The sequence below is a fragment of the Hoplias malabaricus genome, chromosome 9 (genome assembly GCF_029633855.1).
Source record: "Hoplias malabaricus isolate fHopMal1 chromosome 9, fHopMal1.hap1, whole genome shotgun sequence".
Classification (NCBI taxonomy): Eukaryota; Metazoa; Chordata; class Actinopteri; order Characiformes; family Erythrinidae; genus Hoplias; species Hoplias malabaricus.
Window position 1 is genome coordinate 19,350,728 of NC_089808.1, and position 272,115 is coordinate 19,622,842.

Sequence of the window (272,115 nt, forward strand, 5' to 3'; positions counted from 1 at the left end):
ATCATGACTAACACTTAATTTATAGCTGTTATGGTCTAGATTAAAGAGGATAAATATCAAATGGTGATTGTCTGTGAGGAGATTTTTGTGTTTTCTGGGTGTCCACATGGGTTTCCTTTGGGTGCTCCAGTTTCCTCCCACGGTCTAAAAACACATCAGTGGGTGGATTGGCTGTTCAAATGTGTCCCTAGGTGTGAGCTTGTCACAATGCAAAGGACTGGCACCCACCGCCCTCCAAGTTGAGTTCCCACCCAATGATCCCAGGTAGGCTCCGGGCCCAACATGTCCCTGCATTGGATAAGCGGTTTCAGACGATGAATGAATATGAAATGAATTTGAGAACCACATTCCAATGATGCCAGCTGAAGGTTAAGTATCACAGACTCAGAATGACCTGAGGGAAATGCATTTGTGTTGAATGTGCAGGGAGTCTTATTTTATAATGTAGTTTCTTAAAGTTTATTATAAGGCTTATAGTAATTGCCAAACGGATCACCATTTTTTTTCTCCATAAAGATTAGGCCTAGAGCACTACTACATCTCATCCCCATCATTTGGGCCCTGCTGCTGGTTCCATTATTATTAATATTTTAACACCTGCTGTTTGCTTTTCTGGAATGCGAGTTCTCACATATGCACGACGTATTTGACCACCACAATAAACAAACAAAAGTAGTAAAGCAACGAGAACACACCAATAGGACATGGTTTACTTTATTAAAGGCAAAGCAGATTTTCAGCGTTTCTGAATGTCCACAGACAGACAAGAACACAAAATCTAGCCGATTAAAGAAGGAGACATCTTCACCTGACCTAACTTGCAAAATCCTCTAAAAAACTTAACTGGATATCTCCTTCACCCTAAAATATACAAGGCAAGAAGCAGTATTTTCATGCAGGATTTCCAAAGGGATTTCACATACAATGATTATGGGCACGATTGCTCAATGGTGGCTTCCTCTGTGCTGTGGCTGTAAAAAGCTGGCCGCATCTTAAACTGTATTCTGGAATGTTATTACTGCCCAATAGTTCCAAAGGACCAACTTATACACATTATTGGAGAGAAGGACATCCACGGACAAGAAGGGAAAAAGGATATAATTGTCCACATCTGTAATGTAGTGATTTGCAAGGTGTCCACAGAACATTCGGTCAAATGTGCATAGCCACACTTGTCCAACAAAAATGATAGGTTTCCACAGCAAGCAAACCAGAGTCGATTAAAAAGGCGGAGGGGGTAAATAATATAAGAATAATAATAAAAAAAAAAAATAAAAAAAAAAACAATCTAGCACACAGCTTCCCCTACAGCCTTACAGTGCCCATAGTGATTTAGATAATGTGAAGTTATTTTTGATAAAGTTTACCTTGTTTCATTACGCCTTTTTTAATGAGTTTAAATACATGTTTAAATGCAACAAGAAGCACAATCACACTGCAAATAGAGACATTTAAAGTTGTCAATAAAACGTCATCTACATGAAAATAAAAATGTGCCTTTCCTCTTCATACAAGCTGTCACTCCCATAGCCTTTTCCATCCAAAAATACCTTTACAGTAAAACCATGAAACAATAATCACTGAAACTTATCCAATGTTGACCTCCAGCCTGAAACTGAGGCACAAATCAAGGTCCAGCTCTACACTTTCTCAGTGCTTCATATATATCAAGCTTTTTTATAATCTCATCAGATTAATTCAGACCAAAATTGATCTTAAAAAAAAAAAAAAAAAAAAAAAAGGGGGGGGGGGGATAATCAGCTGTCTAGTTTAACCATACGGGAGAAACTGAGTTTCAGTAGAACTGCTGTAGTCTTGATCCCAACAGAGCTATTCTGTCCAGAGCAGCTCTAACATAACAGACCCAAAAAGTGACACCTAGAATTGATCGGTGTGCAGAAGTGGTAAAGTAGGGGTTCTTCCAACTTCTACTAAGATAAATAAGCTATATCTATGAACAGCATAATCAGCTTTCATACTTTTTTAGACTGCCTACGTTTTTAGGCTGGGGGGAAAGAAAAGAGGAAAAAAAAGACACTTTATTATTAAACAAGAGTACAGTAAGCACAAAGCTACAGTGTCTTCTGTAATACAGCTATAGCAGTGTTCTTATCTTTAGATTTGCTGGACATTTCAGTGATTAAGTTCTGCCGCCCCTGGAGCAGCATTCCTCTGCTTGTGCCCCTGTATTGCTGAACCAGCAGCGATGATGCTGGACCCGTTTTACTAGATTTTATCTCAACAATAGTGCGAACCATGATGGTGATAAATACTTTAAAAATAAAAGACACAGAAGAGAGATTTTTTGGGGGGGAGGGTGGGGGGGGGACATCAAACATTGACAGGCATAGAGAAGCACAACATGAACAAAATGAACTGTTATGCAGGTAAGTTAAACTGTTGCTCAGCTGATAGAAATAAGAAAGAACTAGAAGGGTTGGGAAATTTTATTTTATATATATATATATATATATATATATATATATATATATATATATATATATATATATATATATATATATATATATATATTTTTTTTTTTTTTTTATTCCCTATAGCAGTAAACTATTGATCATATTAATCCAATAATATTTCAATGCTAAAACTGCTACATAACAAGTCACAAAACACAAAATACAGTATTGTTAATAAATGCAATCTCTATTGCAGCTAGTGAAACTAATCTATAGCTACAGTCTAAGCCCTACCTCCTTTTATTTATTTATTTTTTTAAGCTATAAAATGTCAGGGTACAATTCACTGCAGTTCCACCTTCCAGCAGAATGCCTCACCTGCTCATCTCCCCCAAACAGAAAAAGAAAATCCTTCCAAAAATAAAAGGTGAGCAGACAGGACATCACAGCTATGTTATTATTACACACCTGCATTAAACTGCCTTACTATCTGTGTGTAGTCTATATAGAGGCACGCCTTTTACACCAACTGCAGTAAATACAGCCAACAAACATTTCTTAGCAATTTTATCCCCACTGCCTTAACTATATGTAGCCCTCCTCCAGGGAAAAAAAAGAAAAGCATCCAAACTTTGAAAAAAGTCCTGTCTTTTGGCTAACTGCCACTTCTACCTGTCCAAAATTAACCTCCTTCAAACATCTGCTCACAAACACAAGTTCATAGTGACACCCCCATTGTTGTCTCCTGTGTGCTGTGCATTGGTCACGCAGAGGAGGTAAAGGTGCAGGTGGATAGTTTTTGTTTTATCTGAGTGTGGAGGGCAGGGGATGGAGGTCCCAGTCCAGATTCCAGAGTCATAGACTGGGTGAGTCAGGAGAAGTACCTTTGATCCCCAGAGGAAGCAGGGTAACGATCAGAAAGGAAGTCTCCTCAGAGCCGGCCTCTAAGTCAGTATTTCTGCAGCGGCTATGTGCTGAGCAGCGCAGCGGTGTCAGGTGCTCTTATGCCCTCTGTGCCACAGAAGCAGAGAGAGAGAGAGACAGAGAGAAAGAGAGAGAGAGTGAGACAGATTGAGAGGAGAGGGCTGCACCTCCCTTGTCGGTTTCAGGCGAGCGGTTGGTTTTGAAGCCTGTCGTCCGCTTTGGCCGCCGTCTCCAGCCTCCACATGCAGGCAACACCGGAAAAAACATTTCCGATTGGAGCTTGTGGTTCTGCACCTCTTCTTCTTCTTCAGTATGGTTTTCACACAAGTGCTTATGCACTGAGGGCCCCCCTTCAATGTGGTGGGTTCATGGTGCCATGGCCACGCTGCTGCTTTTGCTTCTGCTGCATCAGGAGCTGTTCGAGCGCTGAAGGACCTGGCTGCATCATGGAGCTTGACCAGATTGACTGAGGGCACACATAGGAACATAGAAAATAGACATAGACCTAATGAGACAACTGATTTTAAAATAAATAAAACCCAGATAAACACCCAGATCAACAATAACATTATGACCACCTCTCATCTCCATTTCTAGTTCTACAATTCCAGACTAGAGTCTGTCTGTTGCTCTGTATACATGGGTTTACCCTGTTCTTTAAAATGGTCAGGTCCCTCAAAGAGCAGGTATGATTTGGGTGGTGGACCATTCTCAGCGCTACAGTGATGTGGTTGTGTTGGTGGTATGTTAGTGTGTGTTTTGCAGTTAGTGTGTGTTGTGAGTGGATCAGACACAGCAGGACTGCTGGAGTTTGTTTGGTGGACTATTCCCAGTTCAGCAGTGACACTGAGGGTTTTAAAAACATCCAGGCAAAAGCATCATGTGTCCACTGATAAAGGACTAGAGGACGACCAACACAAACCGTGCAGTGAGAGATGAGCTCCTGACTTTATATCTACAAGGTGGACCAACAAGATAGGAGCACCTAACAGAGTGGACAGTGTGTTTAAAAACTCCAGCAGCACTGCTGCGTCTGATCCATTCATACCAGCGCAACAAACATCAACACCACCAAAATGTCAGTGTCTCTGCAGCGCTGAGAATGATCCACTACACAAATCATACCTGGTTCTGTGGGGGTCCTGAATTGAAGATCAGGGTGAAAAGGGGGGTGGGGGACTATACAGAGCAACAAACAGACTACAGCCTGTAATTATCAATATACAAACTGGAACTTGGAGAATGAACAGTGAGTGTAGAAACAACGAGGTACTGAGCAAAGTACCTGATTACTACCAATTCTCTTAGCTCCACTGACCATAAAACATCACTTTGCAGTTGTACAATCACAGACTGTAGTCCATCTCTTTTGCTCCCAAATCTTACACACACACGCTGCAAATGGTACCTTAAAACTGTCAAGGAGAACAGTGGATGAGTCCTCCGTGGGCATGTCTTGAGCTGTCCAGCTGCTGGTTGGGGCACCCTGATGCCAGCTGTTTGGCTCTGAGCCAGACGAAGCAGGGGGTGCTGTCAGGTAGTCTAGCCCAAAGCCACCCACACCTACAGAGAAAGAGGATCCACTGTAATAAAGTTCCACCAACAAAAATCATGAACATATTGGCAGTTGAAGAGCAATATTATACCAGTCTTGTCAGCTTTCCAGCGGTCAGCTGCTCTGCGATCACGGCCGTCTGGTGTCCCAATAGGGCCGAAGTTGGAGAAGGGCAGAGCTCCATGGCTGTGGGTTGGTGGCGAGGATGGTAGACTGCTTGGGTTGGAGGAGTGGGGGGACTGGCTGGCTGGAGTTGAGTGGTCTGTCGTGACATAACAAAAAACTCCCATCTTATACAGAACACCAGACGACTGATATAACTAGTGTGTTTTTGTTGTTCTTTATTTACAATTGATGCTGTACACAATGTGAATAAATACAGAAAGCAATAATGCACAAATCATTTCAACCCTATATAAGAAAAAAATATAAAATATGGGAAATTTCATTAAAAAAAAAAAATTAAAACTTCTACTGTGGAGCTATGCTGTTTTAATATGCAGAATGCGATTTGGCATAAAAAAAAAAAGAAAAAGATTTACAGCATCTTATGCTGCTCTAAAACCTGTAAATATCATTAAGCATTAAAGGTGACTTTGCAGACTTGCAAGTCATCCATGCCATCTTTACAAATGCCCAAACCATGACAAGGCTGTTTTTATTTTGGGGTGGGGGGAAGACGACAAAAATAAGCCTTGCTCCTTGTTAAGAGGTTTGGCCAATTGAAGTCAGCTGCATTTCTGAACCTTGTTTATATAGGTTTTCATCATTTCATAATTTAAAAATTTTATTTTATTGTTTTTGCAGAAGCAACAACGTAAATGGAGCACAGACAAGTTTTCTGAAGTGTTTCTGAGCCCAAGAAATATCCACCACACACACACTGGTGTTTATTTTTAATTCAGGGCCACCTGAGGGCATCACAGCCACCCAGTGTTGCTACCAGCCTTGTCCCTTACAGACAGATTTCTCTGAAATTTTTAATCATATGGTTGTACCACTAATGATACAATTGGCAAGTTCTTTACTATATTACTTGCTGCATTATTTGTCCATAGTCTCTCGGATTCACGTACCCCTCCCCATCATTACTTCTGAATGTGTCCCAGTGAAAAAATATATATATTTTTAAATAAGCAATAATTTTCATGACCTTTTGTCAGTTAACTTGCCTGTTAGATGTATTATTTTTAAATATTAGAATAGCTAATATCTGAAAGGATAAGCCTTAACTTGCACTTACATTAAACTCCCAGACTTATGAAGATCATTCAAGTTAAGTCAATCCCACTGAAAAACATGTTGTACCTGAGCTGGCAGGGAGAGAGGGAGACCATGGAGTTCCTTCAAACAAGGAGTACAGTGAGGGCTCCTGGTGTATCATTGGCACATCAGGTTTTGGTGTTGGTGCCATGTTTTTCCCATAGGCCTCACTGAAGATGCTGTTTTGGTAGTTTTCCTAGAAAGCAACACAACAAAAATGGAGTCAAATGAGAATCATTCTACATGCAGGTAAATAGGCTTAAAAGATAGCAACATTTGGATTGAGAAATGAGAAATATTAAATATTATTGTGCTGCATAAAACATGTATACCTCACTGCCAGGGTAAATCATGTGTCAATACATATCTGCTCTCAAGAAAAAAAAATTTAATCCAACAACCCCTGTAATTGCCTATTAAATTAAAAGTCATGCATATGAACAGGATGAAACAAATATAAATATATGAAGGAATCTAGCCAAAGACAATATGGAAATTTAGGTATCAAAAACAATATCAAGGTATAATAAGTAAATATCCATTATGATGACTTTCTATGAATAATGCTCCCACCTGGTGGCAAAAAGCTGCAATTACATGTTTAATTGTGGAAGATGTAGGGCACATATTTACCTGAACGGGAAACACTGAGCGATGTAGCAGAGAGGACTGGTTCAGTACCTCAGGCCCACTATCTAGCCTAGACTGGTTTGATAACTGCAGAAAAAGAAGAAAAACGGGGGCTATGTTTAACTGCTGGCACTAGAGTATTCTAAAACCAAGTATGCATTTTACAAGAGCCTGATCAAAATGGAATACATGAGACTAAACCAAAAGGCATCTTAACAACTGCAAAATGTGTTTTGGATTAAAATGAGACATTTATTTTTCCAAGAAAATAGTAATCTTTAACACCTCAATATCAAAGCAAACTTATGTTTTCTGTTCTGACATCTGGACAATGATTTTTGTAGAAGCAAGTGAGAGCATGGAAAAAAATCTAAGAACAGTGGAAAACAAAAAGCTTTGGAAAGCCCTGCCTGATGTGATAGGAGGGAAAACTACATACAAACATGTTCCTTCCAGGAGCAGAGTTAAGAGGGCCGGCCAAGGCCTGGTAGAAATCATGAGGCTTAGTAAAGACCAGCTCCTCCTCCTCCTCAAAGTCTGCCAGAGATTTTAACAGGTCTGGAGGAAGAAGAGGAGAGTTCTTGTCCTATTGGGAGATGAAGCACAAAAGGGAAGAAAAGAAGAGAGAGAGACAGAAAAAGAGAGAAAGAAAAAAAAACAGCCCTGTAAGAACAGAGAGTTTGAGGGAAAGCTGTTTGAGAGAAAAGCAGCACCCGTTGAAAATCAGCTCCACTGAACTTAAGTCAACAGCCCAACAGTGAGGCTGCTTGCTTTGCCAAGGTATATAAGGCATAAAGGCATCAAAGAAGATCATGTCCCATAGCCATGAAAGAGATTGAATTAAGAGTAAATGTGATATAGACACAGAACAGCTTGGAAAGAAAAGAGAAGGAAAGGTATGCATGTATGTATTTATTCGGACTGCTAACACACCTACAGCAAGAACAGTGATCTACACCGAACGATTACTGGATTACAAACGCCTACCTTTTATCTACACTCAATGTCCATTTCATCAAATCCACTGACCATACAGGAGAAATTTGTAGTTCTACAATTACATATCGTAGTGCATCTGTTTCTCTGAATACTGTCTTATTCCCATTTTTATGAACACAGGACAGCCACATAAGTATGGTTTTGTGGTGGATCATTCTCAGTGCTGCAGTGACACTGACGTGGTGGTGATGTGTGTATCCGACACAGCAGGGCTACTCAAGTTTTTTTTAAATACTCTGTCCAGTCACCGTTCACTCTGTTAGGCACACCTATCTAGTTGGTCCTGAGACAGTGGCTAATCTGTTGCTGCATACTGTGTGCTTGTCATCCTCTAGTCCTTCATCAGTGGGCACGGGACAACACCCACAGGACTCTGTTGGCTGTATCTTTTTGGTTTGTTGATATTCAGTCCAGCAGTGAAAACGAGGAGAAGAAAAAAAAAATTATAGCTGACTGCAGTCTGATCCACTCCAGCACAAACAAACAAACACCACCACCACCACAACATCATTGTCACTGCAACGTTGAAAATGATCCACCACCCAAATTGTACCTGCTCTGTGGTGGTCCTGTGAGAGTCCTGAACACTGAAGAGCAAGTTGAAATGGGTATAAATTACGCAGAGATACAGGTGGACTAGGGATCATTCAGTGTAAAATATCCATTTAGTACAACCAACAAATTCTGTTGTGAATGTCTATGTAGCTAGCGTAAGCAAGCATGTCTAAATTGTCCTGGACCTTTTTCAATAGTCCAATGTGCCAATGGGTGGGTCTAATCACAACATCAAAGAGCTGACTCAAAGCATTCAATTAAAAGAAAGCATCTACGATTGCGTGGAACTGCAGTTCTGTCCAGTTTGTTTACGTTCAGAGGCTCTGTATCTTATGTGGCAGTATAATTGGTTTCCTGTCTATAGGTTTTTAATTCTCTGTTTGAATTACCATAGAGGTTCTTTTGTAATTCTAATTGTAGCATTTTCACTGTGTTTACGTTCATGCAGTTAGCAGCCTCCTGAATGAATTGTGGGTGCCTGCCTAAATCTGAAACCAAAAAAGTCAACATTACCCACCTATGGAGCAGGAATAAAGCAATTTTCATTATATCTTTTCATGATTTTTAATGTTTGTAAAGCAATGAGCAGAGGGAGAGTAAGCCTAGCACGTCTGACCGAGCCACTTTGTTTTTGTGTTTTTTGTTTTATCCATTCACTGACGCTGGGGTTTCGTAAACATATTAGACTGGTTTCCAGAGCGCAGACAGACTAGAGAGCTAGCAAATCATGAGGAAACATCTTCAGAATTGTATATTTTAAATAAATGAATAAATATTATAATCATAGATTTTTCCCTTTTATCCCTTCTCACAATCTAACTCCAGGTACATAACGCTATGCTTCTACTCATTGTAATCAGTTTAATCAATCATTTTTACATATATTACTAATCAAGACGAAAGCAGAATACAAATTAACGCTCGGACAGAGCTCTAGAAACAGACTAGCTATAGCAATAGTACCATTAACACTGCAGTCAGTGAGTTCAGATAAAAATTGTTTTTAAAAAAACATGCACTTGAGGTAAAATATAGTTATTTCATTATTAATGCTGAGCATTGGGAAATGTTGAATCCTATGTACACATACGCTTGGCCATACAGAAATGTTCAAGAGAGCCTTATACCATGTTAGGATAGCATTAGGAGACTGCTAGTGTAAATGGCAGGTGGCTGTTATCAGCCAGAACTGATACCATCACAGAAAACTAACCTCGGACAATAGATTTATTCATCAGGACATAGTTCTTAAAAAGTGTTAAGGACAGTGTTGGATAACAACTATGCAACAGAACTAGAAAGCAAACCTCGTAAGGTGGGCCTCTTGGTGTAGTCTCTTGGTCCTGGCAGAAGACTCCAGGCTGGTGTTTGCCCATCCTGTCCCCCATGCTGCCCCTTCCCTCATTCATCCTATATGGTGGCTCCCAGTAAAAGTCCTGCATTTTGACCTCTGGAAACTTCATTTTCTTGTCCATGCTGGGCTGAGGCTGCATGGGTATAGCTGGGGACATTGAGTGCTCAAACAGCTTGATGGGGTCTTGGGAAGGCATGAAGAAAGGCTGCTTGACAGGCATGGGCATTTTGGGCATAGCAGGCTGAGTTTGGTGCTGGCTCCACATCTGCCCAGCCTGCTCTGACACTGGCATGTAAGGCTGAAACAGAGGTGGCATCGTTGTGTATAAATGACAATAAGCCTGTTTTTATGTCTGAATTACCAAGTCTATACGGCATAGACCAAGCACATCAGACCAGATATATAGTATCCTCAAGCATCAATAGCATATTTAATGCATAAAAGTAGATCCCTGCATCTTTAATTTAAGCCTGAAAATGTTGGACCAACTACTTATAAAAACATCTGAGTGAAACTAGTCATGTTTCTAACAAAGGCAGATGTTAACCTGCTTAGTGTATATAGGCTATAAAATATTCCTGATGTTTTCTCAATCCTTATCAAACACCTCCAGAACACAGCTTTTGTCGTGATTCTAGAAAGTGAAACTTGTGGCATTCAGAAAATAAAACAAAAGGTTAAGACACCAAAAAAGTACCTGCTGCAGACCAGTGTGGTGCGGAGGGCTCTTGCCCAGCTGAGAGCTCTGCTTGGTGGGCGACTGCTGCGGTTGCTGCTGCACCTGAAGCTGCACAGCCGGCTGCAAGGCTTGTTTGGAAGGTTGTGGAGGGGGTGGTTGTGCCTGCTGGGGCTGAGGTTGCGGTTGAGCCTGGGCTTGAGGTGGCCCCTGGGTCAAGGCCCCGGGGCCAGAGGGTCTCTGCTGGCTGTAGGGAATGTGTGAGGGCTTGCCTGATGGCACCTGGTTAGCAGTCTGAGGGTGGGTGGCAGGCTGCAGGAAGGGGGCAGGAACAGACACACCTGTAGGGAAAGTGAACCCTGGGTTCATGGAGAACGCCACAGGGGGTGGGATGACGTATGCTGGTGGGGGGAAACCTGGTGTAAATGAGGAAAATGTATGATTAAAGGCTCTGCAAGATCCCAGCATCTCAAGAATGAAAACAAATTCTCTTTGTTGAGAGGTTTGATGCTCTGAGGGACCACAAGTCTCTGACATCTTAATTCACTGAACAAATGGCCACACACATTAATGCACTACTTAATTACACATTTAATTTAACATAAATGTGAACTGCAGAGAGGTTAACATTTAATGTGCTACAACAGCAAATGTGCATGGTGTATATACACCATCATACCTGGCCTGCTGGGGAGAGGGGGAAAGGCTCCTGGGTGATGTATGGGGATGAACTGTGAGGAACACGTAGTCTGAGTCTGTGTAACTGGAGTCTTCCTTGCTTCTGACACTGGAGTCTTCCTGATTTCAGGCTGAGATTTTACCTTTACAGAAGAAAAGAAAAAGCAGAGCACATTATCCAACCAGGCAACAGATAACATTCCAAAACATGATTCATGAAACAATGGAGTCCAGTACAGGATTCAAAACCACAAGGACAGAAATTAAGCATCCCTCAAATGTTAGAGTAATATCCAGACTAATCTGATATTGTAAGGCATTATTCCCTTCTTTGAACTAGTTAAAACATCTCTGACCTAAATATAAAGGCACAGAATAGTCAATGCCATGGTGCATTCAGGGAATACAAAGCAAATTGACTGTTCATCTTAAGCATGTTACATTTTATAATTTGTTTATATGCCTCCATACAAAAGAAATCCTGCTAATATTTGTAGTAAAACAGCTTACTAATTTCAGTAATCCATGTTATTGGAGAGTGATGATAGCACTTCAGTGCATATATTAACAGTTATGTACAGTGTTATCCTGTTGCAATTCTCAAACTGTTATTAAATTGTCATTAGTCACAAGTGTAAGCTACACACCCCTCTCCTTGCGCCCAATGATTCCAGGTAGGCTCCAGACCCACCGTGAGCCTGAACTGGATAAGTGGTTACAGACAATGTAGGAATGAATGAAAAGGGTTCCCCAGCCCTATGATAAAGGTTAAGTGACAAAGCTGAACTGAATGGAATAAGACAGAACTATAGGAAAAGAAGTTCCTACCAGAATTTCAAATGTACTATGCATTTTTTAAAAATGCAATGTTGCATTTCAAACTCTAACCTGTTTCACTGCATCAGAAGGCTTCTCATGACTGTTCTTCTTTGCTTCACTCTTGCGTTTGCCCTCTTTCTTCTGTTCAGTCTTTCCTGGTGCTCCACTAGCTTTGTTAAAGTTGGTTCGCTCCTTCCCTGCATCTCTCTGGTGCTGGTTACGGCTCTGTTCTCGGCTCTGCTCACGTGGTTTGATGTTCTCCTTGAACGTGACCACGGGTCTTTCTCCAGGATCCAAGCTGCTGTTTTGGCTCTTCCCGACTGACAGCACTGATTTGAGTCCCTGTGAGCTATCGTGAGCAATCTGCTCACCATTGGATGACTCCTGCAGGACGGGAGGGTCCTTTTCCTGTGGTTCTTCCACCACCAGCTCAGGGATGTCCGTGAGGAAGTGGATCAGGCCGTCATTGATGCAGTACTGAATTAGGCTGGGGACACAAAGCATAATAATTGAAATTTGCCAGACAGCAGCAATACTGACTAAATTCTTGTAAACCTTTCTTGTAATAATAATAAAAATGTAAGTACCCTGGTGAAATAACTTAACATAACTTACCTAACAAACATTGTCTATTAAACAATGCCCAAGTGTCTTATGTAGAGAACTGTGGAAGGGACCCCAGAATCACAAGGACAAGCAGGCATTTGACTCAGCACTTTTAGAACTACTTGAGGCAACACTTCACTACTTTTTGGAAACGAATGTCTCCCTTGAACCACTGCAGAGCCACTCCTAGCACTGATCTAGAGGCACGAACTGACCCAAAATCTAGTCAATCTGACGCATAACCAATTAAAATCTTGATTTCAGTTTGGGGGCAGGACCTTGGAGGCGCATTATTAAAATTGCGCAGCTGCAGCTTCAGTTGGAGACTGTCACTCTTCACACCATTCCACATGTTTTAAATGTAAATCACTAACTTATGGTCACGATTTATGTTAGGTCAGGTTACATTTACTAAATGTCTGGTCTGGAGCATTTCTCACTGCTGCTAGGAAACAGGCTGAAATCTGAATGGCTTAACATTTTTTGAAAAATGCCACTGATTTTCCTAATGTTCTGCAGAATTCTATCACTCAGGGGAGTTGGTTAAAATGGTTAACTTTAGAGACTCTTTACTGTCGTGCTGATAGGAAACAAGCATCATCATGCCCTTAACATAAATACAGCTAGTGCTGGGCGATATGAGCGCGAATCAATATCACGACTAACAGTACATTTTACCACAATTACAATTAATGAGCGATTGTTTTGTTTTTGTATTTTTGACTCATAGTTCAGTGACGAGGTTTGCACTGTCAATATGCTCAAGTATTAAAGCTAGGATATTTTTCACTGTTTATATTTGGTATGAGATTGTCACTGCAACTATTTTTTCCTCAAAATTTACGTTTGACTTTCTTGTTCACTGTCGTCTTAATTATAGTCAAAACACAGCACATCCAAACCACAGATGCTGTGTTTTTCTTTGGTACAAGCTACTCAAGTTATTTGGTCACCCTCAGCATTTAGGTTGCTCCCATGTGGCAAACGGGCAGAATCATGTGACTACAGCTTGGTAGCATGGTTTTAAAGAGAGAGTAAATTAACACACAGAAGGGACATAACTGAATAAAAACTAAATCGATAAAACTGATATAAACAAGAGTATGTCGATTAGAGGTTCTGAATGTTGACTTCGATTATTTGCCCAGCCCCAAATACAGCCATTTTATTTACAGTCCAAAACCATCTGTGTTTCAAACTACTCAAAGGCACATGATTCCTGATTTCAGTAGCATACATTTCACCCCACCAGTTTGGAGGCATGGTGCCACCTCTGAACTGTGGTGAACTTATTTTCACCCAGTTTAATCAAGCATGAAATCTGCCAAGGGTGTGTATGGTTTTTTTAAAATTGCAAAATAATAAAGATATTACACAAGGAGGAAAACAAGACAAATGAACATCAGAAAGCACACTCACCTAGGCTGGTTGTCTGCAACCCACTTGCCCAAGCTGATAAGCCTCTGCTGTCGGGCATGGGCTATGAGACTGTCTTTGCCAACCGAAATGCCCTGGTGCCCTTTGGAAAAGTCCAACAACCTGGAACATCATTAAATAGGATGCGTGAGAGAACAGGTCTCAAGAACAACACTAACATCCTGGAAGGCTTAAAAGGGTCATTGACTCAATTCCAGTAATGCATTTGCCTTAGCTATAGTGCAGTTATAGTTTTCTGTTATGGAAAGCTACCTTAAGGCAGGCCGGAGAGCTAAAAATCCTTGCAGCTCAAACTCTTCTGGGAGTGGAGCTGCTGCAACAGAACCAGACAGAGCTTTTAAGAAATGGCATTACCATCAAACAATAAATTAAAGATATGCTTTTACAAAAGGCTATTGCCGTACATTACCTGGAGGATTTGATACATCATCTTCCTTGGGGTTGAAACTGTTGAGAACTGACACCAGCCATGGCCAAATACTGGGGAGGAATCAAGACACCAGTTTAACAGGACATGCTAAAGTCATATTTACCAGCACAGCAAGACTTCAGATGTAATTATCAAGAAGAATTATCCCAGCAGAGGTTGTTCACATGAAATGCATAACTCATACTATTCAGACCAACAAAGGAAAAATCTTATCATACTATCGTCTCTGGTCAACAGCTCTCTCAGTAAAAACACCGGGCCGCAGCTTCAGCCAATCCAGAGATACTTTGATGGCTGGAAGTGGACACTCCCCCATGATGTCCTCTTGATTCTTATTCAGCAAGGCTCGGCTGCACATCACACCTAGAAAAGACACTAGAGGGACAACATCACACATTAAAATGTGGTACCAAACCAATGTTTAATACAGAAGCCTGTTCATTAATTTAACAATATATTCTAATTTCATATGAATTAAATATGAACAATAAGAATAATCAATATATTATTTAAGGCATTACAACAAATTTATGTTTTGTTTTTTTTTATTAATAACAAATGCTCTCAAAGCTGACAGAGCTTGATTTGTTTGTCTGTCTTGTTCCATTTTCTAAACCTAAAATTAAAATATAAAAGCACAATGTCACCACATCATAGGCTACATATCTGTAAATAATATATCAGTTGCCAATATACTGGGCATGATTATGTTCTATATTGCAATATTTTTTTTTTTAAAGCAAGATGCATTTAATACAGGAAAAAAAACAACTTTCATCTGCTGTGTGAACACTGCCACAGTGTTTTTCTGTATTAAATGCATCTTGCTAAAAAAAAAAAACAAAAAAAAAAAACACATAACACACCCCGGTGCTGCACCAAATAGAAGCCCTCTAGAAACCATTCATACGGAACCAGAAGTAAATAGTTGATAATATAAATGAACTATAACTAATAAACTTAAGAAGATATAATTAAAAAGTACAGAAATGTACTAATACTGAAGAAAAGGCTTGTCTTATGATAAAAAGAATTTTGTTTTGCTTTAATCCAATGTGAATTTACTTTAAATTACAAAAAGCTCAAATAATCAGTAATTATTAATATTGGTATCGAATACTCCATGGTGCTAATTATCGGTAATCGCATCTGCCCAGAAAATTTGAAATCGGTGCATTACTAAAGGAACATATTACCTAGAATAAGTTGCATTAAATCAATTAGGTGTTATTGAATAGGTACTAGGAACAATACCAGATACAGATACAACATTACAACATTAAAAGGGTAACATTAATGAGATGCTGACATTTTTTTTTAAAATCCCAATCAAAAAACCTTGATAAACATTTATTAAATTCACATATGACTTTTAATGTGCTAATGTTACGGAAGCATTTATATTTATCTAAACATATCTATATAGAAAGAATTATTTTACACTATTTGGCTCCTTGTTTATCCATAGTTTTAAATCATACACACAGCCTAGTGGGCAGATACTTGTATAACTTGCATAAAAAGTGATGTTGCTGCCTCGTGACTATTCCTAGGTCCAACTTCTCTGCCAGAGCAATCTGCTGCTCGAACAACACCTGAGTCAGCGTTTAAATCCATACATACACCAAATACAGCAATGAATGTACATCTACATACTGAAAAGACCAAGGAGCTGTATCCAGCTGATCTGTTCATCTGAACTGAAGCTCTGGTCGTCAGCCTCGTTGCTGAAGTCTCGGAGGTGGTGTAGCTCAAACAGGTTAATAACAGTGATGTGGACCAGTTGCTGAGAGCTGAAGGCCTTCTGGAGAATCAGCCTCTGAAGGACAAAAGACAACAAAGAATTATAGACGTGCATTTCCTGAAAGATCTACAATAGGTTGTTGAAACTCAAATTTAAAAAATGTGCATGTGCCTGGGTCTTGCTATGGTTTTGAAGGTGGTTGCTAATGTGTTGCTAGGCAGCTGCTATCATAACAGGTGGTTGCTAAGGTACTGCTGAACTATTGCTATGGTAGTTCAGGTGGCAGCTATGATGTTGCTAGAGGGCTTTGATGGTAGTGAAGGTCACTGCTAGTGTTTTGCTCTACTGTGTTTTTTTTTTTAAGTTAAGGCAGCTACCTCAAATAACCACTACACAATTTCTTCCATTCCACCTTAAACAGTGTAACAATTTCTCTGCCTATAGGTGCTTTTCCACTGCACCGAACCTACTCAACTCAAGTTTTATGCTTTTTCCACTAGGTAAACCTGGTACCTGATCACAACACTAGCACGTAACATTACTCTGATGTTTTGGAGAGGATCAAAAACTCTTTGGATTGGTGGCTGACGAAAAACTCCAGCAACAGAAAATGGATCTGTGAGAATTAGGGCATGGAGCAGTGTTCAGTCAAATAAAAAAATATATATAATTAACTAATTAATTAAAAACACATGAATACACAAATAAATGGGCACCTAACATTACAGCTGCCACCGTGAACATAAAAGTACAGCGCCATGCAATGTGGCTTCTGAGTCATTTTGTAGTATGTAGTTTCTGCTTCGCTATCACCATGTTACCATAGCTTATCTATAGTGTTAAAAGTGTAATCTGAATAAGTTTAAGTGCGGCGCAGTTAGCTAACTAGCTAGTTGTCCAGTGAATACTACCATGAAGGATATACACTAAAAGTGTAGTGATGCTCATCAATGCTCACTTGCTGTTAGGATAAGGTGCCAAGCAAACTGCAGATGCTGGTTAGTTGGCTTTACCTGAAACTGTTCTTCAAGCTTCTCCCTTAGTGCACTGAGTTTCTCCAAACCTTTGCTGAGATAAACATGGCCATGGAACTTGATGAAGGCCTTAATAAAATCAGACACGGACCATTTTGTTTTGATCTCTTCACGGCTGCAGATGAAAGAGTCATAATATAGTCAGAAAGCATTTTCCAAAATCAAACATCAAAGTATTAATCCCAGATGCTGTAAACTAATCAATCATTTCTGCTGAATATACTTTGACCTTTTCATTTTTACTGACCACTTACATCCATCTACTGCATTTTGCTATGCATTAAAGTCAAAACCAAAGGAAAATTTGAAATAAATTTAATACCTCTCAAGAGCCTTGGAGAGAGCTTTCTGTAGGTTGGTGGAAGCTGCTGGAAAGGGGAACTTAACAGCGATGCTTCTGCAGTAGTAGAAAATTGTTGAGAGATGGTCTCCCTTGGAGGAGGCCAGAATGGCCAGTTGATTGTAGGGTTGACCTGACAGCAGAGACAGACAAATATGGATCCTAATTAATATTCCAGACTTGAAACATGCAGTGCTACTGACTTCCATAAATAGAACTGCAGCTGAAAGTAAAGGGTGCTGACACAACCGTTTTGTGCCCTAGAGCACTATGAAAGAGTTGAAAGCTCAAGGTGAGGAGAATGTACAATAACTAAAAGTGGACCAACCATTTGAGGGAACAAGCTGAGCTGCGTGTCTGTAATAAGACTCTGCTTGGCTGGTCTGGTTGCGATAACGTGCTATGGAAGGAAAAAAACACAAAACAAACAAACAATTTTAAAAAAGCCTGTCAGTGCAGAACAAAAAAAATAAATACAAGGCACAAACTCTGAACTCCCAGTCAAGCATATCAAGTGTATTTGAAGATATTATGAAGACCTAATGAAATATAAATAATTTTATGAATATATATATATATAGTTTTATAAAATACAAAATGGCCCTTAGTGTGAACAAGCAGTTATACAATTTTGTACTATTATGCTAACATTATTTAATAAGTTCTGTTTAAAAGACCAAAAATAAATAAAACATCTTATATTTACAAAAATTTAAGAAAATATGGAGGTAGAACTGTAATATGCTAATGAAACATGAACACTCCCACCCATTTCACCTAGCCGCACCCACCCCTTTCTCTTTCTACAGGCATTTTCATTTCAGAACAAAAATGTTAACATGTCAACATGCTCTCAGTTTGAAAGCAATATAGACTGCTCTAAATTGGCAGCACTTAGATGTGCCACGGGTAAATATTCAGGCCCAGCTAGTCATGTCCCCATAGAGAAAAATAAAAGCAAAAAATAATAAAATAAAAAAATTAAAAAATATATATACATTTTTTTTTATATTTATAATTGATTTTGATCCATGGTTTCAGCCCTAGTAGAGTCCACCTCTTTAGATTTCTTTCCCTTTTGTCTCCAACATAAGACATTCTTTAAAGCTTATTTGAAAAGCAAAAAGCGTGGACTGACCAATGTCCCCCAGGTGGACGAGACAATGTTGGCAGATGTAGGAGCAGGAGCTGGGCTGTGGTTTCACTATGGCGCTGGTGCTGCTCTGTTTATTGCTGATGATGCCAAGCTGAGACGATGTCACACGACAAGGAAGATCCACATTGAACACCGAGCACAGCTCTTGTAATAACTGAGACGACAGAAACATTGTATTATGGCAAAAACGTCTACAATTTTGAAATGTGTTGTTTGAGCAGAAACAAATTGTGACACCATTATATGCCTACTGCTCAACAGTCAACTCACCTGTGTGTAGAATCCACTAGCTGCCTCGAGAAAAAGGGATAGATTGGCTTGTACTTCACTTCGATTAGGATTGGCTCTGTTCTTGGCCTGACTCTGCAGCGATGTTATCTGATTCTTAAAAGCATGGTTCCAGCTGAAGAAAGTTTTTGGCAAAGATATTGAAGTTTCACCAATGACATCTTAAAAGGATTGTAGAAACAAAACCTACACAATTGACCACTTCTACGATTATAAGCTATCAATCTAAACAATATACACCATAAAATCATTAGAAATATGCAGTAAACAAGTAGCTTACAGGTCTTGTTCCACTTTCTTGTCCAGGGCGTACTCCAGGTCCGTCAACAGCATTTTCTGGTACAGGTCCTGAAGAGCCTGCCGTGATGTCCACACCTCCGCAGCACCAAGCTTAGAATCTGAAAATCAGAGGATGAACCAACTTCAATGGCCTCATGTCTATTACATATCAGAATATTTCTTCACATTTAATCTAAAATTATTCTCCACTAAGCACTATGGTACACCACACCTGAAGATGCATAGTGTAGTTTCTGCAGTTCTGAACCTGGAGTAGCAATGATAGAGGCTCTATTCTTCTTATTGGCACATCACAATGAGTTTGTAGCTGTAAGTGTATGGTAAATATAATAAGGTAATACTAGCTAATGTTCCTTTAAATCATTCAAAGAAGCATTAAAACTATATCATAATCCGACCCTACCTTATCTCTTACATTCAATTGGCAATAGGAACAACAATATGCAAGATAAAATATTCATAATGGTACTCTTTCATCTCCTCCTTGGATCACCACCTTAACGTGTTGGAGGGGTTTGCGTGCCTGCGTGACCTAGGAGCCATGTTGTCGGGGGCAATAGCCCCTGGTAGGGTCTCCCAAGGCAAATTGGTCCTAGGTGATGGGCCAGACAAAGAGTGATCCATAAAGACACAGATGAAAAAGACAAGAACACGGATACAGCCTCCCTTGCCCGGAGCAGGGTTACCGGGGCCTCACCCTGGAGCCAGGCCTGGGGGAGGGGCTCCTTGGCGAGCGCCTGGTGGCCGGACTTTCACCTATGGGGTCCGGCCGGGCTTAGCCCGAAGGAGATACATGGGTCCACTCTCCCATGGGCCCACCACCTGTGGGAGAGTTAGTAATCCGGGTCTGGTGCATTGTGGATCGGGTGGCGGTCGGGGTCGGGGGCCCTGGCGTTCTGATCCTCGGTTACTGAAACTGGCTTTTGGAACATGGAACGTAAACTCTCTGGTGGGAAAAGAGCCTGAGCCGGTGCGCGAGGTTGAGAGGTACCGGCTAGATATAGTTGGGCTCACCTCGACACACAGTATGGGCTCTGGAACCAATCTCCTTGAGAGGGGCTGGATGCTCTTTCACTCTGGAGTTGCCCAGGGTGAGAGGCGTAAGGCAGGTGTGGGCTTACTCATAGCCCCCCGGCTTAGCGCCTGTATGTTGGGGTTTACCCCAGTGGACGAGAGGGTAATTTCCCTGCGCCTTCGGGTTGGGGAAAGGGCTCTGACTGTTGTTTGTGCTTATGCACCGAACAGCAGTTCAGAGTACCATGCCTTCTTGGGGACCCTAGAGGGAGTGCTGAAGAACACTCATTCTGGGGACTCCATTGTTCTGCTAAGGGACTTCAACGCTCACGTGGGTAATGACAGTGAGACCTGGAGGGGCGTGATTGGGATGAACGGCCCCGCTAATCTGAACCCGAGTGGTGTTCAGTTATTGGATTTCTGTGCTCATCAGTTTATCCATTACAAACACCATGTTCGAACATAAGGGTGTCCACAAGTACACCTGGCATCAGGACACCCTAGGCCGCATTTCGATGATCGACTTTATAGTCGTATCATCTGACCTGCGGCCATATGTTCTGGACACTCGGGTGAAGAGAGGCGCTGAGCTGTCAACTGATCACCACCTTGTGGTGAGTTGGATCAGATGGCGGGGGAGGATGCCGGACAGACCTGGCAGGCACAAACGTGTGCTGAGGGTTTGCTGGGAACGTTTGGCAGAGGAACCTGTCAGAAAGATCTTCAACTCCCACATCCGGCAGAGCTTCGACTGCATCCCGGGGGAGGCTGGTGACATTGAGTCCGAGTGGGCCATGTTCCGGACCTCCATTGTTGAGGCGGCTGAACGGAGCTGTGGCTGCAAGGTTGTCGGTGCCTGTCGGGGTGGCAATCCCCACACTCGGTGGTGGACACCCCGGGTGAGGGGGGCTGTCAAGATGAAGAAAGAGTCCTATCAAGCCTGGTTGGCTCAGGGGACTCCGGAGGCAGCCGACAGGTACCGAGGAGCCAAGCGGCTTGCGGCCTCCGCAGTCGCTGAGGCAAAAACTCGGGTGTGGGAGGAGCTCGGTGAGAGGTGAGGTTCACCCCGGGTTCCTCAAGGCTCTGGATGTTGTGGGGCTGTCCTGGTTGACACGTCTTTGCAACATCGCGTGGACATCGGGGACAGTGCCTCTGGACTGGCAGACTGGGGTGGTGGTTCCCCTTTTTAAAAAGGGGGATCGGAGGGTGTGTTCCAACTATAGGGGATCACACTCCTCAGCCTCCCCGGTAAGGTCTATGCGGGGGTACTGGAGAAGAGAGTCCGACTGATAGTTGAACCTCGGATCCAGGAGGAACAATGCGGATTCCGCCCCGGTCGTGGAACACAGGACCAGCTCTTTACCCTCACTAGGATCCTGGAGGGTGCATGGGAGTTTGCTCAACCAGTCTACATGTGTTTTGTGGATCTGGAGAAGGCATTCGACCGTGTCCCTCGGGGTATTCTGTGGGGGGTGCTCAGGGAGTATGGGGTACTGGGCTCTTTGTTACGAGCTATCCAGTCCCTGTACAAACAGAGCAGGAGTCTGGTTCGTATGGCTGGCAGTAAGTCCGACTCCGTCAGGGCTGCCCATTGTCACCGGTTCTGTTCACAATTTTTATGGACAGAATTTCTCGGCGTAGCCAAGTGGCGGTTTGGTGGTCTCAGGATTCCATGTCTGCTTTTTGCAGATGATGTGGTCTTGTTGGCTTCATCAAGCCGGGACCTCCAGCTCTTGCTGGACCAGTTTGCAGCCGAGTGTAAAGCGGTAGGGATGAGGATCAGCACCTCCAAGTCCGAGTCCATGGTACTCAGCCGGAAAAGGGTGGAGTGCTCTCTCCAGGTTGGAAGTGAGATCCTGCCTCAAGTGGAGGAGTTTAAATACCTCGGGGTCTTGTTCACGAGTGAGGGAAAGATGGAGCGTGAGATTGACAGGCGGATCGGTGCAGCGTCAGCAGTAATGCGGGCTCTGTACCGGTCCGTTGTGGTGAAGAGAGAGCTGAGCAAAAAAGCAAAGCTCTCAATTTACCGTTCAATCTACGTCCCAACCCTCACCTATGGTCACGAGCTTTGGGTAGTGACCGAAAGAATGAGATTGCGGGTACAAGCGGCTGAAATGAGTTATCTCCGCAGGATGTCTGGACTCTCCCTTAGAGACAGGGTTAGGAGCTCGGACATCCGGGAGAGACTCGGAGTGGAGCCGCTGCCCCTCCACGTCGAGAGGAGCCAGCTGAGGTGGTTCGGGCATCTGGTTCGGATGCCTCCTGGACGCCTTCCTGGAGAGGTGTTCCGGGCATGTCCAACGGGGAGGAGGCCCCGGGGCAGACCAAGAACACGCTGGAGAGACTATATATCTCGACTGGCCTGGGAACGCCTCGGTACACCCCCGGAGGAGCTAGAGTCGGTGGCTGGGGAGAGGGAGGTCTGGGTTTCTTTGCTCCGACTGCTTCCCCCGCGACCCGGACCCGGATAAGCGGTGGATAATGGATGGATGGATGGTACTCTTTCATACTGCATGTCTGGTGGAAAAACAACTTTTACCCAACAGACCTTACATCACTTAGCAACCACATTCAGTGCCATGAGAATGTGACAAAGATGACAAAAATACAGACCTCCAATATACAAAGCAAATGCAGACGCTCATGTATATCTTTATATCCCTAGTATTTTCCATACACTGATGTTTAACACATCTAACAGTAGGACAAGTCCAAAATGTTGGCTTCTCATTTTACAAAAAACAGTAACGCAATTGCTGCACCATTTAAAGAGTTGATGAAAACCTAGCACATATGAAGCTAGAGAATAAAATGCCTCATCGGCTTCATTATTTTATTAATTTGAAGATACTCAAATCTTACAAGTCACATATAGGTAATATTCACATTTAAACATACCTGTCATGTCAGCCTTCAAGGCCTCTGCCTGCCTGCTCAGAAAGAGAAGAGAAAGTGTTAACAAGACCAAAATTATATTAAGTGCCAGAGGTTCAACAAGCCAAACATTAACACTTGAGAAACATCAACATGTGGAGCATTTCATAAAATTGTGAAGTAGGAACTGCCTTTCCACAGTTGTTAATATGTAGCCGACAGCTGGCTTACCATATAGAGACGCTTAAAGCAAAAACAAAATAGCTTGCTGACAGTGACTAGTTTACATTATCTAAATGTACATGCAATCCAGAGCCACCCTTCATATTTAATTACCAGCAGGGCACACCGGAGAGGGCTAAGACTTTACTATTGCTGTTTCTGCTTAAGATTTGAGTATATGTAATTAAATTAATGGAATATAAAACAAATAAATATAATCTAATTTTAAGTGTTGAAATTTAAAATTGTATTAGACAAAAATTAACATATTACAGAGTCTCTGGTTTTTGTTTTTTTTTTAGGTTTCCTAAAGAACGGTAGTTTGAGTTTTTTTTATTTAAAACACAGTGTAGAGGCCATCTACCTGTAACCCCAGTGTAATTTTAGAAATATGTCCTTAGCGTTATTGCATAAAGCTATGCTGTGGATGTTGTGCTTGTAGAGCACAGTGTTTATGCATTAATCAGTTTATTTTAAAGTGATTTCAGTGTGATTATGAAAAGATTAGTTGTGAAAGACCACCTAGAGACAAAGCATCACTTTACAGAACATAACATTGAACAACTGGTCTGAAAGTGCTATCCTAGGACTGGGATTGTCACATTAGTTCTGCAGATGGATCATGCCGGAAACTACCACAGCTCTGCACTGCACTCAGTTTAAAAATAGTGTTTTTTTTCTCTATAAAATCATGTCATGGGGGTGCATGTTTTAGGATGCCTGTTCACACTGCATCAGTTGAAAATCTTTACATAAAAGACATCATTTTGCATTACACATCAAATATATTGCATTCCACAGATTTTGAGCAATTTCTTTTTCATAATTTTGTTGTCATATAAACAAGGTTATTCAGAGCAATTTAATACAAAATGTGCAATTCTAGAGAAATAACTTGCAGAATTTTTCATAGCATCTTTGAAAGCAACTAATGACAAAAGTGTTTTAATGCCTCTAAAAGTTACATGACAATTTGAAAACACTTGATAATTTAGACAATTTTTATCTATAAGACTAAGAAAACATCAATTTAAGCCCAAGCGTTTTGAAACATACACCAATCTGTTTCTAGCTAATTCTTATTTGACCAATAGGTTCTAGTTGGAAATGACAAACGGAGGACAAAAGATTTTAGTTTTGATACATTTGAAAATTTAGATTTTTTAGTAAAATTCCATATACAAATTTATTCATACAATTACCAAATTGTTGAAAATTTTAAAGAGCATGCTTCTATACCATTACAAATGGTCCTGGTTATTTAGTACATGTTCTAGAGCAGGGAGTTAATTGGCTGCATTAATCACATGTCATTAGCATATCTTTGCTGAATTGTACTGCTTGAGGAACAGTAGCTGACTGACTGACAAATGACAACTTATAAAAGTGACATCACACCACAGGAACTAAAGTATAAGGACACCTGCTCAGTCACTCTTTCTACAGAAATCAAAGTTCTCCAATCAAAATCTTGCTTTTGTTGAAGTAGAGTAAATCTCTGCTGGCCAGAGAAGATTTTCTACTACATTTTGGAGAGCTGTTGTGGGAATTTGATTGCATTCAGTGATCAGAGCATTAGAGTCACAAGGATGTTGGATGATAACCACCCAACCTCATCCCCAACTCATCCCAAAAGTATTAGATGAAACACTATCATTCCAGAGGACACATTTCCAATGCCCCAGAGCTCAATCCCAGGGGCATGGTGCTAGTATGTTCATGTTTATTTGTCTTACCAGCAAGTCTTACTGTATAGGCAGTATTTCTCTACAGGGAATAGACAAGTTGTGTGTATGTGCACACCTGCGGTGCTCTGATTGTGCCTTTGAGTTTGAAATCGTTTTCCTGCTCCCAGCTGAAATACAGATCTCTCTCTCTCTCTCAAGAATTTGCTCACACGCATTTTAACCGATAAACCATGAGGACTTTGTATCAAACACCAAAAGTTGTTGTTCAAAAAATTGCAAGAAAGGATATGACTGAAAATTGTATGGCGTTGTATAATATCCAATTGTCTCTTGGATATTACAGTCATTTTTATTTGCACACTGTCTAGTGAAGGCCCATGCCCAAAAAGTACAATCCATCACTGCATCTCAGACAATCCAGCAAACACTGCACAAGGCTGGTCTCCATGGACGCCAAACAGTGAGGACTCCACTTCTCCAAGACATGCATGCAAAAACTCATCCAATCTTTAATCAAAACTAATCTGGCAAAGGAAAAAGATATTGGTCCTTGATTTCTATGGTCAGACAAAATAAAATTGTTGTTGTTTAGACACAGGGCACATGGAGAAGCATTAATTCCCAAGAACAGCATCTCTATGTCAAGCATGCTGTTGGAAAGGTAATGTTTCTGTGGTTGATATTCACAGCCAACAGGCCAGACAACCATGTCAAAGGATACACATCAGGAAACTACAATAAGATTCTGAACAGATCAGGCATAGCCCTTTCCACCAACATGAAATCAGCTTGGTTCCCGTTCACACACCTAGCACAATTCAACAAACGTCCAAAAACATAGGTTCCAGAAGTGCAATAATTTGTTCCCAGCTGGGACCAAAGATTAGCAGGTGCTGTCAAGCTAAAGCAAAGTATTATCACACAGTTGAGCCATTATACAATTTCTGATTTGAAACCAACACTGCAAAAAAATAAAAACAGGAAAATGTTCTGTCTGTTTTCTACAGTTGCGGCCAGCATAACTTGGTGTGTTTGCTATTAGACTACTCTTCTCTGGTACTTTAATAGACTGAAGTCAGGATCATTTACACATGTATCACTCTAATGTGAACTGCTCTAAAAAGTGGATAAACCAGGAATCTGGTATTGGCACCGAGTTCATCCTCAGCAGCGCTGAAACCAAGCAAATCTGAAACACCCTCCTTCATTTATGAGAACTAACAAACAGTGACGGCAAGAACTCGTCCAACCAAAATAAACACTATGAATCAATGAATGAATTTGCCATGGGCATGAATGATTTAACTGTACATTCAAGGCTAAAAAGCAAAATACTACCTGAAGATAATTTGGGTATTTTTCTTCCTCCCTCCTTCAGATTTTCCACTATTTTAGATAAAAAAAAATTACATCTACATTTTAACGGGTCATTACACCTAGTAAATAAAATGGCTATATTTGTATTCCATGTTACATACCCCTTACATACTAGGTCAAAGCACAAACCAACCCTAGTTACCTGCACCAACAGCAAAGAAAATTCACATCTGTACACTTTTCTACAAAGCACTGCCACAATTCAAGCCACCTTGAATGACTTTGCTTATATCAAGTTATTTAGGCTGCAGTGTCAAAAAAACTGAAGAATTCCCCTTGAATTCATTCTTCGTTAAATTATCAGATAAAGAATTTCCATGCACTTCTTGAGAAATTCTGTGATGGGCATATTAATACCGTTAAATAAAAAAAAATGCACAATGAATGGTTATTCACTTTCACAAATTTCATCAGTCCCTTTGGCACAAATTCAGCTAGAGTGTAGGCAGATGTACAAGCAATGTTCCTTTTGTAATTTTGGTTGAACTACAAACACTTTATTAATTTTTATTTATTTATTTTAAAAAATTTAATAGCATAATAAGTCATCCGCTGAAAAACATTTCAGCGACCAAAGCACAATCACACATTAAATATAGTGCTCAAAAATCATTAGAGGAACAAGCTCCCAGCGACATAGAAAAATTATCCCAGCTTTTATACTGAAGCATACTGGAGTCACTGAACTATGAGGTTCAAAAATACACAAAACAAAATAATCATTGAAAATCGTAATCATGGTAAACTATACAATTAATCATGATACTGATTTGCACTCATAACGCCCAGCATTATAAAAGTTTAGAGTTTGGTGTTCACTGATAACGCAATATTTTAACGCAATGTAGCATGCTAACAAATTTACTGTTGAATTAATAGGTTTTTACATGTTTCCTATGCTTTTTGTACATTAAGCCAGTGAGTAAATTGCCATGTAATGTCCATCTTTGTCATTTGTACAGCCTGAACTTCCTATAATTTGCCCAAAAATCCAAACCATCCAAATAATAAAAAAGTGTTTTAACACTGCACACAAACCGAACCTGGGTTCAGTTTGATCCGGACCAAGACCATCTCTTTTGCCAGACCTTGGTCAGAGGCACTTATCACACATGCTATTTGGGTTCAGAACAAACACAGATTTGAAGGAAAGGGAGGGAAAGAGGGGGGGGGGTGTGAAAGACAGTAAAATGAACTAAAACCCACTTATTGCAATACTAGTCGAGTACTCTACTACTTAATACATGAAAATACGGATAATATATTAATTGACCTGAATACAAATTAATCCATTCTCTGTATTATCATCCTTTGGGTAATTCCAAGAGATCTGTGACCATTTTGGACTGCCATTCTATAAAATAAATACTTCTCTATTGTGTCTAGGGGAAATGTCCAGGCTTGGTCTACCTGGCGCAGCAGAGCTCCTTGACCCAAAACTTTATTGTTCTATAATTTCTAAAACATCATCCATCTCCGAGTCTGTGAAACACATGATATCACCATGCCTGGCTAATATGATGCAGCATCAAATTATATAAAAATCACTGTATTGACAATTCATGAATCTCAATTTCTGATCATGAAATCCACCCTCACAACATCAAATGCCTCCAGACTATCACGAAGAGAGGATAGCCCGCTACTAATTAACATATTTAGCGATAAATATCACACAGCCTGAAAATGAAAAAGTGTGAAAATTCCCATGTGTGAAATTAAAATTAATTTAGCATTTTGTGGCGATTTTTAATTTCAGCACTCAAAGCATATCCTAGGCTTAAAGAGGTGCCTAAAACTGACCGTTTTTAATCCTTCCGTTTTTCATTTAGCACAATTGCAGCTGAAAAGGCAAAGCTAAAGTAAAATCTGAGTTTTCTTTTCCCAATTAGCTTTTAATTTTAAGCCATTTCCCCATGAAATACCAATATGGTAATGAAAATTAAATGACAAAATATGCGTTTATCGTTTTATTTTTGTCACGGATGACAAGTGTTTGAGGGAAATTAACAAATTAACAAATTTCATTTCATTTTAATTTGGCTATACTTGCAACCGTGTGGGAGCAAAAGAAATAGAAAAAAACCTACTTGCATAGTCACTTTACTGTTTTCAATTCAGTTTCAATATTTGGTTGGAATTTTCCCTCCATTTCCCGTCCACTATTAACGTGGAGTGACTAGACAGATAGAAACGAAAGTCAATGTCAAAGACACTGAATATACCGGGCTCAAAGGACCTACTACTAACACACACACCAGGGAAAACGTAAAAGACTCAAACGTTCAGAAAACTAAAATTTCTTTATTAAAACAGAAATAAACCCAAAGGTGTGTTTAAATGAAGTGGGTGAATTTAACACATTTCAAACTACGGATAAAATGCGCTTTATTTTAAATAAAACGGCGAAAACGGAGGGCAATTTACGCTAGCTCGACTGCTAGTGTTGCTTAAGTGAGCAAAGCGTAAGTTGTCCTAGCCAGCAATAATATTAAACAGCAATACATAACGTTACTAAAGTGTCAAAATAATTCACGGCCTTTATATATTTCTAGCTTAATATATCTCTAATAGACACAAGCTAACAAAACGCCAAGTCTTAAGCGTCTGGTAAAATAAGCAACCTTGTGTGTTGTGTTGTTTTTGTTTGTTTGCTAACGCTAGCCGACTAAGCTAAGTCATGGAAAGTTATCGCTAGCTTCTTCTTTCGAACTCTAAGTTCCACCTTAAACACCAAAACCCCTGTTACAAGTCACACAAACAACGAGCGCCTGCTCGTGAGAGCGCAACTGCTGCACCATTTAAGGTGGAACTATATGTTCGACTAATAAGCGAGCAAATAAGAAGCTAACTCCAGCCTCGTGCCTTTGAAATCAAAGCTCGTGAACGCAAACATTGAGAAATAATGAATCCGTCTTCATGTAGCCGTATATTGACCCACACTTAGCCCAGATATTGTTAACTCATATTAGTCACTGCCCGTTTATGGTCACTGGCTCGTAGTATATTTATCCAGCGCGTCAGTCAGCCGCTCGGTCGATGATGCTAGCTGGTTGAAATAATGACCGAAAATTGAAATAATATACACGATCTGTTAACTTCAATATCCGATCAGAGCGCAAATTGTTGAGGAAGATTGCTTACCGTAAATATTGGGCACAGACGTTCATCCTGCCGGATACGCCGGGCTTTTATACCACGACAGACCCACAAGCTAAATCTATACCCGGCGCCATGTTGTCCATCATTTTTACCGCTTGCTGGCAGAAATGGTCCAAACGTACACAAGAAGGAGCTCATGAGCTTTCGTCACTACTCCCACCTCCGGACTTCTCCGCGCAATGTACAACGATATGTTGAGATTTTTCAGATAAATTATGAGTATGTAATCTCCATAGAGAATCATAAGAATTCAAGTAATTCACAGGAGTAGCTGAACATGAGCCTAAGGTCACCATGCCTAATGCCACCCCATATACAGACACTTTTGGGCCAAATCTGTTTTGCCACTGGCAATTGTTCTGTGGGCCAGAGTTGAGACAGGTAGCCAAATTTAGTCCAATGCTGTTGTTCAAGACCAAACATGGGGCATAAGGGAATTATTTGCCACATTTGGGCCAGACATTCATTATTATTTGGGAGATGTTGCCCCAAGTGTTTTGAAGTGAAGGAGCCTTTTTCAAAAAACCTTGGGACCAGTTGGCATGGAGTTTGTGATCCAGAATGAATCAAAATGCATCAGTATTACTTCGGTATTGTTCTCATACTTATAATCAGACAAATACTTCAGCCAGCATACCTTAATAGGATTGAAAATGGGCTAGCATTCATACATATTCAACACGTATGAATGCAATCCATTTGGATTGCCTATGTCAAATAAATGTGAGTGCTTCCGCCTTGCTCCCGTCCAGTGATTCCAGTTATTTATGGTATGATCTGGGTGAGGTGGCACAGTGGCGCAGCAGGTAGTGTCGCAGTCACTTATGTGTTCAAGTCCTGCTCCAGGTGACTGCGTGAAGTTTGGTGTGTTTTCCCCATGTCTGCGTGGGTTTCCTCCGGGTGCTCCGTTTTCCTCCCACAGTCCAAAAACATGGTGGATTGATGACTCGAAAGCAACTATAGGTTTGAGAGTATGTGTGAGCGTGTGTTGCCCTGTGAGGGACAGGCACCCTCTCCTGGGTGTGTTCCTGCCTTGCGCCCAGTGATACTGGGTGGGATCGGGACCCACTGTGAACCTGAACTAGATACGTGGTTACAGAAAATGAATGAATGATCTGGGTGGTAGATCATTCTCAGAGCCTCTCCGCATTCAAGAAATCCTTGAAGACCCATGCAGTTTTTGAGTTTTTGAAGCCTTCAGTGTCACTGCTGGACTGAGAATAGTCCACCAACCAGAAATACCATCGTCCAGTGGGCAGCATAGTGTGAAGGAAGACAACCAACAGAAACTTTACAGTAAGAGATGAGCTACTGTCTCTGACTTTATATCTACAAGGTGGACCAACGTGTTAGGTGTGTCTAACAGAGTGGACAGGTAATGGACACCGTGGTTAAAAACTCTAGCACCACTGCTGGGTCTGATCCATGTGTACCAGCAGCACCACCATCAGCACCACTGCAGCCCTAAGAATTATCCACCACCGAATCACACCTGCTCTGTGATGATGTTCTGCGGGTCCTGACTCTCTGTAATGTTAGAACTACAAAATGCTCTTGCATTGATAAAATGGATGATGAATGTAGATACAAATTAGGTGTTTCTAATCCAATTCATTGTATAAATGTAAGAATTTGGTTAGATGCCCTAAGCTGAAATTACAGGCTCAGTTGTCTCTTTCAGTGTACACACACTCACACCTAGATTCTGAAATGTATAAGGCTTTCCCTGCCTGTTTGCCAGACTTCATATTTGCAAACGAAGCTGTTAACAGAGTGAGAGTTTTCTCAATTTTGGCCTGTTATGGACTCTATTTGATCCATGATGGCTCACCATGAGATGGAATTGCCTGACCAATTTAGAAACGTCTCAGACATGGAAATGTATTCAAGACCATTAATAAGCTGCTAAGCATAAGCCAAACACAGCTGTTGTAGGCATTTAGAATTATCACAACTACACACTACCTTTAACCAAATTAGTAGCCATTCTCTAAAGATGACAAAGTGCACTGCTTGCCATTTTGGCAGACTTCCCCTGAAAAACAGATGTTCCTGTGCTTCCAATTTATCACAAGATTTATAATCAGTAATGGCAACTCAGTGATCATCCACACAGTGTGGTGAACTTTGCATGAAGTCAGCCTCTGTGGATGGTATCCATGAAGAAAACCGTTACTTACTAACAGGCACAAAACTGCAAGGCTGAGGCTTGCCAAAAAATGAATAGAAGCTTGATGAATATTGGCAGTATATTCTCTGGTCAGATGAAATTAAAATAAATGTAACTCATTCATTTATTCATTGTCTATAACTGCCTATACAGATCAGGGTTTAATATGATAATGATACAGTTTTGTTTAAACAGGGCTTAAACATTTGGCTTTGGAAATTCTCCAATGTTCCTTGAGTGTATTCAGATAATTCTTATAGTATTAGCATAGTATAGCATAATAATTAGTATTATGGTAATTAACATCTTATCCTTACCATGTAACCAGGCACAAGGCAAGAATGGCCACATATTTTTCTGTGATTTAGCTTTTAGCTTTATTGCACACTTCAGATTAGTAGATCATGTTACCTAGCTGTGAACAATTCTGACAACCTTAAATCTGTGACCCAAGTTTTGTATCGCAGCTCCAGCTTTCATTTGATCTAAAGCCTGGCAGTTTTGAGCTTCTCAAATGCGATTACAATATGATCACTGCTGAACCATAGTCAAGTCAGGTATTATTTTCTACTCCTGGCCAAATGTTTATGATTAAGCTCTTTCACTCTTTATACTGGATACGCAAAAAAATATCAAAGTGGTAAATTGACTTTCATGAAGTGATGAAGTGTCAGGAAGCAAAACCATGTCTTTTGCATAAGACTAAGCGTGGGGAAAATGGCTACATTGATGGCCCAGATTTAAATCTACCACATTCTTTCTTATAATGGTTCATAAATATACAGGCTTTAAATAAGCAATAAATCCAATTTTGGTTATGATTTATGTTTTAGGTTAAATATTCATTGTGCTTTAAATAAAGCAACTCTTAGCTAAAAGCACAATGACAAGTGTCTAGCTATTGGCCCTCAGGATATTTATGGGCATTTTAAGTAGGGGCTCCATTAGACTGCATTTGGCCTTGTTCTCTGTATATGGGTAGGATGGCCCTCCCTCTTTCCCCTATGCACTAATGTAGGTGTCTGTTAGATGGCATAACAGAAATGGCCGGTTAGTGTACATCTCAAAGTTCAGTGACAAAACCACTGCATTTGCAGCATCTAGAAAAGAAATAGTGGCTGGCTTCCTGTGCTAGCCTTTGTTTAGTTGTTCAGTTCCAGGTTAGCGTAATCCAATGGTTACCAGTGTGGGTTGCGCAGCCCCTAGTGGGCACTGAGTTATAGTACTCAAGGCAAATGAATGAGAAATGCACCTCGCTTGAAGTAGTTAAACTGTAAATGTTATTTGTCACTTTATGTTTTTGTTCGCTTAATAAAAAGTTGCAGTGTTGCAAAAATTTCCATGTTTAAAATTAATTATTTTATGGGAGCAATTTATTTTTAGATTTTCATTTTCAATATGGACTAAAACATTTAGAATGATTTAATATTAAATGTCCCTTTTATAAATTCTTGCAGAAGATTTATGCCTTAAGTTTAATTTTTAAAAGCCATTTATGATTAAGAGGTACATGCATACAGGGTATTTTAAATTTTATTTTACAGTGAATGCAAACATGTATGTAGATCCTTTCATTATTTAAAGTGCTTACAGTTGAAACATATACATTTCATTCATTCATTCATTATCTGTAACCACTTATCCAATTCAGGGTCGTGGTGGGTCCAGAGCCTACCTGGAATCATTGGGCGCAAGGCAGGAATACACCCTGGAAGGGGTGCCAGTCCTTCACAGGGCAACGCAGACACACACACACACACACACATTCACTCACACACTCACACCTACGAACACTTTGGAGTCACCAATCCACCTACCAAGGTGTGTTTTTGGACTGTGGGAGGAAACCGGAGCACCCGGAGGAAACCCACGCGGACAACACACCAACAGACAGTCACCCGGAGCGGGAATCGAACCCACAACCTCCAGGTCCCTGGAGCTGTGTGACTGCAACACTACCTGCTGTGCCACCCACATATACATTTGAATACATATATTCAATTCAGGGAAAACTTGAAAAATCTTCAAAATGACTTCAGATAAAATGCCAAAAATGAATGACATTAATTCCCCAATTGAAGGCTTTGACTTTTTTCAAACCTAGGTGGCACGGTGGCGCAGCAGGTAGTGTTGCAGTCACACAGCTCCAGGGTCCTGGAGGTTGTGGGTTCGAGTTCTGTGAGGAGTTTGATGTGTTCTCCCTGTGTCTGCGTGGGTTTCCTCCGGGTGACTGTCTGTGTGGTGTGTTCTCCCTGTGTCTGCGTGGGTTTCCTCCGGGTGACTGTCTGTGAGGAGTGTGGTGTGTTCTCCATGTGTCTGCGTGGGTTTCATCCGGGTGACTGTCTGTGAGGAGTGTGGTGTGTTCTCCCTGTGTCTGCGTGGGTTTTCTCCAGGTGACTGTCTGTGAGGAGTGAGGTGTGTTCTCTCTGTGTCCGTGAGGGTTTCCTCTGGGTGACTGTCTGTGAGGAGTGTGGTGTGTTCTCCCTGTGTCCATGTGGGTTTCCTCTGGGTGACTGTCTGTGAGGAGTGTGGTGTGTTCTCCTTGTGTCTGCGTGGGTTTCCTCCGGGTGACTGTCTGTGAGGAGTGTGGTGTGTTCTCCCTGTGTCTGCGTGGGTTTCCTCCGGGTGACTGTCTGTGAGGAGTGTGGTGTGTTCTCCATGTGTCTGCGTGGGTTTTCTCCAGGTGACTGTCTGTGAGGAGTGAGGTGTGTTCTCTCTGTGTCCGTGAGGGTTTCCTCTGGGTGACTGTCTGTGAGGAGTGTGGTGTGTTCTCCCTGTGTCCATGTGGGTTTCCTCTGGGTGACTGTCTGTGAGGAGTGTGGTGTGTTCTCCTTGTGTCTGCGTGGGTTTCCTCCGGGTGACTGTCTGTGAGGAGTGTGGTGTGTTCTCCCTGTGTCTGCGTGGGTTTCCTCCGGGTGACTGTCTGTGAGGAGTGTGGTGTGTTCTCCCTGTGTCTGCGTGGGTTTTCTCCAGGTGACTGTCTGTGAGGAGTGAGGTGTGTTCTCTCTGTGTCCGTGAGGGTTTCCTCTGGGTGACTGTCTGTGAGGAGTGTGGTGTGTTCTCCCTGTGTCCATGTGGGTTTCCTCTGGGTGACTGTCTGTGAGGAGTGTGGTGTGTTCTCCTTGTGTCTGCGTGGGTTTCCTCCGGGTGACTGTCTGTGAGGAGTGTGGTGTGTTCTCCCTGTGTCTGCGTGGGTTTCCTCCGGGTGACTGTCTGTGAGGAGTGTGGTGTGTTCTCCCTGTGTCTGCGTGGGTTTTCTCCAGGTGACTGTCTGTGAGGAGTGAGGTGTGTTCTCTCTGTGTCCGTGAGGGTTTCCTCTGGGTGACTGTCTGTGAGGAGTGTGGTGTGTTCTCCCTGTGTCCATGTGGGTTTCCTCTGGGTGACTGTCTGTGAGGAGTGTGGTGTGTTCTCCTTGTGTCTGCGTGGGTTTCCTCCGGGTGACTTTCTGTGAGGAGTGTGGTGTGTTCTCCCTGTGTCTGCGTGGGTTTCCTCCGAGTGCTCCGGTTTCCTCCAATGGTCCAAAAACACACGTTGGTAGGTGGATTGGTGATTCAAAAGTGTCCATAGGTGTAAGTGTGTGAGTGAATGTGTGTGCCCTTGTGAAACACTGGCGCCCCCTACCGGGTGAGCTCCTGCCTAACCCTAACACTTGCGCCCAGCGATTCCGGGTAGGCTCCGGACCCTGAATTGGTTACAGATAATGAAGGAATGAGCAATGAGTAGGTCTTAAATCATTCTGACTTGTCCAAATGTCTGTTTGCAGCCCTGCCAAGTAATGTTTGAATGATGTTAGCTCTACATTTTCCAAGTGAATACTTCTGTTTGGGGGCGGCACAGACAGTCACACAGCTCCAGGGACCTGGAGGTTGTGGGTTCAAGTCCCACTCCAGGTCTGTGAGGAGTTTGGTGTGTTCTCCCCGTGTCTGCGTAGGTTTCCTCTGGGTGCTCCGGTTTCCTCCCACGGTCCAAAAACACACGTTGGTAGGTGGATTGGAGACTCAAAGGTGTTTTCAAAGGTGTGTCTGTGTGAGTGGATGTGTGTGTGTGTGTGTTTCCCTGTGAATGACTGGCACCCCCTCCAGGGTGTATTCCTGCCTTGTACCCAATAATTCCAGGTAGGCTCTGGACCCAACTGGATAAACGGGTACAGATAATGAATGAATGAATGAATGAATGAATTAATACTTCTGTACTTCATAAAAACTTAGAATTTCCCTTGATTGAAGGTTCCACTTTCCTGTTATCAGACCCATAGTACTTTCAGACATATTAGAATACACAGGTTCATACCATTTGTGTTCTAGATATTGACCCTCACTGTCACTATTGTGATTTTTTTTTCTGAAATAAACAGGCTCAGATCAATTCAGTGTGAATGACAGAACATTTGCAAAACATCTGAAAAGTATTTCATTTATTTATTTATTTTATGTCCAAGACATTTAGGAACCTACTTAGAACTCTGAAATAGGCTAGCACCTCATCTTGTTTTCAATAAAATGAAGGATGTATATGGGCCTAAACCGCAAACCATCAAAGGAACACAAGTGCACCCCATTCTTTGAAGTTTGAAATAAAATGATTTTGCACTGCTATGTTGTGAAACTATGATTGTACTGATGAATTCAATTCTCTCCTCCAACTCCTTTCCCTCGGTTCCTTTTAAAGTCACTCTGCGCCTTTAAAAGTGATGCTGTCCCTGGCTCAGAGACGGAGGGTTGGTGCCGCAGCAGCTGAGTGAACCTCGCCTTTTCCTTTCCTTTCCTGACAGGAGCCAAACAAAAGGCCTGGGGATCAGCAGCTGAAGAGAATCCCTGAGGGCACCGCTAAAATGACAGAAACAACCAAAACGCACGTCATTTTGCTCTCGTGTGGAAGTTTTAACCCCATCACAAAGGGACACATTCATATGTTTGGTAAGCGTTTTTTTCTGTTTCAGCCTCGAGCCCCGAGGAGCCGACGGGTTTCTTTGCCTGTATATGATTACTAACTAATTTATAGCGTTTGTAGACGTTTTGTGTGCGTTTTTATATTTCACATCATTATCGTCTCAGTAAATAAACCAACTGTCGCTAGCGTGTTTGTAAACAATCTAACGAGTAATAACGGTCCGGAGCGAGATGCTAAAATGGGCGACGGTCGGTAACTGATGCTACATCATGTCAGAGAGCAGAGTTAGTCAGGTGCAGGTGGGGCAGACGTAGGCTCATAAAGCGAATTTAAATAGTAGCAACGTCTAAATAACGTTTAGCCCTTCGGCATATTCTCAGTAACTGACTTTGTACAGGCTTCATTTGTTTACACATTTTCGTAAACAACGAAACGTCAGTTGCCAGGGTGTACCATTCCGTACATTATGTACGTAGTTGATTTTTGCTAAGGTTTTTCCTAAAGAAATACGTATAAATACGTATATCACTAGCCCTTTCTCTAAATCATATCATGTTTGTTATTGGAAGTGTTTACAGAGGTACTCTTGCGTCAGTCAGGGCGGTGTGACGTCCACTCATGACAGAGATTCATTCCGCAAACATTAAGATGCTCATTTCTGGCAGAAGTGTGGTAACACACCATAGTACCCAGTGGTCTATATATGTTTGTATGTGTGTGTGTGTGTTTGTACTAGCAACATCTAGCCCTTATTCATACATGTAATTATGTATAATGGATCCTTATATGAGCAAATTCCACATCAGACATCAGTAAGGTGTTTGATGTGTTCTCCCCGTGTCCGTGTGGGTTTCTTTTGGATGATCCAGTTTCCTCCCACGGTCCAAAAATACATGCCGGTAGGTTTATTGGTGACTCAAAAGTGTCTATAGGTGTGTGTGTGTGTGTGTGTGTGTGTGTGTGTGTGTGTGTGTGCGTCCCCAATGATTCCAGGTTAGCTTTGGACCCACTGTGACCCTGAATACTGGATTAGCGCTTACAACATGTTGTAGCACCTGAAGGTCTAGACCAAGGTCTGAAGCAAAGTTTGTGTTTTGTTCATTGTATACCCTTGGTCCTGTAAGTTTAGGTTTAGGTTATCATGCCAATCCAGTAGGGGGGCATTGTACCTCTTTAAGAGAGACATCAAAACACCACAGAGCATGAGAGAAACACAGGTTTAATCACAAATCACTCCATACTACCTATGTAGTACGCTAGGTAAGTCATGAAAGTACTGAATCTAGATCTTAATAATGTATAATATATTTCTAATGCACCCTGAACTGGAAAAGCGATTACAGATAATGAATGAATGAACATAATTTATGTTTATTCATGTGTGGAAATTTAAGATCTAGTGCTATCTAAATTCCCGTAATTCCCTATATAGGGTGTGAGGAGCTTTTTGGATTTCAGCCAGAGAAAGGCATGCTCTGTGAGGTCAGCGTTTTTGAAAACATTCATTTTCATAACATCATTTTCAAGATTGTTTTTGAAAAAAACTCAATTTTCAGTGATTTGGCTGTGGGTGGGGGGTTGCATGATATATCTATGTACAGTCATCACCTATATGTGCTGCATCTCTTCATACTTGATATTGATTGGTTGGTATAGGGGCATGCGCCTGACGTTGGTCATAGCCAGAAAGAAAATTAAATGAACATTTATTTTATTGCCACTGTATTGCTAATATTAAGGCACTGCTACAAAACAGCACCAACTTTCACTTCAAGCACCAGCTGCAAACAATGCATACATTGTTTACCATTTTTACAATTCAATTGTTTATTACCATCTCCTTATTCACATTTTCAGTTCTTACTTAAATGCTTGAACCTGCACTGGCTGATTAATGCTGTTTTCCAAACCACATCTGAGTGCACTGTACTTTCTATACTACTGAGTACTCTTTTAATAATGATGCAGTATTTATTATTTATCTTTTCCGATTTCATGTAAAGGAACACTAGGTAAGATTTGGGATTTTTGCTCCTGGGGCTCCCCCTAGTATAAATCTTATTTATAGAACTGTACTGAAATAGGAAGTGGGAGGGAGGGATTGCAGAGTGATGTTTCTGCAGTTCTGAGCCCACAGTAGCAAAGACAGAGGCTCTGTTCGCCATATTGCAGGTCCGCGGAGCATCACAATGATTTTAAAGGTGTAATTTTAAGGTAAACATATTACGTAGTGTTCCTTTAAGGCAGCATCATATTGGTTATGGTAATGAATTTACAGTTAAATGAAAGGTTTTAAGGTGTTTTCTCTTTTTTGGAGGGAAGACATTGAGTAAATCATCTGGTCACATCCATCTCTTTCATTTATACTGAGATTTCTTATCCTGTAAGCTCTAAAAAATGCAGGTTATTCAGTTAATGTGATAGTTGTAGTTAGAACCTTGTGTTCTGTACAGAGCTAGTGGTTCTAAGTAGAACCATCTCCTTTACTAAAAACCATGAAAAATCTTCTTTTTTTTTTTAGATTGTGTGAATCAGTCAGAACCATTAGACATCCTGTAATAAAATAACATTACCCCCCTTACACAGGTAAAACTATTCCTTTATCTAGAAGAGCAAAGTGCTGAAGAAAATAACCTGATAATATTGTTTACTGGTATTGATAGCTTGTCTCAACTTCCTGTAATTGGTCTAAAAGTCCAAAACATCAAAAAAAGAAGTATTCTCACACTGGAAACTGGTGATGGACCGATATGGGTTTTTTGATGGCCGATATTCCCATTCCTCAGGCAGTGAATAAACTAGAGACATTATCATGATTTTTTTTTTTTTTTTACAGAAAACCCTTCAAATTTGTAAAAGAAACCATTTAGAGGTCCTGAAATATATATGAAGTAGTCAAAAGCTTATGAAAACCATACAAAAATGTAGGCACTTCTTTTATTTTTGAAAAAAAAAATGTAGTGACTATAAACTGAAGAGCTCACGAGTCCCATTCCTTTTTTTCTTTTTAAAATTGTCTCTCCAGGGGTCTACTTTCATCAGGTAAATTTTGGAGTTGATACCTCCAACTGATTTGAAGTTATTCATGCTGGAGTAGGCAGTGGACAGATGGCCTCTCCAAGTGTCTCTTTAGACCCCAAGCTCTCCATAAGGAAAATTATTACTTTTACTGCAAAAATACAGTGTATACATCTTGTCTAGACCTAATGTCAACATATAACAGTGTTTTTCTTTACTTTCTATGAGAAACTAGTCTACTGTCCCTCACCAAGTGGCCATTTACACCTCACCAAACAGTAAAAATCATTAGGTATGGTGTGTTTTATTCTGATGTACTGAGTTTATTTCTGATTTTCACACTTGTTTCTGACTGAGTACAGTGTTCCTTTAAATTACTGACGTGTGAAAAGGCAAGAGCTGCACTCTGATTGGCTGTAGAGCAAGGCAACCTCCCCCACACCCCCGCTGCATTTAAATGTCCTCAGTGGGGGAAATGTAACTAATAAAAGACATCTAAGCTTTGAAACATGTTTATTGACTTGATTATTGTTTGTGGCACTTGTGGCTGCCAAATAAAACCATTTGAGTCTCTCTCGCTGTGTCTGGGTCTGTTAGGTGCTGAAAACATATGCGCTCTGCTGCGTGTTTGTCCCTCCTCCTTTGGTGCACATTGCCATAACTCTGCCCCTGATTGGTTTACAGAGAGAGCCTAAGCTACACAGCAGTAGGTGTGACATGGCGGTGCTCCACAGGGATCATATTTTAATTATTTTTTTTAAAATGTGTACTATTTTCTGTATTATTTTTTTTTTCGGCTATTACTCTTGACACAAACATGAGGATTACTCACGAACGGTTTGACGGAGAGACTCAGATTTAGTGTCGCTTTGAAGGGGACAGCCTAAGGTAAGCGATGCTAACTTTGTGTGTGAGCCGCTTGTAGGCTTTGAGAAGCAGCGGTTTTGTCATTGATGAGGAAGAAACCTGAAGTTTGGAATATCTTAATTTTTTGGCATTCATTTCTTAGTCCTACATTTTACATTTATAATGGCTTATGTCCTTGTGATCCTGAGATTCTGACCGTTCGATTGGTGTATGATATGTACACATTGAGTCAAATATGGTGCCGTGAAAAATCTGAAAATCTGTACTGTCACTAATATTTTTTCATAACAATTTCCAATGACAGCAAAAAAACGTATTTATCGAGTGAGATTATATATAAAATAATTTTAATCAATGAAAATCAGTGACTTTAAGCTTTAATTTGGTATACTGACTGTCGACTTTGGACCTGTAGTACTTGAGATATACTGACGGATATAACAATGAGTGATTTTTTTTTATAGGTGCTGCCGACCAATGAGCGAAATAAAAGTCTAAATAATGCTGGGTTTCTAGTGTTACAACTATCAACTCAGTCGTTTATGATGCAGATTATTGAGTGTATGTTACAAGGAGCAGCCAGTAACAAATAGTGAGAGCTGAAGAAGAGAAAATAATTCATACCATTTTCTCTGATGAGACGGCATGCAGCTACAGGTTGGAGGCTTGTACTCGTGTATGTCTGCCTGTAAGATGGCAAAATGGGCGGGGCGCTCTAACAGCCAGAATGACGGAGCTGCCCACAGCATTGCCTGTGTGCATTGTGTAAATATCGGCCTCTTGCGCTAATATATTGGCCGATTCCTATTATATAAAAAATGGCAAAAATTGGCCGGTTAATCGGCCAGCCGATATATCGGTCAGTCACTACTGCAAACTAACTTGACTTGTTAACCTTTTCAGTTTAAACAGGACAGAGACCACCTTTTAGTCTGACAAAATTTCGGTCCTTTTTTCTGGACCGTGGTCCAAGGCATCTTTCACATCTACTACTTTTGGTTTGGACCAAACTGAAAAATGAGAAGGTCTGGACCAAACAATATAAATGTGAATGCATCTTTAGAGACTTGTCTGGTGAGAAAGTGTAATTGTACCAAGCGTGTAGCATGAGGAAGACTGCTGGAAGGTGTACATTGTGTTGCGATCTCCTTGATCTCCTGATGAGTAGTCAGATGAGTGGAATATTCATGAAGAGGTCAGTCAAAACTTGGTAAAAATGGAAATGTCTTCAGTTGATGTAAGAGAGTTAAATGATTTTGCAATGTTTAACAGCATTGAATTTAGATCTTAGATCATTAGAATTTAAATCTTTATATATTCATATTTCATTCATTATGTATAGAGAGTGCCCCACTCCGGGTGACTGTCTGTGAGGAGTTTGGTGTGTTCTCCCTGTGTCTGCGTGGGTTTCCTCTTGGTGACTGTGAGGAGTGTGGTGTGTTCTCCCTGTGTCTGTGTGGTTTTCCTCCGGGTGACTGTCTGTGAGGAGTGTGGTGTGTTCTCCCTGTGTCTGTGTGGGTTTCATCCGGGTAACTCTCTGTGAGGAGTTTGGTGTGTTCTCTCTCTGTCTCCGTGGGTTTCTTCCAGGTGCTCCGGTTTCCTCCCATGGTCCAAAAACACACATTGGTAGGTGGATTGTCCACTTACAATTGTCCATAGGTGTAAGTTTGTTGCCCTGTTAAATTGCTCAGATAACAGAAAAAACAGAGGCCATGCATGTGAAAGAAGTGAGTGAAGATGTGACATGGCTAGAAAAACTGTTGCTAGAATAAATATTTAAGACGTTGCAGTGATTGTCTCACCAGCACATTGCTAAATTTTCTATATACAGTGCTCACTGGTATTGAAGCATTTCAGTATGCATCAGTGTATGAAATGTTTATGCATCATAGCATCCATGTATGAAATTTCAACCTCTATAAGTGATCAAGTAAGGACAGGGCACATTCCTGCCTTGTGTCCAGTGACTCTGGTTAAGCTCAGCACGCACTGTGACACTGAACAGGATGAAGCAGTTACAGAAGATGAATGAATGTCTGTTGTGGTTGGGTCTTTTATTTCAAAACTTTGTAGACACCTACCCGTCCACTGTTTTGTCTGAAATGATAGTGACTGTCTACAGTTCTGGTAATTCTTAGCATTAGATGCTTGAATATCTTAGTATTAAATGCTGAAATATTTCATGGCATTTATCCCCAAGAGATTGAGTGATGTCAGGTGCTGATGTTGGATGGATAGTTTACAAAAAGCCACTCCATCCTGATATTAAATGCTCTATTGCTCCCCATCTACCGTAAGGGGCTTCATACTCCTCTGGTTAAAAACTTGGCATTGAACGTGGCTCAGAGTGTCCCTTTCCATTTTGTACTTTTCTATAGAGATTAAACAAGCTATGTGTGCATGAGTCCACAATGGTCACTGGAAGATGTTCTGTGACTATTGGATTCCTTTCAGCCCCAAGAGCATTAGTAAAGCTGGGTGTTGATGTTGGATGAATAGTTTTGAAAAAAGCCACACCTGCTCATCCCAAAGTTATTAAATGGTATACCCCAGGCTGTAGTGCAGCTGCTCTTTTCATTTTGTGGTTTTCTGTGGAGATCACACAAGCTGTGTGTGTATGTATACATTAAAGTGTCAGAATTCACTAATTATAAATGGTCTCTACAAACTCCAGGACATACAGTGTACGTGAAAATTGTTGCCAATGTTTGACAGCAAATGTTAGCATTAATGAGGGCCTGCACATGTTTTCCTATTTCAAGCTAGGTTATGACAAATTACTCTACATTTAAATGTCTCTGGTGATCCAAATATGATGCTGCAAGTATTGATTTAACTTCAGTCAAGAGAGAATCATGAGCTAAGCCTTGATTATTATGATTGTATTTGCTGGGACAATTGTCAGGTTTTTTTTTTAAAAATTACCAAAAAATCTAATCAAATCAAATACTGGAAATAGAAGGCTGCATTTTTAAAGGTTTGCTGGAGCATATAGAAACAAAAAAAAGTAACAAATACCTCAGCTGTGGCTAATGTATTTATAGACAAAACACTGTCAGGAAAATCAATATTAGCCGTAATCTATGTTTAAGCTCCTCTCAGTCTGAGCTGACTCTGGGAACAACTTCCCAGCAGTAGGAAATGATACTTTACCAATACATATAAACTCATGGCTTCAGTCATTGCAACTTTAAAGGTTGCGTACAGGGAGGGCTGTTCGAATTGGTCTTTTTTTCATGGGTTTCATGGGGAGGCTGGAAACCTTTTTTTCCCCCCATCTCCTTTAGAGCCATGTTTCAAACATGAGAAACTTAGTTGCAGTGGGAATGTCAGTACACCAGATCAGTGGGACTACACCACACTTCTCAGCTTGCTTTTCACTGTGATTTTTCTAAAGAGGGGGGGGGGACACATCCACATCTCTCTGACCTATTTTCCTTCTCTATTGCTCTGTGATTTGAATAGAGGTAGGATAGATATGTAGCTGATTATAAGAATTCAACACTGAGCTATGTGTATAAGGAATCTTAAGCAAGCCAAAAAATCTAAGGGATTCACTACAGACTGTTCAGATTTTAAAGACACCCTCTATAATTAGTAATTATATAAATAATTATTTAGATGCTTGGGAATACCTGCAGAGGAGCCCAAGATCCCCTTTATACCATTATAGCAACATGTGTGCCCAAGTGTGGCCCACATCTGAGGTTCTCTTATGGCCCATGTTTGGTAACTGCTGGAAATGCAAATTTCTGTGAGGAGTTGGTGTGTTCTCCCCGTGTCTGTGTGGGTTTCCTCCGGGTGCTCCGGTTTCCTCCCACAGTCCAAAAACACATGTTGGTAGGTGGATTGGCGACTCAAAGTGGCCGTAGGTGTGAGTGTGTGAGTGAATGTGTGTGTGTGTGTCTGTGCTGCCTGTGAAGGACTGGCGCCCCTTCCAGAGTGTATTCCCGCCTTGCGCCCAATAATTCCAGGTAGGCTCTGGACCCACCGCGACCCTGAATTGGATAAGCGGTTACAGATAATGAATGAATTAATGTTCTATTCAATTTATTTATTCATTTTTAGGTGGAGTTGGAGTAGGTTTTGACGTCCAAAGATACTCGCCCAGTATTAGGACATCACTAATTTTCTAATGCCTATATGCAAATCCTCAATGAAATTTTCCATTTAGTCTAAAGCCATCTAATGTCCTTATTTTCTGAAGAAATGTTAAATTACTTTTGAGGGAAAAATATCAGTAAATATTTAAAAAATAAGTTATAAGTTTTATAAAATACATTTTTTTTTACAAACTGAACTTCTGTTAAAACTAGTCATTAAGAATAAGCTGTTGTTTCATTCATGATATTTTTCCAATCTCTCTGTGCATCACTTCTCTGTATTTCCTTATGGTCCCACTGCTGAAGTTCTTTTCCAGAGTAAGTGCCATTTCCACAAGATGCCTTGTAAATAATCTGATCTTTTTAAAATCACTTCAAACAAGCTCTTCATTTTCTCAGGAGAAGATCCCGTTTCTGTTGCCTGCTCACCTTCCTGTCCTCTCTTTCTTTCTTCCTTTCTCAGCTTGCTCAGAATGACACCATAGAAACTTTACAAGGGCAGCGCACAAAATCAAATGCTCCTCTTTTGTGAAAAACATACTCATTTAGCTCTGTCAAATAGTTGTTGAGAGAGAGAGAGAGAGAGAGAGAGAGAGAGAGAGAGAGAGAGAGAGAGAGAGAGAGAGAGAGAGAGAGAGAGAGAGAGAGAGAGAGAGAGAGAGAGAGAGAGAGAGAGAGAGAGAGAGAGAGAGAGAGAGAGAGAGAGAGAGAGAGAGAGAGAGAGAGAGAGAGAGAGAGAGAGAGAGAGAGAGCCCAGGGAGCCCACAGGAAGAGAGTACATATCTTCAAAATGTTTATATATATATATAAAATGTCACTGTCCAATTAAAAACATGTATCTCATGTGTTTTGTCCTTCAAACTGTTTGAAAATTAGAAAATAAATAAATAAATAAAATAATATAAATATATATATATATATATTAGTATATGTGTGTATATATAGTGTAAAACACTTTAAAATTTATGAAGTAGTTTGAAAATGACAAGCGTGGAGTATTTATTCATATTCACTGCATTTATTATGAGTTCCATCCCATCAAGACCCATGACCCTGAAATTACAGACAATGAATGAATGAATTGTTATTTTTAAGTACTATAAAATGACAACAGAGCAAGAGAAAGTTGAATTACAACCATATGTTACACAAAAACACTATAAAATGTATTTGTACACCTATATATTACAGACAAAATATGGTTCATCCAAAACAGGTGTGACTAATTTTCCACTGTGGGATAGTTCCACCATTCGTTCTGCATTCGTCCACCATTCGTTCCATTCATTCTGTAGCCAAATTGGTCCACTGTAATAAGTTTTTAACATTAATTAACATTAAATTCCATTTGTTGACGAGTTGCTGATGTTTTAGATTAAGATTTAAGATCATGAATGTTAAATGGTTAAAAATGGCATTGTCAGTATTACCAGTCAAGCTTTCCTCAGAGGAATTTTGTTATTGCCACTGGGTTAGCAATATGAAACACACAAGCCTTAGTTATTAGAATAAAAAAAGAAACATTGTTATCACAGGCAAGTAAATTCAGAATGTGATTAATCCAGGTGCCTTTCGCCAAAACATGGTTAAACACCTTTAAAGCTATCAAAAGATCATGAAAACATTTTTTCCGCAACAATTCCACATGGTTATGAGTTCAAAGTTTGGTTCAGGCATGGAATGCACCAAATTTATGTTTCTTTTAGTGTAAACAACTCAAAAAGCAATAAAACTTAATAAATAAATCTACACTGTAGATAATATTAATGTTTCAGACCAACACTGTAATATCACGGCCAATTACAAAATGTCAAAATGACTTGCCAGTTTTGTAGCATAAAATAATCTTTAGACCTAATCACAGACAATGCACATGATTTGATTATGTGTCTCCTACAGTCATTGTACAGAGAGAATTAAGTTATTACTACCTCAGTCTAGTTCTGCCCAGTCATTCAAGTGTTTCTGAAAACACCTTATAAGTTGCTTTGGATAAAAGCATCAACTACATGCCATAAATGTAAATATAACATAGAAAATAAATTTTTAAGTATTTTATATTGTTTTAATATAAAAGCAAATAAGAAAAAATAAAGTTAGAAAAGTTAGTTTTTTTTAACTTGGAAAGCTAAGCATCCTGATTTACAAAATGTATACTAACAAAAGAACATTTTATGTTTTACGTTTATCAGCTTATTATTTGCAATTTAGTTCAGCTAAAAACTTTAATATGTAAAAAAAGATAAACATGCATTGAAATTTAAGCAATTGTATATCAAACTGTCCAGTTAAAAAACATGTATCTCCCAAAATAGTAATTTTACCAGAGAAGGAAATACCTCCTTAACTTTCAATGGAAGTCTATGTAAAAAAAAGTGTGTGTGTGTGTGTGTGTGTGTGTGTGTGTGTGTGTGTGTGTGTGTGTGTATGTGTATGTGTATGTGTATGTGTATGTGTATGTGTATGTGTATGTGTATGTGTATGTGTATGTGTATGTGTATGTGTATGTGTATGTGTGTATGTGTGTATGTGTGTATGTGTGTATGTGTGTATGTGTGTATGTGTATGTGTATGTGTATGTGTATGTGTGTGGTAAGCAACCTATGAATTATTGCCGGCCCCTTTGGGGCATATCCTCAAAAGGAGGCTGCCTAGTGTTTTTGCTCCACTAGCTAATGTGATTGAGATTATTTCTTCAGTGGTACATCTTTTCTTTATTATTGTTGGTGGAGATTGTAATGTTACAAGACAACTGGATGTATTGAATGAAATATTATTAGCATGCCATATGGAAGTTTTGTATGGTGATTAGCTTTAACATGAGTTTGGCGCTAATGTATTCGCTTCAGATTATGAAAGAGTGTTGTTTAACGTAGCGCGTTATCTGATCTGGAGGAATGTTGTTTCATTTCACTGTGTGCTGTACACTGTATATTGTTGAACTATCAATAACATTTACTTGAACCTGAACTTATACCTGAAAATATTAGACTGGAACAATTGTTTGGAATCTTGGAACACCAGACATGTTCAGGATGAACAACAGTGGAAATATTTTTAATCAGATTTTTGTTGCTCAACCTTTGCTTTACACATTTTCCAAGTAAATTATGTCAGTAGAGCTGCACAATGAACCAAACAATGTGCTTTTTGTTAGCCATAACAATCATTTTGCTGTATCTGATTTGCAGAAAAAGCCAGAGAATATCTGCAAAAAACAGGACGATTCATTGTTATTGGTGGGATCATCTCTCCTGTACATGACTCCTATGGAAAACCAGTGAGTCTTTTTTTTCCCCTCTCTTCTGCTTTATGTTTGAGGACTAAAACTGAAATTTGGAATACAGCTTAAAACATTATTGTATTTTAGCTAAGCTTAACTATAGCTGTTTGATCTGGCGTGTGTGTAAACTAGTCCTGGTAATAAGCCAGCTCTCTTGGGTCCCATTTGGAATTAATTTTGGAATTAATGAAATGCTTGGCCTAGTTTCTCTTAGTAACATGAATAATATATATTTCAAAAATGCAGTTTCTATTAAATCATAAAGGCACTGAGCTTCTCTAGATCTTTTTATGTAGGGTAATATGCAAATTATGCAAAGAGTTAAATGCAAATGAAATGGAAATAGCACCTTAGTAGTGGTAATGAACTAGAAATGTACTGCTGAAAATGATGGTGGCTATACCGATGGAATATAATTAAGATTATACTGAATGTTGTACCAAAAGATGTTAAAACCGTTCAACACAATGACATTTTGAACAAAAGTGTTTGTTGGAATACTGAAGAATCATATGTTCTATCCCTGTGTTTTGTCAGGGTCTTGTCCCTAGCAGACATCGCCTGACCATGTGTCAGTTGGCAGTGCAGTCTTCTGACTGGATCAGGTAACAGACAGACAGTACACGACATATGATTACTTTAAAATAAGCCTACACATATTGTAATACTGGTGTATATAAAGCAACAGTAAACATTGTTGAAGAAAACAGCATATTTTGTAAGCAAAGAGTTTTCATATGGTATTTGCTTTTGCAGAGTGGACCCATGGGAGTGTTATCAGGACACTTGGCAGACCACCTGCAGTGTGCTGGAACATCACCGAGATCTCATGAAGGTCTGAGGCAATTCATTCTCCACTCATATCTAATTTTAAAAGTAATATATAAACATTGTATAAACAATTTGATCTTACTTAATGTGCAGTCAAACCACCATGTGCTAGCTTCTTTAGAATGCTAACGTGGCTAACGAATTAAGCTTTTCCCTCCATCACTTAGCACTGTGCAGATCATATGATCACTTTAAGAATGCCCTTGTTCTCAATCTCATCTGATAATAATAACGTCAGACCTCTTAATGATTCCTTTCTATGTAATTAATTATTATTTAATATTTCACTATTATGAAATCCTATCCTTTCTCATTATTGTGAAATAATTAACCATTATTATGAGGTGGTAAAATATGTTAAAGTTTTTAAATATGCTAAGTCATTATTGTGAAATGCTAAGTTGTTATTATAATATGCTTAGTTATCATTGTGAAATACTATATCAATATTTTATGCAGAGTAATTATAATGATATGCTAAGTCATTCTCATTATATGCAAAGTCATTTTAAGAAAGAAATAATCATTTCATCATTATTATTTATCCTATGACTAATTTTCAATATTGTAAAACAATTGCAGTATTTCACAGCATCAGAAAATTGTGTGATTATTTTTCTCCAGTCTAACAACTAACCACTTGCTCCAATTTGAAACTGAATTTAGTAGTGTGCTGTTTTTCCTCAGAGAGTTACAGGGTGCATTCTGTCCAATGTGAACACTCCCTCCACAACTCCTGTGATTGGTCAGCCTCAGAACACCACTCCTCCAATCTATCAGAACAACAACACAACTAACAAACCCACAGCCAGTAAGCAACTTCCTAAACACTTCACTCCATGGTCAATTTGATTATAGCTGTGTGATAAATGTGACACACTTAATTAATTTGTGTTTCTCCTTCTGTGTCTTCTTATATAGTTAAGCTCTGGGGCAAGGTGAGTGAAGGTCTGGGCAAAATCTGCTGCGTTCGCCCACATGTGGAGCGCTTCACTTTTGTTGGTATGTATCAATAGCAAACTGGTTAGCAGAGTCATAAAAAACCTCTTAAACCCTTGTTTTAAATAAATTTGAAAATGCTAGTTTGTTGTTTGTTATTTTGGGACCATGGAGATGGTCCAAGATATTTTGAAGTACACAGAATTGAAATTTAAGTTGCATTGCTTATCCCAGTTTGATATTTTTAGTCATGTTATGTGGTATTCTATAGTGCAGCACTGTATCTTTTAACACAGTCCTCAGGTTTATATAGATAATGCCAACTGGCAACAGAGTTAAGCAATAAAACACAAGATGGGGTGCTGTAATGTGAAATATTGGCACAGGTGTGCTGCAGTCGTAGGTCACTACACCAACATTATAGTACAAACCTTGAGTGTAGTATTGAAATTATACAACAGTTCCAATAAATTCCATTTATTGTCAAGTTTTCAGATGAAGAGGAGAAAAAAAAAATATGATTATATTATAGTTCCATTCTTTTACACATTCCTTATAACCCTTTCCGACCAAACCTTGGTCCGTTCCATTCAGGACCTTGATGAACCGTTCAAGTGAACCTGTCTGCCTTTGTATCAGTTGGGCACTAAAGTGGAGTCATCGTTTTTTCTGTTTTAAACTGAACACCGCCAGAGACATAGATAAATGGATATAGTCAGGATATAGTCATGGTTAATCCACTGTTTACAGGGTTTAGATCAGAGTGATACACGTGTAAATGATGCAGATTTTTGTCTAAGTTCAAAGTGAGTATTTTGGAGTATGGCTCTAGAGCAGTTCTGCTGAGCTTGTGAACAAGAGCTGTGGAGAAAATTATACAAACAAACAATAATACAAAATAAACAGAAAAATGGCACTGACCACACACAGAAAACAAATGGAGTTTTTTTATTATTATTTCCTTGAGATCTTCTTTTGTTTTCAAATCAGAAAGTGGAAAACAGGTCCACTGCACTGTAACTGTTTAGTCTCTGTGTTCTTTCTTGAGCTTCTTTAGCCCGACATACTGATAGACTTCGTCACGATTCATGCTGAAATGCATATTATTCTCCAAATGGGAACAAATTCTTTGGGTTCCAGAACCTTTTAATGTTCATGGAAATGTACTGAACCTTTTAAAACTAGGTGTGTGAACAGGAACCAGTTCTGAACCACACGAACCAGTTCCAGTTCCACGTTGTTGGAAAAGGCATACCACTCTTGCCTTGTAAGTATTTTTGCTAGGTTGTGTGTATATTGCAGAGTAATACCTAAGAACATCGTTCAGAGTGCCATTATCATGCAATATTGGCACTCCTGGTATGTCTCTCAGCTAAACAGATTGCAAAGTTGGAGCTAACTGTGGTAAATTCAAAACAATATTCGCCCAAGCATCCACACATTTTTTCAAATAGTTCCTTTAAGACACCTTTAGCACTTTATGCTGTTTCATTAAAATTGTAATTCTAGAGATGTGAGGTCCTGTTGGAGCTACAAACCTACACACATTTTTCTCTACACAGATTCTGTATTATTCAGAAGGATAATGGAGCAGCACATACATTTTACATGGGGTGATTTCCAAAAAATCAGTCATCTCTGTGACTAAGTCCTTTTTTGTTTGAACAGATGAAAATGCCAACCTCGGGACAGCAATGCGCTACGAGGAAATCGGTGAGTGGATTGGATTTACTGGAACCTGTCTTGAGTTTCTACATGGTTGGTTTCTACATGAATGCATGGTATTATGTTGAGTCATTAGTAGACATAGTGTCATAGTGCTCATCCAAAACACTTCAGATCAGAGGAAAACAAATTGAAGTGTCTCCAGTCTTTCTATTTGGCATATAATTATATTACTTTGTTTGCATAAATGTCCAATTCTTCAATGTTAGTTTTTCTATTGTTGATTTTTCATGCTTTGAGTAAGTCCTTAGTTTAGAGCCCTATGTTAAGTGATATTTTGGTTCATTCATTTATTATCTGTAACCGCTTATCCAGTTCAGGGTCGCTGTCGGTCCGGAGCCTACCCAGAATCACTGGGCGCAAGGTGTGAAAACAGTCTTTCACAGGGCGACACACACTCACACATACATTCCCACACTCACACTTATGGACAGTTTCGAAACGCCAATCCACCTACCAACACAGTTCCAGGATCCTGGGGTTGTGGGTTCAAGTCTCGCTCCAGGTGACTGTCTGTGAAGAGTTTGGTGTGTTCTCCCAGTGTCCGCGTGGGTTTCCCTTGGGTGCTCTGGTTTCCTCCCACTGTTCAACAACACACGTTGGTGGATTGGCGACTCAAAAGTGTCTGTAGCTGTGAGTGAATATGTGGGTGTGTGTCACCCTGTGAAGGACTGGTGTCCCTTCCAGTGTATGTTCCTGCCTTGCGCCCAGTGATTCAGTGTAGGCTCTGGACCCACCGCGACCCTGAACTGTATAAAGGTCACAGACAATGCGTGAATGAATGAAATTTCAGTATGAAAAAGAATTGGTGGGGCACATTTATGTATGTATAATTATTTTACATTATTTAAAGGCCGTTTCATGGACAAACATGTTTTCATTGCTTTTTAAATGAAGTTTGAGTAGACATAAAAAAAAAATTAAAATAAAAAAGATAAGGTTAATTCCATATATCCTTCGTATATAAGGCAGTAAAATATTTTAATATTTTATAAATAATTAAATAGCTCAAAAGCAAATATAGTTAATAATAGAAATGCAGATGTGGTGTGTATGATGCTGAATTATTTTGTTGTACTCTGTAGAGTTGCGTATCCTTCTACTCTGTGGCAGTGATCTTCTGGAGTCTTTCTGCATCCCTGGCCTTTGGAACGAGAGTGATGTAAGTCACTTAGACAAGAACACTTTATTTAAAGTTTATTTAAAAACATTAAATTTTAAATGTAAAATTTATTTAAAGCACCAGATAATTTCACTTGTGGAACTATTTGTTAAATATAAGTGTGCAAGTGAGTGAATTATAAGCCAGTTTCACGAATTGCTTTACATCAATAAAAAAAATCCCATTTACAAAAATGTAGGGACATTCTGTAAATTGCAATAAAAACAGGAATCTGTGTATGTGTAATATGTGTAAATTCTCTTTAAGACTTACTGTATTTAACAGACAGAAGATTTCTTGTTTTCAGTGAACTTGATTGTACTTGGTAAATATGTGTATGTGAAACATATATATGGAATTTATGTTGGCACGGTAGCACAGCAGGTAGTGTCGCAATCGCACAACTCCAGGGACCTGGAGTTTGTGGGTTCAAGTCCTGCTCTGGATGACTGTCTGTTAGGAGTTTGGTGTCTCCCTCTGTCTGCACGGGTTTCCTCCGGGTGCTTCGGTTTCCTCACATGGTCCAAAAAAACACACATTGATTGACGACTCAAAAGTGACTGAATGTGTGAGTGTGTGTTACCCTGCAAAGGACTGGTGCGCCCTCCAGGGTGTGTTCCTGACTAGCGCCCAGTGATTCTGGGTAGGCTCCAGAGTTGTTTCAGACAATGAATGAATGTTCTGATGGTGAATAATTGGTGCTTCATTTCAAATACCACTCCAGCTCATTCCTATTGGATGGAGTTTCTAATACAGTGCCATCTGAGTGTTCAAAGGTTATGAATTTTTCTGGAAATGCCATTTGTACAAACTTACAGAGATACTGGGAAAGTCCCATACGTTTGCACAAACCATCATGTATGGAGCTTCTTGGATTTAATACCTATTAATTATTTCGTCAGCATTCTGCAGCAGAAGAATAATGGCTCTACACAGATTCATTGTTTGGCATCAGCAATTTTTTTTAACATAGACTTTGTATCAGGTGTTAAGCTTCATTTTTCCTTGTGGGTAGCTCAGTTTGAAGTATTACTGGCTGTATGATAACAGAGATGAATGTCTAGAATGTAAAATGATTTGTATACTGTGTATTTGCAGATGGAGGTGATTGTGGGAGATTTTGGGATAGTGGTGGTGCCTCGGGATGGTGCTGACACGGAAAGAATAATGAATCACTCCTCTGTGCTTCGCAAGCACAAGGTAACAGCCGCCGTCAAACCAAAAGCTTGGTTATATGCCTACACTTTCGCTATTTGGAGTTGTTAATTGCCCTTGTGTGTATTTGGCTAAATGTTTGTGGACACATGCTAATTCATACACTCATCGTCAAAAAAATAGCTGCACCCAGAAGGATGTGTCGGATTGTAATGGTATTCGGAAAGAAGGTAAATGTTACAGGAACAATAACTGATTAAAAATGTAAATTGCTATGATCAATATTTATCATCAGCTACACATACAGAAGTCGTGTCTCTCAGTATGGTGTCGGGCAGCTGTGTTTTCTAACGTAACATGCCAGACTTCTCTGCATTTATTTCTATAGGTTCGTAATGGTGTCTTTTGATAACCCTTCCCTTGCAGCTTCATAATTCTCACGTTCCTGCAGATTTTGCATTAGGGGTGGAGCATCACCAATAGCATTCCACAATAAACTGACTACAGTGACAATTCGTTGGTCGTCTCCACAAAAGACAAAAGTAGGACTCATCACTGAATACGACCCAGTGCCATACTGAGTGGCACCATGAGTCTGGCATAACATCTGCGTGTGCCAAGGGTGCTGGTACTAACAGGACGACTCATGGGGAGCATCACTGTTCGCTGAATATCTGCAATCATGGCTGTCGAGTCACTCTGCGTATATCGGGAATCTGTCAGTTCTCCCTTATTATGGTTTATTGTAGGTTCCTCTGATTTTTCATGTAGCTGGTGCATGCCTTCTTCTATCCACTGCAACCAACAGCATGCTGTGGTAATACCTTCATGACCGGTTTGGCACACAATGCATTAATAAGACTTTCCCACTTCCCAGAGCTCTACGGTGTGACACCGCTTGAACTCTTCCAACTGCTAGAATCGCTTTCAAACTCTCCTCTGAGGCACACTTCGCTTGCAGAAGATGTTAGTAACACAACAGCATGAGTCAGAATGGAAACTGTGCAACCTTATATAGTCAGTCAGGTACAGCAGTAGGGCCCGTCCTTACTCATGTCACATGAGCAGCCGAGTGTGAATCTTGAATCATTCATATGTCTCACAATGTCAAACCTACCCACCAAGTTTCATTCCTGTTGGTTGATTCCTTCTGGGCGCAACTATTTAGATGCTTTAAAGGGCACGAATAGGCAGTTTTTCTTATTTTGCTGCTGTAATAGCTCCTACTCCTCTGGGAAAGCTTTCACCTGATGTTGAAACACTTCCATGAGGATTGAATAGAGTTACAGAGGTCATGTTCTGATGGTTGTGAGGAGTTCTGTGTGTTCTCCCTGTGTCTGCGTGGGTTTCCTCCGGGTGACTGTCTGTGAGGAGTGTGGTGTGTTCTCCCTGTGTCTGCGTGGGTTTCCTCCGGGTGACTGTCTGTGAGGAGTGTTCTCCCTGTGTCTGCATGGGTTTCCTCCGGGTGACTGTCTGTGAGGAGTGTTCTCCCTGTGTCTGCGTGGGTTTCCTCCGGGTGACTGTCTGTGTGACTGTCCCTTTAGGGTGGGTTCCCGCCTTGCGCCCATTGATTCCATGTAGACTCTGAATTATTCATCATCACAGTGAATGTTTAAAGTAGCCAGTGCTATGAGGCCTCTATACCCTCTTGGCAAATATAATTATCCCTGTTCCTCCATAGACTTGAATTCTGCTTAAAATTACATATGTTTAATTTTTAGATATTACAAAATATGTTTAACAAGTATTGTAATTAACATAAACAAAAAGAAATTCTAATAAAATATGCAGAAAATGATACAAGTGCCACATGACTTTTAGCAACAAAATATACTACTGACACATTTTAGCACATAAACATAATAGGGATCAAAATAAATAATATAGAATTTGAAGGACATAAATTTATACTTCCTGCTAAATGCTGCATAATCTGAAAATATGAGGATGTAAACATAAAAGGCATTTTTATTATTGAAGAAATAACTTGCCTAGCTGACTACCAAATGTTGAGAATATTTTCCTTATATTTTAGTTATGTAAAGCATATCCCCATATCGGGATGGCACACTGGCACCACAGGTTCCTTTCTGGGTTTGTGGGTGTGAACCCTGCTCCGGGTGACTGTCTATGAGGAGTTTTATGTGTTCTCCCCGTGTCTACATGGGTTTCCTCCAGGTGCTCTGGTTTCCTCCTGCAGTCCCACAAAACACATCTCAGTAGGTGGATTGGATGCTCAAGAGTGTCCATAGGTGTGAGTGTGTGTCACCCTGCGATGGGCTAGCACCCACTCCAGAGTGTGTTCCCACCCTGTGCCCAGTGATTCCGGGTAGGATCCGGACCCACTGCGAACCTGAATTCGATAAGCAGTTACAGAAAATGAATGAATAAATGAATACCCCCATATCCATCTTCCATATCCAAAGTTATCTTTAATAATCTTTTATATGACTTATTCTATGAATAATTATATGATTTCTCTTATGTGTCCCAGAGTTCTCACACATCTGATGTATGTACAGCAGCAGCATTAGGAAATAGTAACATCATGGCATGACAAATAAGAAGAAAAATACCTCAAATTCATTCATTCATTCATTCATTATCTGTAACCGCTTATCCAGTTCAGGGTCGCGGTGGGTCCAGAGCCTACCTGGAATCATTGGGTGCAAGGCAGGAATACACCCTGGAGGGGGCGCCAGTCCTTCACAGGGCAACACAGACACACACACACACACTTACTCACACCTACGGACACTTTTTGAGTCACCAATCCACCTACCAACGTGTGTTTTTGGACTGTCGGAGGAAACCCATGCGGACACGGGGAGAACACACCAACTCCTCACAGACAGTCACCCGGAGTGGGAAACGAACCCACAACCTCCAGGTCCCTGGAGCTGTGTGACTGCGACACTACCTGCTGTGCCACCGTGCCACCCATACCTCAAATTGTTAACATTTAAAATAATAACCTCTTTTTATTAACTCTAACTTTATTCTTTGTTTCATCACATGTCTTTGGTCATCATGAGTTAGTCTAATGTGGGACTGGTGCAAATTGTCCCATCCTATTGGTCATTTATTTTTTTTGAAGATAATAAAAACAGGATGTTCGATGTTGAACATGCAAGTCAGCAGTTTGTGCTTCTTAAACCTGGAGTACATAATTTTATAGGAACCAGTAGCTTTTGAAAATACCCCACCAAAGAAATACAATCACCTACTCTCTCCTTCCCTGTAAAGCCACTCCTCTAACCATATGAAAGGTATGACTTGTTTGCAACACTGTTCAAACAGCCAAAACACTAGGGCTGCAACTCAAATATCTTCTTCCACTTTATGTAGTGCGTTTGTCCCTTTGTCCACCCCTTCATACACTCTGTATATTTCAATAGATATAACACAAAGTGTTTTTGAGCTATAAAGTTACTGAATTCACTAACTGTAAAGAGTGTTTACAAATGTTGGCATATCCAAACCTGCCTTTTGTTGAGTGTTAGTTTGGAAAAGAATGATGAGACATGCCTTTATTAACCCACCTGCTCCTTTTTTTTCAGGACAACATCATTGTGGTAAAAGATGATCTCAACCACCCAATGTCAGTTGTCAGCTCGACTAAAAGCAGGTGAGGCATATTGTACACAGTAAAATCACTTTAATCTTGCATTGGATGAATATTGCTGTGGTACCTGAAGAAACACATCAAAAGGAGACTGACTTTAATAAACTAAGCTTTATTGTTGAAGTATATGTATTAGTAATCACTACAGATGGCTCTACCGAGTACGCTATTTGTAAGTTGTGTACACTCACTGAATAATGTTACATACACCTACTCATTTCCTGTTACTCATTACATTCAGAAAAACTGTCACTGTGGTTTTATTATCAAGTGCATATTCAGTATTTTTTAGTTAGGAAACATAATTGTACCATATACTAAATGAATTATGCCTCATTTTATTTCCAGTATATACACTACCAGTCAAACATTTGGATATGCCCACTCAGGGAGGTTTTTTTTGTTTGTTTGTTTTGGGCCATTTTCCACATATTGTGAATGTACAGTACAAGTCAAAAAAAAAGTTTGGACATCCCATTCAATGGTTTATTCTTAGTTTTTTGTTATTTTGTACATTGTAAATGAATGTGGAAGACATTACAACTATGAAGGAACACATATGGAATTATGTATTAAGCAAAAAAACTGTTAAACAAACCAGAATATGCTTTATACTTTAGATTCTTCAAGGTAGCGACCTTTTGCTTCGATGGGAGTTTTGCACACTATCTCCGTTCTCTCAATCAGCTTCATGAGGTCATCACCTGGAACGGTTTTCAGTGAACAGCTGTGGCCTCAGCAAGTGTTCATTTGTAGAACCCCTTGCCTTTGTAATGTTTCTAAGAGCACGAGAATGTGTTTCCAAACTTTTGACTGACACTGTATATATGTTTTATACACGTGTGTAATGTAAGATTACGAATATTTACTTTGAGGGACCACAACTGGACTTTAAAACCACTGCTATGGTTTATGTGTATATATATATATATATATATATATATATATATATATATATATATATATATATATATATATATACTTTATATTATATTTATGCATTAGATTTATAGAATTTATTGTATTTATTTGTGGTGTTTTCAGAGTTGGTTTGTAATATAATGTATTTTATTTTTATATTTATACTATATTAACTACATTTATACAATTTGTTCAGTTTTTTTGCAAGGTTTTGGCACTAAATTAGCTCTATACCGTTCACTCTGTTAGTCACACCTATGTAGATTTGTGGAAAAAGTTTGGTAAAGTTGTGTTTAAATCAGTTTTAGTGTAGCCCTTAATCCGTGCAGTTTCTAGCTTGTCTATTGTCAATCCAGCAGTGACACTTGTAGGGCTGGACGATATGGCAAAAATTCATATCACGATGTATTTCTAAATTTCAGTCGCTACAATATAATTTCAATATTGGTATAAACAACATAAAAGCTACAGACCAACTGCCCAGAACTAACAAGAAACATAAACGTCTTTTGGTTTGTCAATGTTAATATTTTTAAACTTACTTTAAAATTGAGGGCAGGGAATCATTTCTAGCTGTGGGAGTCCTCACCATTGATGTATACAATATAAAAGCCCTGCAGTACGATTGGCAGATATGGTTCAGTCTTGTGCTGTTACAGTTTTTGTAACTCCCACCAATCCATTCAATCCATAATTCTCTGTTCCCTCTTCCCTGCAGACTGGCTCTCCAGCATGGAGATGGCCATGTGGTGGACTACCTAAGTCAACCGGTTATCGACTACATCCTGCAGAGTCAACTCTACATCAATGCATCTGGATAGGGCAGGGGAGGAAAAAAAAACAAACACTGCTTTTTCACCCACTGCCTCATCTGTCTCCTTGTGTGTGATTAACAGTAATATCCTTCCACACTACCACTGCTTTTTCCATATAGAGGTGCGTTTACCTATCTGTCGTCCCTTCCTTACCGTACAGTAGTGTCCTATCAGGCCTGTAGGTGTGCAGCATCATGCCAAAGAGAGCTGTCCTCTGCCAGTGGAATACGAGGGAATGGGTGTGGAGAGCTCAAAAGTCCAACCAGGCAAGGGGAAGTTGGGGAGTGGTCTAGTTTAGCAACAGAAAGTGAAAGCGAGAGGGAGCGAGGGCAAATAGATGAAACATTACCTGCCGTAATGTAGGCATTGCCGTCAGTTTGATACTGCCTGTTCCTCTAAATGCATGCCTAGAGGTTTTTTATTTCTTTACCGCATGAGTGCTCGAAACGGCCTCGTAGACTGTAGTCCGCTGTGACAGTGTTTGAAAAAAAAAAAAAAAAAAAAAAATCAAAGGGAAAGAATACATTTAATCTCTACCTTCATTTTCTATTTACAGTGACTCTGTGTACAAACAAATCTTGGATTGCTTATATTTTTCTGCTGTTGCAGATTACTATGCTGCAGTTGTTCTGTCTTCAGTGTGCATTCATTCATATGGAATTTAAATATTTGTTTGCACATTAAAGAATGATCTTCTTTTGCTTACGTGCACATTATTCTCACCTCACTCGAAATAGGCTGATGATGCAATTAACGTATTTCTCCGTAAATCAATCACTGCCGTTACATTGTATACTTTGTGTGGCTTCCAGAGTTATTGAAGGTTACAGAACAAGTTTAACACACACACACACACACACACACACACACACACACAAATGCATACACACTCTCTCTCTCTCTCTCTCTGCCTATCTCTCTCTCTCTCTCTCTCTCTCTCTGCCTATCTCTCATTATCTTGGTTCAGAGCTCTCAACTTAGGCAAGCAGGTAATGACTTTGAAAAACTGCATTTCATATTTTGAAGCACGATAGCTTGGAAGTTAGTGACCAAATAAATACAAAGATTCTGCTATTGGCAGAATGCCTGAATACTGAATGCCTAATGGGGGGAAAAAAGCATCTGCCTTTTTATGAATAGTGCATATTCTTCAAGGGTTCTCAAAAACGTATTCCACGAGGCTATATTAGGTCTATAATGTACAAAAGTGCAGCGAGGATAAAACCATGCCCTTTCATTCAAGGTCTCAGAAGTGAATGTTACTCTCATCTTCTTTTGTGATATTTATATATAAATAAGCTGTAGTTTTGGTTGTGATTAATTTGGCTGTCATCTGTAATTATCCATCCACATGTAATTCTGTCAGAAAAATGGGAATATTAATAATCTGATTACTGAGGATAAACAAAATCTGAAGTCTGATCTGGGTACCTGGAATTAGATATTTCCAGTAGATAATTGTAACGGCTGAGTTCTGTCGACTGCTGGCCGAGTTGGTCTGTAGTTAGGATGGTATTTGGTCATTCTTTTGTAGGAGGTATATTTTTTAGGGTTTGGTACATTTTGAAATGAACTTTAAGGAATATATGTACTTGCTACTACTTGAACTTCAAAAGACTGTGACCGTTAATGGACCATTTAATGGTTTTTTCTTAAGTATAACTTGGTCAAATTAATATTTAAATACCCCTGCAACTTCTACAGCATGTTTAATTTACTTGTTCTTCAATAGTCAGTGTTTCCCACAAGTCTGAAACAAAGCCGGTAGTGTCATTTTTGGATATACTGTTGCTATGTGAATTAAAAACTCATCTAAAAATTGTAACTTTACAGAAAAAAGGGAACATACATCCTTAACTTGTAATGGAAGTTAATGTATTGAGGTTTTTTTTTCTTTTCTTTCTCTAGTGTCCATTAGTCAAGGTTTACAGTGATGATACTAAACATTGAGTTCAATATGGAGTATTAAATGCACATGAAACTTGGAGAATGCCACCAGGATGCTATGCATAAATGACATTACATGCCCATTCTATTATTCTGGTGGAATTTGGCCAAAATAAAACATTTAAAAAGTACAAATAAAGGACCTTCAGTATAATTGTGGAGTTCACGTGTGGGAAAGGCTGATGTATTTTAACAAGTAGGACCTGAAACTATTCTTCAGTTTTAATTGAATGTAATTCCTTGTGGTATAAGCTGTGGTTTATTGCATTGTGTTGATTATTTTCCCTTAGAGGCATCACCAACCTTTTCCAGTAGTCAAATTTTATTTTCATTGTTACAACTCAGAGTTACAGTAGCAAAAGATGTGTCAGGAAGCACATGGGGGATCTTTCTTTACCCAATTTAAACAATCCATAAATCACTGTGTATGAAATAATACAGTTTAAGCTGAGCTACAACTAAGACTATCGAATGTGTGATAAACACCTCAGTTTGCATGGCTTGAGTGTCCTGACATTCCTCTATACCTCTATAATCCACAAAGCTTCCTATACATCTCTATGCCTTTATTGCAAATCATACAAACAGGTAAATCAAGGGGAGATATGTTATATTTGTTCCACCTGAAAATCTTATTTTTGTTGCTCTTTTTGCCTTTTCAATAATGTTTTATCGTTCAAGTCCAGAAGTTCCTTTTTAATTCTACCGATCTTTAAGTGATTCACCACATACAGACACAGAAATGCAGTGGGGAAGTATAGTATTTTGTTCTCAGAGATGTAATTTGTGTTAAGGATTTGTTTATATTGATGTATGTAAAATGAGATAGGCTACTTTGTTCATGCATAAATAAGAACTCTAACAGTGAAGGATGATGTTTACCATGTAGGCAAATTTTTGATTTTTTTTTTCTGTTTTTTTTTTTTTTTTTTTTTTTTTCCAGCAGTGATAATGTTTAGTTTAATAAAAACCATCAACCAATTTGTTGTACATTTTTATTCCCTAACACTGTTGAGCATATAAGAATGAATTAAATTGTACATTTATTTTTAAGGTACAATTTTCAGTCGCAGATGCAGCATATTAAGATTTAATTACTGACATTATAAATATCTGGTTATCAAACAAACAAATGGTCTCATTTATTTTGTGCACATCACATTGATATTAATACAAACAAAGACATAAATATAGTTAGTTACAACCACTCACTCATATGGAAGCCCTTGAGTACAAGGGGAAACCAATTTTAATATATGTTCTTGAGATTAAGTTCCACATTTTTTTTTCTGCCTATATCACACACACAAAAAAAGTTGAAAACTTATTTCTAGCATCACGTGTACAATTGTAGCCATCATATTTTTCCTTCTAGTGAAGTGCGCCTGAGGGTTCCATTCCATTATCTGTAACCGCTTATCCAATTTCGCCTGAGGGTTAGAGGGGGGAAAAAGACTAACAACATTACCCCCCTCCCCCTCATGCGTCGCCAGAACATGGGGAAAAGGTTTGTGAGGTGCTAGTTTTGCAGTTGGACTGCTCCCTTGTGGTCAAAGCTGGTACAGTGTGCTGATTCTTAGCTCCTAGCTCCTCAAAAAAATTCCCCCATGTTCTGGCGACGCATGATGGGAAAAAATAATTCCACCTCCACCTGCTGGTCAAAACAGCCGCACCTCATTAGAAAAAAAATTGGAAGGAAAAAAAAACTATGCTTTTGATGGCTAAAATTGTACAGGTGATGCTAGAAATATTTTTCCAACTGTTTTTGGTGTGTCTCAGAACCATACATTCAAATTTATTTTCCCCTTGTACTTCAGGGCTTCAGTGCACACACACCAGCAGTTAAAGTTACAGAAAAAACACTATTCAAAATTAAAATATCAATGCTTTCGTGGCCTAGGGTTGTCTGTAACAAACCTGTGAAAGTGCTGCTCAAGGCTCAGTTAGAGCAGCACTCTAATTCTGAGATTTTTTATTTATTATTTTTGCAGTGATTTGGATCTGTAATCCATTGCTAAGGCAAGTTCATTAAGGCCTCTCGTTAGGCGCTGTGTTATAGCAGCCTCTTGGAATGTTCTGGCGAATCTGCTCCAGGTTTTGGATGTCGAGAAGGATGGTGTCTATGTCACTGATCATACGATTTATGGCGACCCGCTGCTGAACTTCTTTGTCTTCCAGCTCCTTGAGTCTGGGCCTGAGGTTTTTCTCCAAACTGCTGCGGCTGTCTGCGATAGCGTTCTCCAGATCCACGACCCTATTCTCATCAACAGCACCTGGTTTTCCTGTGAGAAATGCACATCGACTTTAGAGCCTGTTCACACCATGGCTGGACTTCAAAATTACATTTACATTACGCCAATGATTCACAAGGCATTCATATCGCTTTGGCGTTTGGTGTGTGCTGCTGTAAAATTTCAGTTTCAAGGGCAATGAATCCCTAATCTTTCACCCTACCCCTCTTACCACACAAACAATTGAGATAGACCTAACACTAGGCAAAATGGAGGGGTTTTAATGCTGGGATCAGATTACACAATAGTTTTGTCTTTCATGACATTCATTTGGCGGAACTAGGTGTAGCAGGTAGTGTCACAGTCACGCAGCTCCTGGGTTCGAGTCCTGCTCCAGGTGACTGTGAGGAGTGTGGTGTGTTCTCCCTGTGTCTGTGTGGGTTTCCTCCGGGTGACTGTCTGTGAGGAGTGTGGTGTGTTCTCCTTGTGTCTGTGTGGGTTTCCTCCAGGTGACTGTCTGTGAGGAGTGTGGTGTGTTCTCCCTGTGTCTGTGTGGGTTTCCTCCAGGTGACTGTCTGTGAGGAGTGTGGTGTGTTCTCCCTGTGTCTGTGTGGGTTTCCTCCAGGTGACTGTCTGTGAGGAGTGTGGTGTGTTCTCCCTGTGTCTGTGTGGGTTTCCTCCAGGTGACTGTCTGTGAGGAGTGTGGTGTGTTCTCCCTGTGTCTGTGTGGGTTTCCTCCGGGTGACTGTCTGTGAGGAGTGTGGTGTGTTCTCCTTGTGTCTGTGTGGGTTTCCTCCGGGTGACTGTCTGTGAGGAGTGTGGTGTGTTCTCCCTGTGTCTGTGTGGGTTTCCTCCGGGTGACTGTCTGTGAGGAGTATGGTGTGTTCTCCCTGTGTCTGCGTGGGCTTCCTCCGGGTGACTGTCTGTGAGGTGTGTGGTGTGTTCTCCCTGTGTCTGTGTGGGTTTCCTCCGGGTGACTGTCTGTGAGGAGTGTGGTGTGTTCTCCCTGTGTCTGTGTGCTCCGAATATCCTCCCACGGTCCAAAACCACACATAGGTAGGTGGATTGGCAACTGTGTCTTGATCCGCCTCCCGACAACTAATCTGACACAGCGAAAGGCATTTATTGTCTGTAACCGCTTATCCTGTTCAGGGTTGCGGTGTGTCCGGCAGCAAGGCGGGAACATGCCCTAGAGGGGGTGCCAGTCCTTCGCAGGGACATGTAACAATCAGCCATTACGTTATGATCATGTCTTGTTTCTACACTCTAGACTGTAGTTTATCTTTTGCTCTGCATACATTGTCTGCACACTTTCACTCCAGTCAAGACCACCACAGATCATGTACGATTTGGGTGGTGCATCATTCTCAGAGATGTAGTGCCACTGACATAGTTGACATAGTTGTTTTAGTTTGTGGATCAGACACAGCAGTGCTGCTGGAGTTTTTAAACCCTGTGTCGACTCTCTGTCCACTCTGTGAGACACTCCTCCTTCGTTGGTCCACCTTGTAGATGTAAAGTCAGAGACAGTAGCTCATCTGTCGCTGCGCAGTGTGTGTTGGTCGTTCTCTAGTCCTTCATCAGTGACACAGGACGCTGTCGGCTGGATGTTTTTGGTCGGTGGACTGTTCTCAGTTCAGACACTGAGGGGTTTAAAAACTCCAGCAGCACTGCTGTGTCTGATCCACTCGCACCAGCACAACACACACTAACACAGCACCACCACGTCAGTGTTTGAGTTCAGTGCTGAAAATGATCCTACCTGTCCTGCTGGGGTCTTAATCAGAGCAATAATAGGATTACAGTCTGAAACTGTAGAACTACGAAATACTGCAGTGGACAGTGGAACTGAGAGAATGGACAGTGAGTGCAGAAACAAGGAGGTAGTCATAATGTCATGGCTGATTTGTGTGTATATAAGTGATACTGAGTGTATTGTGTATTTTGTAATGTGTAGGTTAGTTTTCTTACTCATGTTCATTGGTTCCTAAAGACCATGCAGTGCATTTCAATACATCAGACTCACCAAGTAAGTCTAGAAGGTCTTTGACTTTGTTGAAAGCATCTCCAACAGCTTGTCTGGTGTTGATCGCACCTTCGTACACTCCTTTGGCATTTTGATTAATCTGAAATGAGAACAAAAAAATGGATCAACATGCACACTGATAAACCGGCAGTTTCATTTGAGTGCACATGGTGTGGCGTCTTACCTCTTCAGCGAGTTTTAGATCTTTGTCTGCGTTCTTGTTCTCTTTGGTGATTTGGTTGATGCTGGCATCTGCCTGAGCCTTCAGGCCCTCCATCCCTCCCTTCAGCTGTGTGGCTGTGCTCAACACATCCGAGAAGGGTGGGAGGGAAGCAGACATTTTCTGCGAAGAGACACAGAGAGCAGCCACTTGAGCTAATTTATCAATTCATTATTTGCATGCCCTGTTTTTTTTTAGAGTGGCCTTGCGGCTCCATTCAGTCAGTGCATCTTTGTTCCAAAGACGCTCCATTCATTGAAGCCACTGAAGCGTGAGGGCAATAGACTGAAAAAGAAGCCCTCAGTCTTTTCAAGAAAGCACTCATTCTTCCATACGCATGCTAAATTTAGGCTGTGTTTTGCCTGCTGCTAAAACTTTGCATGTTGTATTGGGGAACTCTGCTTAAAGACACAGTGGCAATATCCCAAAGAAGATATTGAATCTACACCAATTAGCCAAAACAGTAAAATGGCCTCCCATTTCTACATTCATTGTCCATTTTATCAACTCTACTTACCATATGTGCACTTTGTAGTTTTACAATAACAGACCGTAGTTCATCTCTTGCTTTGCGTACTTTGTTGGCCACCTTTCACCCTGGTCTTCAATGGTCAGGACCAGCAGAGGACCACCACAGAGCTATGATCTGGGTGGTGGATCATTCTCAGTGTTGCAGAGACACTGAAGCGGTGGTGGTGGTGTGTAAGTGTCTGTAGCACTGTTCATACAGACACAGCAGTGCTGATGGTGGTTTTAAACATGTGTAGACTCACTGGCCACTCTTGACTCTATTAGGAAGTCAGAGACATTTTTGTTTTTGTTTGTATTAGTCACTGTGTTAGGACACTTGCTCAGGTGATAGGTGCTGTGTCTGATCCACTCCCCACTCCCATACAGGGAGAACAACAGGTGATTGTCACTGCAGTGCTAAGAATGATCCACCACTCTAGTAATTCTATCCCAGCAGTGGTCTGTTGGGAGTCCTGATCATTGAAAAACAGGGTGAAATGGGGCTAAAAAGACATGCAAAGCAACAAATGGTCCACAGTCTGTAATTGTAGGACTGCCAAGTGCACATATATGGTAAGTGGAGCTGATAAAATGGAGAGAGGGCATAGAAAAAAAGAGTTTATGGTAATGTTATGGCTTAAGATGATGTGTGCATGGAAAGTTATTAAAAGTGCTACCTAAAACACAATATTCAGTTTTTCATACCTCCACTTTGCTCAGAGTGCTGTTTAGCTTGTCCAGGGTGTCCAGGGCATCCTTGAAGTTGCTCTGGTCGCTGAGAATGTCTTGAGTCTTTTCATTGTTGGCCAAAGCCTGCTGAATGGTGGCACTGATGATAGGCAGTTTACTTAAGGCCTCATCAGCCAAAGTTTTACTACTATCGATCTGGCCTTCAAATCCTAAACAAACAAAAATAAGATCAGCTGTTCATGAAAACAACTCCTACAAAAAAAAAAAAAAGTAAAACAGTAAAAACAGAATATTTTATGATGGTTGTATTGAGACTGTGACTTCAGTGTATTTAGAGGAGTTTATTTGTACTGGAAATTATCCTCTCACAGTAGAAATTTTATTGCGTTAAGGAAGATTTTGGGAGTGCTGGGCTAGGTTTTGATTGTATTGGGAAGAGTTTTAATGTGCCTTAAGCAGTGGCTGCCTTTACAATTGGTGTAGGTGGCTACTTCCGTAACCTCAAAACGTAGGACATTGCAGCCCAAAAAAGGAGGACATTATCCAGGAAAAATGGGTAATTTTTAATCTCGGTTTGTTGACGGTAAGGGGATAAATGTCTGTGGTCCATATTTGCACACCCTTCTGTAAGGTTTATGTAGATTTGCAGCTTTGCCTTCACACTTATTTGTTAATAATTATTCTTATTTCTCCATGCTGTGCTCCTCACTGAAAACACAAGGACCAGGGCGAAGCTTCTGCAATAGTCGGTAGGCAAGCTACTATGTCACATATCGCTGTTAAACCAATAAAATATAACAATATCAGAAACATCTGACCACCACCTCCTGAAATGTCTGAGCAATGAGATTAAATCATTTTTAAGTGTTTTTAGGTGTAACAATATAATCCTGACAGTCAAGACATATAAAGTGACTAGATGTAAATTGTGACCCAAACCCTGTCCTCACCTTTGAGTTTTTCCAGAGCCTCGTTCACACCGTCCAGTTTGCCAAAAAGCTTTGCAGCTTTGTCCGCTTCGGCTTTGGCTGCATTAGCCCTAGCAAGCAACCTGTCCTGCACCTTAGAAACAAAGCAGAATGGGTTACATTGTGCACAGTATTACTTATGGTTTAATACAGGCTATTCAATTGTGGTACTGAGCAATCTGTAATATATTTGCTGTACTAAAATCATACAATGTCATGAAAGTATCATCAGAGATTAAGGAATCATGTTAACTTGAAACACTAGCATGTGTGACAGCAGTGCTACAGCCGGTATCTATTGTTGTTATGGCCTGTGCTCCCACCCTCGGTCCAATCGCAGTAAAGGTCACACAACACAGGTTGCTAGGTATGACAAAACCATGTGTTTTACTGAAATGATGCACGATTTTCTGTGTAAATAGCTTGATAACAGCATATATTTTTTAGCTTTAACAGTCCAAAATTCTTGAACTCATCTTTGTGCAAGTTTGTGTGCAGTTGTGCAGTTTTTCTCATACTGGCAACCTGCATCAGCTTTGCTGCTGGGGAGGAATAACTCTCCACTGTTTTGAATGTAGAGTGCAAAGCTCATTTCAACCAGTTGCTGCCAGTATTACCGACTGCTCCTTTAAAACTCATGTGGCCAATATGTTTGTGTAGGTGAGTTTGATCAATACCTGTTGAGCACTTGTAATCTTATTCAGCAGGTCTCCTGCCTCTTTCCGGTCAGCTGTAACATCCTTCTGCAGCGCCTCATATCCTGACACATTACCGTTTAATGAATCCTTCAGAGTGTCCAATCTGGTAACCAGTCCGGTAATATCCGTCTGTAGAGTCAGAAAGCATGATAACTCATAATCAGCTCATTAATGGTTCAAATGCACATAAACACACACACCAGAATCTGAGCGCACACACACACACAGCTCCACATCTACTGGGACCTGCTCCAGATTTCTGACTCTCTCATTATTATGATTCAGCTGATTCTCACATTTCTTTTAATATTTCTCTTCTTAATTGCACTTCATTTCAGAGTTGTGTTATAATACACTATATTTCCAAAAGCGTGTGGATTTCTGTTCATCTGACTACACTTGTCAAGTTATTAATCAAATTAATCATATTCAAAGGCGCCTTTGCAGCAATAATACCCTGAACTTCTATAGGAAAAATATAGATACTGAAATATTTGAGGATTTGTCTGAACTCGATTTGGAGAATCTAAGTAAGGTCAGGTACAGATATTTGATGATAAGCTTTGAAACACAAACACTACAGACAAAGCTCCATCACTCCAGAAATCACAGTTCTACTTTTCCACATTCTAGTGTTGAGGGAGCTTTATACATCTAAGCCAGGGGGGCTGAGGGGGAGGGTGAAGTTACTTTTTTAGACTTTTTAGAGTCAGGACAGAGTCATCGATTAATCACAGTTTACAGCAGGGCTAGAACAGTTTATTTGAGGTTCTGTGCTCTTTCTGGAGCTTCTTTAGCCTAACACATACACAAAGAACCTACTATTCTTTTGTTCTAGCTACTGGAAACTAATTTATGCTGGTGACAACATACCAAATAATTCCTAATTAGGTTTGCAAAAATGAAAACAGAGGTAGTGTCTCAGTCACATCTCCAGGGATCTGCAGATTATGGGCTCAAATGAGTCACTTGCGTCACTTGGTGGCTGCAAGTAGTTTGGTGTGTTCTCCCTGTGTACACGTGGGTTTCCTCCGGGTGCTCCGGTTTCCTCCCACAGTCCAAAAACACACGCTGGTAGGTGGACTGGCGACACAAAAGTGTCCATAGGTGTGAGTGTGTGAATGAATGTGTGTGTGTATGTGTCGCCATGTGAAGTACTGGCTCCCCCTCCATGGTGTGTTCCTGCCTTGCGTCCAGTGATTCTGGGTAGGCTCCAGACACACCGTGACCCTGAACTAGATAAGTGGTTACAGATAATGAATGAATAAACATGAAAACGTGTGTGGAACAGGGCCATCTTTGCTGTGGGTTATGTGCAGCAGTAGCAATTACTTGCTGCCTGAGCTCATCTGGGCTCACAGGCTTCAATACCCAACAGAATAGAAAATCACCTGCTTTAGGTCATAACTGACATTGACCTTGCAACACTTAGGCTGATGTCCATTTTTTGAACGGTTTTGTCCTCAGTGTGTGCACCTTAATGTTGCTGAATTAGTGGTTAAAAAAGCGTCAGCACATTTTATAAATACAGTGTAAATGATTTTTGATTTTATCAAATCATTAATGTCATAATCAATATTATTTAAATCTCACTGTATATGCTGCATTACAGGTTATTGAATGTTTACACCCCACACAGTCAATATAGGACCTTTGTATCACTTCATAATACCTTCACACTCACTGTCATCATTATCACTCATAACTCAGTACCTGAGGAGCGGGAAGGTTCTTCTCCAGGTCAGATATTTTTTTCAGAGTGTCCAGTGCCACTTTGCTTTCTGCCTGAGCATTATTCTTTACAAGAGCAGCCTGCTTCTCCATGCTATCCACTAGAGATATGTCTTCCTGATACCTGCCACAAAAACAGCAAGGTATTACACCATCTATTATTCATGTTTGTTCATGTAAATAACAATGTAAACAAATGTAGAAATTGGAAATAAATGCTATTTAGGTTAGCATTTAATGGAGCACTATGTAATATTTCGTAGATTTGCTCTTGGTTTCCCCCTACAGTTGCAGAGTGTAATACATTTTTCATCACTGTCAGAGGGAGCAGGGTGGGGGCTGGTTTCCTACCCTCCTTCAGAAGTTACATACTGCAGTTTCTGCAGTGCTGAGCCTGGAGATTCTCCATATCCAATATCAGTGGAGTATTACAATGATTTTGAAGCTGTAATATTATAGTAGATATACTGTTTCTATAACATTGACTAATAATTCTCATTGCCTAAATTTTCCAATATTGCCTTTAAAAAAAATATATATATATATATATATATATATATATTTCTGTCAATACGAATATGATTCAGAGTTTTCAATTGAAAACTGAAATTGAAAAGTCCATTACTTTAAGTGTCCTGACACTGAACAATTTTGACTCTGGTGCAGACTGCTGAGGGTATGATTAGAGGGCCTGGTGTTGCCTGAGTCACTCACTGGTTTTTGAGGCCCTTTATCTGCTGTTTGACTTTGTTTTCACCATTGACGATCTTGCCCACAAGAGCCAATGCTTTCTCGGCCTCTGAGAGAGAGCTATGGGCTGTCTTTTCCACAGTTGCTGCCTCAGTCTGGTGCCTAGAAAGAAAAACACAGTGATGTCAGCCATGTACATAAGGTCAAATTAAGCTGTGGGTCTTTCTGTCAGAAAAAAAAGAAACGCTAATCCTGTTTGATCCTTTTTATTTAAAAGAAATTGCAAAAACCAAGGTGTTAGCCAAATACAAAGCAGCACACATAAAAAACAATATACAAACAGAAACAAACATATATATGAAGGACTAAAATGGAACTGAGTGAAAAAACATTTGTTTTTATTCTCTAAAATATTTGAGAAGTAAAATTATACATATTTGAAAATAATTGGCAAAGTACACATTCATTAATGTAATTCTCCAATAAACCTGAATGTGCTTGAGTAAACTGTCATTGTCCAATCAAAAACATGTATCTTCAAAACAGAAACTTTATAGGAAAAGGAAAAATCCTTCCTAAAACTTTAAAAACTTTTAATGGAAGTTTCAAAGGAAGTTTCAATGTATTAAAATAATGTATTACAACTATTTGACACACATTTGACCCAAGCATAAAAAAACTGGTGCTTCACTTACTGGTCAGCGAGATCCATGGCTTTTTGAACCAAAATATTCATGTAAATATCACCGGCATCACTTAAGGGGAACTCCTGAAATACAATTGCATCATCTTCAATTTCTTAGATCTCTACATCAATAAGGGCATAAAAGAAGCTGGTAGCTTAACCAGAGAACTATATATTCAAAAAACTTACAACTTGGTCTATATCCTGCGAGGCCTTTAGCAAAGTCTGTCTGATGTCACGGATGAGTTTCTGTATATCAGTCACTTCTTTGGTGTACTGCTGATCCTGCTGCACAATGTTGTCTATGGTCTTAGAGACATCCTGTATTCTGCCCTTCTGCCTCGCCTGGGTATCGCTGAGGGCTGACAGTTTACTGTAAAGAAGCCTCTCTGCGTCTAAATAACAGAAGAGTGATAATTAAATGAGTATATTGCTAGTATTTTTTATTTGTATCTATTTCTTAGTTTTGTTACTGGATGTAATTTAAAGATTAGTTTTTGGTGGTGAAATCTGATCTGATTTGTGTCTGTAGGTCTGTTTTTTAAATGTCATGAATCTCATGCTTTCAGAGCCCACATTAGCAAGTGTGTCAGAGAACACATATTAACGTGGTTTGTGTGTGAGTATTAAGATTGGGGCGTGCAGTTTGCACAGTGCTAATTGGTGGGTATAAGCTACCATTACTTTGAAACTCCAGTATAAATCTAAATAAGCAACACATGTGTTAAAGGACTACATCTGGTGTAAGGACAAAAAAAGATTGATTTTAAACTAGGTGCCTTGTATTGAACTGAGCACTGTTTCTGAATTTGAGAACTGGAGCTCCCCCTTCTCTTCTCAGCTTTCAAGTGATTCAGCTCATAAATGACTTGATAATTAGATACAAATATGACTCAGCTGAGAAAGCATGTCTCTGTAGCTGGACTTGGGTACAATAATTAGCAAAATGTGATTAGTGTTTACTTACATTTATTCAAGCACAGGAAATTGGCTTTCCTGAGAATTCTTAAATCCTAATACTTCTATGACTACTCACGTTTATTAGTGAATTCCATGTTAGCTGTTCACATTCAGTTACCAAATCCTTTTAGCATACTCTTCCCACTTTTGATGATTGCTTTGCATGTAAGACAATGAGGAACTAGCTTACCACTGAGAGTGGCTGCTCTCTCCTGCATGGACTGCACCATTTCTTCAGAAGCTTTGAGTGTTTTCTCCACTGCACCTCCAGTCCCCAGTCTGTTAAAAAGACCCTCCAGCTCCAGGAGTTTCTGTGCATACTTCTCCATCTGTCCATCACAACAACACCAATAAACAGCCATTAGTCCTTCTGCTCAATTCTCTTCTGTGAAACAAATTAATACTAGTTTGCCAATGTTCTTTTGTGTGTGTGTGTGTGTGTGTGTGTGTGTGTGTGTGTTTTAAAAGTTAAGGTTAAATAAGGAGATTCCATTTTAGGGGAATCTGGTTTGACGTCTACTCCTGGGGAGATTCTTTTGCAGATTAGTGTCAATGCTGTTCGCTGATTTCTGGCCTAATGCCACATTTAATTCCGCCCACACATCACATCCAGAGCACAAAATCATCTCCTCAGCAACCTAGAGTTACATCACCCTCAACAGGAAAAAATAAAACACTTCTACTACAGACTGAAAACTCCTCACTGGGAAAGACACAGCTTAGTTTCTTATCTATGGTAGCAAAGCATGGAAATTTTCTGCTATGCTATGTTATGTTTAGGGTTTTTTTTACATTCAAATATGCAAGTTTTAATTTGCATGTTAATCTCATTAACTACATTTATATGTATATTTAGTGTCATAAAAATAGGGTATTCTACCAGACACTGATAATTAATTAAATTATAATATTTATTTCAGCAAAAGAAAATGACATGAAGTAACATGTCAGTTATATATTACTATATCCACATTTTAGACAAGCAATAGTTAAACTACTCACTGCAAAGTCTGTAACTGCAGTATTCAGTTATAAAATGTCCAGAAATGCATCACTAAAATGCTCCCATTTAATTCAAGATTAGTATATTGTCACACGCTGATTAAACACTCAGACCATGTTTATCAAGCAGTGTTAAAGAAAATGACTAAGTGTTAAAGTCAAAGCGGCGCTAAGCAAAATGACAACTATTCCATTTGTCTTAAATGACTGGTGGCACTGCCCAGAAAGCTAATTCTTTAGACAGGTGAGTGGATGAGCTGCTGTTAACATCACGGCGAGACATGTCACAAATTAGTGAGCTGCAGGTAGAGGCAGACTCTCACTAATCCCCCTTGTCACACTGCATCTCGCCTGCCTAAATATCACAGCCTCTGGTGCTGGCTAAACCTCATTTCCTACTAGGCCTGTCTGTGAATGGGTCATTACTCTTGCAGGACACAGAGGATGTGGGATACTGTAACATACAAATACAAATTGGGGCAAATTGCCAGAAGTGTAAGAGTGCATTAGTGTAGTCTAAAAGGATGTGAATCTGCAAAGAAGCTGTTAATAATAAAAGGAAATAGACAAAACATTGCAAAAGAATAGTGCCTCTTAGTCCATATATTAATATTGTTAAATATTTTTGGGTTTTTATTTGATCTGAAATATGGAGCTTGACCTAAGATGCCTTTAGAGGTTGTAATAAAATCATGAATTTCCCGCACCTTGTTTTTAACAGGGTTGAAGCAGGATGGACATGCGGATCTCTCACATTTGCGGCCCTCAAAACCTTCTTTACATTTGCACTGTCCCTGATCACTGCAGGACCTCGACTCTGACCCCTGCAGGTTACAGTTACAAGCTGCAGATAGAGACAAACAATAAGCCATTTTTTAACACCTACACATTGCAATGCCTTGAATCAAGCTCTAACGTATGCTGCAGTATCTGGGTAGTCACTGACTGATGAGATTCATTCATATGTTATTTGGATTTGGCCACATTACCCTGGCAGGTGTCTGTGGGTTTGCTGTGGTAGAATCTTTCCACACAGTTCTCACAGAAGAAGCCTATCGTGTTGTTCAGACATTTTAAACACTCTCCTGTGAAGCGGTCACAGTTGCCCACGGCATTGGGGTCTATGTGTCCATTACACTGACAGCGTTGGCATGGTTGCCTAGGGCCATTTTCTCCTTGGGGGTCGCCATAGAAACCGTCGTCACACTTTTGGCAGCGAGAGCCTGTTATAAGCGCAAGAAAATAAACATTGCAGCATATTCACACTGACTCAGCCTTCATTTAAATAATCTTTATTAATACATGTATTAAACAAAGCAATAGAGTTGTTTCTTTACTTATAAATCTGGAATGACATTTTTATCTACACGTTACTCACCTGTGGTCCCTTCAGGGCATTTGCAAATCACATCCAAGGTCCCTGGTGTAATCAAGCAGGAATAGCCTTGGGGGCAGGGACACCTCAAGCATGTGCCAGGTTGCCGAGGATTGTCATAGTAGCCAGTGGGACAGGGCTGTCCTTTAGGTGTCTCATCAGCTGGGTAACAATCTCCTGTAAAGCGCATGCACAGAAGAAAATCTTAACAAAAATTGTTTCTTCATGTAGGGTTATGTAGGGTTTTTGGTATTTAATGTGAAGCAATAAAAGGAATACATATGTAATATAGTAATATAACGAATGAAAATGAATGCACTATTATTCAAACATTTGGAATCGTTTAATAATCTTTCTTGTACCTAATAGTAAAATATAATATAAACTGGAATATTAAATGTTACTGAAGTAGTGAAGGTGTACATACAAATAATGTTGAAAGTATTTTTTGTGTGATTTTAATTCATAATACAAACATAATCCCACTCTTTTGTCATTTGATATTCAACAAAGAATAACCTAGAATTGTGAACAATGTGATTTCTATCAAGAAACAAAGTGCTGCAAAAGCATTGTTCTGTTCCTGGGGATAATATTGTATCCAAAAGTAGGTGTGAGTTTTGGTTTAGATGATTTACAGATTGGAATTTTGATGTTAATAAAATTAATAACATTTTATTCAACAGAAGCCATGTGTTTGTGTGTGTGTTTTCTCAGCTGAATTGCTGAGCAGTTTACCAGTTTCCGGATCACAGCTTCCTCCCCGACAGGTACATGGCTCACAGGGGCTCTGTTGACCTTGACCAGGGAAACGTCTCTTATACCCTACAGCACACAACTCACAAAACTCGCCCTCATAACCTGCTGGGCAGCGGCATTTCTTCACCCAATCTGCAGGAATGCCAGGACCCAGCCGAGCCGAAACCAATGTCACATTGTCCAGATAACCACGTCCTGAGATTAAGATATTGGAACACAAAATGTAGATTTAGATCACTTAGATTCATGAAGCAAATCATGTCAGGAACGTTACAAGTGGGCTATCGGCAGCAGTTAGTCACAAATATTTTTAAGTTGCTGTACTTGTGACTTGTGTCAGAGACATTGTGTACAGCTGTAACATCTACATAATAGCAAATATATTATCAATATCATTTATTGGTAGTGAAGGTTTTACCAATAGTCATTCATTCAGTGACTGTAACCGCTTATTCAATTCAGGGTCGCAGTGGGTCCAGAGCAGGAACACACCCTGGAGAGGGCGCCAGTCCTTCGCAGGGCGACACACACTCACACATTCACTCACAACCACGGACACTTTTGAGTCGCCAATCCACCTACCAACGTGTTTCTGGACCGTGGGAAGAAACTGGAGCAACCGGAGGAAACCCACACATACACGGGCTCGAATCTACAACCCCAGGACCCTGGAGCTGTGTGACAGAGACACCACCTGCAGCGCCTTCGTACCCCTTTTTTAAAAAATATTATTTACCCAAACTCTGATACTGCTATAAGTAATATGTCACATACATTGTGAAAACACTCATCTCTGAACCATACCTCTGAAATTAAATTTGAGCGTAGCTTGTTAAGCATACTTACCATCTTCCCCAAATGTGGCCCGAATCTTGATGGCTGTAAGGTTGCTCAGCAGTGTCTGAAACTCTATAGTTGAGAGCTGAGGCTTCCATTTGCTGCCAGGCTGTTCATCCAACCTATGGAATAAATAACAGTATATACATTTATTAATAAAACTGTAGATCAGAAAGTCTTAAATCGGGGTGGGCAATATGGGCCTAAATTTATATCACGATATTTCAGGGTATTTTGGTGATAACGATATTCTTGGCAATACGAACAAAATACTGAAAAATACTTGTATTAATTTTAAAAACAGACTATTGCAACTAATCATATCATGTTATAATAATATGAATTAAATAATTAAAAATATTTAATATATATTAATAATATTAAAGGCTTCTTTCATTTATAATATAATACCATGGTTTAGAGTACATCTGATATTTTATTAAAAAAAAAAAAAAAAACACCTCCACAAGCCACTCAACTTTTCTGGAGCAAATTCCTCCACCTCAGAGCCACTTTCCACTTCACTGTGGCTAAACGACTCATGTAAAGAATGTATGCCCTATTAGGGGTAACTGCATGACGTCATTACATAAATAGTCTGAATATCACTAATATCAAGATTATTTTTTTTTGCGTTTTTAATAATTATGACAATACTATTGACAACAATACTATATGGCACTGCCCTAGTCTTAAACATCATGTACAATCATTGGTCACATTTTGAGGTCCAAAACACTTAAGTGTCCACTACTATATCTACTCCTTTTTAGAACAAAATTAATAATCTTACTTTTACTGTATTTATGTTTTTGTATTAATTGTAATTATGTATAATTTTATACAAGTAACACACATAATTTTAATAATAATAATAATCTTAGTTGCCCAAGACTTTGCACAGTACTGCACATTCATTCGTTCATTGTTTGTAAGCGCGTATCGAGTTCAGGGTCGCGGTAGGTCCAGAAACTACCTGGAATCATTGGGCACAAGGGGGGAATACACCCTGGAGGGGGCGCCAGGCCTTCACAGGGCAACACACATGCACACACACATCCACTGACACTTTTGAGTTCCCAATCCACCTACCAACTTGGACGTGGGAGGAAACCGGAGCACCCGGAGGAAATACATGCAGTCACTGGGAGAACACACCAAACTCCTCACAGACAGTCACTCGGAACGGGACATGAACCCACAACCTCCAGGTCCCTGGAGCTGTGTGACTGCGACACTACCTGCTGCGCCACTGTGCTGCCCACTACTGCATATTTAGATGTTTATTTTAAGTGCTAAAAATAAAAATAGCTCATTTCAAGCTCATATATTACATGCCCTTTGGCAGGGGTTAGAAAATAAATTCCTTTTGTGTATTGCACCGTATTATCAACACCTTGTGTAACACTTTGGATTTCAGCCCAGACACTTTCATATTTCCACAGTGCCATCAGTGCCATGTCAGTACTTGTTTTTATTTATATATATTTTTTATATTTCTTTAAAGTTCTTTAAAAGCTTCACTCATGTGACAGACCAGGTTCTGCAAGAACTACACGAGCCAAGACCTTGGATCTTACAGACACACCGCACCCTCTGAACTTCACATAAATATATATTTCTAAGAAGCTCCCTGCAGTTAAACACAAAGCAAGAGGTAGGTAGGTGTGGTGCTGCTGATTTTCCCTGTATGGTAGGATCTTCTATAATTTATATGCAGTGAGGCCCAGAGAGCATGCAATAGAGTTTGCAAAGTTAGAAAAGACATAAAATGGAATCCTAGTTGAATGATTGATATTAACACTTTGATTTTCATGACTCATAAATTTAGTATGTGAAAAACTGGTATTTTAGCTTAGTTTCCATATATGGTCAGTGTACACTAAGGAGTGCAATATAAGTTTTAAAAATTAACCAATAATTACATTTATTTTCAATGAAATGCCTTCCTAAAACTTAGATTACTTGAATAATTCTGAAAATATTATTATTATTATGCCACTGTTAATAACTACCTGAATGTGTAGGTGATTTTCTTTCCACATGGTATGATGGTCCTGAGATCTCCCAGGGAGGCAGACACCTTCAGTCCTGCTCCCTCTAACACAACATCTGAGGTTGAGGGATAGCGGACACCTCTGTCCAGGCGCAGAGAGAAGGAGAAGGGCTGGCCGTAGCTAAGAATCTGGTTTCTTAGGAATCGGGCTGAGCACAACACAACACAGAGAATGTCAGATAGGCAACAACGAACTATTTTTTTTATTCACATACCTGACGTGGGGACAGCAAATATGTGTGATCTGCAGAATTATGGACCAGGTGTGTACAAAGGTATCCATTTGGTAGTAAATCACGTAGGGCTGGACGATACTGCCAAAATTTATATCTTGATATATTTCTTAATTTTGGCCGATACCAATATGAACAATATAAAGCCACAGAAAACTGCCCAGAGCAAACAAGAAACATGGCATCACCATCAAATATTATTCTCTTGGCTTTGTCAATATTAATATATATAAAAAAAAAACTTTATAATGATGTCTGAAACTTGCCGTGTAATGTATATTGAAACTATACTGTATATTGAAATATTGAAAATTAGTTTAAAAATCATATAATTGTTATTTAAACATTTGACATTGTGATATATATGGTTCCTGAATTATTGTCCAGCCATATTTTCAACTGCATCAACTGAACTTTCTGATGTATTTTTATCTGTTTTAATAGCATTCAATAAAACATTCATAAGCAAAGTGTATGAGTCATTGCCTTAATAACTATGAATCTAAATGAGAGGTCAGGAATGTACACCCTATTCTCACCTGGAGCTGTGAGGTAAACAGGTAGCACATCTTTAGAGATGACCTCAATGTCTTGGTGCAGAGGGGACCAACGGAAATGCACCTGAGAAGGATTCACATTCTGAGCAGTGACCACTCGCCATCCATCTGTCCCTGTGACAAAGTTTTCACTCAATCACTGCAATGTTTTCCAAATGTTTTGTAACTTTTTATCCATATAAAACAACGTCAGACTCACCCTGATCAAACACTGAAGTGATGTTGTAAACTGAGTAACCTCTTGCAGGTGTGCATTCACTTGAATGGCCGTTACAGAAGCAAGTGTTTTGTCTATAGACAAAATGGAGTACTCAATTAAGCGTTTTTTTTTTGTTTTGTTTTGTTCAATATATCTGCACTTATCCACAGTGCAGAAGTCAATATTCATAACATTCCTTGCTCACCTTTGTGGCTCACATCTTTGGGCCGTGATTGGAGCTCCGTTAGAACACTGGTCACACCTGGACCCCTGCACACCCAGCTTACACACACACTGGCCCCGGCTGTTACATCCTGGACCAACAGAGCCTAAATAAAGCAAAATAATACATTATAAGGGAAAGGGGGTGTGGGGGGTGGGTAAATCAAACATCCTCAAGGTGTACAAATTTTGCTTATATTCCCCAACTACTGAGATATTGTAACTGTAACATAAATGATTTATAGGTTCCTTGTAAAAATGTTTTTATTATGTGGTCAGAGTAATGAATGGTGATTAAACACTTTTTGGTTAAATTTCTCTTTAAGAACTGTAAAATACTTTACTTAATACAAGCTGTCCGATGGCTGATTCATCTCATTAGGGTATAACATATTTGCCATTTTTCCTTCTCCTGTAAAGTTACCTTTTGCAGATACAAGGTTTTTAATCCAACAGTGACCACATATTCTATCCATTCCAGTGGGGTATTGATGGATATTCAAGTTGTGATCCTTCACCAACAGACCCCTCACCTGCAGTGTTGCAGTAGCAGGGCATACAGCGTTCTCCTGCTCTCTGATGGTAGTAGCCCTCCTTGCAGTTCTCGCAGTGTCTACCTTCAGTGTTGTCCTGGCAGTTCTCGCAACGCAGCCCCTGGGAGTCTCTTACACAGTAAAGAGCTTTACCATGACACACACAGCTTGCAGAAGCTACAAAGATAAACAGCAGTGATAACATTTCATTTAAAACAACAGCAAGAATTATATAAAGCTCCAGTGTAGTACGTGGAACAGTGAAATCTCTAAAATGAATTACACCCCTGAAACTAGAAATGAATATATGAATATATTAATATGTAATTTTCATGTCATGTAGTATTCTGTAGAGCATCACTGCATAGTCTCTATGTGCAATATACAGTATGCACGAAAGACACACCCTTTCTTATTCATGCACTCAGCTACTTTAGAGTGCATTCAGTGTAGACAAAGTCTACATATATGCCTAAGGCCACAGTGCTCAATGCCAGGCATTGGTTAGGGAAGTATTAAGCTCCTCATCATTTCATTTCTGACTTTTTAATTTATAAAAGTATACTTTAAGTACATTTTATGTGTAAGAGTTTTAAAACATAGCTACTTTACACCTACGTTTATTTTTGTACTGCAACTATACTAAAAAGTGTATAGGTATACTTTACTAGTTCTTCTATCTTACGTATAATTGAAAAGGATTATAATATGAATTAAGCCTGTTATAATACTCTCAAACCCAACCTGGTACCATGGTTAAAATGTACACAGTTTAGTAAAACACCAGTTCCTGGATTTGTTAATTGTATATGATAGACATAAAAATATCTGGCAACCCAGAATGAATAAGCAGGCTTAAAACTTTGCCTAAACCTAACCCTAACTCTAAACTTACCCTTAATATTTAACTGCAGAGTCCAGAACACTAGAACAGCAGTGTGAGTGTAATACTATCGCTGACAGAAAACACTGTTTTCATAGTTACTAAATAAGTTGGCTAAATAAGATAGAATTCATGTGTATGTTGTGAAACAGCACCACCAGTGGATGCGGGCTCACTTAGTAAACATACAATTACTACAAATTATGATGAAGCAAAGAGTCCTAAGCGAAAATAAGTGTTGTTTTAAGTGCATAACCAGGCGCTGCTGTCAGTTCACTGGAGTCAATCTTAAAGTTTAAAAATATTAATACTGTCGAAGCTAAGAGGTTTATGTTTGTTGGTGGCATCAAGTTTCTAATCTGTTCTAGGTAGTTTATATCAACCCTAATTTAAGAAATATACTGTGATATCAATTTTGCCCACATTGTACAGCCCCATCTAACATCAACATGTAATCTGAAAGCATTCACTTGAATTTCTGGATCAATAATTAATGAATTAATTAATGTATGTATGTATGTATGTATGTATGTATGTGTGTGTGTGTGTGTGTTTGTGTGTGTGTGTGTGTGTGTATGTATGTATGTATGTATGTATCTATCTATCTATCTATCTATCTATCTATCTATCTATCTATCTATCTATCTATCTATCTATCTATCTATCTATTTATTCCCGGAACAGCAGAAGCTGTTACTGCAGCAGAGGGGGCCATCTTTGGATAAATATTTTGGTTTCGGAAGAAATTTTGGATAAGAAAATGCACATAAACTCTTGGCTATAAAGTGTGTATGAGACAGGAAATTGTCGTAATATTTGAATTGAAAATAATACAACAATAAAAACTGTCCAAACAAATGTGAGTGAAAATAAGTGCTATCACAGCACTACACCACACCCTGAGGTGGGCTCCTACATTCTTCCAGGTACAAGTAATGCCCAATGTACTATTAGTCAAAGCCACAGACTATTTAGTGAGGGAGCTGAAAATGACAGAGGATCATGGGGAATCTGTAAAACATCCCGGCCCATCAAGGGTCGCCATGTTTAAAGGAAGTTAACCACAGCTGTGTCCACACAAGATCACCTCGGATTAAGAGAAACAAATTTACTTTTGTTGTTACACTGACTACATGAGACTTTAAGGTTAGGTTCGGCAATAAGTACTGGCTTTGTGGGATGAGGCAGGTTTTCTCTTGTAGTCTGTTTACCGCAGGTCTGAGCCAATCAGTGTGATCAGGTGTAATCAGCATGATGAAGTGCACACCTCATCCTCTCGAGGCAGACATGCTGTACTTACTAACACCTTCATAACACAGTGAGTCATTATTGCCCAGGTCGGGGATCAAACAGCTGTTTTCTTCAATCACCATGGCAACTCCACCACAGAAACCGTTGTAGAGAACAAATATAACAAAAACAGTTCGCTCTCTAATTCTGTCCCTGTTTAGTACCATTGTCATATTATACTAGTAGTACACATATTATCTTAGTGACTGCTCCTTTAAATGAGAAAGAGCTACATCTCACATTAAGTGCGACTGCCCAGGAGCAAGGAGCAGAAGCTCTGGTTTTTAGATATATTTGATTGGTTTTCTTTCTTATTCTATCCATTCTTTCTTTCTTAATCATTACTATTTTCACTGTTACTTCACTCTTCATGTCTGTTTAACTCAGTTTAACTTTGTGCTCTCAAATAAATGCATGTGTTGTGTTTGATGTGTTGTGATTGATGAGGACAGTTCTAAAGTCTCTGCACACTACATAAAATGCAGCACAAACTCTGAATATTTAATTTTATTCTATTTTATTAGAATAATTAGGCAACCAAAAAATGGTCTTTAATGTGCACATAAAGTTATTTATTTTGTTATTATTATTATTAGTACTAGTAGTAGTTTTAATAATTGAAGTTATACTATAACAGAATTTTGGGAGTTGGGCCACGCCCACGCTCCTCCCCCCAGGCCTATTTATACCCTTCAACCTCACGTAATCTCCATGACAATCAAGTCGCTAGTCTTGCGCTTCCTGCTTGCGTCACTGAATTGCCAACTGCTACCATGGATCTCGACCTGCTCGCCTCTGACCACGAGCTCTTGCACCTGCGACGCGGCGCCGAGGACGCCCCGCGAGGGCCTCCCTCCCCGGCTCAGTGCCCCCTGCTGGTGCCACAAATCTGGCTCCTGTCTGCACTACTGGGCCCGACCCTGCCCCGACTTCCGTTTTTTCTCGTTTGTCTCCCCTTTTACGTGCTTCTGATCTTCCTGCTCTCTCTCTCCCTGCTACTACTTCTTCCACCTACCCTGTTTTTTCCTTTTCATCCCAACCCCTTCCCTCTTCATCCCAACCCCTACCTCTCACGGGCTTGCAGTATCCCGTTCTTTATTATACCGATTCTATCTCCGCAGGTTTTGCAAGTCAACCTCTTGCTCCGGCGCCCCGAGCTCCCGACGCCACATTCTCTCTCTTCACCACTGCTCCAGCTCCTCCTCCTCCCAATGCTCGTGTCTTCAATCCACCCCTGGTGCAGCCCACCCTTCGTCAGCGGATTCTCCAAGGTGCGGACGTTGACCTGTCCTCTCTATTGCTTCCCTCAGCTTCCTGTACAGCACCCCGCTCCATTGACATGGGGGACGTGACCCTTTCATTGAAGACTTCAGAGCACAGAGCTTCTAAGCTTCTCACAACTTCCGAATTTGCACTCGCATTTTCCCTCTATCGCGACGTGGTGTGCTCCTCCTTCCCTGCCCGCAGGCAGGAATTGGACGATTGCCTCGCCATCGTCCTCCACCTCGCAGTCCGTTTTGGAGGCTCTGGTTTTTATGACTACCATCGGCTCTTCTCTGCACGGGCCGCCGCCCGCTTGCAACAGTGGAATATTCCATCCTACTGGGGTGCACTCGACTTGGAACTCTACTGCCGCATTTTTGCTGGCCGAACTGCACTTTCCTGTGGGTTGTGCGGCAACCCTTCTCATCCCACTTCTGCATGCTCCCAGGTCACCCCGGCGCCCACTCTGGGCCCTAACTTTTCTTTCATCCCTGACCAGGCCCCCAGTTCTAGTCACCAGTTCTAGCTCCCGTGATGCCCGCGGTAGACGCTTGTTCTTTCTAAATGGCTCCATGATCTGCAATAATTTCAATTTCGCTGGCTGCTTTGCATCTTCCTGCAGGTTCCTTCATGTATGCACCTACTGCGCTCAAGCCCACGCTCGGCCAAGCTGCCCCAAGTGGCCGCCTAAGTTCGGTAACAGCTGACTGATCCGTTTTCTCTCCACCCCTGTCAACGTTCCTGAGCTCGCAAGCTGCCTCTCGTACCACCCTGACCCTGCATTCGTATGTTATCTCCTTGATGGTCTATTGTTTGGTTTCTCCCCAGGTTTGGTGGTTCTGCCCGTCTCCTCGTTCCATGCCTCCAACCTTCTCTCCGCCGAATCGGAGCCTGATGTGGTTACTCCTCTTCTGGCCAAAGAAGTCTCGGAGGGTTTTATGATGGGCCCCTATTCTTCCCCCCCATTTTCTACTTTCCGAATTAACCCCATCGGCGTTGCCACTCGAAAATATTCTGGTAAGAAGCGGCTCGTCATTGACTTATCAGCCCCGCGCGGTTCTTCTGTGCCCCCAATAAACAGTCTCGTGCCCAGCTTGGAATTTTTCCTCTGCTATGCTCGGGTCGACGATGCCATATCACTGATTAAGCTCCTTGGCCGCGGCACTTGGCTGGCTAAAGCGGACGTGGTCTCCGCCTTCAAAATCATTCCCCTCCATCCTGACTTCTGGCACCTGTTTGGGGTGAAATGGCGGGGACAATTCTACTTCGCAGTTCGACTGACCTTCGGCTGTAAGAGCAGCCCCAAGATTTTTGACACACTCGCCGAGGCTCTTTCATGGATCCTTCTTAACGTCTATGATGTCCCGTATGTGGTACACCTCCTGGATGATTTCTTGGTCCTTGACTCGCCGTCCTCCCCTCCGGCCCGCTGCATCACTTCTCTCACTGCTGCTTTCCATCGCCTGGGCATTCCTTTGTCTTCCGAGAAAACCATCGGCCCCGGCTGTCATTGCTGCAGTTCTTTGGGGACATGAATGGACCGGTCGAGTTATCCTTCTCCATTCAGATAATGAATCAGTCGTTCATATTATTAATAAAGGACGCTCCAGTTCGCTCAGTCTCATGCCATTCGTCCGCCGCCTCACTTGGCACTCTGTCGTCCATCAATTTCTATTAAAAGCTGTTTACATTCCTGGTCACATTAACCCTATTGCTGACTCTCTTTCTCGTTTCCAATTTCAGTTCAAGCTATTGGCTCCACAGTCCGACCTGCATCCTACTCCCGTTCCACCATTTTCGGAACTCATCTTCCATCTTCCCACACACTCAGCAATCTGACGCTAAGATCCCAGGATTTAATCCTGAAATCTCTGGCACCAAACACCTTGTCTACTTACTGGACTGGATGGCAGTTCTTTTGACGCTTCCATCATATACACTCTATACCGTTCCCTTCTTCTGATCTACACTCTTTCACAGCATTCCTCTCATTCACTAGCTCTCAATTTTCTATTCGTTCATCCACTTTAAAAAGCTATACAGCCGCTATTAATTTATTTTTCAAACTGATTTACGGCTCTCCCCATCCGTTTACTAATCATCACCAAGTCACTCTGTTTCTTAAAGGATTAAGAAGAACTGAACCTCATCATCTACCTCAACGCATGCCAATCTCTTCTCACATTCTTTACAGCTGCCTAACTACCCTGCGATCCGGTTACGTATCACCAACTACCGATGCCACCCTCGAAGCCGTGTTCCTTTTAGCGTTTTTTGGCTTCCTCTGTTGCTCTGAATTCACAACCCCGTCTTCCATCCACCATAATTCTCTTCACCCTTGTTTATCTGACCTACTCATACTTGATACAAACACACTCGTCTTTACTATTAAACACAGTAAAACAGACCAATTTCACAATTCTTCTCAAATATTTCTCTTTAAACTCCCTTCCCCTATAAGCCCCTATGAACCTCTTACACGCTACCTCCAGCTTAGATTATCCCAAGGTGCCTCCCATTCCGATCCATTGTTTACAACCGAATTGGGTTCGGTCGCCACTCGCCACTGGTTTCAGTCCCACTTACGACAAATCCTTTCACGTAGTAATCTTAACCCATCACATTTTTACGCTCACTCTTTCAGGATCGGTGCTGCCTCTACAGCTTACCATCAAGGCCTTTCAGATCATACCATTCAGACACTAGGCCGATGGACCTCCCAAGCACATCATTTATACATCCGCACCCATATCCGTGATGTTTTCGAAGCTCACCAACGTATCGCTTCCCTGTAACTTTTGGGGGCCTGGTTCTACACACGCTCAAAACCGCGCCCCACATGAGTCCCCCCACCCCGTTCCAAACTATAGGGTGTGGACCATACTAGCAAATAATAAAAATAACCTAAGAATGTTTAAAAAGTAATCATCATTACACACTTCTCTTTCTGTTTTTGCTGCAATAACAGCTTCTACCATTTTGTGAATGAGGTACACAAGCCTTACTCATCTACTCAAGAATTAGTTAAGTCAGGGATGGATCTTGCATGATAAGTTCTGGATCACAAAAATCATAAAACACACTCCAGATCATCCCAGAAGTATTGATAGAAGTTCCATCACTCCAGAGAATGCAATTATAGCACAACACTGCTCCAAAGCCCAACGAAAACCCCACTGGCTGCACTTAGTTTTGAGCATGGTGACCGTCCAGAGTCAGTAGTTCTAGGGTGTCCATTTATTATCAGCAATGTTTATCCTTGGGAATTGCATAGGCTGTATGTGTGCAACTGAACCACTGCATCAACACAAGTTTTATTTACATTTACATTTAAGCTGTATTTTATAATTGCTATATTATAAAACAGTGAGGAAAATGGTGCAATATCACATCTCTGTGAGTGGCATATGAAACTCTAGAATTTGCATTTAATACAAGTGTGACGTTAGCGTCAGATAGGTGTAGTTAATGGCTACATTAAAGTCCTGATCTTAAGTCTGTATTAAAGGGGACATATTATACCTCTTTTTTAAAAAGTTAGTATAGGTCTATGGGCTATGCAAAACATGTTCATGAAGTTCCTTGCACAAATCACTATCACATAAAGAGATCCCCAGATCTATTCTTGCCAGTTTCAGTCCCTTTCAGAATTTGTCACTCTGTCACTTATTATGCAAATAAGCTGTTGCTGGCCACACCCCACCTAGCCCATGCATTTGTCTGATTTGTAGTAAACATAACTGTTTATTTTCCAACTTGCAGATTTTGAGTCACCTTAAATGATGCAGTAATTTTGTTCAGGAAAATTTGCTGAAAACGCAAATAACGGAAATCTAATATTAGATAATTTTCCTTAATAAATATATGACAATGTATATTATTTTTGTCTTATTGTTTATTTTTAAAACTTGTGTTTGAAAATCTAATTATGATTAAGTTCCTACTCATGAAACATAGAAAAATCTGAAGGGTTCACAAACTTTCAAGCTCCACTGTGAAATGTGGTTAATCTGTCAGACATAACATCAGTCTAAGGTTTTAGTCATAAGAGATAATGCTGAAATATAAGACAAATGCCATGAGCTCATTAGCTTACACACGAAGAGGAGCCAAGTTAAATGTCGCCTTGTTTTATTAAACTGTAATTATATTTGTCAGACTATAATAGTGGAGAGTATAATCAACTACTCTACACACATGTAACATTTGAACACGATAAAAACTAGGCCTAAAATCAGAACTCAGTTTAACATTTCAGGTACAACATTCTGGGTTTCCTCTGGGTGCTCCAGTTTCCTCCCACGGTCCAAAAACACATGTTGGTAGGTGGATTGGAGACTCAAAAGTGACCCTAGGTGTGAGTGAATGTGTGTGTGTGTGTGTGTGTGTGTGTCGCCCTGTGAAGAACTGGCGCCCCCTCCAGGGTGTGGTCCTGCTAGTGTTGTGACAATACCAAAATAACAGGAAGAAATAACAGGAAAAGTCTGTCTCTGGAGCAGACGAGCCGCGTCGAGGGAGCTGTGTCTCCTGAAGCTCTGTCTCCGGGAGCAGAGAAGCCACGGAGAGAGAGCTGTCTCTCCCGCTCATGGTGAGTTCTAACAAGCTGTGCTACCCGGTGAATCTCTTCTATATAAAGTAGCTAAGGTTTGTACAGAAAGTCGCCGATGCTAGTTGGGTTTTTAATTTTTTAAATAACTCGCTATGAGGTCTGAAATGTCACTAAATCTAGCAGCAAAATCATTAAGTGAGGGAGAGTAGTCAAAGCTCTGCTGCGCTTATTTTAAAACACTCCTTCTTAAAGTACCGGTACTCAGTATATGGGTATTGTACCGTTTTTAATGACAAAGTATTGAGATACTTTTCTAGTACCGGTATACTAGTTCCTGCCTTGTGTCCAGTGATTCAGGATAAACTCCAGACCCACCACGACCCTGAACTGGATAAGAGGTTACAGACAATGAATGAACAATTGGCTGTGTGAAAATGCCCACTGATGAGTGTGTGTGTTGCCCCAATGATTACAGTTACACTCCAGACCCACCTCAGCCCTGATCAGGATGAAGCCGTCCTAATGAACATATGAATGTACAAAATGAAGTGGGATGATTTCCTGTACACAAGCCCTGTTTGTGATTCAAAACTAAGTTGACATTACTAATGTTCTAATGGCTGAGTATTGTCAGACCATCACAATATTGTTTCAACACTGAGTGGGGACAAACTCCATAGAAATATCCTTAAATTAAAAAAAAAAAAAACATTAGATGAGCTGCTGTTCTCACACAAGCATATCCATCTTTAAACATTACATTCAACTGAGCTAAAAAAAATTGCAAAATCCAATTCCAAAAATATATATATATAAATAAGGGACTATAGTCTATCTGTTGCTCTGCATACTTTGTAATCCCACTTTTACCCTATTCTTCGATGGGCAGGACCAACCACAGTGACTTTTTTTTGACCAGCCACTGTATAAGATATATACAAACATTTTTCATTGTTTTGAAGCTAAATCACATACACGTTTCCTCTCAGACGTGAAGAAATATTACACTGGTTATCTACATTTACCTTTACAGTACAACATTAAGTAATCTTTGTTAATGTAAACGATGTAATATTAGGGTAAATCGAATACACCACAGATACCTGACAAAATAGCTCCTTTAAGATATCCATAACTTGACAAAAGAAAATAAATTTCACTCACGTCGAAATGTTCCTTCAACCGAAGACCAAAAACAAAACGCCAACAACAAGATCCAACCGTTCTTCATTTTCCACAGACACAAGTAAGGCCGTCTCTCTCTCTTCCTCTCACTCACTCAATTTGTGTGTGTGTGTGTGTGTGTGTGTGTGTGTGTGTCTCTCTCTCTCTCACGTTTGTGCTCGCCTCGCACCTCGCGCCCGCCTTTAAATACTCTCACCGTGAGCGCGCGCGCCCTCTGACCGCTCGAGGCACTTTTCTGACGGGAAATGTAGCTAGCATTTTGCATCTTTTATGCTATGTACTGATAAATCCTGGAGTTTGATATTCGTTGTGGTTTACTTCCACAAACATGCTGGGGACGATTTATTTCGAACTTTTTTAACGTATACAGTTAACTTGCTAATATTGGAGCAAATGAACTCAAATGGGCAACTAAATGTGCAGTGACAACAAGCTTTTTAATTCAGTATATTAGGGTCTTATTTCTATGTCAAATGAATAGAGAATATCTGTTTAATGAAGTGGAAATACTGTAATAACTTTTAATCTTTTAAATGTAACTATATTAAAAGTGCATAATGTAATAGCTTGCCCAGTAATGTAAGGGTGAACCTGAATATGTTATATATTACAAATAGTAGGTAAAATATATTACTACATGGGCAACAAACTAAGATTTGATTCACTGCTTGAGCAGGAAAACCACACTGCCCCAAATAATATCCTTGGGCAAAATGTCTAGAAGTCGTCAATCACTGTACTTTGATTAAAAATTGTATTCTGCTTTGTAAATGACTATATGTCAATTGCCGTGAATATAAATGTCCATGACCACTAACACATTTACATAACATTTTGCTTCCTATAAAATAATATATCTTGCAATCATTTGAATCCGGATAAATTGTCTAAGATAAGCCAACTGGACCACAAAGTCAAACTAAAGCCATAATTATTTATAGATAATTCCTTGATGAGTAGAAAGATACAAATGTTCCTCATAACACAGCCTGATCCATATGGTTTTATTGTCTGCTTCATGTTAGCACATGTGGATGGAACATTTGTAGGAACACCCAGGAGAAACATCCAAACACACAGCCAGTGCAGCAAATGTAAAGTAAATGAAAGGGCAATGTACTACACTGCTATGGCTGAAAAGTGATGTGAGCTAACTTCTGCCTGTTTTCTGAATATTCTGCTGCTGTAGATTTTGCCAATAACAGGTTGGAAAATGCACAAGTACAAATTGTTTGTGCATTGAATCATTTCCTGTGTATCACGAATGAGAAAAGTGATGCCTGTCTGTCAATACACTGTATAAGTATTGAAAATAGGAACACAATTTGCAGGTCAAATCAGCTTTTCTGAAATCTAGACTGTAATAAGGGCCTTCAGCTTTGTTTTTATGGTTATTATCGCAGGGGAGAGACACACCTAGATTTGCAAGGGGGATGCAGGCTAACAGCCAGCCAGTCTGGATAAAGACATGCCCCGCAGCAATGTGATGAATTCCGTTTGAAAAAAAAAAAAAAATCCAGAAAAATCCAGCTCCTCCAGGCAGTGATTCCTTTAATGTGTACAAGTCACACCTTGAGCGTCACACACATGGGCAAAGGACTCGAGCTGTAGGGCTGAGTCAGAGCTTTAGAACCGCACCCAAACACACATATGCTTCACTGCCACTCCTTGCTCCACTCATACACCAAGCCACACCTGAAGGAGAACTCATACACACAGTGATACACTCATGGAGTGTCCTAAGTCACGCCTGTCTACTTTTAGGGATCCTGTACATTCCACACCCTTCACTGCCAAAACAGAGAAACAGAGTAACAAAAGTGTGACTTATAAATTGAAATATCTTACTTGCTTGTGACTGGAGCCAAGTAGTTAGCCTGGTAATAAAGAAACATTTATACAGGACAAGCAAGGATATAGAAACAGCAAGGATTTCCCACAAATGTCTCAGCCAGATTGTAGTATGTCCTTGGCTTGCCAGGTTTCCAGTTGTGTTGCCAATTGAGCATAAATAGGACCAGTAAGGATGCCAGTTTGTGCACCTATGAGTGTGCAGGATCTACAGGCCCAGCTACAACATCTGTGGGCAAACGTGCCCAACTGTTTCTCATCTTGTATTCAAGCTGGGGCAGACCAACAAGACACTAGAGCCTCCTTTCACTTGTAATTGTAATCACTTACATATATTATTGTTACATTCACACATATAAAGTTTAATTCAAACCTAACAACTACTTCTTGTAGTTTTGAGTATTTTGTTTGTTTGTTTGTAAATATAATACAAAACATACCTAAAATTATATGGGACAATCTTAGAATTTCTATGCAACAATCTTGTAATGCGGTGGCACAGTAATGCAATGGGTTCAGGGTCTCTGGTCCCTGACTTGATCCTCACCTAATGTCACAGTGAGGAGTTTGTTTGTGGCCTGTGATGCATTGGCAGCTCATGCCAAATCTCTGCAATGGTTGCAATAATGAGTTGTTCATTGGATAAATTAAGAGTTAGTTATCAAGACAAACTCATTCTGGGGACTCCATTGTTCTGCTGGAGGACTTCAACGCTCACGTGGGTAATGACAGTGAGACCTGGAGGGGCGTGATTGGGAGGAATGGCCCCGCTGATCTGAATCCAATTGGTGTTTTTAATTATTAGATTTCTTTTTTAGTTTGCAGCCGAGTGTGAAGCGGTAGGGATGAGGATCAGCACCTCCAAGTCCGAGTCCATGGTACTCAGCCGGAAAAGGGTGGAGTGCTCTCTCCAGGATGGAAGTGAGATCCTGCCTCAAGTGGAGGAGTTTAAATACCTCGAGGTTTTCACGAGTGAGGGAAAGATGTGTCAGCAGTAATGCGGGCTCTGTACCGGTCCGTTGTGGTGAAGAGAGAGCTGAGCAGAAAAGCAAAGCTCTCGATGTACCGTTCGATCTACGTCCCAACCCTCACCTATGGTCACGAGCTTTGGGTAGTGACCGAAAGAACGAGATCGCGGGTACAAGCGGCTGAAATGAGTTTTCTCCGCAGGATGTCTGGACTCTCCCTTAGAGACAGGGTTAGGAGCTCGGACATCCGGGAGAGACTCGGAGTGGAGCCGCTGCTCCTCCATGTAGAGAGGAGCCAGTTGAGGTGGTCCGGATGCCTCCTGGACGCCTTCATGGTGAGGTGTTCCGGGCATGTCCAAGGGGGAGGAGGCCCCGGGGCAGACCAAGAACATGCTTGGGTTTCTTTGCTCCGACTGCTTGCCCCGCGACCCGGACCCGGATAAGCGGTGGATAATGGATGGATGGAATTATCAAGACAACTAGCATTGTACAAATTCATTAGAAAACTAACTGGACACTGTCATCTAACATTGAATGGACAATGTCATTTAACATTGTTTTATTTCTGTGGTCACTTCATGTACAAAAACCACTAGTAACCACTAAATTCATAAAGCTTAAATCATAAAGCTTCCTCTTTATCTACACACTGTACTGTATTTGTAGATAGCTATGTCCAGTAGGTCATTATAAAGGTCTTCTTTAATAAAGTTTCATTGCTCTTCAGTGACTGAACAATCTGCTGTGGTCATAGTCAAATAAATGGTAATTTAGTATTTGGAAAAGAGACCAGCTTTATCATTAGCCATATAAAATTATAGATATTTTCACTCATCAGATATCATTTTATTTTAGGTGCAGGAGACCCAGAATAAACAGTACTGTGAAGTTTATGAGGAGGTAGCTAGCTTGCTAGGTGCTCTCTATACACAGAACAAAACTCAACACTGATTGGACTGTGTAAAACCTAGGCTGGTATTGCCGATGCCAAGACAGATATTGTTAATATTTAAAAATCTCCCCAATGAAAGATGCCAGGTCCAGCATGTGTTCCTGCCATTCGCCCAACGATTCCAGGTAGGCTCTGGACCTACTACAACCCTGAACGCGATGGAGTTGCTACAGAAAATGAAGGAATCAATGTCATGAGAAATATTAGATTTACTACATTTTAAATGTTTTTACAAGATTTTTGTAAGACTAAAAAGGAAGTAACTTAACACAAATATGTACAATCTCATGTCTACACTGAAGTGTTGCTTACAAGAAGGAATAATTTCTTTTAAGAAACTTAAAAGAAACAAATTATACAAAATACATGAGACATCCCCAAATCCACAAGATCATCAGACATTCCTCAAATCACATGTGGGATTCTCATGACTCCTTAGTTATAGTAATGCAAAAATATTATAAATGGTAATTTGAACAAAGAAACCTTTATGGGTGCTTTTGTAGACCAAATGACCAAATAACATTTTAAAGAAAGACCCTTATTTTCATCTATGTAAATTACTTGAAGTAGTACAGTGGTACTCAGTCTCCTAAGGCCAAAAATGTCACAATGGATCCCAGTGTGGTGTTGCCGTACTGGCTTCAAAACAGAGACAAACTCAGTCCAGTGGCACTGAGTTGAATTCAGTCATCAGTATGAGCACCTAACCAGGCCTGCTGAATCATTGATTACTAAAAGCAGTCCATTAGGAACAACGCTGATTCTATCAAATAACACTAATGCAAGTCTCGATTTGTTTCTCTTGCTCTCTCACTCACACTGCTGTAACATAACAGGCCAAATCCTGCTACTGCTGAACCCATCTTCCTTTAGGTCGTCCTCTAAACCAGGCTCACACAATCAGACCAGTTACATAGGTTTGTTTATAACTTTTAAAATTGTATTTAACAGAATTAAATCATAACTTAACATAGATGGACAAGTGTCCTCTCTCCTAAAGTTATAGATACTGGTTAGCATGTGTAATGAGAAAAAGACTGATATATATTTTCTGTTAGACATATTAGCATTTTCGTCATAGGGTCTAATGGGAAAACTGTTCGCACATTAAATTCAAATGCATTTCTCTGCTCATCTGACACAATCTGAGTGAGTTTTCATAAACAAATGAACAATTGTATTAGTTATGTTTTGTTTCAGTGTGTAAGAAAGTACAGACACAAGCCAAATATTCTTGTCTCATTCTTTTCCCCATTTACAGGCTAAATAATCTGGCCCCACTGTCCCTGAGCTTTGAGAGAACAGGATTCTTGGAGGATAATGTTTATTGTGACTGTCTGCCTAAATTAAAGTTAAATAAAGTATTTCTTGTCAAATGTGAGTGATCAGTATAGACAGATATATCCACACTGCAGTGAAGCTGAGGCCAAATCCCAAAAGCATCTGTAGAACACAATGTCATAAAATAAAGGTTACTGCAATTGCGTGTAGCACGTCGAAAATAATTTAAGTCAGGTAAAAGGTTACCCTTTTGAATTAGTGTCTAATGACTGTCTGGGTGCAGTATTATTACTTTCATCATCTATGATGTGTCTTATGTAGGGAGTATTTGGGACGTGGCCTGAGTTCCCCTCTAGTGACTGACACAGAAGAACAGAGCTCAGTTTAAAAAGATGATGTGGATAAATGGGTCAGGGATCCATACTGATATTTCTTTCATTTTAAAGTCTAAAGGGGGATTAACAATTTTGAAAGAAACAATAAAAATGCAAACATCAGGTTTTAAATTATATTAGTTGAGGTGACATCATCATAGATAGGGACAGGGGATATCCATTTTTTTTAATACTGTCATAACATATTTACATGGCATTGAGTATTACTGGGCAGTGTTGGTAAGCAAGATGTACAGGTGATGATAAACTTTAAACAGTTCTCAGCACAGCCACTATCCAGCTAGGCTTAGACAAACAAGCTCTAAGTCGAAACACCACAGCACAGACTGTGTTCCAGATAACTGAGGCTCAAATAGTTCTAGAGCAGGGGTGTCAAACCAAATCCACGGAGGGCCATGTGGGTGCAGGTGTTCTTTTCAACCACGCAAAAGCCCCACACTACTGAAAGTCAAGATATATTGATTAGATCCAATGATTAAAAACAGGTGGAATGAGGTGTGGCTTCTGTGTGGTTGGAAAGAAAACCTGCACCCACGCGGCCCTCTGTGGATCTGGTTTGACACCCCTGTTCTAGAGGCTCTAGGGAGTGTTTTTGTCTGTTCAGAGCATGCCATACAAACGACACCAAAACACACTGAAAATCAGAGAATAAAGAATGACTCAAACTGTGTAACGTAAGGATGTGATATTGAATAGAAAAAATACCATTGCCTTATCAAACCAAGTAACTGAGAATTCTCATATCAACTTCTTTTCTGCTTAATCCATTTCAGAGTTGCAGTGGCAACAGGGCGAGCAAAATAGGCATCTCTGTCCCCCCAGCTCCTTCCACCAGGTCCATCAGGGAGATCCCCAGGCCAGCTCGGAGATATAATCCTTCCAGCATCTCCTGGGTCTACCCTGGGGCCTCCTTCCAGTTGGACATGCCTGGTAAACCTCCAGTGGGTGGTGTCCAGGAGGCATCCTAATCAGATGCCCTAAGCACCTCAACTGGTTCATTCCAATGCAAAGCAGCAGCGACCCTACTCCGAGCTCCTCCCAAATCACTGAGCTCCTCACTTGATCACCACATTTCTGGCACTTGTTTCAGCAATCTTTCAGCTATTACCCAGAGCTCATGACCATAGGTGAGAGTTGGTAGGTACAGGGGTTGGACAACGGAATTGAAACAGCTGTCATTTTAGTATGGGTTTCATGGCTAAATTGGACCAGCCTGGTGGCCAATCTTCATTAATTTCACATTGTAACAGTAAGAGCAGAGTGTGAAGGTTCAATTAGCAGAGGGTAAGAGCACAGTTTTGCTCAAAATATTGCAATGCACACAACAATACGGGTGACATACCAGAGTTCAAAAGAGGACAAATTGTTGGTGCACGTCTTGCTGGCGCATCTGTGACCAAAACAGCAATTCTTTGTGATGTATCAAGAGCCACGGTATCCAGGGTAATGTCAGCATACCACCAAGAAGGACAAAACACATCCAACAGGATTAACTGTGGACGCAAGAGGAAGCTGTCTGAAAGGGATATTCGGGTGCTAACCCGGATTGTATCCAAAAAACATAAACCCACGGCTGCCCAAATCATGGCAGAATTAAATGTGCACCTCAACTCTCCTGTTTCCACCAGAACTGTCCGTCGGGAGCTCCACAGGGTCAATATAAATGGCTGGGCTGCTATAGCCAAACCTTTGGTCACTCATGCCAATGCCAAACGAAGCCAGAAGAACATCGTCCGCAAATCGCAATGATACCACCTCCTGAGGTGACAGCAGTGGCGGATGCTTGTCTTTCAAGGAGGGGGAAGCTCAATTTCGGCCTACATCATAAAATGTGTTGGTTTATTTATACATAAATTCTACCCTCCATTCCTTTTCAAGAAAATGATCTGTGACCCTGTTGTCCTAGTGACTAGTGTCCTCTCAATGGCCAGCAGAGCTAGGCTGCTTTAACGGCCTTGGCCCATGTGAAGTGTGTCGCCTGTGAATGCTTTGTGACGGTGAAGGGGCTCAGCAGCACCCGCTGGTCAGAAACTGCAATAGAAGTCAGAAAGAGTGATAGAAGTCAGTCTCCAAACACAAGCAGCTACAAAAAACCCCACCAGAAATAGAAGCTCGATTTGTCGCTAGTCGTTTTTAACAAAGAAAATGCTGCTAAGAGGTTTAAGAAATTCTCGGGTTCAACTCAGAACAGAATGAAAATGTAATGCTCCCACGGATCTTTACACCAAAGGATCGCTGATTCGCTCATTTTGCTGTCAATCAAAAAGGGACTCAGACAGATCATCCAATCATCACGCAGAAGCTGAGCGTCCGGGCCAGCCGAGCCCAGCCCACTGCCCCATAGAACCCCAGAGACGCTGAGCATCCGATGGGCGGGACAAAGCCCAGCATTTACCCAACGACTTGTCTCGTTTCGCTGCACTTCGCTGCTTCGCTATTGAACTCTGTGGACGTGAAGCTGCGGGAATGATTGAGAGGAAAGCCGCATCGTTACCAGTGATAAGAAGCTGATTCCAGTGGCAGATGCTGGTCTTTCAAGGAGGGGAAGCTCAATTTCTGCCTACATCATAAAATGTGTCGGTTTATTTATATATAAATTCTACCCTCCGTTCCTTTTTAAGAAAATGATCTGTGACCCTCTCGTACCAACAAGGCGTCTTTTCCAGGGTCTTGACTAGTGTCCTCTCAATGGCCAGCAGAGCTAGGCTGCTTAAACGGCCTTGGCCCATGTGAAATGTGTCTGTCTGTGCTCCCACGGATCTTGATGAAAAAGGGATTCAGCCTCAGACAGATCATCCAATCATCATGCAGAAGCTGAGCGTCCGGGCAAGCCGAGGCCAGCCCACTGCCCCATAGACCCCCAGAGACGCTGAGCGTCCAACGGGCGGGACAAAGCCCAGCTTTTATCCAATGGCTTGTCTCCTTTCGCTGCTTAGCTATTGAACTCTGTAGACGCTCATAGAGCCTCCGTCACTGTAACTCTGGGCTCAGAACTGCAGAAATTGCACTATGTACGGTTTGGAGGAGGGCAGGAAACCAACTATACCTCCCCATTGATTTTAGTACAGTGCTGTAAAGACGAATCACATAAGGGGGAGCCCCAGGAGGCAAAAAAAATCTTAGTCTCTTTAGAACCTTTAATCTCTTTGGGGTTCATGTGTGTAAACCTGGCTCTGACTGTCCAGTGCCTCGCCCTGCCCTTAATATCACCAGACAATGAGCTACTTTTGAAATAGTGTACTCATTTTGAGATAACATCCATTGTTTTAAATACCTTGATATATGGCATTACTGTTACCATGTACACCAGCCATTTCCAGGGATCTGGGGTTGGGGGTTCTAGTCCCACTCCGAGTGACTGTCTCTGAGGAGTTAGGTGTGCTCCAGTTTCCACCGACAGTCCAAAAAAAAAAAAAAAAACTCAAAAGTGTCCATAGATGTCACTGTGTGTGTGTGTCGCCCTCCAGGGTGTGTTCCTGTCTTGCTGGTGATTCCGGATGGGCTCCAGGCCTGCCGTGACCCTGAACTGAATAAGCGGAGCAGACAATGAATGAATGTAAGTTTCTTTCAGGCAAACAAAAGCCATTGTGTATTTAATGTCTGATTATTGAAATGTGAATCAGTTCTGTCTGGCCTGTTGAGTTAGTCATAAAAAAACTGATGCAAATATAATTACATCATCAAATGAGCACAACCACACATTTAAAGATCCTGTAATAATCACGGTTTATTATTCAAATGTTACAGTTGGACTTACAGGCAAAAATGGGTGAATAGTTGGAGTTTCTCAAGTCCATTAGTGTTTGTGAAAGGAGTGCCTTAAAAATTCATGTAAAGGAAGGAAGGTGGAAATTTTAAAACTGATTATACTCCACATGAACAACATACAGACTGTGCAACACACATATGCATACTAAAGAACAACAGATTAAAAATACTTGATACATTATAAATTAGAAATACTGTTTTATACAGGATTGTGTACATGTTGCACTTTTGTCCACAGTGGTAGGGTGAGCAGAGAGGGAGGATCTGTTCTCAACAACTTGACAACAGACTCCACAGTTAAAAACCCATATCACCACAAAAAATATGCCATTACAAGCTGTAGTTTCCAAGTCAGCACTGTCAAATGAAATGGAAAAGGCGCTGGAAAAAAGGGCAAATAAAACCAATGTGAGAAAACAAACAGAAATGCTGTGCTAAAGCATCTGTAGTGGACCCCTATATAATCTCCCTGCTTTTAAATAAGTTTAGTTAAGGTCTCAGACTGTGTGAAACTCAGTTGTATGATGCCAATATTAACAAAAAACTTAATAAATCCTTGACTCCGGTGGGCTGAGGATAACATCTGAATGTTTAAAGGCACTAAACACCATCAAAGCTGATTACCTAGCGATGTGGTTCTGATTAAATACTCTAAAGTGTTAGATTTATTGTACGTGTTTAGACTGTTTGATTTATTTATTTTTTAACAGTCGAGTTAAAGGACAAGAGAGGATTCTTCTTACGTAAGCATTAACCGTCAAGTTATTAACCACCCATTGATAATTAAAAACAATTAAAATAAATGGCGTGCTATGAGGCAACAAAACTGAGCCATGTATACAAGCAAGCATATTATACCACAGAACTTATTATTTTATATATTTATATATTATGAAGGTGGAGGTTTTAGCTGATTTTTTTTCTTGTGAAATTGAGGTGGCTGGTTGGGTTAAAAACACAAACAGAGAAGAAAAAAAAAAATAATAATAAAAAAAAAAAAAAAGAAAATCATCAGCCATTCCTGAAACATTTAAGCATATATTTACACAAATAACAAATCCTCACTCTATACCATAATAATAATAAAAAAAAAACATTCACACAAAAATATAACATTTGAAATAATTATTAGCACCAGTGTATCAGATAAAAGTCTTGCTACGCAAATGTACAAAGTTGCATAGTGTTGGATTTGCCTTGAACTAAAACAAAAATTGTTAACATGATTTGCAGTACACCTGTATATAAGCAGCAGCTTCTGAAAAACAAAAATACAAACCAAATAAACATGATATTTTAATGTTAAAAATGCACATGAAATGCATTTAGATCTTTTTTTTGTTTTGTTTTCACTGAGCTGTAAGAACCCACTGGATATGAAGACTGACACAAGTCAAGCTGAATACTGAAGTGTGTGTTACTAAGCCTCTATCTGCACAGCCATCGCAAGATGGGGCTTGTAACTGAGAGGAAGGAGAGGCAGATTGCAAAGACACAGCATAAGATTCCTTCACTGTCCGTTTTCTGAACCAATGAAAGCAGTGAACAATGTAAAGTAATGGAACTGTGTTAGACAATAGCTTAAAACACGCCTCCACAAGCAGGCCAATAAAACCCCATTGTGTCCTCTTAGTTGAGGCAGGTAGGCGGCCTCTGCCCATGCTGTGATAAACGGCAGGAGGATCTGAGCATGTACGAGCTTGGAGAGGAGGAGCAGGAGAGGAGGAGGAGGAGGAAACGGAGGTGCTGCAGTCACGTGGGATCACATTCGACTCTCAAGAAAGGCCACCTCTCGTAGCTGGCTGTAGTGTACATTTGCATGAGCTATTTAGAGTTTTCTTCTTCACGTTGTAGCATTGATTCCAAAACATAAGAGAGAAAAGAAGAAACGGGAAAAAAAGCTGCTTTCATCTTCTTTTACTTGTAAAATGTGGAAAAGGGTTTGAAATGTGTGGCTTTTCTCATGGAAACAGAAACAAAGCTAAGAACGACATCAACAACAAAAAGCAAAAAGATCTGCAATAAGCAAAAAAAAAAAAGCTGTTTTGGTAAAAGGGTGGCAAAAATCCTGCCCAAATTGTAAGATGGCGAAATGTGTGGCACAGACAAGGAGAACAGGGTGGAGATGGTTAAAGGGTAAGGGTGGGAGGAGTGAGGTTAAGGCCGCTCTAGGGACGGCGTGTTAAAGCATCCCTCTGGAAGAGTGTTCTTGATGTCGTTGAGGTTGGTGATGTCGGCTCGGATCTCACGAATCTGACGGTCATAGTCGCTGATCATGTCCTCCTGGCTCTTGGCGATGTCTGTGAGCTCCTTCAGCTTCTTATCCAGCTCACTTCCGCCCATTTGCTCCTTGGCCTTCTTTAGCGAGCTGTCAATCTGGTCCAGTTTACTGAGATCCACCTTATCAATGTTGCCTGTGTGGACAGAGGGCAGACAGTTCAGTGTCAGGTAATGAAAACATTCCTAATGCTTTAAAAGAACACTAGGTAAGAGGTGGGTAATTCATTTTTACAGCACTGTACTGAAACCCATAGGGAGGGGAAGGAGGTGGGGTAGTTTTCTACCCTTCTCCCAAAGTTACATAATACAGTTTCTGCAGTGCTGAGCCCAGAGTAGCAATAACAGAGGCTTTGTTCTCCCTATTACATGCCAGTGAAGAATCACAATGATTTTGATACAATACAAAAATCAGGGCATGTTGTCACCTAGCTGGCCAAGTAACTCGTTGATTGTGTCCAGTACGGTGCGGACAGCATCTTTGGCTTTGCGGGCATTCTCCTCCGCTGTCTTTGCGTTCTCTGATGCCTGTGTGGAAGAGTTGGGAAAATATTAGTCTGTTTAAAGGAGAAGGCATAGCAATAGCTGATGTAGATGTGTGCACCCTCCCTCCACCATCTCTCGTGCATTAACAAGTCTAATGCCCATATTTTGAAAAATTGAATTTCTTCACCCCCTAAATCTGTGCATGTAGCACCATGAGAAACTTCTGTTTGAAATGTGGGTAAACAATGGACAGCAAATGAATAGAAAGAAAAAGAGCAGTGCTGAGAAACTATTAAAGCAGATTATTGTTAAATATAGAAAATTGCTTTCCTGTTTAAATAATCATCATATTTTATTAGAGCTGGGCGATATGACCAAAAAATGTTATCACAATAATTTGTGACACTGATATTATATTAAGCTTGATATCAAATTTTGTAAACACAATCTTCATTACTATAAAATATTTACATTTTAATTATCAGAATTTATACAAAAATTTTGTAAATCATTTGGATTGCTGATCCCCCAAGTGTCCAAAGGGGTTGAGGTCAGGAGCTGGCAGGCCATTCCTTCCTCTCCACTCCCAAATTCTGGAGGTAGTTTCTGATAAATGCTGGTTTGTGGAGGTGAGCGTTGTCATCTTGGAGGATAGAGTGTGGTCCCAGACTGTGGAGATATGGGACTGCCACTGGTTGCAGAATTTCATCTCGATATCTCTCTGCATTGATATTGCCTCCAATGACGACAAGCCTCATTTTTCCAGTGAGGGAGATGCCGCCCCACACTGGCATTGGCAGGGAGGATTTGGCAAATGTTTCATGGGTGCAACCCACATCTTTACAAATGTGTAGGAAAAAAAGCCCAGCACTTTGTTCTATTTCCCAGTATTAGAAAACAGCCAAAATCTGTTTGAAAGCATCTGAAGAAGTATTGACTGAATGCCACCTACAAAACCTTTGGTATGTACTCACCATGTTAGCCATCATCATGTCATTGTCCGCTTCTGCTTTCTTCGCCCCTAGTTCCTTTTCTGCAGCTGCCAGCTGGTTCATCATGTCATTCACCTCTTGATCCAGCTTCATGGTGTCTTCAAAGGCCTTCTCTGCATCCGCCCTTGTTTTATTGGAACCCTGCCCAGCATAAGACCCGAATAGTGCACGTGAGAAAGCATAAACTCCTGGCAACGGCAGCATAAGGCATCTGGACACCTGAGCATACCTTCTGAACACTGGTGGCAATTCTCTCCGCTTCCTCTGCTTTGGACTTGGCCTCTTTAGCATCTTTATCCGCACTGCCAAGAGCCCACTCAGCCTGGCGAGTCTTCTCATTGGCTGCGTTGATGGTTGCATTGATTTCAGGGATACGCTTCATGGCCTCCTCGGCTGCAGTCTTGTTGTCGTTTACTCTCTTATCGAAGTCTACAGTAAAACACAGGAAACAAGCAGGGTAATGAATGTGATACCCCTGGGTGTGAATTCCATTTCAGTTTTGGGGGACAAAACACAACTAAATTTCTGAAGAGCAAGTCCTGAGTGGGTGCCAAAATACTGTTGTTTTGAGACTACAGACATGTTCAACCAGTAATATTAAAAATGGCCTGTAGATGACACAATATACATGGGCATAGTGGTGTGATGTCATCTTATACATATATGTCCTGAGAAAATTAACAAATCATTTTTTTGTTTTAGCTGCATTTTAAAAATCCAAACTTTAAAAAACAAAAAATTAAATAATAAAACATTAGCAAATTACAATTCATTTATAAAAGAAACCATGGTGTTGAGGAAGTGTGTATGTACATTGACAGTGATTTTAACAGTCACTTCCACATTAAAAACCATAAGCATTTGGTATGGCCTCTTTTCATAATGCACTCTCACTTATTTGCCACCTGTATTCATCTGTCTCACTTGGAAACATGTCCAGTTAAAAAGACAAAATAAGCTTCATTTCTGGATAATCTTAAATGCATTTTAATATTTGAATTCCCACATTTACCATTATCTAACATAAGGAAATAAATGTTGCATCCTTTTCAAAATGTAAACAATGTGCTTCCTTTTACCTCGAAGGTTGTTGAGAATGTCCTGGGCCTCCTGGAATGTGGACATCCCTTTCTTTGCTGCCTCCTCTGCCAAGGCCTTTGCTGCATCTGCGCGTGCTAGCAATTGATCCGCCGTCTGAACAGCATAAAAAAAGTGTTAAAAGTAAAGAAATAAAACACAGGAAACAGTCTAGTGGTTTGCACCACATGAATTAAAGAGATTTAAGCGAGTGACTTCTTGCATTGAAACAGGGTTATAATTATGGGAAGATGCAATATAGGGATTTAATTGCCTTGGGAAATCAAAAATGTAAAATCAGCAAACCCAAGTGATATAACTTTTTGGCTCTAGCACATACTCCATGCATCCTGTGTAATTTATTTACCACAAAGTGTGTGTTCAAAGATGAGCTTTCATAAAATACTATGACATTTAGCTCAGTCAGACTGCAGAGGGATTATCTCTCCCGTCTTTCATTACTGTTCAATATAGACCTCCTGGTCCTGCCTGGTTTTCACTCTGTCACTCTGCCAGTTTATTCATTTCCCACAGCATAAAAAAAATAAATAAAAAAAGATGTATTTGTCCTCCAACAGATAAAGGCACAAGCTTTAACATGCTCCTTGTAAGGCAACATTGGCCCATAATGTAGCTTATAATGTATGCCCAATAACATACCTCAAACCCAGGCATGAATATGTGTTAAGCTCCATACCTGCTGCTCAGTCTTCCCCTTTTCCAGTAGCTTCCGAACCTCATTCTCTTTACCCTTCAGGTCATCTTTCAGGTCATTGTACTCCTTCTCAGTCTTATCAATAAGCTTATCCAGGTCTGATGCCTCCTTCTTTATCTTACTGGCCTCATCCTAAGAGCAAAACAGTTAGATATTTATATGTTAGGTTTGATGTTATATGTTAGATATGTTTATCAGATGCATGTGACTGGTCCTCTTAGTGCAAAATCAATAACAAAAAACAATGGTAACTAATTGACTTACAACATTTTACCTAATCCATCAAAGGAGCCATCAAAACGTATCCATTCAAATTAGTGCTTGCAAACAGTTTAAACACTTTAAAATTAGTGGTGTCAGTTAATTTAAAAATATTTGCATTAATCACCACTATATCCTTTAATTAAACATGATTAATTGCAATTAAAAATGAATGTTGGTTTTCTTTTGGAAGGGGGATAAAACAAATGTGTAGAGTGGTATACACAACAAACTGGCTAGAGGAAACTTTGTTTTATTCTTATTTTAATATAAAATAATAAAATAAGAATTTCAGGGCTTTTGTGATATTTGAATTAGAATCTTTAATTTGCTGTGTGAAAGTTTCAGGGAGAGAGTTAACATCAAACACAATGAAGCTCAGACCCGAGCTTTGATTAAGAAAATCAGAGTGTGCAGCTCCCAGCATCCCAATGTAGCATACAGAAATAAATATTATCAGTAACACATTATGTATTTTGACCTAAATGCTTTATACTGTAAACATACGTCACAAAAACTTACAATGACCTCTGTATGTGCCTCTTACAATAAATATATATTAAAAAAAAAAATTATCAATCAAAATTGATCAGTTTTCATTAGAGAGAAAGTTACATACTCCAGAAGCGGCATGTCACTCACCTATCATTTCCAAAGGAAAAAATAAACAATAATAAAATATCCTCAGCAGTATGTTTTAGAAAGTCAGAGAAGCTAAAAAATACAAAGCTGTGACATATCTGAAATTATATAGAATCTTATATAGATTATATCAAATTATGTAGATTATATCCTTCTTTTTTTCCCTATAATTTCACAATAATATAAAGTATTTTCCACCACGAAGAAAACAAGCTGCTGAGCATCCGAAGTTGAAAAGATTTTAATGCATTTGCATTTTTTCAAGTGCACTTAGAGCAAGAGCCAATGGAAACATAGCTACTGAAAATACCTTACCTCTAATGACTTGACATCTAACGGCGGCAGGCTGGTCAAGTTTGCATGGATCTTCAGTGCCTTGTTTCCCGCCTCCTCCGCTTCAGCTTTCAGCTTAGTGGCTTGTTTCTCCAGGTTCTTTGCCAGATCTTTTGCCTCATTGTACCTGAGCAAACACAGCAAGAGTGTTTCAATATGCAACAGTGAAAGAGAAGGTGAACAAGCGACCTCCTCCAAGTTCATCACACGTACTTCTTGTTGAGTTCCTCAATCTCACTGTTGATTTTATTCTCGCCATCCAAGGTCTTCCTAAGCAGGTTGTAAGCCTTTGTGGACGTGTCATTGGCATCTTTTGCAGTCTTCTCTATTTGGTCGGCTTCCATCTTATGCCTAGATAGAGAACCGATCACCATTAAGTGTGTGTATATATATATATATATATATATATATATATATATATATTATTATTATTATTTTTTTTTTTAATAAATAATTTTAAATATATAAAGGCAATCATCCTCATTCTTACTTTTCTGCCAGATTTCGAGCCTCCTCGGCAAGGAGTGTCATATTGTTGGGATCACCAGTTGTTGTGGGAATTTTTATATCCTGAAAATATATGTATAATTCATGCTCTTGGTTATATTTACCAGTAAAATGCACTGGTTTGTGTTTTTGTAGTTATACAGCAGAAAGATTGACACAACCAGGAGGGGAATAAAAAGAAAATATAATATTAACAATATTTAAAACCCAGAATAAAATAAAAGAGTATCTCACCACTTTGCTTATAGCATCCTTGGCTTTATCCAGCTCTTCTCTGGCCCGGTCTATGAGTTTCTCAGCATCACTCACTCTGTTCCGGGCTTTATCTGCCAGAGTAGCAGTGTTGTCAACAGTGTTCTTGATGTTCTGCAGGCGGTTCCACTGGGTCGTCAGAGTGTTGTTGATGGTCTTAAGGCGATCTAAAAGACCTTTGTCCACTTCTACAAGATTACAAAGACAAAAAATAAATAAGGAATGAGGAGCATTAATTTCCTCAACAACATTGCCTTACAGTTCACAGGTAAGATTTAGAATTTTTTACTCCTGTGCTCCCTCTACATTGGAGTGTAATTCATTTCACAGCACTGTAGCTACATAGTGTAGTAGCAACGGCAGAGGCTCTAATCTCCCCAATACAGTTCAGTGGATCACAGTCATTTTGAAGCTGTAATTACTATCTAGTGTTGCTTTAAGTGCAAACATAAACCCCTGTGGAAATCAGAATCTTGTGTTTTTGCATTCTTAAGATTTTTCCAAAAATGTGATTTTGGGGAAAAAAAAAGAAAAAAAAAGTTGAAAAGGATATGGTTATAAGTATGATGCCCATTTCCAGGAGCACATTTTTACATAACAGAAGTCAGGTAGTCTCTGTAATGGATTGCAGAGTTAAAACAAAGACATTTTAATGCACTCAAAGTAATTATAAATATTACATATCAAAACACAGAATAACAGTTTAGGTTCAATGGCTGGATATTAAATGATCAACTTTGCAATCCTAGTCATTGAGGATAATTACATTCAAAGATTTTATCCACTCTGACAGAACTGATTCCTATGGTGTATATATGTACACACAATTTAAGAGTCGGATTAAAATCTCTATTTGCATGCATGCTCCAAGTAGTCCGATCCAAAGTGATGTGCATGCATAGGGTACCACATGCACCCAGTCCAATCAGAGTGAGTGGAGCAGCAGTATGTTAAGAGAGTATGTGAGTGGAGCAGCAGAAAGTAGAATTTTCAGCTGATGTGGGTGTTTTGTATTTTTATTTTGCACAGTGGCGCAGCAGGTAGTGTCACACAGCTCCATGGACCTGGAGGTTGTGGGTTCGATTCCAGCTCCAGGTGACTGTCTGTGAGGAGTGTGGTGTGTTCTCTCTGTGTCTGCGTGGGTTTCCTCCAGGTGACTGTCTGTGAGGAGTGTGGTGTGTTCTCTCAGTGTCTGCGTGGGTTTCCTCCGGGTGACTGTGAGGAGTGTGGTGTGTTCTCTCTGTGTCTGCGTGGGTTTCCTCCGGGTGACTGTGAGGAGTGTGGTGTGTTCTCCCTGTGTCTGCGGGGGTTTCCTCCGGGTGCTCTGGTTTCCGCCCATGCTCCAAAAACACACTTGGGTAGGAGGTTTGGCGACAAAAGTGTCCGTAGGTGTGAGTGAATGTGTGTGTGTGTGTGTGTGTGTGTGTGTGTGTGTGTGTGAGACTCAGTGAAGGACAGGTATTTTAATGATTATTGCACACCTAATTTAATCAGGTTGAAGTTGTATATGGATTAGCCTGGAGTAATCTAATCTGAATGAGGTGTATATGTGAACATGTTTTATTCTGATTGAGGTAATAGATTATTAGCAGATTATAATGCTGCATGTAAATATGGGGGGCAGCATGTAGCACATGCAGCATTTAGCACATAGCAATATATGGCACAGCATGTAGTGTTGCTGGCACACAGCTCCAGGGTCCTGAAGTTGTGTGTTCGAGCCCCGCTCCGGGTGACTGTAGGGTGACTTTCACCCAGTGTTTCCGGGTAGGCTCCGGACCCACCTGGATCCTGAACTGGATAAGCGGTTACAGACAATGAATGAATGTAATGTGGCAACTGTGACGTCTGGTTCTTATCCCTGAAATATATGCTAAATAAGTTAATGCTATTATCAATGTAGTGTGGGTGTTTGCTGTAGAGTAGATGTTCTAAACTTTTTCTACTGCTTATTACTAGAAAGCATAACAGCCAGTGAGAAAACTAAGTGCGGTATTATATGTAAAATATTTTCTTGCACTTTGAGAGCTGACACTGAAAACATTGAGAAAATTTAATACTGAGCCTGAACAATCGCTTAAATGAAATCAAAGAAAATATTTGAAAAAAAGTAGAAATAATGAGCAAAGGAACTGTTGATGTTTAACACTAGAAGTGCCAAGTGTCAGCTGTTTCATCGCTTTGTTGTTAAGTTAACGGCTGTGATTTTCTTTTCTGCCAGCGGGTGTCTCCCCACACCCTGCTGTAGAGTTCTTAGCATCTTCATGGTGTCATACATCATGCTGCATTCCTGTGGTGTTGGGTTTGATTGAAAAAACAAAGTTCCCACCAGGAGGCGCAACATAAACCCCCTATGAAGTTGGGAACGTTGAAATTTTCAACTCAGCATGAATTGCCAGAGTTGTGATGTAAACGATGTTTTCAACATGGCGGAACAGTCCATCAACATTAAAACATCAAATAATCTGTACTTTATGTTGTTTTGCTATATTTATGTTCTAAAGGCTAAAATCAACATGACATGACAGAACATCTTGAGAGCATTTTTTTAACTTCCCACACAAACCACATGAATGTGACCAAGTCAGGGAAATGAGTTTGACTTTGGCGGAAACCTCCACCCGAGTTGCACTTGAAAGCAGCATTAGTAACGCATGTGTGGTAGCCTCACTGTGTGTCGATTGGTTTGGTCTCTTTTGTGAAATATTTGCGTGAATTATATCTATTTCTGGCCAATTTACTTTCTGTCCTTATTTGACCTTTGTGATTTGTTGGGACAAATGTACACATTTTAAAAATAGGTTGGGACTCTGTCCCTGGGAATAACAGGATGTCTGATCACTATCTAAAATCATAGAAAAAAAGTAAGCACTTAAATCTCTAACAAGGTTTGGGAAAGCCTATACCTTTGCTGGCCTGAGCCTCTTTCAGCAAATCCATGATTGCTTTTTCAGCTTCTTTCAGGCGATCCTCAAAGGCCTTATCACTCACTGTATCCTGGCTGCCCAGGTTGTCGATCAGAGTCTGCAGTTCATGAAGTTTCTGTCTCTGTTGGTTGACCTGTGCAAAGAAAAAGATGCATTGGAGTACAAGCCATGTTCAAATGTCTTGTAATGTAATTATCAGAAGTACCACAGGTTAATGGATTGTCTAAACATACAAATGAGATCTTGCACATGGATGCCATGCTAAAGCTTATTCCACTAATCTGATTTTAGCATTTTCACTTGTTACACTTAAGACAGCTCTTACCTTGTCCCTCACAAGGCTGTAGCAGTTGGGGCACTGCTGGCAGCCAGGAGTGGAACGGTTGTAGAAATAATTCTCTTCACACATATTACAGCGATTGCCCACAAAACCTGGACGACACTCACAGCGGCCATCCTCTCTGCACTGAGCTGTCCGGGAGCCCTCTGGATCACAGTCGCAGGCTACGAAGGCCAGAGATTATGTTAAAAAAGGTTTTACATAAAAGGTATAAACATTAAAGTGAATTTGATAATCAATCAGTGGGTTATCATCAATTATGATTTTAATTAATTAATAATAAAAAAAAATGTTGAGTTTCAATTACAAACATTTGTTATTAAAGAAAAACTTGGTACAATTTCTGCAGTGCTGAGCCCAAAGTAACAATGACAAAGGAGCATCACAATGATTCTGAAGCAGTAATTTAAGTTACAAATATTGAATAGTGTTCCTTTAAACATTTGCCTCCTTTTCTATAATGTACAGAAGCCCTGAAGGTCAACATGAAATAAAAAAAAAAGTTTAATGTATGTTACTAAGACTAAGCCTGTTAAGTGAAGCACTCCTTTTCTTGCAAGTCACATTTCTGCTAAGTGAGCTTGAAGTATGTAAATGTGAAGTATCCAGAATGTTACACTTCACAGTCTACAAACTATTTGTTTGTTCGTTAAGTAAGGGCAGTAGCACTGTAAATCCAAGTACCCTCTATCGTAATTCATTGCTCTACTTCAAAGTTCACACTTGGATACATGACTTATACCATTAAAATTGAATGCGTGATTCAGTGACCTGAAGGTGTGGAAAGATAACACCACAACTTAATTTCTTACGTTTACATCCAGAAGCACTGAAACCGAAGAAATTGACTTCACAGCGCTCACAGTGTTGACCTGTGACCCCAGGTTGACACTCGCACTGTCCGGTCACAATGTCACACTGGCCATTTGTGGAGCCAATAGGGTTACAGTTGCACCTGAAGACCAAATAAAGAGTTAAATATATAAATTAAACACAGAAAAGCAAAGTCAACATCAATGGAGTGCTGTCTGGAAAGAGAACAGTACCGTTCACAGCCCCGGCGACTCTGAATGTTGTAGAAGCCAGGCTCACAGGCACTGCAGTCTCGGTTGGTGACATGAGGCAAACACTGGCACTGCCCGGTCACCTGCATACAGGTGGTCTGTTGGTCCACAGTCCCATGTGGAGAACAGGAGCAAGCTGGAGAGTTGAATATAAGAGAGACAGCTAAAGAAATGCCTTTCTGAACCAAACCTCTTGGTATGAGCGCTTCTGGAAATGTATTACTGCAACATTAGTCGAGAGAAAAAAAAAAAGAGAAAAGTCTAGAGAAACCTGACCATATAGGAGCACATTGTAGTTCTACAATTACAGAATGTAGTCCACCTGTTTCTCTGCATAATTTCTTCAGGTCCACAGCATAGCACGTATGATTTGAGTGGTGGATCATTCTCAGCGCTGCTGTGACACTGACATGGTGGTGATGTGTTAGTGTGTGTTGTGCTGGTACAAGTGGATCAGACACAGCAGTGCTGCTGGAGTTTTTAAACAATGTGTTCCTATGTGGCCCTAACTATTGAAGAGGAGAGTTAAATACGGATAAGAAAGCATACAGAAATTTGTAGAAGTGCTCCTGTATGGTCAGTGGAGCTGATAAAGTGGACAATGAGTGGATATATCAGGTAGGTTTTCCTAATCCAGTGATCACTCCGTGTACTAAATCAAAAGTAAATACATAAATAAATGAAATGGGGGCATAGAAAAATTTTATTTATGCTGGAACCCAGACTGCAAGTTAATGGTAAATTCCATTTATTTTTTACCCCTACCCCTGGTTTTCAAGTGTCATCCTTGGAATGCCGGCTTCCAGGCTACTAGCGCAGTGCTCTGTAGGCAGCTCTGCACCAGTCTGCAGAGCTATCAGAGGAGCTGCTGGGCAACTTCTTATAGCAGAACTTCAAGTTCCACTTTAAATGTTGCAGTTACGTCAGATTTTTGATTATAATTGATTCACCATTTAAGGGGGAACTGGAAATGAACCAGCTACCTACTGAGACGTACTAGCGTAGTGAGGTTTTTTTTTTTTTTGCATGTTATGAAGAAAAAGGGCCATAATATACATACATAATAAACTACATTAAATGGTTATCATAGTTTTTAAATATACTGACATTTGTGGGTATATGCCCCAACAAGGACTAAGAATCCTACCCCTGGGCAAAACAGAGGAATGGAATTCACCCTAATTGTGAACATTTTTAATATTAGCCCTGAGAAACAAATAGGCCAATGTCAGTTACATGTCACTTTATAATGTAGTAGACATTTAGAGATTTCGTTGCCTGGATCATGATATAAATCATTAGATCAAACGTGGGTTGCTTGAAAAAAAGTTTAAAAAATCCATGCAGTAAAGAACATTGCTGAGATTTAACAGAAATACTCAGGCAGAACATTCCCACTCTACTCACGTTTGCATTTGTCAGCTGGGTTGGTGGCCAGGGCGTTGCCATAGAAACCTTCTTTACAGCGGTCACAGAAGAATCCATTAGTGTTGTAGATGCACTTGAGGCATTCGCCTGTCTCTCGGTCGCAGTTCCCCACGGCATTAGGGTCAATGTTGTCGTTACATTTACAAGCCCGACAGGTCCTGATTGGGCCACTTGTGCCCAATGGGTCACCAAAGAAGCCGTCGTCACACAGCTCGCAGCGTTTGCCTTGCCATGGGGAAAAGCCAAAGTAAGGCAAGACTAACAACACACAAGCTCTGGAAAATAATTTGTCAAAACCTGTTTTCCCCCCTCCTTTTCACTCCCCTGTACCTGTAGTGCCTTGTGGGCAGTTGGTGCACACCACGTCTTTAGTCTTGGGCACTATTGCACAAGTGGCCCCTGAAGGACATGGGCATGGATTGCAGTCAGTTGATGTGCCTGCAGTAGCATCGCCATAGAAGCCATCCTTACACCTCTCACAGCTCTGGCCTGCTGTATTGTCCTGGCAGTCACACATTCCTTCAGAAGGAAAATAGAATGATTTGTGAGACAACGCTTCTTTTCACCATAAGGGGGCAGTCAATACATTAGAGAGGCATATTTGTAACTCTGCTACTAAGCCTGAGTCAACCCCGTGCCAATTCCTAACCTAAGCTCTAAGGCCTTCCTTTAAGTGTGCACTTTGTAGACGGCACTGACGGGTGAGCAAGAGGGGCGCGAGGGTTCAAGGGGTCAAAGAGTTGAGAGTATAAATTGGAGAGTATAATTTGAAATGGAGCTAAACATTACTGTGATTACCTAGAGGCTTGAAAGGAATGTGCTGAATGATCGTTTATTCATGTGTGGAGGCATTTTTGTGAGCCATGGAAGGGAGTGGTTTGCTCAAAGAGAACACAGCCTACTTAAATACATTATCTTGCATTATGTAAGAAAAAGACCATCAGCATTCATCAAATGGTTACAGGTGACTGACCTGTATTAGGGTCACATGTATCACTGTGGCCATTGCAGTTGCAGGGTTCACAGGGGCTGTAGTGGCCCAGCTCAGGTCTGCTCCTCCTGTATCCAAAAGCACACTGGCCACAGTGCTGACCAATGTAGCCTTGAGGACACACGCATTTCTCCACCCAACGTGCTGGAGTTCCGGGACCACGGCGAGCAGTAACCAAAGACACGTTATCCAAGTAACCAGCACCTATACTCACACAACAGAGAACATAGGGTTAAACCAGAGACCAAACACAAAAAGAAAATTTGGTGCATCTGATACCAACTGGGTTTGATTATAACACAATATTTAAAATGTGATTAGTTTCTTTCTTATGCTTTTATCTCCTTCATAACTACCACGGTGTAGCATAAAAATGTAGCCTCTGCTGTGTTTACTCTGCATCTGTGATAAAAACAAATTTTCATATGCACTTCATGTGAACCCAGTACTGAAAAAGTTACTCAATTACTGAAAGTAAAAAACAGAAGTACTGTCATTCAATTAAAAAATGTTAATTAAAAAAAAATAACCACATGACTTGCTGTAATTAATCACAATGTGCCTTAATATGACTGAAGCTTTGTAATCATGAATATTTAAATGCAAATTAAATTCATTAATGCGCCATCAACAGAATGGAATTACAGTGACTTGCGAAAGTATTCTGCCCCCTTGAACTTTTCAACCTTTTGCCACATTTCAGGCTTCAAACAATGAAATAAATTTGTAATTTTTTGTGAAGAATCAACAAGTGGGACAATTGTGAAGTGGAATGAAATTTATTGGTGTGTCAAACATTTTTAACAAATAAAAAACTGAAAAGTGGGGCGTGCAATATTATTCAGCCCCTTTACTTTCAGTGCAGCAAACTCACTCCAGAAGTTCAGGGAGAATCTCTGAATAATCCAATGTTGTCCCAAATGACTGATGATGATAAATAGAATTCACCTGTGTGTAATCAAGTCTTCGTATAAGTGCACCTGCTTTGTGATAGTCTCAGGGTTCTGTTCCAAGCGCAGAGAGCATCATGAAGACCAAGGAACACACCAGGCAGGTCTGAGATACTGTTGTGGAGAAGTTTTTTTTGGATTCAAAAAGATTTCCCAAGCTTTAAACATCCCAAGGAGCAATGTGCAAGCAATCATATTGAAATGGAAGGAGTATCAGACCACTGCAAATCCACCAAGACCCAGCCGTCCCTCTAAACTTTCATCTCAAACAAGGAGAAGACTGATCAGAGATGCAGCCAAGAGGCCCATAATCACTCTGGATGAACTGCAGAGATCTACAGCTGAGGTGGGAGAGTCTGTCCATAGGACAACAATCAGTCATACACTACACAAATCAGGCCTTTATGTAAGAGTGAGAAGAAGAAAGCCATTTCTCAAAGATATCCATGAAAAGTCTCGTTTAAAGTTTGCCACAAGCCACCTGGGAGACACACCAAACATGTGGAAGAAGGTGCTCTGGTAAGATGAAACCAAAATTGAATTGTTTGGCCACAATGCAAAATGAACTGTTTGGCGTAAAAGCAACACAGCTCATCACCCTGAACACACCATCCCCACTGTCAAACATGGTGGTGGCAGCATCATGGATTGGGCCTGCTTTTCGTCAACAGGGACAGGGAAGATGGTCAAAAACAATGGGAAGATGGATGGGGCCAAATACAGGACCAAATATAAAAACCTGTTGGAGTCTGTAAGAGACCTGAGACTGGAACAGAGATTTATCTTCCAACAAGACAATGATCCAAAACATAAAGCCAAATTTACAGTGGAATGGTTCACAAATAAATGTATCCAGGTGTTGGAATGGCCAAGTCAAAGTCCAGACCTGAATCCAATTGAGAATCTGTGGAAAGAGCTGAAGACTGCTGTTCACAAACGCTCTCCATCCAACCTCACTGAGCTCGAGCAGTTTTGTAAGGAAGAATGGGCAAGAATTTCAGTGTCTCGATGTACAAAACTGATAGAGACATACACCAAGCGACTTGCAGGTGTAACTGCAGCAAAAGGTCGCGCTACAAATTATTAATGCAAGGGGGACAAATAATATTGCATGCCCCACTTTTCAGTTTATTTGTTAAAAAAGTTTGACACATCCAATAAATTTCATTCCACTTCACGATTGTGTCCCACTTGTTGATTCTAAACAAAAATGTTTAATTTTATATCTTTATGGTTGAAGCCTGAAATGTGGCAAAAGGTTGAATAGTTCAAGGGGGCCGAATACTTTCACAAGTCACTGTATATATTTAAATTCCTCTTTTGATTAAAAGTTATATAAATTGCAAGTACTTCCTTGTATGTTTAGGAGGGAGATAATGTGTAGTGTTACATGCATGACAAACTGACGTGAGGAAAATTTTTTTTTAATTACATATTTTCAGTGTTTTATTGATTTTTGAATTAGAATCCCTTAATTTGCTGAGAAACGATTTCAAAGCAGAGCTTCAGCATTGGACACAAACTTAAATGGGGAAGATTAAAGATACAACACAGCTTGTGGTTCAAAGATTGTTTTGCGTGAGAGAGGGAGGGGTCAACACTAGTGACATCGTGTTTACCTCACTAGATAAAACCGCTTATATGGGAGGTTGATGTGGCCATATTTGGTAAAATTATTAATTCCATTTTTAAAAATGTATGAATTAAATTGCCACTTACATTAAGCTGACATAACTTTTTTTTTTTTTTTTTCTAATAAATCTCCCAAATTGTGAACTTGCCATTAAAGACCATTCCCAGAGCTGAACATCTTAAAAAGGCCCAAACGGGCCAGTGTTATGAATTAACTGATTAGCACTCACTGTTTTCTATACAAACTCAGTTGTGATGAGTTACGACAAGGAAACACGGTACTGTAAAGAAGATTTGACGTGCATACTTCTTTCGCTGTAGGTACCACGGATCTTGATTGAAGTAAGGTTATGGAGAAGTTTCTGGAAATCTGAGTGTTTCAGCTTTGGTGTCCAGGGATAGTCTGTAGTTTGATGAAGCCTTTCAAAGAGGAAAAAAAATAAGTGACACCATGATTCACATTCAGGGACAAAAGCACAGTACGCAATGCATCTAGTCGATATTTAAGACACATGTTCACTGCATTTTTAAATCACATCATCAGTGCTGAATTTAACCCACCTGAATATAAAGGTCTGCGCCTGCTCTCCAGGATAAGCATTTCCTTGTGCAATGAGGGGTACAGCAACACGGAAACCTGCACCTTCCAAGATCACATCCTCAGCTGAAAGACGCGCATCGCGCCTCTCCACTCGGAAGGTAAAGGTCAGATTCTGCCCATAGCTCAGTAGGTGGTTACCAAGAAATTTAGCTACAGGAGACAATTAGAAAACACACACACACACAATATATATATATATATATATATATATATATATATATATATATATATATATATATATATATAAAGATTTTTTTTAATTATTATTATTTCACATCTGTTCTGCCAAAAAAACATTTCAGCATCTGACAGTTACAGTACCTGGAGCCACAAAATACATGGGGATATAGTCATCAGAGATGAGCGATATTTCCTGAGAGCTTGAAGACCACTGCACTGGAACACTGGAGCTGTCTCGTTGCTGACCTTTCCAGCCCTCATCGTCTAATTAAAGCAAAAGAATGTTTTGTGAGAACTTTGCAGTAAGCAACAACTCAGCACAAACCTAAACAAATATACCACTGGCATACTCTAGACAGATGATTATCTGTTATATTTTCACATAATTCAAGTTCTCTGACATTCTTTAAACTTAAAAATACAAATATAATAGGTTTTTTCCACAATGTATCTAGACCCTAGTGTTTAGACTCACCTCGGTCAAAGTTGGAGGTGACTGTATGTATGCTGTAACCATCAGCACTTTCACACACAGTGGAATGATGAAAGCAAAAACATGGCGTGCAACCTCGAGGATTCTGAGGGTCCAGGTTAAAGTAGCCCAGTTTACACCTGAGAGGAAGAAACACAAACCCTATGTTGATCTGAATATCTTAAAAATCAAGCGTTAAAAGCAGGTGAGTACTGTACTGCATACAATGATATTATTTGCTTAAGAAGAAAGATTTGGTATTTGTGAGTATGCAGAAGTATGCAGAATTTCTAATACACATTAGTATTAACTAATAACCATGTTAATAATTAATTAAACAAATCTGCAAAGGGCAGTAACAGTGAACAGCCAATGTAATTTGTTATCATTTATAGAGTGACAACTTCTGTTGTCAAAAAGCAGGATGAAGATGTGCTCATGTCCTAATAAACACTGAATTGGTTTTCTTAAAGTGGTTAGCCTCTCAAACATTTTATGATATCTGCACGTATTTAACAACTAATCATTAATTTAGAAACCTTAAATTTGTTGTTTTTGTGGAAATATTTACTGCATAGAAAATACTGAGATCCGTTTTTGAGAGGCATGTTTATTTCAAATAGCTCCTAGAACATACAGGATACAAGTGTTTGAATGTCAAGTTAAGGTGGCCCTTAATGTTAATGTTGTCCTGTTTAAGGTAGAAAAAACTCTCTTTTAGGGGGGAGGGGCACTCAAATTTAATGTTAACACCATTTGAGGTGGAAGGGCATACTTCAGCATTTAAGGTGAAACAGGAGGCATGTTTGTAATTCTGGAGAGAATGAGCTCTATTTTCTGCAAAAACGTGACTAATGAAATATAGGTGGCATATACAGATGTACAAATGTGAAGATTCAAGCGTGCGTCTTACAATTTCTCATGGTTTTTTTTACCCCACTTGTATCCAGTGCTGCTGTTGATCAGCCAAGATTTTAATAAAGATATATTGTGATACACCATGATACAGCTTCATTATATCATGAACAATCAGTAAATCAGTAAACAGTAAATGGGTATATATAAACTCAAACTAAAAACTATCTTTGTCTGGTATGCTAGGCTTCCACCTTCTCTTTGCTTATGGCACTGAAAAGGCATCTGGAGTTTTTCAGACAAAGGAGAGAACTCCAAACGCTCAAAAGCAGAGACTGAGATGGGGATATTGCTCTATTCCTGCTCCATAGATTAATATTCTTAATATATCCATAGGTAATATTGACTTATTTTTGATGTTTCGGGTCACTTGAGGTAGAAATATCTCCAAATTTCATATACAATCAACCTTTATTAGCGAACGTGCTATAAAACCTAACATTGTTTATTAGTTTCTAAACTTGAACAAACCAGAGAGAACAGCAGTTACCCACAATAAAAAAACATCCCCTTTAAGGTGTGAACATCAGTGACCAAAACTAGTCCAAACCTCAATTAATAACTCTGAGATCAATCTAAGATCTGTTGCAACTTACCCCATTAAAACCTACCTATCAAAATTTGTTTGTTATAGGGTTTCTATACATCCGTGAGTGTCCCAGCAGGATGTGTTTCTAAGAGGGAAAATCTGAACACAGCTTCTGAAGTGGCGTGAGTAGACTTATACAAGGATTTAAAGAAAAGGAGTGCTCAGGACTCGGGTGCTTATTGAGAGGTGTTACGGGGACTGCAATTTGTCCAAGCTGTTATCTGATGACTGACCGTCTGAAGGCCCTACATGGCTCTCAGTGAAGAGCCTCTGAGCTATTTTCTCCCACATTCGACACTAAGAAAACCATGCCTCTAATTCTGCCTCACACACATACTTCCTCCCCCTTGGATCTATTTGTTTCTTACACACACATTCGTACACACAGGGGAGTTTCCATTTACTAAAAAAAGTATATACATCAAAGGACTTCCTCAACAACTGTTGATTTCAACCATGTTTACAGCACATTCTCACTGGAAGCAGCAGAGTTGAAAGGCAGGCTTTGCTGAGAATCTTTATAGTGGACTTAGATGTGTGTTGATGTCCATGTTAAGTCCAGAACACAAGTGCTGGTCACTCAGGGCTAATTTGAGAACAATGCAAACTGGCTCATTCCGGACACTCCTTTCCTCCAGTAACTCGTACGTTACTGGGACATAGCAACAGCATCACGGCGTTGCAGAACCAGCATGTGCTAGTCTAGGTGCAATGGAGAGTGCGTGCTTGTCCAAGTGCGTGTCTGTTAATGAGTCTGACCTGTCACAGCTGTAGCCGTCTACATTCTCCTTGCACTTGCAGTGACCAGTATTGACATCACACTCCTGTGTACTTCCAGCAGGATCACAAGAGCAGGGACTGTGGTCAAGGGGAGCAAGAGAAGGCAACAGAGGAACAGCAGGAGTAGTTACTCACTCAGTAGTTATATACAAATATATACATACTTACATACAAACTGGATTCCAAAAAAGTTGGGACACTAAACAAATTGTGAATAAAAACTGAATGCAATGATGTGGAGGTGCCAACATCTAATATTATATTCCGAATAGAACACAAATCACAGACAAAAAGTTTAAACTGAGAGAATGCAACATTTTAAGGGAAAAATATGTTTCAAAATTTCATGGCGTCAACAAATCCCAAAAAAGTTGGGACAAGGCCATTTTTTACCACTGTGACATCCCTCCTTCTTCTTACAACACTCAACAGACGTCTGGGGACAGAGGAGACCAGTTTCTCAAGTTTAGAAATAGGAATGCGCTCCCATTCATGTCTAATACAGGCCTCTAACTGTTCAATCGTCTTGGGCCTTCTTTGTCGCACCTTCCTCTTTATGATGCGCCAAATGCTCTCTATAGGTGAAAGATCTGGACTGCAGGCTGGCCATTTCAGTACCCGGATCCTTGTCCTACGTAACCATGATGTTGTGATTGCTGCAGAATGTGGTCTGGCATTATCTTGTTGAAAAATGCAGGGTCTTCCCTGAAAGAGATGATGTTTAGAGGGGAACATATGTTGTTCTAGAACCTGAACATAGTTCTCTGCATTAATGATGCCTTTCCAGACATGCAAGCTGCCCATGCCACAAGCACTCATGCAACCCCATTTCAACCCCATTCTGTTATTTCCTTGACAGTGGCATTCCTGTTTGAGGTGTAGTGATGTTTAAGGGCCTGGAGATCATGAGCATCCAGTAGAGTTTTATGGCCTTGACCCTTACGCACAGCAATTGTTCCAGATTCTCTGAATCTTTTGATGATGTTATGCACGGTTGATGATGATAACTTAAAAGTATTTGCTATTTTACGCTGGGTAACACCATTCTGGTATTGCTGCACTATCTTTCTGCGCAACAATGGTGGAATTGGTGATCCTCTTACCATCTTGGCTTCAGAGAGACACTGACACTCTGAGAAGCTCTTTTTATACCCAGTCATGTTGTCAATTGACCTAATTAGTGTTAATTGGTCTTCCAGCTGTTCGTTATATGCTCAATTTCCTTTTTCCAACCACTGTTGTCACTGTTGATTCAAATTTTGAATCAACATATTTTTTCCTTTAAAATGTTACATTTACTCAGATTAAACTTTTGATCTGTCATCTATGTCCTATTACAAATAAAATATTGACATTTGCCATCTCCACATCATTGCATTCAGTTTTTATTCACAATTTGTTTAGTATCCCAACTTTTTTGGAATCAGGTTTGTGTGCACACAATGATCACTGGATTAGGAACACATACCTTGTTTTCCATTTTATCAGCACGACTGACCATACAGGAGCACTTTGTAGTTCTACAATTACAGACTATGGTTCATATCATTCTCTGGACATGGTCTTACCCCCATTTCAGTGGTCAGGATCCACACAGAACCACCACAGTGCAGGTATGACTTGGGTGGTGGATCATTCTCAGCACTTGCAGTGACCCTTAAGTGGTGGTGGTGTGTTAGTGTGTGTTGCGCTGGTGCAAGTGGATCAGACACAGCACGGCTGTTAAAGTTTTGAAAGCCATTAGTGTCACTGCTGGACTGAGAAAAGTCCTCCAAATAAAAAGATCCAGCTATCTGTGTCCACTTATGAAGGGCTAGAGGGCGACCAACACAAACTGTGTCTCTGATTTTACATCTACAAGGTGGACCAAAGGGGTAGGTGTGTCTAATGGTCAGCGTCACTGCAGTGCTGTGAATGATTCAGCACCCAAATCATACCTGCTCTGTGGTGGGAGAAACAGGTGAACTACAGTCTAGAATTGTAGAACTACAGAGAGATCCTGCTTGGTCAGTGGATCTGATAAAATATATAATGAATGTAGATGCAAGGTAGGTGTTCCTAATCCAGTGGTTGGATTTACATTTGCAAATTATAAATTGATAGTGAAGTTTTAAATACAAGTTTTATGCAATAAATATGGGGTTAGACTATAAAAAAAAAAAAAAAAATAATGCTCTAGTGATTAAATCTACTTGACTTCAGTACAAAGTTGATATTCCTTCTTTAGAAACATTAAGACAATCAATTGCTGGTCCTGATTTTATTATGTTATAAGGTTAAACTTGATCTTAAATCTTAAACACTTGTGCCAGGATGTGAAGGGGATGAAGTTGTTTGTACCGGCAGCCTGCCTCAGACAGTGTGTGGTATCCAGGCTGGCAGCGATCACATTTGTCTCCCATAACGCCTGGTTTGCAACTGCAGCGACCTGTGTTATCACACTGAATGCTTAGAGAGCCTGGAGAAAGGGACAGGAAACCACATATCAGTCAGAATCATAGCTACACAGTCTGCCCACAGCTATCTAACCAAACATGTAAAACTCAAGAACATTCAAGTAGGTGACAAGTTCAGAAGCCACTCAGCTGAAACCGTCTTCAAGTCCCCCTCTGGGCAACAGTCAACCCCATAAAGACTAAACTCTCTTTCACACGCATCCCAAAAATACATGAATTAAAAAAAATAAAATAAATTAAAAAATTGACATTAACAATTGCTACCACACAAAATTGTTATACTTCTTTTCTACAGAATACAACAAAATAAAAAAAATAAGGCAATAATAAAATGGCTGACTGGCATGGTTGCAAACCATAACATTTCTTTTTCACATTTTTTAAACCAAATCATACACGAAACGTCTTCCCTTTCCATTTTACTTTAAATAATATCTTAGTAGTGATAGGCCCTAATAAAAGTATACTAATTACTGTGAGCTGCAGCTGTGCAGTGTATGGGGAATGAGTGGGATTTCTCTGCTGGCGGCCTAAATTTGAAACCTCACGAGTCACATCAACAGCATATTTACCATTTAAAGCCATAAGACAGGAAGTGTCTGTGTATATGATTTAAGAATCCGTATCCAAAATCTGGTGTCGAGGGGGTGGCTCCGGTTCACTCACCCATAGGGTTGCAGCTGCAGGGAAGACAGCGCTGGCTTGAACTCTCCCTGTAGTAATTGACCAGACAACGCTCGCAGTTCGACCCGTCTGTGTTGTCTGCGCAGTTACGGCAGTGGCCTCCATGACCTGTGGCTCGGTACAGCTCTGGGTCAAAGTAGCATTCTGCGCTTTTCCCGTTGCAGTTGCATGCTGAAACATATGTGCACACATCCACAAATAGCAAATGTAATAAATGTAATTAATTGTATGCAAAATGTTTTGGAGAAAGACAAAAAAAAAAAAAAGTGACATTTCTTTTTATTTATATATTTATATATATACACACACTTTTTTTTTAATTGATTTTCACAATTAAATTAACAAAAAGTGCTTTTCAGTGCTTATATTATATTTTATGCACTAAAGCCAACAGAAAAGTACCATATGCAAGTTGTTTATCTGTACAGGATTTAGTTAAAACTAAAGAAAAACAAAAAAGAATGATAAGAAAAAAACTTTAAAAAATTTTTTAACTTTGAATATTGGGTCAAAATCTTACATTAAATAACCCAAAAATTAACTACAAATAAATAAATAAAAGCAGATGTGACTTTAATGTCTGTCCCCACCAAGAACAAGAGGGACATATTAAATGGTTGTTAAGTGTAGTACATTGACATTAAAGTGTATATTCCAGAAAGGAAGGCTGGAGGACTTGGGGAACTCCACAGATGGGCTTGAGTCATCATCGATCATTAGAAATGGAAGGGTCCTGAGAAGCAGCTGAGAACAGGGACCATATGGATGAATATGTGTCTGAGAAAAGCAGTGCTGATTCAGGATCAGTCATGGCTTTTCAGCTCCTCAGGCACACTGTGACATGGATGGGAGAGAAGGGCAGGAGCTGCGGGGGTGTGGGAGCACAGTGTTCTGGACGGCTCCCTTCTCAGATGTGTGCATTAGTCATGCATTTCCAGGAAGTGCCTGAATGTCTGTGTGTACGACCAGGGCCAAAATTTCTTGTTCAGAACAGCGGGAACTATACAGGGCAAATATTTCATAATAATTATATAATATGTTTCTGTTGTTGACGATATTTAAAAACATTGTATGGGTTTCTTAGACAGGTACTGATGTTAAGTGATTAATTCTGGGGAAAAAAATTCAACTTATCCCAAGTGTTTTGGACACTACCCCAGCACTCCAGAGAATGCAAATCAATGCTAGAGGACTTTACAACATTCTAACTGAGATTTGACTTTGGACAAGCATCTGGGTCAGAGCGTAACGTGAAATTTCATCATAAAACGGGTTTACACACTGTCCTGAAATCAAGGGGAAGCAGAGGTGTGGTTTCTTGCTCCTCCAAAAGGTTCACAGTGCAGTTTCTGCAATGGGGAGCCCAGAGTGGCAATGGCAGAGGCTCTATTCTCCTTATTACAGGTCCATGAGACATCACAATGAATTTAAGATGAATTTTTAAGGTAAAAAAAACGCTACAGAGTGTTGTTTTAAGTAACTGAATTATTAATAAGTGTTTCTGCTCTATTTTGAATGTAAGGGGGATGTGGCACATTTGATCCTTTCATAAGGTCTGGAGAGTTCCCTACACAGCTTTATCCTTCACATTAAATCATGATGTCCCCAAGTAACATTCACAACTTGTCCTATGTTACATGACCCATTCTAATTCCATTTCAAGAACAAAACCTTTAAATATTGATTACGTTACCTTGGGATTTGAACCCAAAATAATTACAGATTACGGCAAAAAACGTGGAAAAAGGGTTCAGCGTTCCTTTTTTGATCTCTTGTTTTTCCTCATAATTTGACTTTATTGTGAACTGAGGCTGACCACTCATTGGTTAAAACAGTATAAAAGACCTTAAATGTGAAATATCAATCTACAAAGGTGCAAAGTCTAGACTTAAAGAGGGGGATGGGTGGAGAAAAAAGGAGAGAGATACAGACCGAGAGTTAGAGAGAGAGAACTGTTTTAGGTGTCCCATACTCACGCAAGCACTCATTGGGGTTATCAGCTGTGGCTCTCCTCCAGGGGCGGTCGTTAAAGAACGGCTTGCAAACATTACAGTCATCACCCTCTGTGTTGTGTTTGCATTTACACACCAGCTTACTGTATTCATTCTTCACACACTCACTGGCATGGCCGTTACACTTGCATCTACAAAAGCAAGAGCAAAAATGTCAAAAACAGGCTGACATTGCATAGTAGAAGTGGAACTCAGCTTCATAATCAGAGAGCAGTTAGAAGTATAGGATTCTTGAACTCTTTTGAAGGCTTATGGTGCCTTTCACTTACCACAGGTCCAGCAGCACTACTGTGATATCACTGCAGACTGGTGCAGAGCTGCCTCTACAACACTGCTAGCCTGGGAATGAGTCTCTTTTTATTTTATTTGCATTCTGATGAGGTATTAGGCTCTTGAATGGTCATCCCATTTTAGAGGGGTAGAGTTTTACTGCTATTCCATATGCATTTTTTTTTTGGGGGGGGGGGGGGGTCACCATGGTTCTATAGCACAATGATAAAGCACACCTACAGGACGTGTGTACACATTCTGCATGTGTTTTTGGTTAAACAGTGGCAGTGCTGTAAGACATGAGCAGACACATGCATGCCTCAAAGCTGTTCAAACAGTGACCATGCCACCTGTTTACGGAGCCTATCTCTCCGTCTCCCACATCGCCACGCCTTTGTATAGTCACAGTGAAAAGCTGATGACTTTGTCTGGTTTTGACCTGTACAAGTCAGCAAAGGCGACAAACAGCATAGTTTTCTTTTGCATTCCTCTTTGCAGGCAAGATAAAACACACACACACACACATTTTATTTATATATATATATATATATATATATATATATATATATATATATATATATATATATATATATATATATATATATATATATATATATATGTGGCGGATGCTGGACTTTCAAGGAGGGGAAGCTCAATTTCGGTTGTCGGTTTATTTATACATAAATTCTACCCTCCGTTCCTTAAATTATCTGTGACCCTGTCGTACCAACAAGGCGTCTTTTCCAGGGACTTGACTAGTGTCCTCTCAATGGCCAGCAGAGCTAGGCTGCTTAAACGGCCTTGGCCCATGTGAAGTGTGTCCGCCTGTGAGTGCTTTGTGACGGTGGAGGGGCTCAGCAGCACCCGCTGGACAGAAATTGCGATAGAAGTCAGAAAGAGTGATAGAAGTCAGTCTCCAAACACAAGCAGCTACAAAAAACCCCAACAGAAATAGAAGCTCGATTTGTCGCTAGTCGTTTTTAACAAAGAAAATGCTGCTAAGAGGTTTAAGAAAGTCTGGTTCAACTCAGAACAGAATGAAAATGGAATTCTCCCACGGATCTTTACACCAATGTATCGCTGATTCGTTCATTTCGCTGTCAATCAAAAAGGAATTCAGCCTCAGACAAATCATCCAATCATCATGCAGAAGCTGAGCGTCCGGGCCAGCCGAGGCCAGCCCACTGCCCCATAGGCCCCCAGAGACACTGAGCGTCCGATGGGCGGGACAAAGCCCAGCATTTATACAATGACTCGTCTCGTTTCGCTGCACTTCGCTACTGGACTCTGTGGATGCTCAGCGTCCACACTGTTTAAAGCACTGTGAGGAAAAACTGTGGGAAAGCCACGTCTTTACCAGTGATAAGAACCTGATTCTGAACAAAAGTTGAGTGCGTTGTTGTGCATATTAATTCAATGACATGTACACCCAACAGTATATATTTGATCACTTATTTTTTGATATTTTAGGGGAAGCTGAGCTTCTCTTGCAGTCTTGGAGCAATCGCCTCTGATATATATATGACATGGGTCCTCAAAACCATATATATATATATATATATGGTTTTGAGGACCCATGTCATGCAACACTTAATATTCATTTACATTCATTTAAATAAAAAAAATTAATAACCTGAAACCTGTTTTATTCTCAGTCTCATTCATAACCCATAATTTTATGGAATAAAATATTATTAACATACACTACAATGACTGATCACTAGATTAGATTTCAATAGATTCAATGACAGACTGTAGTCCAACTGTTTCTCTGCATACTTTATCCCCATTTCACCCTGCTCTTCAAATTCAGGTCCCCCAGAATACCACCACAGAGCATGTATGATTTGGGCAATAGATCATTCTCAGTGCTGCAGTGACACTGACGTGGTGGTGGTGTGTTATTTTGTGTTGAGTTGGTAAGAGTGAATCAGGCATAGCAGTGGTGCTTGAGTTTTTAAACACTGTCCTCTCATTGTCCACTCTGTTAGACACAAATATAGGTCCACTATGTAGATGTAAAGTCAGAGACAGTAGCTCATCTGTTGCTGCGCAGTTTGTGTTGGTCGTCCTCTAGTCCTTTATCAGTGGCTGGTGGAGTATTCTCTGTCCAGCTGTGACACAGTGCTTTAAAAACCATTCACACCAGTATGACACACACTACAACAATGTTAGTGTCACTGCAGTGCTCAGAATTATCCATCACCCAAATCATACCCTTAATGTGGTGGTCCTGAACACTGAAGAGCAAGGTGGAATTGTGAAAAGTACTTCGAGAAACAGCTGATAAATAGGGCAGTGTGTGTAGAAGATACAAGGTAGGACTTCCTAATCCAGTGATTGTTCAGTGTAATTCTTTATGACCGGCTTTCTCTTATGAACAAAAAAATGTGCTTCTCCCCAGATAAACGCACTAGACAAGACACCTCTGAGTGGCAGTGGGGCTTTTCTGAGGTGATGAATGAAGCCGACATCATTCCTATGGTGCTGCTGCGGGTCAAGTGAATTCCCTCAGATTACCTAATCAATTTTTACAGCTCCTCTGTAGCCATTTTAAAACAAGAAAGGGTTTGTGGGCTGTGGCACAAAGCTTTATTTGTGCTCATAGCTTCTGGCTGTTGCTCGAGCACAAGGCAGCAGGAACATGCGCCAGCAGACACTTCACCAAGGGGCCTCATCCAAACAAGAGAGGACTTGTGTGGCTGCAGCCACATCTTGGGTATTGTCTCAGGTGTTCCCTGGCGAAAGCCCATGGAAAAAGTGACGAAAGAAAGAGAAACAGGCTGCAGGATGTCTTCTGCAGTTGGAATGCTCTTGTCTCATGTGTGCTTTATGATTAAAACATGTAAAGGGCCAGGATATCTATCAAAAGACCTACATTTTTAACAGAATTCAAAATTCGGCTTTGGCGAGCAACAAAACCCTTTTTTAGTAGTATTTCCAAAATGTTATTAACCTATCCTGTAAACAAATATCATCATGAGTTCATAGAAACACCCAAGATTCTATGTAAGGGCTATCAGAATCTTGTCAGCACTTCACAGGTGCATAATAGAAATTATCAAGGGAAAAAGGATGCTCCATCAAGGAGAGTTTAACCCTAATCCTACTTATATAACTCAATAATTATTCTTTCTGTTTCTCTAACTTGTTCATTTAATTTTACATCACCAAAGTAGGCTTTAAGGTAAGGGGGTTAAATATTTCCATCCGCAACATTAACATTGACAGGCACACAATTTTTGGTTCGCATCTCCCGTAAAGCATTAAAAAAAACATCTATAATAATGACCCAAATTTGAATGACCTCCCTAATTATTCATTTGTCAACTATTTTCAATTCTACATTAAACTCAAAACACAAATAGCAAAAATATATAACTAAATAATATTAGAGTTAAATAAAGTTTTGAAGCATATAGCCATGCACCCATTTCATGTGCATGTTCTGGAGGCCAATTGCTTGATGGCTAGTTAAAACACTGGCACTGCAATCATTTTCTACCAAATGGACAGCTGAGCCCTTGTGATGGAGAATCATATGAGAAACCTTTCATAAAATTTAATTAAAATTAAATGTATGTGCACACTGAAAAAGAGTTAACCTGCACTAATAAGACTGGACAAGCAATTGGTACTAAAAATGAATGTGGCTTATATATTGTTCTTAGTATTAACAGTTCATACTGTGTTACAATTGTATTCAGAAGTTGGATTTATCAAGTCATTAATTTGAAATTTCACCTCGAACGCCCCCACAAGTTTGATTTTTCTACTTCCAAGAATCAAAGATGGCTGCCTACACGTCAACACAGTGTAAAGCAGTAGCATTGTACAGTTTATTACCATTTCAATCTTATTGTGTCTCATTAAGTCAGTCGTACACAGTACAATCCAACTGCTCTATGTGGATGTGTTTCTGCTGTCTTAATATGCCGTTATCAAATGCTATCGCTAATATGGCTAACAGGTAACAAGCTAACAAAACTGAAAGCTGACTGTTCAACTCGAGTGTGACATCATTCCCAGCGCCAACATCCGACATATGAGGTAAATGGAAAGCAGTGTCAGTTCAGATCTGACAACTGAAGTGAAAGAGAGAACATTCTAGAATGTTTCAAAAACCAAACTGTGGTATGGAACTTCAACCAATGTTTTTGTTTGGTCTTGTTTGCTAGGTCTGTGTATAGTCTAGCATTTACTTCCAGGCTCTAGTCACTTAAACAGGCTGGCTAACATTTAATGTGTGCCTAAATGTATCATGTTCATCAACACTGGTTTAACAGAATGTTAAAAGTAAACAAGGCTTTATAAAATGGATATTGCATTCTTTACATGACAGATACAGACATCCTTTAATAACACTTCTGGAGATGTAATGGTCTGACCTTACTGTTCCAAAATTAGTTTTCATATGATATTTTAAGGTTCCCCATGTACTAAGAATGTAAGCAGGTGTAACACACACGCTATTGCTTTATAAATTTTATCGTGTTTTCCCACATGGGAAGAGCCTGCCCCATTCTACTTCCTCCGTGCTCAGTAATCCCACACTCCCAGGGAGGAATGTGGGGAATGTGAGCTGTGTAATGGAAATCTGCTCCACATTTCAAACAGATTAAGGTGAAAAGACATGCTGTACAGCAGAGAGAGAACTGCTTATCATTTGCCCTACACAGACGGGACCCTTCCCATTACAAGGGTCCTCCTTTCCACATGCTCAGAGCTAATCCTGCATCTTACTGTGCAAAGTAACAAATATAGAAATATGAAACTGGTGTGAGCAGCATAAGGGAGTAAGGGCCTTTTAAATTGGAGCCCTTCTGAGGGCCTACAGGTTAGCAGTGTGCTCAAACTTGAGACATTATTTTACCACGTCATGCTTGGACTGGTTCAAAAAATAGTTAAAGGGAGCCATTTCTGTCTGCTTCAATCTGAGAATCTCCTGCCACTCCTGTGTCAATCCCAGTAAATTCTAGCAAGGGGAATGTGCCAGTGCAAACAGGCTGAATGTTTGCAGGATGACCCATCTTGCTCCATTAACGTCACACAAACTGTCAAAAATATTAAAATCACTTCCTTGTTTCTATACTCAAATTTTTTCAGCTCCCCATACAATTTGGGTTAGTTTATAGCTCTACAGTGTCATGATAGAGTGTGTTAGGGTGTGTTCAGATTTGCCAGCTTTGGTTAGATTAAAAGCAACCCTGGTGTGATTGCTCTGTTAGCACAATTTGTTAGATTAAGTGTGAACGCTTTCTTTCGAACTCTGATGTGCACCAAACTCAGCCTCAGTCCTTTTTTAAACCAACTTCTAGACAGACTCCCTAAGGTCTACTCTATAGCGGAGTTGCTTTAGTTCACGCAGTAGAGGAATTGCAGGTAATGTTTTGACTCATTTTATCCATTTTACCACCTCTCGCTGTGCTTCCAGTTTGTAAAACTACCTGAAGGTAAACCCCCTCATTAAGCCCAGCCGACGATTCTGATGACTTCTGACAACTAGCCGCTTGTAAAACCACCACGACACAGTAGCGGGCACATCTTTTTTTATCTGACTCACAACGGCAGCTTGTAAAATTACACTGTGCTTGTTTGAAGAGGTTCAAATTCTCCTTGGATTTGAGGCTGACGTAAAACTCCAGCGAGAGGCGGATGGTGCAACAAGAATCAGAAAAACTCTAATGCTCTGTATGAACTGAAGAGCAGAGATGTGTTCACTTCTTTAAAAAAAATAACATGCAAATACATGATGAATAAACTGTATTGCTGTACTGCTGCCGTTGTGGTTTCCCAAATTAGAGACGGTGTTTTGCAACGTCACTGACTATATTTTGGTGGAAAACCAATCAGGGACAAAGCAAGTCAATGTATAGTTGTGCAGAGTAGGTACCATGCAGTGGAAACGTGCCACTATAGGATCAGTGGAGGAAATACATTGAAACTTAACAGAAACAAGGAGATGACTTAAATGTTATGGCTAATGGATGAATATACTGGAGTAGACACTGGAGTTACACCAAAAAAGGCAGAAAATAAAAAGATAAAAGCTACTTAACTGTTGCTTAACTCTGTTTCTAGCTTAGTCAAATAAGTAATTTAATATCAAATTGATAAGTTAGCTAGCTGAAACCAATTGTATAAAACATTATGGCATTAAAATTAAAAACTGCATTACTAAATCTTCATCAACACAATAAACATACATTTCAGATAAGTTTGTAACATGATTTAACATTAAACACAAGTATTATCACTGTCCAATGAAAAACATGCATCTCCAAAAACAGCAACTTTACAGGAGAAAGAAATAAGCCTCTTAACTTTCCAATGAATGTCAACGTAAAAATATTTTATTCAAAATAATTTTGGAGCATTTCTATTGGTTCATTCATCATGACATTTTTACCAAGTTTGCATAGCTGCTGTGTTAAAATGATGTAAAAAAAAATCCACAATTCTGGAGATACATAGTTTCACTGGACAGCAATGATATGCAATATGGCTATGGTAAACTGATGGTAAAAGGTCTCACCTTCCGCCTACAGCAAAGTCGGAGATGGCGTAATAGTAAGACTTAAGGACCTTGGGATCGTTGAATACTTCATCTCCGAAAGTGTTCAGCCTGTTCAGGGTCACCCGGATGTCTGTGGCTGTCACCCAGTCCTAACAAAAACAGGAATTTTATAGATATGAACCATATTGCCCAGACAAAGCTAACAAAGCAAGTGCAATTTCTCAATCTTCTCTATGGTGAGCATTTATGTACGAGGGTCAGCCAGGATAGATCAGAGATACCAAGAGTTAACAGCTAGATACGTTTTTTAATGCATGTGAATTCCTGTGGAATGCTTATCAGGGGAAAAAAAGGGGTTGAGATTTACAATGGTGGAGTATGAACCATCTGCTCCTTCCCTGCAGCTGTTTAAGGAAAATAAATAAAGGACTCCAATTTAAACCAACCGTGAATGTTACATGGAGACAGTGAAACAAAACATGCATGTCTGTAAACTGGCTATGCAGACATGTAGTGGGAAATGGATGAGCAAAAGAAAACATTCAGTGTAAAATATGGGGTTTGGACTGACAATTGCCATGTGGTTATTTGCAGAAACAACCAAATGAATGGTCTAAAGAAGAGAACAGTGGGGTAGACAAGACTAACTGCTGTTTAGACTTTAAGGGGAAAAAACGTCATGAATTGAGGCCAACTTTAATTTAGACATAATAGCTTTTCCCCAGAGGACATTTTCCATTATACAGGGAAAGACTATTCCCTTGGGTTTCAGGTATACATACTTATTTCCATATGCCCCCTCAGGTTAAAAAATTTTTTTAAAATAAAATCCCATAACAATCTTGAGGTAAAGACATAAAGGTATTGGATAAAGTTTTGACACCTTATCTATAGCACTTAGCCATGATTTCTCACAAGCTGTGTTTCCATCCAAAAAATCCAATATTTCAAAAAAAAAATTGTCCACTACAATTTTATGAAAATACTTCAGATGACGTGGCCTCTGTGATTAGGTACAGCACTGAAAAGGCAAAGAGATGGAGAAATGTGAGTGTGTTTTAGTTTCGATCACAACCCTTTTTTTGTAAAATACTTTTCCATTGCTTTTTTTTTGTCCATTCAGTTTGTCGTCGTCCCCTTTCTCATTTTCAACATTTGTACAAACTCAGTGGTTGGAAAACCAGGTTCAAACACACACACACTCTCGAGATTGAGTCGTATGTATTGCAATGTTGGTACTCAGCATAATGGAGAGATATTTCCATTCATTTTAAGCCTATATCCAATTTCTGCTACAAATCCCTCATTAGTGAATAGTTATTCATGAACACATTTGCTCCAAATCCTATGAAGACCAAGATTACTACATGTGAAAATAACTGAGGTTTTATACATTATTACAACTTAGGTTGTAACATTACAATTGAACCTAGAATAGAGGAAAGATTTCGAGGAATAGTTAAGTCAGATCAAATGAAATAAAATTTAATTGTTGAATTGTGCTCAGTGTAGCAGGCAGTCATGCATTTACAAAAGCCTGCCTGTTACATTTCAGGACATCAGACAAGCTTAGACTCTCAGGAAATGTCTTGTCACAGGCCTAAGGCTAGATTCTCAACTCTTATCACTTATTTTTAGAACTGCTTCAGTTTTGAACAATGTTCAAAAATGTTCAATAAAACAATATTTCTTTTATTAAAAGTATTAATGGTAGTAATAATTTCTTTAGTTACTTCTGCTAACGCTTCTGAAGACATTTGTTGATATTGGCTTTGGTAAATGCACTTACAGAAAAAAAAAAATATTCTAATAGATTGAAGATATACCAACTACAGTTTTGTTTATTAGCTTGTTTACTGGCATTCATAGACTTTTTTAGCTGTCCACTGCTTCTCAAACAGCATAGAATAGCCTACATTTAGAATAGAATAGCTTACATTTACTTTTTTCTATTTCATTGTTGCTGGAATATTACAGTATACAAGCAGTATATTTAATATAAACATGATTGTGTATCAAATCTTCATGTTTTCAATTATAATAATCAAAGTTTCAGATCTAAAGGAGAGTGAAGTATGAGTATTACATGAGTAAAGGTTTGCAGTCACTTAATTAGGGTAGTGTTCCTAAAACGGGTAGGGTAGTGTTCCTAAAACAAAAAATAGCTCAGAGAAAGGAAAGACACTTTGGAGGAATCTGACCCCCACCTCCTACCACCCCTGCAATTCTGTCCAGCTGAGATAGATGGGATATAACATGTACGCAGCTTCAGCAGACTCCCAGCCTGTGTTTAGTACACATATCATTGCACAAATTATCACATGCTGCAGCAGAGGACTATAATTCAGCATCCCGCATATTAGCCGTCAACATCAATTCCTGGGAGGGATGGATGAAATGTTACATTGAAGCTTTCAAAATCAGATTGTCAGAGAATTCTCAAAAGTTCCCCACCAAGCAGGTATGATTTTTCTGGTTGAATGTTCAATACTGCACTTACACTGACAATCACCGTTAGTGTGTCTCGTGCTGGTACAAGTGGGGCAGACACAGCAGTGCTGCTACAGTTTATAACCCTTCAGTGTCACTTGCTGGACTGAGAATAATCCTACTAAAAATATCTAGCCAATAACGCCCTGTGGGCAGCATGTAGTGTCCAAAGACTAGAAGACATTCAGCACAAACTGTGTAGTAGCAGGTGAGCTACTATCTCTGACTTTACATCTACAAGGTGGGGCAACAAGTTCAGTACGAGTAATAGACATTGAGTGAATGCAGTGTTTAAAAATTCCAGCAGCACTGGTGTGTCTGATCCACTTGTACCAACGCAGCATACACTACTGGTGCTTTTCTACTGCATGGTACCTACTCTACTTGCATTTTTGGAAGCCTGTACCTGTCTAGTTTTCCACTAGCACAGCTACCGTCTTTCGTGGGCCACAGATACAAGGAGCATTTGAACTTCTTCAAAAAAAAACATGGTGTAATTTTATGATTGCTCTATTCCTGCTCCATAGGTTGGTAATATTGACTTATTTTTGCTGTTTTGGATCACTAAATGTAGAATCCAATCCAATGTATCTCCAAACTCAGGAGACAGCTAACTGCATTACCGAAAACGCTAAACAACCCCAGTTACAAATGAGATTCTGTGGTAATTTAAACAGTGAATAAAAACTTACAGACATGTTAGACTTCAGTCACGTAAGAACAAACAGTTGCCCCCCCCCCTAAAAACAAACCACTCCACATTAAAAGACACTGAAGCTTTTGAATGTACACAACCAGAGTGAACAGCCATTCCCCCACAATTGTAGAAATTCCCTTTAAAGCCCCTAGAAATTAAAATAAATAAAATGATGGGAGGATGTTTTAGCAGCCTGGTGCAGGGCAAATTTTTGGTGCTGTCCTCACTCAACAAGCACTTCTATTATGACGCCAAGAGGACAGCCATATGACAGCACTGAAAGGTATCCATTCCTAAATAAAGAGGTCCTGGCTTTGGTATTAATAGCTTAATGCCACATGAGAACGTCTAATATGGAAGCATCTACAGACAGTGCTAAATGTGTCCTTTTTGTGAATGTAGACTGCTACACGTTACAAAACACCTACCTTTCCAATTTCTGAAAACAGAAGTAAGAACACATGTTAAATTTTATAAATGACCGATCTAGTTGAAAGTGAGCAAAACGGGATAAAGACGCATACTAAGATATGGTGATATTGGAAAATAACAAATAAATATATTGGAATATATTTATATTAGTACTTTTGGGAGGGAGATGAACATGAATACGGGTGATAGGAAACTCATTTATTTGTACTTACTATTATAATATCTCCATGGAGTTGAATGTGAATCTCTTAATTTGCTGAATGAAAGATTCAGGGAGTGTTTTAGCATCGGCCACCAAAGCTTTAGAGAAAATTAATGCTACAGCCAATGCTCCTGCCTCAAATAAACCTGTGTGTTCAACTTCAACTTTTGTTTGTGTGTTTGTGAGTGAGAGAAAGAAGAGAGGGGTGTAAGGGAGTGAGATTTGAGATTGAGTACATATTTCAGCATAAACAAAATGTAATCTGCCTTTTCAACAAAAGCAACATTGTCTACTGTTTGCATCACTAGATAAAATCGCAAATACGTCACTAGACTCTGTACAAGGATTTAATTTTAGCAGATAATCATGAACAAATTTATTTAAATGAAAACTGAGAATTGGAAAATGCAAACATAATAAATATAATTAATATTCATTTTTAAAAAGACCACAATAATAATACTAAGATCAATTTGATAGCAAACAGATGTTCCACAAAAAGTCAACCCAGCACATGTAATGGTCAGCAAACTCCACTTTTCATAGCTCGAGCTGGCACACACTGAATGTGCAAACAGAAAATGCACACACAAACACTCACACTTCCAGCTGTGCATGTACGCTGCCAAGTGCAACCAGAGCAGAGTTGGGAAACCTGCGGGTGTAACCTAGCAACATGTTGCAACTCTTGGCAGCGGTCTGCAGGTGGGGAGCCCCACCTGGACAGAGGAGGAAGGCTTTTCTTCAGCTACCATCCTGCCTCAAAGTTCATTTATCTCCTACGTACTCCTCTCCCACATCCACCCTTCCCAATCTCCTTGCATTTCACATCAGAACCACATACACTTCCTGTCCTGTCACTGTCCAGACATGACTAACGCATCCATGGAAAGAGCTGCAAATGACTCAGTGACTAACTATTGATGTCCTCACCTCCAGCTTTGGCATACATGAACTGAGGGTCTCTTAAAAAGGCTTATGTTGTTGACTACATATCTTAGAACCCTGGTCAAATGACACATTGTTGCTTTGCTGAGTTAACATGCACCCTTCAATTTTGGATCACTCTGGAAACTGTTATAGAAAAGCATAAATATATTTAATGAGTTTAACATACTAGAAAAACTAAAACTGGAAACGTTTTGCTGAAGAAAATGCACTGCGCAACTTGAGCAATTCCCATGTAATTGCTAGCGTGTTGCCAAATGGTTTATAAAGTATCCAGTGTTGTTGCTGTGTGTGTGCAAATGAGCTTGGCGCTCCAAATAATCCTTGGGCAGAACAGCAAGTACATTTAAACTGCAATTTAGTACAATTTCTGATGGTTTACACCCATGGGTTCCCAATAGGTTCCCATTACTAAAGTTCATGGGTGGGGTTTCTTTGTGTATAATAGGCATTAAGTTGCACAACCTGGCTCATAAAATGAAAGGAGGAAAAAAAAATCCTGTGTGTAACAGCAGAAAAGTGTTATTATTATGTTTATGTCTAGATCTCTGAATGAAACTGTAGGATTGAAAGAGAAAAATAAACAGAGTAAGAAAAAGTCAGTAAGAGGGGAAGAGAGAATGCAAGAGTCCCTGAGCAATGCGAAGTGAGTGAATTCACCAACACAATGAAGTTCCCTCAACTCTATGCAAATGAGCAGTGATGCCCAGCGGGGACTACCAATCAAAATGAAGGTCTTCACATTCCCTCTGCACCACTCCACTCACTTGCCGCTCAAGATTTGTTCCTTTCTCCAAATGAAGGAGAGACGCATAATTACTGCATCTGGACTGGTTTAAAATTTAAGTACACAGTTTGTTTTGTTGTTTCTTTCAACTAAAATTTTGTTGCATATTTCAACTAAAAATGTATCAAATATTCACTTTGAATGTTTAAGTAGAGCTACTTTTTGGGATCAATTACATTATGCCCAAACCATACACAGCCACAACAGCCTTCACCTCTTCCTCATACTGGTCACCAGCCTGGTCACACACTGTTGTGGGATGGCATCCCATTCTTCAACCAGCATTTGTCGCAAGTCAACCACCGTGGGTGTGTTGGTTACTCTGGCACCAACCGCATGCCCAAGCTGATCCCACAAGTGTTCAATGGGGTTGAGGTCAGATGCTGGCAGACCATTCCATCCTCTCCTCTCCCACATTCTGGAGGTAGTCTCTGATAAACACTGGTTTGTGGGGCGAGTGATGTCATATCTTGTAGAGTTTGTTCCCAGACTGTGGAGATATGACATCTCGATATCTCTCTGCATTGAGAAGCCTCCAAAGCCTCGTTTTTCCAGTGAGGGAGATGCCGCCCCACACCATCAGACAGAATAAGCTGTTTGGCTTTGGCAGAGAGGATTTGGCAAAATTTTCTTGTGTGCAACCCACATACTCAACTTTACTGCTTACCCCACAAATACATGTCCCATACAAATGTGGCACCATTAGAAAGGGAAATTAACAGGCTTTCCAACTGTATAAGGTTTATTGTTAAGAAGCACTGCTATAACAAAAATAATCTACCAAACACAAATTTACAAACTTTTATGCTATGGTTATATTAACTATATATGTTTATAAAATGAGGTTCAGACAAAATATATAAGTCTATGCTCTTGCACGGGTTGTTGTTCTTTTAAAAACTTGGCTTGCCCGGTGATGCAATTCAGTCAACACAGACACATGAAATCTGATCTGGCCTTTCATATACATGTTCTATGACCAGGAATCGGATACGTATCTGATCTAGAATCACATATACAGTGAGCCCTTGTTTTTCGCGGGTGGTCTTGGAACGCATCCCCCGCAAAAAACGATTCAAACGAAACAATTTCCGCAAAGCAGAGGAAAGATATTTTTTCTTTATGTATTTAATGAGTATTTGGACTTTTAAAACCCTCCCTATACTGTTAACAACCCACCCTTTGCATTAAACAGTCATTCTATAATGTTTTTCAGCTGGAACTACATCCTACCAGTTTCTTAATAGAGTAATTCCTAATCTGTGATTTAGCGTAAGTAAATTTAACTCAGATGTGGACATGAACAATACATGTACTGTACGTAAGAAATACTTGTAAATGATATATTTTGTCACCTACAGGCCTAGTCTAATACATGTAAATAATAAAAAAGCCCTGTGAAGTAGCGAATCCGCGAAAGATGAACCGCGAAGTTTAAAGTTTCCACACAGCCACGAAAAATCCAATTTAAGTCACATTAGGGCAACAAAATCAGATACAAGTCACTTCAGCATGGTAATAGGGGAGAAAACTTTATATGCCATGAATACAAAATAAGAAAACACTGAGAACTCATGACTGGAATTTGATGCTTCAGATTAAACTAACCTTGTATTAAGAGGGGAAAAAACATTACCTCATCCAATTCTTTTTCATTTCAAAACATGAACAGGTTGGACAGACTTTATGAAGGAGACAAATGCTAAGGCTTCCCTACCTGCAGCACAGGGCTGTTGTCAAAGTTGTATGCACTCGGCCGTCCCTCAAGTGTGGAGAAAGCCACGTTTCCTCCGGTAAGTGGTGAGATGTCACTGAACTCATCTGTGCAAAGTGCGTGCTGCTCATCCTCCCCAGTGCGGATGAAGCCACGGTTCGTCTTGCCGTAGGTTTTCTCGCAAGAGCCGCTGTAGTATTGGTACGGGATCCAGGGCCCATTCTCGCTGGTGCGCTTGTAGATGGCAAAGCTCTCTGGACGGCTGGTGTGAAACTTGAGACGTACATAGGTGATGTCAAAGGCCTTGCCTGGAGGAGAGGAGTGAATGGTTAAGGACATAAAACGATATAACCCTGGATGCTTTTACTGCCATGTTTTTGTGCAGGACACGACCTATATATATATATATATATATATATATATATATATATATATATATATATATATATATATATATATATATATATATACACGTCGTGTGTCCTGCACAAAATATATATATATGAATGAGAGAGAGAGGAGAGAGGAAGGAAGAAAAAAAACTACTGTACATATATAATGACACAACCCCCATGCTAAACCAGACTAAGGGCAAATCCTTAACACAGCCCTGGCCCTCCATTTTGCCTAGTGGTAGGGCTGTCTCAATCCTTGTTAGGAAAAAGGGGTAGGACTGAGGGGGAGGGCTATATACCCCTTGATATGGAGATTTATGCCTTGTGAATCACTGGTGAATCACTTTTTTCCTTTTAACACTATGTTAACCACAGCTGTGAATCATTGCTAATAGCTTCCCCAATATCTCTAAATTTCCACTTCCACCTTAAATGCTGAAGCAATTGCATTTTAGTTCTGATGTTCTCATGATGTATTAGTCTCTTGAAGGGTCACCCCATTCGAATGGGGCAAGATAACACTCGAAAAAACGGGGTGGGGGTAAAATTGAGAAATGGGATTCAACACAATACCATCTTGGACACTCCACACCGTTGGGATCCAAAGTCACATCCCAACAATAGGATGAGATTTTAGCTCTCATGGTTCCTATGTCATCAAAGGGCTAACAGCATCCATGTTACGCTCAGCAATGCTTATCGTAATATCAATGTCAAAGCGTCCTCTCCTAGAGGATAGGGCAAACACTAAGACACCTGGTGCTGCACTTTAGATCATATCAGTGAGTGAGTCTGGAACACAGTTGGTGTGTTCAATAAAAATGCTTTAGGCTGCAAAGACGAACAAATACATGAATTATAAGAATAAATGTGAAGAAAATAAACACGTAAATTAAAAAAAAAAGTAAAACAAAGTGGTTAGTGTCGAGTGATATGACCGAATGAGCAGTTTTTCATGGGAAATGCACAGATAACAATAAAAAGAGGGGGGGGGGGGTCCTGCACAGATGGCATAGAGGAAGAGATTGTCCTGACATGAAGAGAGCAATTGTAAACATTAGTCAGCCTCTGTTATTGCTACTCCAGGTTCAGCACTACAGAAACTGCACTATGTAACTTTTTGGACTATAATAGGAAACAGACCCTCCCTCATTCCAAAAATACCCCATCTTACCTACTGTCCCTTTAGCCCCATCTCAATGAGTTTACACTTCGATGGGGTCCTGGGTTAATTCCCTCCTTTTTGTGGATTCCTCTAAATTTATTTCCATCTGAATCGATCATGTCTGTTACCTACTGTTCTTCACTGAACTCAGTGGATGTCTGATAAATGTCATGTCTGGAAGCGAATGTGTTTTAAGAGGGTGATCTCCCTCACGTTGGATAGAATAGGAGTTTGGGCACTGCTGCGTACCTTATTTAGCCTTTGAGCATGCATTTGTTTTCAGTGTTGTATTTCATTTATAGTTAAACCATTATTGTATATAATACAACAGACATGACTTAAAAGGAAAACTAGGTACGATGTTTTCTTTTGATCCTGGGACTTCCCCTTGTCCTAGCATTATATAGGAATGGGGATTTCCATCACTCCCCCACAAGTTATAGTGCAGTTTCTGCAGTGGTGAGCTTGGAGTAGCAATGAAACAGATCCAATTCTCCCCATCACAGCCCATTGGAGAATCACAATAGCTTTGAAGCTGTAATTTCAAGGTTAAAATATGAACGAATTAATTAATATAAACAAAAAATCAACATGTACAGTGAACACCTCCTTGTGCAAGCTTTACATTATGCCGCAACCCAGACCGTCTAACTACCCCAGTTGCTGCTGTTCTAACTTTAAAAGGTGAATCATATTTCTTATTTTTAACCCTAGCCCTGGTTTTTGAGTGTCATCTTTGGAAAATAGTTACAGGGTGTAGTGGATTTAATTTCCTCTACAAAACAGGGCAACACTTCAAGAGCCTCATCAGAACAGAAAGAGCAGTGCTTAATTCCCAGGCAACTAGCAGGGTCCTTAAGTTAGCTGTGTACTGGTCTACGATATGAGGATATGCTGGAATTTTGTTAAATTTAAGGCATCGTAGGCCTTAAGAAATGTTCAAAAATCCTATTTTATCACCCACTCCTAACACTTGTGCTATAAAACTGAATTCAGCTGCTTCTTATTCTGCAGTTGTTCTTTTTCCAACCTTCCAGTTCCTCCCTTAAATACTGATGTCAGATGCTAGAATGTAACTATAAACAATTTAAGGTGGAAATTAGATGATCAAATCATCAGCATAAAACGTTCATTAAACACTAAAACTGGATTAACATTAAATAAACTTTTTATTATGATTTTAAAAAATAAAATACTGACATCTCAGTTATACAGATATTGGCTAATACTGATATTTGTTATAAGAATCAGACAAAATGTGGAATTCTTGGAAAGAATGTTTGAAAAAACCTGTTCTAGTCCGAGCTGTGGGGCACATAATTTTATGGTTGAGAAAAATCGTGTTTTCAAACAATGTTTCATTACTGAGCGATTTAATCAGGCCTTCCTCTGTCCTGTCCAATATTTTGCCGTAAAATCACTTTAAAAAAAAAAACTCACTAAAACTCTAAAATACTCAGTGGAAGCTCTGCCTTTTTGTGGGTCTTTTTTTTTTTCCTTCCAGCAGCTTGCCCAACTCCCCTTGAAATATGACTAAGCATGTACAAACATATTTAGCAAGCCCAAGCAAGCCAGGCATGTTCACGAGGATGAACTCAAGACTGTACATGATGACTGAAGAGAGATAGTACGGACAGAAGTCATTGATTTTGTATGAAGAATATGACACCGTCTTTCAACAAGGCCACAAGGGGGTGGTGGATAATGTTTGTTTTAGCAAAGAATTTGCTCTGCAAACAAATCTGCCAAAAACTAAAACAGAGGACAACTGTGTTAAGCAAATAGGTTGAGGTCGGAGCAGATAATGTTCAAACAAAAAACCTAAAGCAGAAGGAAGTTTATCGAGACCGGAATGGAAGACACTTCATTAAAGCTGTCCTCAAGTGTATTGTTACAATACCATGACAAACATGCTAAGTTTCAGGAGACCTCTGCATAAACAACACCTCCAAGTCCAAAGTTCACTTAAAGTGAGAGATTATTAAGGAACTAGATGTCAGCACCACTCCAGATATTATAATCTAATCTAAGAAAATGACCAGGCGTAGTTTTCAAATGTTCTAGAGCAAACCTAACTGAAGCTCAGAATCTCGGTTAATGACGCACAGAATACAAAGTCAAACATTACTTTCAAAATATAAAAGTCTTTGTGTAAGAAACTGATCAGTACTACACTTATGTTGCTTTTCTTCTGCATGGTCAGTGGCGATTGCTCTAAGACTGCAAGGGAAGCTCAGCTTCCCCTACAATGTCAAAAAATAAGTGATCAAAAATATACTGTTGTGTGTACATGTCATTGAATAAATATGCACTATAACGCCATTAACTTTTGTTCAGAATCAGCTTCTTATCACTGGTAAAGACGCGGCTTTCCTCTCAATCATTCGCGCAGATTAACAGTGATTTAAAAAGTGCGGACGCTGCGCGTCCACAGATTTCAATGGAGAAGCAGCGAAGTGCAGGGAAACGAGACAAGTGATTGGATAAATGCTGGGCTTTGTCCCACCCATCGGACGCTCAGCGTCTCTGGGGGTCTATGGGGCAGTGGGCTGGCCTCGGCATTACATTTTTATTCTGTTCTGCGTTGAACCAGACTATCTTAATCCTCTTTGCGAGATTTTCTTTGTTAAAAACAACTAGCGACAAATCGAGCTTCTATTTCTGGTAGGTTTTTTGTATCTGCTTGTGTTTGGAGACTGACTTCTATCACTCTTTCTGACTTCTATCGCAGTTTCTGTCCAGCGGGTGCTGCTGAGCCCCTCCACCGTCACAAAGCACTCACAGGCGGACACACTTCACATGGGCCAAGGCCGTTTAAGCAGCCTAGCTCTGCTGGCCATTGAGAGGACACTAGTCAAGTCCCTGGAAAAGACGCCTTGTTGGTACGACAGGGTCACAGATCATTTTCTTGAAAAGGAACGGAGGGTAGAATTTACGTATAAATAAACCAACACATTGTATGATGTAGGCCGAAATTGAGCTTCCCCTCCTTGAAAGACCAGCATACTATAGTTTCCTATACTTGCTGTTTGGTACCTGATTTCACTACAAAGGCTGTTTCATGAAATGAAGACAATGACTTCGCAAAAATCAGCAACAATGTGTTACACGTTTTTACTCACTTCCTCACTTTTTGAATATTATTCTTAGAACTCTGGTGCTTTCCAGCAAACAGGCCTACGTTTCCACTATATTAGATGGGAATCAAGGATACGACGTCGTCAGCACAGAGGTGTTGCTGTGGCGCTCGGTTCTAGAACCATTGTGGCTGAATACAGCATCGAACATATATGGATGGAATTGTTCCGTTTTATTTCTTTAATCATTATTTATATAACAGAGCTCTTTCTGGTGCTTCTGAATCTCAATACGCCCACAGATGACATTGTGGTTCACAACGAACAACCAACTCTTCTTTGGTTAGAGCTGGGAATAAACTTTTCTGGTTCGCAAGCCAATTTATATAGCTGGAAAAGCTCTGAACTCTTCCAAATTTGGCTCGTTTCTGTTTCGGTTCCTTATTGTTGGAAAAGCGCTAATTGTGTATTCGCATGTTGTGGATTTTTGGGACTGAACACAGCTCTGTACCTGGTCTTTTTTTTTTTTTTGCACTGTCCATCTCTCGCTAGAGTCTTTTGTTGGTCACCAATCAAAGAAGCATTTGAATCTCTTCAGAAGACCACAGCATTATTTTATAAGCTATCGTTGTGAGTCAGATAAAAACAACAGTGATCTCTACTTTAGTTGGAGATTTTACAAATAAATACTTTGTGTTGGATGTCTGCATTTTGTCATGTAGAGTGACAAGTCTCTCTGGCCAGTCAGCACTCAAAGGTTTAATCATGAGCTAGCTTTGAACCACGAGTGAGCAGGTACTAAAATAAGTTCCAGGTACCAGATATCAAATTTGCCTTATTACTTAGAGTAAGTAGCATACAGTGGGGGGAGGGGGGATTAGTCGAAGGTTTCAAGACACGGGAGCAGAGCTCACACCACTGAATGTGAGGCATTTTCTAACAATGCTGCAGGCTAATCCGACTAGCGCTCATGTTTCTAATGAGGAGTTCAAATTCTACTCTATATAAATAGTTGGCACCAGGGCAGCCATGTATTTCACCAGATCCTGGAGTGTTCAGAACATGCCCTTACTTAAATTAGCCTCTGAGTCAAAACACGACTAAAGACGTCTGGGTTTAAAAGCACTAGCTTTCTTAGAATAGCACATTTTATTTTGGGGGGGTGGGGGGCAGTGGGGGATATGATTTATTATGCTATCCATTGATTTAGAAAAATGCACTAAAGGCAATATTTTTTAAAAATTCAAGATGATTGCATTGTACACCCTTTTGTGTAAAGGGTGACTGAATAAAGATTTCATTTATTTATTATTTTTAATACATATTTCAGCATAAATAAAAAGTTATGTAATATAACTTATGTAAGTTATGTAATCTAAACTCAACAGTAGCGATGCTCTGTTTACAACTGTAAACTGGGGAGTTGCACTAGTGGATAACCAACCAGGTACCATGAACCTAAAAAAGTGAGTAGGGGCAAGTCCAGTAGGTAATATGCAGTGGAAAGGCACCATAAGCAGAACCCACATTGAAATCATTCCTATAAACACTACTAATAAGAGATTATTTAATGTTTCTTGAGATATTTATAGCTGTGTCTTTCGGCAAGCATCATCAGAGGAGTGCAATGCTGTTTATGTTCAACTGAATGACTCATGCCAATGATATTAAAATGTATCTGTAAGCATTTGACTTTGAGTGGAAATTAAGCCAAAAGTATAAAAAAAATCTCTATAAATAAGTGCTACAGTATTTAGTCAAGCAGATCATTTCACCAACTTGTGTGTGTGTGTGTGTGTGTCTCCTTATTAGCCAACTATGCTAAAAATGAACAAATGTGTGCAGACATGCAGATGTGTGTTTCAGAGTAAATTTTCAGGGAGCTACACCTCCAACAACCTGTGAAATAGTCATGTACCACCCATGGAATAATAACACAGAATTGAAACTAAATGTTTTATGAGATGTCTTGGCAAAACAAAGGCAAGTTCTTAACTGTAGATCTTTTCAGTTCTAATATTTTGGGGATCTGTTTGTCTTCACTACATAATGAATATCTCACATACACAATGTGAGGGCTCGCAATAGATCACATACACAGTAATATATCCCTTCCACTTTTGGAAAAAAAAAAGGACATGAGACACAAACACATGCTGTTCTCTCTACCACAGCTGCAGAGGAAACAGCCACAGGTGTCGTCTGGACCTGGGAACTGGCCTGCATAAAGCATTGGGGACCGCTTAAAACCAAAGTGAAGCATGCAAGTGTAGAACAAATTGAACTCTGAAAAAAACATAAAAAAAAATCTAAATCATAAACAAGAGCTAACAAGTGATGAGTGACCTCTATTATTAAATTTGTAGCTCATTTAGCAGTACATAAATAATATGCATAAGAGAAAACTTGCCATAAATCCCACTGCATCAGAGCTTTAATAATGACAACCCAGAGTAAATGCTTATTAGATGTAAAGCCCAAAAAATGAGGAAAAAAACTTAGTGCAGCTGCTTAAATGTGCAAATTCAAGTAACTGCATAATTAACAGAAATGTCAAAATGGTGCATACCGAGTGAATCTGAAAATCACTTTGTATTATATATTAAATAAATGTCACACTTAATAATACTGAGCCAAGAATGCATGTGATTAACCTTCTCAAATGACATTAAACCATGAGTTAACTGACTTCAAATCAACAGCGGTTTTGTACAAAGAGACAAGAGGAATTTGTGTGTCCCCTCTCAAGAACAACCAAGTTATCATCAAATAGAAAATGGAGGACAGGAAATACAAAAAATCCCTAGTGTCCTTTTGTACTGTCCACTGTGTAGCATCCTGCATAGTCAGGCGCAAGCATATTGTTAGCCACAAATGCAACTGAACACATCCATTAGCCACTCTACTTGGATTCTACTGTAAAATCTATTGGTCACCTGCAAATTTACAGAACCACGATTTTTTTGTTATTCAATTTAAACACATTTTATGGCAGGCATTGTGTCAAAGCAGATTTAGGAAGGATTTAGCAAGGAAAAACCTTCCTCCGCATGTGAAAAAGGAACTGAATAGAACCAAAACTCAAAAAGGAATCCTCCTCTGGTTGTAAACAACAACAAGAATTCCTACCAGAAAGCAGTCTGAGTGAATGATTGTCAGCAAATGAGAGGAACTGGCCCAATACTTGATGGGATTTGAAGAACCAGGAAAATGCAGATGACTCAGTCACTGAACTGACATCCAGAAAAGGAACACCCTTTAGCACTGCCTGGACTGTGGACTGGATCGTTAATTTGAAATCACAAAATCCACTTCAGTTCATTCCCTTGTAACTAAACAGAGCTCCATCTCAGCAGAGAATGCAATTACCAATATTCCATTGCTGTCTGCTCTAGTCTGGCGTTTCTTAACATTAATTTAAGGAAATACTCTGCATTAGCAGCTGTAATCAGACATAATTTTTTTAACATTCCTTCTTGAAAATAAAATTGTCAACAGCATTTTTGGCTGCATCCACCGGGTCCAAGAGGTCCAAACAGGACCAAGGCCACTGTCAATGCCGTGGTGCTGAAATTTCTCAGGCCCACCTGCAGGTTTATTTCAGGCCATTTTCATGACAAAATCTAGTAACTATCAACTCTATTCTCACGTCAACATCATCAGAATGTTTTTGACAGTACCCCTGACTAAGCCAGTTGGCACACCATGGTGCAGCAGCTGTTTGGCATTAAGCAATGATGACTGTAGGTTCATGTGCTTCAGAGTCCCATCTCATTTCATGATTTTCAAAGATTACATTGTGTCATCCTCAAATGAATGTCTTATTCACCAACTGGTACACCTAAAAGTGGCTCTGTTTCCTAGTTATATGGTGCGTCAACAAACGGTAGCTTCTGGTTCTAGAGGATCTAGAGATCCTAAAATATTGTTAGAGTCCTCAGTTACATGACTAAGCAATGGAGCAATATTAATATAGAATCGTTTTTGATTGTCATCCTGGATGTCAAGGCAGTTCTCACTGAGAACTAAACATTTTTTGGCCATTTTACTGGATGTTGAGCTGTTCCTGACTCTAGGATTCCCAGAGAAGTAAAGATTATTTGTTTAACATTCATTCTCAGACAGTAACACTCTCTTCTCATCAACATTGAATTGCAATCTAAACATGGATTGGAGTCAGCTTTAAACACATTACCATATCAATATACAAAGTTGCTTCCACTGGGTTCTACTATTCCCAGTAGAATTCCTAATGAAATAACCATCAGATAATAAACCAAACAATAAGAACATCCAGGAAACAAGTCTGAATAAATGTCCACAAAGCCTAGAAAATCAAAGGCAAACGAGTTAAGATTCCATGACATGCTTAAATGTTGCAGCTGTTTCTAAACTAGAGGAGTCCCTGATTAGCTTGTTTGCCAAGTACATCATACTAAGAAATAACAGATGTAGCTCTGTTTGAATGGAGGACCCTATTTAGCCATTCAGAACCATGGTGTAAGGGCTATTTGTAATAACCAGCTCTACAAAACGCAGTAGATATAACAGTTAACCAAAGGGAAAATATTAGCTTCTCTCCAACAACAATAGATATTGTGGGTATGCAAGGTCTATGGTTCTATACCAGTACTAAAACAAGAACCACGGTTCCAATGAGAAATTTGCTAGAAGTAGTTAGATGTGTTTACTGGAGCTGGTAGCTTTAACTTTAGTAGCTTTAGCAGGATACAGTTTATCAAGAATCAAATTACACTAGCAATAATGGCACTTTTTCACTGCATGGTACCTACTCTACCTGAATCTACTGGGCTCTGTTTGTATTTTGGGAGCTGGTACCTTGTCGGTTTTCTACTACAATGGCTACACCCCAAAATGCGGCTGTTGACATTGCAAAACACCACCTCTAATGGAAACTGAAGGCTTTGGAAACCACAATAACGGGAGCACTTGCCGTTTATATTTTTGGGAATCAACAGAGTTCCTTGTTGCATGGAACTCACTGGATTCTTTCGTCAGCCACCAGTACAAGGAATGTTTATTCCTTTTCAAAAGACCATGGCAAAATTTTGCAAGCTGCTGTTGTAACTTTAATAATAATAAATGTGATCTCTATTGTAGCTTTAAGATTTTACAAATGGCTAGTTTGCCTTGGATGTCCGTATTTTTAAGTTTTTACATGGCACTGTTTAGTCCTCACTCTGCTCGCTTGGCCCCATGAGCGAGCAGGTACTGAGGGAAAATTTTTTTTAAAAAAATACTAAATTTCCCTAATGGAAAAGGAAAAGAGGAGGGGGAAGAAAAAAGAAAAACAGTATAGTCAAACAGTACAGGTACCATGCAGTGGAAAAGTACCCCAATAGCATTAAATTACTTAATCAGCTTATCCCACTATTTTATATTATTTATTTATATATTTTAAACACACAAAGAGGGCACAGTCCTGAACTGATTTTCTGCTTTCAGAAGTAGCACTACAGACGCAGTGTGTCTCTGTTAAAATACTCAAATAAATATGATTTGACTCATTGTTATGATGGCTGACCATATCACTTACATTTTACAAGCTGCAGGTTCTTCACAGTCTGCAGTTCAGAATCAGAATCAATCTTTATTGGTCACGTATGCTCACACATACAAGGAATCTGGTTTAGATCACCATAGCTCACAGTACACATAGACTGACAATATTTCACAGCAGTACAAAAAACAAAAATAGTACCTGAAAAAAAACATACGCACACATACCTGTAAATTTTACATTGTGCATGTTTTATGTTAAAGTGCTGGGGGCAGCAGTTATGTGCTGTGACAAAGTGTGGCAAAGTGACAAGGGCAAGTGAGAAAACCCTGGAGGCGCACTAGTTGCAGAGTTTAAGTACAGCGGATTAAGTGTATAGTTTGCAAGATACACCAAGAAATTTAAAGTGCAGAAGAAAGAAGAGACCAGAAGATAGAGTGTTTTGTGTAATAGTAATGTCAGCTATTCAGTAGTGTGATGGCATGAGGGAAGAAGCAAAGATGCTGCTCTGACAACTGGTAGATGATCAAACAAAAAGACAGCAAATAACAGACAAATGAGAGACAGCGAGGATAAAAGGGTAGCTAGAAGACAGACATGTAAAGATAAGGTCATACCAAAGACTGTGTTGGGTGATTAGATGGAGACAAAACATCAACACAAGCAAATGTCCCCCCAAAAAAAGCTTTTTCCCCCCCTCAGGAATTGATACTGATTAGACAGGTCCCTCTCCTCAGAATCTGAGATCTTCACTACAATCCTTGACATTATGAAGTCCACAAGGTGTTTTTTTTCCCTTCCTTCCTCCCACAGGAGAATGTGAACTTTCTGTGAGCCATATCTTTCCTAAAACATCACTGTGTGGTTTAGTGGAGCTTAACTGGTCATTACGGAACATCGGAGAAGTGTTATGGCAGCACGCTGAGGCTTGCACAGTAACCGTAAACACAGGCCTCTTGCCCCAGTTGATCTAAGGACTGCCTAGAAAAGTGCACAGTCCCACAAACCATAACAGAAGAAGCCACATAGAAAATTAAAACCATATCCAAGACAGGTAAAAATATCAGGATACTTTATAGATTCTGACAGGACTAGCTTAGTCAGAGACAGTAAGACCAATGGCTCATTTAGTTAGTACAGTATAAGGATAAAAAAATAAATAAATTCTGCAGTTTTCACATAAATGAAAAACTGAAGTGGGGAAAGAGAAGTAGCAGCTGCAATCCCTGAGAACGCAGGGGCCATAAATCCACTCTGGATGGAAGACAATAGGGCCAGCACTGAGAACAGACCTTGCTTTTATGAAGGCTGGTAGCTTTAACTGATGTTAACCAACAGAAAGTTCACACACTGGAACGTATAACACTGATGTGTGTGATTCAGCGTATTTGTTCTTTGTGCAATATTTCTGTAAAAGAACTAATAAACTATAGATTTAAAGGTGAAGTTTACTATTTTAATCCAAAACGCATTTTATTAAATTCAGAGAATGTTTCTTCACCATAGTTCACTGGTCTGTTTGCACACTAGAAAAAGCTCAGGTGTTTGTATGCAGCCCTAGCTCAGTAAAAGAGGGGTGGGGTGGGGGAAGGACCCTGTCCAAAACAGCTCCGGCTTCCACCCTGCATGTCGCTGGCTGAGAAACTGCTTCTGGAAACTTTGAGAGATATGAAGATGTTGCTCTATTTTAGCTCCATATTGACTTATGTTTGCTGATTGGACTCCGAGAGAAATTCGAGAGAACACTAACTGCATGAATGGAACCAAAAAATTGCTAGAAAGAAACAGTCAGTTACAAACAAGCTTCTGTGGTAATTCAAACAGTGAACATTAAACGTACAGGCAAGATCAACTTCAACCATGTACAAGCTACAGTCAGCTTCATACACAGTTATTTGAAAATCAAATCATTTTCTTTTTGCCTATAAACGTGGCAGAGCCATTCACATTCTAAAACCATTAGAGAGTGTAGATGTCTTTTAAAATACATCAGCTGTCTTAGCTAACAAAACACTACCTCTACATTATCCTTTAAAGGGCAACACTGCCAAGTTAGCTGTGTTTATGGCTAACTGTGCTACATGGATAACGTGGTATCAAATCAAAATGGACGTTATGGCACACAATGACAATATGACCTGCCTAGACTTGGTTTAAAAATTCTGAGGTTCAGTGGTCCTCACTGCTATGATAAAATAAATTAATTAAGTCCATGACGGGGGCTTAGTCACCAACTGAGGATAAGCCCAGTTCTTAGGCGTTTTCCACCATTCACAAATCTAAGAGTGAGGTCCACCTTTTTTGACTTCACAAATTCCTTTGAGCTTTGACATTCCTGGGCTGACAAAAAGGGTGGAGCATTTTGCTGCTGGCCGCTCAATGACTTAACGCCTTTCAGTTCACCTTTGAACCATGTCAGGCACAAGATAAAGGCAAACTTAAGTTGAGCTACTACTCCACTGAGACAAAAGAACTGACCAACAAACCAGCAAAACATCCGGGGCCCCAAGTGTTTGCTCTTCAACTCTTTCAAACAATGTCTCAACAGCAAAACATTCAGAGACAAGTATGTTATAACATGCATATATCTGCTGTTGCAGCTACTGTGTTTCCTTTCATAATATAATGTAGTGTAATCAGCCATCATTTCTCAAACATACATTCTAACATTCATTGTAACAACAGCATGTAATTTGGATTTTTTATTGAATCATTTGCTCAAGAATGAAATGTATTTTTTGTAGTGTCCTCTTATAACACAAAACCATCGTCCAGCTCCCCCCTATAGTGTGCAGAAAAAAAAGTGTCATGACCAAAGGTCCAACAGCTCCAAACAAGAAGGTCCACCCAGTCAGGCACTATCTTCAAATTTTTCAGGCCCAGCTACAATTTTATTTCTGTGCATGCAACTGTTCTGATGTGGTATCTGCATTTTTTATGATAAAGTTTTGTAACTATGGTTTTTGTGTTTATGTTAGCAACATCAAAATATTGGAGGACATCCCTGCCACAGCACCCCATTGAGAAAGGCTGGTATATTCTTTAAAATATAAAAGAAGCACTGTGATTTGTACCATAAAAACATAAAATTTAGCATTTATTTATTATAACTGCATTTGAAAATTTCCCTATGCAAAAGTGCTTTTAGTACAACAAGCATGAACTCAAATCTGCAACTCCCTTGCCTTCTTCTCACAATGCTGTTTATCCTTAAGAATGGCACTTTGCCATTATTCAACCACATATGAACTAAAGGTGAAGCCTACCTTTAATAATAAAAAAAAAAAAAAAGTAATTTCATTTCTACATGTTCAGATTCTGAAACATGTTTTTGCCAGTAAAGCTTAAAAATATTCCCATATGTTTTGTCTTAACCAAGAAGCCACAGATGAACAGTTCAAACTACAATCAGATGTGAACTGTTCTCAGAAAAAAAAAGTAAAAATACACAACAAAACCCAAAATTTAATCTTGTCATGATAAACACTAGTATTACAACATCGGTGATGCACAGATATTGATATTCCCCTCACTTTCTGTGCCTCTCAGGTATGTATTTGTTAATCTGGAGATGAGCCAGGCCAGTGAGGTAACTCTGAGCCCTGGGCCTCTGCATGCATTCCCTTGCACTGTTTCACACTCTCAAATACAGCCTCAGGGAATGAGGGAGGGAGGGAGGGAATGCAGGAGGGAGGAAGGGAAGGGGTGGGAGTAAGTGAGCAAGAGAGAGAAGGAAATACAGCAGAATCCTCAGTGAGGAAGAATAGGATTAGGGGGCGCTGTGAGAATAAGAAGTTGTCCAGAGGGAAAGCCTTGACCCAGTGCCTCAGCCCAATTAAATTTTCCTCCCATGACTTCATCAAATTCTTCCCTTGTGGAATGAACAATTGTAGCTTTGACTTTTTTTTTTTTTTTTTTTTTATAAACGTGTGGGCAAGACCATCCTCTTCCTCTGTACACAACTTTTCACCATCTGTCCATAAGCCATCTGGGAGATCTGCAGAACATCTGTTTGACTCCTCACTCCCACGGATCCTAGCATCAGACTCATGCATGCAGTCATTTTAACTTTTCAGACCATCCCCAGAAAAGAACATTCCAAGACCCTTAAAAGGAGCAGCTTGTTGATTTGTCAAATTTAAAACGTTATTCCTTCCAATATGTGAAACACAGATACAAAGAGCTCACATTTTACTACTTTAATTTGGAACTGGAGCTGCAAAACTAAAAGCTAAAACAAGCCAATTTGTTTTAGGGTGCTATCACCTTTGTTTGCTCCGGACCCTCAGATATTTCAGTTGGGTCCAAACAACAAGAGCATGTGTGAAAGGTGTTTCTGACCACAGTACAGACCAAAGATCCAAAATTCAGTCAGACCCGAGGTGGTCGATGGCCTTGTTTTTTTATGAGATACTGTATTGGACATGGATAAAAGCTAACATTTAAACAAATGTGATTCCCACTGTGTTACTTTTATCGCAAACCACACACTAGCACACTACACAGGGTACACAAAAAACATGCATTACCATCAGATCGGCACTTGGTAGTATTGAAGGAAAAACTGCAGTCTGGTACACAGCATTAATCCGAGATTAGCCTTTTTTGTCGGAGCTGAATATGCGAATAAGAAGCTGGTAAATAAGACAGCAACGCATTGCATATGTAAGCAAAGTACGTGTTTGTGTCTTGCATAAGATATAAGCTTGATCCAAACCACAAATAAGTAGCAGGAGTAAACAGTATTAATTAATCTGTTCATATAAAACGCACACCCCTCTACAAACCAATCAATGTCAAGTGTGGGGAGATGCCACCCACGTAGTTGAAGGCGGCAGGACATCGAAACATCATGTAAACTCCTTTAGCTCACTCACTAAATTGCAGTGTATAGACCTGCCACGTTAGCCATTTTTTGTGGTCAAAATATTGTTGCAGAAATAAACAATAACAATCAAGTTTTCATTTTACGACCATTTTATGCCACTGATATAATAATAATATAATAGCATAATAATTTAATTACACCATTTTAAAAAGCAGTGAACATTCAGCAAAAAAGATGTTATTAAAAAAATTTCAGAAATTGAAAGTGGAATATTAATTTTTTTTATATATATATATATCCTAAATAAACATAAATAAAATAAAACCACTGTTTAAAAAAGGTCCCAAAACAGACAGACCAGAGAAAACAAGAGCACAGAAGATGACGAGTTGTTGGTGGAGCTGGTGATGTTCATTGTTACTTAAATACACATTGTGTGGGTTTTAAAACCCATAAATAAATATATATAATAATAAATAAATAAATAAATATTTTTTTAATACAAAAAAACCTACAAATGGCATAAAGGTCTCTAAAAATGACATGAGTATTCATAAAAGGAGCCAACTTCAGATACACATTAGCTGCAATTTATTAAATTAAACAATGTCATTTAGGACAAAACTGCACACAATGTCACCTTGCTGAGGATTCACAGTGGAATTTAGCTTTTTATTTTAATGAACAGGATGTAGTTAAACAAGCAAACAAACAAATATTCCTGTTCCTGACAGGACTCCTAAGGCTACTGCTTAGCATGCACATTTCAAACAGGCGTCACACAGGCACCCAGCATCTTAATGTTACTGTACTATATTAATCTCAGACCACAGAATGTATAGTACTCAAATGAGACTTAAAATAACAAATGCTACTTGCCTGTTTCCACCACTGCTAATTATTCTAGCCTTGTCACTTAAAAAATAAAAAATAAATTTAAAAAAAAGTACTGTACAGATACAATATTGTGACAAAAAGGCACAAACAGTGTAAATGTAAAGTATCAAAGTAGTTTAAGATTCCGGCTTTGTTCCCTAAAGGTTCATTACGTTCTTATCTCCAGAAGGAGAGGTGGATATTTGTAAGATCACGTTATAGACCTCTGTAAACTTTAAGAAAATATTATAAATCCTGAAGATGAAATTGGGCGTATGAAATCCACACAACTTTCTAGAATATGGTACAATTATTTCCAATAACTAACGGTACACAATATGTACCACCACAGTGACAGTTTTTCTAAAAGTATGCTTCTAGATTTGAGATGTTTTTCAGCTGATATCAAATGTTCCAGGATATCATATTTATGAAATGTAGCAATATATGGCCAAAAGATTACAAACACCTGCTTGCCCAATGTTTCTACTCTTCTTTGATTAGATTCAGCCACAAAACATTTGTCAAGGTACTAATGCTACATTAGTTCTGGATCACAAATCCTACTCTGATTCATATTAGAGAGAGTGGATGCTGGATGTTTTATAACGCTCTGATCCTCTCAGCATTCAGCCTGGTGATCTTAGGTTTATGTGCAGCTGCTCCAGAACATTCCATTCTGATCAATCAATCAATGTTCAGTCAATGTTTTTGTGTGAAAATTAAATAAAAGCTTCATGTGCACAACTGAAGCATTCATCAGTGCTGGGTTTGCCTAAAATAGCTGGGTGTCTACAAATTTTTAATATAGTGTATAAGTTTAGAAGCTAAACTGGTCAACGTGGATTGTATGGATATATCCTTTATGCTTGACGATAATTCAATATCAATATATATCACAATTTGAAATATTTCAAAAACAAAATTTTTAAAATATATTTTCAATATTTTTTTTAATTATTCAAAATTATATACAGCATCTGTCAGTAACTGATGTTCATTATAGGGCGCTGCCGTCAGGTCATTGCCCTCAATTTCAGAGTTAGTTTTAAAATGTAATACTGACAGTGAAGATATTTGTTTGATGTCATGTTTCTTGCAAGTTTTTCTTTCTTTTTATTGTTCATATCAATGTCAAAATTATATTGTAGACACTGAAATTAAGAAAAGATTGTGAAATTTGTGATATCCACAGCATCCAGCCCAATTTCATGCCTAAGTTCTGCAGCTGTTTTGTTTTGCACTTCCTCATTCATGATGCAACTCTGACAGGAAAATGCTTGGGAGCCATGGAAACATTTCAGCTCTACACATTAGCCACTTAACATGGCCTTCCAGCAACAGACATGCCCAGTTTAACCAGTAACACATACACCAGGGACAGTGTTCAAAAACATCCAGGACTACATTCGCATTTCTGTCACTAGAAGTACTAGAACTAGAACTTCTGAGATTAAAAAAAGAGACTAGAAAAATGAGTTAAAAATGAGAGGGGGAAAAAAAACCCTGCCGAGATTAAACACTGAGCAAACAGAGAGGTTTTATTTGGAGAGGGTGAACGGGGGAGGTGAAGGGCAGTGGGCATTACAATGGAGGAATGTTTGGAATGCACTGGAACATATCGTCAGAGAGGAGCTGATAGCCCTTTACTAAACGGCATGGATGAGAGAGAACTTCTGATGGTGGGATTAGGAAAAGAATCTCTCCCTCTCTCCCTCCTTGTTGGGAGCCATCGTATCTAAGCAGGTGCAAGGGCTAAGTTGCCTGCTGAGGGGTCAGAGGTGAGAATGGGACATGCATGTTACCAATTACTATGTTAATAGACCAAATAATGATCACAATGGTCTGTTTTAGGTCAAAGTACTAGCAGGAAGTCACACATTATCTTATACATAAGAGGATAACCACATAAGGGTACAGGGATTTGCTTAAGAAATCTTCTGAAGTGATTCACTATTCAGCTCAAACATAGGCATCTATTCTCGGCGTCATATTTGCTTGCTCTCTGGTGAGAAGTCAACACCATAAAGGTGTCACGCCCTGAGGGGTGGGAGCATGGCGACACCCTTGGGTTGATTTTCTTCTGGGCAGGACGGGAGTGGAGCAATAAGGAAGGGTGGGGGTGGGGGGGGGGGTTGACTAGGGCTACGTTCACATAGCAGATAAGTGGCCAAAATCTGATATGTTTCTTCATATGTGACACAAATGTGTTGTTTGTGAGGCTGTACGAACAGCAAAAAGCACTTTGAATCTGATTTTTAATTTTTTTTTTCGGAATCGGATTTGGGCCGCTTTGTGACACTGAAATCCAACCCATATCTGATTTGAGACAATGAAACTCTGAAAAGGCAGATCAGAGTTCAGGTGACATATATTAATCTGTGGATATTCAGAAATGAAGAGGCATTTTTTTTATTTGATGTGTTTAAAAATATTCTTTTTGTAAAAAATATTGGGAAAAGAAAAAAACAAGTTAAACTACTTAATATTTATCAGAAAATATTTGGGAATTTGGGAAAACAAAAATTCCCTGTTTTATTTTCTCAAATTTAAAGAGAACATCTATTGTGTGGAAACACAGCTCTTTTAAGGTGGAATTGTATGGTTGAGGGAAAATAATGACTGTTTGTGTGTGGCTGAAGTTTAACTTGCCCTCTGCCATGAATAGAAAGTGCGAAAGACACTAGCATACCTGGACAGAGATAGTTTGCTTTGGTTTTTTTTTTTTTTGCTCGTTTACAGACTCTGGGGCTTCATAAACACATTAGACTGGTTTTGAGTGCACAGACAAACTGGAGAGCTAGCAGATAGCGAGGAAACGTCTCCTGAATTTTAGAAAAGTTTTTTAATTTAGTTTTTTATTGGTCATATTGGTATGAGCCTGCTTAAATGTGGATCATGTATATATCACTTTTTCATCACTCCAATCAGGGCCACGTTTTCCTGCTGTGTGAACACAGCCTCGGAGTAGTAATAATATTACACAAGTAAAGTCTCTAACTAATTGTCTGGGAAAACAGTGGAGTGAAAATCAATAATGGGCAGGGATAATAAACTTAGTGTTGGGGCAGCCGCACAAACAAACACTGAGAAGTGCAATAAGAACCACCATATAAATTAACCAAGCCACAAACCAAATTTCATCAAGTTCACATTAAATGCCAAACCGCTACATGAACACAACTGCAAAACAGACCCTGAGCATTTCATTTCCATCTGCGCAAACGAATTCCAATAATTCCAACTATCACAGTCAAGCCCGATCACTAAAGTAATCCATATCGAGTGTGAGGGTGAAAAGTGTCACAGTTTCAGCACAGCAGGAGGGTTTGTGGCCACAAAAGGCAAGTTTCATTAACTTTGATAACTGCAGCCGGCCACCTATGAAGCAGGGAGCTTATGGAGAGGTGTTACAATGTGGGGAAAGCTGTGCGCAAACACCACAAAAGCCCACCCTGATAGCTCACAAAAGTAAGCACAACACACGGTAAACAACGTCTCCACATAGTCTTACCAGGCAAGACTTGGGGAAAAAATGTGCGTAAAACCACCAAACCACTTGTGCATTCCGAGGTAAACCCTTGAACCCCACTGGGCAAGTTAATTTTTCTAAATACGTATAATTAAATCATTAAGATCCATCAGGTTTGTTTAATGTGAACTGTCTAGCTTCAGAGGAGTCAAACGTCAATATGCATCACCACTGTAATTTAATTGGTGCAATTTATTTTAGACTCAATTAGCCTTTTATTAATACAAATTAATTTAAAACACTTGTGCAACGTAATGTTGCTGTCCAAAGAAAAACATGTACCTCCAAAACCTTATTGTTTTTCAAATGGAAGTCAATGTAAAAATGTAATCTGCGCACTTCATTACCATTATTGATCCATTCCTCATTCATGCAACGCAGTTGTCATATGTATGTAAATGTCATAGTGCGATGATAACTGTAATTCAAATTTGAATCATTCTTGCTCTTTTGTCATTTTATGGCAACTTTTGCATTACTAAAAATGACAGTTTTATTAAAAAAACAAATTAAATTGTGTGAAAACAACAAGTGTGAAGATATATTGGTCACTGCATTTCAAAAAGCAGTGTAAACACTTGTGAACTGATTTGTTCTGTTCTTGGGGATAATACTGTTTCTAAAAGTATGTGCGAGTTTTGGTTTAGACGATTTAAAGATCGTGATTTCAAAGTCAGTATCTGTGAATATTGCGTATTAATACTCAAATTTAAATTTAGTTTTAAATAATTTCACAGACTTGATCAACACTCTCATTGAATTGGCATCTTAAAGAAATGGCAAATTTTACACCACATAGTTGCCCACAGACACATACTCACTGCTGGAGTCACATACTACAATCTTTCAGGAACCACATCACAGACAGCATGCAGACAAGGCTTTGTGGTAGACTAGTCATAACAATGGTCTTTTTTATTCGGTGCATTGCCTGACATGCTGGTAGCCTGTTGAGTTTCAGACAGCCTAAGGGACTCTGGTTTGGCGAGCCTAGTCTCGTTCCAGCTCTAGTTATATATAGGCCATGAGTCTTCAAGCATTAGAGCAGATCTGGAAAATGTAATTAAAATCTCGACATGCATGTGACGCTGCTTTGTTTTGGTTTCTATTTTTTGCTTTGTACAAATTTGGCCTAACAGTGTAGGTCTGAGTGACACTTTCATCACCCTTGAGACACTGCCAAGTCCACCTTTATTTTTATTTTTAAAGCAGGCAATAGGACTTTGAGACTGTTCACACCTGGCATTAAGATGGGTCCTGAGTGATCTGATCAAAATTGACAACAATTTATAAATATAAAAATAATATAAGTTCAAAATTATTTATTATTTTTTGTATTAAAGTACAAGCTTTCGAGAATAAAAATCAATATTTAGAGAATACTCAGCCTCTCATTCCACTTGTACATACATTAATTTTTATGGTAGCTTCTGTGTAAGGAACTTCTTGTGAAAGGCAATTATTCAGTCTTCAAAACAATTTGATTCGAAGGTTTATATACACATTACTTAAAGTTTAATCAGAGATACAATCCTGGCCTGGTATAAAGTATAGAAAAGACAACAGCAGAGAAGAAATCCACAGTCCACTCAGGAAACCCCAGTGCAGCAGGAAAAACATGGATTCTGATGCACAGGGAATAATGCTCGTGTTTTTACAGTAGAAATCTGGAAATCAAGTGACTTAATGCTTAATTACTTTTATTATTATGATTTTAATCTCAAAACAATACATTCATCTCAAAATATTATGAATTGTATATTACACAGCAAGTGTCACTAAAACACCTTTGCAGCTGTATTAGTTCAGTTAGATTTTTTTTAATTATGTTTATATATTGTCACGCGTTTATATATATATTTATTTATTTTAGTTTTTTGTTTTAACCTGGCTTTTAAAAGTGGCATCATGTACCTGACATGTGCTGCTGAAAATGTTAGAACCCCCTACTGAAAACACCTTCCTGTGTCTTCATGCGAAATTTTAATTGTGCGTGTGTTGTAATCCCCCCCCCTATTCCCAACCCCACATGTTACTTTTCCTACAGTAATGGAGAGTCAATACTGTAATGTCCATCTCCCACACTTTCAAGTTTGATTAAATTTTGAAAACTACAGCCGAATTAGCTATTGCATTAAATAGCTAGAATACACGCTTCAGAAACTACCAACTAGCAAACTATTAACTCCTGGCCAAGAAACAAAATATGAAGGACCAACGTATGGAACCAGAACCCTGACAGCATTCCAAAAGGATTAAACCTTTACACTAAGAAGTTAATGATAAACCAAGTCACACCCACAATGTAACATCAGGAAAATCTATGCTGGGTGACTGCACTTTGCCCTACAATTACTTTGCTGTTCATTAACCTCAAGTTCTTTCAATAAGCAAGGGCCTTGTTCCAAACCCACAAGCATCTAGCGAAGCTTCCAGTATTCACATCTGAACCTGAAGGTTGTGTTATTTTGTGCTGGAGCTAAATGCAATCAAGATGGTCTTGGCATTGCAAGGAAAATTGGAATAAATTAATTTCTGTAATAGAAGGTATTCCTCTTTGGGGGATGCATATTCTTAATATGGATACTAAACAGCTGCATAAACAGCCAGTGACGTCCTGCCAAACTTCACTTTGGGAGCTTCTCCTCAAATAGCTTTGCTGGATTGGAGGTAGGGGTATGTCAGGGGCTCAAAAAGTGAGGGGCAGACTCATGGCGTCTGACTGTACTAATCCATTTATATTTAAACCCTCAAGCATTCCCAAGTTTTATACAATTTACACAATTATTGGGCCTCAAAGCTGCAGATTTTTGGAGGTGTCGGTATGGTAAAACTTTCAGTTTCGCACTTCTTTTCTGTAAGAAAGTGTTAACAGTGTGGTCAACAATTTTCAGAGGAAAGTAGCTAAAGCTTGCTTGAAAAGTCACTAAATGACGCTAGATGACAATGCACTGATTTGCATATTTGTTGTGTTATCACATCGTATTTACATATACCACCTAGCAGGAGATCACTTGTTTGGCTGAGACCATTGGCTGAAACCAATTATTATAAAAACTCTTTCCTGTGGTCATTAGCTGAGACCAACTGATTAAATGGGGGAAATCGTGTGTTTTCTAGCTGGATTAGTTAGAGAAACCAGCAGCTACAACAGCAGTTTTCTTATATGATAGGGCACACCAGATGTACAGGATAAACAATACAAACTAACTATGTGTATATTTACAAAAAGCAACTTCTCTAAACATCTGAGAAATAGAAGCGACGAGCGGAAACACCAAATGTATAATGGAGAGAAGTAGGAGCAAGTATGTGTGTGAGAAAGACAGAGCAATGAGACTTTGACATTTAAGATGTTTCAGCATAAATAAAATGTAAAATATTCTTGTAATCAGCGTTTTGAACTCCACAACTGCGAACTAAATGTGAAAAAAGGAGGCGCAAACAGCAGGTAAGTCTGTCTGCACATGCGCAGCTCATTCTCATCTTTGTGAGCTACTGTGTGCACTGCGCAGAAGAACAGAGAAGAGACGGTGAGTGCGCGAGAACTGAGTTTCTCTCACGGGCAGGTTCAGCGACTCTCTTGAACAGGAAGTAGTTAAGGTTTGTACAAAATTGTCGCTAGATTTATCACTAGTCGCTTTAAAAAAAAAATCTCTCACTAAAGGTGTTTGAAAAGTCACTAAATCCATCCATTATCTGTAACCGCTTATCCAATTTAGGGTCGCGGGGGGTCCAGAGCCTACCTGGAATCATCGGGCGCAAGGCGGGAATACACCCTGGAGGGGACGCCAGTCCTTCACAGGGCAAGTCACTAAATCAAGCAACAAAATCGCTAAGTTGGCAACAACAACTTAGCTTTGTAAAGGAATGAAATTTCTAAAATAAGAGCCCTTAGCCTTCTCAAATTAAAATGGTGGGGAAAAGGTTTGTGTGGTTGGAACAGCAGCAAGGAAATGTCTTTAAACTAAAGCAGGACATTGTTGTACTGGTTCTTTGTACATAAATAAGGATATTTGCCTGCATAATGTCTTATCATTTATCTGATTCTCATCTCTGAAATCTGTGGCTTTCTTATGTACAGTTTTCCCTTCTCCTCTAAAGACATATCAAACCTCACTAAAAACAGACTGAATTTACACTGCAAGCATGTGCATGTCTGTAGTGTATCTTTCTCCAACTGTTGTGCATGCTCTTATCCACATCCACACCCCCAGGGCAGTTGATAATTTCCTGTGTAACAAATCAACATCTGAGACACAGACAAGACAGATGAGAACACTGTAGCCCACTCCAATACCCCCACGAGGTCCAACTGTACTACTTCCTGCCTGCTCTTGGAAGTCATGTTCTATCCCAGCCTTGACCCTGTTGGAAATCATCATTCCCACAGCTCACAGCTGAGCAAGCATGGGACTGTGGTTTCACTGGGTCAAGGTCAAACCAGGAGGAGGAATGATAACATCATGAATCAGCTGAAAGGTTTTTTTTCCTCTCGTTTTTCAGTATTCATGGTTGGCCTGTGCCCAGTAAGGTTTTCTTGCACCAACAGTCTTCAGTGATTGTACAATCTATTACTTCTAATTCACAGCAAGTAGATTCCCACACAAGAAAGTAACAGGGATTTTAAATAAGGTGGGGAATATGTGGCAATGCTGGTCAAGCTTGCTGCAGGTAGATATACATGCAGAAAACTAACAAACTGTGAGATACTCTTTACATTTTAGAACAGTCTCAGGTTTTAGTCATAAAATAATAATAAATTAACAAATTTAAATAAATAAATAAGTAAATTAAAACGATTTTAAAAAAACATAAAAATATGAGTGCGCATCCCAGTTCTGGTGCATATGACACTCAAAGATTAAAGTTATTTTAACAGAAAACATACTAAAGCTATTACTTAAAGTGTGTGTACAGTTATTTTAACAATATGAAAAATGTAAAATTCTACAAACATTTATACATGCATTTAATTTCACGTGCCCAAAGGTTTCCACAAAAATGACGTTAAAATTAGTGTTTTGTACTTTTTTCTTTTTCTATGTTACATTGTATGACTGACTCAGCTGACTCACTAAATGTAACAACTATAATATATAATCAATATAAACAGGGTAAAAATCAGGCTGTAATATCTCATATGTAACTGAAGTTCAAGTCAATGTGTGATTATATACTGCCTAAAAGCAGAGCTGAAATTTTCAATGAATTCTCTAAACAAGTCTGTTGCCACTGTTAGGTTAGTCTCTCAACCAGAGATATGGTTGAGCGATATGGTTAGGGCGATATGGCCCTAAACAATATTATTGCGAACGATACGATATGGCACAGCCCTACTCTCAACCATTTTAAATGCATTAAATTCAAGAAATAATAGGCCTCAACATGGTACAGGTAGCAAGAGAGTGCAAAACCACAGCCACATTACTCAGCAAAAATGGAGCATAAATGAGTCCTTATTATTGGACCTCCTCAAAGCCAAAGTTACACTAAATCACCAAGCACTAGTGAGGAGGAGCCCAGGCTACCTGCTGCTGCTGGAAATCGGGCCAACAATAAGTCTCTGTAGTATAATGAAGGATGATCAGACAGATGAGGTTGAAACATGGGATGAATCCCTTTGAGAGGATCTTTTCCAAAACTGATGAGGCAAGAGGATATCACTGCTTTAATACCAGTAGAAGGAAATTAAAAAAGAAAAAAAAAATTTCTTTGCCACCACTGAAGTGGCTGTGGGGTTTGAAGATGAGATCTTTTTGACTAAATTTTGTTTAGTCTGTACCCACATGTATTACCAGGGGAAGAAGGGAAGATCTGCTTAGATTGAGGCTCATTGCTAAATTCCAGCATTTACAAGATGCAGGGTTCATAAAAAAGGAGCTTTATGAAATTATAAAATGTATCCCACAATATATCTTTCAAACAAAGTGAAACATATAAATATACATATGGGACAAAACCAGCTCTAGTCATGTTAATTAGCAAGAACTCAACTGAAAATACTGTGCAGTCCTGGGAAACAACACTGAGCAATGACTGTCCTCCCCAAACGCTTTGGAAAAAAAAGTTAATTGCTGTGGCCTCATGTGCTGGTGCTAAATACAGCTTTGAAAACTGAAAGAACTCAGCTAGCTATTGGACAGCTGCTATGGCTAAAAGAAGGCTGTAAGAGCAGAGGGAAAACTAGTATTAATGTAGCACTAATTCATGACACAAAATGGCTAAAGGGCAGACGGATAATAATACCGCTGCATTCTCTGTCTGAAGGTAGAACTGTTCAACAGTGCAAGACCAGAGCATTACCTCATCTGAAATCATGTACAACATTCCTGGAAAAACTCTACAATGTCTAGAATTATGTACACAATTTTCAACGAGATGTATATTCCCTTTAATCCCTCTTTGTTTCCACATTGTAATGTTAAACTATATATAGATGCTATTGTCTCACATATGTGTTTTGTTATTGGTAGGGCTCAACTGACTTAATGTAAAAGAAAATTTGTGGCAGATTGACTGGTTCAGGGTTTAGGATTATAGTTAATCTGCACAGTTTTCTAAGATCAATTTAACTTTAGATCCCTCTTTGCTACTGAGATTCTACTCTGCAATCTAGTCCCTCTGTTATAAACAAATTTTCATGAAAACAATTAACAATGTAAAACTATAAATTAAGCAATATGACATGAGAGGGAAAGCTGTTATTTTATTTAATATCATTACAACTGATTGGGTTGTAGGCACATTATTATTTGGTTTATTCGCAACTGTGATATTGCGTTTATACAAAAGTTCTACATGTGCCATTTATTAATTAACAGTAATAATACATTACAAAGCAACAATGCATTAATTTTTTTTTTATTATTTAAAAAGATATTTCACTAAGCCCACACAAATGATTCCATTACTGGGCTGTTGTCAAGCAACACAAACATTCTCCTGCACATTATTTGGGTATTTTGTGTAGGTTTACATTACCACAGGACTGTTATACTGTATTATGTAGATTTATCCGTGAAATAATTACACCCGTCCCAAGCCCAAGATGTTGAAGTGCTTCCCTTTAAATTAAAGAGTTAATACACCTGAAAATGAAGTGATAAATGTAAAGATAAAATGTCAGTGTTGCTTTTCTTTATAAATATAGAAAAATGTTTTACAACTGAAAATAAAATAAGTGTTAATAAGGTCTAAAGACTTAATACAGCAAATGTTCCACAGTCACCCCTACAAAAAAGCTTCATGCTAATGGATAATTTTTCCTGCCAAAATATCAGAATACAAATCCTAAAACAGTACAAATGAATGAATTCTGCTGCATTCTGCAACAATATGAAAAAAGAATCCAGCATAGACTAATAATAAATTCTATAAATCCCTGTCCATAATTATCTCACTGTCAGAAACAGGATGCAGATGTTATTTCTCCATAAAACACAGCACTTTGTCAACACCTTAACCACATTGTCATCCCATTTTTCCAGCCATGAAAAAAACAAGTCTCTAGCCCTCAGAAACACCCAGCTGGTAAGCCTTTAAACTGATACAAAGGAGACAAAATATCTAACCAATCAGCTTCACCCAACCCAAGGGACAGTTTGACAAGTTGGATGTTTATCTAGTTACAGTATTAGACATCTGAGAGAGACAAGACAGCACTCAAGGCAGTCCATCCTAATTTGTAACCCTTGATACCGCTATCAGACGACATGACTTTTTGCTACTAGTTCCACATCTCTGCTCTGCTTATCTTTTACAGAGAACACAGGACAAAGTCCTTCATCTGAGTGTTAAAAGGCACCAAGAGGAGTAATTCATCTCTTAAAAAACAGAAACCAACAAAAGCTTTAAAAGATGACAAGTGGGAAGTTCTTAACACCAATTTTATAGTTGGGTGATGATGCAAAAGGCTTCTAGGTATTACATGTTTCCGTCCCAGGAGCAAGGGATAAACAGAGGAGAGAGAGCAAGAGAGAGAGAGCTGGCAGGATTCCCCTACCATTACACTGTCTTGTAATCCGACTAAATTTCCGGTACAGAAGGACTCTCAATGCTGCGTGAGGCCAGGATGGCATGCTGTGGAAAGCTCATAAACCCGTCTTAAATCCATCCATGTAATTATGACTTGAGGAGAGAGGACTACAGGTAGTTCAGATTCATTCATTTCCACAGAGAAAGGGTCAGGAGGGGGGCGGGTGTGGTGAAGTCAATTAAGTTACATGAAAAAACAGAAGAACAGGAGTCTTGCTCATGCGACAAAAACTTTAGAGACAATTAACAAAACATTTCAATGCCTATTTTTAGTATATCTTGTGAAAGAAACTGCTAGGCTAAATAGCGGAAAAAATAGAGAGTAGGGACGTCTAAGCAGTTTTAAGAAGACAATTGCTGTAAGATAAGAGGTCAGGAGTTAATTGGAACCCTCAGATACATAGAGAATGGGCTTACAGGTTAGGATCCAGTGTGTCCTGGGGACATCACATTGTCTAGCATTGCAAGTTCCAGGATATAGGCAATCTATGAGCATTATACAGGTTTGTAGTCCTTGGGGCTACTTCTAAATGTGTAATCAAATAAACGCTCTTAAAAATCACCTTTTAAATCAATATGGTTCCTATGGCTCCAAATGGAAATTATGCCCATCACACTGTACATTGTTCATAGTGCACATCATGATAAGGAGTGTAATAAAATGTACAATATTAGAAATAATGGTTATTAATGTCCACAGCACTGTGGACATTAATGTCAGTCTAGTTTAGCATGGGTTGCAATCTTAGCTCCGCTCTTCCGACTTACTAATCATGCTAAAAGAAAAGTTAGTGCTTGAGTTTAGATTATACATTTCATAAGACCTTTTCACACATGCAGGTATAGTATGTAAATACGCAAATGTACCAGACATCACCAAGCCCAGATAATGTCTAAGCGAATGCATGTGTGAACAGAACCACTAACGTTCCGGAGTATCACTGAATTCATGACATTCGTTTTACATATTACAGAGACTTTAGAACGTCAAGAGTTTCTCAAATCATAGCGCTGGATCTGCTTTTACATGAGAGCACGTAAAACAATTTACACTGATAGTTTAAAAAATTAATAAATAAACACAATAACCACTGAGCAATATGTTTACTCTCTAAATACAGAGAAAACATGAACAGAAAACTGTGAAAGTGGCTAAAAACAAGAGCTTGCGTGAAGTGAAATGTCAAATCTCACACATCCACTACTGAAAATGTTTAAAACCAAGAACAATTTACAGAAAACATACAATGATATATTAAACAAACTGATATTGTATTAATTTTTGCTAATTTTCACATATTACAATTTCTATTTAAAAAAGGCTCGTGGCTTTTGGAAGGGGAAAAAAAATTAACAGAGCAACGGCTCGTGCCTCGTAAAATTTGTATGTTGATTCACTCGCAAGTCAACAAGTCAAAATTTCACTGTATTAACAGAAATATTAACATTTTTTAAATAGTTCTTCCTAAACTGTTAGGGTAAAAATGGGTTATAAGATGAGAAAAGCACCCTGGTGTCAGTGTTTGCCCGTGAAGAAAAAGCACTTGAGTTCTGGAAAGCTGCAAACAACCCCTCCACCATTGGCCTTTCAATTATCTCTCAACAGCAAGAATGTTAAGTTTCGACTTCAAAGTAAATACTGATGAATGGACTGCAAACACAGGCAGTGTTTAAGCAGGCAAACCTGTAGGAGTGTAACATCTCTAGACCAAGCTTGACTAGTGGCCTTTTGTGACAGACAGAAAAAAGGAAAGGGGATAGAGGGTATGTTCTAATTACAAGTGAAGGAAAGAGAAAGAGGGGGCGAGGGATGAAGAGAGGAATAAAGAGAGAGAAAAAGAGGCATAAAACAGGAAAGATGGACAAGGGTAAAATGAAAGGAGAATAAAAAAAAAAACAAGAAAAAGAAAAGAGGTGGGGGTGTATGGACTGATGAGTAGAAATGACCAAACAAAAAAGACTAATCCAGTGACTGAATAACCCCTCCCCCATGTAAAGAAAAAAAGACAAAGGGGTTTTGTGATGTTGTAGAGCTTGGAGAGGGTGGACAGGAGACAGAGGGGGAGCCATGGCCCATGCCTCAGATCTAAAGATAGGACCCTGACGTCTTCTCTCACTCACACACACACACTGGAGGCTTCCTTGAAGGGCCGTCTGACGATTCAAAAGGCCTAAAGAGTGTGTAGGTATTAAAGACATTCCTACAATGGCCATTTTTTTATTTTATAAGCTATTTGGTGAAGCTTCCCTCACCTAAGTGGGCATCACATACTAGATTTCACTACAAGGAAATCTGACATAATATGAACTGGTGAATATGAATTGGTGATATTAACACACATGCAGGAACATTTTTCAGACTGTAAACTACCGCTGAGGACGTTAACACACTGAGACAAAACACACAGGTTCAAGATGGGGCCGAAACAACAAATGCAGGCATAATTGAGTGGCAAGGCTTTTGAATTTTGAAAAGGGGTCTTTCCAGTCCTTATTTATCCACAAAGGAAATGGAAAAGATATAATATTAAGCACTGCTTTACTATTTAAAATGAACATGTTGATGATTCAACTTTAACTGCAATTTTTATGGTTCATATTACCCATTAACAACGGGTGAATGCCATTTCTTAATTTTACACCATCCCTCGTATTTGAGTGTAATCTTGCCCCCTGGATCTGAGTTACGAGATTTAGTGGTTAAACGGGATAAAAAAAAAAATGAATCATTCATTCATTCATCCATCCATTATCTGTAACCGCTTATCCAGTTCAGGGTCACAGTGGGTCCAGAGCCTACCTGGAATCACTGGGCACAAGGCAGGAACACACCCTGGAGGGGGGGCTCCAGTCACAGGGCGACACTCACACATTCACACCTAGAGACACTTTCGAGTTGCCAATCCCTACCGTGTGTATTTGGACTGTGGGAGGAAACTGGAGCACCCGGAGGAAGCTACGCAGACACAGGAAGAACTCATCACTCTCCTCACAGACAGTCACCTGGAGGAAACCCACGCAAACACAGCACACACCTCACAGACAGTCACCTGGAGCGGGATTTGAATCCACAACCTCCAGGCCCCTGTAGCTGTGTGACTGCGACACCTACCTGCTGCGCCACTGTGCCGCCAAAAGAATTAATCAGAAAAAAACATTTTTTTTTGTGCTTGAGGTGTTAAAGCCCTTCAAATGTTAGGACAATTCATATTACCTCTATATGAAAAAAATAAAATTGAGAGTAGAACTGAACTTTTCATCATCTGGCAGCAGTAATACAAATTTACAAAATTCCTGTGAAATCTTTGCTTGTTTATTTGAGTCATTTGCTTTATACTATGTGTATGTGTATTATTTACTGATAATAAATAGTTAAATATTGTATAGTAATGAACATTTGGTGTAAAACTCTAATATTGTAATAAATAAAGATATTTAAGAGCAATATAGGAAAAATTACCATAAAATATTTTGGTCTTATCGAACAGCTCTACATGAAATGTCCACACAATGTAAAAAGGGTGACTAATTTTAATATTTTCAAATTCTGTTTGGGAGATATTTTACATACATTTGCATCAACAACAACAGAATAAATTGTCTCTCTTATTGGGTCCAGATAGTAACCTCTATTTGGCCTTTGCAATCATTCAGTCTCACACACTTGTTATTGCTCATGATCACATAGCGACAGCTGGAAATGATGTCATTTCCTTCTCCAGCGGAAAGTCATTAATAGCCTGATCTTGGACAAGGGTGTATGCTAAGCATATTTTAAAATAAAAATGGTAAATCTCCAATGCCATAGACTTACAGAACAGAACACCATTAGTATTAAAATAAATAAATAAATAAAGTCACAAACAGGATACAGGATTCTTTTTGCGCCATCTGGCACCCTGCAGAGCAAATGGTAGTCCATGGTAACTCCCACAAGACATTCGCGTTAAGGCACACACTACTTGTCAAACCCAGTACTCCCTGTTCATGCAGCACAAAGCCTGTAGGAATGTCACAACAAAGTGCAGAATCTGGCTCGCTGTTATATGGAAAGAGATCATGTTTAGTCAGGGAAGACAAAAGGAAGTGGCTGAGGGGAATCTGGTTACAGCTACGACTCAACTTTTCCAGGGCACTGGAAGCCTAGTGACCTGTAGCAATGATCAACAACGGGAGAAAAATATGAACGACTGTAAAATCTACTTCAAGAGCAAACGCCATTTGGAATTAATTTTCTAAAATATTCACACAAAACTAAAACTCGGCTACTTCACACACTCTGACGAACGCTACAGATTTAATGACAAAATCAATTACTATCAAAGGATGTATTAAACAAGCAAAAACTAACTTTAAATATAAACCAATCAAAAAAATAAAAGTTATTAATGAAGATTTCCCCAATTGGCTTGTCCGTTATTCTCAGACAGATCACATTTTAACCTAAATGATAGATTAGATGATAAAATCAAATAAAAATTTTTTTTTAAATATATATTTTTATATAAACCTAAATGGTGTAAGTAACACTTATTTATTATGAATTAATAATTCTGAATCGAAACGCCCTGATTCCCTCTAGCCCACGATTGGCATTGAGCCCGATGAGCTTAGGGTTGTGTGCAGCTGCCTTGGATTCCATGATAATTTCATTCGACAAAATGCATGAGCTGAATTCACTAATTATCTACAAAACATGAACACAATACCATTCATGTTAATTAAACATCTTTTTTTAAAAGTTAATAACTGAACAGAGTGAACAATCTCCTCTATTTAATAGATATTATGGCTGAACTATAATTCAATATCAATATATAATCATAATATAAAATGCTTTAATAACAATGATGATTTTTAAACAGATATTCAATATACATTTACAGCATCTGTCATTTACTGATTGATTACAGGGTATTGTTAAGTTCAAGGTCATGTGAAATCAGTTTAACTCTAGACATCACACAGCCAAATGAGGACTTCCTCTGTCTTGGGGGAGACAAACTTTCAGTGAATTGTTTGTTTCCTACTCCATCCTCCAGAGTTTGTTTTCTCATCTTCACTTTATCATAATAAAGGAAGTTACAGAGTGACAGGTTTATTGAAGCAAATCTTTCATGTTGGTAAGGGACACTACCAAACAGTTTTCAAGAATATTAGGAGAGTCCCTAAACATAAAGCTGATTTAAAGCTGCTTTTTGTAAAGTGTGTTAAAGTAATACTGAGCAAACCTCACTTCTTATTATAGCCTGGTTGCATTTGGAAAGCATGCCCTTGAAATGTGGAAACACTGAGATTAAGATACCCTCATAATTAAAAGCAGGTGTTGTCATTGTTGCCTGAGGGAGGGTATTTTTTCCTCCTAATATTCGTTGTTGAAGCAACAAATATTAATAAACAAATAAATAAAAACCCTGATAAGCAGATGCCTTCCCATTTTGTGTAGTTCCCCATCTCTCCGAGTCCACTGGGTCCATTTGCATGTGGAAACAGCTGTATTTGGATGCTGACAGCCTCTAGAAGAGCAAAGGGCTCGATTTCACGCTTCAAGACCTAACTGCTCCACTTTGAAGCCTTTGAAGAGCTGCTTGTTGTAAAATAAAGAAAAAAGGCGACGCTGGATGTGCTTTTAAGCAACGAGAGCTCATTTAAATTGGGGATGTACAAGGAAATTATATGGCACATCCGACCACCTGCTTTTCACTAAATGCATGAATTACCCTTCAACCAACTTAACATGTTATACCAGGGCTTTCAGCATAAACCTATATTTTGCATCTTTCAGGTTGAAATCTATAATAATCTATTATAAAGGGTGTATCGAAAAAAAAATGCCCACTTTGAACTTGCTGACCCTCTGCAATTGCATTACCTGTTTGTTTTGGCAACTCAGTAGCTACTCTGAAGCGGTGTGCATGGCTGGCATCAGCTCAACACTCCCTATGCCATGATAAGCACCTAGTGACGAATGACGTCTTACTCGAGGAAGAGTTTGCAAAATCAAAATACGCTTAAGCATTCAACTATGCTGTTTCAATTGTCTTCATATGCCATGACCGTCATTCATTCATTGTAAACACAGCATGATATTTTACAAACAATTGCACTACCAAATGCCAGGTCAGCTCCCATTTCTCTCCTTAGCCCTTGCCCTCTGTTTTGCCTAGGTGTTGGGGTGGGTGAGTTTGTATTTAACGCCATGTCAGCCCAACAGGCCCCATTCAAGGCAAGAAAGGTAGTAAGATGTAATTTATTGACTAATACAAATTTATTTTAGGGACATTGAGGCTGCCATCTATTTAAGTTTGTTATGGATTGCTTAAGTTTTGTTATTGACAGGAACTTTTGAAGTGCTGTTGCTTTTGTATTGTTGAATAATTCTGTCATGCTGTGCATAAGGAGAGCACGGATTACTTGGGGAAACGCACTGTAGAGGTGCTATTGAGATTGTTGGTGATGTAGCATGTAAAGTTCACATGGAACTGGTGGCACTGAGCATGCATTAACGGTACCAGTGGGGATAAGTACAGCCTTAGTCACCAGGGAGTCCAGTGTGGATTTACACTTGTTGATGGTAAAGGGTAAAGTAAGACTGTGTCATAAGTCTGACATCCCAGACCCAACCCTCTCCAAGCTTTAATGTTGAGCCGTCTGGTGGTGCTGTGGGCTTAATTCAGCGAAACACCAACGAGAGGAGGTGCCTGCCTGATAACCCCTGTGAAGACTTAGTGATACAGAGGGTGGTTTGGGTCATGGGCTGGGCTCAATGAGTAACCATAGTTGTTAAGGAGCTGGTTGCTGATCAGATCATAAATGGCCACAGCAACCTTAGTGTTGAGGTGTAGGATTCAACAGGAATTTTGGTGGCTGCAGGTAGAACAGAGTGTGGTGAGCCTAATGTGAAGCTCTAATGGATTGGTATAGAATATTTTACATCTTGTGTATGATTATAATAGACTTAAGCTGAGTTGGGGTGTTGTAAAATATGGGGCTGGTCTCCCTTTACTGGCTACATATGAGTTAAACCGGTGGGTCCAATGCGGCACCTTAGGAAGTAAATTTGTGATAATACATTAAACAAGATTTAAATTAAATAATAATTGCTATAGTTTATAAAAGAGGAAAATATTGACATATGCAGGTTTAACACTCACTTGAAGCATGCCTCTGAAAAAATCTCAGTTTTGGGTTTGTGTCTCCTTAACAGGTCAGAGGATTTCTTGTTAATCAACTCATTACTAGAATTTTGAGAGAGTTAAGTGAGACTTAAAAGTTAACACAGTCAGTGAAATGCTGAGACATCCAAAAAGCACCCATGCCCCCAAACACAACAGCCACATCTTCATTTGCAGTCACTCATGACGCAACAGATTAGACTGAATATTGGCTGCATGCCAGTATATAGAACAAGCCGCAAGCCAGACAAAATGTTCACATTTTCAAGAATCAAAAGTCACATTTCTTGAAGGTTAAAAAAAATAATAATAATAATAATAATAATAATAATAAATAAATAAATAAATAAAATAAGACCCAATCTGCTTCAAACAATAATGAAATGTGAACATGTGTAAACATGATAAAAAGGCTTGCACAATCCACATTTCCAAATAAGTATGGATATTATTTTATTTATTTTTTTTAAACACAAAAGAAAATACAAAAACATTTATCTAGCTGAAAAAAGTACAATGAATACATTTTCACTCACCATCGTGTCTTGTAAATATAAAGCAGTTTATGATCCAATATCTACAATACACTCCAAACAATCCAAACAAAAGCACTTCTTCCAAGGCAAGACTTCACAGAACTTACATTTTTTAAATCATGTACCGTGTTTATATTGTGAAATGATTCAAGAAACATGGAAAAATACCAGGACATAAGGCTTGACACCAAAGTTGAATAGCAATGACATTCAGGCCCTACATAAAAAGGTGTCAACATAGCCATAAGGGCTTGGGAGAACTTAAAAGGTTTTCAGGTTACAGAGTCCCACACATCATCAAGAAATGTAGCTTGAAATTCTGTTTTACATAGAATAAGCAACAAGCCATTCTATAATAACATTCTAACAAATAATGTAGGTCCAATCGCATCTCAGATGGTGCAAAAACAGTATGCAGTGGTCAGAGGAATCCGTGTTGCAGCTTGTTTTGCTGCATGAAAAATCGCTATTGTTATATCCATGCTCTACTTGCCTGCCTACAGTCCAGACGTGTCTCCTATGACGTATTAAAAAAGAGGAAAATCAGGCAAAAGAAGCTATGAACTGCTGAGTGGCTAAAAGCAAAAATTCCACTGGCAAAGCTTTAACAATTAGTATCCTCAGTTCCCAAATGATTAAACACTGTATTTAAAAGGAAGGTTGAGTTTGAGCGTTTTGCAGGCGTCAGATTTTTAAATGTGTTTATACTGAGAAAATACAAGTTTTTTTAGTGGAAACTCTGGAAATCTTTGTCATTTGAATAAAAGATTTGTAGGAATTAACACTGCTTGTTTTTATTGCATTTTACAAAATGTCACAACCTTTCTGTAAATAGTTTAGAATTTTTCTTCTTTTTAAGTCATGATTAGAAAGATTAGATATGCTAAATGAACAAAAATACTAACTCTTTCACTGCCCAGTGAAATGTGTAAAACAACACTAAATTAACAACAACAGCAGTAATCTGCGTGATGGCTGTAAGGTACAATCTAAAGTTAGCAGGAGCTTTTTCAGAAACTGTTTGGCCACATTGACCTGGATCAGTGGCCCACAATGACTTTATCACCAGGAGATGAGGCAGCGCCTGCACTTTGTCCACCCTGGGTGGTCTGATCCTCCAATCCTATCTCTAGCAACACAATTAAAAAGCAAATAGCACTCTTGATTCTTTCATTGTCCTCACATTTCCCCCCCACTGTCAAGAGTAAGAAACAAGCCATCTTTTAAAAACAGGTTAGTTTACAAATCATTTCATTTACAAGGCCTCAGTTCATTTATTTCCAAAATTAATAATACTCAAAACAGGAAAAGGATTGTAGTTGTAATCACCCACCAAAATGCACTCTGTAACTTTAAGCCCACTGTAAGCACCAGGTTCCCATGGTGAGATCATACCTTGCAGTGAACAACAGTAGGTTTTACAACAGACAACATGCTCTCCCGCAAACACAGTCAACTAAAATTGGTATAATTTGGTCCAGCTGGTGCCCCTTCAGAAATGACAAGGTCTTTAAAAAGGAGGTTTGGGGGGAAAGCCTGCAAGGGATGAGGAAAAAGGACCCTAGGGCCCAAAGAACATTCTGCTCTTCATTTTCCCACACTACTGTTTCCTTTCCTGACTCTTTGAGAATATGAGAATGAACAAGCCAGAAAGAGAGCATGACAGAGAGACAGAATTCAGGAGAATGTGTGTGTGTGTGTGTGTGTGTGTGTGGGGGGGGGGGGTTACAGGAAGACAGCTCTTTCCCTAAATAACTGGCTTTTTCAAGGGTAACTTTTGTCCATTCATTGTAATGTGGATGAGGATGGATGTGTACACTTCATTTCAGAAGTTAGCAAAAAGAGGGAGGCATAGTTAATATTGTATGGGAGCATGAAAGGATGTCTGAAATGTTCCCAGATTTAAATCATTACAAGGACGATGTACAGCTAGAATCTTCCCATTAAAGCAGAGTTGAACACGAGACCGGCTTCTGTTATGTAGACAGATGCATACCATATGAACAACAGCTGCATCACTGTTGCCCAAGTTCATTAGAAATAACGGGAGCTCTTTTTCTTCATGCTTTTCTTTTCTCCTTCTGGGCAACTGGCTCATTTAGGCCTAATTTTCCACAGAATTCCCACAAACATTTTGTGAATAACATGCCTGCTCTGTTAACACATCTGGAAAACGTAATGTGTATATATTTTTTTTAATTTCACACTTTCTACAGAGCCTAGTAACATATTAGCAGTTTTATTCTGTGATATTTACACAGCGGCACTACCGTTGAGTTCCAAAGGTTGATTACATTAAGTTTTTGCTCAAATATATATTAAATCTCTATATCCCTCCAGTCTCTTCCTGTTTCTCTCACTCTCTAGAATATTGAGCTGTGCTACAACAGCCTTCATATTCTTCATTAAAACGTCTTCAAGCTTCATGTTCAATGATAAAATGGTACCTGAAACCTTTACTCAGCAAATTAAGAGATTTCATTTAAAAAATAAAAAAATTCATCAAACCAGCCTCGAGGGAGTTTATCCTTGCCACTGTCGCCTTCGGCATGCTGGCATTGGGCTTTGATGCAAATAATCTGTTCTTCCACTAATTATGTAAAACTGCTTGGTGACGTTAGTTGTAAAAATCGTTATATAAATACATTTTTATTGATTACATTTTTTTATAGAATTTATCTACACTGAGACATTATAATTAAGGAAAAGAAAATATTTCCTGTGGCAATTTTGTCATGCTACACCTTTGTAAAACTACAAAAGGAAGTACCAGAATTTTACCCTCTGGTTAAACATGATTAATCATAGAATACTGCTGTGATCAACACTATTTAATTTTTTAAGTCAGTAGACACCACTAGAAAATGTTTTTGCCACTAACATTCTCTGAGATAAAACTGTACATCCAAATTAGGAGTCCTGTAGGTCAAAGCCAGGTTAAACCTAAATTAGCTTTGTCTCAATCTGTATGGTCATCTATGACTGAAGAGGGTTTAACAATTCCATGTTTTAACCCATTTAAACAACAAACATGACAAAACTTCATTCAGGTGCTAGTATAGGGTTCAGACATAACTTCCAGAAACTGTATTATGACGCTAAAAAGCATTTATCTAGATCATTCTCCATACACAAACCAATGCTGTATCAAACATTCACAATTGACACTCAATAGAGTCTTATGTGAGGACTCAGCAGGGTGCCCAGCCCCCTTGTTGTGTCCCTAGCACATTTAAATATACAACCATCTGCTCAATACTACCGGACATCTCCCCTCATCCGTCTGCTTGCTAGATCAGACTTCATCTCCAGTCTTTAGGGAAGCGAACTCAGAGCTGTCAAGCCAGGACTTGTCTGCTTCCTGCCCAAACCAAGCAGAATGGAGATAAAAGCCATCAAAGGCAGAGTGTATAAAAATAAGAGCTTATGTCTAAGAGACCAGACATCTTGTGGCTTCCCGCCTACTGAGGTACACAGGCAACATCCTATCAAAAAAATAAATAAATAAAATAAAACAAAAAATAAAAATATGATATCATTATGTAAAGAAATTCTGACTTCACTTCCCGGGAAGTACAAAAGATGCCACTGTGTTTGAGTTTTTGTGCAAGAGCATCTGTGACTTTGTGAAATACCAGTTCCACCCATCGTTAGTGACAATCAAAGTCAGCAGTAATTACAGATGTCATCCATTGACTCTCCTGGCTATATTAACCCAAAGCAGACAGCCACCCATCAGTCAGCTGGTCAGTTTTATTGACCTGTTTTCCAAACTTTCAGATAACCATAGCAATTACACAAACATTAGGTAAAGATCTGTTCAGGAGTCCCTGAAAAAAATAATAATAAAAATAATTATTTATTATTTCTAAGGATGTCCTGACCCAGGGTGGGGTTTTTTTGCCCCTGTCCTAATCCGGGTACTTTATGCCGTGTTACCGCAACAGTAGGATGTCGGAGCCGACTTGACCCCGTTCCAGTTAAACATTGAAAAGTGTGCTCCAGGAGCTTGATCTCAGTTAGCATTGTTAGCAATCATGGTTAATAACAAGGAATTACGCAATATTTTACACATCTAAACATCACGGAAACACATCCACATATAGAAACTGGACAGTACTGTGTTTACTACTTATTTAATGAGACACAAATAGATATTAGCACTAAAACTGTACAATACTACACCTTTAACACACTGATGATATGTGGGCAGCCATCTTGGATCCTGAACTTGTATCCTTACAACATGGAAACTCTGACATACGAGTTGAAATATATGCAGCATTAATATAGAGTATTACGATGACAGTCACTGACCTAACAATTGTTTTTGTAGATGAAACAGCTGAAAATGTATACTTCATGTAGATTTAAGTCAGTAAAAGTAGTTGAACTCAGGGAAATAATTTTTTTCATTGTCCTTATTTATTAACCAAAAATGTCTAAATACACAACGGGTTTTACAAATTTTTAAAAATGCCTGAACCGTTCATACTCTTTTAGGGACAATTATAAATACTTTCAGGCTGTAACAGCCTAATAAGAAAAGATTAATATTAAAAAGGGTTTAAATACATTAATAAGGACTATTTAGGAAATATCTAGCCTTCTTGTCACAAACTAGCCTATGCTAACAATGTGTATTCCACATCCCAAAGGAACTCTAGCTTTGAATTATCCAAGTTAAACCAATGGAGGCTATCTGTGATTTCTCATGCATAAAAGCATTAAAATGCCAATAGAATATAGTAGATTACATCCCACAGCTTGCTTCCAAAGGGGACTAACTCCTCATTCTGTTTCACCTGCACTTTTCCTGGCCTTAGAACCTCACCATATAATTGTGCTTAGGGTGGCAGGAATTCAATGGTACGTGTAATGTGAACAATTTCATCAGTGAACTCACGCCTGCAAAGGAGAATGGGAAAATGTAGGTCACACCAAGACAACAAAATGGTTGCCATGGACCCAATATCCTTCAGATTATTACTATATATTTATATAGAATATATACAGTTAAATATACATATTGTTTAATATATTACAGAATCTTTAAAATATCTTTACCTCATGCCCCAGATTTAGATAAATTAATTATTTTTCACTAAATTAAAATGTTTTGCAACATTTATAATAGTACAAAACAAAATACAACTCCATTTGTAGCTTCTAACACAGCAATATTTCTCTCTCTCTCTTCTGGGACCATGCTATACTAAGCAGATGTTTTAAAAATCAAAAAGGAAAGTGTCTACCACTGTCTTTGCTATTCCCACAATCCACTGTAACCTGTTTCTGAATTTCAAGCCAAACATTCCTGCTTCTCTTACAGAGCCATTTAAGATTCAACTTTAAACAAAGTAAAACCACAAAAGGGGGTTTTGTGATTTTACACCTGCATTTAAGTCATACCCAGCTTCACAACAACCTGACGAGAACAGAGGTGGTAATAACTAGTTACATTTGTTCAAGTACATGTACTTAGGAACAGTTTTGATAGATTTGTTCTTTCTGTGAGCAGCCTAGTATATTGGTGTAAGTATATTGGTGAGTAAAATCTATATTATAACTATATTTAGTTACTAATTCAATTTTTCACAATATTTCAGATTAGCTATATTTCAGGTTCAAATCCTAATATTAAGGTCCAGTGTAAGTTGTTTTCTGTCTGATTACTCCTAATTTTACTTAATTCATTCATCTACAAGAAACATGCACTTTATTCAACTATAGATATAAGCTATGCTACAAATATCTGTTACAAATACATAATATTTAAAAATGGCTTGCTGCCTAATGAAAAGTGTCTGCCAGCTAAATGGACTGGGATTTGTGAATATCGTGTGATACAGACTACGTGACCAAGTCAGCCCTTAAAACCAGCTATTGTTTCAATAAGGCAATCTGCCCTAGTGGCTGTTTGCAGCCTTTCTACTCACATTAGCAGGACACACTAAAGCAGTGCTTTATCCATGTTGGCAGTTTTTTGGCCAGAAATGCTTTCATTCAAGTAGCTACTTGTAATCTCTCAGAAGCAGCTTAATTAGACTATGTAGCAAGGGTGGGCTGCTAACGTGGTCTGCCAGACCTCTAGATCACTTTTTCTCAATTAAAAACAGGTTAAAAACAAATGTAAAAACATCCTATGCGGGCACAATTTGAACTTTAATTATAGTAGCATTGAATTCTTGTAAAAAGAATACATAATATGGATAAGTGAGCTGTCTAATTTAATGCATGGCTGGTTGGCCAAACTTTTTGTCCTTGAGGGGGCCAAAGTGCGATGTCTGCAATGGGTCAAATAAAGACAAAACAAGATCAAGATCACGAAGGTAACTTCATTTCAAACCGAGGTTTTTTTGGGCTTTTTTTAAGTTGTGTTTTATATTTGATATTATATAAACATGAGGCAATCTTATGACCTGCACTAATAGAAGAGTTGACCTTTTAATAAATAATTTAAGTAAAATAAACAGAATACGGGCACTACAATGTTGGAGAAACGTGATATAAAACTGCATAAAGATAAAAAATGTGAAGAGTGAAGGGGGTGGGGGTCGGTTGAGGTTAGGATAACTGGGTGGGCCTAATCAAACATTCTCACACACTTTAGCCCTGATTTGAAGGGATTAAGGAGGGCACCCCTGATTAAATCATAGCTGTTGAAATTATGTTGACACGTCTTCTAAAGTGATTGAGAGTCTTTTTTTCTTGTGGTTTTTAATTACATGTATAAGAGGAGGTGGGGTGGTTTAATAAAATTATGAAAATATGACCTTTTGTAGGTTACTCTACAGCCAATACGCCTTAGCATTAAAACTGAGTGTGTTCTGTGTAGAAAATAGACAACAAGTTTGCATTCAACCTTAGGCTACGTGCCCGAAGGAGTCCCAAACGTTTGCACAGATTATTAACTCTGGAAGCGGAACCTTACCGAGGTGTAAGGTGAGGTTGATGGAGTTCGGGTACTGGATGCCCGCCAGCATGCTCTGGCTCTGCCACCAGGTGCTGTCCGCCTGGTTGTTGTAGTCGGTGAGGAACACGGCGCTGTGATGCTGTCGCGGGTCGCGCGCGTCGCAGATGTGGCACGACTTGGTGACGCCGGTGACCCCGGTCTGTACGCAGTACTCCTCCGGCGGAGAGCCGCAGGTGTTGGTGGCCACCACACTGGCGTTGAACGCGGCGTTCACGAACTCGGGCATGCAGCGCTGCGGCCGCCCGGACTCGTCCACGCACTCGTCCATCGCTCCGCGGCCGCACGACGCCCACAGAGTCAAAGTCAGCGTCAACGCGCGCACTACGAGGGCTAAACGGGGCATGACGGGGCACAAGGACGTCCTGAAATGTCTGTTCGTTCCAAATAGCAACAATAACACCACCGACAAAGTTACGGTAACTCGGCAGCTACCGTGTTCGCGGAGGACCGAGAACTAAAATCATGCGGGACGCGGCTCGGTCCGGTTGCTCCTTCCGTGGCTCTACTTTTCTTGAACGTGTGCGCCGTCCCGTGCGAACATCCACTTCTTTTTCTTCTCCTTTTCTCTTTACGGGTTTATGAGTACCGCCATGGAAACAAACTGCACAATACCAAAGAGGAGCCACAAGTTTCTAGGGGTGGGAAACGAAGAGTATCCGCGCAGGCTACACCCTGGCAGCTAGTGCGCAAGTCAAAGAAGTTGGAAGAGGGGGGCGAAAAAGTTTTAGGGTCTACTTCCGCCTGAAGGAAGCTTTGATGGCGAGCCGAGCAGCTGAAAAGGCGAGTGCGACAAGGAGAGGTGGGGTTTACATGTAGTGGGCGGAGTCTGTGTAAAGAGTGGGCGTGGTACGTTGACTAGTGTCCGCGGAGGAGGCGGAGTGTACAAACCGAGTGGGCGGGGGTTAGATGAGGGGACCTGGGTTGTAGTGTTCTAATGGGCAGAGTGGGCAGCTTGTCGGTGGACGTCAGCAGTCAGCGACAATGGGGGCGTTAAAAGGGGATCCCACCACTGGCCTGCAATTAAGCCCCTGTGAATTATGTTTGAATACTTTTGTATTCCTCATTTCTGAAAATGTATGCCTACTATATACAAGAAATCGATAATAAACTAAAAGAAAAAGTAACCCAACCCAGGAGCTATATTATTTGCCCTTATACTAGGACTAAAAGATTTTAAGTAAAATATCTAAGTTCAGGTTTTTTGACCAATATACGACTGTGAATAAATCACATTATCTCCAACAAATGAATGTCCAGTTCTATTTATATAATCAAGAAGACCAAGAAGATTTGGCTTTAAAGGTGATTTTCACAATTTTAGTCTAATACACTTTTTAGAAAATTCAGACAATGTTTCCTCACCATTTGCTAGCTCCCTGGCACACTGTAATAATGTCTGGTGTTTGTACGCAGCCCTGGCTCAGTAAATGGGTAAAAAAATATACGAGATGGCTCAGGAGCTCTCTCATTTACCCTCTCAGGCACAGATGGGAAAGGGCATCAGAATCGTGTAGAGGCATCAGAATGTTGAAGAGCATGGTAAGAAATGAGGATCATGCTCCATTCCTGCTCCATAGATGGGTAGAACTGACTCATTTTTGCTGTCTCACTTACATTACTTAAGGAAGATCTGACTCCGAATTTGGGCTGCTAACTTCATGAAGGTAAACACAGATCCAAAGTGCTATAAAAAGCTTGAGTTTCTGTGGTAATTCAAACAGTGACTAAAAACATACAGACAAGTTCATCTTCAATCACCAACAAGCTACATCCTGGTTCTTAATCAAAATATTCTTCCACCTTAAAAGATGCAGAGCTTGTGAACCGATTGGCTGTAAGGTCAATATATTTCCAGAATTGTCCACCTTGCCTTTAATTAACACTGAATGTAGATGCCAGACTGTCATTTAGTTGTAGTTGTGTTTGCCTAACTATTATTGGTCTTACATTCATTCATTCATCTTCTGTAACTGCTTCGTCCTGTTGAGGAGTCAAAATGTCCCCATTTAAAATTGTTATGGCATGATTTTTATTATTTATAATTGCAGGTCTTTTAAAATTTCCTCTTTCAAATTGTGATTTAGATATAAAAAAATTAGTCGTGCGGCATGGTGGCGCAGCAGGTAGTGTCGCAGTCACACAGCTCCAGGGGCCTGGAGGTTGTGGGTTCGATTCCCGCTCCGGGTGACTGTCTGTGAGGAGTTGGTGTGTTCTCCCTGTGTCCGCGTGGGTTTCCTCCGGGTGCTCCGGTTTCCTCCCACAGTCCAAAAACACACGTTGCAGGTGGATTGGCAACTCGAAAGTTTTCGTATGTGTGTGTGTCAGTGTTGCCCTGTGAAGGACTGGCGTCCCCTCCAGGGTGTATTCCCGCCTTGCGCCCAATGATTCCAGGTAGGATCTGGACCCCCCGCGACCCTAAATTGGATAAGCGGTTACAGATAATGGATGGATGGAAAAATTAGTCGTTCAACATGTTCCTTAACTAACTTTACATGTCTTTAATTTGACTTTATTACATTTACAGATTTGTAAATGTAATTAATATCAGTGGAAAACAAAAAGCACCTCGTCTGTGAAATCATCCAAAGTGTACCCATAACAGTGCAATGAATCAAACCAGTAATGATCAGCAACACCTCTTAACCCAGATTCAGTTCACCATAAATCCAAATTATGAGAAACATAAAACAGACAGAAGAAACAACATGGAACACATTTTTGTCGCATTTCTTGCGGTAATTCTTTTTAGATTAAAGTTATTTTTAGGTTAAGAAATTTTTTTTTTCTTGAAATGGAATCAGAATGGGTTGTATGTAACATATGGCATGTCACTAAAGCATTTGATTTGTTAAAGAAGTTGGAACTTACCTTTCAGAAACAAAAATATGATTTTAAACCAAACATTCTCTATGTACTCACCAAGCACACCATCATTCTGTAAATGAGTTCACATGTACGCAAACTGTCATGTGACTGGATGTTCAATAAATGTCACTTAGGGGCATCATGATTTAAAGTGAAGGGTAAAGTTGTGTAGGGGTCTTTCTAGACCTTATAAACGGTTTTGTGACACGTCACCATGGACTCTTATGAGCTACTCTCCTTTTACAGTATTTCAACAAGAAATCAAATAATGTTCATATTCATAAGGTTTAAAAAAAAGATATAATAAAAACATTCCAAACTTTACTTTCATTGCCATATAACAAAGATTTATTTTGTTAAACAACAGTCATAAAAACATGCAAAATACTGGCTAATGTTCTTCACTTATCTCTTTTTCATCTTCACACTGAAAAAAGCAGTGTTTTCTCTTAGAGGAAATGCTTAAAGACAAAATCATGCTTGGATGAATCTCCAGAGCTATAAATATCTAGGAGCAGATAGTTGTTGCACACTGTGGGCAGAAGGGCCAAAGAGCAAAGTTATATATACTCATCCCAACAAGCAGGTCTCAGGAAACCAAGAATAGCAATGAGGATTTTAGGAGTTTATAGCTGTAGTCTTACATTACAAAGTGTGGTTCAATGTTTAGTATTTTTTTTTTTTTTTTTGCAACACTGAACATGCTGGGGCCCTAATCCAGAATAATTAATCCATAAATTAATACAAAGTTAAGATGGAAGAAAAATACATTCAAGTGAGTCAGATTGTTTTCTCTCATTGCTAGTCACATGATCAAATCAGAACCAGAAATATGTGAATGACAATAAAGCGCATAACTGTATTTTGAAACCAACATTTCAAAATGTTCCCATAATTCATTTGTTTAGAGTGGCTGGGTGGTTTGATGTGAAATATATAACTGAAGGAAACTCATAAACATGGATTTCTTTATTATAGTGGTGAAATAACACAGGAATTGCAAAATATAGACATTTTATGTACTGTACAAAATGACCACCGAACCTACAAGTACATTTTATAAGTAATAAATATTAAAGTTAAATTTAAAATAAATATAAAATAAAAAATATATAACTGTAAAATAGGGAGCAATTGTTGCTTTCTATGTTGCTTCACTAGCAAGAATATACTCTAAAAGTTAAAAATATATCCTAAAACTATCTTATGTATACATTTCTGTTAGAAGATTTAAACTCTTCAGTTCCCCAGTTCCTTTGATACTGCTGTAAACAATTTTTCATCCATCAATACATCCATCCATTTATTGGATATAACCACTTATAAGGTTTAAGGCTGCGGCTGGTCCAATGCCTACCAGGAATCACTGGGTACAAAGCAGGAACACACCCTGGATGGTGCACCAGTCCATCAACAGGTATCATACACACATTTGAATATACAACCACCTACCACCATGCATTTTTGGACCATGGGAGTAAAGCAGAACATCTGGATAAAACCCATGCCAACACAGGGAGAACACACCAAACTCTTCACAGACCCTAGACCCTGGAGCTGTTTGACTGCGACAGTATCTGTTGAACCTTTTCACCTTGCAGACAAATTTTATTCAGTACATTTCTCTGGAACAGAGTATTGCACATCTATCAGGGCTGAATAACTTTCTTTAAATCTTAAATTTTTAAAGACAACATCTGTGATTCTGTGGAACTGCTGGTTTCTCTGGTTGGTTTACATTGAGAAGCTCATTGTAGTTTAAGGTGGAACGATATGTTTGAGGAAACAAACAACTATTGTTTGTAACTAATTTGTCCACTTGTCTGTGGATTTTTATTCGCTGTTTGAATTACCACAGAAACTCGACTTGTTAGTGGTTTCTGTAAAGCAGAATGAAACAGCAAATATTTGTCTATATTACCCCCTTATGGAGCAGAAATAAAGCAATATTCTCATATTATTTAATGATATTCAATGTTTGGAGGGCTCTCCATTGTCTAAACCACTCCAGATGCCATTTCTCTGCTGTAAGCAAATCGAGAAAACTTATCATATCAGACAGAACTCCTTTGTTTTTTTTTTTAAAAAAACAACAACTTTACAGACACTGGGGCATCATAAACAAATTAGACTGATTTCCAGCACACAAACAAACTGGAGAGCTAGCGAATGGTGTGGAAACATCTTATGGATTTTATGAAACATAATTTTAAATACCTTTACAAATTTGTTAGTTTACTTTAATTTGCAGCCCTTTCTTTATGCACACCTTTGTAACCACAGTTCAAGTATATTATAGGGCCTTGTTGAACTATTTAAAACCACATTAAGGCTGTTCAGTTTAGAATAGCCATTATTTTTTAATTGCTGGGCTTGACGGACTTCTCTATATTCCTTTGCTTTTGGGGCTCTCCCTAGTGTAATTCATTTTTACAGCATTGTACTGAAACCCACAGGGAGGGGAAGGAGGTGGTGTAGTTTCCTACCCACACCCAAAAGTTACATAGTGCAGTTTCTGCAGTACTGAGCCCAGAGTAGCAACAACAGAGGCTCAGTTCCCACAATGACAGGTCAGTGAAGCATCACAATGATTTTGAAAAAGCAAAGCAATGTATGTCACAAGATAAGTGACTGATAATGGTTCAAAGCACTGACCATTCGGAAATCTAAAACAAAGTCAGCAATTCAGCCCTATTTGTGACTACTGATAATCTCATAGCTTCATAATCTAAAGTAACTCATTCATTGCCATGATTCCATTACAGTACTATTTACTGATATATAATCACTGGAATCTTAAATGATCAAGGACCTTTAGGTTTAACCTCTATTTGATGCAATCATTTAGTCTGGTGTAGTCTTAATATTCTTTATACACCACTTTTAGTTTCAAAAAGACCCACCTTCACTTAACCCCTGAAATAAAACAGATTTATCGAATTTTAAACACATATCAATCAAGAGATATCACTTGTATATCCTAAAAACTAGCAGAAAGTTTTTTTTTTAATTTTACTGTTATTACCTTTTCCAGGTTGTCTATGCCTTTTTTGTTGTGGCTAGATTTCAGGATGATGGCTGGCTTCCTGTCCTCAGGGTCAATGATCTCAGTCATTTTATGCAGTGTGCTCAGCAGGATCACATTGTTGTACCTGTTTTGAAGCTAAGAAACAAGGAGATATTGGAAAAATAGTGGAAAGAAAACAAACTTTAATGAGAAGGCCCCCTCCGCTTCATAAGATGTTAAAAAATTGTCATGTGTGACACTGTGCCCCCCTCGTGGAGATAAATTCATGCGACACTGAAATGCAATCATAAGAGTGGAAGTGTGGATTTGTATTTAAAAATTTTAATCTGGTCAGATCACAGTGAAATACAATCAGCTCACAAATATAATGCATTCCATCGAGTGAAGATGTGAGTGTGCCTAAATAAAATACAATACACGTTATAGCATTTCAGTCAAGGAGTAGTGTATTAAAAGACAAACAATGAAGTGTGGTAATTTTCTAATCACAGCCCACTACTAAATTTGAAGAGTGGTTGCGAAACCCAGCAGAAGTAATTGCTAGTAGCTTTAATCCAGAGAAGATGTTGCTTCACAATAGAGAAAAAGAATACACAAACTCATTCTTCAAGTTGAGGATACAGAGAACTACTTTTCTCTGAAAACGACTTGCTTTTCGTTATCATAAAAATGCACTGATGCATGGAACAGCTCCATGGTTCAGCAGTTTAACAAACAAGGAGCTTGAAAATACCTGTTCCAGTGTGCAGTCAAATTTGCTTTGTTAACTTGAACTAACAAGGCGGTTAGCTTCTTATTTACTAGCTTTTTTTCATCTGTTACATTCATCTCAAGGTCCGATGACCAAATACAATCTTAGCCCTTATCAGTTTTTTTTCCATCTGGTTAGCACTACTTTCTAGTTGTGAGCAGCAGAAGAAATATATTATGCTTTTTATTTAATGTGATGGTAGTGAGTAAATTGTGTCTCCCATCTCTGTTGTTTTTATCAAGATTTATTATCTCACGCATTTCAGCCCAAAAACCTATCCGGTAGTAAAATTACTTTACGCCACCTCCCAGATGAGTTTTCTATAAAAAAGTATACTTTATGTGAAAGTGCCATTGACACTGAGGTATTTTGGGATTTGCAAGAAGCTTATGCTGCCATCAAGGTGACTTTTTTCCAGACGTCCATGGTTATTTCAGCAACAGAATGCCAGACATGAATTAACTAATAACTCCATTCATCCATCCATCCATTATCTGTAACCGCTTATCCAATTTAGGGTCGCGGGGGGTCCAGAGCCTACCTGGAATCATTGGGCGCAAGGCAGGCATACACCCTGGAGGGGGTGACAGTCCTTCACAGGGCAACACACACACTCACACATTCACTCACACACTCACACCTACGGACACTTTTGAGTCTCCAGTCCACCAACCAATGTGTGTTTTTGGACTGTGGGAGGAAACTGGAGCACCCGGAGGAAACCTATGCGGACACGGGGACAACACACCACACTCCTCACAGACAGTCACCCGGAGGAAACCCACAGACACAGGGAGAACACACCACACTCCTCACAGACAGTCACCTGAAGGAAACCCACGCAGACACAAGGAGTGCACACCAAACTCCTCAAAGACAGTCACCCGAAGGTAACCCACGCAGACACGGAGAGAACACACCACACTCCTCACAGACAGTCACCTGGAGGAAACCCACGCAGACACAGGGCGTGCACACCAAACTCCTCACAGACAGTCACCCGGAGGAAACCCACGTTGACACAGGGAGAACACACCACACTCCTCACAGACAGTCATCTAGAGCAGGAATCAAACCCACAACCTCCAGGTCACTGGAGCTGTGACTGCGACACTACCTGCTGCGCCACCGTACCACCCTTAACTAATAACTAATGTTATTAACTACTTTGTGAATATAGGGCGGCACGCTGGCGCAGCAGGTAGTGTCGTAGTCACATAGCTCCAGGTACCTGGATGTTGTGGCTTTGAGTCCCGTTCCGGGTGACTGTCTGTGAGGAGTGTGGTGTCTGCATGGGTTTTCTCCAGGTGCTCCGGTTTCCTCCCACGCTCCGAAAACACACGTTGGTAGGTGGATTGGTGACTCAAAAGTGTCCGTAGGTGTGAGTGTGTGAGTGAATGTGTGTGCGTGTTGCCCTGTGAAGGACTGGTGCCCCCTCCAGGGTGTTTTCCTGCCTTGTGCCCAATGATTCCAGGTAGGCTCTGGACCCACCGCGACCCTGAACTGGACAAGCGCTTATAGATAATGAATGAATGAATGAATGAATACATTTTATGAGTATAAATATTTACATCCCCAGTCCTTTCTGTATTTTACACCAAGTAGCATTTTTTATGTAAGAATGAGTTGTATGCCATTATTTAAAGTTAATTCTCTCCTTTATGACTATTAGTTTATCAGTTCTACAAATTTTCAGGGCAACAAATGCCAGATCAGAAGATCAGAGGCTCAAAATGAAGACATTAATTCACTAAAGTTATAATATTGAACACGTTATAAGAAAAGGTCTGCAAAGAACTGAGATTAAAGCATGTCCAAGTAGAGTGAATCCCAATACTCAGCACACAGTCACTGCACACAACCTCTTATCTCTTTGTCTACACATTCCACTACCACTCTGCCCTTGTCCTGTGAGCTCATCTGCCATTACACCCTCCTATCAATCAGTCCTTTCGTTTCAGCAGATCCAGTGCTGGGGAATGAGTGTTTGATTTATCCGTCTGTGTCAAAAAGGAACACTGTCTGTCAGCACTTTCTGTCAGCTACTCATTTTAAGTTTCCCGTCTGAGACAGTGCTCTACTGCTTCATGCACAGGCATGCCCCAAATGTGCATTGTCTCGAATCCTTAGCCTCAGGAACTTTAAACATTCATCAGCAATTGTTCTCTCAGGTTTACTTTAAGATACAGGAGGTGTGTACTCTCCAGGCTACAGAATGTGCCTTGAGGGCAAGACTTTGTTCTCTCCAGATATGTTCTCTATCAGACAATCAGGCTATCAGGCTAGCTGACTTCAAATGATTCTGCTTCTCTCCAGAATAAAGATAGACATTAGCAGAACAATGAGCATAAAAAGAAGTAAAATTTTATTCATATTTATCTGTTCAAGAAATGTATAAATTAATAAGCCTCTGGAAAACAGCTATAATTTGTTGACCCCATGGAGAAACCCCATTTCCAGAAAAGTTGGGACACTGTAAAATCTAAATAAACACAAAATATACTGATATGCAAATAATTAAAACCTACCCACACACAGGTAGAACACAGCAAACTACAGCACCAACATGCCACAGATGCTCTGTACATTTTAGAGCCAATTTCCAGGATTATCAATAATTACTGCGACATAAAATATAGTTAAAAACCCCAAATTACTTTAATTCACATGAAAACCAGAGGACGCTGTGTGTGGGTATCTGTTCCTATAACAGATTTAGGCAGTTAGGGTTCTCCTCCAAGCATATTGACCTGGCCAATGGTATTTTGTTAGTAGCAGTTTGTAAAGAAACCTTAGTTTGTAAAGAAACTCTGTGTCCTTCCAAATGAGTAAAACTGGAACGGACAAAACTGGTGAGAAACGTTGGCTAGCCAACTAAATACGCAAACATTGGCATTTTATACAGAGAAAATTAGCAAAGAATAAAACTCAAGTCAATCCTTTCAGATATTTAAGGAATGCTAAACTTAAAATGCAGTTTAATGGCCATGTAGAACTAAACGTCCATGCTGTAGAAAAAAACCCAAAACTGACGAAACGAAAAACGACCTTCTACCAACTCTGTTAGAATGCAAAGTAGTTGTAAAACCCCCTCTGGTGGCAATGACTAAATTGTGCATCTGCTTCTAAATGTATAGGAGGGTCAGTTTTTTTTTAAACATTACTCTTAACGAGCCATTATATTGGATGTAAAGAAGATTCAGCACCACACATATTGTAAAACATGGCCCCCTCGAGTAGGGGAACCATTAAATGGAGCATATAATGTTACACATGACTGCATCTGATGGTTAATTTTAGGCTCATTCTGAACTGTAATCTTACACAAAATGGAGACGTATGGAGCTGACTCAAAATTGCAAATATACCTGCTCTACTGATATTAAAATAATTTATCCCAACAATCTGAACTGCATCATAGCATTATCTATGCTAACAAGACAAATATTCTGAATTCCAATACATTGTTGTGTACATCTTGAATTTTTTGGGACAAACAGAGCTACAAATCAATTTTGTGCACTAACCTTCATTCCCAACACGTTTGGTGATACAAGGTACAACAAATATTCGAAAAGTGTGCCTGATACACCGTTTTCATCATTTTCATGTACAAAAGCAATTTCTGGAAAAGTTGGGATATATTTTGAAATGTAATAGTCTTTCAGATTAAATTTGCCATAAAAACATGAATAAATCTACATTTACAGTAAAATGTCAGCCACCATCTACATTGTCTTCACCAATCTGTCTATGTGCCTGGTTTAAATACATAATTATTGATACACAGTCACAAATGAGATACAAGAGCTCCAATGTCATTTCATTCATGTTGAGAAAACAAACCAAATATTACATAGTTGTCATAATTCACATAAGCTACTCAACTGATAAAGGTCTCCCTAATTCTAGCTTGGTCCTTCCTTAGTCACAACTCATCAGACAACTCCATTCATGACAAGCGTGGCTGTAGGGTGACAATCTTGGTGCCTGGTAACATCTAAGGTAATGTTCATATTATTAAAGGCTGGGAGGGAACCTCAGGTGGTGGTGTGTTCAACTGTTCAAATGATCGAGGCTATTCAGAAACTCATTCTGGTAATAACCACCAATAACTCAAGAGTCCAAAAGTCTAGGCAAGGTGGGCCTGCTTCAGACAGTGTGGGTTACTTCTCAAAAAGCCTTCTTAATTACCAAATAAAAGGAACACTAGGTAGTATTTTTACCTTAAAATTAGAGCTTTAAAATCATTGTGATGCTTCACTGGCCTGTAATGGAGAGAACAAAGCCTCTGTCCTTGCTACTTTGGACTCAGCACTGCCTCTTTTGGTGGAGGGTAAGATGGAAAAAGAATTTAAACATTCAATTTGTAGCCATTGAAATATTTCAAATTCAAGGTATTTTTATTGTATCATTTGTTTTATTTAAAAATGATTCCAACACTTTAAACATTTATTTTTAATACAGTAATTATAAAGAAAGGGTGGTAAATTTGGTACATTAATTAATGTTTTTTTGCAACACAAACATCGTACAGACAAGGAAAATATCAGTGGAGTTGCTTTCTTAAACACAACTTTTTGTTTACACAAAGTAATATTTCTATATTCCCAATGTTTAAACATTTTTTTTAGTTCTTATGCATTAACTATGTTAGCATTTAATTTTTTTAAATAAAAATCAAACATGAATGACTGTGGTCCTGTCAGCCAGCTCAACACAAACCTTATGGGACACCAATAAACAGATACACAGACCTATATGTCTGCAAATGACATATTTATTATATTCTATTTTAAACAGAATTAAAAGGGTAAATACTGCATATATACCTTACACAAATGATTAAAATTAAATAACAAAAATAAACTATGCAAACATCTGAAAGCTACAATGGAGAAACTATATGCATCAAAATAAAAAGCCTGTTCGTCCACTGAAAACCATTTACTTTGGACATGTGCTCAGATGTGTACCTAATAACCTCCATATCCACCTCTGTTAAATCCTCGACCTCCCCGATATCCACCTCCTCCTCCATATCCTCCTCCTCCTCCATATCCACCATGGTAGCCGCCAGATCCTCTAGATCCTCCACCTCCATACCCTCCTGATCCCCTGTAGCCTCCACGGAATCCACCACCATATCCCCCACCCCTATAACCTCCCCTGAAACCTCTACCACCCTGATACCCTCCAAACCCTCCGTCTCCATCCATCCGAGACATCTTTGGTGGACGTGGGCCATCTCCATATCTATCAAGTCCCAGAACAGGAAATAGTTATAACATTTGCATGAAACCCTACTGTGGAACTTAAGTTTGAAAATTATTTTAAAGCAGCTCGAGGTAAAAGAACATGATTCAAATAATAAAACAAGACATAAAATGTCACTGTACCATTGATAAAACATTGTTTGCAAATCAAACTGTAGGAATGCTACTCTCACCGTTGATTGTTCACCATAAGATTGAGTCCAGCTGAGGAGGGTCTGGACAGGAGCCGTATGACGTTAAGGAGGCGCTCGTTGGTGGGATCCAAATTCCGGATATATTCTGGGTCTTTGGTCACCTCGACCACAAGTGCTTCCATCGCAGCCCTCAGTGCAGCTACACCACCTGCAACTTCGTGTGGAACCCGCAGCTTTATCCTAGCAAAAGACCAAAAATATTCTTAAATGACCCTGGGCTTTCATGCACCATGCTCGTCTTGCTTTGATTATCTGTCATTTCATGGGTTGCAGGTGAAGTCACTGTGTATAGTAGCCGTCATATTGGGCACCTACTCATTACTCAAACACACCACTCAAAAACTGTGATGATTACATAGCTTTGTTTCTGTCAACACTTTCAGTCTTCATTTAGATGCAAATGAGGGAAAAAAGTATGAGTCAAACATATAGGTGCTTGTACTTGTAGTCTCTTACACACCGAAACAAAACAAGTGCTGATGCTTGTACATGATCTGTGTATGAATAACTCACTCAGATTCAGTCACAAGAGCAGAGAAATGCACTGGAGTCTGATGTGCTAACAGTTTTCCAAAAGATTAAATGACGAAAAAGCTAATGTGGCTAACAGAGGACAACTGTCTGTTTCTCCACATTATCTTTTATGTCCCCTGACACAAAGAGGCAGTGGGTTTCTGTGCTTCTGAGTTTTGTGAGACCCTCCAGCACAGGAAGAGGAGCTGGGTATGAGAAACGTATCAGTCTTTCCCGTCTGTTTACATTAGATCTGCCCTCTAAAACAAAACGGGACAGTCCACACCAATATGGTACCCCCATAAAAAAAAAATCCTGCGACTGCAACCCATCGACAGATAAAGAAAATTGTGAAAAAAGACTCATACAGGCTTACCAGTCATCAAGTTCAACCACCACCCCATCTGAAGTGATTTTCTTACAGGCAAACAAAAGGAGTTGGAGAGGGCTGACCATTGTCATTCCCTTGGCTGAGATGGCTCGAGTACGAATCTGTAATTAACATGAAAAACAGTTCATTTCAATTTCCCCCAAAGCAAGTTAAAAATAATTAATTTCAGAGCAGGAAATCAAACCAACCTTTTCCCCAAAGACAAAGAAAGGTGAAGGGTATGTCATGTCATGACTGCTGAAGGGGCAATTAACAGAAGACTTGTGGATGAGTGCATTTCGGCCTTCGGTGGTCAAGATCTTCCTCTTTTCCTTGTGGTAACAGACATTCGGATAGAAGCCAAAGGTCAAGAGTGTGATTACCACGTCAAGATTATTGTCTGGCCCCACATTGTTGAATATTTGGTTCATCAGGCACTCTGTAAATAAGAAAAATAACCAGATGAGTGATAAGTGAAAGAAAATACATATTTCATTCAACTGTACACATACTAGGATTTTTTTTGTCTGACATTTTGCATTTTCCTTCTTATTAAAAGCCCAGCTGAAGCAGGACCTCCCAAACGGAAGCTAAAATATATAAGGGGTCTCATAAAATATCATAAAAAAATATAATAAATAAATAAATTAATCCTAATTTATAAAGAGAAATTCCTATAGTTAATTGCAATCAAGTTTCTTTTTGTTCATATTTGACTATAAAATTATATAGGATCCGGTTTAAAATCAGTGTATAATATATATCATATGCATATGTGTATGTATACCCAAGCAACACCTACATACATGTACTCTACAAAGACATTTAGAGACATTCTGAGTTACAGAATGGGTAACATTCGGCAGTGAGCCAGAATGCAGTATGAATGAAACTTTTTTTTTTTTTTTTTTTTTTAAATCATCCAAAGACTGAGATAAAATTTAATGTACAACTGGAGTCTGGATGCCATTAACTGCAGTTAGTCATGTTAAACTGTCCACTCTGAGAGGCTAATATCCTGGAAAAGACACTACCACAGACCTATTTTTTGCTGTTTTGTTTATATAAGGTTGCCAAGGACCCATAATTGTCACCTGTCTCAAAAAAACTCCCCCTCACCCCCCATGATTTAAACACATCAAGGCTCATTAGGAATGGTTCAGGGCAGGTTTGTTTACACTTCTCAGCCCCATCTCTCATTTTTACTGTGCCCCATTATTAATCATAGAGAAAGACTGCCCACTCCCCCTAGAGGAGCTGCCTGGTCACTTCAGCAGAGAATCTTTGGCTTCAGTTAGCTTTTATAGATGGTTTAAAGTGGCAAACTATGAAAATGTGCCAACAGCATTATGATTTTTCTTTTTTTTTACATTCTGAATGTTTTTTGAATTTCATTTTCATGTCTATGTTCAAACAGCAGGGAATATGCTGATCTGGGTGTTCAGAGTCACACTACTGTAAATTAGATATGGATCAGATTTGAAAACCACATACAAACATTTACACAGCAGGTATTGTGTGAACTCGTGGCTGTGTGAACAGCAGAAATCACAATGAATCTGTTTTTTTTAAATCTGATTTGGGTCACTTTCATATGTGAAATTGAGATCTGATCCATGGCAACGTGACTCTGTCTGAATGGTCAGATTGGAATTCATGTGACTTTTACATCATTCCAGCCGCTGACAATGATCTCTGGACTATGGTCCAAAGATTTTTCGTTTTAGTTTGAGATGTTAAGAACATGGAAACAGACTGGACAAAGCATTTTTTTAGTAAAAAATATTTGGAAGTAAAAATCTTGTGAAACTTTTTAATCCAGGTTTCTGTCTCATATATGAGAAAAAAAGTGCTTTATATGAAAAAGACAGACATTTCCTTATGGTCAGTGCCTGAAACATTGTCCTTTTCCTGTCACTTGTGGGTCAGAGTAGGAGAGTGATCTGTTCAGATTGATGTCAAATATAAGTCATATTATATAGACAGTGTGAACAGCAGGGAAAAAAATAGATTTAATAAAAAAAATTAAAAAAAAAGTCAGTGAAAAAAAGTGAAAAAATCAGATTTGGGCCACTTTGTTGTGTGAACGTAGCCAAAGTGACCCAATTCCGATCTGAAAAAGTCAGACTCAATGCGTGTTGTGCTGTTTACACTACCACACACAAATGTGACACACATGTCACACACGAAGTAAAACATTTGATATTTGGACCACTTGTGCCTGGTGTGTGAACATAGCTGTAGATGTAAGGAATGATGGCTCACCTTCAGGGAAGCCTTCATTAACAAGGATATCTTTCAGCTGGACTTTAGCCTCCCACGTCATCCTCAAAGTTGACATGTGCAAACGCTTATGCTCACAGAATCTGGTTTCTGCTTCTTCACCACCCATCCTGAAAGAAAGATGGGGAAATGACTACCATCTGATCTACTTTTCTTCCTAATTTAAATATTGTTTTCACTGCAATTTACCATACAATTCAGAAAATGTCCTTCAACCAAGTCCTTTTGAGGAAAAAACAAATCTTACCTTACTTCATCCCAGGCTTGAAAAACAGAAAGCAAGGCCACATGGTCAGAGAACCGTGTGCCTGCAAAGTTTCTGTGTACGAATCCCAGCCGTTTGCCCTCATTGATGAAAGGCTCAGGGAAGCAAGAGGCTGCTGAAATGGTGCATACAGCATCTCCCACACTACAAGGACAAAAACAAAACAGTTACTGATCAGCGTTCATATGTAATTTGTTGCAAAATTTTAAATAAAACACTGTTACTTTAAGATGCAGCCCATGATCATCATCTTTCCCAGCCGAGGTTCAATGGGCAGTTTGGCCAGGATGCGCCCCAGAGGTGTCAGCTCATCATTACAATCCAGAGCGTCCAGTTCTGTGGGGAGGGGGAAAAAAAAAAAAAAAAAAAAAAAAACACACAAACTTTTTTTTCAATAAATAAATAAAAAAAACCACTGCTTTAAAATGAATATTTTTCAAAGTTATTTCAGGTGTAATCAGAAATGTACATTAAACGCTTTAAGTAAGAAATTGTACACATTCATGCAATACCTCTAAGGGTGTGCTCAGCTTCAATAACAGCATCAAGTGGAGGAGGTTCGATTGCTTTAGACAGAAACTGGCCAATAGCCCCCAGTCTGAGCAGCTTAATACTGAGGGCCACTTCATGCAGTGGTGTGCGGAAGATCTCAGGAGTCATGTGTGTCTCCAATCTATACAAATGTAACCAGAAACATCACTCTTCATACACAAATCAACAGAGACGTACCTACTGAGAAACATAGAGGCAATTTAGTAAACAGATGTCTGCTCTTGCTTACTTTTCAAAGCGTGCTCGGCTGCACAAGTGAAAGCAGAAGCCTGGCCTAACACGGCCAGCTCGTCCCTTCCTCTGCTCCAGGTTCGTCTTGGAGGCCCACACTGTGGCGTAGTTGGTCATGTTGTTATGGGAAGTGAAGAGCTTCACTTTCTGCCTGAGTATTAAGAAGTGTATTGTCATTATTTCTGTTCTTGTGTAAACTTACAAGGCGTACAAGTTTTGCAATATATTTACATAGTACTTACTTGCAGGAGTCAATTACATAGACCACATCATTGATGGTAATACTGGTCTCAGCTATATTTGTGGACAAAATTACCTGTGAAAACCACATTAGTTTACGGCACAGAACATGTCAAAATTCTAAGCTGAAACTGTAATCAAACATGCTGTCGATCAAATAAAAATAAAATATCAAAGACGCATTAAACAAATGTTAAATAAAAACCCCAAAACACTATTCGCATTTGCTGCAATTAATCGCACTGTCCTTTAAGACCGAAGCTTATTAATAATGGATAAAAATAACGGATAAAATAAAATAACAATGAATATTATTTATAATAATAATAATAATAATAGTAATATCTAAACGTGTAGTTTGAATTGGAGTATCTTAAATGTGCCGAGTAAAATTTCAGGGAGAGCTTTAGAACCAGACAAACATTTATCATTTTACATTTAACATCAAACATGTCATTTTAACACTCAAACAAGGAGCTCTGTGTTTGAGAGAGCAAGAGAGGGAGAGGAGGACGGGTAAGAGGGAGAGTTATGATATTTAACACATTATTTGAGCATAAATAAAAATGGTATCTAACTCAAGAGTAGCAAAAAGAGTGAATACGGGAGGCATTTGGTGACACGATTAGTGCTAGAAATGTAATTTTTAAAACACATTAAAATGCCCCAGTGTTAGCGAGTATAGAACATTATTAATTGCAAACTAATGTGTAATTTAAATGTTAATTTGGAAATGAACAGACCTTTATCACCCCATCAGGTACAGGCTCAAAAACTCTCCTCTGCTCCTCTCTGGGGATCTGGGAATGGAGGGGCAAGATCCTGTAACGCTGGCTTCCTGATAAAGAATAAACAAACATGGAGCTGTCATTATCAGTATCACACACTAAACATTTAAAATGTGAGCAGTTAAATGTCTGCTAATCTTAAATGCATAGTTGTTGTCAAAACCACCCACAATATTCATCCCAGACTTTATCCTTTTAGTGCCCTATTCAAGACTGGGTAAAGTCAGTGCACATGAGAACAGCGCAAGAAATGTTCCTCCTGCTACGAGTGTGTGTCTGACACAGAAAATCTCCCGTTGTGAGCTGCATGTGTGAAAGACCACTCCAGGATATCTCCAGACCTGATACTCAGGAAGTCCTCTAGAAATACTAGGAGTTCATGTGAGAAAGATGCATAAGGATCATACGTGCAATGCTAAGGAAAACCAAAAAGCTTTCCTTTCAAGAGTATGCAAACCCTAAATTATATTAAGTTATATTAAGCAGAAGAGTACCAGTAACTCAACAGAATATCACTGCAGAGAGCCGAACAAGTTGGCCATCATACAGCCACAAGTTAGACAAATTGTTCAGCTATTCTTAATTCTAAAAATATACATTATAATTAATTAAAGATTATAAGAGGTATAAACTCAAATTTAAGCTGATTAAAAAGGTACACACATTATGACTGAATTTAACAATATTACAGAGTGTAACTGACCAAAGTGTGGATTCATCTCCAAATGTTTTTGCATAGAGTAGATCAGATTCCAGCCAGGCAAAAACACCAGCACTGCTCCGGCCACTTGCAACGTCTCGATATACTTCAGTAGAGCCTCAATGAGCTCAAATGGAGTCTCCTTCTCATTTAACTGGGACATTGAACGTTTGGTCTCTGGACCATACTCTGGCCCACACATCAAATTACAGTTCACCTGTGGAAGGCAGCATAGCAACAGATATATAGAGAATGTTTCGAGCTCAAATCACAGTTAATGTATATTAAATATCACAGCGTGTTTTTAGTAACTGTAATAGTTCATTAAAAAAAAAAAGTCTTTTACTTCGCAGACATTTCTTAATAAAAGCTAAAAAGAACTGCCTGTAATACAAAGTTTTAAGATGACCGGTGTGTGTGAGTGTGAGACAGAGAGAGAGAGAGAGAGAGAGAAAAATTTAAAAAGTGGGACAAACAAAAAGTATAATTTCTTTACAAACTTAGAGACTCGTCTACATATAGTCTGTAACAAATGTGCTTTCATTTGAGACCTGGATAACACTTGTTAAGAGAAGCATTTTACGTGATTTAAATAAATGAAAAGGTATTAAATAAATGAAACTCAGTATTTTTGCATACTTCCTCCTCACCACCCTCCTCATCTTTGTCTTTTTTCTTCCTGTCCATTGGCGGAGGCACAAACTGAGTCATCTGGATACAATCCTCCAAGAAGTATTCTGTAAAGAATAAAAATAATTTAAGACCTGTCATCTGACATTGCACAGGAAATGGTAACTTTTTTCATTATTGGTTAATGGACAAACATGTTATATATGTATGTGTGTAAGTATTTAAGCGTACAAAGTCATTGATACTCTTACTGCATCTCCCTGCAGTCACTTTTACAAGCTAAATCTTCACATGATTTAAGTATAACGAAGGGCTACACCAACAATCTGGGTTGAGCTCCCTCTCTCCAAAGACGCTCACCCAAGATTGGACTTCTGTTATGTTTTATAGCTCCTGACCGCCAGGGCGGTGCCAAAAGTGGATGTATCCCTGCCGTGCCACGGCCAACCGAGAGCGTATGCCAATGAAGTCACTCACGTGACACAGTGTGAGAATCCCACGCAGTATATAACTGCTCGGATCACGCTGTACTGCCTCCTTCTCTTCTCGCCTTGGAAGCCGATTGAGCACAGCTCGCCTTGAGCTTCGGAATTTTTCCCGACCGCTAGAGCGGTTTATTTTTCTTCTCTTCACGTCTCTTCGAGGGATACGTCAGCCGACCGCCGTACATAGCCTGGTACACCAGAGCTTAAGTCCGAGCCTATACGCAATATTAACCACTGTGAACCTAACGGGTGAGTACCCTTCTCCAGCCTTTAGACGCCCAAGCTGCGGTACACCGAGGGCTAGGCAATGACGCGTTTTTTCCTTCCTGCTCCTCAATGTTCGGTACACCGAATCCACTGAGGCCACGCAGTATACACCGGTAAGGAACGGCTTTTGTGACGCAGAGGTTTTTCTTAGGCAATGCTATCTCAGATTAGCTGTATTCACTGTCCCTCCCTTTTGGAGCCCAACGATGGACACAGACTGTGTCCGTCGTGTCTGGGCCTGGACCACCTGCGCGAGGCACTTACGGACCCGTGCATTGACTGCGCTGTGATGCCGATGGCCATTCGCTGGGAACGCCTGGCGGGCCTTGAGGCATGGAACACGGCTGCTCTACCTGCGGCTGCACCTAAAACGAGCCAAAAGAAGCGTCCCGTGCCTCGCGGAATAGCCGCGTCGGAAAAGGTCTTATGGGGCTCTATCTGACAGGATCGACACTGTTTTTTCCAAGCTGAACCAGCTGAAAAGCTTGGTTTTAGCTATGGGCAGCCAGAATCAGAGGCAGTCGGAAGAAACCTCTGTGGATTCTCAGGACTCTGGTTTGCTGCCTCCGGAGCCGGATTTAGATATTCTTTCCACGGTTGCATCGGACGTGGGGTTCTCGACCATACTACCTAGTGGTCGTGAGACTGAGGCCCTTACTCTAAGCCAGAGCTCCCCACTGCCGCCATGCCCTTTGTCTTCGAGTGGAGCTAGAGAGGATGGAGAAACCCCTGCGGCGTCTTCATGCAGGTCTTCGGTGGAAGACATTGAAACTAGCCCTGGCCAGGCTGGGCCTAGATACCCCAGCGGCAGAATGATTGCGCTCTAACGCTCTGTTTAAGTGCTTGGAGGCAGACGGACTTGCAGTGCCCCCATGTCAGGATTTTGTTGCGGAATTCTCTGCCGCCTTTCGTAGTGAGAAGGCATGCCGTCCGACAGACACGGCTCGCATGTTATCTTCCATGTCCGGAGCAGCTGAATACGGTTTAGCGAACATGCCGCCTATTGACCCCTGTGTAGCCTCAACGGTGGTTTCACCAGATGAGGCTCTTTGTCAGGAGCCCCGCTGCCCCAGTGTGGAATCCAGACGCATGGACGAAATGGTTGTTAAACTGCATAATTCAGCGACGCGGCTGGCTAGGCTGCTCAACACGCTATGCATCCTGCTCATAGCCCTTCAGAACCCTCCTGCTACCGCAGAGGACCCCACCGCTCCAGAAGAATTGCTAAATCTGGCTCTTTTAACAGCTGGCTATATGACCCATGATACTGGACGGCTTGTGGCCACAAGTCTACATGCTCATCGTCAAATGTGGCTGGCCCAGTCCTTGCTACCCGAGCTGTGCACCCACCACACTACTATCAGTACCCCTGGCTCCTTGTTATCTCTTTGGCACTGCAGCGAAGGAAGCCCTGGAGCGCCGCTCATCCTTCACAGAAGCACAGAAACTTCATGGCGTGGGACAATCACAGAGCTTTCATCGCCCACCGCACAGAGTGCGGAGTCATGACCGAGGACGGCGGATTAGCACTTCAGCTCCCCAGGTGCGCCCAGGCGATTCCACGGTTCCTGTGCTGGCCCCTAGGCGGCACTCACGGCCCCCTAGACGGCATGTTGCCCAGGGTCTGTGGACATGGGCTTACCCAAGATTCCTGTCTCTCAGAGCGGCACACGTGGCTGGCTCCCCCAACAACGTGGCGGATACCCTCTTCCGCTTCACCATACACCCAGGACGGTGGAGACTGCATCCTGAAGTGATTCAGTCAGTGTAGAAGTTGTTCAGGAAAGCTCAGGTGGATCTCTTCGCCTCAAGGGACACCACGCATTGCCCCCTGTGGTTTTCCGAAGAGCCACAAGACAGCCCACTGGGCGAGGATGCCCTAGCCAACGACTGGCCGAGGGCACTACGCTACGCTTTTCCTCCCTTTCCACTACTTCCAGCTCTCTTGGACAGAGTACGCTGGGAAAACCATCGGGTTCTCTTGGTGGCACCTCGATGGCCATACCAGCCTTGGTTTCCTCTTCTGCTTTCCCTGGTTAAAAGTACACCATGGGAGCTACCGAGTCGTACAGATCTGCTCTCACAACTGAGAGGACAGGTGTGGCACCCCCAGCCGGAACGGCTTCGACTGTGGCCCTTAGGCCCCCCACTGGGCTACAGTCGTGTTTTCCCCAGGTGCAACACACTATTGATAATTCTAGGGCCCCTTCTACTCGTGTCCTTTACAAGTGCAGATGGAAGTTTTTTGAGGTCTGGTGCGCTGGCCAATGTTTGGACCTGCATTCATGCAGACAGTTCTGTCCTTCAGTTTCGGGGCGCCGGCAGTAACAGTTAGCTGTTTATCGGGAGCCAGAGCGCCGGATATTAGTGGCAACCTTAGACTGTTAGCTAATAGGAGATATTCGAGGGTAGTCATTCATGTAGGGGCCAATGATATTCGTCTGCGGCAGTCTGAGGTAACTAAGGGTAATATTACAGAGGTGATTAAACTGGCCCAGACTATGTCCGATGCCGTAATCTGCTCTGGTCCCATACCAATGCGGCGTGGCGACGAAGCTTACAGCAGACTTTGGGCGTTAAACTGCTGGATGTCCAAGTGGTGTTCCGAAAATCAAGTGGGCTTTATAGACAATTGGTTACGTTTTGAGGGCAAGCCTGGTCTTATAGGTAGGGATGGTATCCACCCCACGCGGGAGGGTGCTGCCTTACTTTCTTGCAGTATAGCACATAGTCTTTTAGTTAGTCGGCAGAGTAGTGTAGATAGCTGCTGACAATCCAGAGCCGGGACCAGGCCGCAGACAGACAGGCTAAACCGACCGTCTGCGAACTGTCTTGAGACGTCACCCAGGTTCAACTGTATTGAGACTGTGTCTTTCCCCCGAACTAAATGTAAAAGTAGAAAAACAAAATCAGCCTGTTTCAGCAACCTAATCAATATTAAATCATACACAACACCTAGCAGCAACACCTCAGAACTAAAATTTGGGTTACTCAACATAAGATCACTAAACTCAAAAGCACTCATCGTAAATGATATTATAAGTGATCATAAATTCAATGTTTTCTGTCTCACGGAAACGTGGGTTAAACCAAATGAATATTTAGCACTAAATGAAGCCACCCCCCTAGGCTATAATTATGCACATAGCCCAAGAATATCAGGCAAAGGAGGTGGAGTATGTGTAATTTACCAAAATACCCTAGAAATTAGTCTTAAACAATGTGACACCTTCTCTTCTTTTGAGGTTCTCTCCACTATTATTACAAATCCGGTCACAAAAAAGGACGCATTTTTATTATGCAACATTTACAGACCACCAGGGCCTTACTTAGAATTTCTGAAAGAATTCAGCGATTTTGCTACAAACCTAGCGGTGTGCAATCATAAAGTTATAATTGTAGGAGATTTCAATATCCATTTTGAGAAGGAAAGTGACCCACTAAAAAAGGCATTTACCTCAATCTTAGACTCTATTGGTATTACTCAAAATGTAACAGGGCCTACACACTACTGCAGCCACACTTTAGACTTAGTTCTGACACTAGGTCTTAACATTGACAAAATTAATATCTTACCGCAATCCTCAGCAATCTCCGATCATTACTTAATTTCATATGAGCTACGTTTTATCCATAATATATGTAAGAACCCTCGCTATTCTACAAGGCGTATAATAAAACCATCTACCGCCCTACAATTTATAGAAAACCTACCAGAACTATCGACCCCAGTTCCAACTCCATCAGACCAAATGGACCTAGATGTACTAACTGATTACCTAGAAAATACCTGTCGATCTACTTTAGAAAAGGTAGCACCACTTAAACATAAAAGTATAAGACAGAAAAAGCTCGCACCATGGTATAACGATAAGACCCGTACTTTAAAACAAACATTACGAAAACTAGAGCGGAAATGGCGATCAACCAAGCTTGAAGTGTTCCATTCTGCCTGGAAGGACAGCCTTATAGAGTATAGAAATGCCCTCACTAAAGCTCGCTCAGCATATCTGGCCTCGCTGATCTCCCATAATAAAAATAATCCGAGAGCACTGTTTAGTGTGTTTTCTAGAATTACAAAAAATCAAGCAGGTTCTGAACAACTAATTCCAGCAACTCTCACCAGTAAAGATTTTATGGACTTTTTTAATAATAAAATTGAGAATATTAGACAACAAACTCTAGCCACAGGATCAAATCCATCCTGGCTGCCACCTGATGTGAATGAAATAAAACATAATATAACTGTAAAAGAAAGACTTGAAACCTTTTGCCCACTCCCACAATTAGAACTAGAGAAGATTATCACCTCCGCAAACTGTACAACTTGCACACTTGATGCAATTCCCACAAAGTTGCTCAAAGAAGTACTACCAGCTATTATTGATCCTCTTTTAACTATAGTAAACTCATCGCTTAGTCTGGGCCATGTACCCAAAGCTTTTAAACTAGCAGTTATTAAACCTATGATCAAGAAACCAAATCTTGATGCTAGTACACTGTCTAATTACAGGCCTATTTCTAATTTGCCATTTCTGTCTAAGATCTTAGAAAAAGCTGTGGCCCAACAACTTAGTTCATATCTACATAAGAATCATATATATGAAAAATTCCAATCTGGATTCAGGCAACATCATAGTACAGAGACAGCTCTAGTCAAGATAACAAATGATCTTCTTCTTGCCTCTGATCAAGGCCACGTATCCCTGTTGGTGCTTCTTGACCTAAGCGCAGCCTTCGATACAATAGACCACAATATTCTCATAGAAAGGTTAGAAAACATGGTTGGAATCACAGGGACAGCCCTATTATGGTTTAAATCTTACTTAACGGAACGTTATCAATTCGTAAAAGTAAACAATCTAAGTTCAAATTATTCTAAAGTAAGATTTGGAATTCCACAAGGCTCTATTTTAGGACCATTATTATTTACATTATACATGTTACCGCTAGGCACAGTTATAAGAAACCATGACATTAACTTTCACTGTTACGCAGACGACACACAATTGTATATTTCAGCCAAGCCCGATGACAAACACAGATTAAAGAAAATAGAGGACTGTGTAAAAGACGTGAAAGGCTGGATGTTGCGTAATTTCCTCCTCCTAAACAGCAACAAAACAGAGGTCCTGCTTTTGGGTCCAAAAGTGACAAGAAATAAATTATCAGACTTAATTTTAAATCTAGCTAACTTTCCAGTTAAACCTGGTTCAGCAGCAAAAAATCTTGGTGTCATAATTGACCCGGATTTATCATTTGATCAACACATAGGTAGTATCACTAGGACAGCTTTTTTACATCTTCGCAATATTGCTAAGATTAGAAATGCCTTATCCCTCCAGGACGCAGAAACATTAGTACATGCCTTTATTACTTCAAGGCTTGACTACTGTAACGCACTACTGTCAGGATGCACCAGCAGCAATTTAAGAAAACTTCAACTAGTTCAAAATGCTGCAGCTAGGGTCCTCACTAAAACTAGAAAATTTGAACATATCAGCCCAGTTTTATCATCACTTCATTGGCTGCCTGTTAAATTCCGCATTGACTACAAAATTTTGTTATTAACATATAAAGCCCTACATGGGCTTGCTCCTGAATATCTTCAAGATACAATTTCCTATTATGAGCCCCCACGTTCACTCAGATCACAGAATACTGGATTTTTAAATGTTCCCAGAATTCAGAAGGCCTCAGCTGGGGGAAGAGCCTTTTCTTATAAAGCCCCCCAACTCTGGAATGATCTTCCAGAAAATGTTCGGGACTCAGACACAGTCGCAATCTTCAAATGTAGGCTAAAAACTCATTTGTTTAGTTTATCATTTGGTAGCTAATGCTCCCCCATAGATAAAGGCGGCAGATCCGGGGGGTCCATGGACACAGGGAATTATAGTAAACTGAGATGCTGGTGCTGTCGTCCCGCCGTTTCTCGCGATCACTCAGGTTTGTTGACGGTGGAGCGGAGGGATGCCAGTGTTTCAGGATGCTCCCGTGTCTGTGTGTCCTCCTGGTTCTCTCCTTTTAGTTAATGCTGTCATAGTCAGATCTGCCGGAGTCATTAGCCACACTCTGGAAATTTTCATATTTTCTACTTTACAAACACAAAACAGTTCAAAACTAATTCCATCCCTTTACATCTTTCCGAGTAAACGACTGCCCACCTGTCTGTCTGGACACTGATGGATGACTGTCGAGATCCTCCTCCACGCTTCAGACCAGCTGCCCACGCTCCAGCAACCACCAAGTGCCTTGAAGCTGTCCCTACACTGAAGTTCTCATGGACTACTAACTATCATCACCAGTAGATTGACCAGAGGAGGATGGGTCACCCCTTGTGAGCCTTGGTTCCTCCCAAGGTTTCTTCCTCAGCTGGGGGAGTTTTTCCTTGCCACTGTCGCCCCTGGCTTGCTCACTTGAGGGTTTTACATTTGTCTTTACATTTCATGTCAAATCTTGTCTTACTGGAATTCTGTGAAGCTGCTTTGTGACAACATCAGTTGTGAAAAGCGCTATATAAATAAATTTGATTTGATGATTTGATTAAGGTGTACGTGGCCGCCTTGTCGCACCACTTGGTGCTGTCTGATGGTGTTTCATTGGGTTCTCAAGAATTGATTACCTCCTTCTTGAAGGGGGCGAGACGACTGGTCCCGCCTCGTACACTTTGGTCTCCACCTTGGGACCTTTCACTGGTGCTAGACAGCCTTTGTCAGGCACCTTTTGAGCCATTGGAACAGGTGAGCCTCAAGTGAGTCTCCCTGAAGGCCGCTTTTTTTACTAGCCGTCTGCACAGTTTAGTGGAGGTGTGAGCTCCATGCTATGTCCATCAGCCCCTTATGCCTGCAGTGAGGCATTAATGATTCTAGCATCAGGTTTAGGCTGAACACTGCCTTCCTGCCTAAGATTTTGGAACCTGCCTTTGTGAATCAAGCCATTGACCTCCCCGCCTACACAGACCATTCTGATGCAAGGCGGTCCTTACTTTGCCCTGTGCGTGCCCTTAGGGCCTATGTAACCGCTACGGCTAATGTAAGGAAGACCGATCAGCTGTTTGTTTGCTTCTCTGCCGCCAAGCTGGGGATGGCACCGTCTAAGCAACGACTGTCCCATTGGCTTGTGGATGTTATTCGAGGGGCTTATGAGGCTGCAAGCCACCAGATGCCCTACCATATCACGGGCCATTCTGTCTGGGGTGTTGCAACTTCCTGGGCTGCACTCCGAGGTGTTTCCTTGCAGGAGATATGCACGGCGACTACGTGGTCCACACCGTGCACCTTCTCCCGATTTTACAGTGTGAACATCGCAGCTGCGGAGGGGCTGTCTACAGCAGTTCTATAGCAGTCAATATCCTCCTCGTGACATCGTATCCACTTTTGGCACCGCCCTGGCGGTCAGGAGATATGAAACATAACGCTGGTTACGTATGTAACCGTGGTTATGTGAATAGTGGATGACCGCCAGGGTTCCTGGTCACTCGGAGAGGCGAGAAGATCCAGGTCCCTGAGGCAGTACAGCGCGATCCGAGCAGTTATATACTGCGTGGGATTCTCACGCTGTGTCACTTGAGTGACTTCGTTGGCATACGCTCTCGGTTGGCCGTAGCACGGCAGGGATACATTCACTTTTGGCACCGCTCTGGCGGTCATCTACTGTTCACATAACCACAGTTACATACGTAACCAGCGGTAAAACGGTACAGGCTACCGACAAATCAATTTTTTCAAACCTGTAATCACTCACCCTGCACAGGGAACGTGCGTCCAAACACTTCTATAACAGGGCAGTTGAAGAAATATTCTCTGAACATGGTGGTGTCAATGGTGGCAGACATAAGAATGATGCGCACTTCAGGAAAGGCCTGGATCACATCTCTCAAAACCACCAACAGGAAATCAGTCTAAAGACAAGTAAACAGGAAATAAATAAATGAACAAAGCCCACAAACTAGACACGCTTCAGTTTGTTATTTAAAAGAAATAAATGTTATTAAATGAAAGCAGCTGTTATTTACATTAAGGTCTCGCTCGTGGATTTCATCTACTATGACATGGCTGATGCCTCGAATTCCAGCTTCCAGCTTCCTCAGCAACACACCTTAAAAACAAACCAAAAATGTAATTATACTTCTAATGTACAACTGTCACACTGTGGGTTAAATAAAGCAACAGATTTGGGAAACAAAGCAGAAAATATCTTTCTTCTGGGCAGAATTTAGATGCATTAAAAAGATCTAGGGCACACAGCCTAAGGGTGTGTTCAGATTTGTAGTTTGGTTTCCTTGGTCCAGACCAAACAAGAAAATGTTATATTATTACCTATTAGTGGGGTTTGGTATGAGTTCACACGGACACATTTACAATCTAACTTCAGAGAAAGGACATTAAGGGGTTTGTCCTTGGACTATTGGTTGTTTTTAACACTCTTGTGGCATGATTATATCTTGGGATATCTCGTAGAGTGTTGATTTGTTTAGATGCCTTTGGTTTGTATTGTGTTCATAAACCGCACCAGAATACATTTAGAAATTGACCACCTCTTTGATGCACACTAGAGTTTGAAAGGGAGCTTTCACACTCACTTTAACGAACCCCACTAGCAGAGCAATTGCACCAGGGTTCGTTTTAGTTTAAACATAGCGGACAAATCTAAACACACCCCAAATGCTGTTTAATTTCTACGTGTTGTGAAGCTGTAAGGACGTGTTAACCTACCGACAGTGCAGAACATGACGCTGGCATGCGGCCTAGGCAAGACAGACTCAAAGCGCACACTATAGCCGCAGCTTTTCCCGACCTCCTCGCCTCTCTCAAACGCCACTCGCTCAGCCACTGACACAGCACTGATTCGTCTAGGCTAAAGAGAGATAAAGCATAGTATGAGAAACAAGTGTTCAGTTGTAGATCATAAGTAAACTCCTTTGCTCCAATTCCCTTTATGCACACAGTGCTTCTCTTTGTATTTGTCTCACCTGAGTGACAACAATGTTGCATTCTGATGCCCTGCCTCCATGAATGTACTGATCCAGAATAAACTGCGGCACCTGAGTGGTCTTGCCGCAACCTGTGGCTCCACGAATAATCACCACTGAATTATGATGGATGGCATTCATGATCTCTTCCTCAAACTTCTTTACTGGTAGCTGTTCTCGCTCCTGCAACATCTATGACAGAACCAGAGACATCTTAAGTGTCACATGTATGAACCGTTGGCCAAAGACTCGTAGAATCATAGAATTAACTTCAAATGTTTAACCTTCAACAAGAGCAAAATTTGAAGAAGAATGTGGCCATATTGCTTAACATAAATTTGGATGTTGACATATTTTTAAATGTAACAACTTTAAAAACTATTATGAAAGTTAGTAATAAGAAATACTCCTAAATAGTGCTGGGCGATATGAGCGCAAATCAATATCACAATTAATTTACCATTTTACCATGATTATGATTAATGAATGATTAAATTGTTTTTGTATTTTTGACCCTCATAATTCATAAATCATTGAGGAGGCTTGTACTGTAAATATGCTCCAGTATTAAATATGGGATATTTTTTGTAATGTTACTGGGAGCTTATCTTGTTTTTTCTCAGCGTTTACATTTGACTTATTTTTGTTTGGTGCTGTCTTAATTATAGTCAAACACAGCACGTCCAAACCACAGATGCTGTGTTTTTCTGTGGTACTAGCTGCTCGAGTCGCTTGGTCGACCTCAGTGTTTAGGTTTTTTCCATGTGGCAGATCGGGGCAGAATCACGTGCCTACAGCTTGGTAGCGTGATTTTAAAAGGGACAGTACATGAACACACAGTGGGGACATAACAGAATAAAAATAATCGATATAGACTATAGATATCTGCCTCACCGTCTGCAGGTCCTTGTCATGCTCCAGCTGATAGTTGAGCTCCTGCTGAAGGTCCCTACTGATCTGCTCTGGTGTGCACTGCCAAGGGGTTTACAAGAAGGATGCAAACATTCTTTATTACTATACTGCCACAAATATTTCAGATAGAGTTTGGGATGAATACTTGACAAATCCATATAGGTGCAGTTTGTAGCTTATACCTAGTGTCGGAGTGAAAGTGTAAAAAACAGCACACAGTACTATTTAGTCTAAGGCTGCGCCCCAATAGTGTGTGACACACAAATACTCTACATGTACTATGTAATTACCTTAAAATTATATAAATGAATTTGGCAGGCTACTACACAGAAAATTAATATTACTACAAAGTTTCTTACTAAATTATGTGATGAACTGTTGCTTTGACAACACATGACATACCAAGCTGCACCTGAAACACTGTCTGGTATACCCCACTAAAAGCTGAAACAAATATCCCCCCACACTACATAGTGCACAGTATAGGCAATAAACCAACACATGCTGCACAAAAATAGTGCATTTAATGTCATGATAAAACAATTTATATTCAATATAAGCTTCACATCCCTCTGTCTAACATTTATGCACTGGCTGAGTGTAGTATTATTAATTTTAATCTGTGAAGTGCAATATGAAGAGAGTAGGGGACTATGAGAAGCTCCTCTGTTTGCCATAACATATTAAAAATTCAACTGATTCCAAGTATGCACTGTGGATTTAGTATATTCAAATTTCACACCTGTAACTATACTATATCCTCAAACACTAGCATCAAGTGCACAACTGGGACACAGCTTAAGACATTAGACAATCTCCTTCTATGTCAATGCCAATACATTAGATACACAAACTCTAACGTTTTGATACATTGTAGCTTAAGTTACTGAGTGTTGAATATATGCTAATGCACAATTTGTGATCTACACTCCATTCTACAATGGAAAAGTACCAGAGTTGTGTATGATTGTGAATACACTAATGACACAATAAGGGGGTAGGATTGTGTGTTATGCTATATAATATGAGTGCATCATGTAAAGAAACATTGTGCTGATACTTACAAATGCCAAAGGTCCCTCGTCAATATTGCTGCTTGTCCAAGGGTTCCAATTGACTTGAGGGGGAGACCAAGGCACCACACCTGTCAAACTCTGCCTCTGGGAAGGCTCAAAATGTGCCATCTTTCCCTGGACAAGAGAGACCGGACCACTAGGATCCTATGGTATTAGAAGACATTAGTTTTTTAAATGCGATTTGACACTGAAAAATTGTTTGAGGTAAGGAAAGGAACAAGAGCACACGTACGGGTGGTGGAATGTGGACACCAAGCTCATGAGTGATATTCTGCAGTTGTTGCTTCAGATCATCACTGACATTCACAGCATACTCTTCCACCTAGCATTTCAACAAAACAGAGAGAAAAAGCAAATAAAGAGGCCTATATATTTACTGCCATGTCATGGTCTGGCTAACCTAGGTCAACAAACTCACCGTCTCGCCCTCTTTCTTCTTGGTCTGCCCTGTAAAAGCCTCAATGACACCCAGGTGGTAGAGCTGTCGAACCAGGGAGAGTGCACATGACTGCGCTGCAAGCTTTTTATTGGACCCATGTTCACGAGCAAAGATCTCTGCAAATTGTCAAATGAGACATTAGCAAAGCATAAGCTGGCAATGTAAAATACAGTGTTGTTGCAAATGACTATCAACAGTAGTCACTGGACACATTAACAGTCTTGTATCTACACTGCCACTGTCAATTTTTCTTCTGTATCTGTGCTGGGTGATGACCGCAAATCAATATCACGATTAATTTAACATTTTACCTCGATTATCATAAATTAACAATTAATCCGTGTTTGTTTTTTTGCCCTCATAGTCCTCTGATAAGGATTGTACTGTAAATATGCTCAAGTATTAAAGCTGGGATACAGACTGATGGGATTAACTCCGACACTGAATCTTCTTTATGTTCTGTGTCATATTCATTAAAGTCAAAAAACATCTAAACACAGACTCAGTATTTCCTTTGGTACAAGCTGCTCGAGTTGCTCTGCCTGCCTCTGTGTTTAGGTTCTCCTGTTTGCTAACATGTGGCAGATTGGATGGGGCAGTGTCACATTGATCACATGGGTGGAATTGTGGTTTTAAGTGTGAGTGCGCATGAAAACGCGGTGGGGAGGACAGAATTAACCCAAAAAGGGGTGAACAGATTTAAAAGAAAAAACGATTTATTTGATATAAACAAGATTGAATGTCCTTTTTCCCTCTCTCAATAAAATGCCCAGTTCCATCTCTTTTACTACATAACTTCTTAGCTACTCTTCATCCCATTCGTCAAATTGTAAGGAACCCACAGGACCACCAATTAGAAGATATGCCAGCGTCATACTGAGAACGACCCACTACCCAAAGAAAATGTTTGTTTTTTTTAAATCGTGATGGTTCTGTCCAACTCGGAGAATGAGATGAACTACTCTCTGAAATTGTATAACTACGAAGTGCATCTGTTTGAAAGGCTAACCTAATAAAACTGTCAATGAATCTAGACACAGGATAAGCGTTCTAGATTAAATAGCCCGTCAGTGTATAGGTGCCTTTATTTTACCAAAGAATACACAAAAGCCCAGCAATACTTACTTCTTCCAAGTTGTCTGACGAAAATAGTCATTTCTGCAATGAAGCTCCTAAAACAAGGACAGGTTTAAAAACCAAAACACTTATACAAACACATTTATTTTTGATGGAACATTAAAGCAATTAAGACTACCTAATTACATGTATTACAAAATACACAGACAAGCTCTGGTGTCTCCTGGTCCCTTCATGGAAAATGTTCAAATGTTCAACAAGCATATACTAGTGCTGGGCAATAAATACAGTCTTGATTTGTTTTGTTTTTGCTCAATAATGATAAGCTTTGGGTAATGGAGCTTAATAAACATGGGTTCCTATTCCATATACTCAAGTTAATACGGTAAATGTATGTAATGTGCATACAATGCGCATATATATTTATATAATATTTTCTGATAATAAAAAATGTAAACATTGAACATATTCAGTCTGTAGACAGTCACAGTCTTTAGACAGTTGTCCTTGAATAACAGTCACAGTATTACAAAATTTTATATTGTGATAAATATTGAGATTGATTAATATAGAAGAAATTATCGCAATAACATTTTAGGCCATATCACCCAGCTCTAGGATATAATATTAAAACTAAAAATGATTTTTAAAACCAAGAGGACAACACACACACAGTAACAAAGAACTGACCTCTGACCTATCAACTGAGCGCCCTTTCATGAGCAAGAGTGTCCACATAAGATTACTCCATCTTGAGCAGGTATGTTTTTCTGCCAGACTTCCAACCATGAACCAGATCCCTTCCATCTCAGCCATGGAGGCCTTCATTCCTGATGGAGGAGTGACACCAGAAATCACCACCATACATTACCGCACCCCAAGTACTCTGGCACACATCCAATCACAGACTCCACCATGTGGCACCTTAGTGCAGCCTAAGAAATGCCACATGTTTGTCATATGTAAGGATGTGATTTCTGGCATCAGCGATTTCCTCCTGGCTTATTTGGTTTAGTTACTCTGTCATTTTTAATGCAAAGTCAATCTAAGGTCCAAAGTCTAAAGATCAAACATTCAATCAGTTTAAAGAAGCTATGCTACACCAGGGTCCCAATCATAGTATAGCCACAAAAGTAATCGAAAAACCTTTTCAAAATATTTCAGAATCAGAAACGTTTCAAAATATTTTGTCGAGATCCCCTTGGGTTAAATGCACACCAAGAAGTTCTCTCATTTCATTATTAGACCAGCAGAAAAACATACACCCAAAAACTGATACGCAGATATATTCTTTTCGGTTTATTTTTACTAATTCTTTCTTGCACATTTAATATATTTCTGCTTTAATTATACAGACTGGAGAATGTCATGAAATATTTAACATATGGATTGTTCTTCAGTGTTCAAACCTGTTGTGGTCAGGCCCCACTTGGCTGTATTTGTAGTCGGTTTGGATTTTCTCCTTTTGGAAAAATTGGTTCAGTCGAGCCTTGGCATTTTCCAGCGTCCAATTGCCATGGAGGCCAGCGTTTAAATCTACCTCCTCTGACTCCAATGTCTGAAGGAAAATTCAAATTCAAATGCAATCAATAAGGAAAACCTAGAATATCTGATCAGTATTACTTAAAACAACATTTAACAACCAAGCTTTCTGAAGCTCCAATTCAGTTCATATTTTCTGCCCAGCACAACAGAACCAAGTGTTTAGTATTTCTGCTAGCTGGGTTTAAGTATGTTAGGTGCTGGAATAGTGCTAAACACTGTATGTCTGGGATTAGTCATGTTTTTTTATTTATTTATTTATTTATTTTTAAGTATGTCACTTTGCTGTTAAACATTATATAGCCTAAATATATTCAAATTCATTTTAAAACTGCAAAAAAACACCCTAGTATTTTACAATAGTTAACTTAACTATAATGAAAATACTGTTTGCTTAAAAGTGCTTTGCATAAAAGCCTACAGCTTTTGCGTCCTGTTCCTCCCTCTTGGAATAGTAGTCTTGCAGGTTAGCCCCACGCTCCCACTGAGAATTGCTGAAGCCTGAATAGCCCCGTCCAGTAACTCCAGGAACTGGAGCAGAGCCCTGGTCAGACCCTGAGGAGGAGGGGTGAGAGAGAGTGCTAGTACCTTCCAACAAATAACCGTAATAAGAGGTTACAAATTATGTTATACACACAATACATTATTCATATTTACATATCCTTGCACATCAGTGGCAGTAACCTACAAGTGGTCCTGTAAGAGAGTTTGAACTTTAGAGGAAAACAAAAGTGCCAGGGACAACTAATTAAATGTTACCTGACTCGTTCTCCACAACTAGATGAGGAGGTAAAGGACCATTGGGTGGTAGATTTCCAAACCCACCACCTTCACTACCACCATCAGGCACATCCGGCACACTGGCCTGGTACCAGAAAGATAACAATCAAGCATGTGACTATAGAGAGTGACGGAGTATGGGTAAATTGTAGAATAAGTAAATTTATCTTCCAATGATACTCACTCCTAAAGCAGGTACTTCCGAAGCACTCATCTCACCCATTCTAACAAGATAATTCACAAAGTCCCTTGCAGCGTTGGATTGAGCATCTTTCTTGTTGGTGGAGTTTCCCATCCCAATGTAATTGAAGCCCTCAACTCGGACCTAAAGAAAAGCAAATATGAAACAATATACTGGGATGTTTCCTATATTCACTACTTAAAAATTCATATTCTCTATATTTCATATACGTTATTTTTTTTCCAGGATAACATGAAACCTAGGTTGAAACACCTGTTATAGCTTCAGCACAAAAATGCTGTAGCCTGAAAAGGTGGATATACACTGACCAGCCATAACAGTATGACTACCATCTTGTTTCTTGAGTTCTGGTACTTTAAGGAGTATTTTAAAATAAGAATATTTCCAACGAGTGCCACGGCACTTTGCCTCCTCTCCCTTCCTTAATTATGTTGTCGCTAGTTTTAGCGCTTTTCAGACCTTCTAGTGATTTAAAAAAAAAAATTAATTTATTCCTTTTTCTGAACTGCTGAACTGAGATAAACAATTTATTGAGGCATTCAGGTTTATTCCAATTGTAACCGCATCTTACGAATGTATGACACGGGGCCGAAGGCGCGATTGAACACAGAAACGGCGAAATGTCCTGTGTGTCACACTTAACAAGCAGATATCAGCGATTTTGCCGACCACTCACAGCTTGTAGAGAAAGTACATAACTTTTTCCTGATGTTTTAGGTTTTTGCAATGGTATCGTTTCAGTATCGGTATCGAGATATTTAGGCAGGTATCGTATGTAAATTCAGAATTTTATCAACACTACCTGACCGAAACTCTTTATATAAAAGAAAAAAAAAAACACACTAGGATGTAAACAAAACTGGTTTTGAGCATGGAAGCAGATTGGAGAGCTATTAAATGGTGAGAAAACATTCTCAGAATTTCATAAAAAGTGTTTTTTTTTTAAACATCACCTTTTAAAAATTACCTTTCCAAAATAGGATATATTCAAGAAAACAAACAGCACACCTGCTTACCTCACACATAAATTTTTGTCTGTTTTTGTTTCCAGCTGCTCGTATATCATAGTTAGGAGTTAATTTCTTCTTGCCACACCAGGCATACAGAAAGTTTTTGATGTCCGCCATTGTTGACCGTCCACCTGTAAATAAACAAGGAGTATCTACGTCATGTATTAATATAACAATGGCATGACATGACTATAAAATATCATAAACATGCTAAACATGCTTTTACTGTTGGTGTACAACGTACAACAAATGTTTTCCTCTGCATTTAAACAATCTCTGGCAGTGAACACACAAAAAGACACACATATACACACACACAATGACACTAGTGCACTAAAGGCATTGAGCACGGAAAGCTGTTTAGGGTAAGGTGCTTTGTCCAAAAAGTCCTCTAACACTTTAAAAGTGGCTCAAATATAATTCTATGAGCATTCAATTAGTCTCTGCCTTAATTCACCCCTACAGCCCACTGGCTCAAGAGCAGTGCCCCTCAACTCAATGGGACTGGTTCCTGAGGTTGATAATGTCAGAAAGCCTGGGTGCCTGAACTTTTCCCTTTGAGACACTGCAGTTTCAAAACAGAAATGCTAAGCCATGCTGTTGACTGCTTATTTTGCTCATGATACATTTCCTTTGATAGAAAATAACCCCACAAAAATATTTTAACCAGGTAGAAACATTGATTTTTCACTTGGTTGAATCGTAAATTTTTAAATCAATTACCAAAGCCGGGGATTTATCAACATGAAGAGATTCAAAGCAAAAAAAATGTATGTAAATCATGTATTCAACAGTCTTTAACTTCAGCATGAATGGGTAATTCGACTATGGACAATGTAGTGACGTCACAAAACAATGAACTCAATGCTGTTGGTCATTGCGGGTTATCCTCAAAATACATACACAACGTTCAGATTTAAGAGTGCAATTAGGAAACTTGCATAATACAGCCTACTTTACGTTTCGAGACTATACGTATCTTTAGCCATTGGGTTTAAGGACTAAGCGCAACTATCTAAATAATTTAGACACATTTAGCTAATCGGCGAATACGCTGCAAGTTACCAGAATTAAAAACAGAACCATAAAAGTGTTAAATACTCTTTGCTTTAGTGTTAGCTCAAATTAATTCCTTATAAACAAAACCCGTTAAAGCGGCACAGTGAACGCGCACGAAGCTAACGACGAAACATGGCCGAGCATAGATGTTCGACTCGAAATAACAGCGGTATTCAACATGCAGAGACAACAAGTAACTGGACTTACCTTTCCTGAAATTGTGACTAGATTCTGACTGAATTAATTACAAATAAACGACCAAACAACGCATAACACAGCTTAATCTCAGCGCTACAGCGCAGAGAAAATGGAAGTCGCCTTGGAATCGATAAGTGAGCATGCGCAACCCTGACCGACTCTCAAAGTGCCTGCCTAATCCCTACCTAGGGTACTGGTGAAGTAATGAAATAACGACTTCTGTACCAAAATAGAGCATTAAATATCCAAAAAGAAACATTCAGTAACTTCTGTCAAACACTTAGCGATGTAGTTTAGAATATTATCATATTATATAATGAATTCTACTGCGCACTATATAGGGACCAGAGAGTGATTTGGGCTGAAGCCCCAGTGATGTGCGTCTGTGAAGGTGTCGACTCCCTAAACTCTGGTTCTTTCAGCAGAACGTTGATAATCGACTCCGCTTTTCGGTGACTGAAATGGCTCGACTCATTCATTCATTCATTTTGTCTGTACAAAATTATTTGTATTTGTGTGGTTGTTGTGTGTTTATGTATTTATGTGTTGAGGCAAGGTCTCTGCTGATATTGTTATACGCCAAAACCAAATACTGCTGTTGTATGTAATAGCATATCTGTGTTTCAATTCCTTGCCTCTGTTGCTGACTGGAGAGATGCCCAGACTTGCAAGAGCTCCTGTGTCAAAAATGGCAAACCCAGAACTACCCAAAGACAGAGGAACAAAAAGCAGCTTGGGCTGGCAGGAGCAGCTGTAACAGGAGGAGAGAGGGTCAATATAGCTGCTTTTCCACTACATGGAACCAACTCGACTCGGCTCTTTTTTTTACTAGCCAAATCTGGTACCTAGTCCCTGGAGCCGTGTATTTTTAAGTCCCTGCTTGGACTTGTTGGTAAGGCGAGAGCTGGACACTGCAAGAAGGAAAACTATGGAAACTGGGGAATCTGTGAGAACTGGGGTGCAGAGATGTGTTCAGTCCGAACTGTGTGTGTGTGTGTGTATGTTATATGTTTATTGTACATGTACATGAGAGGCACGGTGGTGCAACAGCTAGTGTTGCTGTCACACAGCTCCATGGTCCTGGGTTTGTGGGTTCAAGCCCGAGGTGACTGTGAGGAGTGTGGTGTGTTCTCCATGTGTCCGCGTGGGTTTCCTCTCACGGTCCAAAAACACACTTTGGTAGGTGGATTGACGACTCAAAAGTGTCCATGGGTGTAAGTATGTGTGTTGCCCTGTGAAGGACTGGCGCCCCCTCCAGCAAGTGTTTCTGTTCCTGCTTTGTGCCCAGTGATTCCAGGTATGCTCTGTTCCCACCATGACCCTGAACTGGACAAGCAGTTACAGACAATGAATTAATATACATGTATATGTGTATATATTTATAATATAATTTCCTTTCTCTTTTTATTCAGTTTTATGTAATTTAATCATCATTGTTTTTGTCTCTCTGAGGGGAGACCTTGGGCTTCTTTACTTTCCCTGCACATCCTTTTAATTCTCTGCTTTTGTAGCAAATTTACTTCTTTTTCCTACTATACTGTGCAAACAAACAAATACACACACAAACACACACTGCTCTGCCCCTCTGCCTCTGTCAATCTCAGTAAGGATTAACTTCACAGGCCACTAGTTAAAAATGACGGAGTGCACTGTAAGATCATGTTTCAGAATTTTACTAAAAGCAGACATCTCCTCTTTCAATTTGTAAACGAACCTAATGGTATTTCAAAGCTAGACATACATCTGCAGACCAGCAGCCCATCCTTTTATGGTCTGCTGACATTTACCAGGAAAATACGTGGTAAGTAAGTCACTGCAGATACTGTAATATGCATGTGTCTGAACAACCCTGGTCAATTTCTTTTCTGATTTTCTCAGTGAAAATAAGCACACCTCCTCTAACAGGAACAGACATGAACACTTATGAGTGTGTGCATGTCTGGGTTAGTGTGTGATGTCCTACAATGGACTGGTGCCCTATCCACTGTGTTCTTGCCTTGCTCTCAATGACTCCAGGTATATTTTTAGGCAAATATATCAAAAATTCATTTGTTTATATGTATTAATAGTGATACTGTGTTTATGAGCTATTAAATATTTTTATACTTAAAATCATTTTAACAATAAATAAATTAGGTTTTATTTGTTTTCCCAGTATATATATAAAACAGAAACCAAAGGTTGCTTAACTCATAAAGTAAATTAGAGATCATAACTGTAAATGCATTTAAATGACTTAAATGCAATGTTCACCATTAAAAAAAAACACTTTTAATGAAGACATTTTTTTTCCTCAAACACATCATTCCACCATAAAACACAGAGCTTCTGAACGTAAACAAATCAGAGAGAACAGCAGTTCCGCAGAATAGTCATCACTGCATTTAAGCCATGTCCAGTTAAAATCCCAATGTTCAGCTTAGCTGGCATTTATCAGGGCAAAATATTAAAAGCTAAATATAAAATACCCAGACTGATAAATGGGTGATGTATGGGGTGTATACACCAACAAATGAATGGCTTAAAGGTGCAATCAGTGATTTTCTATGATGATTCTTCTTGACACCTAAAAAGTAAATCTGGTTACACAGGGAAAAAAAACACTTCCATAAACTTATGTTACCTTTTGGTGGTAAAAATGACTTATTGCTCCTTTAAAATACACAGTACTTTCACCACAGTGAGAGGTTCTCAATCTTGTCCCTAAATGACCTCTTTCTGTAGTCTAGAAACAACAGGTCAAGTTCAAACTCTTACTTTAAATTCCCATTACTTCTAACCCCTAAGTATGTACCTCACTATGTTACAGAATACCCACTACACTGACCTAAACACACCCTCACAGCTATCTATGCCAGTGTGTGGGGGGCTTCATGAGGGGACACAGGGCTTGAGCTTGCTCTCCTCTGCATGTCAGAGCTCAAAAGCCCTTTATCTTTCTTTCTTTTTTTCTTTCTTTAATTTATTTAACTAACTATCATTGATGTTAAACATTGGAAAATGAAGTGGACACTGGTCATCTTGGCTTTCCTGCTGGCTGTGAGACAAGTTGCATGGGGTCATGAGGGCATGGTCATCCCAGAGTATGATGGAAAGGACCGTGTTTATCACCTTAACATTGAGAATTATAAATCCATAATGAGGAAATATGATGTAATGGTGGTTTACTACCATGAGCACATCGGACCCAGCAAAGTCTCACAGAAACAGTTTGAGATCGAGGAGCTGGCGCTGGAGGTGAGTGGAACTGAAGCTTTGGAGAATTACATCCATTTCTCAATGTTTCTCCACCTTAAATATTTGAGATGTAAAATGGCCAGTGCATCACCGTAGAGAGGGTTCAGATTTCTTTACAGTAGTAATGTAAAGGGGCAGAGTATAACCATATATTTGCAATACAAATGACCTCATCAGAAAGCTAAATCTATCCTAAAACATTGTCACAGGTATAATTTTGTGCAATACCTTTCTAAGATGTATATTCTATAAGCAATGTGGTTATATTTACCAACATTGTGTAAAGAAATTCTTTTTAAATTTCACAAAAATGGACAATTTAACCACAAACTACTCTGAATTGATTTGGTTACAACCCCAAATTAGAAAATAAAGTTAAATGTTATGGAGAATGCAAATACTAAAGCAATGATGTATAAATTTACACGGATATTGCATTTAAATTCAGACCATATAAAAAAAATTTTTATGTTTTGTCTAGTTCATTTTGTCTGTAAATAGTTGTATATACATTCTTGCCATTGAGTCCTGCCAAACATTCCAGTAAAATTTGGAATGGGCAGTTCATGAAATCTTCACACAAAGATAACTGCTGTGTTCAAGAGTCAATACTTGAATAATAAAGGATTCAATGCAGATGAAGTCTACTAGTGATTGTATTGGGTTTTTGATACAGCATCTTACAGAAATTTAAAAGCAATTTAAAATCAAATGTTCCTCTAAGAGTGGATTTGGATAATTCACTACACCCTCAGAAAAAAAAGTACAGTAGGGGTACATTATTGACCACTAAAGGTACAAATGTATCTTTAAAGGTACAACAGTGATTTTAAATTCCAGTTTTTTTCCCTAAAGGTATATTAAATTCTCTTGTCCAGAAAGAAAGGTAAATATTTGTAAGATTTCATTATAGAATTCGTTCATTCATTCACTGATTGTCTGTAACCACTTATCCAGTTCAGGGTCACAGTGGGTCTGGAGCCTACCCAGAATCACCGAGAGCACAGCAGGAACACACCCTGGAGGTTGTGGCAGTCCTTCACAGGGCAACACATACACACACATTCACTCACACCTATGGGGACATTTTGACGTATGTTTTTGGACCATGGGAGGAAACCCAAGTGGACACAGGGAGAACACACCAAACTCCTCACAGACAGTCACCCAGAGCAGGACCTGAACCCACAACCTCCCGGTCCCTGTAGCTGTGTGACTGCGGCACTACCTGCTGCACCAAGGTGCCATTATAGAACTGTGCAAAATAAAAGGAGATTAAATGGGGCATGTGAAATCAGCACAATTTTAATATATACAATTATAACAGAACAAGAGCAAAGCTAATCTAGGTAAACCTAGATTTGCCGGACTGCCATTGGCCATATAGCCATTGTTTCAGAAGTGTTTCTGCATTTCAAAAAGAAAAGTCCAAAATACATCCCTTTGTCACTGGAAGGTCTGGGGAAGCTTTGGTGCTTCATATCAATTGTCTTTGTTTACTTGTGGTTTTTATTCTGTGATTGTGTTGTACAGAAAATTTGGAGCAGGTAATAAACTGAGAAATGAAAAAAGGAGCACAAAATTTTGTTCATAATATATAACACTGACATCAGTGTTTTTCTTGTTCATTTTATTTAAATATAAATACTAGACCATCTAATAACAACGAACAAAGACCAAGAATGTTCTGTTGATTTTAATAATTTCAATTACAATGACTTGTATCTGGTCAGAGTAAAACAAGTGAAGTTTAATGTGGCTGTGTGCAGCTATACGGGTTATATAAACACACTAACGCCACAAAATATCTCCCTACCACAAAGATACACACTCACGCGGAATAAGACAAATTCAGCAGTCCTCCTCCCTCTGTGAGAAATAATACGTGTGTAAATGAGTTCCGGGCCGTTCTGCTGAGATTGTAAACAGCGGAGAAGTGTATCTAACTAACGCAGAGCCAAACACAGCAACTGAAACAAACTGAGCGTGCTTCTGTTTTAATTCTTATTTTTCAGCCATGGTTCGTGCTGACGAACCTACTGTTCTTTGGTTCCAGCTGGGAACTATTTTTTTCTGGTTCGCGAACCGCTTTATGTCGGTGGAATCGCGCCGAATGGTTGCGAATTTAGTTCATGACCTGGAATGGCTGAACTAACAACAGACGGCCACCTTAAGTTGTCTCTGTGAAATATGGCTGAACTAACAGTTCCAACTCGCGTATGCGCGTTTCAACATTAGGAGTAAGTCAGACAGTAAGCGAAAATGCATATTCTAAGCCAGACCGCCTACAGTAACTTACAAATTTGTTCCATAATTACAGGTGCAGAATATGTACCAACGGGGGTACTCTGTCACTATGGCGGTACCCTCAAGGATACACAGTCATTCGTTTAATTAGGTAATATTATTGTATTTTATTTTATTGTAATTATAGATTTTCGAATTGTGTTGATTTCATACATCCCATTACTCATATTATGTGTTTTCATTTTACAGTTATATAATGAACATTTACAAATAATCACCTCTCTGGAGAAGAGAATGTCATTTATCTTTATTGAACACAACTGGAATTTAAACCAATGTCCTACCTTTAAATGTACATTTACCTTTACTGATATACACATACACTCCTCTCTTTTTCACAGACAAACATGTGCAAACCTCTCTCCCTCTCACTCTCTCTAAACCAAGGGATATATACATCGGTCATGACCAGCTCTTGGGCTTTTAGTAATAAACACACTTGGGGCACTCCAGTGATAGACACACTCACACACTCCCTCAACGTTAGAACTTTGTAGTCAACAAAGCTTGGGCTCCACTGACATAAAGTGTATCTCTGGCCATTATAACCAAAGAACAACAGAAAATTACTTATTACAGGAATCAATGTCTAACGTGCTGCAAATCTATCTAGCTATAAATATCTATGTGCCACAAAGCATTACGCAGTTCTCAAGGGAGTTCTCCACCCTGTGATTGTCATATTGCATAGCCAAGTTTTTAGGCGAGCAGCCTGGCACAGCAATGAGTGAGGCTCTGTTCTTCTTATTACATATTGGCAGAGCATCACCATCATTTAGAAGCTGTAATTTTAAGGTAAAAATTCTACATAATGTTCCTTCAAAGGCGACATGATTTTACTCAAAAAACACTTTTTATAAAATTCTGAGGATATTTCCTCACCATTTGCTAGCTTAAAACCGACCTAATGTGGTTAAAAAACAATGTGTCTCTGTCCAGTATGCTAGGTTTTCTCTCTCTGCTCATGGCAGAGAAATTTCATCTGCTGTTTTATAGACAACAGAGAGAACTCCAAACTTTGGAAAATCATGAAAAGAGATGAGAATATTGCTCTATTCCTGCTTCACATGTGGGTAATATTGCCTTTTTGTTCTTTTTTTACTTAATGTGGAAATGTTTCAAAAATCAAGGAATGGCTAACTACATTACCGAAATTGCTACCAAACAAAACAACTTGAGTAACAAATGAGTTTCTGTGGTTATTCAAACAGTGAATGAAAACTTCATAAGTTCAACTTCAGCCAAATAACTGTCATTTTATTCCTCAACATTTTTATTCCACCTTAACAGACAATGAGCTTCTGAACATAACAAAAAAAAAACAAACAAAAAAAAACAGAGAACAGCGTTGCCCTACAATCGTAGATGTCCCTTTTAAAATTATGTTTGTGAAAGAGATGCTGCACATTGGTGTGGCCCACCACCACACCTGACAGTTAGTCCTTACTGCAAGTTCCTGCCTGTCATATGGCAGTTCTTATTTGCTTTTCCAGCCAGTATATGAGCAGTTCTATATGAGAAAAATCTCCTGGAACTGCCATTTCTTAGTAGGGTTCCATACTGTACAAACCAGTACAAGCTAAAAATGCTTAAAATGCTTGGTTAAATTTTTTGTCGTCTCTTTTGTCAGCATTGATAACTTTCATTTTCATATCTCTAGACAGTTATTAAAGGCGTCTATGGTTGCTGAAAAAGCTTGAATATGGGCTTCATCTCACTGTTCATAATAGCAATTAGTGACATCCCTCAGGCCTGATTTGCTGAATTTGCTGAAGTTCTTAGACCTTGTTAAAAAAAATCTTTCCAGCTTTTAGGATGTCCAAAATTTTGTACAGGCCACAGATAATATTTCCACCCACTTTCATCTTCACAACATATGGTTTTAGCTTCACATTACCTATAAATCCTTATGTCTATCAGTTTTTTCACAGTTGTGATGGGGGGATGGGTTCCCCCTTATGAGTCCCTTGGTTACTCTAAATATTCCGTTCTCATGCACTGAAGGAGGTTTTTACATGCTACTTTTGTGCTCTTGGCTTGGTCTAGGAGGCTTGGAGCTCAGATGTCTGTGAAGCTGCTTCGTGATGACTTTTTGTTGTGAAAATTGTTATAGAAATACTGTATAATAAAAAACACTTTAAAACAAAGAGCCTGTAGGTGTAGGATATATGCTGAGGTGTACTAACTATCTCAATAATAATAATAGTCTTTAAGGACTATGCTTTGGAAATGGCAATGGCAATGTTAAAACACACTGCAAACTGGATATATATATATATATAGTATTATTAAATATCAAAAACCTGTAGTATAAATGCAATAGCATTTTCTAGTTCATATAGAATTTGCAATAATCTACAAGTTCTACTGTTTTATTGTTCCATATCTGACATTACATCAAACATTTGAAGTACACTCTCAGAAAAACAGGTAATACAGAGGTCCTACCCTCCTTCAAAAGTTACGTAGTGCTGACCCAGGGTAGACACAATAGAGGCTCTGTTCTCACCATTACAAATGTAGTTTTAGCTGTAATTTTAATGTGAAAATGCTACCTAGTGTTACTTTAATGATTGATTGCAATGTTGGATTACAAAAATTAACCATTAATTATAGTTACTGTTACGCTGCTAAATTATTTTACACAAAAACTTGAGTAATTGACACAATGTTTCTGATGATGTCTGCTTTCATCCACAGCTTGCTGCTCAGGTTCTAGAGGACCTGGATGATGAAGATGTTGGGTTTGGTTTACTAGATGAGAAGAAAGGCAAAGCTGTTGCCAAGAAACTAGGTATTTAGGCTGAATGTGTAGACTTTGTGCTTTGGCTTCCAGAGAATCTTGTTATGCACATTCATTTTTTACATGCATTATCTATATCATAGCAAATTTGTTTATGGTTTATGGATACTTTGTATAATTTTCAGTTGCTTTTGCTTTGCTTATGCTGAACTTGGCCTTGACTGAAAACTTTCAAGTAATAATCACATCTAGCCCACTATACATATACCCACCAGGGATGGGTGGTATCCACATTTTTCATACCGTAATACCATCCCAAAATATTATCTTGGTATACGGTATTACTGTGGGGAGGCGGTTCTCTGTCAGGCTGCGCTGAGCCTTATATCTTTAAGCACAAAGTTGAGTGAATTTAGTGCACACTGACACTCAAGTTGACGATAAAAACCCGTTTCTGGGCGAGCAAATTTCAGCAACTGGTGCTGAAGGAATTTTTCTCCTGTCTGCAAAAAAACATTCTAGAGGCTTTGTTACCACATCAGTAACCTTAGTGCAGGACATACCTTTGTAAGGGATTGCTTTATGTGTGAGTTGAGGTCTAGCTGGAAACATGAAGCTTTATGGGTAGACGTAGTTGCCCCCGAATCAACTAAAAAGCTAAGTTCTGTCATCTTCATTCTAGGCATGGCATTGTAAACATCAATTCCTGTTAATAATAAAAAGTGTTCACTAATCTGCTAATGGTTTTGTCCAGATGCTCCACTCCCCTCTGGCTCCTCTGGCTCCTCTGTCCGAATCTGCCTGTCTCAGTTTGCCTCCTCTATTGTTGTTGGGTCCCGACCCACAGTCTCGCATGAAATGGCCATACTGTCCGCAGAAGAAAAGTTTCATCCTGCTCTTCCTTGTCCGAGACCATGGTGGACACACTCTTGTGGGCTGCTTCCACAGAGTCAGCTGGTATTCTGCCAGTTGATGCTCTTCTTTATACTTCTTTATGTCTTTTCGTATATCACCAATGCCTTACCACTGGCTGAGTCAGTGTTCCCACCTGGTGTCCCATCTCAGAGGCTTATAGTGGTTGGCTGGACAGAACTTTTCAATCCGTCTTGCTGCTCCACCTGAAGACACACAAAGCCCGAGATGTCCTGGACAACAAGCCCCCAAATTGTTATGGCAATTGTCTAAGGGCCACCAGAAAGGATGATTCTTAGGCCCGATGAGAAACCAGAGGAATAAAGATACAGAGTCAAGAAGTCACTCCAATCTCTAGCATATTTAGACATTTACAGCAGTGTATAGGGCATTTGTCACATGCACTTTTCCTGTTACCCTTGCATCATGTCACAGATTACTCCCCAATTCCCAATATTGTTTTGTCAGCTCATTACATTATTACTGACACCAGTACTGACACCAGAGACTCCATACTCCCTATTACAAGCCAGTGAAGACTCACAATGATTTTGAAGCTGTAATTTTTGAAGTAAAAATACAACCTAGTGTTTATTTTATGAGAATATGTACACAATACTTACATGTTTCAGTTGTGATTTTGAGAGAGTCTACTGATAAGTGAGACAATTGGATATTGATTACAGAAATGGATGGGAGAGATAAGGGGGAGTGAGTATTGATAAGAGTGTTAGTGACAGAGTGAATGGGGGACACAGTTACATTTCATATCTATTGTTGCGTTGCTTTGCCCAATCTTGCTCTTCGTTAAGTACAGATAACCTCCTCCCAAATGAGGAGATACATACCGAAACGTTTACCTAATCTGGCACATACATCATCCCTTTTTAACTGCATTCAGTCATCCATTGCTGCTGGTGAAATATTTAAAGTGTGGCTGTTTCTGCCACATTGTCAGTATCAGCAACCATCCCAATACAAAAGTGAAAAATTTAATTTATCTAGAGTGCAGTATATTGCTGGATCATACATATACAAAGAAAAATGGGTAGTGTGTGTGTGTGTGTGTGTGTGTCTGGCAGAGCTAACTTACCTGTAGATTTTTCACAATTTGTAGGCAGCAGTAATCCTGTGCACTGAATAATCATGTTTATTGCCAATAACTGAGTGTTCTTACACTACAACAAACTGACTCTACTTGTGGTGATAGATGAGGTGCTTTTTAAGCATCAGATGAGAGGAAGCTAATTTTACAGTGCTGTGTGAATATTTTATCTTAGCAAAATATTTTCTGGTTATGCAGTGAACAGAAGAGGGTCGACGTTATTGTGAAGGCACTTTATTTTAATATACATAATGTTTCAAAACATGTTCTTATTTTTATTTGAAATCAGAAAAGAACATTTTTACATTTTTATTTGTCATTTTTATGTCATTTATTTGACCAATTCCATGTTAAAAACAAATATATTTTTGAAATATATTGAATTGTTACTGTAATTATTATTTGATTTGACATTCAATTGTTAGCTAAAAAATGTTGATGTACGTACTAGGCTACTTTAGCATACAACACATGGCACTGAATCATAATGCAAGTTAGACATTGTGATGTTTTTGACCTTGGTTATGGACCTTAATGGATTTGAATTAAATAAATGACCATGTTCTAGATTATGGGTGTTTTCAAAAAGGGCCGGACTGGACCACAATATAATACCCTGGTGCCTGTCAAAATATTACTCATAAATAATTAAGAATATTCAAACTATGAAAAACTCTTCTCAGCAATCCTTTCTTAGAATTTAGAGTGCATTTTCAAGCTGTGTAAACTGGCTGCTCGTTTGGTCAAATATTGGTAAAAAAGCTGCAATGTAAATGTATTAATATAGAAGCCATAGGAAGATTATTCACATGCTATATTATACAAGGGGACAATCTTTGGATATGTGTGATATCACATATTTTTGGTTTCTGTGTGCTTTATCAGTGTTTAACAAACTTTGCTGTTCAGCCACATTGTCAGTATTCAGTGGATAGAGCGAGTTTTGATCAAAGCTTTTTCTATTTACAACAGGACTGGAAGAGACAGACAGCGTCTACATCTTTATTGAGGATGAGGTGATTGAGTATGATGGAGAACTTGCTGCGGACACGCTAGTGGAGTTCATCTATGATGTATGTGAAAATGAAAATTCTTTTTTAGAAATATATAGACATATTTATATATGTAATTACTTAAAAAGATGGGCAGTTTACTATAATTGGTTCAGAAAAGTTAATCAAGGACAATTTACATTTGTGCCAATGGAGAAACAAAACCTTAAGGTCTTATGTCACACAAAAATATTCATTCAACTTCTGTAACCCCTTTATCATGTTCAGAGTCACAGTGGGTCTGAATCCCACTCAGAATCTATTATCACAAGGCAGGAACACACCCTGGACAGAGCTCCAGTCCATCCGAGGGCGTCACACACTATCAGAATGTGTTTTTGGACTGAGGGAAGAAACCAGAGAACCTGGAAGAAACCCATGCAAGCACAGAGAGAACGCACAAAACTCCTCACAGAAAGTGAGTCAAAGCAGGGTTTGACCTCACATGCTCAAGACTCTGAAGCTGAATCAAATGATTCATTCATTATCTGTAAGTGCTTATCCAGTTTAGGGTTGCAGTGGGTCCAGAGCCTACCTGGAATTATTGGGCGGAAGGCAGGAATACACCCTGGAGGGGGCGTCCAACACACACACATTCACTCACACCTATGGACACTTTTGAGTCACGAATCCACCTACCAATATGTGTTTTTGGACCGTGGGAGGAAAGCAGAGCACCCAGAGAAAACCCACGCAGACACGGGGAGAACACACCACACTCCTCACACACAGTCACCCGGAGGAAATCCACGCAGACACAGAGAGAACACACCACACTCCTCATAGACAGTCACCCGGAGCACGACTCGAACCCACAACCTCCAAGTCCCTGTAGCTGTGTGACTGCGACACTACCTGCTGCTCCACAATGCCACCCATGAATCAAATCACTTTTTGAAAAATGCACATATTAACAGTCTTTCAAATCAAAATTTGTTATGGTTGCTCCTGTTATTAATTCAATGCTTTTATGCCGAAATATCTCAACTCACACACAGAGACACAAACCACTGTAAACTTCGTCTGTAAGTTGATATGACAGAACTTCATTTCATGAAGTTTTGAGTCACTCTTCCTTAAAAAAATACATACATATCCCTCTTCTTCTATCCCTCTTTTTAATGAATAACAGTGTCTAAAGGCATCTCAGTCATGTGACAGCACGCCATTTTAAGAGGACAACCCACTACTCCTAATATAAAATGGAGAAAATAATATATAAAAATAAATAATAATCCTTAGCAAATGCTATAATGGAAAAAAAATAATAAATGCATAAATGGTCTGAGCCTTTCTTATTGTTGCTTTGATTATTATCACACAGATATTATTCCTTTGTATAAAATCATAAATGAACCTATTAACCTTAAATTACCACAACTTATGTTTTTGTACCATAACTATGTTTCCACATATTCTGCCTTGTTTTTTTCCAGGTGATTGACAATCCAGTTGAGGTCATCGATAATACCAATGAACTCAAGGGCTTCCATAGTCTTGAAGAGGACATTAAATTAGTGGGGTACTTTAAGAATATGAGGTCTGAACGTACGTACCTTTACAACCAATTAAATATTTCATGTTTCTGAACCACAAGTTTCAGGATAGCCTATAAACTCGTTTAAAATTTCTTTCAGCCTTTGTGGTGTTTAAGGATGCCGCAGAAGAGTTCCATCCTCAAGTAAAGTTCTTTGCCACCTTTAACTCTAAGGTACTTGACTTTCCTGCTTTTGAAAACTGCAAGTAGGTGAGTTAAGTTGAGAGGTTGCACATATACTGTGTACACCCAGTTGTTTGTAATTGAGCTAGTATTGTGTCTACTCATTGTGCAGAGAGATATTTAACTCCACATAAAATCATGAAAATCATGTTCCTAATTGCACTTTTCCACTCCATGGTACCTACTGAGCTTATCTCTGCTCACGTCTTGGGACCTTGTCTCTGGTAGCTTTTCCATTAGCGCAGCTCACTCCAAAATGTAGCCGGATATCGCAAACACAATCTCTAACAGGAACTATGTGCTTTGGAAACCACAACAATGGTAGCAGTTAGGTTAAGCGTTGTTTACTCTTCATGCACTCACATTTTGGTGTTGTTTTTTGAGACTGAGCATAGCTCCACGCACCAGTTCAGACAGATGAGTGGAGTTTTTTGTTTTTTGTTTGTTTTTCACCTTGTTGTGCTGTCAAGCTCTTGCTGGACTTTTTCTTCTGCCAACACACCAAGAAGCATTTGAACCTCTTCAAAAGACCACTGCCTAATTTTATGAGCTATTTTTGTGAGTCAGATAAAAACAAATGTGATCTCGATTGTAGCTTGTTTTATTTCTAATATTGTTTCATTATTAATATGGTGAGTTTGTGCTTGATGTCTTTTGTGATTGACAAATCTCTCTGGCCAATCAGCGCTCTGCAAAGTTTACACAAGCTTGGTCCCTACTCAGCTCACTTGGAACCATGAGTGAGCAGGTACTAAAAAGACCAGGTTTCTGTTATCACATTTGCCTAATGGAAAAGCTAAGAAAATAAGTAGAGCCAAGCTGAGTCAAGTAGGTATCATGTAGTGGAAAGTGCCATAATATCACAATCTCTAAAGCTAAGTGTCATCTAGAGATGTACAAATCCCCCAGCATCAGGCTGTGGAACAGTGGAACTGCATTCTCTAAAGTTATGGAGCTCCAAAACATACATGAGAACTGAGCTAGAGTGGCTTATATTATCCAGAACCCATTGTCCAACATCAGTTCCTGACCCTACTAAGATTCTTGTGGGCATCAATTTATAGATCTGTACTCTGTAAAATTCTAAAACTCTATTTAAAAACTCAATAACTCCAGAAGAAATTATGGATGAGGGTCCATAAAATTTTGACCATAGAGTATGTCTAGAGACAAATGTCTTTCCCACAATAGCTGGTATCAGGCTTGGACATGAGGATTATAAGATCATAAATGTTATTATTTCTGATCCAATTAGAATCTTTAAAAATGTTGACTTATTGTTACAGATCGCTAAGAAACTCCATCTGAACATGAACGATGTAGTCTTCTATGAGCCTTTCATAGACACTCCTTTCAGTATCCCTGGAAAACCCTACTCTGAAGAGGAGCTGGTTAGCTTCATTGAAGAGAACAATAGGTGAATCAAATATTGTCAAAACATATGAATTACTTTATATTTCAAGATATACCTAATTATTTCATTATCAATATTAACATCACTGAACATAACTTTATTTTAGACCAACGCTTAGGAAGATGAAGCCACAAAACATGTATGAGATCTGGGTGAGTTGGTATTCATGCTTTTTTTGGTTACATACTTTGTTCAAATAAGAGAAAAAGCTCAACTGGGTCATATTATAACACATATAATAATTTATGTTTTCTCAGGAGGATGATGTAAATGGGGAGCATATCATTGCTTTTGCTGAAGAAGATGATCCAGGTATATTCTGATCTTCAGGGATAGAGAAATGGGACTGAAATTATAGAAATGAAAGTACAGCTTATTTTTACATATTTTTTAAATCAACTTGATTAACAAATTTTTGATGTTTTATCAGAGTATAAATTCAGATATCTGAAGCCAACTTAGTATACAATCTATAGATGGGTGACACTTATTTTTTTAAAAAGACATAAGCATATGTTTATGGAGAGAGTTCCATAGCTTACATTGATGATAACAAATCCTTGAAAAGTTTATTAGGACATTACAGTTATTTGCATACATATTTAATAGATTGCATTTAGTTTTCTAGTGATGAGTGACATGGTGGTGCAACAGGGAGTGTTGCAGGGTCCTGGGGTTGTGTGTTCAAGCCTCTCCTCGTGAGGAGTTGGTTGTGTGCTCTCTGTGTCGGCATGGCTTTCCACTGGGGTTCTCTGGTTTCTCCAACAGTCACAAAATAAAAACTTGTAGGTGGATTGGCTATGCAAATGTGCGTATAGGTGTGAGTGTGTGAAGTGTTACTGTGTGAAGCCCTGTGATGGACTGAATGCTTTTCGCTTAAATCTAGACTGCCTGGAAATTGGAGATTAATGTTTTTAGGCCACATGTTTTCTGCTGGGGTCTGAATTTCCTCTGGTAGTATATAGGCATCAGGTCTTCCTCATACTTACATATTGAGGACTTGTAATACACTACTTGTATTACAAATGCAATTATCACATATCTATTGTACTACCCGAATTTGTTGTCTTATGGCTTGTTGATTTAATTGCTGATTTAATTAATTGTTGATATAATTATCATTAAAAGTTTTATTGCAACATGAAGTGGAAATGGAAAAAATGTGCTGAGAGTGATCCATCACCCAAATAATTCCTGCTCAGTGGAGGTTATGCCTGGTTTCTGACCATAGAAAAATGGAATAAAATAAATGAATGGATTAAATAAGGATTTGATAAAGATGGACACTAAGTGAGCTATATTCTCATGCTTTCCATGATCAATGAACCTTTACAACAGCTGATGGCAAATAAAATTGTTACAAAGTTTATTTGGAATAGAGCCTGTCCTATCTGTTCTACTTCGCCTGCAGATGGATTTGAGTTCTTGGAGATATTAAAAGAGGTAGCAGAAGATAATACAGACAATCCAGACCTCAGCATTATCTGGATTGACCCTGATCGCTTCCCTTTGGTAAGATCTCCACCACTAAAAACTAGCATAAAATAGTTAAGTCTACATATAGAAAATAAGAAAATATGTTATGAAATAACCATCAGGTTGAATTAATTGAAATACAAATTCTGTTCCTTCAACTGTTTCTATAGCTTGTCCCCTACTGGGAGAAGACCTTTGACATTGACCTGTCCTCACCTCAGATTGGCGTAGTGGATGTTATGGATGTAAGTACCCTGAAACATGACATTACTTCTACTTAAGTAATCAAATTATAATTATGAATTCCATTTCCAGACAAAAGTTGGGTTTCTGTTCAAAATGTATATAACATTCAGCATTAATGATGCTTTCGCAGATGTGCAAGTCACCCATGACATGTGCATAAAACCTCCTCATACCATTACGGATGCTGGCTTTTTAAGTGTTTATAAAATGTTTGATGGTCCCTCAACTCCTAGGCTAGGTCATTATTTTAAAAAAGAATGTCAAACCTTTATTTATTTGTTAGGACAGTTGTCTATGGAAGCCCTGAAGGGTAAGATGAATAAAAATCTAAAGGTATTCCTGAGTCTATGTTCAACAATTTTTTTTTTTTTTTTGCATGTAACAGAAAACACAAAACAGTTATTCTAGATATTATTCTAATTTTTCTAGCATAATTTGTACAATTTTAGCCATCTAAACATCAAGTTTTTTCTTCCTTCTGTTTTCTTCTACTTATGTGCACAAGAAGGGTAATATATATAAAAAAAAAACACTTGGTGTGTTACATCAATATTGACCAGAAGAGGACACAAGTTTTTTAGTCTTCCCCCTCTAGATGTCTGGGGCAAAAATTCTTGAAAGCTAAATGCTAAGGATTAGAGACAACAATTGGTGGCATGGTTTTCTTTTTTTTTTACCCTTTCAGGAATCAGGGGGAAAAAAAACTAATGATGAGCTAAAGTGCTAATAATTAGCATGCTATACCAGCTTTGAGCACAAGGGAGCAGTCAAACTAAATATGCTGCTACTGCAGAAATGAGCACAAAAGTAAGTTTGCAATCTTACAACCACTGGTGAGATTTGATCTTTATTATAAATTATGATTAGAGTAATGTTGTTTTTTTCTGGATCCTGTTTATACATGGTTTCCTCTTTGCATTTGTGAATTTTAAATAAAAAGTCATTTGTGAGTTCATTCACTCATTATCTGTAACCGCTTATCCAGTTCAGGGTCGCGGTGGGTCCAGAGCCTACCTGGAATCATTGGGTGCAAGGCGGGAATACACCCTGGAGGGGGCGCCAGTCCTTCACAGGGCAACACAGACACACACACACACACTCACACCTAAGGACACTTTTGAGTCGCCAATCTACCTACCAATGTGTGTTTTTGGACTGTGGGAAGAAACCGGAGCACCCGGAGGAAACCCACGCAGACACGGGGAGAACACACCACACGCCTCACAGACAGTCACCCGGAGCGGGAGTCGAACACACAACCTCCAGGCCTCTGGAGCTGTGTGACTGCGACACCACCTGCTGCGCCACTGTGCCGCCCTTAAATCTTACATGTTTCCAATAATTTACATATTTAGTTATTCATTATCTACATTTTTGCCCTTTGGTTTGTTATAATTTTTACTATTTTACTTGGTTTGTTTAAATTAGTTTTCTCCTTTTGGATTATGCTAAGCTAGGTAATATATATAAACATAGCAGAAAAAGTAAGGAAATTTGGTTAATGTTGTTGGAACAATGCTTCTTGACAATAAATCTTATACCATTGGAAAGCCTAATTTCCCTTTTAAATGCTGCAGTAGAGCTGAGTATATTGGGTTGCACCCAAGAAAAATTTGCCAAATCCTCTCTGCCAATGTCGAACCGTTTATTTTGTGTGAAGATATGGGGTGGCATCTCCCTCACTGGAAAAACGAGGCTTGTCATCATTGGAGGCTTAAAGCAGAGAGATATCGAGAAGAAATTCTGAAACCAGCGGCAATCCCATATCTCCACAGTCTGGGACCACACTCTATCCTGCAAGATGACAGTGCTCGCCCCCACAAACCAGTGTTTATCAGAGACTACCTCCAGAATTTGGGAGTGGAAAGGATGGAATGGCCTGCCAGCTCCTGACCTCAACCTCATTGAACACTGCAGGAGAAATGCTAACCCCAAAGAGTCTAAGGGAGTCAGATCGGGAGACCTTGGGGGCAATTCAACTGGCCCACAATGACCAATCCACTTTCCAGGAAACTGTTGATCTAGGAATGCTCGGACCTTACACCCATAATGTGGTGGTGCACCATCTTGCTGGAAAAACTCAGGGAACGTGCCAGTTTCAGTGCATAAAGAGGAAAACGTATCATGTATCAATTTTGCATATCCAGTGGCCTTGAGGTTTCCATTGATGAAGAATGGCCCCACTATCTTTGTACTCCATATACCACACCATACCATCAAGATGTGCAGCACCTGAAACTACGGATACTGGAAGCCTGTGCTAGCATTTCTCCTGTGTTTTGATGTCACATGACCCTCTTCCCATTGAAAAAACAAAAGTTGGATCTAAAATGGCCGTTTCAAAATGGCCACCCTGGTCAATATCCATCTTGAAAAGTTTCCCTCTCCCATATACTAATGTGCCACAAACAGGAAGTTAATATCACCAACCATTCCCCTTTTTATTAAGGTGTATCCATATAAATGGCCCACCCTGTATATGCACTCAGTAACATTGCTTTTAAATTCTCCTTTTAAATGATCAAACACGCTACACTAGAAAATAATGCAAAAGTCAATAGTTAAAATCAAAATGGTAATGCCTGTCTTTGCATATACACACTACGCTCATTCCAGGGAAAAATATCTTTGAAAAAGCTGCATTCTGAACAAGCTGCATTTTTACGTATCCACCGCCTATGACCACTTGTCATTCAATCATGCTGTTATTAAATAATTTTTAGGGTTCATTGTACATGGTTTGTTAAAGTTAAAGTATTGGGTAGATAATGTTTGTTAGGAATCAGATCACTATAGATTTTTAGTGATGGTATGTTAGGTAAAAACTAAAGAAATAAGAATTATTTTATGTTTTGTTGCAGGCTGATAGTATATGGCTGGAAATGGATAATCATGACAATATGCCAACACCTGACGAACTGGAGAGCTGGCTGATGGATGTTCTGGAGGGTGAAATTGACCCTGATGATGATGATGAAGATGACGACGATGATGATGATGAAGACAACAATGATGATGATGATGATGATGATTAATCCAAAGATTTGTGAAGTGAAGTTAATGAAAAATGACAGCTACTCCCCAGAGGGTGTTCAAAAAACTGTCATATCGCTTTCCATCTTGTTTGTGGAATATCATTTAAAATAATGATGCTTTCCCAAGCATTTCTACCAGCCATGATGTCTAATAACATCCCTCAGGAATACATTGAACAGCTTCTTAGAGCTAGGGCTGGGACCACTAAGCAATTTATTGATATTTATTGATACCAGCCATGAAATCAATAAGTAAAGCTGATCATTGTCATATTTCTACTTTGTATGCTTCAGAATTCTGTGCAGCAGTCCTGTGTTCACTTTACTTACTTACACAGCATTTAGCAACTCCATGGTGAACTGCTATCAGAAGCAGTATATATTTAGTTTAATGATTGAGTTGATGATGAGATGAATACTTTATACACGGAATATATTACTATTTTTTTTAAAGAAAGTGTACCTCATGTGCCTCAAAGTCACAGACATTAGGCAAATAATTATAACACGTGTGTGTGTGTATACAGTATATATATATATATATATATACATACATTTTTTCTTATTATTATTCTTTTTCTCCTGTAAAAGTCATTGTGCGGAAGAGACCGTAGGTCGTACAGATTCCCCACTTGGAGGGTAGATGTAGTTTGTGTGCATCTCGGAGGACAACAAAAATTACGCTGATTGGCCTAATGGTGGCTCTATAGCAAATCAAAACACGTGTAGGTCCATGTCTCTTATTTTCTTTATATCTACATGTTAGACCAATGAGAAAAACAAATCATAGGTAGATCCCATTTGTGTGAATTTCATCACAGCAACGCATAATGTGACTCAGTCATGGGTATGAACTCCACATACCTGTATGCACTACCAACAACATTTCGGTATGCTCCTGATAAGATGGTGGGTGTCCTGTGGGATCTCCTCTCAGACCTGGATCAGGGCCTTGGTGTATGTATAATGTCACAGAGGTTTTCAGTTAGAATCAGCTCTGGGGATCAGGAATTGTCCTGTACCAAAATAAACCTGGAACCCACTGCCCCTGCAAAAGGTCTGTGGATTTAATCCCATAACCACAGCAGTCTACCTGTTGCTCTGTATACTATGTTTCCCCTCTTTCACCCTGTTCTTTAATGGTGAGTACACCTGTAGGACCACCACAGAGCTGTTACGATTTGGATGGTGGATCATTCTCAGTGCTACAAATGACAATGGATGTGTTTTGTGTTGATATGAGTGGATCAGACACAGCAGTGCTGCTGGACTGAGAATAGTTAGCCAACCAAAAATACCCAGCTAACAGTGTCCTGTGTTCACTGATAAACCACTTGAGGATGACCAACATCATTAGCATTATGATATGACAAGAAATTTGTTTTGCTATCTGCTATTAACTGGTTTTAAAACAATGGCAGAGAAACATTTAGTTTTGGTCGCAAATATGCTGAAAGAGGGCAGTGAGCCTTCATGTGTGTTCCAGCCAAGAGGCAGAGCCGACCCTGTGGCATTCCATTGGACTGTGGAAGCTGATAATGCATCATGGAAATGCAAAATTAAATGAACATAGATGAGTTTTTACAGGCTTAGTAGATGCCAAATGAGCAATGTTAATTTAGTTAACAAAAGATATATCTTTTACAAATAAAAATTAGATGATAACTACAAACCGGATTCCAAAAAAGTTGGGACACTAAAATTGTGCACAAAAACTGAATTCAATGATGTGGAGGTGCCAACATCTAATATTATTTTCAGAATAGAACAAATCACAGATCAAAAGTTTAAACTGAGAGAATGTATCATGTAAGGGAAAAATATGTTGTTTTAAATTTTCATGGCATCAACAAATCCCAAAAAAAGTTGGGACAACAACTTGGGTTATCCTTGTCCTCTCTGGTCTGGATGACATGGCGTCCCAGTGTTCCATAAAGTACTTCAAATCGTGACTCATCTGACCACAGAACAGTCTTCCATTTTAGCACACTCCATTTTAAAAGACCCCTGGCCCAGTGCAAACATCTGAGCTTGTGGAGATTGCTTAGAAATGGCTTCCTCTTTGCACTATAGAGTTTCAGCTGGCAACGGCGGATGGCACGGTGGATTGTGTTCACTGACAATGCTTTCTGAAAGTATTCCTGAGCCCGTTCTGTTATTTCCTTGACAGTGGCGTTCCTGTTTGAAGTGACGTTTAAGGGCCCGGAGATCACGAGCATCCAGTAGAGTTTTACAGCCTTGACCCTTACGCACAGCGATTGTTCCAGATTCTCTGAATCTTTTGATGATGTTATGCATGGTTGATGATGATGATGATGATGATGACTTGATGATAACAATGATGGAATTGGTGATCCTCTTACCATCTTGGATTCAGAGAGACACTGACACTCTGAGAAGCTCTTTTTATACCCAATCATGTTGTCAATTGACCTAATTAGTGTTAATTGATCTTCCAGCTCTTTGTTATATGCTCAATTTCCTTTTTCCAGCCACTTATTGCTACTTGTCCCAACTTTTTTGGGATTTGTTGACACTGTGAAATTTTGAATCAACATATTTTTTCCTTTAAAATTTTACATTTACTCACATTAAACTTTTGATCTGTCATCTGTATTCTATTACGAATAAAATATTGAAATTTGCCATCTCCACATCATTGCATTCAGTTTTTATTCACAATTTGTTTAGTGTCCCAACTTTTTTGGAATCCGGTTTGTACATGTGAACAATAATTTGGAGAAGAGAAATATGATGAAACATTTTGCATTTTTGTCCATGAATTAAATCTAAACAAATAACTGAAAGACTAAAGACCCACTTTTTCTGATTTGAAAAATGAAAAACGCATCATAGAAACAGTAAAATGCTCCGGTTATTTGCTATTGCTGGGGCAACGAGAGCGACCGAGCGGAATACTAAACAGGAGTCGCGACTCCAAACGAATCGATTCTTCGAGCGTCTCGGAGTCGCTCGTATCAACTGTTGGCTATTGATTCATAGAGTTGAACTCTTGGAGTCGACTCAGTCTCGGTTTGCAAGCGCTTTCTGCAGCACACAATCTTTAATGTTAAATAAACACTAATTCAATAAAATAATTAAATAATGATTACTTAAATAAATAATAATTCAAGGAAAATAGTGGCAATAGTTACTTTCATAATTTTAGATGTTAACGTTTTTAAGCTAGTGCTTAATTTTATGAACACCTCTGAAATTGTAAAGCATTTAAAAATGCTAAATGTTTAATTGTATTGAAGAATGTCTGGGGCGCTCTCTGGTGGTTTGTTATGAGTGTTGACGGGATGATAAGGGAATGCTCGGGGAAAGTAAGCAACAGAAACGCCCCTCCACTTCCTTGTTATTGCCATGTGGCCGTTGCCTTCGCTAAGAGGTTAATCTCTGCGGCCCTCTGGTTTTTATGAATTTCTCATCTTCACAGAGACTGGAGCTCCGTGCACGATGTCTGACTCTGTATCTGAGTTTCAGAATGAGGTGGCGGCGGTTATGAAGCTACTGGTGAAAGTCGCAGTTCTGGAAATAACTAAAGTTTTCGAGCGCCGCTCGCTTCCTTCCTATGGAGCCAATGGAGGAGAAATTAAAGTCTGCGAAAAGGAGGAAAATGTACCAGACCTGATGTCCTGTGTGGAAAATGCATTGAGAAATATCGACAAAACGGTCTGCAGTGTCGGTGTACAAGTGGGACCTTACGGTAGGCTAACGGTTACTCCTTGTTTTAATGTTTCCCTTATAGTCGACCATTTGGAGTAAACAATGAGCCTAACGGTCAACGTGCAGTGCACAAATTTAGCTTTTAGCACAATTACACTAAACTGAGTCAATTTTGCAGAATAAACATTGATTAGGAAAATAATTAAAGAAAAAAATAAGTGTAACTGTGGTGTAAAAGCTGCACCATTTAGTGATAAGGTGTAGCGGAAATTTGGAAAGGCAGCCGATTTAAGCTGTGTGCTTTAAAAGAATTAAACTAAATAGTGATAGCTAGGTTTTGTCTTTGCAAGAAACGTAATTTCAACGTGCAAGTTCAAATGACGTGCTTTTAGGGTGCACATTTTTGTTCTGTCCATTTGTAGTTTAAACGAATCTGAATTGCAATTTTAGTATCGTCATAAATGTAGCTCTTATACAACAGGTACTCTATTTCAATACAAAATCAAAGTGTATTTAACAGGTTTAGCGCCAACGAAGTCGGTTTCAGCCGTCTATGTCCTTTAATGGTTTAACTGACTAAATATAAACCACGTTTGATGAGTTTTACTCCATTCTGTAGTCTACATATCTATAGTTTTGTAACTTCACAGTGAAAATTAAAACAAATGCAGTCATAAAAGTATTATTTATTTATTTATTGTCATTAAATATTTTTGGGGTATTGTTCTGGTATTCTGGCCCAGAGTGCTATTTAATAAATTGTGTTCTATCCACTGTTTAACTCTTTCCGCTTCACAGACATAGAAACACACACTGAGGGAAACACTGACTCTCTGCAGGACTCTGAAGTGGGGGAAGGGCAGCTCCCCTTAGAAATTCCTGACCTGGACCTGCTGGACTCTGTGGATGTGCAGTGCATTGTTGACTTTCCATGCGACATTTTTAACGAAAAGGTCGGTGTGCCAGTGTTTGGTGAGAACACTAAGACCCATAACACCATTCTGTGTTTTAATACGTTTAAAGGATCAATCAGGTACTACTTTATCTTTATGTTTTGAAAGAACCATTACAATGACACCTAATTTTCAACATGGCTGCTCCCATTTGAAGGGACCCTGATCTAGGGAACATAAATTGACACATTCAGGGGTGACAAGGGTATTTCATTTGTCATCTCATGTGGGTTGCACTTGCAGAAAAAGAAAAAAATAATATGAAATATGAAAAAAAATATGTGCTGTTCTTTTATCATAGTAAATGTAAAATAAATATTATAAATCTATAAATAACTAAAATGAAACATGTCACAAACATGTTGTAAAATTAATCAAAATATTTAAATTGCAATTATTTAATATAAATTAAGGTTTGGTGTGGCACGGTGTCACAGCATGTAGTGTTGCAGTCACACAGCTCCAGGGACCTGGAGGTTGTGGGTTCAAATCCCGCTCCGGGTGACTGTCTGTGGACTGTGGGTGATTGTAAACATGCTAATGTGGCTACTATGCCCTCCGGACTTTCAAAACAAGAATGTTTTGTGAACACACAGTCATGTTAAGAAAATGTTTTAAGATTATAAGAATTGGATAAGAGGCAGCTAATGTACATCTAGCCTGAGCTGTAGATTCACACAAGCTTTCTAATTCTGTGTAAGACAAAATATGAAATGCACCATACGTTTACTCTGGGAGTGAGATATGCTCATGTTGAGTGTATTTAAGGCAGTGTTTTATATAGGAATTTTGTAATTCATGTCATGTTGTAGATGATAAAGCCCCAATTCTTCTGTGAAACAATGTGGACGCTGTAGTGGTTAGCTAATGGTACACGTCAACATTGGAAACAGTCTCTAGATATTCAGGTCATTCTATGGTTTTTATTTGCATTGTGTGAAGGAGCTTATTTTTTGTACAATTTGTTGGTAATTTTGACCCTCCCTTTCATTATTTTGGCAAGCTGACATTGTATTATCTCTTTCCCTTTGAGAATGTGAGTGTACCTTTATATTTCTGGAGCCCTGTGTCATGTTCTGAAAACAGGAACCCTGGACTTTTTTTTTTTTTTTTTTTAATAGTGTGACCATATTAAATCATGCTGTCCCTCGCTAGAAATGGTACAGGCAAGCTGTAACGTAGAGCGAAGCATGGCAGACAACAACCTAAGATCTAAGCATTGATGGCCATTTTTATGGTTCAAAATATAGGCTGTCACACATGCTTTATGGACAAAGTGCTCCTCCAACATTTTTTCATAGGTAGTTTGTATCTCTTCGCAGTTACATTCTCTAATATTCTTGGAAGCTTTAAGAGTAGATTTTTCGGAAGATTTCTGTGAGTATTTTGTGGCCACGAGCATGAATTAGATCAGGTTTATGTGAAACGATTAGTTCTGTTTTACAAACACCACTATAATGCATCGCAAAGATGGAGTTCCATCTCTCCACGGAGAACAGTTCCACTGCTTTACAGCCAATTGTTGGGAGATTTATAGACCCCTAGTGCATTCTTGGAACAGAGCATGTACAACTATCCCGTTTTTCATTTCATATTTTTCTCTGTGTGCATAATTTAACATATGTCTCCATAGTAGATCCCCACAAAAGAAGCTACATTTAAATTGAGTGTTTACAACTTTTTGGGGACTTTGTAAATAGCAGGTTTGTTTATTTTGAGAGACATGCTTTGCTTTTCTTTAGCTTTAAAAACACAGCCCTAATATGTTCTGATAGTAATTGTTTCAGCTTCATGGTCATTAATTATGTGATTAAAAATACTAACGTCAGTCAACTGAAGCCTATTATGTGCCACCGTGAGTGAAATATTGTGATTCCACAGGTTCCTAAGGAGGGGAAAGGAAATGATGTTGCTCTTCAAACTGCATGGTGTGACAAACCACAAGAAGAGCTGGTCGTTCAGGAGAGTGGTATGTACATCATGAACCTAAACAGTTTAATTGTAAGCCATCTTGTGCTTATTTTATCATTTCTGCTTGTAGAGGACAGCATATGTTAAAAATGGCAAAGTTGTGTGTGTGACTGTCTCTTATAGTGTGGATATAGTCAGTGGGCTGAATTGATCATCCTGTATTTGGTTCAGTAGTTTGACTAAGTTGGTTGCTGGCAAAATTCTCAAAGTACTGCTCTGTAGTAAAATTGTCATTTTCCACCAAAAGAACTTTGGTAAACAGTTTGATGGGAATGAACAATACATCATCAGCTGGGGGCATTGTGGAGCTGGTTAGCTCCAGTTTTGCCGTGGCTAAATTAAGCATCTGAGCTAGAGATGAATGTATAGATTCAGGACAGAGTCATGCTATAGCCAATTTTTACTGCTGGTTAGATCAGGTCAGAGAATGAGTTCTGTCTGTTAGCGTTTGAGCATTTCAGGGTATGGTTCCAGAGCCGTTCTGCTGAGCTTGTTCACAGTAAAAACAGCAGAGAGACATAGCCAATGTCGCTTATCAGACCAAGAAACCACAAAGATGGAGGAGCATTTTCCTGTTTTTATTTCATCATGCTTTTATTTCCAAATCAGATGATGAATCATTTCCCGTTTTCACATTACAAAACCTAAAGGTCCATCTGGTTCACAACAAATCATCAAAAATGACCCCATCAGCTTTACAGCATGACAGCCCTTTATTTGAGGCTCTGTGCCTTTTCTGAATCTTATTTAGAACTTATTTATGCTATATGCCATATTATATGCTGAAAATACAAAGACCGGTTCCACATTAGTTTTGCAAATAGTTCCACATTGTGGTGGAAAAGTGTGGCTAAAAAAAAAAAATAAATTCTGGAACTAATGTGTACATAAATCACTGGTAGGTTTTTAAATACAGGGTGCCTCAGAAGTATAGAGACACTCATGATAAAAAAACAATTTGGTAGATGGTGTTCCAATTTTAGACACAAGTTTTAATTTTATGTGTTTTACTTGCGAGACACGCTAGCAGGAGGTTTTAGTGACACAAGCTACACCTCCAGATGAGTTAGGCCTAGCGCTGATTTAACACAGGAGGTCATCAGAGCAACATTACATGCTTGAGGAGGACTTCACACAGTTTGCGTTAATCATAATTTATAAAGAATGGCATGCATGCAAGTGAACATTTGACTCTGCACATAATGTCATTATTGAAAGAACTAAATTTTTAAAAATGATTATGCCCCGATGTAGTATTTGAGTGTATGCATTAATGTAGTGTTTGAGGTTTTAGTGAGTTTTATTTTAAAAGATTTCAGGAAAATTCCTGGTTATTTATTTCCCTATTTTTACATGAATGTTTGCATCTCTTTTTCAGACCTTCAGGCTCCAAGTCCTTTACATGACTTTTCAGATGTACCCAGTTCAGAAACAACAGACATTCCTAGCACAGATCATTCCTCTAACAGTTCAGACCAGTCAGAAGTGGCCTTGACAGAAACGGATTGTGTACAGCCTGTGAAAGAGCTTGCCAACATAGAGCTTCTAGAGGCAGCTGTGAGCACTGGAGAACCCAGTCAAACTTTAAAAAATGAATCACTCACAGCTGTAAAGAGCAATGGCTCGGATTTCATGCCTAAAGCCAAGAATGTGAGGTTGCAGCTCGGCCAGACGCCTTTTGACTGCAAGCTAATGCGGCCATGTTCTGTGCAGCTTGTGAATGTGCTTCGGGTTTCAAGAGCCAAGAAGAATACTACTGATTTCCCCAATGAAAAAGCTGTCTTCATGCCCAAAGACCTCCGAACTCACCTGCATGCCCACACCGGACGACGGCTGTGCTGCTTCACTGAGTGTGGGAATGGTGTATGGCGTCTGCAGGGGAGAGCTTCTCTTCTTCACAGGCGCTTGCACGGCTGCAGTGTTTGTGGCAAAAAATTCAAACGCAAGAAGATCCTGAAGAGGCATGAACGTTTCCATACAGGGGAAAAGCCTTACTTGTGCTCCAAATGCAATAAAATGTTTGTTCTACGCAAAAGCTTAAGGAGACACGAGAGGTTCCACACAGGAGAGAGACCTCACAGCTGCCCTCAGTGTGGCAAAAGTTTCCGTCTAAAGGATAACCTGAAGGCACATCTTCGCTTCCACACTGGGGAAAAGCCCTTCACATGCAGCCTATGCTCCAAAGGCTTTAGGATCCTCAAGAATCTGCAAAAACATTCTTTAATTCACTCTGAACCGGGGAATTTTACCTCCGTAAACCAACAAAAGAAAAGTAAAGTTGTAAGGATTTTGTGAAGCACTGCTTTCAGCATGTTTGCAGATGGATACTGCAGTCTGCAAGTTAAGACATTCATGCATCATGTACATGTCTTTACCCATAGTGCAGATTGCTTTTTAAAGGCAGAAGAGAGTTTGTTGAAAAATGAAAGGGAAAGCTTAACACTCGAGAGAGTCAGTAGTGGTAGTTTTAGAAGTAGCCAGAAATAGCTTTTAAAAAAGTGGGTTTATTTGAGCATCCACAAAGTTATGCAGTTCTGTTAGAATGTAGTTGTTATTTCAATTATGTTTTCTTGAAAATCTTTTCTATGGCTTTTAGCCAATATTGTGTTTAAATATCTCTCCCCATTCAGAGAGTTAGGGGCCTGTGCCTGAGTGGAAATAACTGCCTGTGGGTGAGTGGACATATTTCCGAAAAGGTCTTGTAAAATATCATGCATTTGTTTGCTGAAAGTTCTTGTATAGTGTGATGCAACAGAAAACATACACATATTTCCTTGAAGGAAAATGGTTATTGCAAGGATTAGCCATGGTGATAAGCTCATGTTAAGAAGCTGTCTTTAAACTGCTGCAAATACATACTGTTTCCTATGTATGTAACATTCCAGTTAGAGGTTTCCTGTAGTTCAAGGAATGGTTAATAGAAAATCAGATATAAACATCTTCACGCATTTTCCAAATATATTATTGTTTAAGACATGCTTGGTTTCTAAATTTTACTAGTGAGTCAAATAAACACAAATGTGATCTCTACTGTAGCTTGGTTTGTAATGGATTGGTGGATGTCTGCATTTAGTTGTGATTGACAAGTCTCAGGACAGTCAGCACTCTGCAAGAATTCCACATCATGTTTAGTTCCTACCCGGTTTGCTTCGAACCACGAGTGAGCAGGGACTAAAAACAGTACCGGTTCCAAGTAGCAAATTTGCCTACTGGAAAGCAGAGTAGACTGTAGTCAAGTCAAGTAGGTACAATGCAATGGAAAAGTGCCAATATTAACCCATATCCTTTTAATAAATACAAATATATCTCAGATGAGAAACTGTATGTAGGCCTTCATTAAGGTCACAAGACTTGTGTGTTAACAATGAATTATAAAAATGCACCTCAGCCATTTTGACAGGTGTTGTGCCTGAACTACATCTACATGTTGTCATGTGGGAATTTTAATTTACTCTTTTACCAACCAGATATTTTAACAAAACCACAGCCTACTTCTTTAGTATTTTCACTGTTACTGTAAAAGCACCACAGAAACCAAACCTGTGTTGGGAATTTCTGAAGGTTTGATTTCAGATATGTACATGTAACAGGGATGTGCCTTTAGTAGAGTTTTTTTTTTTTGCATACTGTATTCTCTCCCTGAAAAATTAATATTACAGTGATCAATCCATGTGCTTATCATTTTTATGAAGTTTTTTAAAATAGATTTTTCCCAAAACATTCAATTTTTTTTAAAGATGTTTGAAAGTGCATTGTACAGTACACAAAAGAATTGTGTATTGTTTTCAACTGAATGTCCTCTTTATAACCATCTTTAAGCTCTGTAGCAGCATCTAGTTGTTTCCACTTTTGTACTGTATTTGTATGCTTTCCTTTGTCTCATGACACTGATGTTTGTTTATATATAGTGCGCCGTTAGGATGACATGAAGACATTTTTTAAATAAAAGTTACTTTTTAAGAGATGTTTTATCTTCAGAATGATTACTATTAAAAAGATGTTATTGTGACTGATTTATTCTTATGTTTGTATATTTATTGCTTATTTTAACACATGCTTCCACGTATGAACACCATCTATGAATTTTTCTGTGACTAGAAGCAGTTACAGTACCAAAGTCAGATCTCACCTTCATTTATGCTATTGTTAATGTTATAAAAACTCCATAGATGATTTTCTAGATGAAGAGCACCAACTAATCACAGCAAAAACCAGCACCTTCTTGTTTGACTGGCAAGTTTTCAGTTTTATAAAAAGTTTTTTAATTTTGACTGACTATAATTGTAACTGTCAATAAAGATTAAAAAACTTGCAAACTTAGTGAAACAACAAAATAATTATACCTTATCTGGACATCAGAAGCTGAAACACCCGCAAGCACCAGTGGTGGACAGTAATAATGCAAATGTTTAATTAAGTAGCCTATTCATGTATCTGTACCTTACTGAAGGGCTCAGTGGCGTAGCAGGTAACATTGCAGTCACATAGATCCAGATCCCACAGTCGAAAAACATGTTTGTATGTGGATTGGCAACTTGAAAGTGTGCATAGGTTTGAGGGAATGTATGTGACACCCTCTGAAGGAAGTGTTCCTGCCTTGCCCTCTATGATTCCGGGTAGGCTCCGGACCCACCGCAAACATGAACTGGTTAAGTGGTTACAGACAATGAGTGAATGTACTTTACTGAAGTATTTCCATTTTGGGTGACTTTTTACTTTAACTCCACATCAGTGTCAAATATCTTTCAAAAGTGTACCATGAGTTGTGTGTGTAAAATTGTAACATCTCTGAACAAATCTCCCACCTTTACACAACTTGCCGCACTGCACCAGTGCCAGGAGACAGACGAATACAGTCGTAGCGCTAAATCCAAGTAATAAAAAGGCACTTTCCTGTTGACTCTAACTTGTTTCACAAGTGATTATGCACAACAGTGACTACTCTTACAGGAGCTAAATTAGGGTCAAAAGTTTTGTTCATTTGAGAAAAAAAAAAACAATACAGCAATGTGTTCAAAATTAAAATAAGCGTAGGATCTAGGATTTTAGTTAAAATATCATTTTGATTCAATTGTGGATTATCTTTTCAAATAAATCAATTATTTTCATTTTTCATTTTCCTATATATTTTGATATTTGAAGTCTTATATTTTTCACTTGCAGATATGTTTTCAGATTAGATTCAGATCTTATTTTTTTAGGTTGATATCTTTCTTTGGTCACAGATCTGATCAATTTCAGATCCATTTTTTCAGTTTCAGATTTTGGCCCTGATCTTGTGTGGGAGGCGGGACATAAGCGGAGAGGTGTATGATGTAATGACTGACAGCATGGCAACAAGGTGAAGGACCTTCCTCAGTGTTGAATACGAGAAATATCACTGAACACACACTTTATACACAATATTCCGTGTAAAACATTGACTTTAGTGAAAAAAGTCCTGTATAGTGAGCTCTTTTAGACAACATTCAGCACCAATTGCAGTAAAAGAGCTATACGCTATGTCAGTTTGTGTAGTTCGGCCACACTTTAGTTTCCCAGCAGCAATGGCGTCAAGATGTTCAACCTCAGGATATTTGAAAATAGACCCTTTAAAGTTTCTGGGGATATGTTTATGTTTCTAGGACAAAAACCTTTTTTTTAAAACACTTGGCATGCCTTGATATTTTTTTTTTTTACAAATTTCACCTATTTAAAAACGTTTGTTCCCAAAATGCTATGAATGCTAATATTCAGCACAAATCGAACAACAATAATGCGAGAAAAGTATGTATATCATTGATTTGTTTTTTGTTTAAATTAACTCTAAAAAATGGACTTCCCAAAAAAACTATTTTCAGAGGTGCTGGAATATAGTGAAAACATTTAAATAAATAAAAACACTGGACATTTGTGAAGTTTCCTTTTGGGCTTTGAACATTGCAGAAACTATCTGACATTTTATTTAGATTTACATCTATATTACTACAAATCTGATGTGACATTGTTTTTCTCAATACCTGTGTCTCACACACTGATTATTCATGAGATAGGTGTGAGAACACGGGTGAGACCCAATGTCGAAAGTAATGGCCCATTAGCCTCTTTAGATTCTGACCAGAGCGCTCTTCATAGCCATTATCACATCTTTGGGAGAAATGATCTTTTAAAGCTGAAGCTGGCTTCTTATTCTAATTTCTTTTCAACACTAAATGATGCAGCTGAACAGTCGTGGAAAGATGATAAAATCAGCAGCACTGCATTTCAGCCTAAAACATAGGTCTTGTGTCTACAACTCCTTTTGGTTTCCTACAATTTTATTTCTCACCTTCAGTGGCACTCAATTCTGGAAAATAGTGACAATGTATAAGGTATATGTGGAATATAATCTGACATTTGTAAACGTATGTAGCCTTTTAGGTCATATCTATGTAATGTCTTTGGATTGGAGCAAATCAGATGGGTCCAGTGCTTTGATTGGATACATTCTTGAGATGGAGGTGGAACAGCACCTGCTATTAACATAAAATGCAGCACAAAATCATGTTTTACATTTTCAGATCATAATAAACTGACTGGGTTGATTCATTTAAGTTTATGGGTTGGTGGGCTCCAGAGTTTTGAATTGGTTTAGTGTTTATTTCGGTTTTCAAAATGACTACAGTATATAATAATAATAATAATAACCTGAAAAGAAAACAACAATAATGGTAAAAAATATTAAATTAATAAACATGACAGTCAAAACAAAACAAATACAAACGAAAAGGTATAGTCTGAAGCATTAGCTTATTGTGCCTACCCTTTTTACTTCGCTAATTAACATTCCTTTTACTTCTGTATTTAGACGATACAAAACCACCACAGAAAGAAAATATTCAAGTTGTTTTCTTTTACAATAATCATTCCTTAGTTTTATAAGTGCTTACCACCTTATTTTTTAAACACTTTTTTAAACTTGCCAAGTGAGCTACACGTTTTTAGTTCCTTATCAAAACTATTCCACAAATTAACCCCTTAAAGGGTATCCATCTATTTTTTTATATTTGTCCTTGCTCCTGTTTTTGTAAACATACCTGTTCCCCTCAGTTCATATTTGCTCTCTTTAATTTCAAACAACTTCTGAACACAGTTGGGAAGTAAACTGTGTTGTGCTTTGTACATTTTTTGTGGAATATTTTTAAGTTAACTATATCACTGAATTTTAAAGCATTTCAATTAATAGATAGTTTGTTGGTTGGTTTATAATAATCCCTTCTATTTACAATTCATATAGCTTTTTTTGTAGCATGATAATTGGTTTAGTTATGGTTTTATATCTGTTTCCCCATACCTCCACCCAGTAGGTCATGTATGGATCTATGAAAGTACAGTACAGTATATAAAATTATTTCTCGTTCAGGATATTTTTTAATTTGATATAATACTGCAATTATTTTAGAGATATTTGTTTTTAGATAATTTATATGTGGTTTCCAACCTAATTAATGATCCATTATCACACCCAGAAATTTGTTTTCATACACTCTTTCTATTTCCACATTATTGATCATAAGTTTGACTTCATTCTTGATTTGTCTAGTTCCGAACATTATAAACTTTGTTTTATTTAAATCCAGTGATAACTTGTTAAAATCAAACCATTTCTTTAATACTTACAATTGCCTTTCCACTGCATTCAGAAGCTGTTACAAACTTTTTCCAGAGCAATATAAATTTGTGTCATCAGCAAATAAAACAACCTTTAACAAATTAGACACATTACAGATATCATTTATATAAAACAGAAATAATTTAGGTCATATCACAGAACCTTGTGGGATCCCACAAGTGACCTTCAGAAGTTTTGAGTTTATGTTATTTATTTGTACATATTGATATCTGTCACAAAGATAACTCTTGAGCCATGAATATGCTACTCCTCTAATACCATATCTCTCCAGTTTTTTCATTAATAGGTCGTGATAAATTGTGTCAAAAACTTTTTTTTTTTTGGTCTATAAACACCACCACAATATATTCTTTATTGTCTATTGCAGTAGATACCTCTTCTACCAGTTGCCTTACAGCCATCGAAGTGGACCTATTTTCTCTGAATCCACACTGTTGATCACTCAGTACTGTATGTTTTTCTATGAATTTATCTAGCCTTTGAACAAACAATTTTTCTAAGATTTTTGAGGATTTTGATAGTAAAAGTCTATCATTTATGAACTGGTGTCTGTCTCCACTTTTAAAAGATAAGAATGACTTTTGCTGTTTCGGGTAGGCTCCGGACCCACCGCAACCATGAACTGGTTAAGCGGTTACATACAATGAGTAAATGTAATTTACTGAAGTATTTCCATTTTGGGTGACTTTTTACTTTCACTCCACATCAGTGTCAAATATCTTTCAAAATATCTTGTGCATAATCACTTGTGAAACAAGTTAGAGTCAACAGTGACTACTCTTCATTCATATTACATAGTTTACTGATCTGTAGATGTCATTAATTTAATGCACTTATTACTTCCTGGCATATTGCACGTAATGTAAGGCATTTTGTATAATTTGTGCTGTAGTTCGAATGTTAGCTCCTCTTTTGTAATTCGCTTTGGATAAAAGCGTCTGCCAAATGCATAAATGTAAATTAATCACTTTAAACCAAAGGTGAAAGCTGCAGTTTATTCAACAATATTGAAAAATGTACAGTGGAAATTAACACAATAATTGAAGGGAGGTCAAAACCAGAAATATTCAAAAACCTAAAAATAGTAGTGAGATAAACAAGTCCACGTGTTTCACATTAGTATTGAGAACATTTGACTATAAATAATCAAACAAATCGTCAGTCCAGTCCATGATGCCAAGCTCTAAAACAGTTTCTGTCTGGCTGAAGACAAAGGTAGACATCACACTCTTCACACTTCCAAGGGGTTTTTACTTGCTTTCCCCCATGCTTCCTGCAATGCACACATGTCTTGCGGCCAATAGTAGCCTTCATCCTTTGATCAGTGACAAGATCAACTCCGGGAACTGGCATATGAGCAGCACTGGCTGTCTTCACAGGGGTCTTCTGCGTCACGGCACACAGCTGTGCAGTCAGCTCCTCCATGAAAGCCTTTTGTGTCATGCTGTCCTGTTGCAAGAGTTCTTTGTGGAGAACGTAGGCGTTGGTCGCAGCAATATCCAAGAAGTGCAGAAAGAGTTTCCTGTACCACTTCAATGTTTTGTGCTGCGTTGTGTAGTATGGGATCAGCTGGTCAGACATGTCCACACCTCCCATGTGCTTCTTGTATTCCATCACTGGCGATGGGCATGGAAAGGTTTCCGTGGTCCAAACCCCCTTTCCAGTTTTCACTTTTTTCTGCACAGTATCCCCAGTGAAGGCTGAATGAATGGTGGAGCAGATAGACACCTCCTGTGTGTCCATCCACTTCACGAATAGAACAGGGCCATCTCTAATCCAACGGATTGTTCCTCTAGGCGACTCCTTTGTCAACGCATTGACAGCACTGCGTGGGCATTCTTTCCTGGACTCTCTGTATGTTCCACAAGCACCAAACCTGGAAGCCAATAAGTCCTTGAAAAGCTTCGGGCTTGTGTAGAAGCTGTCCATATACACATGATACCCTGACCCCAAAAACCTTCGGTTAATCAGGGACATGACGGCATCATAAGAGAGCCCTTGGCCTGTGGGGAAGTCATTCTTTCCAGTGTACACTGAAAAGTCCACAGTGTACCCATTGCCGGAGTCTGCAAGCACAAACAACCTGAAACCCCACTTTGTGGGTTTGTCCTTCATGCCAGTATGTCCTCTGCAAGGTACCATACGTTCACCCACAGTAAGACTTCTGCGTGGATGATAGAAAGACTTGCAGGCATCCTGAAGTGTGTGCATCAATGGTTTGATCTGGAACAGTCTGTCATGCTCTGGTGTTCCCTTCTTGGCATCATTCAGCCTGTCTTCATCTGGGTCACTCATGTGTATGTTCCATGATATTGTCCGGTATCTGTCCCTTGACATCACTTGAGGTGGGAAAGGGATGGAAAAGATGCTGTTTTTCCGCCAGTAGTCATTGATTTGATCCAAATCGATCATGGCCATGTAGAAGGTCAAGCCGATGTATTTGTAAAATTCAGCAACGCCAACATCCAGCCATCTGTATTTTGCACCTCTGGCTATGTTCTCTGCAGCCTGCTTGTTGGTGTTCCGGCAGAGGGTTTTCACAGCACCCTCTGAAATAAACAGCTTGAAGAGGTCGAGAGGAGTGTGTCTATCCCTTGTTCTCAGCTGCACACCAGGTGTCCTTGCAGGAACAAAACGCAGTGGTGGTGGAGTGGCATCAACATTAGTTTCGGTCTTCCATGACAGTGGTTTCAGACTTAGCAGACATGCTTTTTTCCGTGCAGGTGAAATATCCCCTAAATTTCTGTAAAATAATATAAAGAGTATCAGCATCAGCAGCCATGACACATACTTACAAGTACTTCAGTCATTTACATCTGACATTCGCATAACAATAGCCTACAGAAACGAGTACAACTAAAAGAAACCTATGGACATTCGATCTGCATACCAAAATTTTTATTTTTTATTTTTTTTTCTGACTGTGGGAGGAAAACAGAGCATCCAGGGGGAAAGCATGCGAACACTGGAAGAACACAACTCACTAAAATAAAATAAAAAAGGCTCCAATTGACAATGATAAACTCCACCAGAAGAACAGTACTTAGCGACATAACATTTAATAAAACAAACTAATAATGTTCTTAAAATACATATTATTGGTTTCTCATGTGTTTACTACCGTACTTTTAAACATTTTTACATTTGCTCAGTTAGCTATACATTATTCCCTTATAACTTATATTAGTCCTTACACTTCTTATTTATTTTTTTTTAAATATGCCTGTTCCCCTATGTTCATGTTTGGTCTTCTTAAATTCTGAATATGCTAACTATCTGCGTTACCCCACATAGCATGGATTATGAAAGAACAATATAGTATAGAACAATATAGAGTGACTGTTGATTGAGTATATCTTTGGTTTTACGTAATAATGCATTAATTTGTGCTGTTTCCAACATATTTTATGACTTTTATAACACCTATAAGTTTTTCATAGACACTCTCTATTTTTAATTCCCTTTCCACTGCATTTAGAAGTTGTTCCACACTTTTTCTAGAGGATTACACATTAGTATCATCAGGAAAGTCATTCATAAACTTCAGAGGTTCGCTCTTTTCCGGCCCCCGTCACCAGGCAACGCCGTGGACTGTAGGCCTTGATCTCGTAACGTTGGCGGAACTCTAACTGTAAGCTTTGTTTTGGACTGGTTTTTCCACTGTAGCAGGGTCTGGCGGTGGCTAAAATGTGTGCATTGGTGTTTCCATGCACTTATTTACGATTAAAAGACTCGTATGTCAGACTCGATTATGATTACAGAGCAAGAAAATTCCAGTGTTATAAGAACTGCCCTTATATCATTACATCATAGGTTTTTATTTTTTCGCCCGGGGCCCTTCAAACAATCCGTGTCCCCCACTGGCGCCAAACATGCGGTAGAAAAAAAGAGAATCAAACCTATTTGACTTACTCATCACAGTCCTCCTCTTCGGGATCAAGTCGTTGCTCAGAATGAAGCCATTCCTCCTCACTGTCCTCGCCGCTTTCATCCGAGTACTCGCATTCTTCTTCACTCTCCAGGCAAAAACTCTCTTGGAGCTGCTGCAAGGCACCATCAACTAAAACGCACGACCGTGCCATCTTGAAGTTTCGCGCTCAGCGTGAGAACACAGCCCTGTGCTTCTGTTTATATGACTGAAATGGGCGTGTCCACACGTTGTGTTACGGTCGTAATCCTCCAATAAGAGCAGCCGGATAATCATAGAAATAAGAATGGGTGGGCCATCTAGGCTCGCACTCTTGACTCTTACAGGAGCTAAATTAGGGTCAAAAGTTTTGTTCATTTGAGAAAAAAAAAAACAATACAATACAGCAATGTGTTCAAAATTAAAATAAGCGTAGGATCTAGGATCTTAGTTAAAATATCATTTTGATTCAATTGTAGATTATCTTTTCAAATAAATCAATTATTTTCATTTTTCATTTTCCTATATATTTTGATATTTGAAGTCTTATATTTTTCACTTGCAGATATGTTTTCAGATTAGATTCAGATCTTATTTTTTTAGGTTGATATCTTTCTTTGGTCACAGATCTGATCACTTTCAGATCCATTTTTTCAGTTTCAGATTTTGGCCCTGATCTTGTGTGGGAGGCGGGACATAAGCGGAGAGGTGTATGATGTAATGACTGACAGCATGGCAACAAGGTGAAGGACCTTCCTCAGTGTTGAATACGAGAAATATCACTGAACACACACTTTATACACAATATTCCGTGTAAAACATTGACTTTAGTGAAAAAAGTCCTGTATAGTGAGCTCTTTTAGACAACATTCAGCACCAATTGCAGTAAAAGAGCTATACGCTATGTCAGTTTGTGTAGTTCGGCCACACTTTAGTTTCCCAGCAGCAATGGCGTCAAGATGTTCAACCTCAGGATATTTGAAAATAGACCCTTTAAAGTTTCTGGGGATATGTTTATGTTTCTAGGACAAAAACCTTTTTTTTAAAACACTTGGCATGCCTTGATATTTTTTTTTTTTACAAATTTCACCTATTTAAAAACGTTTGTTCCCAAAATGCTATGAATGCTAATATTCAGCACAAATCGAACAACAATAATGCGAGAAAAGTATGTATATCATTGATTTGTTTTTTGTTTAAATTAACTCTAAAAAATGGACTTCCCAAAAAAACTATTTTCAGAGGTGCTGGAATATAGTGAAAACATTTAAATAAATAAAAACACTGGACATTTGTGAAGTTTCCTTTTGGGCTTTGAACATTGCAGAAACTATCTGACATTTTATTTAGATTTACATCTATATTACTACAAATCTGATGTGACATTGTTTTTCTCAATACCTGTGTCTCACACACTGATTATTCATGAGATAGGTGTGAGAACACGGGTGAGACCCAATGTCGAAAGTAATGGCCCATTAGCCTCTTTAGATTCTGACCAGAGCGCTCTTCATAGCCATTATCACATCTTTGGGAGAAATGATCTTTTAAAGCTGAAGCTGGCTTCTTATTCTAATTTCTTTTCAACACTAAATGATGCAGCTGAACAGTCGTGGAAAGATGATAAAATCAGCAGCACTGCATTTCAGCCTAAAACATAGGTCTTGTGTCTACAACTCCTTTTGGTTTCCTACAATTTTATTTCTCACCTTCAGTGGCACTCAATTCTGGAAAATAGTGACAATGTATAAGGTATATGTGGAATATAATCTGACATTTGTAAACGTATGTAGCCTTTTAGGTCATATCTATGTAATGTCTTTGGATTGGAGCAAATCAGATGGGTCCAGTGCTTTGATTGGATACATTCTTGAGATGGAGGTGGAACAGCACCTGCTATTAACATAAAATGCAGCACAAAATCATGTTTTACATTTTCAGATCATAATAAACTGACTGGGTTGATTCATTTAAGTTTATGGGTTGGTGGGCTCCAGAGTTTTGAATTGGTTTAGTGTTTATTTCGGTTTTCAAAATGACTACAGTATATAATAATAATAATAATAACCTGAAAAGAAAACAACAATAATGGTAAAAAATATTAAATTAATAAACATGACAGTCAAAACAAAACAAATACAAACGAAAAGGTATAGTCTGAAGCATTAGCTTATTGTGCCTACCCTTTTTACTTCGCTAATTAACATTCCTTTTACTTCTGTATTTAGACGATACAAAACCACCACAGAAAGAAAATATTCAAGTTGTTTTCTTTTACAATAATCATTCCTTAGTTTTATAAGTGCTTACCACCTTATTTTTTAAACACTTTTTTAAACTTGCCAAGTGAGCTACACGTTTTTAGTTCCTTATCAAAACTATTCCACAAATTAACCCCTTAAAGGGTATCCATCTATTTTTTTATATTTGTCCTTGCTCCTGTTTTTGTAAACATACCTGTTCCCCTCAGTTCATATTTGCTCTCTTTAATTTCAAACAACTTCTGAACACAGTTGGGAAGTAAACTGTGTTGTGCTTTGTACATTTTTTGTGGAATATTTTTAAGTTAACTATATCACTGAATTTTAAAGCATTTCAATTAATAGATAGTTTGTTGGTTGGTTTATAATAATCCCTTCTATTTACAATTCATATAGCTTTTTTTGTAGCATGATAATTGGTTTAGTTATGGTTTTATATCTGTTTCCCCATACCTCCACCCAGTAGGTCATGTATGGATCTATGAAAGTACAGTACAGTATATAAAATTATTTCTCGTTCAGGATATTTTTTAATTTGATATAATACTGCAATTATTTTAGAGATCTTTGTTTTTAGATAATTTATGTGGTTTCCAACCTAATTAATGATCCATTATCACACCCAGAAATTTGTTTTCATACACTCTTTCTATTTCCACATTATTGATCATAAGTTTGACTTCATTCTTGATTTGTCTAGTTCCGAACATTATAAACTTTGTTTTATTTAAATCCAGTGATAACTTGTTAAAATCAAACCATTTCTTTAATACTTACAATTGCCTTTCCACTGCATTCAGAAGCTGTTACAAACTTTTTCCAGAGCAATATAAATTTGTGTCATCAGCAAATAAAACAACCTTTAACAAATTAGACACATTACAGATATCATTTATATAAAACAGAAATAATTTAGGTCATATCACAGAACCTTGTGGGATCCCACAAGTGACCTTCAGAAGTTTTGAGTTTATGTTATTTATTTGTACATATTGATATCTGTCACAAAGATAACTCTTGAGCCATGAATATGCTACTCCTCTAATACCATATCTCTCCAGTTTTTTCATTAATAGGTCGTGATAAATTGTGTCAAAAACTTTTTTTTTTTTGGTCTATAAACACCACCACAATATATTCTTTATTGTCTATTGCAGTAGATACCTCTTCTACCAGTTGCCTTACAGCCATCGAAGTGGACCTATTTTCTCTGAATCCACACTGTTGATCACTCAGTACTGTATGTTTTTCTATGAATTTATCTAGCCTTTGAACAAACAATTTTTCTAAGATTTTTGAGGATTTTGATAGTAAAAGTCTATCATTTATGAACTGGTGTCTGTCTCCACTTTTAAAAGATAAGAATGACTTTTGCTGTTTCGGGTAGGCTCCGGACCCACCGCAACCATGAACTGGTTAAGCGGTTACATACAATGAGTAAATGTAATTTACTGAAGTATTTCCATTTTGGGTGACTTTTTACTTTCACTCCACATCAGTGTCAAATATCTTTCAAAATATCTTGTGCATAATCACTTGTGAAACAAGTTAGAGTCAACAGTGACTACTCTTCATTCATATTACATAGTTTACTGATCTGTAGATGTCATTAATTTAATGCACTTATTACTTCCTGGCATATTGCACGTAATGTAAGGCATTTTGTATAATTTGTGCTGTAGTTCGAATGTTAGCTCCTCTTTTGTAATTCGCTTTGGATAAAAGCGTCTGCCAAATGCATAAATGTAAATTAATCACTTTAAACCAAAGGTGAAAGCTGCAGTTTATTCAACAATATTGAAAAATGTACAGTGGAAATTAACACAATAATTGAAGGGAGGTCAAAACCAGAAATATTCAAAAACCTAAAAATAGTAGTGAGATAAACAAGTCCACGTGTTTCACATTAGTATTGAGAACATTTGACTATAAATAATCAAACAAATCGTCAGTCCAGTCCATGATGCCAAGCTCTAAAACAGTTTCTGTCTGGCTGAAGACAAAGGTAGACATCACACTCTTCACACTTCCAAGGGGTTTTTACTTGCTTTCCCCCATGCTTCCTGCAATGCACACATGTCTTGCGGCCAATAGTAGCCTTCATCCTTTGATCAGTGACAAGATCAACTCCGGGAACTGGCATATGAGCAGCACTGGCTGTCTTCACAGGGGTCTTCTGCGTCACGGCACACAGCTGTGCAGTCAGCTCCTCCATGAAAGCCTTTTGTGTCATGCTGTCCTGTTGCAAGAGTTCTTTGTGGAGAACGTAGGCGTTGGTCGCAGCAATATCCAAGAAGTGCAGAAAGAGTTTCCTGTACCACTTCAATGTTTTGTGCTGCGTTGTGTAGTATGGGATCAGCTGGTCAGACATGTCCACACCTCCCATGTGCTTCTTGTATTCCATCACTGGCGATGGGCATGGAAAGGTTTCCGTGGTCCAAACCCCCTTTCCAGTTTTCACTTTTTTCTGCACAGTATCCCCAGTGAAGGCTGAATGAATGGTGGAGCAGATAGACACCTCCTGTGTGTCCATCCACTTCACGAATAGAACAGGGCCATCTCTAATCCAACGGATTGTTCCTCTAGGCGACTCCTTTGTCAACGCATTGACAGCACTGCGTGGGCATTCTTTCCTGGACTCTCTGTATGTTCCACAAGCACCAAACCTGGAAGCCAATAAGTCCTTGAAAAGCTTCGGGCTTGTGTAGAAGCTGTCCATATACACATGATACCCTGACCCCAAAAACCTTCGGTTAATCAGGGACATGACGGCATCATAAGAGAGCCCTTGGCCTGTGGGGAAGTCATTCTTTCCAGTGTACACTGAAAAGTCCACAGTGTACCCATTGCCGGAGTCTGCAAGCACAAACAACCTGAAACCCCACTTTGTGGGTTTGTCCTTCATGCCAGTATGTCCTCTGCAAGGTACCATACGTTCACCCACAGTAAGACTTCTGCGTGGATGATAGAAAGACTTGCAGGCATCCTGAAGTGTGTGCATCAATGGTTTGATCTGGAACAGTCTGTCATGCTCTGGTGTTCCCTTCTTGGCATCATTCAGCCTGTCTTCATCTGGGTCACTCATGTGTATGTTCCATGATATTGTCCGGTATCTGTCCCTTGACATCACTTGAGGTGGGAAAGGGATGGAAAAGATGCTGTTTTTCCGCCAGTAGTCATTGATTTGATCCAAATCGATCATGGCCATGTAGAAGGTCAAGCCGATGTATTTGTAAAATTCAGCAACGCCAACATCCAGCCATCTGTATTTTGCACCTCTGGCTATGTTCTCTGCAGCCTGCTTGTTGGTGTTCCGGCAGAGGGTTTTCACAGCACCCTCTGAAATAAACAGCTTGAAGAGGTCGAGAGGAGTGTGTCTATCCCTTGTTCTCAGCTGCACACCAGGTGTCCTTGCAGGAACAAAACGCAGTGGTGGTGGAGTGGCATCAACATTAGTTTCGGTCTTCCATGACAGTGGTTTCAGACTTAGCAGACATGCTTTTTTCCGTGCAGGTGAAATATCCCCTAAATTTCTGTAAAATAATATAAAGAGTATCAGCATCAGCAGCCATGACACATACTTACAAGTACTTCAGTCATTTACATCTGACATTCGCATAACAATAGCCTACAGAAACGAGTACAACTAAAAGAAACCTATGGACATTCGATCTGCATACCAAAATTTTTATTTTTTATTTTTTTTTCTGACTGTGGGAGGAAAACAGAGCATCCAGGGGGAAAGCATGCGAACACTGGAAGAACACAACTCACTAAAATAAAATAAAAAAGGCTCCAATTGACAATGATAAACTCCACCAGAAGAACAGTACTTAGCGACATAACATTTAATAAAACAAACTAATAATGTTCTTAAAATACATATTATTGGTTTCTCATGTGTTTACTACCGTACTTTTAAACATTTTTACATTTGCTCAGTTAGCTATACATTATTCCCTTATAACTTATATTAGTCCTTACACTTCTTATTTATTTTTTTTTAAATATGCCTGTTCCCCTATGTTCATGTTTGGTCTTCTTAAATTCTGAATATGCTAACTATCTGCGTTACCCCACATAGCATGGATTATGAAAGAACAATATAGTATAGAACAATATAGAGTGACTGTTGATTGAGTATATCTTTGGTTTTACGTAATAATGCATTAATTTGTGCTGTTTCCAACATATTTTATGACTTTTATAACACCTATAAGTTTTTCATAGACACTCTCTATTTTTAATTCCCTTTCCACTGCATTTAGAAGTTGTTCCACACTTTTTCTAGAGGATTACACATTAGTATCATCAGGAAAGTCATTCATAAACTTCAGAGGTTCGCTCTTTTCCGGCCCCCGTCACCAGGCAACGCCGTGGACTGTAGGCCTTGATCTCGTAACGTTGGCGGAACTCTAACTGTAAGCTTTGTTTTGGACTGGTTTTTCCACTGTAGCAGGGTCTGGCGGTGGCTAAAATGTGTGCATTGGTGTTTCCATGCACTTATTTACGATTAAAAGACTCGTATGTCAGACTCGATTATGATTACAGAGCAAGAAAATTCCAGTGTTATAAGAACTGCCCTTATATCATTACATCATAGGTTTTTATTTTTTCGCCCGGGGCCCTTCAAACAATCCGTGTCCCCCACTGGCGCCAAACATGCGGTAGAAAAAAAGAGAATCAAACCTATTTGACTTACTCATCACAGTCCTCCTCTTCGGGATCAAGTCGTTGCTCAGAATGAAGCCATTCCTCCTCACTGTCCTCGCCGCTTTCATCCGAGTACTCGCATTCTTCTTCACTCTCCAGGCAAAAACTCTCTTGGAGCTGCTGCAAGGCACCATCAACTAAAACGCACGACCGTGCCATCTTGAAGTTTCGCGCTCAGCGTGAGAACACAGCCCTGTGCTTCTGTTTATATGACTGAAATGGGCGTGTCCACACGTTGTGTTACGGTCGTAATCCTCCAATAAGAGCAGCCGGATAATCATAGAAATAAGAATGGGTGGGCCATCTAGGCTCGCACTCTTGACTCTTACAGGAGCTAAATTAGGGTCAAAAGTTTTGTTCATTTGAGAAAAAAAAAAACAATACAATACAGCAATGTGTTCAAAATTAAAATAAGCGTAGGATCTAGGATCTTAGTTAAAATATCATTTTGATTCAATTGTAGATTATCTTTTCAAATAAATCAATTATTTTCATTTTTCATTTTCCTATATATTTTGATATTTGAAGTCTTATATTTTTCACTTGCAGATATGTTTTCAGATTAGATTCAGATCTTATTTTTTTAGGTTGATATCTTTCTTTGGTCACAGATCTGATCACTTTCAGATCCATTTTTTCAGTTTCAGATTTTGGCCCTGATCTTGTGTGGGAGGCGGGACATAAGCGGAGAGGTGTATGATGTAATGACTGACAGCATGGCAACAAGGTGAAGGACCTTCCTCAGTGTTGAATACGAGAAATATCACTGAACACACACTTTATACACAATATTCCGTGTAAAACATTGACTTTAGTGAAAAAAGTCCTGTATAGTGAGCTCTTTTAGACAACATTCAGCACCAATTGCAGTAAAAGAGCTATACGCTATGTCAGTTTGTGTAGTTCGGCCACACTTTAGTTTCCCAGCAGCAATGGCGTCAAGATGTTCAACCTCAGGATATTTGAAAATAGACCCTTTAAAGTTTCTGGGGATATGTTTATGTTTCTAGGACAAAAACCTTTTTTTTAAAACACTTGGCATGCCTTGATATTTTTTTTTTTTACAAATTTCACCTATTTAAAAACGTTTGTTCCCAAAATGCTATGAATGCTAATATTCAGCACAAATCGAACAACAATAATGCGAGAAAAGTATGTATATCATTGATTTGTTTTTTGTTTAAATTAACTCTAAAAAATGGACTTCCCAAAAAAACTATTTTCAGAGGTGCTGGAATATAGTGAAAACATTTAAATAAATAAAAACACTGGACATTTGTGAAGTTTCCTTTTGGGCTTTGAACATTGCAGAAACTATCTGACATTTTATTTAGATTTACATCTATATTACTACAAATCTGATGTGACATTGTTTTTCTCAATACCTGTGTCTCACACACTGATTATTCATGAGATAGGTGTGAGAACACGGGTGAGACCCAATGTCGAAAGTAATGGCCCATTAGCCTCTTTAGATTCTGACCAGAGCGCTCTTCATAGCCATTATCACATCTTTGGGAGAAATGATCTTTTAAAGCTGAAGCTGGCTTCTTATTCTAATTTCTTTTCAACACTAAATGATGCAGCTGAACAGTCGTGGAAAGATGATAAAATCAGCAGCACTGCATTTCAGCCTAAAACATAGGTCTTGTGTCTACAACTCCTTTTGGTTTCCTACAATTTTATTTCTCACCTTCAGTGGCACTCAATTCTGGAAAATAGTGACAATGTATAAGGTATATGTGGAATATAATCTGACATTTGTAAACGTATGTAGCCTTTTAGGTCATATCTATGTAATGTCTTTGGATTGGAGCAAATCAGATGGGTCCAGTGCTTTGATTGGATACATTCTTGAGATGGAGGTGGAACAGCACCTGCTATTAACATAAAATGCAGCACAAAATCATGTTTTACATTTTCAGATCATAATAAACTGACTGGGTTGATTCATTTAAGTTTATGGGTTGGTGGGCTCCAGAGTTTTGAATTGTTTTAGTGTTTATTTCGGTTTTCAAAATGACTACAGTATATAATAATAATAATAATAACCTGAAAAGAAAACAACAATAATGGTAAAAAATATTAAATTAATAAACATGACAGTCAAAACAAAACAAATACAAACGAAAAGGTATAGTCTGAAGCATTAGCTTATTGTGCCTACCCTTTTTACTTCGCTAATTAACATTCCTTTTACTTCTGTATTTAGACGATACAAAACCACCACAGAAAGAAAATATTCAAGTTGTTTTCTTTTACAATAATCATTCCTTAGTTTTATAAGTGCTTACCACCTTATTTTTTAAACACTTTTTTAAACTTGCCAAGTGAGCTACACGTTTTTAGTTCCTTATCAAAACTATTCCACAAATTAACCCCTTAAAGGGTATCCATCTATTTTTTTATATTTGTCCTTGCTCCTGTTTTTGTAAACATACCTGTTCCCCTCAGTTCATATTTGCTCTCTTTAATTTCAAACAACTTCTGAACACAGTTGGGAAGTAAACTGTGTTGTGCTTTGTACATTTTTTGTGGAATATTTTTAAGTTAACTATATCACTGAATTTTAAAGCATTTCAATTAATAGATAGTTTGTTGGTTGGTTTATAATAATCCCTTCTATTTACAATTCATATAGCTTTTTTTGTAGCATGATAATTGGTTTAGTTATGGTTTTATATCTGTTTCCCCATACCTCCACCCAGTAGGTCATGTATGGATCTATGAAAGTACAGTACAGTATATAAAATTATTTCTCGTTCAGGATATTTTTTAATTTGATATAATACTGCAATTATTTTAGAGATCTTTGTTTTTAGATAATTTATATGTGGTTTCCAACCTAATTAATGATCCATTATCACACCCAGAAATTTGTTTTCATACACTCTTTCTATTTCCACATTATTGATCATAAGTTTGACTTCATTCTTGATTTGTCTAGTTCCGAACATTATAAACTTTGTTTTATTTAAATCCAGTGATAACTTGTTAAAATCAAACCATTTCTTTAATACTTACAATTGCCTTTCCACTGCATTCAGAAGCTGTTACAAACTTTTTCCAGAGCAATATAAATTTGTGTCATCAGCAAATAAAACAACCTTTAACAAATTAGACACATTACAGATATCATTTATATAAAACAGAAATAATTTAGGTCATATCACAGAACCTTGTGGGATCCCACAAGTGACCTTCAGAAGTTTTGAGTTTATGTTATTTATTTGTACATATTGATATCTGTCACAAAGATAACTCTTGAGCCATGAATATGCTACTCCTCTAATACCATATCTCTCCAGTTTTTTCATTAATAGGTCGTGATAAATTGTGTCAAAAACTTTTTTTTTTTTGGTCTATAAACACCACCACAATATATTCTTTATTGTCTATTGCAGTAGATACCTCTTCTACCAGTTGCCTTACAGCCATCGAAGTGGACCTATTTTCTCTGAATCCACACTGTTGATCACTCAGTACTGTATGTTTTTCTATGAATTTATCTAGCCTTTGAACAAACAATTTTTCTAAGATTTTTGAGGATTTTGATAGTAAAAGTCTATCATTTATGAACTGGTGTCTGTCTCCACTTTTAAAAGATAAGAATGACTTTTGCTGTTTCGGGTAGGCTCCGGACCCACCGCAACCATGAACTGGTTAAGCGGTTACATACAATGAGTAAATGTAATTTACTGAAGTATTTCCATTTTGGGTGACTTTTTACTTTCACTCCACATCAGTGTCAAATATCTTTCAAAATATCTTGTGCATAATCACTTGTGAAACAAGTTAGAGTCAACAGTGACTACTCTTCATTCATATTACATAGTTTACTGATCTGTAGATGTCATTAATTTAATGCACTTATTACTTCCTGGCATATTGCACGTAATGTAAGGCATTTTGTATAATTTGTGCTGTAGTTCGAATGTTAGCTCCTCTTTTGTAATTCGCTTTGGATAAAAGCGTCTGCCAAATGCATAAATGTAAATTAATCACTTTAAACCAAAGGTGAAAGCTGCAGTTTATTCAACAATATTGAAAAATGTACAGTGGAAATTAACACAATAATTGAAGGGAGGTCAAAACCAGAAATATTCAAAAACCTAAAAATAGTAGTGAGATAAACAAGTCCACGTGTTTCACATTAGTATTGAGAACATTTGACTATAAATAATCAAACAAATCGTCAGTCCAGTCCATGATGCCAAGCTCTAAAACAGTTTCTGTCTGGCTGAAGACAAAGGTAGACATCACACTCTTCACACTTCCAAGGGGTTTTTACTTGCTTTCCCCCATGCTTCCTGCAATGCACACATGTCTTGCGGCCAATAGTAGCCTTCATCCTTTGATCAGTGACAAGATCAACTCCGGGAACTGGCATATGAGCAGCACTGGCTGTCTTCACAGGGGTCTTCTGCGTCACGGCACACAGCTGTGCAGTCAGCTCCTCCATGAAAGCCTTTTGTGTCATGCTGTCCTGTTGCAAGAGTTCTTTGTGGAGAACGTAGGCGTTGGTCGCAGCAATATCCAAGAAGTGCAGAAAGAGTTTCCTGTACCACTTCAATGTTTTGTGCTGCGTTGTGTAGTATGGGATCAGCTGGTCAGACATGTCCACACCTCCCATGTGCTTCTTGTATTCCATCACTGGCGATGGGCATGGAAAGGTTTCCGTGGTCCAAACCCCCTTTCCAGTTTTCACTTTTTTCTGCACAGTATCCCCAGTGAAGGCTGAATGAATGGTGGAGCAGATAGACACCTCCTGTGTGTCCATCCACTTCACGAATAGAACAGGGCCATCTCTAATCCAACGGATTGTTCCTCTAGGCGACTCCTTTGTCAACGCATTGACAGCACTGCGTGGGCATTCTTTCCTGGACTCTCTGTATGTTCCACAAGCACCAAACCTGGAAGCCAATAAGTCCTTGAAAAGCTTCGGGCTTGTGTAGAAGCTGTCCATATACACATGATACCCTGACCCCAAAAACCTTCGGTTAATCAGGGACATGACGGCATCATAAGAGAGCCCTTGGCCTGTGGGGAAGTCATTCTTTCCAGTGTACACTGAAAAGTCCACAGTGTACCCATTGCCGGAGTCTGCAAGCACAAACAACCTGAAACCCCACTTTGTGGGTTTGTCCTTCATGCCAGTATGTCCTCTGCAAGGTACCATACGTTCACCCACAGTAAGACTTCTGCGTGGATGATAGAAAGACTTGCAGGCATCCTGAAGTGTGTGCATCAATGGTTTGATCTGGAACAGTCTGTCATGCTCTGGTGTTCCCTTCTTGGCATCATTCAGCCTGTCTTCATCTGGGTCACTCATGTGTATGTTCCATGATATTGTCCGGTATCTGTCCCTTGACATCACTTGAGGTGGGAAAGGGATGGAAAAGATGCTGTTTTTCCGCCAGTAGTCATTGATTTGATCCAAATCGATCATGGCCATGTAGAAGGTCAAGCCGATGTATTTGTAAAATTCAGCAACGCCAACATCCAGCCATCTGTATTTTGCACCTCTGGCTATGTTCTCTGCAGCCTGCTTGTTGGTGTTCCGGCAGAGGGTTTTCACAGCACCCTCTGAAATAAACAGCTTGAAGAGGTCGAGAGGAGTGTGTCTATCCCTTGTTCTCAGCTGCACACCAGGTGTCCTTGCAGGAACAAAACGCAGTGGTGGTGGAGTGGCATCAACATTAGTTTCGGTCTTCCATGACAGTGGTTTCAGACTTAGCAGACATGCTTTTTTCCGTGCAGGTGAAATATCCCCTAAATTTCTGTAAAATAATATAAAGAGTATCAGCATCAGCAGCCATGACACATACTTACAAGTACTTCAGTCATTTACATCTGACATTCGCATAACAATAGCCTACAGAAACGAGTACAACTAAAAGAAACCTATGGACATTCGATCTGCATACCAAAATTTTTATTTTTTATTTTTTTTTCTGACTGTGGGAGGAAAACAGAGCATCCAGGGGGAAAGCATGCGAACACTGGAAGAACACAACTCACTAAAATAAAATAAAAAAGGCTCCAATTGACAATGATAAACTCCACCAGAAGAACAGTACTTAGCGACATAACATTTAATAAAACAAACTAATAATGTTCTTAAAATACATATTATTGGTTTCTCATGTGTTTACTACCGTACTTTTAAACATTTTTACATTTGCTCAGTTAGCTATACATTATTCCCTTATAACTTATATTAGTCCTTACACTTCTTATTTATTTTTTTTTAAATATGCCTGTTCCCCTATGTTCATGTTTGGTCTTCTTAAATTCTGAATATGCTAACTATCTGCGTTACCCCACATAGCATGGATTATGAAAGAACAATATAGTATAGAACAATATAGAGTGACTGTTGATTGAGTATATCTTTGGTTTTACGTAATAATGCATTAATTTGTGCTGTTTCCAACATATTTTATGACTTTTATAACACCTATAAGTTTTTCATAGACACTCTCTATTTTTAATTCCCTTTCCACTGCATTTAGAAGTTGTTCCACACTTTTTCTAGAGGATTACACATTAGTATCATCAGGAAAGTCATTCATAAACTTCAGAGGTTCGCTCTTTTCCGGCCCCCGTCACCAGGCAACGCCGTGGACTGTAGGCCTTGATCTCGTAACGTTGGCGGAACTCTAACTGTAAGCTTTGTTTTGGACTGGTTTTTCCACTGTAGCAGGGTCTGGCGGTGGCTAAAATGTGTGCATTGGTGTTTCCATGCACTTATTTACGATTAAAAGACTCGTATGTCAGACTCGATTATGATTACAGAGCAAGAAAATTCCAGTGTTATAAGAACTGCCCTTATATCATTACATCATAGGTTTTTATTTTTTCGCCCGGGGCCCTTCAAACAATCCGTGTCCCCCACTGGCGCCAAACATGCGGTAGAAAAAAAGAGAATCAAACCTATTTGACTTACTCATCACAGTCCTCCTCTTCGGGATCAAGTCGTTGCTCAGAATGAAGCCATTCCTCCTCACTGTCCTCGCCGCTTTCATCCGAGTACTCGCATTCTTCTTCACTCTCCAGGCAAAAACTCTCTTGGAGCTGCTGCAAGGCACCATCAACTAAAACGCACGACCGTGCCATCTTGAAGTTTCGCGCTCAGCGTGAGAACACAGCCCTGTGCTTCTGTTTATATGACTGAAATGGGCGTGTCCACACGTTGTGTTACGGTCGTAATCCTCCAATAAGAGCAGCCGGATAATCATAGAAATAAGAATGGGTGGGCCATCTAGGCTCGCACTCTTGACTCTTACAGGAGCTAAATTAGGGTCAAAAGTTTTGTTCATTTGAGAAAAAAAAAAAAAAACCAATACAGCAATGTGTTCAAAATTAAAATAAGCGTAGGATCTAGGATCTTAGTTAAAATATCATTTTGATTCAATTGTAGATTATCTTTTCAAATAAATCAATTATTTTCATTTTTCATTTTCCTATATATTTTGATATTTGAAGTCTTATATTTTTCACTTGCAGATATGTTTTCAGATTAGATTCAGATCTTATTTTTTTAGGTTGATATCTTTCTTTGGTCACAGATCTGATCACTTTCAGATCCATTTTTTCAGTTTCAGATTTTGGCCCTGATCTTGTGTGGGAGGCGGGACATAAGCGGAGAGGTGTATGATGTAATGACTGACAGCATGGCAACAAGGTGAAGGACCTTCCTCAGTGTTGAATACGAGAAATATCACTGAACACACACTTTATACACAATATTCCGTGTAAAACATTGACTTTAGTGAAAAAAGTCCTGTATAGTGAGCTCTTTTAGACAACATTCAGCACCAATTGCAGTAAAAGAGCTATACGCTATGTCAGTTTGTGTAGTTCGGCCACACTTTAGTTTCCCAGCAGCAATGGCGTCAAGATGTTCAACCTCAGGATATTTGAAAATAGACCCTTTAAAGTTTCTGGGGATATGTTTATGTTTCTAGGACAAAAACCTTTTTTTTAAAACACTTGGCATGCCTTGATATTTTTTTTTTTTACAAATTTCACCTATTTAAAAACGTTTGTTCCCAAAATGCTATGAATGCTAATATTCAGCACAAATCGAACAACAATAATGCGAGAAAAGTATGTATATCATTGATTTGTTTTTTGTTTAAATTAACTCTAAAAAATGGACTTCCCAAAAAAACTATTTTCAGAGGTGCTGGAATATAGTGAAAACATTTAAATAAATAAAAACACTGGACATTTGTGAAGTTTCCTTTTGGGCTTTGAACATTGCAGAAACTATCTGACATTTTATTTAGATTTACATCTATATTACTACAAATCTGATGTGACATTGTTTTTCTCAATACCTGTGTCTCACACACTGATTATTCATGAGATAGGTGTGAGAACACGGGTGAGACCCAATGTCGAAAGTAATGGCCCATTAGCCTCTTTAGATTCTGACCAGAGCGCTCTTCATAGCCATTATCACATCTTTGGGAGAAATGATCTTTTAAAGCTGAAGCTGGCTTCTTATTCTAATTTCTTTTCAACACTAAATGATGCAGCTGAACAGTCGTGGAAAGATGATAAAATCAGCAGCACTGCATTTCAGCCTAAAACATAGGTCTTGTGTCTACAACTCCTTTTGGTTTCCTACAATTTTATTTCTCACCTTCAGTGGCACTCAATTCTGGAAAATAGTGACAATGTATAAGGTATATGTGGAATATAATCTGACATTTGTAAACGTATGTAGCCTTTTAGGTCATATCTATGTAATGTCTTTGGATTGGAGCAAATCAGATGGGTCCAGTGCTTTGATTGGATACATTCTTGAGATGGAGGTGGAACAGCACCTGCTATTAACATAAAATGCAGCACAAAATCATGTTTTACATTTTCAGATCATAATAAACTGACTGGGTTGATTCATTTAAGTTTATGGGTTGGTGGGCTCCAGAGTTTTGAATTGGTTTAGTGTTTATTTCGGTTTTCAAAATGACTACAGTATATAATAATAATAATAATAACCTGAAAAGAAAACAACAATAATGGTAAAAAATATTAAATTAATAAACATGACAGTCAAAACAAAACAAATACAAACGAAAAGGTATAGTCTGAAGCATTAGCTTATTGTGCCTACCCTTTTTACTTCGCTAATTAACATTCCTTTTACTTCTGTATTTAGACGATACAAAACCACCACAGAAAGAAAATATTCAAGTTGTTTTCTTTTACAATAATCATTCCTTAGTTTTATAAGTGCTTACCACCTTATTTTTTAAACACTTTTTTAAACTTGCCAAGTGAGCTACACGTTTTTAGTTCCTTATCAAAACTATTCCACAAATTAACCCCTTAAAGGGTATCCATCTATTTTTTTATATTTGTCCTTGCTCCTGTTTTTGTAAACATACCTGTTCCCCTCAGTTCATATTTGCTCTCTTTAATTTCAAACAACTTCTGAACACAGTTGGGAAGTAAACTGTGTTGTGCTTTGTACATTTTTTGTGGAATATTTTTAAGTTAACTATATCACTGAATTTTAAAGCATTTCAATTAATAGATAGTTTGTTGGTTGGTTTATAATAATCCCTTCTATTTACAATTCATATAGCTTTTTTTGTAGCATGATAATTGGTTTAGTTATGGTTTTATATCTGTTTCCCCATACCTCCACCCAGTAGGTCATGTATGGATCTATGAAAGTACAGTACAGTATATAAAATATTTTCCAGAGCAATATAAATTTGTGTCATCAGCAAATAAAACAACCTTTAACAAATTAGACACATTACAGATATCATTTATATAAAACAGAAATAATTTGGGTCCTATCACTGAACCTTGTGGGATCCCACAAGTGACCTTCAGAAGTTTTGATTGTTATTTATTTGTACATATTGATATCTGTCACAAAGATAACTCTTGAGCCATGAATATGCTACTCCTCTAATACCATATCTCTCCAGTTTTTTCATTAATAGGTCGTGATCAATTGTGTCAAAATATTTTTTTTTGGTCTATAAACACCCTTACGGTATATTCTTTATTGTCTATTGCAGTAGATATCTCTTCTACCAGTTGCCTTACAGCCATCGAAGTGGACCTATTTTCTCTGAATCCACACTGTTGATCACTCAATACTGTATGTTTTTCTATGAACTTATCTAGCCTTTGAACAAACAATTTTTCTAAGATTTTTGAGGATTTTGATAGTAAAAGTCTATCATTTATGAACTGGTGTCTGTCTCCACATTTGAAAGATAAGAATGACTTTTGCTGTTTTCATTTTATTTGGAAATATACCAGTTTTAAAGGAGAGATTGCAGATGTGTAAATGGTTTAACTATGCATTCTATAATATTTTTTACCAATGTCATATCAGTTTCATTCCAATCAGTGGATCTTTTTTTTTTTTTTACAATATCCAATATTTCTTTTTCATCAGTACACTCCTAACAAAGATGGACTGAGAGCAACAAATTAATGTGCTAATGCAATTTTAGTCTGCAATTACTTTCATGAAGTTAAAAGCCTCCTGAATGTGGAGTCAGTTCTATCTGAAGTGATCTGAAACAGCAAAAATATGTCAATATTAACCACCTATGGACGAAATAAAGCATCGTCCTCATCCGTTTTTATGCTTTTCAAAATTTGGAGAGCTCTGTGTCGTCGAAACAACACACCGTTTCTCAGACTAGTTTTCAGTGTGCCCAGACTGAAGAGCAAGCATATATGAGGAAATATCCTC

General features: G+C 39.2%; 10 protein-coding genes across 15 annotated transcripts; 3 read left to right on the forward strand and 7 right to left on the reverse strand.

Annotated features, from left to right (window-relative positions):
- Positions 1-2,576: 2,576 nt before the first annotated feature.
- On the reverse strand, positions 2,577-29,657 carry smg7 (SMG7 nonsense mediated mRNA decay factor). 4 transcript variants are annotated; one of them, XM_066681727.1, is made up of 24 exons: positions 29,522-29,573; positions 28,468-28,556; positions 23,115-23,146; positions 19,183-19,300; positions 18,885-19,017; positions 18,597-18,768; positions 17,787-17,858; positions 17,441-17,591; positions 17,098-17,233; positions 15,997-16,159; positions 14,559-14,715; positions 14,320-14,390; positions 14,163-14,223; positions 13,893-14,012; positions 11,937-12,354; positions 11,050-11,191; positions 10,392-10,786; positions 9,648-9,992; positions 7,226-7,372; positions 6,790-6,873; positions 6,202-6,352; positions 4,985-5,155; positions 4,747-4,901; positions 2,577-3,804 (listed from the first exon to the last, which is right to left on the reverse strand). In XM_066681727.1, the coding sequence occupies exons 3-24, from the start codon at positions 23,119-23,121 to the stop codon at positions 3,691-3,693; spliced, it is 3,483 nt and encodes a 1,160-aa protein (XP_066537824.1). In that variant the 5' UTR covers positions 23,122-23,146; positions 28,468-28,556; positions 29,522-29,573; the 3' UTR covers positions 2,577-3,690. The 4 variants fall into 4 exon arrangements, with proteins under 4 accessions (XP_066537824.1, XP_066537823.1, XP_066537822.1 ...); XM_066681726.1 differs by lacking the exon at positions 28,468-28,556 and having other exon boundaries at positions 14,163-14,220; positions 29,522-29,657; XM_066681725.1 differs by lacking the exon at positions 28,468-28,556 and having other exon boundaries at positions 29,522-29,657.
- Positions 29,658-36,426: 6,769 nt separating this feature from the next.
- Positions 36,427-61,962, forward strand: nmnat2 (nicotinamide nucleotide adenylyltransferase 2). The gene is made up of 11 exons (XM_066681242.1): positions 36,427-36,625; positions 47,779-47,867; positions 48,408-48,475; positions 48,627-48,705; positions 49,389-49,512; positions 49,623-49,703; positions 51,309-51,353; positions 52,451-52,527; positions 53,626-53,727; positions 57,243-57,310; positions 58,947-61,962. Exons 1-11 carry the CDS (start codon positions 36,541-36,543, stop codon positions 59,047-59,049), a joined length of 921 nt encoding a protein of 306 aa, XP_066537339.1. The 5' UTR covers positions 36,427-36,540; the 3' UTR covers positions 59,050-61,962.
- Positions 61,963-62,048: 86 nt separating this feature from the next.
- lamc2 (laminin, gamma 2) lies at positions 62,049-89,456 on the reverse strand. Its single transcript, XM_066681657.1, has 22 exons — positions 89,322-89,456; positions 80,173-80,349; positions 79,623-79,746; positions 79,418-79,509; positions 79,201-79,332; positions 78,388-78,577; positions 76,382-76,494; positions 75,515-75,730; positions 74,780-74,953; positions 74,391-74,624; positions 74,109-74,245; positions 72,590-72,728; positions 71,629-71,834; positions 71,450-71,523; positions 70,779-70,916; positions 70,047-70,188; positions 68,313-68,462; positions 67,618-67,729; positions 66,683-66,876; positions 65,432-65,590; positions 65,248-65,347; positions 62,049-63,272 (listed from the first exon to the last, which is right to left on the reverse strand). Exons 1-22 carry the CDS (start codon positions 89,386-89,388, stop codon positions 63,019-63,021), a joined length of 3,324 nt encoding a protein of 1,107 aa, XP_066537754.1. The 5' UTR covers positions 89,389-89,456; the 3' UTR covers positions 62,049-63,018.
- Positions 89,457-98,507: 9,051 nt separating this feature from the next.
- lamc1 (laminin, gamma 1) lies at positions 98,508-181,062 on the reverse strand. The gene is made up of 28 exons (XM_066680666.1): positions 180,257-181,062; positions 138,184-138,488; positions 130,929-131,059; positions 124,088-124,254; positions 122,094-122,282; positions 121,312-121,429; positions 118,951-119,049; positions 116,691-116,827; positions 116,357-116,479; positions 115,996-116,185; positions 115,742-115,854; positions 112,835-113,056; positions 112,192-112,380; positions 111,841-112,086; positions 110,416-110,569; positions 110,182-110,324; positions 109,355-109,533; positions 109,009-109,162; positions 106,085-106,290; positions 105,834-105,913; positions 105,557-105,694; positions 105,326-105,470; positions 104,090-104,239; positions 103,395-103,509; positions 102,545-102,744; positions 102,298-102,456; positions 101,266-101,365; positions 98,508-100,974 (listed from the first exon to the last, which is right to left on the reverse strand). Exons 1-28 carry the CDS (start codon positions 180,639-180,641, stop codon positions 100,718-100,720), a joined length of 4,794 nt encoding a protein of 1,597 aa, XP_066536763.1. The 5' UTR covers positions 180,642-181,062; the 3' UTR covers positions 98,508-100,717.
- A 10,284-nt stretch (positions 181,063-191,346) lies between these two features.
- dhx9 (DEAH (Asp-Glu-Ala-His) box helicase 9) lies at positions 191,347-217,130 on the reverse strand. 3 transcript variants are annotated; one of them, XM_066681829.1, is made up of 28 exons: positions 217,012-217,130; positions 215,752-215,876; positions 214,718-214,858; positions 214,513-214,618; positions 214,175-214,308; positions 213,621-213,769; positions 212,260-212,306; positions 211,114-211,250; positions 210,928-211,017; positions 210,684-210,839; positions 209,602-209,679; positions 208,708-208,899; positions 208,451-208,592; positions 207,751-207,833; positions 207,480-207,636; positions 198,994-199,091; positions 198,358-198,571; positions 197,610-197,704; positions 196,869-196,942; positions 196,625-196,777; positions 196,356-196,516; positions 196,068-196,179; positions 195,826-195,987; positions 195,561-195,688; positions 193,505-193,734; positions 193,302-193,417; positions 192,392-192,592; positions 191,347-192,198 (listed from the first exon to the last, which is right to left on the reverse strand). In XM_066681829.1, the coding sequence occupies exons 2-28, from the start codon at positions 215,860-215,862 to the stop codon at positions 191,919-191,921; spliced, it is 3,747 nt and encodes a 1,248-aa protein (XP_066537926.1). In that variant the 5' UTR covers positions 215,863-215,876; positions 217,012-217,130; the 3' UTR covers positions 191,347-191,918. The 3 variants fall into 3 exon arrangements, with proteins under 3 accessions (XP_066537926.1, XP_066537928.1, XP_066537929.1); XM_066681831.1 differs by lacking the exons at positions 214,175-214,308; positions 214,513-214,618; positions 214,718-214,858; positions 215,752-215,876; positions 217,012-217,130 and adding an exon at positions 212,909-213,041 and having other exon boundaries at positions 213,621-213,757; XM_066681832.1 differs by lacking the exons at positions 213,621-213,769; positions 214,175-214,308; positions 214,513-214,618; ... (1 more) ...; positions 215,752-215,876; positions 217,012-217,130 and adding an exon at positions 212,902-212,992.
- Positions 217,131-220,002: 2,872 nt separating this feature from the next.
- On the forward strand, positions 220,003-236,384 carry casq1a (calsequestrin 1a). The gene is made up of 11 exons (XM_066681642.1): positions 220,003-220,239; positions 225,247-225,340; positions 228,279-228,379; positions 229,795-229,906; positions 229,996-230,069; positions 231,365-231,495; positions 231,599-231,644; positions 231,750-231,804; positions 232,904-233,004; positions 233,139-233,213; positions 236,076-236,384. Exons 1-11 carry the CDS (start codon positions 220,003-220,005, stop codon positions 236,247-236,249), a joined length of 1,200 nt encoding a protein of 399 aa, XP_066537739.1. The 3' UTR covers positions 236,250-236,384.
- A 3,200-nt stretch (positions 236,385-239,584) lies between these two features.
- Positions 239,585-246,805, forward strand: si:rp71-1g18.1 (uncharacterized protein LOC559922 homolog). The gene is made up of 4 exons (XM_066681387.1): positions 239,585-239,961; positions 240,720-240,874; positions 242,756-242,843; positions 244,224-246,805. Exons 1-4 carry the CDS (start codon positions 239,712-239,714, stop codon positions 245,138-245,140), a joined length of 1,410 nt encoding a protein of 469 aa, XP_066537484.1. The 5' UTR covers positions 239,585-239,711; the 3' UTR covers positions 245,141-246,805.
- Positions 246,806-251,488: 4,683 nt separating this feature from the next.
- On the reverse strand, positions 251,489-254,679 carry LOC136707764 (piggyBac transposable element-derived protein 4-like). Its single transcript, XM_066682011.1, has 2 exons — positions 254,409-254,679; positions 251,489-253,239 (listed from the first exon to the last, which is right to left on the reverse strand). The coding sequence occupies exons 1-2, from the start codon at positions 254,576-254,578 to the stop codon at positions 251,655-251,657; spliced, it is 1,755 nt and encodes a 584-aa protein (XP_066538108.1). The 5' UTR covers positions 254,579-254,679; the 3' UTR covers positions 251,489-251,654.
- A 3,767-nt stretch (positions 254,680-258,446) lies between these two features.
- Positions 258,447-261,637, reverse strand: LOC136707762 (piggyBac transposable element-derived protein 4-like). Its single transcript, XM_066682009.1, has 2 exons — positions 261,367-261,637; positions 258,447-260,197 (listed from the first exon to the last, which is right to left on the reverse strand). The coding sequence occupies exons 1-2, from the start codon at positions 261,534-261,536 to the stop codon at positions 258,613-258,615; spliced, it is 1,755 nt and encodes a 584-aa protein (XP_066538106.1). The 5' UTR covers positions 261,537-261,637; the 3' UTR covers positions 258,447-258,612.
- Positions 261,638-265,406: 3,769 nt separating this feature from the next.
- On the reverse strand, positions 265,407-268,597 carry LOC136707763 (piggyBac transposable element-derived protein 4-like). Its single transcript, XM_066682010.1, has 2 exons — positions 268,327-268,597; positions 265,407-267,157 (listed from the first exon to the last, which is right to left on the reverse strand). The coding sequence occupies exons 1-2, from the start codon at positions 268,494-268,496 to the stop codon at positions 265,573-265,575; spliced, it is 1,755 nt and encodes a 584-aa protein (XP_066538107.1). The 5' UTR covers positions 268,497-268,597; the 3' UTR covers positions 265,407-265,572.
- Positions 268,598-272,115: the final 3,518 nt, after the last annotated feature.

Excerpts from the sequence above, each read along its gene's own strand:
- smg7 (XM_066681725.1), bottom strand. The coding sequence starts at position 29,547 with ATGAACGTCTGTGCCCAATATTTACG. Across the intron at positions 23,147-29,521 it reads GTCTGTGCCCAATATTTACG|GCAGGCAGAGGCCTTGAAGG; the intron begins GTAAGCAATCTT and ends CTTTCTGAGCAG. Across the intron at positions 16,160-17,097 it reads AGCTTGAAGAACAGTTTCAG|AGGCTGATTCTCCAGAAGGC; the intron begins GTAAAGCCAACT and ends TTTGTCCTTCAG.
- nmnat2 (XM_066681242.1), top strand. The coding sequence starts at position 36,541 with ATGACAGAAACAACCAAAACGCACGTCATTTTGCTCTCGTGTGGAAGT. Across the intron at positions 36,626-47,778 it reads GGGACACATTCATATGTTTG|AAAAAGCCAGAGAATATCTG; the intron begins GTAAGCGTTTTT and ends TCTGATTTGCAG. Across the intron at positions 49,513-49,622 it reads AACTAACAAACCCACAGCCA|TTAAGCTCTGGGGCAAGGTG; the intron begins GTAAGCAACTTC and ends CTTCTTATATAG.
- lamc2 (XM_066681657.1), bottom strand. The coding sequence starts at position 89,388 with ATGAAGAACGGTTGGATCTTGTTGTTGGCGTTTTGTTTTTGGTCTTCG. Across the intron at positions 70,917-71,449 it reads GCCATGGATCTCGCTGACCA|GCACCAGACTGAGGCAGCAA; the intron begins GTAAGTGAAGCA and ends TTTTCTTTCTAG. Across the intron at positions 66,877-67,617 it reads GGCTCTGGAAAAACTCAAAG|GATTTGAAGGCCAGATCGAT; the intron begins GTGAGGACAGGG and ends TTGTTTGTTTAG.
- lamc1 (XM_066680666.1), bottom strand. The coding sequence starts at position 180,641 with ATGCCCCGTTTAGCCCTCGTAGTGCGCGCGTTGACGCTGACTTTGACT. Across the intron at positions 131,060-138,183 it reads ACAACAGCCCTGTGCTGCAG|GACTGGGTGACAGCCACAGA; the intron begins GTAGGGAAGCCT and ends TGTTTTTGTTAG. Across the intron at positions 109,163-109,354 it reads ACAGCCTTGTGAGGGACAAG|GTCAACCAACAGAGACAGAA; the intron begins GTAAGAGCTGTC and ends TTCTTTGCACAG.
- dhx9 (XM_066681829.1), bottom strand. The coding sequence starts at position 215,862 with ATGGCGGACATCAAAAACTTTCTGTATGCCTGGTGTGGCAAGAAGAAA. Across the intron at positions 197,705-198,357 it reads GGAGATGAATCCACACTTTG|GAAGCCAGCGTTACAGGATC; the intron begins GTCAGTTACACT and ends ATTCTTTATCAG. Across the intron at positions 193,418-193,504 it reads TCTTTGTCTTTGGGGAAAAG|ATTCGTACTCGAGCCATCTC; the intron begins GTTGGTTTGATT and ends TGTTAATTACAG.
- casq1a (XM_066681642.1), top strand. The coding sequence starts at position 220,003 with ATGAAGTGGACACTGGTCATCTTGGCTTTCCTGCTGGCTGTGAGACAA. Across the intron at positions 225,341-228,278 it reads AGCTGTTGCCAAGAAACTAG|GACTGGAAGAGACAGACAGC; the intron begins GTATTTAGGCTG and ends TATTTACAACAG. Across the intron at positions 230,070-231,364 it reads TTGCCACCTTTAACTCTAAG|ATCGCTAAGAAACTCCATCT; the intron begins GTACTTGACTTT and ends TTATTGTTACAG.
- si:rp71-1g18.1 (XM_066681387.1), top strand. The coding sequence starts at position 239,712 with ATGTCTGACTCTGTATCTGAGTTTCAGAATGAGGTGGCGGCGGTTATG. Across the intron at positions 240,875-242,755 it reads GCGACATTTTTAACGAAAAG|GTTCCTAAGGAGGGGAAAGG; the intron begins GTCGGTGTGCCA and ends GTGATTCCACAG. Across the intron at positions 242,844-244,223 it reads GCTGGTCGTTCAGGAGAGTG|ACCTTCAGGCTCCAAGTCCT; the intron begins GTATGTACATCA and ends TCTCTTTTTCAG.
- LOC136707764 (XM_066682011.1), bottom strand. The coding sequence starts at position 254,578 with ATGGCACGGTCGTGCGTTTTAGTTGATGGTGCCTTGCAGCAGCTCCAA. Across the intron at positions 253,240-254,408 it reads GAAGAGGAGGACTGTGATGA|AAATTTAGGGGATATTTCAC; the intron begins GTAAGTCAAATA and ends ATTATTTTACAG.
- LOC136707762 (XM_066682009.1), bottom strand. The coding sequence starts at position 261,536 with ATGGCACGGTCGTGCGTTTTAGTTGATGGTGCCTTGCAGCAGCTCCAA. Across the intron at positions 260,198-261,366 it reads GAAGAGGAGGACTGTGATGA|AAATTTAGGGGATATTTCAC; the intron begins GTAAGTCAAATA and ends ATTATTTTACAG.
- LOC136707763 (XM_066682010.1), bottom strand. The coding sequence starts at position 268,496 with ATGGCACGGTCGTGCGTTTTAGTTGATGGTGCCTTGCAGCAGCTCCAA. Across the intron at positions 267,158-268,326 it reads GAAGAGGAGGACTGTGATGA|AAATTTAGGGGATATTTCAC; the intron begins GTAAGTCAAATA and ends ATTATTTTACAG.